Source organism: Natator depressus, chromosome 12 (assembly GCF_965152275.1).
Source record: "Natator depressus isolate rNatDep1 chromosome 12, rNatDep2.hap1, whole genome shotgun sequence".
Classification (NCBI taxonomy): Eukaryota; Metazoa; Chordata; order Testudines; family Cheloniidae; genus Natator; species Natator depressus.
Genome location: NC_134245.1, coordinates 2162193 through 2405985, shown reverse-complemented (window position 1 = coordinate 2405985; position 243793 = coordinate 2162193). Strand labels below are relative to the sequence as shown.

Genomic DNA, 243793 nt, shown 5'->3' with positions numbered 1-243793 from the left:
ACTCCCGCAGGGCGGGCGAAGGCAAATCAGCCACCATCCCCCTCTCATTCTTGTCCTGTCCGACTCCTGGCTGGCAGGAATCCACCAATAACCGGCTAAGGGGCTGGAGAGGGAGGCACGTGGAGGAGCGGGGAGCAGATAGCAGGGTGAACCCCAGGGGAAGAGGCTTGACGCTGGGCCTGTGATGAACAGATGCTGCTCCCCGGCTTGGGAAACGTGTTCCCTGTGCAGACTGTCCCAGCTGCCCTGGGAGATGCAGGTGCCCTTGGCGGGCTGAGCTGAGGCCAAGTCAAGGGGGAGCCGCTTTTTGTGTCCTGAGGTGTGAGCAGCAAAGCAGGAGTTAAGGAAACCCCCTCCACACCCCACTGGAGATCTCAGCCTGGGCTATGGGGAGGGGGCCCATCAATAGGGGCTTGATATCTGGAAAAAACTCTGCTCAAAAAGCCCCAAGGGCTGGAATAGCAGGGAGCTGAGGGTGGGGCTGGAAGGTCACTGACAGAGCTGTGTGTGAGCGGAGCCCGGGAGCTGGGAGAGCCGGGATTCGGGGCAGCGGCAGGGTTATATGTGTGGGGAGCCCTGGAGTGGACTAGCAGGGGGACTGTGGGTCAGGATTGAGGAGCGCTGGTAGAGCTGTGGTGTGGGAGAGCTCAGGGCTGGGACAGCAGGGTGACGGGGGGAGATGGTGGATTAGGATTAAGGGGAAAGGAGAAATAACTGTTTCCGCACTTGTGTTGAGCTCCTCTTCCCTGCCAAGCCAGAGCAGTTTGTGGGCTGCTGTCCCCTGGCGTTTGTCTCCTCGGCAGGGCACTGTTGTTTCGGCGAATGCCGTCGCCGTCTCTGGGCCTGCGTGGGCTGCTAGCTTAGACGCTTTCATTTTGCTCCACTTGCTCTCTGGCTGAATCGTGGCTGAGGGGCAGGAAGAGGCAGCTTGAGGGAGGAGGGGTGCAAAGCAGCGGCACTACCGGTTGGTAAGTAACCTCATCGTTTCCTCTGAGCAGGGCCAGTTTCATTCTGACTGCAGGCTGGGCTGAAAGATGCTGCTCTGGTAGCCCGTGCAGCTACCTTGGCCAGTCTCCCAGGAGCCCCAGGATGGCTCTCTCCCCGGTAGGGATCCCATGCCACCTGCAAGGTAAGCAGCACCCTTTTCAGAGCTTCCCAGAGCCACTGAGGCCACGTGGAAGGTGGTGAGGCCTGGCTTGCTCCCTGTGCTCTCTGTGCCTGCTTTGTCGTGGGGCCAACTGCACAGGGTGGGAGCTGGGTCTTTGTTTCTTTATTTCTCTAGATGTTGTAGAGGGGAGAGCAAGGGGCTGGGACTCAGGACTCCTGGGTTCTCTCCTGGCTCTGATGCTGATGTACTGAGTGAGCTTGGGAAAGTCTCTAGGACCAAAAATTTCCATTCATTTAGGGTGCCCAGCTTGGGACATGCTCTTCAGAGGAGCTGACGATCCTATTGGTGCTAACGTGATTTACCGGTGCATAGCCCCGCTGCAGACTGGGCTCTGAGTCCCAGCAGAGTCCCCACAATCCACCCCTGAAGTGGCTGCTTTGGAAAACCTGGCCTTACCAGTATTTGGCTGAGCATGTGAGGGTCTCTGTCTGTAACGTGATAACTTTTGAACACCTCATCTGATCCAGGCCAAAGTTTCAGGGAATCTTCTCGGCATCTGTGGGCAGACCCCGACTGGTCCTCACCAAAATCAGAAGAATGGAAGGGGAAAATTAGACATCACAGGGTGGCTGGCCCCTTTAAATGAGCCAGGCCCAGTGCCCCTGTGCCATGCAGCTGCTCCCAGTTTGGCTAGCTGAAGGGACAGGGCAGCACCTGGGGCTGTGAAGGATCAGGGAAGATTGCAGAGGGAGGTGATCCCTTGCAGAAGCTGTAGGAGGTTCAGGGGGAAGGGAGGAAGAAGATCAGCAAGAGGAGTTTGCTGGCTGACCTCCCCAGGCTGGAGAGCCGGGGCTGAAGGCCAGGGAGCAGCAAAGGGAGCTGCCTGTGAGGGCTGGAGAGGGCAGAGAGCCAGGGGAACAGTGTCAGGGCCACCTGTGGCTTATCTGAGATAAGGCTAATGGACTGGGGGGTGAGGGGTGCTCCCCTGGTGAGAGGCTGGGGGCTTCCCCCTGGGAAGAGTGGGATGGCACTCCAGCTGGGAGGGCAGGGGTGGCTGTCCTGGGGGAAGGTGGATGGTGCTGGAGTATGGTATGTGCTATATCTGCGAAGTAGATGCCATGGGGTGGTAAAGGCTATATGTGCTGGGGATACGTGGACTTGGATTGGGGTTGGCATGGATTACTTGCACTGCGTTTCTGTAATAAACCCTAATCCCCGTGCTCTGACCCCACTCCCCGGCAGGAGCACCGGGTGGAGGGAGGGAGGGAGACTGCAGGCCAAAGGGGTGGGGAGAAGCCCCCACTTGCTCTGATACAGAGCCCCATAAACTATAATCCGCCTCTGCCAGGGAGGGGCGTTATGAAGGCAAGGCCTGCCTGAAGGGCCCTGGGATTAGGGCATCCGGGGAGGAGGGGGAACGGGGAACTGTTCACAAGGGGGCGCATGGAGCCCCTGGCATCTAGGTAGCAGACCCAGCTTCTGCTGCTGCCCCCGGGGTAATTGGGTGCAGATCAAAGGGCTAGTTGATAGCAGCCATTAGCACCTTCTTGGTAAGTTACAGACTCCTAGTTCCTGTTCATCTTAAAAAGACTATGAGGAGAGGAGTCCTTGTGGCACCTTAGAGACTAACAAATTTATTTGGGCATAAGCTTTTGTGAGCTACAGCTCACTTCATTGGATGCATGGAGTGAAAATATAGGAGCAGGTATAAATACATGAAAGGATGGGGGCTTGCTTTACCAAGCGTGAGGTCAGTCTAATGAGTTAAATCAATTAACAGCAGGATACCAAGGGAGGAAAAATAACTTTTGAAGTGATAAGAGAGTGGCCCATTACAGACAGTTGACAAGAAGGTGTGAGTAACAGTAGGGAGAAATTAGTAGTGGGGAAATTAAGTTTAGGTTTTGTAGTGACCCAATCACTCCCAGTCTCTATCGACGCCTAATCTGATGGTATCCAGTTTGCAAATTACTGACACCCTAATCTCCCTAGCAGACAGAAAAGAATTATGAATGGTGAGAAGGATGGGTGGGGGTGGGGGAGTGACAAAACCCTGAGCTGGGGGAAAGAGGAACTGGGGAGCCACACAGAGATCTTTGTATGCAGGGGGGAGAACGGGGGACAGGCCATGGAGGACACAGCCCCTGGCATGGGGGAAAGGTGGAATGGGGACACACCCAGCCCCTGGCATGGGGGAGGGCATGTGGTGGAGGGGAGAATAGGGCATTGTGGTATGGGGGGAGGAATGGAGGGCACACACAGAGCTTCTGGCAGGAGGGGTCTGTGCAGTGTGCTCGGATAAGGGAAGCTACAAAGCATCCCCCACTCTGGGGTTTCGGATCTGCACAGACAAAGGCCGTGGTTGCAGACAGTCAGTAGCCGGAGGAGCCATAGCTTAGACCAGCAAGAGCAAGAAGCTTAAACTCCACATCCCCCACGGCCACCAAGCCACGTACCTAAAACAGGGCACCGGCAGCCAGGAGTCTAACGGCAAGCCAGCCAGATCAGAACAAAACACTTGTGAACAGAGCCAGGTCTGATGTCCGCTCCTGCCACTGGAGGAGCTGGCTGTGTAACCCATGAGGCAGGGGTGCAATGGGTCTCCCTCTGGGCCGGGTCACGGAGGGCGTGTGTCTGTGCCAGCCCCCAGGCAGGGAGCCTGGCTCTCTAGTTCAGCCTGTGGATGTGGGTGGAGGCCCCCGGTTCAATCTCTGGTGTTGGCCAAGATGGCATCTGTCATAGCTGCAGCCCTTCCAAGTTTTCCTGGCAAAGAGAAATCAGCCAGTTAAGAGAGACCGGGAGGGAGCGGGAAAGGCTGGAAGGAGGGTCCAGAGAAGCCCAGGGTCTCAGAGAGGTGAGATCTCTTCTCCCCCGATCCCCACATGTCTGGGGAGAAGCTAATTCAGACATTGTGGTAATATTAGGGTCACGGTGATCAACTGAGTTTCATGTGAGTGCAGCCAATTGGTACAGGAAGATGTGTCTACACAAGAACATTTTCTTTGTGATGTAAGCCAAAGTCTGACCAGACAGCTCAAAACTCTGCACCGCCAATGTCTCTTCGGGTAGATGTAGTGACCTCCCTCTGGGATTGTCTCAGCATCTGAAGTTGCCAAAGCATCTTGTCGCCGATCTTTGCGTTTCTGGGTGGAATGGATGTAATTGTTGACAATTTAGCAATTGGGGAAAAATGATCACAATGAGAGACTGTGTAGTGATCTGCAGTGTGACAAAGAAAAGGGCTTTAAACTGGACGGGAGCAAACTCCTCGTTGGTCTGAGCAAGATTCCTTACAAAGGACATACAGGGATGAAGGAGATCAACTGGACACAAGAAAGGCGGAGGCAATTTCACAAATAGCCCCCAGACAAGGAGGCCTCAAAGATCCCAGGAGAGTCAGGGGTCCTCAGGCAACATATCTAAGCAATGCATCCTTGCCATGTTACAATGACATTCTGTGCTTGAGCACTGTCCAAAATGGCACTTGGGTGACCAGCAAGGGAAAAGCTTTTGGGAGTGAAAGAAAAATCCTCACAGAGGCACATTTACGGCAAGTCTGAGATGAAGAGCGAGCCTGAGGGGCTGCCGACCCAGGGTGTTCGCTCCTGGCAAGCCAGGGAGGGACTACAGCACACCAGCTTGCTGAGCAGTAACAGCCTGTGTGGACACTGCTACAATGCACTAACAGTTCTGCAGTGCACTGGGACAAACAGCAATGTCCATGTGGGACATTACTTCATGACAAGCTATTGCTCTGTAGAGCTTCACCAGGGCTTCTCATATGCTAATGTCCCATGTAGACAAGTCCTGAGATCTCCGTGTGTTCGAAAACAAGAAGTGGGTGTGTGATCAGAAAGCCCTTGAGGTTCAGTGCTGGAAGGCTATTAATAGATGTCCAAGAAGAGGCAGAATGATCCTCTTGTGTGTCCTGGGTCAGACCATCTCCCCAGACCCCACCCTGGACATCTTCAGGTGTGTCAGCCATTTGTGGTGGTTATTATTGGTTTTGGAGGGTAACGATAGTCATTGCTATCAGTGGATACCAGCCGCTGTCATGTGACAAGGGAATTAATGTATTTCCATGCCATGTGACTGGCATGCCATGCCATGTGACTGGCAGCAGGACATGAAGAAAGGGTTCAGATTGATACAATGGTTTAGGGGATTGAGATCCATTAAAATCAGCATGTCTAAATCCCCTAGACTGCTTTGAAAATCTCACCCCAGTCTCTCTTACCTGCATCCCCAGGTGTTATCCTCCTGTTACCCCCTCCATGAGCCCCATATAGGGGCATGGGGAATTCAGTTGCTGGCCAGACTCTGCTGAGAATGAAAAGCAGGGGTTAGCTAGTGCTGGCTCTGACGTAGATGGCATCTCACAGGGCGCTTTGGGGAGACCCCAGTTTCTTTCACATGGGCCGCTGACAGGCTGATCAGCCTGCCTATCTCTGCCAGCTTGTTTGATTGGGTGTTGTCTTTTCAGACAGCATCACCGCCTTGCTGGGGCCGAAGGAAATAATCCTGGTGAAGCCTGTCCAGCTGCAGGTCAAATCCAAGTATGAAGACGACATCTTGGTACGTTCTGGTAACTCAAGAATTGCATCCCAGTGTTCTGGGTCTGAGCCTAGAATTCCCAGGCTTGAGTCTCTGAAATGTTCTGATGTCACCTAACACTCGGTAATTTTACCCTCCTAAGGTAAAAATGTCCAAGCAGGGGGCTAGAATGGAAACAGTTATGTGCCCTGAACTGCTCCTCCAGGGTTAGTAGGGAGTATAAATGCACAGCACTTACCCTCTCAGTAATCACAGCTGTGACTCTGATTTCCCTCCTGTGCAGGTTTTAACCCCCTGGAGGGCATATGTGCTGCAGGTGATGCTCCCGGTCAGGGTAAGTGCTTTCTCTGCGTGCAACGCTTTGGAGGCTGACATAGAATCATAGAATATCAGGGTTGGAAGGGACCTCAGGAGGTCATCTAGTCCAACCCCCTGCTCAAAGCAGGACCAATCCCCAACTAAATCATCCCAACCAGGGCTTTGTCAAGTCTGACCTTAAAAACCTCTAAGGAAGGAGATTGCACCACCTCCCTAGGTAACTCATTCCAGTGCTTCACCACCCTCCTAGTGAAAAAGTTTTTCCTAATATCCAACCTAAATCTCCCCCACTGCAACTGGAGACCATTACTCCTTGTTCTGTCATCTGCTACCATTGAGAACAGTCTAGATCCATCCTCTTTGAAACCCCCTTTCAGGTAGTTGAAAGCAGCTATCAAATCCCCCCTCATTCTTCTCTTCCACAGACTAAACAATCCCAGTTCCCTCAGCCTCTCCTCATAAGTCATGTGTTCCAGTCCCCTCGTCATTTTTGTTGCCCTCCGCTGGACTCTTTCTAATTTTTCCACCTCCTTCTTGTAGTGTGGGGCCCAAAACTGGACACAGTACTCCAGATGAGGCCTCACTAATGCTGAATAGAGGGGAACGATCATGTCCCTCGATCTGTTGGCAAAGCTCCTACTTACACATCCCAAAGTGCCTAGGTCCTTTTCTGCAGAACTGCTACCGAGCCATTCGGTCCCTAGTCTGTAGTGGTGCATGGGGTTCTTCCGTCCTAAGTGCAGGACTTTGCACTTGTCCTTGTTGAACCTCATCAGATTTCTTTTGGCCAAATCCTCTAATTTCTCTAGGGCCCTCTGAATCCTATCCTTACCCTCCAGCGTATCTACCTCTCCTCCTAGTTTAGTGTCATCTGCAAACTTGCTGAGAGTGCAATCCACACCATCCTCCAGATCATTTATGAAGATATTGAACAAAACCGGCCCCAGGACTGAAGCTTGGGGCACTCCACTTGATATCGGCTGCCAACTAGACATGGAGCCATTGATCACTACCCGTTGAGCCCGATGATCTAGCCAGCTTTCTATCCACCTTATAGTCCATTCATCCAGCCCATACTTCTTTAACTTGCTGGCAAGAATACTGTGGGAGACCATGTCAAAAGCTTTGCTAAAGTCAAGGAATAGCACGTCCACTGCTTTCCGCTCATCCACAGAGCCAGTTATCTCATCACAGAAGGCAATTAGGTTAGCCAGGCATGACTTGCCCTTGGTGAATCCATGCTGACTGTTCCTGATCACTTTCCTCTCCTCTAAGTGCTTCAGAATTGATTCCTTGAGGACCTGCTCCATGATTTTTCCAGGGACTGAGGTGAGGCTGACTGACCAGTAGTTCCATGAGCTGCACTTTTCCCAGGAGCATTAAGCTTTTCATGTATCTGGCATATGACCTTTAAAAGCAAAATGGATGGAAGGTGATCTCTAGTGTGGGGGTGGGTGGGGAAGTAGTGGGGCCATGGGGGGAGTTGGGGAGACAGGTAACCTCTTCCAAAGCTAGGAAACTGTGCAGGTACTAATTTTCCAAGCTACAGCCCAGTCAGCATTCAATCCCACAGGCAGAGTGTGGTGAGAAGGCACCTGGAACATGCACAGTCCATGTCTAGTCCAAACTCCCTCCCCCTGGGGCTTAGCTTTGTTAGGAGTAACACAACAGAAGCCTTGGTCTAAGCTGGGCTGTTCCTAGCATTTCCCTGCAGAACCCTTGATGTCTCTGACCCAGGTCACAGACTCAGAGACTCAGAGAATCTCAGGGTTGGAAGGGACCTCAGGAGGTCCCCTAGTCCCACCCCCTGCTCAAAGCAGGACCAATCCCCACCTAAATCATCCCAGCCAGGGGTTTGTCGAGCCTGACCTTAAAAACCTCTAAGGATGGAGATTCCACCACCTCCCTAGGTAACCCATTCCAGTGCTTCACCACCCTCCTAGTGAAATAGTTTTTCCTAATATCCAACATAAACCTTCCCCACTGCAACTTGAGACCATTACTCCTTGTTCTGTCATCTGCCACCACTGAGAACAGTCTAGATCCATCCTCTTTCGAACCCCCTTCAGGTAGTTGAAGGCTGCTATCAAATCACCCCTCGCTCTTCTCTTCTGCAGACTAAATAACCCCAGTTCCCTCGGCGCTCCTCGTAAGTCATTTGCCCCAGCCCCCTAATCATTTTCATTGCCCTCCGCTGGACTCTCTCCAATTTGTCCACATCCCTTTTGTAGCGGGGGGACCAAAACTGGACACAATACTCCAGGTATGGCTTCACCAGTGCCGAATTGAAGGGAATAATCACGTCCCTTGATCTGCTGGCAATGCTCCTACTAATACGGCCCAATATGCCGCTGGCTTTCTTGGCAACAAGGGCACACTGTTGTCTCACCCAGATTCTCATCCACTGTGATCCCCAGGTCCTTTTCTGCGGAACTGCTGCTTAGCTAGTCGATCCCCAGCCTGTAGCGGTGCATGGGATTCTTCCATCCTAAGTGCAGGACTCTGCACTTGTCCTTGTTGAACCTCCCCAGATTTCTTTTGGCCCAATCCTCCAATTTCTCTAGGTCACTCTGGACCCTATCCCTACCCTCCAGCATATCTACCTCTCCCCCCAGCTTAGTGTCATCTGCAAACTTGCTGAGGGTGCAATCCACACCATCCTCCAGATCATTAATAAAGATGTTGAACAAAACCAGCCCCAGGACCGACCCCTGGGGCACTCCACTGGATATGAGAATGATTGGGAACAATTCTCCAACTTGTCAAGCTCGTTTTGAATTTGAATCCTGTCCTCCAGAGTGTGTGGAACCCCTCCCAGCTTGGTGTCATCTGCTCATGATAAAAGCATACTCCACTCCGCTATCCAAGTCATTGATGAAAATACTGACTCATACCAGACCCAGGACGGAGCCCCATGGGACCCCACTAGAAATGTTATGAGTGGTCAGGAGAAGCTGGTAGCAACAGTTATTGTGTCAAAGGGCTTTGGCCTAGGCCTGTTGAAGTCACTGGGAACTTTGCACAAGCCCATTACCTGGTTAGCCAGGCAGGCTTCTCATAAAGGCCCCCAACGGCTGAACCTTGCCCAGGAGCACGGGTGATATTGCTGGTCTTGCAATGCATTATGGGCTGGAAAAATCTCACCCTCATTGCTCAGCTGGGCCAAACCCACACTCAAGCCTGCTCCTGGCCCCTCTGTGAACACCCTTCATCCCTTGCCCCTTCCCAGAACCAGCATCCCCATGCCCAGCTCCCGCCTTGTCCCTCCCATAAACTACAGCCCCTTGCAGATCCCAGTGCTTTGTGTAGAACTGACTGCTCCAGTAGTTGCATGACATTCCTGATCTCTGCTGCATCAGCAGGAAGAGCGGGAGTCCCAAGGGCAAGTTCTCAGTAGGAAAGTTCAAGGATTTAGACCCTGGCCTCGCCCTTTCAACTGCACGAGCACAATAAGGGTTTCCCAGTGAAAGCTCCATTGAGCCCCCAGAATTCTTCCTGCTACAAGGGAGGAGCAGGGCAGCAGGGGAAGCCACTCTAGGCACTAACACAGCTGGCCTCACATGAAGATGGGAGCTGCGGGAGATGGTCGCTCTCCTTGTCAGCCTGACAAATGCTAACAATGTGGCAGTGAGCAACTCCGCAAAGTTAGCTGTCTGTCAAGCAAAGCAGACAAGGAGGAAGTGCCTGCGGAAGCTGCAGCTGGGTATAAACAAGGGGGCCCTGGCCAGGTGGTGCATCTGTGAGCACTTGGGGTAAACTCATATGCGACTGGGGCGTGCAAACACAACCCCCTGTGTCCAAAGGGAGGGGAGCTGGGGCCAGGTTCCTGGAGCACAACACACGCAGAGCATTGTGTGCAGAGAGGGGCTGAAGAAGGATCTCGAGTTTCTTTTTTAAACTTTCCAAGTTTCCCATGTGCCCACTGAAATCCCCATCGCCTTTCCCCCGCGGAGGAAGTGTCGCAGGGAGCATAATGGAAAGCAAATGGCTACAGCCTGAGTGATAGCTCTGAGTGCTGTGAACCGCCTGGGTCAGCTCGCTGGCCAGTGACGGGCAAAGCCGGTCATGCCAACGCTGTTCACTATGTCTCCGCTATCAAAGTGTGTGTGAGGGGGCAGAACTGCTCCTGGCCGGTGTGTGCTCTGGTGGCTCCTTGGCATTGTCTCTGGCCCTCTCTCTGTGACGGGGCACAAAGGCCGGGGAGGGGGTGCTGGCTGGCTGAGGGAACAGAAAGGGCTCAGCATTGCTTGCCCTTGCTGAGATGGGGTTTTTGGGGTGTCCCAGAGGGAAGGTGGGGCATAGACACTGACACCCTGGGGTGTGGTGCACCAACCATGCCCATCAGCTGCAGCTGGATTGGTGGGTGCCTCTGGGAGCTGGGCCCTGGGCTCCAGCACACCACCCTGCATGGGAGACTGGCTCCGTGCTGTTGGGGTGGGTGGGTGGGGAGGGAGCTCAGGCTGGGAATTAGGCGTTCGGTTTGAGGTGACTGGGAGGGGAGTCAGGCTGGGGTTGGGGGCCAGGGTGCGGGGGGCCCAACAGGGAGAGTGGGCTGGTGCTGGGATGGATTTAGGGCTGCTGGGGGTAGCTTATGTCCCACTGCTGGCAGGGGCAGGACTGGGTTGGACTCCGGCAGGTCGGGCAGCAGGGGCGCTGTGCCACACTTGGCCCCTGGCAGTCCGTGTGGGTGGCAGCCCGTGTGGGGGCTGGGCAGGGGCCTGGCCATGGTCTGACTCTTTTCTCCCCAGGTGTGGAGCAGCTTCAGCTTCCTGGAGGTGAGAGAGATCGCGATCCAGGAGCCCAGCCTGGTGAGTGCAGCCAGGGGCCACCCCTCAGGACCCAAAATGACAGCCCATCCCCCCTCATCGGGACAGCCCATCCCTCTCTCATCCCTGGCCGTCAGGACAACTCTCCCCCATCCACCTTACTGGGACACCCACCCCCATCAGGACAGCCCCAGGATACTCTCCTGCACCCATCCTGTTGGAACACCCCCCCCCCCCCACAATCCAATCTTATGGGGACATCCCCAGAGACCCTGGCCTGGCAGGGACCTCCTGGGGAAGCCCCGAGTCCGGGCAGATGGAAGGCGCTGCTGCAGAGGGGGAGATCTGGCACTGGCCAGGTGCCCTCCCCAGGGGAGGGACCTGAGTCTGCCCAGGCCAGTGCCACCCCTGGTGTCCCAGAGCACTGTGAGTTGAGTAGCGCCCTAGAGCCAGGGATGGGAAGGTGCAAAACATCCATCCCAAGAGAGCGTTTTCCCCACTGCTGCAAAAAGAGCCAGTGAGGAGCAACCTTCCTTCAGTGCTGGGGAGGCAGGACCCCATGGTGCCAGGTGCTGGACAAACGCAGAACACAGAGACAGTGGTGCTGGGGTAGGCTTGAGGTCTCTTGCCAACTGTGATGCTGTGGGTAGTTTCCTGCCTCTCCGTGACTCTGTTTTGGTGACATTAACTGAGCTCTAAGATCTAGACTAAATGTTCATTCCTATTTATTGGCTGGCAAACGAAGCCCCTTACTGAAATGCTATCCTTATATTTCCCAGTACCCTTGCCTCCAGGAGCCAGGGTACAGCCCAAATAAATCTAGAATCAGTCTGAACAGACCTGTGAGCTGCGAGGTCTGAGTCGCAAAGAGAGGGCTGGCTTTGTTTGTCTGAGTGATGCTACTTTCCAGTGGGACTGGAAAAGCTTCAGCTCCATTTGTACCTCTAACTTCAGTAGAACAAAAGGGGCTCGTGCATGTTGCAGGTCATGGCAGTGTAAAATGTTTGGCAGGAAAATAAGAGAGTTCACGTTATTATCTTTTCTTGTGTCCACAGCTTCTCCTGTGTTGCAGGGTCTTGGTGTGTGTCATGTGTGTCTAGAAGAAAAAGGAAAAGGAGTACTTGTGGCACCTTAGAGACTAACCAGTTTATTTGAGCATGAGCTTTCGTGAGCTACAGCTCACTTCATCGGATGCATGGCCATGCATCCGATGAAGTGAGCTGTAGCTCACGAAAGCTCATGCTCAAATAAACTGGTTAGTCTCTAAGGTGCCACAAGTACTCCTTTTCCTTTTTCTTTTTACGAATACAGACTAACACGGCTGTTACTCTGAAACATGTGTGTCTAGATTATCCAGGCCAATCCAAATTTAGCTGGAGGGTGTGTTAAAACCTGGTAAAGCCTCTTACAGAGGAGATTAGGTATCTGGCAAACCTGAACGTTGCCTGACCTGTAAAAAAGGCAACATAAGAAAACACCATTCTGAATGCTTTGAATGAAGCCCCAGTCAGACCGCAGCTGCTGTTAGCCAGCACAGTTTGCTATTTGTGTGATTGATGTAAATGTTGCTGCGGCTGTGGATAACCATAGTCTAGAAGTTGCTGCTGTTTGTTGGGAGTTACGTAGTCAGTCCCTTCAGCAATCCGGTTATGTGTTTCACTAGAACCTTGTTTGTGGAGTGGGAAATGGGAAGTCTATTACAAGAATCACATGTATCATTAACAAAGACATTGCTAGAGAGGATTTGCAAAGAATGGTCACAGGAGTAAAAGAAGGAAGGACTTGGGTGGACTGGAAATGTATATTAGAACTAGAAGAAGTATGTTAGTCAAACACGAGTTATTGGACTCGGTACAGGAGTAAATGGGTGACATTTTGTGGCATGTGTAACACAAGGAGTCAAACTAGTTGATCTAATGGTCCCATCTGGCTTCACAAAGAATTTACTGGACAAAATTCAGATGCAATCTCAGAGTTCAAAGGCTCTGCTCCCTCTGCTATTGGCCTACTTCTCCTGGTGACCCCCCAGAAAAATAGCAATTGACTTGTCTTACAAAGCTATGGTGAGAATTTGCCAGGCGTAAAATACTCATCATGCTTACCTTGATGACATGTGAAGAACAAATATTTTAGTCATCTGTCAGAAACGTGTGTCCCCAGAGCAGCTAGACTTTGGCAAGGCTGGCCTATGAGAATTGTGCTTTTCCAGATTAAGTGCAAAGTATTCCTTTGTTTTTCATGTAGCTAATAATCCTCTGAAACAGATTAGCTACAGGAAGACTGGCTTGGGCGATTTGCTCCTGGCTTCCAGGGGTTACATTTTCCAGGGGGTTCTCCAGGCACTTCCCCTGCCTTGGGGGTTTGCTCCGGTGGGTGAGGTGCTGGAGCTGCGTCTGGAGGCCTGCAGAGAGCAGCAAGAGGTGAATTTATTGGATTTAGTGCAGTCTTGTGAAATCCTCCTGCCCTGCGGGGCCAGTGAGTTATTCTGATGGGCCAATAAAGCATGATTAATTGTTGTCTTTATTCTCATGGCAAGGGATGGGGGCAGAGTGAGAAGATTTTTATGCATGGGTTTGTACGTTTTCATGAGAAATTTGCCAAACTGCTGTAGCATAAGGATGGTTTAGTTGTTTATTTCCTGATGATACGGCTGCTAGTTTATTTCTGACAGTTTGTTATGGAGGCCCCATTTGCAATCTCACCATTAAGACTGTGTTGAGTTCTCCACTGAAAGCCAGGATTCAGCCAGTTTGTTGTGTATGAAAAATCCTCGTCAAAATTACAGCCCTGGCTTGTTGAGTATGGAATGAATTTTCTCAGAATTTAGTGAATCCATTAATTATGTCAGGAGTTAACATTTAATCTAAAAATGGATTCTTTCATAAATGCGACACCCTGTACCTGACCTTTTTATTTAACCCTAATGCTTTTGGTAACAGGGTAACACTGACTGCAAGTAGTGAAGCCAGGAGGGGGGAAATCAAGTCAGGTGTGTCTTAAAATCAGTTTTATCTGGAACCACAAACCAATGGTTATTGCAAGGTGTCACAGCAGGGCAGAGTTAAGGTTGTTTGGGTGCCACAATTGCACATTTCTGTCCCTTAACTGGTTTGCATTTCTTTTAAGTTTAGCCTTAACTTAGGATTTCCTGGGTTTATAATACTTTGGTTTTAGAGCACGTACAGTACCTGTAACATATTCTATGCCAAATTGCTGATAAGTTTTCTCAAGCTTCGCACCATTGAAACTTAGTCTTTGTCTGAGAATTATAAGTAATAACACTAAGGATATTTAGCACAGCAAGAGCTCGCCATCTTAGCACACGGCTTCACTCATTTGCTCCCTTTGTGGTAGCATCTGAGGGGTTTTATGAAATGTATTTTCTGCTTGCTGCCTCAAATGTCATTCATCTCATCCCCTCAGGTTGTCATAGATACAGATACAGCCTCTTACGCCTTCCGGCTCGTGTCGCTGGACGACTTGGAGCAGGTGGTCAGCCATGTCACCATGTCGCTTAAGAAGGTCTTTCCAGACTCTTCCCCTGGGTAAGGCTGTTCCTGAAACATTTGCTTAGTGGTTATAATGGGACAGCCTGCCTTGTTGCTGGCGGAGCTCTGATGAGATCTCCGAGAGCTCCCTGACCCTATATTTTGCTTGTACAGTAACTCCTTGCTTAACGTTGTAGTTATGTTCCTGAAAAATGCTACTTTAAGCGAAACAATGATGAGGAAATTGGATTCACTTAAAAGAATTAATGTAAATGGGGGGGGGGGTTAGGTTCCAGGGAAATGTTTGTACACAGCAATGATGACTGTGAAGCTTGGTTGAAGTGGTGGAGTAAGAGGGTGGGTTATTTCCCAGGGGATGCCTTACTGCTAAATGATGAACTAGCATTCGGCTGAGCCCTCAAGGGTTAACGCATTGTTGTTAATGTAGCCCCACACTCTACAAGGCAGCACGAATGGAGGGAGGGGAGACAGCATGGCAGAGAAAGACAGAGACATATACTGTGTATGTGAGAGAGACGTGCATTGCCCCTTTAAGTATGCTGACACCACTCTAAGTACATTGCCCTTTTAAGTAGATCAGCAAGTTGAGATAAAAAGAAAAGGAGGACTTGTGGCACCTTAGAGACTAACAAGTTTATCTGAGCATAAGATTTCGTGAGGTACAGCTCACTTGAGATAGCAGCTGCTACCAGCAAGCTCCCTCTGTCCTGAGCCCTGTCCTGAACCAACCCCGGCTCTGTGGAGATGGGCTAAAGGAGCAGGAGGGGCAGGAGCAGGGGGGAGCGGGACACCCTGACATTAGCACCCTTCCTCTCCCAACTTCCACAGCAAGCAGGAGGCTCCCAGGAGTGGCTCCCAGGCAGAGGGCAGGAGCAGCACACAGCGGTGGGGGGAGGGACAGCTGAAGTGCCCGGCAATTGTTAGCCTGCTGGGCGGCTGCCGCACAGGGAACTTAGGGGAGCAGGGAGCTGCTGGGGGGCTGCCGGTCCACCCTGGTTCCAAGCCCCCCCAGCTCGCTGCAACGGGCTGCTCTTCCTGCCAGCAGTGGACAAAGCAGGCGGCTGCCAAACAACGTTCTAAGGGACCATAGCGCAACTTTAAACGAGCATGTTCCTGAATTGATCAGCGAGGTAACAACGAAACAGCGTTAACCGGGACAACGTTAAGTGAGGTGTTACTGTACAGAATTTAAATTTGGGGCCGAATGTATGTGTGTTACAATGTCCCTCTAGTACAAAGGCAGTTGGGCTAGTGGATAGGGCTCTGGACTGGGTTCTATTCCTGGCTCCCCCACTGGCCTGTTGGGTGATCTTGGGCAACTCACTTCACCACTCTGCGCCTCAGTTTCCCCAACTATAAAATGGGGATAATGATACAGCTCTCCTCTGTAAAGTGCTTTGAGATCTGCTAATGGAAAAGTGCTAGATAGGAGCTAGGGATTATAAGAAAGAATGCATAAAGGGTATGCAGGATTACAAAGTAAATTCATATGAAGTGTTCCTAATAGAGTAAGCTCACCTGTTTCCAGTCAATATAGCCAATATGTAGGATTGAGAATGTTTTCTACCTAGCACCCCATTTCTTTACTTACCCTGGATTATTTTTCATAGAAAACTGCTCAAAAACTATCCCCCCAGTTTGTTCGAGAGAATTCGAAGGATAACAGACTCCCTGGAGGAAATGCTGCAGAATAACCAAGGACCGTGTGGTAATCAGACTGTGCTTTGTGCACATACCTCACAGAAAAGAGAAATACTGTGAAGAGCCCTCACACACCAAGGGTTGGGAGACTTAGTGGCTTGGGGTGGAGTTTTCAAAAGCTCTGTTGAATTCAGTGGAAGCAGAGCTAGGGCAATGCAAAGTGCTTTTGGAAAAATCCCACCTTTGCTGTTCAGCAATTAACTTTCATCAGGAAGAAAATAAGTGATAGCTAACACTGGTGCCTGCAGTCATCTGCATGTTAGGCACGGTGCATACCCTTGGCAGGAATCTGACCATTTGGAGTAGCTCTGGCCATTGTCATAAGGTGGGAAAAATATTTACATGACATTGGCACCAGTCCTGCAAACACTTCCGTATGTATTGTATTCCCACGAGTAGCCCCATTGAAGTCAGTTGCGTGTCTGAGGCAGGGTTCCTGTGGGGGAAAAAATTGTATGTGACCATGTAATTAAAGGTTACCCCATGATTACACACAAGGGGGCATCATTAATGTTGCCTGTGCATTTCCTAACTTTTTCAGGCTTAGCTTTGCAATCTTTTTTTTATATATATTGCAATATTTTCTCCTATAATTTATATAAGAAAAAGTTTGTAAATGGAATTCTGTGATCAAAACATTCTGATTTAAATAAAGGATCATTTAGCCTGAGAAGTTTGTGTATTACAAATAATGTCTTGGTCCAGTAAAAGAGATTAGATAACAATGAAAGAAAGAATCAAGATAAGTAATTAATGAGTCAGTCAGCACCAAACAGAGAGGCACCCAATCCATGATTCAGCATTGTGCTGGGAGAAGCGAGGGTTTAATTGGACTTTTAATTCTAGCCCTCTCTTTTCTGGATTCCAAACTGTATTAGTTTCTATCCTTCCCCAGATGTCCCTTTTTGTCTTTCTACATTCTCTCCATGAGCTGCTGCTAACGTTTCTGTCAATATAATCTTCCATTTGTAGGTGGGTTTTCGGAGACATATGCTGCTTTATGTGACTACAACGGCTTTACCTTCAGAGAGGAGATCCAGTGGGTAAGCTTGTATGGAAGCAATTTCAACAGGTCATTTTAAGGTCATAACATTAGGGGAGTTATCAGATGGTTTTTGTACCTATCTGAAACAATACCTGCTGTCTCTCCAGTTGATTATAAGCTATCCTTTGGGGGGCACAAGGGGGAAAGGGCTACGTTTTTATTTAATTTAGGCAAATTTTGCCCCCTTTGCTTGTAGTGGAGTGTGCTTGCATGATTGTCAAGGAAATCTCAGCAGCAACACCAGTCACTAAATAATCAGCATTGGAAATTACATTGCACTGTTTGCACTGGAGAGATACAGCTGGACAAAGGGAGCCAAGCAGATGAAAATGCTGTATAACAGCATTTGAGAGGATCTCATGAAACCTCCTGAAAATAACTTCATATTAGGTGGGATCTGAGCTCTGTCCAGGGGCTTGGGAACTGGCTGAAGAGCAGTAAATTCCCTGTAAGGAGCTGGGAGGAGGTGCCTAACGACATGGTGCCAAGATCCGTGGGAGGTCGTCTTTTTAGCATCTTTGTTAACTGTCTGGAAGCATGGAACCTTCACCCCACTCGAGATGATACTAAAGACGTTGCAAACAGCAAATTGGAAAGAGCAGTAATTCAAAGGGCTCTGAAATCCAGGAATAAAATAGGCAAGTGAGATTGAAACCAAGAGAGATTTTTAACTGTTGGCCAAACTATCAAGGGATGCGGTGAACTCTCCATGTCTTGATGTCTTCAGTTCCAGGCTGGCCGCCTCTCTGGAAGATGTGCTTTAGTCCAACACAAAGACTCAATACTGGGGTAGCTGGGTGTTACACAGGGGGTCCAAGTAGATGATCTAATGGTCCCTCCTGGCTGTATGATTCATAATAGTTCTGGGGAAGAATTACATGGAACAGATCCTTGTGGGCAGGGAGGTCCATGGAAAGAGAGCTGGGTGTGATCAGGAAGAATCAGGTTAGACCCAGCTTTGTAAGGCAACATGTTGGGTATAAAAGAACTGTGGCATGGCATTTAGGGCTGCGTGCCCTCCATCTAGGAGGGAGATGGCAGCCCTGCCCCTTGCGTGCTGTGTCCGTTTTCAAGCTACTTTGGGCCATCCAGCTAGCAGCAAGCTGATGCTCAGCGAAATGAGAGAACAGATGAAGGGGTTGATTTGATAAGAGATTAAATGAACTCCATCACAGTATTTCATAATGTGCTGACTCAGGGCGGAGGGTGAAGCCTTTGAGGTGAAATTGAACAAAGGGAAACTGAGGCTGACTATGAGGAGAAAGTGTCCCAGTGCTGTGAGATCGGTTGAAGTGTGGAGGAGCCATTCGAGGCCAGCAGGCAGCAGTGAGGAGTCCTCAGGCTTCAGCCTTTCTTTTTTGGGAACGTCTTCAGAGACATGTCCTCCTCCTTCTCCTTCTCCTTCTCATCCTTCCAGCCAGTCCAGGCAGCTTTCAGAGCAGCAATGCCTTGCGTGTCGTGGGGACATGGCTGGGCCCAATCCTTGGCAAGGCCCTGTCCCTAAAATGAATCCCCCAGTCACTGGGCATACTCCTGCCGTCCCCCTGCCCCAGCCCAGGAGGCTTATGGCCAGGGGTGAAGGTAAAACACAGGACTTACTGGTTTGGGGTCCTGTGCCTCTGGCGGAAGGGGCAGGGGTTGGGAGGTCAGCATCCCCCAGCCAGCCCATCTGCGCTGCCTGGCCCGCACCGCCCAGGGCTCCAGCGGCGGTTTAAAGAGCGGTGGCGAGGGGGTGTCAACGACGTTAAAGCGCTTCTGTGGTAGTGCTTTAAAGTCAGCTGGGTACGGGACGGTACCGGTGGCCACTTTTTACTGGTACACCGTACTGGCCCGTACTGGCTTCCTTGCACCCCTGCTTACGGCACAGGCTAGGCCTCAAGTGGGCCTTGAAGAGTTTTATGATGATCAGTGTCTGAGGCCTTCCCTCTTTGTGGCCAAGGCCAAACAGCTTCACGCCTAGACACCAGCGCCTGACCCGGGTCTCCCTCAGCAGCCAGATCTTCTCTTAGAGATTCAGGTGCCCACAAAGAAAGGGGCCCAATCTCACAGAGATCAGATGCCCTCATGTTGGCCAGCTCGACACGGTTGGTCTGTGGCAGGCGCATCCTTCAGACTCCAAGCGGCTGATCTGTGACTTTTTTTATGTTGGAGGGAGGTTGGTGGGGATAGTGGGTGTATTAGGGATGGGTTTCCCTTCCTTTGCTGTAACTTCTCACTGCTGGCTGCTTCCCCACTCAGGAGGGTCAGTGGATGGTCTTGTCCCCTGCAGAGAGCTACCTCTTCTCTCTGCTAATTCCTCTTCTCCTAGAAAGCCCAGCAGGTGATCCAGCCGTACTCTGGGACCTCTGCTCTCTTGCTCTGAAATAGCCCCGGTTTTTGTTCTCTCTCCTATGTTCCCATGAGTGTTAAATTCAGCTCTGGATGATGTGATTGTGGAGAGCTCGTGCAGCCTGGTTGATAGCTCTGCTGCTGCCCCCGAGCCTGCGCGGGTGAGGACTCCCCTCTTTCGAGGGGTGCTGGGTCAGCTTTCCAGGAGGAGGTCAAGAATGTCCTGTGGTGTGATGTCTGGCGAATGCAGACTATTCGAAGCTGACGCTCAGCATGTGTCCTGACCAGCGCCATGCTGCGCTGTAATCCGGCTTTGCAGCGTTTCTCTGAGCTAATATGCTAACCTGTCTGTCTGTTAGGATGTGGACAATATCTACCACAGCCAAGACTGCCGAGAGTTCAACCTGTTGGACTTCGCTCACCTAGAGAGCAGGTGAGTTGCTGCTGAAATCTGTGATCAAGATCATGCAAGACAAAGACGAGTAGCAAAATATGTTGTACTTGTAGCTACCCTGAGAATATCATTATACACAGGGGCCGGCGGCCCTTTTAGCTAAACGTGCCTGCAGAGCAGCATTTCCAAGTGGATTTGTGCAGTACTCTGAAAAGTGACTCTCTATAAAACTGGCCTCTTCGTACTCCCAGGCTGGCTCCTCATGTGTATTGGAGTCCAGTCAGCTGGCTTTAGTGACTGAGGGCTGATCTACATGCAAACTGGCCTGGAAATAATGAAATGGGGTAATTCACCCCTTTGTATTTTCGCATGATTCTGTCTGTGTGCACTCTTAGCTCAATCTGTGTGTGTCTTATTTGGATTTAGTTTTGTCAGTGGGGAAAAATAAGATTTAAAATCTTTTGTTTTTTTTCCACTGACAAACTAAATAAAAGGAAGACACTCGTCAGCTGAACTAAGAATGTCCACATGCAAAATTGCCCCAAAAGAACAAAAGCTGTGAGTTACTTTGTTATTCTGGTGCCAGTTTGTTTGTAAACAAGCCCTAAGATAAGTGTTTGTTGTTCTTTTTACTCTGGTTATCTCTACAGGGCCAGTCCAGCCATGGGAGAGTAGAAGTGTGAATGAGCATCATTAATTTGCCAAGGTGCCTGTTAGATTTTCAGGCGGCAATTTAACAAGCTCTGTTTACTAATTTGATAAATGCTGTGGCCGCTACTGGGATGGAATTGAAAAAGGATAACCCCTTTTCATAATAATAGGGAATGCTAGAGGAGCTCTTTCATTGGCAGGTCTCAAAGTGCTTTACAGAGGACTCAGGGCCACCATACTTATTTTAGCAACGGGGGAAGTCACAGTCTCACAAGGTCACCCAGCAAGCCAATAGCCCAGCCAGGAATAAAACCCAGGTCTCCCACGTCACAGTCCGTTGCTTTACCCATTAGGCAACACTGCTTAGCACAGTACTTTTACTGAGTTCAGGGAGCACTCATTTGCTAATGTTAGGTGCCTTTCCGTGCTACTTTTGATAGTACTTTTCAAATCAGGGCACTTGGTTGCTCTTAGCCACTCAATAGGATTTTTAATTCACCAAGAAGCACTTAGGTCTGCAATTAGTAGGTTTATAGATCAAGTTGATGTACATAAAATATTTGAAGCCTGTACCATGTGCAAAATATACATGCACTCTAGTGAGCAATTAACACCGACCGGTGTTGAGGCCCAGGGGCCAGCAGCTATATACAGGAACAATACAAATCACTAGTCTTTCAGTTGTTCTGCTACTTCTGTTGATATCCAGTAGATGGCGCAGGTGAATAGTAAACTCCTTTGATCCTTTTGTTATCGGAGGCTTTTTATGTTTCATTCATCTCAAGGGTTGTATTATGTAAGCAGGGGAATAGTCCCGCTATTGTGGGGAACTTTTCTGTCTTACACACTACCCCGGTGAAGTGGGCTCGCAAAAGGATCTGAGTCCTCGCTCCCACTCCCTGTACCCAGAAGCCTGCCTGACCTCAAGGGCTCCCCTTCCACTCTCCTGTGTGGCAAAGTCCTCGTAACCCCAACAAGGCTGGGCCCAGGATTCCTGGGGGGCTCGACCCCCAATCTTGTCATGGTTACCTAGGACAGAGGCTAGGGTGTCCCCACCCCGGGGTACTCTCTCTGCACTGGACACTTCCCTGACCCACTGATCATTACATACAGTTCAAAGCAAATACCATTTATTAAACAGCAATCAATTAAAAAAAAAAGGAAAAACTGGGAAATGTTAAAGGAAAACCCATCACCCCGCTCTTTGGCATGAGGACACCACAACCAGCATCTCTGGGATCTCAGGGAAGTTCAGTCTGTTCCTCACACGTCCCAGGCCTCCTTCTCAGGCCCTGGCTGTGCTGCAGAGATGCTATGGGTCGGACACTTGCTCTGGCAGTGGCCACACACCCTCAGGCTTTAGGTGGCAGGACCCTTCTTCCCAGTGTCAGCACCCCCGTCGGGGTTACGATCCCACTCCGAGTCTGGCCTGCCAGGCCTCTTGGCTGGGCTGTCTCCCTGCACTGAGCCCTCTGCCCAGGGTCCCCCTCGCTCTCCCCAGCTGCTCACTGCACCTGGCTCCAGACTGCTCCAGCCCGAGCCTCAGCTCCAGCTCCACCACTCTGCCTCAGCACCGCTGCTGCTGCTGCCCTGCCTCCAGCTCCCTGGGCTGCTGCTCTGGCCCCTCTGGCTCTGGTTGCTCAGCCCTGCTCCCAGCACACGTCTGCTCCCTGGGCTGCTTCTGTGACTGCTCCCGGCACTGAATCATAGAATCATAGGCACCACCAAAAAACCCCTGGGCAGGTCACCTCATCCTACGAAACCAAGCAGTGCTGGGTCTCAGAGAGGCTTACATGGAAGACCCCACTCCTTCATGGAGGTAAGATCCATTTACTAATAGACTCATAGAATCATAGACTTTAAGGTCAGAAGAGACCATTATGATCATCTAGTCTGACCTCCTGCACAACGCAGGCCACAGAATCTTGCTCACCCATTCCTGTAACAAACTAATCTATGTCTGACCTATTAAGTCCTCAAATTGTGGTTTAAAGACTTCAAGGTGCCAGAGAATCCTACAGCAAGCGACACATGCCCCACGACTCAGGGGAAAGCGAACCCCCCCTGGGGCCTCTGCCAATCTGCCCTGGAGGAAAATTCCTTCCCGACTCCAAATATGGCGATCAGCTAAACCCTGAGCATGTGGGCAACACTCACCAGCCAGACACCCAGGAAAGAATTCTCTGTAGTAACTCAGATCCCACCCATCTAACATCCCATCACAGGCCATTGGGCATATCTACCGCTAATAGTCAAAAATCAATTAATTGCCAAAATTAGGCTATCCCATCATACCATCCCCTCCATAAACTTATCAAGCTTAGTCTTGAAGCCAGATATGTCTTTTGCCCCCACTGCTTCCCTTGGAAGGCTGTTCCAGAACTTCACTCCTCTGATGGTTAGAAACCTTCATCTAATTTCAAGTCTAAACTTCCTGATGGCCAGTTTATATCCATTTGTTCTTGTGTCCACATTGGTACTGAGCTTAAATAATTCTTCTCCCTCCATGGTATTTATCCCTCTGATATATTTATAGATAGCAATCATATCTCCCCTCAGCCTTCTTTTGGTTAGGCTAAACAAGCTAAGCTCTTTGAGTCTCCTTTCATAAGACAGGTTTTCCATTCCTCGGATCATCCTAGTAGCCCTTCTCTGTACCTGTTCCAGTTTGAATTCATCCTTCTTAAACATGGGAGACCAGAACTGCACACAGTATTCCAGGTGAGGCCTCACCAGTGCCTTGTATAACAGTACTAAAACCTCCTTATCTCTACTGGAAATACCTCTCCTGATGCATCCCAAGACCGCATTAGCTTTTTTCACGGCCATATTACATTGGCAGCTCATAGTCATCCTGTGGTCAACTAATACTCCGAGGTCCTTCTCCTCCTCTGTTACTTCCAACTGATGCATCCCCAGTTTATAACAAAAATTCTTGTTATTAATCCCTAAATGCATGACCTTGCACTTTTCACTATTAAATTTCATCCTATTACTATTACTCCAGTTTACAATGTCATCCAGATCTTCCTGTATGATATCCCAGTCCTTCTCTGTATTGGCAATACCTCCCAGCTTCGTGTCATCCGCAAACTTTATTAGCACATTCCCGCTTTTTGTGCCAAGGTCAGTAATAAAAAGATTAAATAAGATTGGTCCCAAAACCAATCCCTGAGGAACTCCACTAGTAATCTCCTTCCAGTCTGACAGTTCACCTTTCAGTGTGACCCCTTGTAGCCTCCCCTTTAACCAGTTCCTTATCCACCTTTCAGTTTTCATATTGATCCCCATCTTTTCCAATTTAGCTAATAATTCCCCATGTGGAACCGTATCAAATGCCTTATTGAAATCGAGGTAAATTAGATCCACTGCGTTTCCTTTGTCTAAAAAATCTGTTATCTTCTCAAAGAAGGAGATCAGGTTGGTTTGGCACGATCTACCTTTTGTAAAACCATGTTGTATTTTGTCCCAATTACCATTGACCTCAATGTCCTTAACTACTTTCTCTCTCAATTTTTTTTCCAAGACCTTGCATACTACAGATGTCAAACTATCAGGCCTGTAGTTACCTGGATCACTTTTTTTCCCTTTCCTAAAAATAGGAACTACATTAGCAATTCTCCAGTCGTATGGTACAACCCCTGAGTTTACAGATTCATTAAAAATTCTTGCTAATGGATTTGCAATTTCATGTGTCAGTTCCTTTAATATTCTTGGATGAAGATTATCTGGGCCCCCCGATTTAGTCCCATTAAGCTGTTTGAGTTTGGCTTCTACCTCAGATGTGGTAATATTTACCTCCATATCCTCATTCCCATTTGTCGCCCTACCATTATCCCTAAGCTCCTCATTAGCCTCATTAAAGACTGAGGCAAAGTATTTGTTTAGATATTGGGCCATGCCTAGATTATCCTTAACCGCCACTCCATCCTCAGTGTTTAGCGGTCCCATGTCTTCTTTCTTTGTTTTCTTCTTATTTATATGGCTATAGAACCTTTTACTATTGGTTTTAATTCCCTTTGCAAGGTCCAACTCTTCATGGCTTTTGACCTTTCTCACTTTATCCCTACATGTTCTGGCCTCAATAAGGTAGCTTTCCTTGCTGATCCCTCCCATCTTCCACTCCCTGTATGCTTTCTGCTTTTCCTTAATCACCTCTCTGAGATGCTTGGTCTACAACTCCTGCCTATGAATTTTTTCCCCTTTCTTGGGATGCAGGCTTCTGACAGTTTCTGCAACTTTGATTTGAAATAATTCCAGGCCTTCTCTGCCTTTAGATACACAAGTTCTTCAGTCCAATCCACTTCCCTAACTAATTTCCTTAATTTTTTAAAGTTAGCCCTTTTGAAATCAAAAATCCTAGTCACAGATCTGTTTTTGTTTATCCTTTCATTTTGTTTCAACTGAATTAGCTCATGATAGCTCAAACCAAGGTTGTCCCCTACAACCATTTCTTCTATGAGGTCCTCACTACTCACCAAAACCAAATCTAAAATGGCATCCCCTCTGTTGGTTCAGCAACTGCTTGGTGAAAGAATCCGTCAGCTACCGCATTCAGGAAAATCTGAGCCTAGTACTTGTCCTCCAGTCTATATCTGGGAAGTTAAAGTCTCCCATGATCACATAATTCCCATTAGTATTTACTTCATTAAAAACAACATTAAAGAGGTCTCTATCCATATCCAAATTAGATCCTGGCTGTCTGTAGCACACCCCAAGCACTATCCCAGGGCAGGCTCTAGTAGCTTTCTTCCACAATGTGATTTTTGCCCAGACAGACTCTGTCTTATCCTTTCCATCACTTCTTATTTCTTTACCGTCTATCTCATCATTGATATACAATACTACTCCACCACCTTTGCCTTTATTTCTGTCTTTCCTAAAGAGCACATACCCTTCAATACCTGTAGTCCAGTCATGACTACTATTCCACCATGTTTCTGTTATCCCTATAATATCTGGTTTCACTTCATGCATCAGTAACTCTAGTTCATAGAATCATAGAATATCAGGGTTGGAAGGGACCTTAGGAGGTCATCTAGTCCAACCCCCTGCTCAAAGCAGGACCAATCCCCAACTAAATCATCCCAGCCAGGGCTTTGTCAAGCCTGACCTTAAAAACTTCAAAGGAAGGAGATTCCACCACCTCCCTAGGTAATGCATTCCAGTGCTTCACCACCCCTCTAGTGAAAAAGTTTTTCCCTAAACCTCCCCCACTGCAACTTGAGACCATTAGTCCTCGTTCTGTCATCTGCTGCCACTGAGAACAGTCTAGATCCATCCTCTTTGGAACCACCTCTCAGGTAGTTGAAAGCAGCTATCAAATCCCCCATCATTCTTCTCTTCCGCAGACTAAACAATCCCAGTTCCCTCAGCCTCTCCTCATAACTCATGTGTTCCAGTCCCCTAATCATTTTTGTTGCCCTCCGCTGGACGTTTTCCAATTTTGTCACATCCTTCTTGTAGTGTGGGGCCCAAAACTGGACATAGTACTCCAGATGAGGCCTCACCAATGTCGAATAGAGGGGAACGATCATGTCCCTCGATCTGCTGGCAATGCCCCTACTTATACATCCCAAAATGCCATTGGCCTTCTTGGCAACAAGGGCACACTGTTGACTCATATCCAGCTTCTCGTCCACTGTAACCCCTAGGTCCTTTTCTGCAGAACTGCTGCCTAGCCATTCGGTCCCTAGTCTGTAGCCATGCATGGGATTCTTCCGTCCTAAGTGCAGGACTCTGCACTTGTCCTTGTTGAACCTCATCAGATTTCTTTTGGCCCAATCCTCCAATTTGTCGAGGGCCCTCTGTATCCTATCCCTACCCTCCAGCGTATCTACCTCTCCTCCCAGTTTAGTGTCATCTGCAAACTTGCTGAGGGTGCAATCCACGCCATCCTCCAGATCATTAATGAAGATATTGAACAAAACCACCCCAGGACCGACCCTTGGGGCACTCCGCTTGATACCGGCTGCCAACTAGACATGGAGCCATTGATCACTACCTGTTGAGCCCGACAATCTAGCCACCTTTCTATCCACTTTATAGTCCATTCATCCAGGACATACTTCTTTAATTTACTGGCAAGAATACTATGGGAGACCGTGTCAAAAGCTTTGCTAAAGTCAAGGAATAACACGTCCACTGCTTTCCCTTCATCCACAGAGCCAGTTATCTCATCATAGAAGGCAATTAGATTAGTTAGGCATGACTTGCCCTTGGTGAATCCATGCTGACTGTTCCTGATCACTTTCCTCTCATCTAAGTGCTTCAGAATTGATTCCTTGAGGACCTGCTCCATGATTTTTCCAGGGACTGAGGTGAGGCTTACTGGCCTGTAGTTCCCCAGATAACGCCTTCTTCCCTTTTTTAAAAGATGGGCACTACATTAGCCTTTTTCCAGTCGTCCGGGACCTCCCCCAATCGCCATGAGTTTTCAAAGATAATGGCCAATGGCTCTGCAATCACATCCGCCAACTCCTTTAGCACTCTTGGATGCAGTGCATCCGGCCCCATAGATTTGTGCTCGTCCAGCTTTTCTAAATAGTCTTGAACCACTTCTTTCTTCACAGAGGGCTGGTCACCTCCTCCCTATGCTGTGCTGCCCAGTGCAGTAGTCTGGGAGCTGACCTTGTTTGTGAAGACAGAGGCAAAAAAAGCATTGAGTACATTAGCTTTTTTCACATCCTGTGTCATTAGGTTGCCTCCCTCATTCAGTGGGACAATCAGTGGATTCTTTCCTGCTCCCGTTAGGATCCTCTTCAGCCTCAGGTCCACATCCCGTATCTTAGCACCCAGCAGACAGCACACCCTTCTGTTCTCTGGATCAGCTCTGGTTACAGGCCTGTATATCCTTCTCAGTAAGGAGTCCCCAGTCATGTAGATCTGCCTTTTCCTGGTGATGGTGTGATTCTCTGGTCTATCCCCTGTTCCCTCTGGCTGCAACTCTTCTTGATTCCTATTCTCCCTTGCAATCCTCTGCAACCCATCCCGTATCCTCCTGGGGCTCATATTTGGTGTTTTTATCTCCATTGACTCTTCCCCTCTTCCTATAGGACTAGCTGCTCTTCTCTTCTTCCTTGCCCTCTCACCTTCAGTGACCACCTGCTTCATTTTCCAACTCCACAAACCTGTTCCTGAGCTCTATTTCTCCTTCACTAGCCCCTCTTTTCCTCTGGTTCTCTTAGTCACATGCTTCCACTGTTCACTTTCCTCACCCAGCAGTCTCCTCTCAGAGTTCTTTGGTCCTGCTTCCATCTGCAAGTCTGAGCTTTTCCCTTCAGCCTCCTCATGTCTTTGCTCCATCATCCCCTTGAACCCCCTTCTAAACTCAACCAGAGTTTCCACCTGCATCTCCAGCCCTCGGATCTTCTGTTCCATCAGCTCTATTAGGCGGCACTTCATGCAGACGAAGCTCTTTTCAGGTCCCCCCTCCAGGATCATGGACATACCACAGCTTCCACATCCCATCATCTCCATTGTGTCTTCCACCGCCTGGGTCCCTCCCACTGCTGCCTCTGTGTCTGTCACAGCCTTCCCACCTAAGTCCTGTTAGTCCGGGAAACACAAACCAAACCAAACCACCACCACCCACAGCAGAACAAACCCCCAATGAGAACCACAACGCTGCCAGATCACCACCCCCCGCTTCACTAGCCTGGCTGTTCCTCTGCCTGGCTCTCCTAGTCTTCCCCCCAAACTCCCGTTTACAGCTCTGTGTGCTGGCTCCTGGGCTGCTTTTCTGGTTCTCTCTGGCCAGCACGGCTCTGCTCCCCAGACCAGCTTGGGCCCCGGCTCTCTCCTTACCTCAGCCCCACTCTGTCTGGCCCAGGCAATAGCTCACACGGAGGACGGGACCCCCCTGGCCTCCTGATTCCCGCATTAGCCTGCCCGCCCTGTCCATCAGGCTGACCTGGAGCACTGGCCTCTCCCTATCGCCCTGGGGACTGTCAGTTTCCGGGTCCTGATTTCCCATCGACCCTTCCCCTTTCTTTTGGTACTGGGAGCTAGCAACCAAACCCCCCCACTGAGTTTTAGTAAGGGGACAACAGTCCACTTACAATTAGTGTATTACCCAGAAAATTAATTGGAATTTCTCCCTTCCCTGCCCTATTTTTTAGCAATTTCTTTCCACTGGTTAGATGCACATACCTGTCTATGTTCCTTTTCCTTCTTGCGCCATACAATTCATGTCATTTGCAGAGCGCCCCACTCGGTTTAGAAAGAAAAGCAGTTCCTCTGTATTTAGTAGATATGGTCTATACCTTCTTTACCTATATCGGATACCTTTAATTTCACATCCTTTAGGGCTGACAGCAAAAGGGGACATTATAGTGAAGGAACTGGACAGATTATTTACCTATAGAGAGACAGATCTGATTAATAAGGCAGACAAATATGCAGTTTTTAACCTTTCACATTTGTCTTTTTCGGCTGTCACTTCTAAAGGATGTGAAATTAAAGGTGTCTGATATATACACCAACAGTATAGTTCTGCTATACATGTATGAATGACTTCTTTGTGGGACCCAGAAGTTTTGACCCCAGAGCTTACAGCTTTCTGGGTCATACAGTGAGCTATTTCTGACTTTCATCCCTCTCTAAAACCTGATGAACTCCTGGAACACAATGGGCCATATGCAGAGGCAAACAGGGCATAGCCTTCTTTGTCATCCTTTGGATGGTTCTTTGGAGTCGGCGGGAAAGAGGCTATTGCTAGATTTAAAAAACCCACGTACAAGAATTAAGGTTCAAGAATAACCTTGAGGTCCAGTTTTAAAGGTTATAAGCAAAACAAAAGCATTTGGGGTTAGCACAGAGGAGTTCACAAGCTATAAAGAAATAAAAGGGATAAACCTAATCCCATCTTCCTAGACATTTCCTGATCTACTTATATATCTGGGGGTTTCAAATGAGTAGTCTCTAGGTATGATTTAGATGATTTTTCATACCTGACCCCAAGTTTCTTATAGCATAGTTCCAGCCCTGTCTCTGCTTCTCTCCGAGAACAACAACAGACAGACAAAGGGGAAGTTTTTTCCCTATTTTAAAAAGTTCTAGCCTTCCCATTGGCTCTTTTGGTCAGGTGCCCACTCCCTTCCTTCTACCTATGCAGGGAGACTTTTTAACCCTTTACAGGTAAAGCAAGTAGTGAACAACTACTAATAGGGATTTTATAGCTAACTGGCTGGCTGGGTGCCATAAAAGGGAGCTACCCCCCTCCCCCCCGGTCATTTATCACTACTGTCAAGCGATTAAAAACATTAAGTGCAATTAATCATGCTCTTAAACAATAATAGATATACCTTTTATTTAAATATTTTTGAATGTTTTCTACATTTTCAAATATATTGATTTCAATTACAACACAGAATACAAAGTGCACAGTGCTCACTTTATATTTATTTTTGATTACAAATATTTGCACTAAAAAAACAAAAGAAATAGTATTTTTCAATTTTGCTAATACAAGTACTGTGGTACAATCTCTTTATCATGAAAGTTGAACTTACAAATGTAGAATTATGTATGAAAAATAACTGCATTCAACAATTAAACAATGTAAAACTTTAGTGCCTACGTGGCCACTCAGTCCTACTTCAACCAATCACTCAGACAAACAAGTTTGGTCACAATTTGCAGGAGATAATGCTGCCCACGTCTTGTTTACAAAGTCACCTGAAAGTGAGAACAGGCATTCACATAGCACTTTTATAGCTGGCATTATAAGGTATGTACGTGCCAGATATGCTAAACATTCATATGTTCCTTCAGGCTTCAACCACCATTCCAGAGGATATGTGTCCATGCTGATGACGGGTTCTGCTCAATAACGATCCAAAGCAAAGCGGACCGACGCACATTCATTTTCATCATCTGAGTCAGATGCCACCAGTAGAAGGTTGATTTTCTTTTTCGGTGGTTCGGGTTCTGTAGTTTCCATATCTGAGTGTTGCTCTTTTGAGACTTCTGAAAGTATGCTCCATACTTCGTCCCTCTCAGATTTTGGAGAACACTTCAGATTTTTAAACCTTGGGTCGATTGCTGTAGCTATTTTTAGAAATCTCACATTGGACAAAACACAAAGAAGGTACCAATCTGCTATGAAAGTTCTTAAAATGAACATGTGCTGGGTCATCATCCGGGATGGCTATAACATGAAACCTAGGGCAGAATGCGGGTAAAACCGAGCAGGAGGCACACAGTTCTCCCCCAAGGAGTTCAGTCACAAATTTAATTAACACATTTTTTTAAATGAGCATCATCAGCATGGAAGCATGTCCTCTGGAATGGTGGATGAAGCATGAAGGGGCATATGAATGTTTAGCATATCTGGCACATAAATACCTTGCAATGCCGACTATAAAAGTGCCATTCAAATGCCTGTTCTCACTTTCAGGTGACACTGTAAATAAGAAGCAGGCAGCAGTATCTCCTGTATATGTAAATAAACTTGTTTGTCTGAGCGATTGGCTGAACAAGAAGTAGGACTGAGTGGACTTGTAGGCTCCAAAGTTTTACATTGTTTTGGTTTTGAGTGCAGTTATGTAACAAAAAAAAATCTACATTTGTAAGTTACACTGTCACAATAAAGAGATTACACTACAGAATTTGTATGAGGTGAATTGAAAAATACTATTTTGTTTATCATTTTTACAGTGCAGATATTTGTAATAAAAATAATATAAAGTGAGCACTGTACACGTATTCTGTAGTAGAAATCAATATATTTGAAAATGTAGAAAAACATCCAAAAATATTTAATAAATTTCAATTGGTATTCTGTTGTTTAACAGTGCGATTAATTTTTCTGAGTTAATTGCATGAGTTAACTGCAATTCATCGACAGCCCTAGTATCTAGTCAAGGCATAGTTAAGATCTCTACCTCTCGCAAGGGGGAACTGGGTTCTGTTCCTGTGGGCCCTACAGGGCCAGCCCTGCCTCAGAGCAGGTGCTGGAGTCTGTTCTGGCCAACACATCATCACCAGAGCTGCTTACTAAGTTCCCTTGCAAACCTGCTGAAGAGAATGTGGCCACATGGAGTACGTCTACACTGCAATAAAAGACCGGCTGGCCTGGGTCAGTTGACATGTTGTGCGGGGCTATAAAATTGCAGTGTAGATATTCGGGCTCCAGCCGGAGCCTGGACTCTGTGACCTACCCCCTTAGCAGGGTCTGAGAGCCTGGATCCCAAACGTTTACACTACTATTTTTAGCCCTGCAGCCTGAGCCCTGTGAGCAGGGGTGAAAGTAAGTCAAGTGACTTACCTGTACACTGGGGCCAGCTCTGGCCCCTGGAAGGGGCGGAGCCTAGCGGAAGGGGCGGGGCTGAGGGGGTCAGAGCCAGCCCCAGCCCACCCTGTAAGGTAAGTGCCCCCTCCCCTCCCACTGGGGTAGCAGTAGCAGCCCGGGGCTCCGGCGGCTATTTAAAGGGCCTGGGGCTCCCATGCTTCTACTGCCCCGGTCCTTTAAATAGCCCCCGGAGCCCTGGAGTAGCGGCGGTGGGGCTCCAGCGGCTATTTGAAGGGCTGGGACGGTAGAAGTAGGGGCGCCCCGGGCCCTTTAAATAGCCGCCGGAGCCCCGCAGGGCTCCAGCAGCGGGGCTCTGGAGGCAATTTAAAGGGCCTGGGGCTCCAGCCACTCCTGGGAGCCCCAGGACCTTTAAATTGCCCCCTGGGGAAGCTGGGCTGCCCCAGTATGGTGCACTAGCTCTTGCCGGTACGCCATATCGGGACGAACAGGCTTACTTTCACCTCTGCCTGTGAGTCAATTGACTGCCCAGTAAACCCTCAGCAGGACCGGCCCACAACATTTTGGCACCTGAGGTAGGGAGCTCAAATGATGCCCCCTCTTTTGGGCCAAAACTTTGAAAGGTCTCAATTCTGCCTTCTTCCCATTCTACTCCTCTAATGGTGCTGCTCTGCCACCTACCCCAATAAAGGAGAACTCACAACTTAAAATGCCTTGTTCAAAACACTTCACTTTCAAACGCCTGAACAGCAAACGTAACCTTTCTTGTCTGGCATGTTTATCTGTTTGAATAATCAAAGTGGGGCTTTCCGTGCCTTCTTGGTTGCAAAGATTTGAACTGCTTCCTGCTGAAGGTCCACAGTCTGGGCCAGCTCATGCTCTGTTGAGATGGTTGCAAGGCCGACCAGCCTCTCCTGTGTCATTGTGGAGCGTAGATGTGTTTTTCTTAACTTCAGCTTGGAGAAGCTGCGTTCTCCACTGGCAACTGTTACAGGAAGTGTTAGAAGTACGCGCAGAGCAACAAAAGCATTTGGAAAGAAGGTGGTCATCTTATTTGTGCACATATATTCCAGAACAGCCTTTGGAGTTGATCCTGCTGAAATGTATCTTGAAAGGGCTTTCAGTTCATCACCTAAATCACTCGCATCAATATCGCGCATGTCATCATGTGTCAACACTGTCTCTAGTGCCCTGCATTGCTGCTGTAGGTCTTCTTCAGGTATAGTGAGGAGTTTTGGAATATCCTACAACATCCCAAATATACTGCTGTGTTCCTTGAGCTGCATGAAACGTTCTTCAGCTGACTGTATTGCACAATCTAGCACTTGGTTAAAGAATTCAACTTTGAATTATTGTTTGGGGTCTCTTATGGGGCACGGGATAATCCCATAATCAAGATGTCTTCTTCTTCGGTGACTCTTGTATTCTTGAATGGGTGGGAAAATAGCTTCAGTGTGGAGTTCCTCTGCCAACTTCTGCGCACTCTTCAGAGCGTTTTGAAATCCCCCATCTGACCGGTACGACGGTAGGTCTGACTTTGCTTTGTCCAGTTGTTCCATTGCTCCAGATAGATCAAGGTCAGCACCTTGGAGTCTCTTGCTTACAACATTTATTTCAAACAGTCTGTCATGCCACAGCACTAAGCCACACAGAAATGTGAAGTGATGTATGTTTCTGGTGATTCCATTTCCCTCTGCCACTGTTCTCCCACGAACAGTTCCTGTCACAGCATTATCCTCCATAATGGCAACTGTGGCATCATCTATCTTCCCAATTTGCTGTTTGATAGGCTTTATCGCCTCCCCTCGACTTTCCCATCGTGTGACACTCAGTGGTTTCAGTGTCAGAGAGGATGTTCCCAGATGTTCTCTAGAAGCTGATGCTGCATCACTGACCACCAAGTTCAATGAATGAGAACTGCATGGGACAAAAAAAAGCTCGAGGGTTTAACTCTCGGATCCATGTCTGCACTCCTCTGTTCTTTCCTCTCATGTTGGCACCATTATCGTAGCCCTGACCTCTCATGTCAGCTATCGCAATTCCCGTATCTTCCAGCTTTTTAAGAAGCACATTTGTCATACCAGCTCCTGTGGTATCATCAATGCCAATAAATTCTAGAAAATGCTCTGACAGTCACCACTGCCGGGACATTTTCACTAGGTTCTGTTGTTGTTACAAAACGCACCATTAAAGTCATTTGTTCCATATGGCTGATGTCAGGTGGGCCGTCCAGAATAACAGAGTAATATCTTGCTGGCTTCAGATCTGCCACAGTCTTCTGTTTGACTTTTGTTGCCAGTAACTGTATGGTCTCATTTTGAATTGTTTTTCCAAGGTAGTGGTGTGTGTACCACGACTTGGGTGGTGACACTTCTTAGATGCTCCTGGAGAACAGCATCAAACTCAGCCATCAGCTCCACAGTTTTAAGGAAGTTTCCATTGTTTGGCACATACAGCTGATCTGCAGGGCCACGCAGGGCTAGGTTTTGGGCTGCAAGCATTGTCACAATGGCAATGAGCCTTTTCAGAACATTTTACCAGTAAAGAGACTCTGACGCAATCTTCTCTTGATGCTGATCATCCATGGTGGCCTTTAACCTTAGTCTCATCTCCAGCTCTTTCCACCTGTGGAATGCTCTCTGGTGATTTGCTGCCTTCTCATGGCACGCCAGATTTCTAGCCTGATTTTTCCAGCCCTTTGTTCCTGTAGAACCCAATGTGGCTGGAACATTAGACTGGAAGAGTTTGCAACAAAACCAGTATGCAGCATTCTGGGTTTTTGAGTACATAAGCCATGGCCTCTCCACTTTGTCACCATTGGGGATTTCACGCCAGTAACGTGCTGGATGGAAACTTCTATTTTCATTGTCTTTGGGGAACATGAAGTTTTTCACTTGCTGTGGCCCGTGCAGTACAAGGAAGTCCCTCAGGCTACTGCTCAAGTGGGTCCACAGTCCTGGATCCTCTGGACTCAAGGAACTAAACTCAGCAGCAGCTGTTTCTTGCGCCTCCACCACACTCTTCTCTGATCTACACTTTTCTTCAGGACTGTGCATGGTTACAGCCACTTGAGATGGAGATATGGATGCTGCAGCAGCTGCCAGGTCACCTGCACTCTGACTAACTGGAAGATCAGGCATCTCCTCACCACTCACATCCTCACTGGGGCCAGAAGGCTCACCGTGAACATTTGTGTCTATGTATCTCGGGAGAGCTCCTTCCTGCTTAGATAGAAAAGCTTCCTTTGCTTTCTTTCTTTTTCTGAATGCTGCCCCAGGGGGGCGTTTTCTTCTTTCACTCATGGCTGCTGTTCTGTGCCAGCTAGAGTGGCTCTCAACACTCAGTTGAAGGGGAGAAATAAGCAGGCTGGTAGCAGGGCCTGAGTGAGGGAAGAGATCAGCGTCTTAGGGTCTAACTGGCTCCTACTACTCCAGTTGACGGCCTGCTCTCCTCAAGTGGGTTCAGGGAAGCAGCAGGACACAGGAAGCTCCCTGAGAAGCTGGGGTTAATCAGTCCAGGCTCCTGGGGGGCTAGAGAGGTACATAAGAGGCTCCTCCTCCTCTCTCTCCCTGCAGCTCCTGCTGCTTTCTGTTATTCCCGCTCCCCTTTTCTCCTGCCTGCCTGTTCTGTCTCTTGTGCCCTCCTCCCTCCAGCACAGCACTTCCCCATCTCTGTGCATCTCAAGCGGAGAGGATACAGATGCACCAGCAGCAGACACCATTTTCTACACTCTGCCCCCCCCCCCCCCCCAGTCTGGCACCTGAGACTGCTGCCTCAGTTCGCCTCATGGTAAGGCCAGTCCTGATCCTTACCCACCTGGCACAGCAGAGCTTTCCCCCTTTGCCATCCTGGACTGGCACTTTCAGGTTGTGCACTCTCGGGGAGCACAAGCATAGCTGGATGTCCTGGTTGTTGAATTGCATACAGCTCCTCTGTGCTTAGCAATGCGGGGGATGTGTCCCGCTGTGGATGGCTGGTTCATTAGGGCCATGCCTGGGCTCAACAAACAAACATTGAAGCACTGATGAACTAGAGAAGCACCTAGAGCAGTTGTGATGTGTGGCAGGATTTCACTTGCCTCTCAGCTTGCATAGCCAGGGATGTAGTAGGTCTAGTCCAGCTTTAAAGCAGTGGTCAGAGTGCAGAATACTCCCGCTTCTATGGGTGAGTCATGGCTTTAAAACAACATGTGCAGCCTGACTCAAGGGTATTCACCATGTCTCCAATCACAGTCAGTCTGTGCCGTAACTCTTGCTAATTGTTTTGTTGTTGTGTCCCACTGCAGAGACGTAGCCCTTAGCATCACGGCGCTGTCATTTAACCTGTGGTTCACGAAGCTGTACTGTAAGGACTTCAGGCTGGTGAGTATGAAGAGCCGTGGCCAGGACGCTAATGAAATGCTGTCCCTTAAGTGATGACACAGCTTTCAAAGAGTCTTTCCTCTCTCCTAGAATCTGGAGATTTCCGAACAGCTTCTGTACATGCTCAGCAAATCGGTGAAACTGGAGGAGCTGGTGCTGGAAAACAGTGGGTTAAAATTGTAAGGAAAGGGCATTTGTACACGTTCTGCCTCTTGTAAAGGATTCTGGGTAGCATCATAAAAGCCTGCACAGGCAGCAGCTTGCTGCATGTTTTCACCAGCTGTTCTGTGCCTTGTCCATCGTCAGCTGGTAGAATAGCGGAAATGCAGGGCTGACACTGAATTATTGTCTGCATATTAAATTATCAACTGATGCTAAATCACCTGCCCTTGGCTTCTGGTCACCTTTTAAGGCAGGGGAGGGCAAACTACAGCCCGCGGCCTGGATCCTGCCTATCAGGACTTTCAATCCGGCCCGCGGGATTGCCAGTCCTGTGGTGCAGCGGGGCTAAGGCTGGCACCACGGGAACGGCTGGCACCACGTCCCAGAAGCAGCCGGCACCATCCGGAGGGCCGGGGGGGGGCAGAGAGCTCTGTGTGCTGCCCTTGCCGGCAGGCATTGCACCCCGCAGCTCCCATTGGCCGAGAATGGGGAATCGCGGCCAATGGGAGCTTCGGGGGTGGTATCTGCAGACGAGGGCAGCACGCGGCGGAGTTGCCTGCTGCACCCCACCCCCAGAAGCCATTGCCACGCGAGCCCAGAGCAGGGAGGGAGCCTGCCTTAGCCCTGCCCTGAGCCCCCAACCCCCTGCCTTGAGCCCCCTCCTGTACCCCAACCCCCTGCCCTGAGCCCCTTCCTGCACACCGCACCCCCTCCCGCACCCCGCACTCCCTCCCACACCCCAAGCCCCTGCCACAGCCCTACATTCATGGCCCTGCATACAATTTCTCCACCCAGATGTGGCCCTCGGGCCAAAAAGTTTGCCCATCCCAGTTTTAAGGGGATGAATTTAAATATCCAAAAACTGGGAAAGGGAAAAAAAATTGTCATAATAGAGTAACAGTAACTTGCACTGTAGGCATGGATGATGGCTAGATTATTATTATAGCTGGGAATTTCAGAGGTACCCAGCTCCCAGCAAAAATCCATGGGATTAGTGATTTAGGAGCATTTTCGAAAGCTATGTATGTGCTTTAGGTAATGTTAGCTCAGCTGTATGTCTGGATTCATCCATAGGGCTGCTTCGCGTTGGGAAGAGCTCATGGATGTGCCAGGGTGTGGCCCATGAAGGCAAACATCTTTGTTGTGTTCCTGCTGTTGAGTGTTTAAATTTGCAGCCCTGGTTTTGCAGTAATGTATTTGTTTAACTATAATTTTGAGAGAAGAGAGAAACTGCCCGTTCCTCACAGGGTTCCCCTCTGCATGACTCAGCCAGGCTCTGAAGTGCACCTGACCAGGGAATGGCCCGAGCAGGGGAATTTCACACTTCTGCTACTCTTTGGCTGGAGACGACTTTCTGCTGTGTTACAGGAGAACTGCAGCCAGCATGGCAGAGAAGTGCCACCTCTGGGATGGCGGCACTGCTGAGAGAGCTGGCTGCCACCTTTGCTGCAGCATGAGCGATCGCTCAGCACCCTAGGGACCGATAGATGTAATGCATCCGGCCTCCACCGCTTAGTGCCTCTCCTCCCCCACCCCCAGCCTGGCGCTGCCCCCGAGGCACCATGTGACCCCAGCGCTATTTTCCTGTGACGGGCTGTGAGACGTTTGGTGCCTGGTGCCTGGCCGTGTTGGGAATACTCGAACGCTGGATGTGTTGTAAAGTGAGATCCATTCCCTTGCAGTGAATTTGCCCAGAGGATGGCCCAGGCGTTAAGAGGAAACCCGGACTCAGCTCTAAGCGCCATCAGCCTGGCTGGCAACCAGCTGGAGGACAGAGGTACCTTACGCTTCCGTCCCAACAGATACGGCCCCTTCAGAGTGTCCCGGCTGCTTCTGACAGTGTGCAGGGTTTACGGCCCGTCCTTTTCAGCCCCTCTGGTTCCTGTCCCGTCTCTGCCCAGAGGCCAGTTGGAGCTGGCTGGGTTTGAGACACACCTCACCCCACATCCAGCCTCCCTCCCACCTTCGTTCTCCTCTTGAAAGTGGTGGCTGCACTTCCCAAGGCAGCGTGTGTGGCCCGTGAATCCCTGATCTCGTCCCCACGTGGAAGCGCTTCCAGCCATGGGCGGCGAGTTCTATGGGCCCATGGTGCCCGGGCACCAGGAATATTCCTGTCCCAGGGGCCCGGCTCCAGCAAAGTTTCCCACCTCCCCTCCCCAACACACACACACTCCCCCCGCACTTCCCCCCGGCGATTTAAAACAGCCCGGGGGCTCCCGCCACCACCCACAGCGCAGCGGGGCTGAGCGGCTTCCTGCGCGCTCGCTCCATGTGGCTGTCGGCAGGTCCTTGCAGCCCGTGTGAGGGGGTGTGGCACTGTGCGCTGCCCCCCACCCCAAACACCCCTGCGGCCAATGGGAAGACAGCAGCGTGAGGAAACCCCCCGGCCTGCCCCGCCTAGGAGCCGCTGCCAGAGGGGGTGCCCCAGGTAAGCATCGAACCCCCCCATCCACTTCCAGAGCCTGCACCCACACCCCCTCCGCAAACACACCCTTCGGCCCCCAAATTTCCTCCTGCACCCCCACCTCCTCTTGCCCCCAAACTCCCTCCCAGAGCCTGCATCCCTCACCCCCTCCTGCACCCTGCACCCCCTCCCCCCAACTCCCTCTTGCACTCCCACCCCTCCCCTGCACCTACTTTTGTCCCCAAACTCCCTCCCAGAGCCTGCATCCCTCACCCCCGCCCCCTGCCCAGAGCCTGCACCCAGCACCCAAACTTGTTCCCAGAGCCTGCACTCCAGACCCCCTTCCCCACACAAACTCCCTCCCAGAACCCGACCTCTCACCCCTTCTGCACCCAAATTCCCTTCCAGAGCCTGCACCCTGCACCCCTCCTGCACCCCAATCCCCTGCCCCAGCCCAGAGCCTGCACCCAAACTCCATCCCAGAGCCTGCATCCCAGACCCCATCCCCCACCAAACTCCCTCCCAGAGCCTGACCTCTCACCCCTTCTGCACCCAAACTCCCTCTCAGAGCCTGCCTCCCCACCCCCTCGTGCACCCCAATCGCCTGAACCCCAGACGCCCCCCCCCAAAACTCCCTCCCAAAGCCTTAGGCAGGTGTGTGTGGGGAGTTTGGGGGGGGCATGTTTCTGGGCACCACCAAAATTTCTACAAAACTGCCTCCCCTGCTTCCAGCGAAGGGTTGGGTGTGTGGATAAAGCACAGTAGCTATGCCAGCAAGCCTGTAGCTTGGGGCGTGCGGTGAGGAGCACTGGGACACACACTCACCCGCTAATGTCTTGCTCCCTGGCCCGCAGCCTCTTCGCTCGTCCTGGAGAGGGCAGATGTGTGAAGTGCGTCTTGAGAACAGTGGGCAGGCTCAGTCTGTGCTGCCCCGCACAGGGCTCTTGACCTCCTTCTGCTTCCGGCGGGCCCTCCGCTGAGCATCCCTGAACCAGCAGCCGTGGTGCCCTCCCTCCCGTGGGAGCGCAAGGAGGGAGAGAGCGAGTGCTACAGGCAGGGTCACTGGGGGGCTGGGGGCTTGATAGATTGTGAGTTTTGTGTATTTAATTAGTGTCACCGCAGGAGAGAGGACCTAAATTCTAACCCTATTTAAAGATATAAATCCTAACGACTTGCTAGAAACCAAGAGATTCCTTTCTGGCTAGGCACGAACTCACATGTTCCTTACAACACAACTAGTGCATCTCCGTCTGAACTGTCTCCTCGCCCTCCCCCGCTGCAGCCTTTCGGCTGCTTGCTCCATTCCTTTTCAATGTGTGACGCCCCCCCTTCCATCAGGACCAAGGCAGGGGTTTGGCTGGATCAGAGCAGGGCATTGCTTCATTGGGTTAGGTACCCTTGCTTTTGGCAAGTGCCTTGTACCTGATGCTTCCTAGGCAGGTAAACCCTCCTGGCAAGCTGCCAGCACTGACCAGTGGGTGGGGGAAGATGCCTTCCCCTCCTTCCCAGCCCTAGCACGAAGGGTAACATCCTTTGGCCTGTTTGACCTCTGGCTCATGTTGCTGCACTTGCATGAATTGACACCGGATCTTTGCCTGTTACATTTTACTGCCTATTTATCACTTTCTTTGGGCTTGTCTGCATGGGGAATGCAGGGCAAGCTAGTGGGAAGTAATCAGAGTGGGAATTGAAGGCATACTGTCCCCAGCTTTATCCCTCCCTGTGTAGATGAGCCCTTAGTGTTGGCCCCCTAGTGGGGGCTGGTCTGCCCCACCACACTAGCTCTGCCGTGTCCTCGGGAAGAACTCTCTCTCTCTCTCTCTTTCCCTCTCTCTCAGAGAAGCAGGTGCTGTGAATAGGGGAAGGTGGGAACAAATTGATGAGCATGCCAACGTAACAAATCCCCCAGGTGCTGTGTATATGGGGCAGTCATGGACTGTATGTTGTGGCAGAGAAGGGGCTGGCAAGTGTCTGTTTAGTATGTACATAGATGGTGCACGTGATACTTCTCTAAGCGCTGCCTGCAGGGAATGCTCATGCCTCAGGTGTGGGAGCTGGTAGGGGTCTGGCAAGCAGCGTATATCGAGGCTGTGCATGCCCCTGCTGTGTCCAAGTGCCCTCCTGCCCTGCCCTAGGAACAGAAGACGACCCAGCTCTGGCTGCCCCGTAGCTCTTTCAGCATGTTTTCCGCAGCGCGCAGCACCTGTCCCTGGCCCCGTCAGCCCCTTGCTGGTTGATTTGTGTTTGTCATGCTGCGCGTTACTGTCAGGAGGGCTTGGCTCTCGGTCAGACACCGGCTCGGGAGAGCAACCCTGTGAGCTGTACTGAGGCCTGTACTGGAGGCTGCGTCCCCAGTGCTGGCCGCAGGGCCTACGTGGCAATGCCGGGGGAGCCCCTCGCGGCAGTTGCTGCGGCTCTGTGAGACAACCGCCTGTGTGGATCCTGAGCTCACTGCGGCTTGCGGTGTGGTGATGAGGCCTTGCACCATATGCCCTGCTGTGGGGCAGGAGAGATACAGCCCCAAGTCCCTAGCTCTCCTGGCCCTGGTGTGTGTGTCACCCAGAGATGCCATGGAAGGCAAGTGTTGGTTTCCCTGCAGCATGCGGAGTCGGGGGTAGCACGTGCCTTGGGCTCTAGGCTGCTGTCTGACCTGCTTTGTGTCTGATTTTAGGGCTGGATCCTGCAAACACATAGGCTTGCTCTACACATAAAACTTATACCAGGATAGCAGGACCCCCGCCCCCAGCAAACCCCCCAGTGCAGATGCAGCTCTGCTGACAGAATGTCTCTGCTGACAGAATGTGCCCCTGTCGTTTGGGGCAGTTCCTTCACTGGCAGAGCTCTTCCTCCTGGTGGCGTGTGCTGTGTCTAGACTAGGGAAGTGGCAGCTGGGAGCATGTCTAGCTGGGCTGAGAGACAGACTTGTGCTAGCTTCGCGCAAGCTCAAGTGCCAGCAATAGCAGTGTGGTGGTAGTGACGTGAGTGGTGGTTCGGGCTCGCCACCCAAGTCCAAGCCCACCTGACCCTCCCGGGTCTGAGCTCGGGTGCTAGCTAGCCTGAGCTGCCGCCTGCCACAGCACCTGCTCTGCTGTTTGTAGCATGCCAGCCCAGGTCTGCCTAGCCAGGCTGGAGGCTCGCTTCCAGCTGCAGTGTAGCAAACCCTGAGCGGCCATGCTGACCTGGGCTCTGCAGTGGAGAAGTGGCCTTACTCCTGGGCCTGAAGTGCCTGGGACTCGCACAACACCCAGGCTAAGGTGTTTGCAGGATTGATCCTTCTCTTAGAGAAGCAATGCTTGGGGGGCCACGCAGAGTCATGTGCCCCCCCCCAGATTTCTGCTAGCGTTTGTGGGCCAGGGCCCCTCCGTGTGCAGCAGCTCCTGGAGCTGGTGAGCTGCAAGCTGCGGCCGCTGGGAGAGGCGGCAGCAAACAGCTGGGAGCTGCAGGGTGGGGCTGCTGAGGGTAAGGGAGGAGTGTGACTCAAGCTTTAAATTGTGCCCCCCCCCCCATCAGCATGTACCAGTTGTCTCAACTTACAGGCCCCTTGGGATGGGGACTTGTGGCATCGGAGCCGGAAGCGTGCAGCCGGTGGCTGACAAGCGATGATGCTCTATGGCTGTGGGTGCAATGGCTGAGCCCCCTGTCGCCTGTCTGCTCTCAGGCCCCTCTGCTCTCTCCTCAGGGATAACTGCATTCAGCCAGTACATTGAGAAACGCACCAAGGGCCTGCGCAGCCTGAACTTCTCTAGGACTTCGCTGACTGCCAAAGGTATATACAGATACAGAGAAGCATAGATCTGGAAGGGACCTCGAGAGGTCTCTAGTCCAGTCCCCTGCACTCATGGCAGGACCAAGTATTATCTAGACCATCCCTGAGAGGTGTTTGTCCAACCTGATCTTAAAAATCCCCAATGATGGAGATTCAACAACCTCCCTAGGAAATTTATTCCAGTGCTTCACCATCCTGACAGTTAAGAAGTTTTTCCTAATGTCCAACCTAAACCGCCTTTGCTACAATGTAATCCCATTGCTTCTTGTCCTGTCCTCAGAAGAAATTTTTTTCTCCCTCCTCCTTGTAACAACCTTTTAAGTACTTGAAAACTGCTATCATGTCCCCCCTCAGTCTTCTCTTCTCCAGACTAACCAATCCCAGTTTTTTCAGTCTTCCCTCGTAGGTCATGTTTTCTAGACCTTTAATCATTTTTGTTGCTCTTCTCTGGACTTTTTCCAATTTTTCCACATCTTTCCTAAAATGTGGTGCCCAGAACTGGACATAATATTCCAGCTGAAGCCTAATTACTTCTAGTGTCTTGCTTACAATACTCCTGCTAATGACGTTCGCTTGTTTTGCAACAGTGTTACACTGTTGACTCATATTGAGCTTGTGGTCCACTCTGACCCCCAGATCCCTTTCCACAGTACTCCTTCGTAGGCAGTCATTTCCCATTTTGTATGTGTGCAACTGATCGTTCCTTTCTGTAGTAAGGTAGACACCCACTCCTGCCCGGAGGGGCTTACAACAGGGCTGGGGCTGTGGGCTAGAAGCTGGGCCGATTGGGGAAGTGGCCACAGCTGGGCCACACCCCAATCAGGCCGCAGCTGGCCTGTATAAGAAGGCCAGGGCAGCCAGGAGTAGACTCTCTCTCTGCCTTTAGCAGGAGAAGGGCCTGGTTGCTGGGGAGCTTGAGAGAGTACCTGAGGTGGCGGAGGGCTGGGGAAGGCCAGAGGGGCTGGGGAGCTCCAGCCTGGAAACCCACCCCACAGGCTGCAGGCCAAGAGTAAGGCCAAATAGGTACTGGGGTTGCAGGGGGCAGCCCACGGGTAGGCAGAGGCAGCAGGTCCAAACCCCTTCCCCTGTGATGAGTGGCTGATACGCTGCAGTCTGCCCAGGGAGTGGGGCTAAGTGAGGACTGGCAGTAGCCAAGACTGAGGTGAAGTGGGGATGGTGGGTTCCCCTGGGTGGGGAGATCCTGAGACTGAGGGGTTACTGCCAGAGGGGCAGCACCCCAGACAAAAGGGCACTGGGTCCGGGAGGGACACAGGGGGGCCAGTGACAGGCGGGACACCGACCTGCAGAGGGTGCTCTGGAGGCTGGTAAGCTAATTCCCAAGGACGACCAGCAGGAGGTGCCACAGGGGTCAGTCCCACCTGCTTACACTTCCAATGTGGAGTACTTTGCATTTGTCCTTATTGAATTTCATCCTATTTACTTCAGACCATTTCTCCAGTTTGTCCAGATCATTTTGAATTTTAATCCTGTCCTCCAAAGCACTTGCAACCCCTCCCAGCTTGGTATTGTCTGCAAACTTTATAAGCGTACTCTCTACGCCATTACTTAAATCATTGATGAAGATATTGAACAGAACCAGAACCGATCCTTGCTGGACTTCACTTGTTATGTCCTTACAGCATGACTGTGAACCGCTGGTAACTACTCTCTGGGAACGATTTTCCAACCAGTTATGCACCCACCTTATAGTAGCTCCATCTAGGTTGTATTTCTAAAGTCAAGATATACCACATCTATCGCTCCCCCCCCCCCACCCACAAGGTTTGTTATCCTGTCAAAGAAAGCTATCAGCTTGGTTTGTCATGATTTGTTCTTGACAAATCCATGCTGACCATTATTTATCACCTTATTATCACCTAGGTGTTTGCAAATTGATTGCTTAGTTATTTTCTCCATTATCTTTCCTGGTACAGAAGTTAAGCTGGCTGGTCTGTAATTCCCCGGGTTGTCCTTATTTCCCTTTTTATAGATGGGCACTATATTTGCCCTTTTTCAGTTTTCTGGAACGTCTCCCATCTTCCATGACTTTTCAAAGATAATTGCTAATGGCTCAGATATCTCTTCAGTCAGCTCCTTGAGTATTCTAGGATGCATTTCATCAGACCCTGATGATTTGAAGACATCTAACTTGCCTAAGTAATTTTTGACTTGTTCTTTCCCTATTTTGGAAATGATCCTACCTCATTTTCACTGGCATTCACTATATTAGACGTTCGGTTTTCACCAAGAAGGTTGGTGGTGATGGAAACAAAGAAGTCATTAAGCACCTCTGCCATTTCCACATTTTCTGTTATTGTCTCTCTTTTCCCCCCCCCCCCACGCCCCTTGAGTAACGGGCCTACTCTGACCTTGGTCTTTCTCTTGCTTCTAATGTATTTGTAGAATGTTTTCTTGTTTCCTTTTATGTCCCTAGCTAGTTTGATTTCATTTTGTGCCTTGGCTTTTCTAATTTTGTCCCTACATACTTGTGTTATTGAGTTTTAGATCAATGAAGATCTCCTGGTTAAGCCAGGGTGGTCTCTTGCTGTACTTATCTTTCCCACGCAGTGGAATAGTTTGCTCTTGTGCCCATAATAATGTTTCTTTGAAAAACCGCCAACTGTCTTCAATTGTTTTTCCCCTTAGTCTTGCTTCCCATGGGATTTTACCTACCAATTCCCTGACTTTGCTAAAGTCTGCCTTCTTGAAATCCATTGTCTTTATTGTGCTGTTATCCCTCCTATCATTTCTTAGAATCATGAACGCCACCATTTCATGATCACTTTCACCCAAGTTGCCTTCCACTTTCGAGTTCTCAACCTGTTCCTCCCTATTTGTCAAAATCAAATCTAGAACAGTCTCCCCCGTAGTAGCTTTCTCCACTTTCTGAAATAAAAAATTGTCTCCCATACATTCCAAGAACTCATTGGATGATCTGTGCCCTGCTGTGGTTGTTTCCCAACAGATGTTTGGGTAGTTGAAGTCCCCCATCACCACCAAGTCCTGTGCTTTGGATGTGTCTCCATGGGGTTTGCGTTGGTTTCTGGGATGGGGGCAGTGCTCACAAAACCTCCTTGCTGCCTTTGGGACCCTTTACAGGAGCCAGAGGGCTCCAGGCTAGCACGGGAAACCTTCCCACAAGAGTGTGAAAGAGGGTGGCGGGGCTGCCCTGGCCTGCATTTCCCCTGGAGCCACCATGCTGGGCCCAAGGCCTCTTTGGGCAGTGTCCCTCTGCATTCCTCTTGCCAAGGGGCCAGGCCTCAACAGCCCAGTCTAGCCCTAACTGTGGAATGACTGATCTTGGTCCTGAGCCGGCTCTACCCCCTCTTGGCTTGGGCGCTGCCCGAGTGCGTGTGCAGGGGGCCCCTTTTCAAAGTCAGGTGGCCAAAGAGCTCTGGTGGGTGCTGTGGACACTATGTGGGAGGACTGGCTCTCAGAGTCCCAGCGGCTCCCAGGGGGGTTTAAGGAGAGAATTCCGGTGTGGGATGGTCCCTCTTCACCTGCCATGTCTCGGCAGTCTGAACCAAGCAGGGATCTGGGATTGCAGGGTTTCTAACATGACAATGTCCTTCTCTGCTCTGCATCCACTCTTGGGTCCCCACCATGCTCACTGGCTTCTCCTCCCTTCCCTCGGGCAGGAGCGAGCACTTTATGCCAGTCCCTTGCATCTAATGGAATCTTCAGCGCCTCACTTCAGCACCTGGATCTCTCGGGGAATCCTGGCATCCTTACCACGGACGATGCCAGCGTACGTATAAATAGCTCCCTGCAGGTAGGAAGGTCCAAGCCAGAGAAACGCAACTAAAACCTGAGCAGCATGTACAGTGAGCTGAGATGTCTCTTCTCTCTCCCTCTCGCTCCGGGCAATGGGAGGCGTGGCTGCAGCTCAGACATACCTGCTGGGGCGGGGCTAAAAGTAGCAGAGACCACATGGCAGCACAGGTCAGGGCAGGCTTGCTGCATGTGGGTGTGAACTCAGGTTGCTAGCCTGCTCAGGGGTCCATGCTGCTCTTGGTCCCCAAGCTAGCTAGGCTAACGCTAGTGCAGATAAGCCTCCCCGAGCTGCAGTCAGACCTCTGATGGGAGAGAAGACTCTCTCTAGCGTGTGTTGCATTTTCTGGAGGTTTAATGATTTAGGTCAGAAGAGTCTGGCCCATCAGCTGGGTCTATTGTTGGGGTTTGGTCAGATTTTTGGGCTGCCCCCTTTGCCATTTGATGCCAAAATGTTCAGAAGGGGCTATTGCTTTTTGGGTGCCCAGCTGAGACCCTGTGCCCAGCCCCCACAACTCCTGTGGACTCCTGTGGGAGCTCAGTGTCTTCAAAAGCCCCCAAATCAGAGGCCACTCTTGGCAAATCTATTGCAGGTCACTTTGGCCAAGCAGCCAACTCCATTTCTGCTTCCCCTGGCCTGGCGCTGCTGCCCAGGGGAAGGGGCTGAGTGGGGAGGAGGAGGTGCTTGGGGGAAGGAGAGTCTGGGCTCACCCCCAGGTTGGTTTGTTTCCTTCTCGCTTTCTTGGGCTGAATGTTAACCCTGCCAAACCCCAGGAGAGAGGCTGTCTGCCTGTGAGCCAGGCTCGCTCCTGATCCTTGGGCAGGAATGTCCTGCAGTCGGCCCCAGGAGCGAGGAGACGCTGCCTCTAGAAAAACCCTTCCAGCAGACCCTTAAATCCACGTCTTCTCTCCCCACAGAGCTTGCACAGCTTCCTCAGCCACGCGAACTCGGTGTCTCACCTCAACCTGGCCGGCACAGACTGTGCTTTGGATGCAGTAAGTAGCAAGGGGCTGTTCTCCACTCATCTGTGCTGAGGGGACCTTCCTTCTTGCCATCTGCGTCACTGCAGCCCCTGCTGTGTGCCTGGCCCTGCAAACCAGAGTCACTGTGCAGGGTGTGCAGCCCAGGGGCAGACGAGTCTATTTCTGCCTCCCAGGGCTGGCCCTTCCCATCCCCGGGCCTCGGGCCTCCTTAGGCAGAGACAATCGAGCTGCCGGTGCCTGCAGAACTCCCAGGCCTGGCCCTAGCCCTAGCGGAGGCAGCATGAAATCGTAGTTTGCTGTGGTGTGCTGGAAGTCTCATGCGTGATTGATCAGGAATGAATGAATGCAGCAGGTACTTCCCCTTTGGATGTAAATCTTGGCACTGGCATCCAAGGTTGGAACAGCCTCGGGACTGTAATTTATGGCTGGACCTTAAATTACATCAGATATTGGTGCTTTGGGATCGCTCCCTCTGCCAAAGTCATGCTTCCAGATGAGCCTTCCAACTCCTTGCATTTCCCTCGCTGTCACTGCTGCATGTAGGTCTGGTTATTTGCCTTGGAAAGGGGGCAGGATTGTAAAATGCTGTTCTGCTCTGGAAAGTGGAAAGAAAAGGATTACTTGTGGCACCTTAGAGACTCTAATCTTAGCCTCTAAGGTGCCACAAGTCCTCCTTTTCCTTTTGCGAATACAGACTAACACGGCTGCTACTCTGAAATCTGGAAAGTGGGTCTCTGTGATCAGCCAGTGTGCTTATTTAAACAGCCGGCCCTGCAGACTCCTTTGGGGACTCAGTCAGCTGGTCTCGTGTGCCTGCCTTCTGCAGGCCAAAACACACCTTGTGGGACCCCTACCCCACTACCTCCAGCTGCATTGCACTTTGCAGCCTCTAGGTGCGTAGGGCCTGGTTTTCAGTGGGAGCTGCAGGTGCCGATATCTCTGAAAATCAGACTGTTAATCACCCATTCTGTGGCTGGCTAAGAAGGACTCTGGCTCCGGCTCCCTCTCCCTGGGCCAGACCTGCCCTGTAAGGCCTGTGGAGTAAAAAGCAGCAAACGTGTACCCAACTCACTCGAGTTGGCAGCTCTGTCCCTGAGATGTGCTGGGAGCCATTTTGGACCGCTGTCGCTTTCTATAGCAGAGCCGCATGTCCTAGCATGCAGGGACTTCTCTGTGTCGGACAACACGACCGGTGGATTGCAGAGGGTTAGTGACAGAGGAAGGCTGGCCTAGTGGTGAGAGTGCTAGCCTGGGACTTGGGCAACCTGTCTCAATTCCCTCCCCCGCCCCATCCTTCACCTAGGCTCTGTGCCACTATTTCCCCCTGTGTGCAGTGGGGGTAGTAGCCCTGCCCTACCTCATGGGGTGTGCTCAGATACTGTGGTGATGGGGGGGCTGTATAAATTGCTTAGCTGGATGGATAGAGACCACACATGGACAGGCCTAGTGGTCAGGGTCCTTATCGCCCATCTGTGGTGTGTGATTGGTGCTGTCCAGTACCCAGAGGCAGCCTCAACCCCCTTGCCATGACAGCAAGGCTTGTGCCCAGCAGCCTGGCTGAGCAGCAAATGGCTCTCTGAGCTAGGTGAGAGGGGAGCTCAGTTCTGCCAGGGCTAATGCAGCATTTCTGCCTTCGGAGAGTTAGCCCTGGTGGCCTTTGTGGGAGGAGTGGTCTGGGTGGAGAGGGAGGGAGACTTGCTTTGCGTGGGAGAAATGACTGAGGAGGGACAGGGACAGCCAACGGGGGAAAGACTTGAAGGTGGGGGGAGCCAGGTGGCCCTTCCTGGTGTCCCCACTGAAGGGGGAGTAGCTGGGGAAAGGAAGCCCTGTAGGGTAGTGTAGTCAGGGGTGGGGAGGACAGCTCCCAGCTGTGCATGGTGCTTGTCAGCAGGGGGCATGGTCCCAGAAACATGAGGGTGGGGAAAGCTCAGGACGTCCTGTGGGGAGCAGGATGCCCCAGACCTGTTTTTCCCGATGTGTTCCATCACTCTGCTGCGTGACAGGGGTTGTGTCTAATGTGGGGAGGAGTGTTCATGGCCTGTGGAGCTATGCTGAACGCTGCCTGGCTTAGAGCCCGCGCACTGGCCTGGCCTGTTGGTCTCATACACTTCTAATTTCCATTTCAAGCTGTTTGGTGCATTGGCCCTCGGATGCTGTGCCAACCTCGCCCACCTGGATCTCTCCAAAAACGTGTACTCGCACAAGTAAGCCTCAGATTCGCTCCCTCTGTTGTCCGTGTCTAGTGAAGTCTGGCCCCAGAGATTTTGTGTGTGTCTGCTGTAAGCCATTGTGTCTCTGGCTGGATGCAGTGGCTGCCCAGTGCAGTGACTCTGACCTCTTGGAGCAGTTAATCATAGAATTATAGAATATCAGGGTTGGAAGGGACCTCAGGAGATCATCTAGTCCAACCCCCTGCTCAAAGCAGGACCAATCCCCAATTTTTTTTGCCCCAGATCCCTAAATGGCCCCCTCAAGGATTGAACTCACAACTCTGGGTTTAGCAGGCCCATGCTCAAACCACTGAGCTATCCCTCCCCCCATGGGGGGAACTCCCTTTCCAGGCTGCTGTGGCCGTGCTTAGCAACCTGTTTGAAAATAGGAGGGGGAAAATAAATCCCATCCCTCCCTCTGCGTGCACGGCAGCATGCGGTCCTGGGAGCAGACATAACATGCTAATGGGTGCAGCAAAATGACTGATTTCAGTTTAGCTTGAACCTCTTCCTGATCAGTTAAAGCCAAGCCAAAATCAGCCTCGCTAAACTCAAGTAAAAGCGTCCACACGGCCTTTTTGCATCGGCATAACTAAATGGGTTTAGACTCACCCCTTAAATTAAGCCGATGATGCTTCCTCCTGAAGAGCAGCCCGTAGATTGCAAGTCCTTTGGGGGACAGACCCCTGGGAATGTGCTGTGGGAAGAGCAATGTGCGGGACGGAAACACAAAGGATCTTTGTGAACATTAATTTTGATGACCATCGAAGGGAATTTTTATATATTTATTGCCCCCCCGCTGGCACCTGCTCGCATTAGAGGGCGGCTTCTCTTGTCGTATTGACCTTATTTGTGCCTCAGGAGTTGGAGGTTTTCATGCCGGTCTCAGTGTGGCAGCAGGTGTGGTTTGGGGTTGACCGGTGGGAGATGTAGGTTCATTTCCTACCCGGGCCGCCCACACCCTGAGTACGCTGCTGTTTGTAGACACGAATACTTCCCTCCCACGAAAGGTTTGTGCCCTTTTCAGCTTCTTCACAATAGCTCCTTTTTCCCCAGGGGTTTTTTTAATCTTAGAACTATCCTGAGTATCAAGTCTTGTTGTCTGTATCTTTGCTGGAGGGCTCCCTGGATGACCAGAGAACTGGGGTGGGATCTCTCTCAGCCCAATAATGAAGTGACTGGTCTGTTTGAACCTTTCACAAAGATTTTTTTTCTCCCAACCGTTCCGTGGGCATTTTAGTTCAATAGATATTAGCAAAAACGAGCAGAAAACAAAAAGCTCTAATGACTCAATTTCCTTGCCCTGCTCAATAGCTCTGCCTTTACTTAGAATCATAGAAGATTAGGGTTGCAAGAGACCTCAGGAGGTCATCTAGTCCAACCCCCTGCTCAAAGCAGGACTAACCCCAACTAAATCATCCCAGCCAAGGCTTTGTCAAGTTGGGCCTGTAACAGGGTGCGACTCACCTCTGCGGCGCCTCCTACTGGTCATCCAGGAATTAGCTCTTTTTACCAGCTCTGGAGACCTCTGCCAGTGTCTCACCGTCACTGGCCCCCATGTCCCTCCCAGACCCTGATGCCCTTTTACCCAGGGTGCTGGCCCTCCAGGCAATACCCTGCAGATCTGGGTCTCCCAACCCCAGGGAACCCCCCACCCTCTATCCCCAACTTGCCTCAGGCTATGCTCTACTGCCAGTCACCATCTAGCCCCCTTTCACTGGGGCCGACTGCAGTCTGTATAAGCCAGTCATCGTAGGCAAAAGGGGTTTGGACCTGCTGCCTTGGGCTGCCCTGTTGCAACCCCAGTACCCTGTCTTAGGCTGTCTGCCAGGCCTGCAGGCTGGGGCTTTTCCAGTCTGGAGCCTCCCAGCTCCGATGGCCTTCCCCAGCCCTGCTTCACCTCAGGTACCCTGGTACGCTCCCCAGCAGCCAAGCCCATCGCCCTCCACAGCTAGAGGAGACTGTGTGCTCCTAGCCCACTGCCCTCTTATAAGGGCCAGCTGGGCCCTGATTAAGCCAGCTTCGGCCTGATTGTGGCGTGGCCCCCAGCAGAGGCTGCTTCTCCCAATCAGCCCCGCTTTTCCTTCCCTGCCACAGCCCTCTCCCCGGGCTGTTTTAAACCTTTTAAGGCAGGAGCGGGTGACCACCCCGCTATAGGGCCTTAAAAATCTCTGAGGATGGAGATTCCACTAGCTCCCTAGGCGACCCATTCCAGTGCTTCACCACCCTCCTAGTGAAAGTGTTTCCTAATATCCAACCTAAACCTCCCACACTGCAACTTGAGACCATTGCTCCTTGTTCTGTCATCTGCCACCACTGAGAACAGCTGAGCTCCATCCTCTTTGGGACCCCCCCCCCTTTCAGGCAGTTGAAGGCTGCTAGCAAATCCCCCCTCACTCTTCTCTTCTGCAGACTAAATAACCCCAGTTCCCTCAGCCTCTCCTCATAAATCATGTGCTCCAGCCCCCTGATCATTTTCATTGTCCTCCACTGGACTCTCTCTCCAATTTGTCCACATCCCTTCTGTAGTGGGGGGACCAAAACTGGACGCAATACTCCAGGGGTGGCCTCACCAATGCTGAATAGAGGGGAATAATCACCTTCCTCGATCTGCTGGCAATGCTCCTACTTATACAGCCCAATATGCCGTTAGCCTTCTTGGCAACAAGGGCACACTGCTGACTCACCCAGCCATAGGCGGAGTTATATGGGCCCGTGGTGCCCCACAAGCAGCTCCCTGTCCCCAGAGTCACCGCCTGCTGTGGAGAGGCCCCAGCGCTGACCGGCTCCCAGCCCCTAGGCCAGAAACCCCCGCCAATGGGAGCTGCAGGGGCCGACGCCAGAGCTGCCTGGCTGTGCCTCCACGGCGTGGGGGGAAGGGAGCCGCAGGCAGAGAGAGCAGCAGGAGTCTGTCACTGTGCGACAGACACAGCCAGGGGATTGTGGGGACAGACAGATGGAGCCGGGGGTGGGGGAAAGGAGCCTCGATGGGCACCCCAAGGCTGGCATAAAATACACAGTACAGAGGGGGCTTCCTGAGGGGGCTATAGCAACACCCCCCCACAGAGCAGACCCAGGCTGTGGCTGGCTCCATCCAAAGACCCCCAGAACCCTCTGCCCCCTCTGAGAGGGCCCCAATGGCCTCTGTGCCCCTGTCACCCCTCACCAGAGAGCCCTCCCCTTTGTGCCAGACAACTCCCCTCCCCCACGGCCTCCCCTGCTCCAGAGCTCCCTACAATCTCCCCCTTTGCCTCCCCCCCACCTCCAGCCCATTGGCCGGGAGGCTCCCAGTCGAGTGGCCAGCGCCGCCAATGGGAGCTGCACCTGAGGCAGGGGGCCTGCTTCATAGGCGTGCCCAGCACATTTCATTAGGGTGCGCACCCAGGGAATTTGATTTATTTATTTTTAAAGGCGAACATTTAGCACACACTTTTCCACACTGAAAAAAACCAGTAACCTAGTTAATAATTAATTATAATAATAATTATATCAACTCATAGAATTAATGAAAAATGTGTGTATTACTGTATATGAGATTATTATATGAGAAATGAAAATGAGCTTGCTTTGGGATTCTACAAGGCACTTATCATTTAAATACTTTTGGTACCCTGAGTAATAACACTTATTGCAAATCACATAAATAGGGATCTCATGGTCCCCTTCCTTCACCCTATTGCAAAGGCGCAGGTGTTATTGCTGGCTGACCTAGGGCTGCCGAAAACCCTATGGGCAAAACATATGGAAAGAAGAGGATCAATTTATACAGAGGGCTGAAGGGGGACTCCCACGGTGCATTAATTAACACTTAATAAATTCATCAAAATTAAATACATTACTTAGATAAGAACCTGTAATGACAACTTTACTTCATGAGACGCTCCAGAGAAAGAAGACCTAGAGGGAGTAATGGTAGGGGGAATCCCAGGGAAACCAAAGGGGCTGGTAGAGGGAGCAGACAGAGAACAAGGCTGGAGGCAGAGTGGCTGCAGGGTTGGCCCAGTCTTCTGCATCTCACCTGTGGGTGGAGACACCGATCTCTATCACTGTAAGAGGGAACAATAGAATGGAATGCCCAGAAGAATGAATGACTAGAGTACAATTTCCTGAGGGACCCATACCCTTGCAGAGCTTTTCTAGCTCTGACATTTACATTTCTACATGGTTTGGCCCACAGAAATAAAAATCTGCACATCTTCCATGTGTTTTTGGACCAATGGGGAAAAAAACCAGTTACAATTCAAGTGACTTTTAAAAGATGCAGACCTGCCTGTCTGTGCCTCCAAAGCACCGGCAGGGGGAGTCACAGGTGAGCAAAACCCAGTCATCATGACCACAGGCACAGCAATTCTCTGGGTATTTAATTTCACTGAGGCAAGTAATTCAATCTACTCTTCCTTTCCAGACAGTTTGTGGCTTTTCCTGTAAGAAAACTTACAATTTCTTTGCAAAGAAGTCCATTTATAGTTTTTTCACTTGAAGTATATTTTCTGGTTGTTCATAAGCTCATTTATTTTGTTAACTTGGTTTCTTAGACAATTTTAAAAGTCACTTGAATTGTACCTGTTTTTTTCCATTGGTCCAAAAACACATGGAAGATGTGCAGACTTCTCTGTCACTGCCATTTTAAAATGAAGATTGATGTCTTTCTAAGACCTGCTCTCGCTTAGCCAGCTGGTCTGGGCTTGGTGCAGGAGTCACTGGCTAAGGATCTCTGGGCTGGGCTGTGCTGTGCTGGAGGGCAGATTGGCTGGTCTCAAGGGTTCTCTCAAGCCCTAGCAGCTCGGAATGCTGCCAGCGTAGCACCGTTTTGCAGATGCTCCAAATAGGGTTGCCAACTTTCTACTTGCACAAAACCGAACACCCTTGCCCCATCCCTCCTCCAAGGCCCCGTCCCTTCTCTGAGGCCCTACCTCCACTCACTCCATCCACCTTCACTAACTCGCTTATTTTCACTGGGCTGTGTGACAGGGTCGGGCCAGATGGCTATAGGAGAGTAATAGAAGGCAGATATGTTAGCCCCAGATTAAGTATGTCCCTTTTCCCTGGGTAAGATAACAAGGAAGGTTCCAGAACAATCAGGAACCTTCTGGAGACCATTATGATGACAGGCTGATTAGAACACCTGCAGCCAATCAAGAAGCTGCTAGAATCAATTAAGGCAGGCTAATTAGGGCACCTGGGTTTAAAAAGGAGCTCACTTCAGTTTGTGGTGCGCGTGTAAGGAGCTGGAAGTAAGAGGTGCTAGGAGCTGAGAGTGAGAATGCGGACTGTTGGAGGACTGAGGTGTACAAGCATTATCAGACACCAGGAGGAAGGTCCTATGGTGAGGATAAAGAAGGTGCTGGGAGGAGGCCATGGGGAAATAGCCCAGGGAGTTGTAGCTGTTGCACAGCTGTTCCAGAAGGCACTCTAGACAGCTGCAGTCCACAGGGCCCTGGGCTGTAACCCAGAGTAGAGTGCGGGCCTGGGTTCCCTCCAAACCTCCCAACTCCTGGTCAGACACAGGAGGAGTCGACCTGGACTGTGGGTTCATGAAAACAGCCAACCTGAGGGCTGCCGTGGAGCTCCAAGGCGAGCAAATCCTTGGCCAATAAGCGCAAGACCCACCAAGGTAGAGGAGGAACTTTGTCACAGCTGGGGCAGGGGGTTTGGGTGCGGGAGGGGGTGAGGGCTCTGGCTTAGGGAGCAAGCTCTAGGTTGAGGCCAGAAATGAGGAGTTCAGGGTGTGGGAGGGTGCTCCAGGCTGAGGCTGTGAGTTGGGATGCGGGAGAGGGTGAGGGCTCCAGCTGGGGTTGTGGGCTCTGGGTTGGGGCCAGGGATGAGGGATTTGGGGTGCAGGAGGGGGCTTCAGCTGGGGGGTGGAGCTGAGGGTTTCAGAGTATGGGAAGGGTCTCAGGCTGAGGCAGGGAGTTGGGGTATGGGAGGGGGTACAGGCTCTGAGCTGGGGGTGTGGGTTCTGGAGTGGGGCCAGAAATGAGGGGTTCAGGGTATGGGAGGGGGATTGGGGCAGGGGGTTGGGGCTTGGGGGTGGGGTGAGGGCTCCAGCTTGGGGTTCAGGATCTGGGGTGGGACTGGGGATGAGGGATTTGGGGTGCAGGAGGGTGTTCTGGGATGGGACTGAGGGGTTCAGAGGGTGGGAGGGGGATCGGGGCTGGGACAGGGGGTTGGGACGTGGGAGGCAGTGAGGGGGACAGGCTCCAGGCAGTGCTTACCTCAGACAGCTCCCAGAAGTAGCTGCATGTTCCCCCTCCGGCTTCTACACAGAGGCACGGCCAGGCACCACTGTGTGCTGCCCTGTCCGCAGGCGCCACCTCTGCAGCTCCCATTGGCTGTGGTTCCTGGCCAATGGGTGCTGTGGAGCTGGTGCTTGGGGTGGGGACAGTGCGCAGAGCCCCCTGGCTGCCCCTATGCCTAAGAGCCGCAGGAGAGACATGCCACTGCTTCTGGGAGCAGCGTGGAGCCACGGCAGGCAGGGAGCCTGCCTTAGCCCTGCTGTGCTCCCAACTGGACTTAGAATCATGGAAAATTAGGGTTGGAAGAGACCTCAGGAGACCTTCATCTAGCCCAACCCCCTGCTCAAATTAGGACCAGGGCCAGGACCAACACCAACTAAACCATCCCATCCAAGCCTTTATCAAACTGGGCCTTGAAAACCTCTAAGGATGGAGATTCTACCACCTCTCTAGGTAACCCATTCCAGTGCTTCAGCACCCTCCTAGTGAAATAGTGTTTCCTAATATCCAACCTAGAGCTCCCCCACTGCAACTTGAGACCATTACTCCTTGTTCTGTCATCTGCCACCACTGAGAACATGTGACCTCCATCGTCTTTGGAACCCCCCTTCAGGTAGTTGAAGGCTGCTATCAAATCACCCCTCACTCTTCTCTTCTGCAGACTAAATAACCCCAGTTCCCTCAGCCTCTCCTCATAAGTCATGTGGCCCAGCCCTCTGATCATTTTTGTTGCCCTCCCGCTGGACTCTCTGCCACATCCCTTCTGTAGGGGAGCCCCCAAAACTGGACACAGTACTCCAGATGTGGCCTCACCAATGCCAAATAGAGGGGAATAATCACTTCCCTCGATCTGCTGGCAGCAGTGCTGCCCGGAGCTGCCAGGATCCCTTTTCGACCGGGTGTTCCGGTCCAAAACAGGACACCTGGCAACCCTAGCTCCAAACCGACGGACTCTGTGATTTGGGGCTGGTGTCCAGGCCGTGTTACTGTCGACAGAGGCCATGGCCGAGTTGGGGTTAATTGAAATGGCAGAAAGGGGGCTGAGATGATATGCTGGGATCCGATGCCTCTTCTGTTTGTTTTAGAAAGCTGAGAGATGTCCCTCCGGCCATCAAACTGTTCTTCAGCAAGGCGTCTGCCCTCCGATACGTCGGCCTGGCGTGTACCAAGCTGCCGCCAGAGGCCGTAAGGTAAGGGGCCTGTTTTCCAACGCACTTAGGGACAGAATTGCAAGGGCTCAGCACCCGCAACTGGGGACAGATTTACAGCGGTGACTAGCCTCCAACATCTCAGCCCTAGTGATGCTCAGCCTGTACTCTGCAAATGAACACAGGTGCGAATAGCAAGGTCCTCGAGAGGGCGCCTTCTGGTTGCTGGTTGCACACATGTATGTACACAGCGGGTGGGAAAACCAAAGCTGCGGGTGTCCTGGGGAGTCTTGCCTGTGGCCGTGGCTGGGGGAGTCTTAGAGGATTAAATTGCTGTGGATTGCAGTCGGGGGGTGCCAGGGCCGGCTCTAGGTTTTTTGCCGCCCCAAGTCTGTGTGGTTTAAAAAAAAAAAAAAAAAAAAGGGGGGGGGGTGGCTGGAATGCTGCCCCTGGAATTGTGCCGCCCCACGGATGTGCTTGCTTTGCTGGTGCCTAGAGCTGGTCCTGGGCTGGGGGTGTGTAGGATCCGAGTTACTTGGGCCGGAGATAACCTGCCTGAAACCACAGTCAGAGGGGCTTAGCCGATAACAGGTTATTGATTTAGTAAATCCCTATTTATTAAGCCCAGCTAATATATCTAGCAGCCTCCTCTGGAGGGAGTTCCCCAGACTTCCAAGTGCAGGCCCCCGCTGGTTCCAGTCTGATTCACCCTCCCCCATCATTCAGCACTGCCTGTCCTTTCCCCAGCCCCTTCAGTCCTGCTGACAACAGGGCGAGTGAGCGTGCACGAGACAAAGGAACTGAACTGTACTTGTGTCAAGGGGCAGCGGGGGCCCGTAGTGTGACCCCAGATGGGAGTGGTGACAGAGACTCCCTGGAGTCCAGCAGGGCCATTGCAGGTGCTGTGGATTAGCCGCAGAAGGCGCTCAGGTGTCATGCTGGTGGATGGCAGGGGAGAACCTAGGATAGCTAGGGCAGCTGGTGGGATGCACCTTTGGCTCTCCTAGCACCCTGCAGTATTCCAGAGGGGCTGCAGGGCCAGGGAGCAAGAGCCAGGGCTGCTTCTACCCCCAGCTGCCCCAAGTGACCCCATGTTGTAGCCCCAGTGTGCACCCTGCCCTGCAGGGTGAGTGAGAGGGGAGTCACTGACTGTTCCCGAGGGTTTTTCCATGGGGAGGCTGGCAGCATATCCAGCTCCCTCTGCCTGCTGGTGTGAGTGCTGGGTTCACAGCCTCTCGAAACGCTGGTTACTTTCTGGTTCATTGCAGGGCCTTGCTGCAGGGGTTGGCGTATAACTCTCGGATCAGTGACCTGCACCTGGACCTCAGTAGCTGCGAGGTGAGGACATGGCACGTGACCCAGTAAAGCAGAGCGACAGCTGAGTTCCAGCTAAACCATGACACTGCATCTGAGCCCCACGGCCCCGGGTGAAGAACTCCCGGGGCCGGGCAGTAAGTGTAGCTCACTCACCAGAGCACAGAGGCTGGGCAGAGCAGTAGGACTTCATGGACTTGCAGCCTTCCACCAAGGCCGAATTTTCAGCCCATTATCGAGTAGTTTAATTGTTACGCGGATGTTCCGATCTAGGCATTTACGAGGAGTGCCTGGGCAGAAGCCAAGCCGGGGGGAGAGCATCATCCTGTGTAAGCCCACTGACATGAACAGAGTTAACTGTCTGAAAGGAGCCCCTCCTGCAGTGCCTGTGAGATAGCCAGGGCTGAGCCAGTTTTCTGCTGCTTCTGAGCACTGCCCGGCGCTGGCACCAGGCTGGGGAGCACTGCAGCTACGTATTCTGATTACAAATGGGCACTCCCACTGCAGGTCCTGGATCCCGAGCCCCTCCCACCTTCCCTCCCGTCTGTGGGCCTCTTCCTGAGGGTTTCCTAGCACTTCTGCAGTGTTCACGATTTCCCCCCAGCGCCTTCGGAGGCTGATGGGAATGAGGATCCTGGCTGCGCTAACGGGAGTGGGAGTCAGATCGGGGTTAATGTCTCAGCTCTGCTGCAGCCACCTTAGGCCCGTCACACAGGGTCAAAGCTTGAAAAGCACCTAGGTGGTTTAGGCACCCTAATTCCCATTGAAAGTCACTGGGACTTAGGCTCCTGAAGGACTTTTGAAAATGGCTCCTCAGTTGCTCCTAAACTGCTTTTTGGAAAGTTACCGTGAATCTCTCTGGTCCAGCTCCTCAAAGATAGTTAGGCACCTAACTCCCCTGGATTTCCTGGGCCTCTAGGCCTCACTTTCCCCATCTATAATAATGCTCACCCACCTTTGGCGACAGCTTTGTGCCCCATGGCTGAAAAGTGCAAAGGGTTTTTATTTATTCCTTCCTCTACGTGCTGTGTCTCTGCCCTGTGCCGGCAGCGGTGGCTTTGGTTCTAACCTGAGCCCGGGGCACGCTGTGCGAACAATCTGCAGGCAGTTCATGGTGGGGTTCCGGGTTAGAATGTTTGCTCTTATTGCAGGATGATCCCAGGGGCACTAAGCGCTGACTCGACTTTCCCAACTGTCATGTTCTTGGTTGTGAAAATCCGAATGTTCCCTTTACTCTTGTTCTGTTTTGTCTTTCGTTTAAAGTTGAGATCGGCAGGTGCCCAGGTGATCCAAGATCTGATTTTTGATGCCAATTCAATTAGGAATTTGGATTTATCAGACAATGGTAGGTACATAGTTTCTTTGACTTACAGTGAGCTTTGTCACCGTGGCTGGAAGTGTCTTTTCCTCTTAACCTTGGCACGAGGCTGTGTGCTGCCATTCTACAGAAGCCAAGATAAGTCCCCTTCCAGAACAATGACTGAGGAGGTCAAGATCCCATCAATTGTTGTTGAAATAACCATTTAAAAGATGAGACTTGTTTTGATGAGGGGTGACTAACTGAGGCTCTCTGAGGTGCCATGTGTGGTTATATACCAAACTTTTTGGCCCGAGGGCCATATCTGGATATGGAAATTTTATGGCGGGCCATGAATGCTCATGAAATTGGGGTTTGGGTGCAGGAGGGGGTGAGGGCTCTGGCTGGGGGTGTGGGCTCTGGGGTGGGGCTAGAAATGAGGAGTTCAGGGTACAGGAGGGGGCTCCGGGCTGGGGCAGGGGCTTGGGGGGGTTGGATGAGGGCTCTGGGGTGGGGCTGGGGGGTTTGGGGTGCAGGAGGGGGCTCCAGACTGGGACTGAGGGGTTTGGAGGGTGGGAGGGGGATCAGGGCTGGGGCAGGGGTTGAGGTGCAGGGGGTGGTGGTGAGGGCTCCAGCTGGAGGTGCAGGCTGTGGGGTGGGGATGAGGGGTTTGGGGTGCAGGAGGGTGCTCCAGGCTAGGACTGAGGTTCAGAGGGTTGGAGGGGGATCAGGGCTGGGACAGGGGGTTCAGGTGCGGAAGGGTTCAGGCGCAGGCTGCGGGCAGCGCTTACCTCAAGCAGCTCCTGGAAGCAGCGGCATGTCCCCCCTCCGGCTCGTAGCCCAAGGCATGGCCAGGTGGCTCTGCTGCGCATTGCCCCTTCCTCAGGCCCCGCGCCTGCAGCTCCCATTGGCCGCAGTTCCTGGCCAATGGGAGGTGTGGGGATGGCGCTTGGGGCGGGGGCAGTGCGCGGAGCCCCCTGGCTGCCCCTAAACGTAGGTGCCAGTGGGGAGACACGCCGCTGCTTCTGGGAGCTGCGCAGAGCTGCGGCACGTGCGCACGGAGCAGCCGCGGACCCCGCTCCCCGGTTGGAGCATGGTGAACCCCAGACCCCGCTCCCCCGTGGGAGCTCGAGGGCCAGATTAAATTGGCACGCGGGCTGGATGTGGCCAGTGGGCCACAGTTTGCACACCCTGTTATATATGGTATTGCTGCCATCCCTGCCCTTGCTTCTTTGTATCGCTATTCGTAGGCATACTTCCCCGTTTCCATGGCGTACTTCTTCCATTACTCCAAGACTCCATTGCTTTTGTTTGGTGCTTCTCTTCTGCCCCTATTAGCACTTGTCAGTAACAGGTACAAGGAGCGGCAAGTGGCTGGCTGGCTGGCATGCTGTAGCTGCGTTGTAGCTAGACCTGGGACGTTTTGTTCCGGTGGAGCATTTTTCCATCAGAAAATGCCATTTGGCTGAAATAGAAACTATCTGTGGGAACATGTCAATTTCAATGGAATTTTTGACATTCTCCAAATGCTTTGGGTTTTTTAATGAAATCAAAAGCAAAGGTTTCCATTGACCCCAAGTTCATGTTTTTTTTTTTTTTAAATTTCATTTCTCGGCAGATTTCTTAATTATTCGGTTTTGTTTCAATTAGGAACAAAAACCATTTTTGACATGGCAGAATTTCTTGTGGTTCCTGCACTGCTCTGGAAACTCCCTTCTCAAAATTCCCTGTGGCACTTCCCTTTTTATTGTTTCTGATGGAAGATTTCCCAAGTCTCTGCATCTCTTGACCTGCTAATGGGACTTGGGCGAGTAGCGTGGTGACTGGGGCTGACTGGCTTTACCACTCAACATGCCTGTGGAGGGAACACGTAGAACCCTGCTGGGCTTGTCACAAGGCAGTTGCTTTGGCTGTATTTTCTGTATTTGAATTCTGGCTGGCTGCTATTTGTTGGTGTTTAAGGGATTCTGTTCTGGGCGGGGAGGCAGACGGCTTTCCCCGTGGGCAAGCCCTGCTTCTTGGTTCTGTGAGGGCTCCTGTGCCACCCCGCCATGCTTCCATTGTCAGAGCCCACCTTGTTGAGCAGACAGCCCTCTCTGAGCTAAGTAACAGTGCGTGTCTGGCGGCCAAGGCAGGGGGCCTGATCTCCTGGGTTGTAGACCCCTTCCCTGCAGTCAGAAGCATCATCTCATTTCACTTCAAGCCAGGAGGGGAAGCACTGGGAGAGAACTGGCACTGTAGGCCCCTCCGTCAGCAGCCAGGAATGCTCCCAGCTGCCAAGCAGCCCCCCCCATGCATGATTATGCCTCCCCTCCCCCAGGCTTTATTCCATCTGTTCAGCCAGGTGCCCTGGGAGGAGCAGAGGCAGGATTGTTCTGCTGGCTCTCTCCACTTCACACAGGAGCCCTGGAGAAACACAGCCGTCTGAAAGCAGAGCCTGGGATTGGTCAAGCTGCCTGGGGGAATAGCCCACCAGGATCTCCCACATACCCATCCACTCTGCAAGGGCACTAGCCTCCTCGGGCCAGCGAGTCACCATCTGCCAAGGCTGTGGTGCCCTGAAGGTGGCCAAGGGACAGACTGAGTAGTTTGTCCATCTCCGTGGGCCTGTTCAGGTAGGGATGCGCTCCTCAGCATAAGGTTTAGCAGCATCTGGTGCTACGATAGCAAAATCTGGGCTTTTCTCACAACCCTCCTGCTGCAGGTGTGGCCGGCAGTTGCCACGTCTAAATCCTCTCCTCCCTGTTCATGCCAAGTGTCCTCGGGGCATTGGCAGTCACTAAGTGTCAGACACTGGTCACGGATTGTCATTGCTGCTTTTGTGTTTTGTAGGCTTTGATGCTGACATGGTCACGTTGGTGCTGGCGATTGGCCGAAGCAAATCCATTAGGCACGTCTCCTTAGGAAAGAATTTTAACATCAAATCCAAGTAAGTGTCATGTGACTCATGCATGTAATGAAGTGAACTTTAACAGGCCTGGGCCTAATCCCCGATTTTTATACACACTAGGTATGTTGCAGGTAGTCAGATTACATTTATTTACTGCAATGACTGCTCAGACTGTAGCTTTGCGTTGTTAATCACCATTTGGCTTTGTGTGTACTGGCCCTTTAAATTATAATGCTCTTGTAAATCAGCGGTATCAAAGCCATGGAATCATCTCCTAGAAATGTGGGGCTGGAACAGACCTGGAAGTCAGCCAGGCCAGCCCCCTGTGCTAAGGCAAGGCCAAGGAAACCTAGACCAGCCCTGAGAGGGCTTTGGCCAATCTGTTCTTAAACACCTCCAGTGACAGGGATTCCACCACCTCCAGTCCGGTCACAGCGGTACTGAATTTCCATGGACTATCATGAGTCGCAAAGGCCTGCGGTGTTTGCCTCAGTACTCAGCCCGATGCAGGTTTAGGGATGAGCTCTTGCTGCCTGAATTCAGACTGGAACAGGTGCAGAGAGAGGCTTCTGGGGTGATCAGGGGACTGGAGAGAGCCTGTTGTGAGAGGAAACTAAAAGAGCTTGGCTTGCTTAGCCATGAGAGATGGGCTGATTGCTCTCTGTAAATATTGGGAGGGGTGGGACGGGGGAGAAGAGCTGTTTAAGCTAAAGGACAACGTTGGAACCAGGATAAACTGGCCAGGCATACATTTAGGCTGGAAATTAGAAGGTTTCTTACCATCAGAGGGGAGGCTGTTGCAGCACCTCACCCAGCAGGAGTAGTGGGGCAAAGGACCCAACTAGTTTGAAGATGGGACCTTGATACATTTATGAAGGGGATGATCTGACGGGGTTGCCTGTGATTAGCAGGGGACTGGACTCAATGGCCATCCCTGCCAGTCCTATGTTCTTGGGTTACCGCCCAGTTGACATAATGCAGAGGTGCTGGGGTCTCAGGGGCAGGGACACTGCAGTGTGGTCACCCCCTCTTAGGCCAGCCAACAGGGAGGTGTAATTGAATATCTCTGAGAATGTTGCGGCCTCTCGGGAAAGTGCTCATTGCCACAGGCTGACTGCAACTAGGGAAAGGCTGGTGGCTTGCAGGAGAGAGGGAGGTGCATAGGTGAGCCGTGCGGTCAGAGTAATGTCCAGCCGCAGTGGAACACTTCCCAGCTTGGTGCTGACTTGAGCCCACGTCAGGCTCTGCTGTGCGATGGGGAAACACAGATAACCCCTCTGTATCTCCTCCGCAGGGACAATCTGGCCGACGTTCTCCACCGGATTGTTCAGCTCACGCAGGAAGACGACTGCGTAAGTGCTTGCTGCGGTGCCTGCCCGGAGCCCCATAACTGAATCATTCGCGCCGTTTCCTCTGAATTATTACTATTCATTTCAGAATCCCCAGGCCAGCTGTGAGACAACTGGCCATTTTGTGTTTCAGTTCAGATGCAGAACGTGGGGGAGTTGCTGTCTCTCTCTTCCATGGAGTCTCTCCCTCTGTGGTTGGTGTTAATCTGAAGGGAATGGTTGGACTGAGAAATAAATGCTTTTCTCTCTGTGTTTGGGAGAATATAGGAAAGGAATCAACAGCTGAGGGAGCAGGAAAGATGTGTGTTGTACGTAGGGGGATGGATAACAGCCCAGAACAAAGCCCCTCTGCCATGTACATTGGTCAAACTGGACAGTCTCTATGTAAAAGAATAAATGGACACAAATCAGATGTCAAGAATTATAACATTCATAAACCAGTCGGAGAACACTTCAATCTCTCTGGTCACTTGATTATAGACCTAAAAGTCGCAATATTACAACAAAAAGACTTCAAAAACAGACTCCAACGAGAGACTGCTGAATTGCAATTAATTTGCAAACTGGATACAATTAACTTAGGCTTGAATAGAGACTGGGAGTGGATGGGTCATTACACAAAGTAAAACTATTTCCCCATGTTTATCCACCGTGCCCCCCCCCCCCCCCCGCCTCGGAGGAGAGGGCTAGGATACAGAGGGCCCTAGACAAATTAGAGGATTGGGCCAAAAGAAATCTGATGAGGTTCAACAAGGACAAGTGCAGAGTCCTGCACTTAGGATGGAAGAACCCCATGCACCGCTACAGACTAGGGACCGAATGGCTCGGCAGCAGTTCTGCAGAAAAGTACCTAGGGGTTACAGTGGACGAGAAGCTGGATGAGAGTCAACAGTGTGCCCTTGTTGCCAAGAAGGCCAATGGCATTTTGGGATGTATAAGTAGGGGCATTGCCAGCAGATCGAGGGACATGATCGTTCCCCTCTATTCGACATTGCTGAGGCCTCATCTGGAGTACTGTGTCCAGTTTTGGGCCCCACACTACAAGAAGGATGTGGAAAAATTGGAAAGAGTCCAGCGGAGGGCAACAAAAATGATGAGGGGACTGGAGCACATGACTTATGAGGAGAGGCTGAGGGAACTCGAATTGTTTAGTCTGTGGAAGAGAAGAATGAAGGGGGATTTGATAGCTGCTTTCAACTACCTGAAAGGGGGTTCCAAAGAGGATGGCTCTAGACTGTTCTCAGTGGTAGCTGATGACAGAACAAGGAGTAATGGTCTCAAGTTGCAGTGGGGGAGGTTTAGGTTGGATATTAGGAAAAACTTTTTCACTAGGAGGGTGGTGAAACAGTGAAATGCGTTACCTAGGGAGGTGGTGGAATCTCCTTCCTTAGATATTTTTAAGGTCAGGCTTGACAAAGCCCTGGCTGGGATGATTTAGTTGGGGATTGGTCCTGCTTTGAGCAGGGGGTTGGACTAGATGACCTCCTGAGGTCCCTTCCAACCCTGATATTCTATGATTATCACTACAAAAGGTTTTCTCCCCACCCCCCGCTCTCCTGCTGGTAATAGCTCACCTTACCTGATCACTCTGGTTACAGAGTGTATGGTAACACCCATTGTTTCATGTTCTCTGTGTATATAAATCTCCCCACTGTATTTTCCACTACATGCATCCGATGAAGTGAGCTGTAGCTCACGGAAGCTTATGCTCAAATAAATGTGTTAGTCTCTAAGGTGCCACAAGTCCTCCTTTTCTTTTTGCGAATACAGACTAACACGGCTGCTACTCTGAAACTGGGCTTCTGAAAATGTCACCTGTTTGGAAGGGCCTAGTCTTTTTAGGACCTCTTCTCAGGGCATTGAAAAGGCAATGAAGATTCATCTAGGCCAGGCAGAGGCCAAACCCTTGTGTCAGTGTTACTGACACTGCAGCAACCTTGACTCTGCTGCTTGTGGAGGCGGAGTTATTAATTCCGCATAGCAGAGCAGTTACGTCTGCAGGAGCAAAATTTAAATGTAGACTAGGGTTGCCATCTTTCTAATGGCTGGGAACTGAATTCCCAAGGTTCTTCCCTGTGCTCCGCCTCTTCCCCGAAGGCCCCACCCCATCACTCGCTCCTCTCCCCCGTCACTCGCTGGATCCTCTCAAGGAGCCTTCCTGCAGGTAGGAGGCAGCCCCAGCTGAGCAGAGGCGGATGCAGGTTAATGACCTGGTGCCTCCCCCAACCCCGCCATAACTGGACTTTTGATTCAGGTGCAAATTAGCGTCGAAAACTGGGCACCTGGCAATCCTAAATGGCACCCGGATGCAGAAGCCAAAACCCGGCCTGTCCGGGTATAACCCGGACAGGTGGCAATGCTAGTGTAGACGTAACCTGCCCTGTGACACTCTCACTCTGTAGTTAGCCCAGCCTCAGCTGCTTAGATTTCATTTCACTTTTGTTACTCCTCCTTGTCAGCCTGCTAGTCCTCCGGGTATCCATAGCGTCTTCCAGGGAATAGAGGCTAGGCCAGACCTGAATTTCTAATGTGAAGAAACCCCTTTCAGGCCTATCCCCTGTGAAAGAGACACAAAAGGGGCAAGGGCACTGATGTTATTTAATCTTTGCAGGTCTCCTTTAAAGGAGAAAACCCACTGGTGCATTACAGAATTCCTGCCACAGGCGGAAAAGGTCTGTGCAGCCCAAATCCCATTAAACAGGCCTTTCCTGTTCATGTGATTACCAGGCTGTTAGTAGGTAAACGACAGCTTTATCCTCTCGGATTGCCCCCTCCTCCTGCCGAGGTACAGCGGGATCGAGAGGCCAGGAGTGGCTCAGACCTGCCCTGTGTTGTTGTCTTGCTTTCCTCCCCCTGGCTCTTGCTGCTTTTCTGCCTGTGGTAGGGCCAAATGATGTCTGTCTGTCTGTCCGTCTATACTTGTCTGGCCCCCATCACAGGAGTATCTGAGTGCCTCACAATCAGGAGTGGGTTCACCCTCGCTGTACTCTGGGGAAACAGGGCATGTCTAGTGCCCCACAATACAGATGGGAACCTGAGGCACAGAGAGGCTAAGTGACTCACCCAGGGTCACACATGAGTCAGTGGCAGAGCAGGGCTTACTTCACCATCCTTTCCCCTGGCACAGGGACACTGGAACAGGGAAGAGGGCACACAAATTCCCCTCTCCCTGCCCCTCGGTGTCTTTGTCCAAGGGCAGCTCTGCTTTGGCTTTGTCCATTCCCCAAGCATAGAGAACGCTGGAGCTCCTGAGCAGAGGGCTCTTGGGCAGGGCAGGGCTACCTGCAGGCCTCTCGCCGGCTCCTGGCCTCATGCAAACCGCTTCCATGTCCCACCCCATTTGATCTATGAGCCTTGGCGTGGCCCTAGCTTTGTATTCATTAGCTTGTCCCCTGCACTGACTGGCTGCCAAGGACTGCAGGCCAACACAGCTAGAGCACAGCACACGGACCCAGCCCAGAGAGGGCAAAGAGCTCGTGAGCCACACAGGGCACTCTGGGGGGCAGGGATTTCCCAGCTGGTCCCATTATGCAGGTGGCCCAGTCTGTGTAGTTAGACGCGGGGGAGGGCAATCTGCTTCCTGGTAAAAAGAAAAGGAGGACTTGTGGCACTTTAGAGACTAACACATTTATTTGAGCATAAGCTTTCGTGAGCTACAGCTCACTTCATCGGATGCAGCTCACGAAAGCTTATGCTCAAATAAATTTGTTAGTCTCTAAGGTGCCACAAGTCCTCCTTTTCTTTCTGCGGATACAGACTAACACGGCTGCTACTCTGAAACCTGCTTCCTGGTAGAGCCCTAGGGCCCCTGCAGCACCAGCACCTGATCATTTCTCCCTCTGGCATTTGTCTTCCAGCCTCTTCAGTCCCTGTCCGTGGCCGAATCGCGACTGAAATTGGGAACCAACGTCCTGCTGAATGCGCTGGGCAGTAACACCAGCCTCAGCACGCTAGACATCAGTGGGAACACCATTGGCGACACTGGAGCCAAGATGCTGGCCAAAGCCTTGCAGATCAATACACAACTCAGGTAATGCGTGTGAGTGTGCACGCGCGTGTGCAAGAGAGAGGCAGGCAGGCGGATGCTGGTAAGTGCTGAGTCTCAGCACAGCATGCCGGCTCTTGTGGGGCGCTGCCGGGCAGCGTTTCCAGAGGAGAGGGGAGGCGTCTGCCTCAGGGGTTTTGCTGAGCAGGAGGAAGGTGCTGTGTAAAGGCCCTAGGAATGCGCGGGGCTTCCATTGAATAGGGCAGGTGGCTGGAGAAATTTCTACCACTTGTTTAATGAAAACATACTGAGACTGATCCTTCATGGCAGATCCTGTCTCCTCCCCGACCCCCACCCTGCCTCGTACCCACCCTCTCCTCCCAGCACTGCCTTCCCAGTAAGCTCTCCTAGTTCTCATATGCTCCTTGGCTTTGTTTTCACCTCTCAGAGCTGCTCACCTGTCCACGTGGGCCACTTGGCCTCTCTGTCCCCCCGCATGGCTGTCCTGTGAGCTGGGCACTCCCTGGCTCTGAGCCATTGGCACCTCAGCTGCACTGGGACGTCTGCTACCCGCAGTGCCTCAAAGTGAGCTGTGACATGTGATTGACATGACGTCCCCCCACCCATCTCTTCTTCACCCCCTTCAATTCCTCCCACCCTCCAGTGTACTCTCCCCTCCCCTCCCACTGCCCCAGCCCCACTCCCCTGAGGATCCCTATAGCCCCTGTCTGGTCACTGCATCTGTCTCATCTCCATCTGTGGTGCTCATCCAGTGCCCTTCACTGTAGTATCTGTGCAGCCTGTAATAGATTTATTCCCCTGCACCCCGGTGCTTTTACCCTCCGAGATAATGGAGAACCGAGGCCTAGAGAAGTTAAGTGACATGCGCAGGGTCACTCGGGATGTTTGAGGTGGACCAGGAATTGAACCTGGATAGCTCACAGCTGCTCTACCCCCTGGGCCATCCTTTCCCTCTCAGTTTCAGCCCTGCAAAGCATTCTCGCTCTCCTATTGTGAACAGCTACATGATGTCTTCTGTATGCACATCAATCCTGTGGGGTGTGGGTCTGATCCGGCTGCCCAGGAAGCACCTGTGAATGCTGCTCTGGGGGCAGGTTTACATGTTTGTAACCATCAGCTGGTGTTAAGAGGGTGTGCTGAGCCCCCTGGTCTATGCCCATTTAGATGGACCGTTTGTACGTGCTCATGCAATACAAGCTGATTATTGGCGACGTACTCCAGAGGAATGAAGGACCGAGTAAAGGAAATGCCTGGATTATATAATGGCTAAGCCTCCATGCCAGGCGTATGGCAGATCAGCCTTCTGGTACTCTGCAATTCAATGTCAAGCCAAGTGCCTGTCAGGGCTGATTACTCCATTACCTGGCAGCGCTCTGCACCCTCAGCGTCACAGTGCGGATGAGGCTCTTCGCTGCAAGCTTCAGCAACGTATTCAAGAAGGAAAAACCAGGGCTGTGTATCCCGGGCTTGCAGGTGCAGGAAGGAAGCTGCACTGCCCTTGTCCCTCTCCAGCACTGGCCGTGCAGTGATCTACGGTGGCTGGCAGGGAGGGCATGGCCAGCTGGGCTGGGAGGGGAAAGGGGCACTCACTCTCCCTTCTTGGGGTAGTGGTAACACCCGCTCTAGGGCTTCCCTCACTGCAGAGGAGGCTTGGGGCCAGCCACAGTAGATCACTGCACGGCCAGTGCTGGAGAGGGACAAGGACAGTGCCTGGCTGATGGGGAGCCTGTGGCTCTGCACTGCCATTTCCACAGATCTTTGACTTGCACGAAGAGTCCGGCCACGTCCCTCCCTGCATCTTCAGGGGGCGTCACATTGACTATATCGCTCTCCCAGCCGCCCAACTGTTCCTCACCTGTACCAGGGGAGTCTGTGACCCCCAATGCCTAATGGGGAGTCAGTGCATGCCCCAGCAATGCCACGGCTTCCTTCCTGCACCTGCAAGCCCGGGATACACAGCCCTGGTTTTCTCTTCTTGGAGACGTTGCTGAAGCTTGCAGGGAAGAGCCTCATCCACACTGTGATGCTGAGGGTGCAGAGCGCTGCCAGGTAATGGAGGAATCAGCAGGGCTGGCCTTACCATGAGGTGAACTGAGGCGGCTGCCTCAGGTGCCAGACTGGGCGGCGGGGGGCGCCACGAGGACCCAGAGTGTAGAAAATGGTGTCTGCTGCTGGTGCATCTGTATCCTCTCCGCTCGAGATGCACAGAGATGGGGGAGTGCTGGGCTGGAGGGAGGAGGGCACAAGAGACAGAACAGGCAGGCAGGAGAAAAGGGGAGAGGGAATAACAGAAAGCAGCAGGAGCTGCAGGGAGAGAGAGGAGGAGGAGACTCTTATGTACCTCTCTAGCCCCCCAGGAGCCTGGACTGATTAACCCCAGCTTCTCAGGGAGCTTCCTGTGTCCTGCTGCTTCCCTGAACCCACTTGAGGAGAGCAGGCCGTCAACTGGAGTAGTAGGAGCCAGTTAGGCCCTAAGACGCTGATCTCTTCCCTCACTCAGACCCTGCTACCAGCCTGCTTATTTCTCCCCTTCAACTGAGTGTTGAGAGCCACTCTAGCTGGCACAGAACAGCAGCCATGAGTGAAAGAAGAAAACGCCCCCCTGGGGCAGCATTCAGAAAAAGAAAGAAAGCAAAGGAAGCTTTTCTATCTAAGCAGGAAGGAGCTCTCCCGAGATACATAGACACAAATGTTCACGGTGAGCCTTCCGGCCCCAGTGAGGATGTGAGTGGTGAGGAGATGCCCAATCTTCCAGTTAGTCAGAGTGCAGGTGACCTGGCAGCTGCTGCAGCATCCATATCTCCATCTCAAGTGGATGTAGCCATGCACAGTCCTGAAGAAAAGTGTAGATCAGAGAAGAGTGTGGTGGAGGCGCAAGAAACAGCTGCTGCTGAGTATAGTTCCTTGAATCCAGAGGATCCAGGACTGTGGACCCGCTTGAGCAGTAGCCTGAGGGATTCCTTGTACTGCATGGGCCACAGCAAGTGAAAAACTTCATGTTCCCCAAAGACAATGAAAATAGAAGTTTCCATCCAGCACGTTACTAGCGTGAAATCCCCAATGGTGACAAAGTGGAGAGGCCATGGCTTATGTACTCAAAACCCAGGATGCTATATACTGGTTTTGTTGCAAACTCTTCCAGTCTAATGTTCCAGCCGCATTGGGTTCTACAGGAACAAAGGGCTGGAAAAATCTGGCTAGAAATCTGGCATGCCATGAGAAGACAGCAAATCACCAGAGAGCATTCCACAGGTGGAAAGAGCTGGAGATGAGACTAAGGTTAAAGGCCACCATGGGTGATCAGCATCAAGAGAAGATTGCGTCAGTCTCTTTACTGGCAAAATGTTCTGAAAAGGCTCATTGCCGTTGTGACAATGCTTGCAGCCCAAAACCTAGCCCTGCGTGGCACTGCAGATCAGCTGTATGTGCCAAACAATGGAAACTTCCTGAAAATTGTGAAGCTGATGGCTGAGTTTGATGCTGTTCTCCAGGAGCATCTAAGAAGAGTCAACACCCAAGTAGTGGTACACACACCACTACCTTGGAAAAACAATTCAAAATGAGATCATACAGTTACTGGCAACAAAAGTCAAACAGAAGATTGTGGCAGATCTGAAGCCAGCAAGATATTACTCTGTTATTCTGGACGGCCCACCTGACATCAGCCATACGGAACAAATGACTTTAATGGTGCATTTTGTAACAACAACAGAACCTAGTGAAAATGTCCCGGCAGTGGTGACTGTCAGAGTATTTTCTAGAATTTATTGACGTTGATGATACCACAGGAGCTGGTATGACAAATGTGCTTCTTAAGAAGCTGGAAGATACGGGAATTGCAATAGCTGACAGGAGAGGTCAGGGCTACGATAATGGTGCCAACATGAGAGGAAAAAACAGGAGTGCAGACACGGATCCGAGAGTTAAACCCTCAAGCTTTTTTTTGTCCCATGCAGTTCTATTCATTGAACTTGGTGGTCAGTGATGCAGCATCAGCTTCTAGAGAACATCTGGGAACATCCTCCCTGACACTGAAACCACTGAGTGCCACACAATGGGAAAGTCGAGTGGAGGCGATAAAGCCTATCAAACACCAAATTGGGAAGATAGATGATGCCACAGTTGCCATTATGGAGGACAATGCTATGACAGGAACTGTTCGTGGGAGAACAGTGGCAGAGGGAAATGGAATCACCAGAAACATACATCACTTCACATTTCTGTGTGGCTTAGTGCTGTGGCATGACAGACTGTTTGAAATAAATGTTGTAAGCAAGAGACTCCAAGGTGCTGACCTTGATCTATCTGGAGCAATGGAACAACTGGACAAAGCAAAGTCAGACCGACCGTCGTACCGGTCAGATGGGGGATTTCAAAACGCTCTGAAGAGTGCGCAGAAGTTGGCAGAGGAACTCCACACTGAAGCAATTTTCCCACCCATTCAAGAATACAAGAGTCACCGAAGAAGAAGACATCTTGATTATGGGATTATCCCGTGCCTCATAAGAGACCCCAAACAACATTTCAAAGTTGAATTCTTTAACCAGGTGCTAGATTGTGCAATACAGTCAGCTGAAGAACGTTTCATGCAGCTCAAGGAACACAGCAGTATATTTGGGATGTTGTAGGATATTCCAAAACTCCTCGCTATACCTGAAGAAGACCTACACCAGCAATGCAGGGCACTAGAGACACATGATGACATGCGTGATATTGATGCGAGTGATTTAGGTGATGAACTGAAAGCCCTTTCAAGATACATTTCAGCAGGATCAACTCCAAAGGCTGTTCTGGAATATATGTGCACAAATAAGATGACCACCCTCTTTCCAAATGCTTTTGTTGCTCTGCGCGTACTTCTAACACGTCCTGTAACAGTTGCCAGTGGAGAACGCAGCTTCTCCAAGCTGAAGTTAGGAAAAACACATCTACGCTCCACAATGACACAGGAGAGGCTGGTTGGTCTTGCAACCATCTCAACAGAGCATGAGCTGGCCCAGACTGTGGACCTTCAGCAGGAAGCAGTTCAAATCTTTGCAGCCAAGAAAGCACGGAAAGCCCCACTTTGATTATTCAAACAGATAAAAATGCCAGTGTTTACTGTGCAGACAAGAAAGGTTACGTTTGCTGTTCAGGCGTTTGAAAGTAAAGTGTTACTTAAAATTTTTGAACAAGGCATTTTAAGTTGAGTTCTCCTTTATCGGGGTCTGTAGCAGAGCAGCACCATGAGAGGAGTAGAACAGGAAGAAGGCAGAATTGAGACCTTTCAAAGTTTTGGGCCAGGCGAGGGGGCGTCATTTGAGCTCCCTACCTCCGGTTCCAAAATGTTGTGGGCCGGTCCTGCAGGTGCAGTGTTACTCTCACTGGAGGATGGCTACCAACTTTGGCTCCCCTCTATGCTGCGTGACAGAGGGGAGTGGGCTGGCCAGGTGGTGACAGCCAGCTTTGCTGCCTTCTCTCTGCTGCTTTGGTGCCTATGGGTCACTGGCTCTCTCACTGCAGGGCCACAGGGCTCCAAATCTCCTGTCCAGTGGAGCTGGGAGGTGGAAGAAGTGCCTTTACCCAACAGTGGGGCAGAGATGGGGAGCCTCCCTGATCCGGAGCAGGACCCGTTAGTGATCTCATTGCATTCATTCCTGCATTTCTTCTCTGAGGAGAGCATTGCAAACCTCTGTGGCTGGTCACGTTCTCTAGGCCCGGCAGAGCAACGTGGGAGCTCGGCCTTATGCGTAGATCCCTCATTAGAGTGAGGCAGCTTAATAACCGGCTTCACTAGCCACAGTGCGAGGCTGGGACTGCTGATCCCTATCTAGCTACCAATAGTTCTGTGTGCCCATTTCTGGCTTTCCAGTTCTCTGGCATGCAGCTCACTAGCTGTGCCTCCTGGGTCCCGGCCCCTTGAGCGTTCGCTCCTTGCCCGGCACCGGCTGACAGACATCCCTTGCCGAAGCAATAGGAACGGTGTCCTGAGCTATATAGCCCAGCCTCGGAGGGGTGGAGCTGGGAGACCACAGGCCCTGCAGGCAGGTGGTGGGAGGGGCTAAGTGGCCAGTGGAGAGCCATTTCCCCCCCAGAGGGGTTCTGGGATTAAGCACCTGGCATTCAGCAGCAGAGTGATCTCCCCTGGGGAGCGGGGTCACCTCTCGCTGCTGTTGCAAGATGAAGTTTGCACATCAAAACAAGGCAAACCTGGGGCTGGTGGGTCTCTCTGAGCTCATGTGCCGCGCTGTACGTCACTGTCTTGCCTGCCTCAGGGGTTAGCCCGGCCCCCAGAACAGCTGACAAAAACTCTCCTGGCTGAATCCTGAGCCCCTGGCGAGGGAAGGGAAAGTCACAGCTCCCTCTGTTCAGATCCTTCCCGAGAAGGAAACTCCTGTGGGGTGCCTGGGGGTTACAGGGAAAAGATCCTTCTTCATCCCGTGATGTTCGTCCCCCCGCTCTGAAATCTGCATTGGGAGCCTGTAGCCAGCCCACAGCTAGGGCTGGGCCATTCGCAGACTGGCAGCAAGAGAACTCCGTGGGGTTTAATTCACACCTGTCACTTCAGGCTCTGTGTGGGCGCGCTCTGATTGCAGTTTTTCTGTTTCCATTTTGCTCAAGGCAGTGAAAAATCCCAGCCTCTCAGCCCTGTTCTTTAACCCTCTGGTGCCTGGAGCTTACTCACTGCAGTATTGCCAAAGACTTGTCAAAATCAGGGGTCAGGCCCCCAGAATCACAAGATCGGCTTTAAAATCATGAGATTTTGAACTTGTGGGTTTGGTTTCTTTGGCGCCTGGTGTCCAGGCCTGTAGGAGGCATGCAGGCCGCGTTTCCATGCTTTTCTCCACAACCACCAATGCTAGAGACTTTTTAAAAAAATGTATTTTTAATGCAAGGTGAGATTGTCTATGTAATCGCATGACTCCAGGAGCTGGGGGCTTTAAGAAAGACACCAAAGCTCACAGGATTCATGATGCATCCCACGAATTGGTGACGCTGCTCTTGTGCGATTTGGGCTCTCTTCTCTGCCGTGGGCGATTGGTGAAGCGAACAACCCCAGGCCAGGGATACCTGCTTAGCCCATTGCACATGCCAGCTGAAGGGTCTGAGCTTTCAAAAAGCAGCGACCTGAGTTTGGCTTCACCACTTGTGCAGGGCAGCTCATCCGGCCTGTGATATAGTCCCTTGCTTACTGCTTGTGGCTGAGCTGCGGCAATCGCCACAGAGTCTGCCACAGGGCAGGCCTCCCTGACCCAGCCCCTCCAGCGTGGTGAGTGATCACACCAGAGCCCAACAGGGTCACCTCCTGGGGACATGCTGTATGGGCAGTTGCAGCAGCTGCCTGGCTCTCCAAGCCCTTGGTGAGATCGTGCTGTGCTGCTGGCATGACAGAGAAGATGCATGTTGCCCCTCCTCACTTCTCACTTTCCCGCCTGGCAGGGCAGCAGTGGTGGTTTCAGTGCAGCATCCCTTGCTCCCTGTGTGCATTATCTTTTTACAGCCTCTGCAGGCGACTGGTGGTGGGTTCTCACTGGAAATAGACACAGCAGCCACGCACTGTGGAGCAAAGAGATCTCACTGAGACCCCACTCAGCACCCTGCAGCCAGCATGGATGATAACTCACCAGAAAGTCCCTGAATGGTTTGGGCTGCTCCATTTCCCAGAATCACTCCACTTCTCATTTTGGAGGTACTGGGATACTGCAGGGAGGGGCCAGATAAGTCCCCAGAGAGAGATTTGCCAAAGGGATGGGTGCAGCCAGTCCAATAACACCATTCTAAACCCCAGCCAAAACCCTGCTCTCAGCCCCCCAAAACTTGAGGGCAGTTCAGGTCTTTAGTGTCCCTCATGCTGGAGAAGAGACAGGCCTGTGCTCTGTATAAGGAGAATTCCTCATTGACTCAACCAGCCCCTGGAGTTTTCCAGCTCCCAGACTAACGCAGCCTATGGGCCATACACGATCTCCTTAAACCTTGGCCTGGATTTAGCAGCTCAGGAAGGAGCTGCTCATTACACTAGAGCTGTGGTTCTCAGCCAAGGGTACGCATACCCCTTGGGGTACACAGAGATCATCCAGAGGGTACAGCATCTCATCTAGTGTGACAGGGTCAGGCCAGATGGCTATAGGAGAGTAATAGAAGGCAATATATTAGCCCCAGGCTAAATAGGTCCCTTTTCCCTGGATAAGGTAACAGAGAAGGTTCCAGAACAATCAGGAACCTTCTGGAGACAATTAAGACTGGCTGCAGATGTTCTAATCAGCCTATTAAGAAGCTGCTAGAATCAATTTAGGCAGGCTAATCAGGGCACCTGGGTTTTAAAAAGGAGCTCACTTCAGTTTCTGGTGTGTGTGTGTGTGTGAGGAGCTGGGAGCAAGAGGCACTAGGAGCTGAGAGTGAGAACACGGACTGTTGGAGGACTGAAGTGTACAAGCATTATCAGGCACCAGGAGGAAGGTCCTATGGTGAGAATAAAGAAGGTGTTGGGAGGAGGCCATGGGGAAGTAGCCCAGGGAGTTGTAGCTGTCGCACAGCTGTTCCAGGAGGCACTCTAGACAGCTGCATTGCACAGGGCCCTGGGCTGGAACCCGGAGTAGAGGGCGGACCCAGGTTCCCCCCAAATCCTCCCAACTCCTGGTCAGACACAAGAGGAGTCAACCTGGACTGTGGGTTCAGAAAAACGGCCAAGCTGAGGGCTGCCGTGAAGCTCCAAGGCGAGCAAATCCGCCAATAAGCGCAAGACCCACCAAGGTAGAGGAGGAGCTTTGTCACACTAGATATTTGCCTAGTTTGACAACAGGCGACATAAAAAGCACTAGTGAAATCAGTACAAACTAAAATTTCATACAATGGCTGTTTATACTATACACTGACATGTAAGTACAGTATTTGTATTCCAATCGATTTATAATTATATGGTAACAATAAGAAACTCAGCAATTTGTCAGTAACAGTGTGCTGTGACCCTTTTGTATGTTTATGTCTGATTGTGTAAGCAAGGAGTTTTTAAGTGAGGTGAAACTTGGGGCTACACAAGACAAATCAGCCTGCTGAAAGGTGTATATGGTCTTGAAAGGTTAAGAGCCGTTGGGCTAGAGGATCTGACCCAATCTGTGCAGTGAGCCCCTCTCTCTGGAGTGGGCTGAGCCAATCCCCTGCTAAATGTTGGAGAACTTTGTATCTGGAGTGCAACCTCCTGGCTCAGACAAATCTGTACTTCTAATATGCTGAAAGCAAGTGCCTTGCAAGGGGGAATTGTTCATTGGGGTTCACCCTCTTTCTTCTCTTCCCAGGACAGTAATTTGGGACAGAAACAACACCACGGCCCATGGATTCCTTGATGTTGCCCGTGCTTTGGAAAGGTAGGGACGGTGTAAAGCATGTGCTTTAACTCCTCAGTGACATGCAGATTTCATTGCCTAGCAGGGAGTTCTATGTTGGGACCCTGGGATCATTCACGGGAGGGATTCCCGCTAGCCCCTAACCCTGTGAAACTAGACAGGTGATACTAACAGAACCAGCAGGGTCTAAGTCAGATGCCAGGAGGCTAGAGCATAGGTGGGCTCGCCCTTGGGATGAGGGTCGGCCTGTTGGCTTTTCTACCATTAAGGCAGTGGGGACAGGCTGTATCGAGTGTGTTGCTTCTGGCGAGCAAGGTGCTGGCTGTGGTGGAGTGAAGCCTCGTTAATTGCATGTGGGAAGAGGGTGGGCAGGCAGCTGGTTGGATGCAGGACATGAGCCAGATGCGAGAGGAAACTGAGATGTGCAAGGTGCTGTAGCTAGAAGGCAGGCCTGGGAAGAACCCGTGTAACTGAGTGCTATGCCCCACCCTTCTCTACCATCTTGCAGCCACAGATCTCAGAGTGCTGCTTGACCATTAATGAGCTAAGCTTCAGCGCGTCCCCTGTTTGGCAGACAGGATGATCTGAGGGGCTGAGAGTCCGAGCTCCAGCCCCAGCTGGAATTGCTTCATGGCTATTTTTAGCACCACAGTGCAAGCCTGAATCTGTAGGGCTGTACTCTGAGATTGGCAGCCGTGGGGGTTTTGGCAGTGTAGACGTACCCTACGTGTCCGTGTGGACCTGCTGCTGCTTTGCGCTAGATGCTCTGCAGTGCACTTTGATCTGCCTAGCTTTGAAATGGGCATAGATTAAAGCACACTAGGACATTGTTCATGTGCGAGGCAGCGTGGTCCACACTGACAGCTAGTGTGTGACAGGTTAGCACATGGTGGATTTACCTGCCAGCTTGCCGTGAATTAAGTGTTCATGTGGACAAACCCTGAGGTGCTAGTGACGGTGGAGTGCCTCTATCTTTAGATTTCCCAAGACGAGACACCTTAAAAGGTTCTAATTGAAGGGCCCCACTTTTTAGGGCTGCAAGAGTGTCACAAGCTGGGTGCCCAGTATCACGAGTCACTTGTGAGAATGTGGGCTGATCCGGATGAGGCCTGCAGTCTTGTGCTCCGTGGCTCATGGTGTCAATAACATGTGGCTCTGACACAGTGCGTTTTATCAGTAGCTCTCCCAGCAGCCCTGTGGGCAGGGCACTATTATCCCCATTGCACAGATGGAGAACTCGGGGCTCAGTGACTTGCTGGGGTCACCCTGGCAGTCTGTGATGAGCAGGGACCCTCCGTCTCCCAGGGCCTCAGCTAGTGCGTTACCCACTGGACCAGCCTTCCTGCAAACAATACTGCTGCCCGCATACAGCATGACAGTGAGGCGCCTCCAAAGCTTTACAGAAAAAATGCCCACTTAGACCGTGAAAGGATTTCTTCTCCCACGAGCACTTTGGTTGTGGTACAGAGCTGGGAAGTGATAACACATTGGAGAGTGGGGAGGAAGCAAGATCATACAGGTGCTGGGAATCTGAAGTCCTCTACCTTTTTCCTTTGGATTTCTCTGCCTATTACAGTAGGTTTCAACCTTTTTCATTTACTTCCCCCTAAAAAATTTGGAATGGAGGTGCAGACCCCTCTGGAAATGTTAGACATAGTCTGCAGACCCCTGGGGATCTGCGGATCCCCAGGTTGAAAACCACCGCTCTATTACAATGAATAGCACACACTGGAGATGGGGCGGAAGCTGGATCAGAGATTTCTGATCCAAGCCTGGATCCAAAGTTGTGACCCTAAACCATTTATAACCCAAATGCACACAAAGTTGTGATGCCGTCTCACGGCTTCACAGCATAATGTAGCCGGTGCATCCAATCACAGTCTCTCTTTTACATGGGGGAAAGACACACATAGTCTGGGTTTGCTTCACTTTCCATTTTTGAGCATTGTGTCCGTGCAATAGAAAATTGGCAGCATTGTGGAGATTTAGGAGAGAGTGGGTCTTGCGGCCAGAGGAGATTCAAGGGTGTGTGCCCAGCTCTGACGTTGTCAGGGTTCCTTCCCCACTCTGAACTCTAGGGTACAGATGTGGGAACCTACATGAAAGACCCCTAAGCTTATTTCTACCAGTTTAGGTTAAAAATTCCCCAAGGCACAAAGTCTTAGCCCTTGGATTAAGTAAATGCTGCCACCACCAAGTGATTTAACAAATAATCAGGGAAAGGACCACTTGGAATTCCTATTTCCCCAAAATATCCCCCCAAGCCCTTACACCCCCTTTCCTGGGGAGGCTTGAGAATAAACAAGATGAGCACAAACCAGTCTTGGATTTTTAAGACCCGAAAAACCCAATCAGATTCTTAAACAGAACTTTATTAGAAGAACAAAAAAAGATAAGAGAACAACTCTGTAAGATCCGAATGGAAGATAATCTTACAGGCAGATTCAAAACAGAGAACCCCTCTAGGCAAAACCTTAAGTTATAAAAAGACACAAAACGAGGAATACACATTTCCTCCAGCACAGTAAATTTCACAAGCCAAAACAAAGAAAACCTAACGCATTTTCTAGCTAGATTACTTACTAACTTTACAGGAGTTGGAGGGCTTGCATCCTTGATCTGTTCCCGGCAAAGGTATCACACAGACAGAAAAAAGCCTTTCCCCCGCCTCAGATTTGAAAGTATCTTGTCCCTTCATTGGTCATTTTGGGTCAGGTGCCAGCCAGGTTACCTGAGCTTCTTAACCCTTTACAGGTAAAAGGACTTTGCCTCTGGCCAGGAGGGATTTTCTAGCACTGTATACAGAAAGGTGGTTACCCTTCCCTTTATAGTTATGACAGATGCTGTGTGAACTCAGGTGTGGCGCTGCCCCTCAGATCTAGTCCTGCGAGATGGGGATAAGAATTACACTCCACGGTGAAGACGCTCTCCCACATGCTTCCTGTGAGACCTTTGGCAAATCACTGAACCGTCCCCCTCACAGTCCAGTCTGCCAATAACTTTCTCCCTGCAGGGACGACTAGGAGCTAACCTCCTTGTTGAGAGGCACTCAGACCGCCTGGGGATGGTGGCCATTTGGGTGCCGAGGCCAATAAAATGGGCAAGCCCCCTGAGAGGGAGAAGGGCTCTGAGCTCCTCAGCGGCCAGGTGCTATAGGAGTGCAGTGTGTCGCTGTTGTTTACCCAGGCAATTCTGCAAGACTTCGGAACCAAGTCCGTTTGTTTTCCAGAGGCGAAGTTCACCCTGCGTGGGGCTGCAGCTGAAAGGGGCACAGACGGAGCCATTGTGGGTTGGTGGGGAAATCTCTCTGCCCTTAGTACTGGCCCTTCAGGCTGAAGGTTGCCAAGTGGCCTGTAGGTGTCTGTAACGGTGCTGAGGGCTCTCTGCCTGGTGGGGGATGAATGCAGCAACGACCCCCGTCCCCTGTGGGTGGGATGGCAGTACAAGGTGTCGTGGGGATGCAGTGGGCTCAGAATGGACGGGGGCGGGGTGCCCGCCGGACCCATCCCAGCTCTGTTCTCGTTGTGGAGCTGGGGCACGCACAGCCAAGTCCAGGTTGTTCCAGTGACGCTAACTCCAGCTGTGTCACCCCCCAGGAATTACACCCTGCGGTCCATGCCTTTGCCAATGAGCGACATGACTCAGGCTTATCGGAGCAATCCGGAGAAGACGGAGGAGGCTGTCCACAAGGTAGATCTCTGGGGCCGGCATGGGGTGGGAACTGGTCCTTTCAGCCCAGCCTCCAACCCTTCCTGCTAACTGGGCCTCTTGCCTGCTGCAGATACAGTCTTTCCTGGCAAGGAATCAGATGCGGCGGACCCTGCCTAAGCAAACCTTCCGGCTGCAGCAGGGAATTGTCACCAGCTCCTCGGAACAGGTCAGAAGGATTCCGGGCCAGTCACACCTGCCTGCTTCTCTGTAAGGGGTCGGCCAGAGGGCGTGGGCGTTGTCAGCCAAGGCAATGAGCCGTCAAGTCCAGTACCTGCCCGCGCACTGGACATCTGTGCACATGCAGGGCCTGCTGGAAGCCCACGGCAGTGGTGGAAAGCTTCCCCATGGGCTCCAGCGTGCTTTAGACGCTCTGTGTGCATTTCCTTGCAGTCCCTCCAGTGGCCGGGGCTGAGTGCTGTCCCTGCATGTCTGCCATCCTAGTGGCGGTAGTGAGCACACTCCCTGCTGCAGACTTGCCTGGCTGGGGAGAGTCAGGGACTGGGGTGGGAGGAGGAGGATCGCTGCAGGGTAGGGCGGGGAAAGCGGGCGTGGGAGGTGGCACTAAGGAGGGGTGGGGGAAGAAGGCAGACAGGGCTCTAAGGAAGATCAGGGAAGAAGAAGAGTGGCCCATTGGGAGGGATGGAGGGAAGAGAGTCAGGCCAAGGCTGGGTGAGGCACGAAGCAGGGGAGAGCCTGGATAAGCCAGGCCAGAGGAGGGACAGCATGGTCTGGGAGAACACGGGAAGAATGAGGGATCCCGGCCGGATGAAGAGAGAACTGTGGAATCCCAGGGGTAACTCACGGACAAACCCCGTTGCTGATTCTGAGCTTGCTTCCTGCCCATATGCTGAGGCCCCGGCCTGTCTGATCCCGGTTGGAGGGTCCATAGGCTGTCCCATCCAGGCTCTCGGCATGCATTGCACACTAACAAAGGACCACTCCCAGCCCCGGGGCGAGTGCCATGAACCCCATTTCCTGATGGGGAAACTGAGGCACAGAGGGGTTAACTGGCCTTGCCAAGGTCACAGAGCTAGGGAGAGTCTGGGTCTGCTTCCGCCCAGCCCTGTGCCCTGCCACCAAGGCTGGCTTTCCTCAGGGCCTGTGGGTGTGCGTGAGCCACACACTGACGCGAGTGCTGTGCTCTAGATGGTGAATGAGATGTGCACCAGCCTACAGAAGCACGTTGACATCCTGAGTGCCTGTCTGGGCCGAGAGGTGGAAGCCAGTGTCTTCTGTGCAGAAGAAGCAATTCGGGAAGCAAACCTGTCCATCAGCGTGAGTCTCCAAGCTGTGTGTTCTGTCCTCCCGCTGCCCAGGCCCAGCCCAGCTGCTCCTTAGCTGCAGGCTGCAGCCAGGCCCAGCCGCACTATTGTCAGCGCAGTCAAATCCTTCCACTACAAACCCCAAACTGGCTCCTTGGCTCTGGTGCCACAGACAAAGGACCATTGGGACGTTAGCTCTGGGGCGGAGGCTGAGTCATTGTTCCAGCTGTGCCATGACCTGGACGATGGCCACCCTCAAAACAGAGAATTTCTCAAGTTTTTGGCCGCAGCCCAGAACCAGCAAGGGATTACCCTAGCCGAGTTCTCCGCAGGGGGCCAAAAGATTAACTCTGATTTAAAAAGCCAGTAAGATTGTGACCAGTAACATGAGCCTGGCTCACAGCTGGTTCAAATAGGATGGCTGCGGGAGAGCAAAACTTTCCTTTGCTTTTAAAGGGAATGGTTAGGGTTAAAGGGAGTGGTTAGAGTTAAAGGGAAGGGGAAGGGTTAGGGTTAAAGGGAAGGGTTTATTGGGCTTTTCCCAGGGGGTGCAGGGCTAGAAATGTGACTGGATCAGGGAGGGGGACGGCACAAATCGAGCATGGATGATGATTGGGGGCAATCAGGCAAGCTGCTGGTAAATTAGCCCACTGAGATGAAAGTGCTCGCTACCCGTAACCAGGAGGAGGAGAATTTTCTTTGCCAGATCTTAGCCTGGGCATGGAGAATGGGGAGCAAATCAAGTTAATTGGATTCATGTATTAATGGGGGAGAGGAGCTTCATGGCTCTTGAGCCCCTGAAGGCCCCTGCCAATCTCAGTACCCGCTCTGCTGGGTCTGCTACGGGGCCGCTTTGTGTGGGCTGGAAGCGGGGGAGAGTTTGGGGACAGGGGAAGGATAGATTGGGGGGGGGGAGCAGAATCCTGGCATTGCACCCCTCCTACCATCCATGCACTGCTCATTAGGGACTCTCTGTGGCACGGGGGGGCGGAGGGGGCAAGCCTCCATATCTCTTTGGCGTAGCCCCATGCTTACGGGGAGTGGCAGATCCCGAGGAGCCTACAGGGGGTCATTTGGAGGCTGGCGTTCTTCCCAGGCTCGCTGGGTGGCTGGTGGCCCAGGGGGAGGGGCAGCCAGAGAGAGGCTTGTGGGTGGTCCTGGGGTGCACTGGCCTCCTGACTCTCTCATGAGACGCCCCACCAGCCTCCCTTTATTGTCAAGGACAGACTGGAGGCCCCAGCAAGCTTCTGAAGGCTCATCAGGCGCCGGGTGCCCTATGCAGGGAGTGCCTGCTTCTGTGCGCCCCTGGGATCTGCAGGGACGGGGCTCCCCTCCCACGAAGGGGCTGCCTGCTTCTGTGCGCCCCTGGGATCTGCAGGGACGGGGCTCCCCTCCCACGAAGGGGCTGCCTGCTTCTGTGCGCCCCTGGGATCTGCAGGGACGGGGCTCCCCTTGCATGCAGGGGCTGCCTGCTTCTGTGCGCCCCTGGGATCTGCAGGGACGGGGCTCCCCTCCCACGAAGGGGCTGCCTGCTTCTGTGCGCCCCTGGGATCTGCAGGGACGGGGCTCCCCTCGCATGCAGGGGCTGCCTGTTTCTGTGCGCTGCTGGGATCTGCAGAGATGGGGATCTTCTCATCTGCGCCTCAGGAGAGCACAGAAAGGGCCAGGGGATGCCCGGTATGTGCTGCTCCCCACGGTCACCGTCCGTCCGCCTGCCTCCCTTCCTGCAGACCTTGTCATATCCCTAGGGAGGGACCTTCCTCTCCTGGGCTGGTCCTAAGGAGAGTGACACCACCAGGGGCTTTGCCCCTGCACTCCTTGGGCAGGCAGCTGTGCCCCACAACCCCCCCCGCCATGTTGAAACTACCGAAAAAATGAAGGAAATTCTCAAACTTTGAAGGCTGATCTCAGCAATGGGTGGCGAAAATCCTTCTAAGAATCTTGCCACTAGTAAAACAAACCCCCTTGCTCGGCCAGGAAACCATCGGCGTAACAAACACCAACCAGGACACTCCCATGTCCAGGGCCTTGCCTCTGCCCCCTGCGAGAGGAGTTTGTCAGGGTGGCTGCTCTGGGCCCCTGGCTCCGCAGTGGGGAGCTACCCACCCTGGTTTCCTGGGCTGGAGCAGTGTCCGCACTCTGCTTCAGCTGCACACCGTAATGCAGGAGAGAGGGATCCTAGCTGACATGCTGGCGTGTGTGAACTTTGCTGAGACAGCGCCGTCTGTAGCTTCCCACCTGACGGGAACTGATGGAGATTGTTCCTAAGAGGGAAACCCTCTGCTCTAGCTCAGAGTGAGCACAGGGGGTCCGTGCAACTCCTGGGGAAGAGCCCCAGAGGTGTCTTTTGGACCTTGTTCCTTGGAGCCACTCTCACTCCTGGATAGGCCCATGCAGCAGCATCTCCAATTCCTGCCTGCTTTACAGTCAGCCCCTTGTACCGTCTGAGAAACAAATTATTGGGAGCTGTAGAAAAAACTCTCGCAGTTCCCGCAGCGAGTCAGACCATGCATTGCCTACAGCAGACACTGGAAGGGGGCCCCGCAGGGAACGGTCCCTGTGTTGGTTCCCACCTGTTTCTGTGGCGGTGATAGTTTTTTCTCTCTGCCTCTCCTGGCACTAAGCCCCCTCTGCTGAGGGCTGGTACTACCCAGGCAGGTTCTCAAACCCCAAGGGATTAATGGCTGTACTCAGTGCCTAGATGTCTCTGCAGTGGGATAATCACAAGAGGATTCTTGTTGGCTTCCGGGGGCAGGCGGCGATGAAGGGCTCCAGTGAGACTTAATCCAAGATGATGCTGTGAAGAGGCCAGAAGGGATAAGGAGGGGATCAGCATCCAGGGAGCAATGTGGCCTGCCCTCGTGCTATCTGTTAAGGGAAGAGGAATAGGCAGCAGCCAGGAAGCAAAGAGCCAAGAGGGAGTCAGGGATTAAAGAGAGAGCTCAAGACGCAAGAGAGGCCGGGAGCGTCTGGAGCGGCAGGTTCAGCTCCCAGCTCAGGGTGACAAGTGGAGATTGCAGGGCACGCCGTGAAGCCGCCCCACCCTTTGACCTTGGGTAGCGCTCCGTGCTTCAGGGAGCCCCACGACCTGCAGCTGCGAGCAGAGCCATGGGAAGCCCAGGGCTGCCACAGCAGGAGGCTGGGGGTCAGGAGTGACAGGTGTTGGCAGAGCCGTGGGAAGCCCAGGACTGGGACAGCAGGGCAGGATTGAGGGCATACTCAGAGCCGTGGGGGAGGGGGAGACCCTGGTTAAGGCTTGCTTACGTGAAGTGGCAAATACTATTGCAGTGAAGGGCTAAGGGTTCAGAGGGTTCTGCTAAATCCCTGATGGGGAAAGCTTCCCGGGGAGAGTGGGGGCTGTCTGTGTCCATTCACCTCTGGGATTTCTCTCCCACCGCAGCTTTTGCCACTCCTGTATGAGACCGGGAACACCCCGTACCAGAACTGCCAACTGCAGCACAAGCTGGAATGTCTGACTGAAGCAGCCTTGCAGGCCTGCAGCCGGGAGATCCAGGTAGGTGGCTGGACTGCAGGGGGTGCCGTGGTTCTTGCCGATCCACCACAAGGTGGTGCATTGGGTGATGCCACCTGCCTTGGCGTGATCAGATGCAACAGGCTGAGCAATGCTTGTAAAGCGGGAGGGCGGCAGCGCGGCTGGTTCCTGGTGCCTCTGCTAGGCTGGAGGAGCTCCTATCGGGAGGGACAATCTCCCTCACTTCACCCCCTTCTCGCACCTTTTGGCCATGCAGAGGGGTGCTGAGCACTTGTCTTTTGCCTCCACGTCACTGCTCGCTTCCCTTCTCCGGGGTGCCCTGAATTAGCCGTGCAGTGAAGGGGGTGAGGCCAGGTGTGAGGGCAGCTGAGTCCATCGGTCTGCCCCTGACTGGGTGCTCAGTGGTGCAGCTGGCAGGCAGAGCTGTGAACACATAGGGGAGCGAGGCTGGGAGCCCGAGGCGGGAGCACTTGCTGGTGCTGGGGGTGATGATGCATTTACTTGGTGCCGTCGCCCACGTCCCCTCAGTATGAAGGGGTTTAGCTCCAGGCTTTTCCTTTATTTTTCTAGCTCCCCCCAGACTTTGTGCTGTATCTATTGTTCTTCCTGTGCCTCCCACCTGCTGTGCGATTGATTCCATTTCACCAGCTCCCTGGATCTACGGTGCCATGAACTCCTGGGCATGAATCTGAAATAATCCCACCGCCCTCCGTAGAGGCTTGCGGATTTACCTGGGCTTTTCGCTGGCATAACAGAGAGAAGAGCCTGGCCCAGGAGGCGTGCAAGGGCAATTCTGGAGCTAGCCAGAACAGGGCAGGCTCTCAGCCGGCGCTCCCTTCTGCAAGGCTGTCCTGCTGTAGAGGCTGCTGCCTGCCCCCTCCTGCCCTAGGGCTCAGCTCTGGCTAAAAGCACTGAGAGGTGCTATGTAGCAGGGGCTTACCCAGCTGGGGATCAGGCCTGTCTGCTGCCTCTGTTTCTCCTGCTTAAGATCCCCAAGAACCTCACCTAGGCTCATGTGTCCAATAACATCTCCCTGGGGGCTGGTGTATTAACACAGTTCAAAATGAAACACACAAACTCACCCCCGTTGGCTGCAGCTCTCCACAGGCCCTCAGCCAGGGAGCCTAGAGAGAGTCTCTGATCAAACTCCCCAGCAGGCCTGGCTGTGAGTCGCATTCTCCCATCATGTGACCCCTGGACTCACACCCTGCATATGGGAGGTGGGCTACAGCTTGTACAGGTGAGGCTGAGCTCCAGCCTGTGTTGTGACGCCCTATACATTTTACAGAGCCTTTGGCATTGAGGGAAGTGTTAGTTCCGGCTCAAACGGACCTGCTGCTATGCAATCAAATCCACTCTTTGCAGCTGTAGGTGGGGAAGAGCTGACGGAGGGCACATCTGGGGGGGATTTCTTCCTGCAGTAGAAGTGCAAAGTGTGCAAAAATGTGTTGTTCAGGGGTTAAAACTAGGCCTGCAGTACCCATCTGAGGGCACCCTTAGCTTTCCCCCAATACCCAGGAAAGGAATGAAATGACTCATTCTTTTAAATTCTGAGATCTTGGGCATGGGGGGGAGGGGGCGGGCATGAGGAACAGGCCTGAGCTACAGATACATTTCCTGCACCACGACCTGTTTTATTTAAAAAAAACCCTCCCCTCTTCGGTGGGCAGGGGATCCACCCATGCTTTGGTCAGCTTGGGGCCATGTGGCAACTTGTTAGCCCAAGGGCCACCTTTGGCTCCCTTGGAATGGAGATTTCCCCCTCCTCTTTAGGGGTCATTGTGCTTGGGCCCTTTTTGATTGGCTCCTTTATGGCACAGGAAGATGGATTTCTTTCTCTTTAAAGAAGGGTTTTTTGAGCTGTGATGTCATAAACCACCTAGTTCTCCAGACCTCCAGAGAGTCCTCCAGGATAAACAGGAGGACAAGACCTGAATTTCAAACAAACAAAAACCCTTCCATTCTGCCCTCAGCCGTCAGAAAGAAGGCACAAGCTCTGTTGGTTTCCTTTGCAGGTCACCTGTAATACAGCAGTATGGAGGGTAGAGGGTACGGGTCCAGCATGCATTGTTCTGTCTTGGACTTGCTGGGAGGCCATTCAAATCAAGATGGAGCATTGCATGATGGGACATGTGGTCTCCATATTAAAAATGAGGAGAGCCCACAATTCAGAACTCAGCGGCTCCTCTGGCTGCTCTTGACACGTTTGCTGTAGAGGACTATTCCTTCGTGGAGTAATGTTTGCGTGCAGTGGGTTAAGCACATAGCAGGTGCATAGACCATTGACCAAGCTGTGTTCGAGAGTGACCCTCCTTCAGTGCCGCTCCTCTGCTTTGATTTATGGCCCAGGCTATTATGCAGGCCGTGCTGGATACCACCCAGAATCTGTGTCCTACAATTCTGCAGAAGAGTGGCCTTCGGGACCGGCTGGTCCACATGATCTGTGAGCGAATCATCCTTCAGGACCACCTCAGCCTGAGCGCTGTCCTGGACCAGCTGGTCACTGATGTGTTCAGCAAGCTAACGTGAGTGAGAGAGTCTCTAGCTTTTGTCACGCATTTGAAATATAACCCACAAAACCAGCCGGGTTAGCCAGGCGCAGCGGCTGCTCCGCTATTGCTTGGGAGCAGCTATGGCACGTAGCTGAGATAAATTATTTCAGCTGGCACCTGGCCTTTGCTTCACTTCTATCCTAGATAGCCGCACCAGAGGAACAAGCTGATACGAAGCATTTCTGGCGTGCTGTGAATTTATGCAGCGCTTTACAAAGGTAGATCCGGCCAGTTCCTTGCAGCGTGGGGGCAGGTCGACGCTTACAATGCTGCGTTGGCACAGCTTTGCTGCCGAAGTGCTTCAGTGAAGACGCTCTGTGCCGACCGGCTCAAGGGGGCAGATTTCTCACAGCCCTGAGTGACGTCGTTATGCCAGAGTAATTCGTAGTGTAGACCTGCCCTAAATAAGGCAAGCCAAGGCCTGGGGCAGCAAGGGTGTGGGGACTGCTGAAGAGGCAGAGGGAGAGGGCAGGGAAGAGCAGGGAGGGTGTTGGTGCATGCCCTGAAGAGGGAAAAGGAGGCAGAAGGCCAGTCTCTACGCTCATGTGCATGTGTAAATCCAGAGTAGCTCCCTTGTCCTAACTGGGCGCAGGATCGTTGAGTGAGGAGCCTGGGAAGCGCGTGGGGCCAGAGCGGAGCTGTAGAGCGGGCCGGTGATGAGGTGGGGCGAGGAGATCGGTGGGAAAGACGTGGAGTTTAATAGTGATTCCCTGGGTGTGCTGCCACCTCTGCTTTTCTCCGGCTGCCTGCGGCCTGGCAGCCGCCCCGAGCCCAGGGAATGTCCTCCGCCAGAATCACAGCAGGGTGGCGGGGGCAGCTCCTGCTGCTGCTGAGCTGTAACTAGCCAGGCCTGCTCCCTGGGGCCAGCCTGGCAGCACAGCGAGCGGGCCGCCAGCCAAGCTGTGGCTCTAGGACCTTCCTCTCCGTGGGATTCCCGTCCGGCCCTGTGCTGTCCAGAGCCCTGCCCATTCTGGCTTGGCTCTGCACCAGGTGTCACCCAGCACTGTCCTGTCTCGCCTCCCCAGGGCAAACCAGGGACACTGGGAGCAGTGACCCGGCTGGCGGGGCGAGTTGGCACTCGCGTGGGTAACGTTTCCTCACAGTTTTACGTCAGCCTGGCCAAACAGTAGTAGCCCGTGCCTCCGATCTGCTTGCCCGCCTTCCCCCAGGAAGAGAGGGGAGCTGGTGTTTTATTTGTCTGGCAGAAGCGCAGGCTCGCTCCGCGGTGTAGTGAGCAAGTCCAGTGTAGCAGGGACCCCCATGCAGCTCCCTGCCTGGGCCAGCGTTCGTTGGCCTCCACTGGGATTTGCAGCTGAAGTCACAGCTGGCTGCTGAGGTAGCATGTTGTATTGGGCAGGCTGCTCCCTGGCACCAGTCTCTCCCCTCTCCGCACATCAGGGCGTGGGCATCACAGAGGCTCTGCACCGTGCATGTGGGGCAGTCTGTGATGTAGGACTAGTCCCTTCTTCGCACCCTCCACCCCAGCCTCCTGGCCTCGGGACTAGCCTGGTCAGCACCCATCAGAGCAGAGTTCTCAGGCCGGGGCTGCTGCTTCATGGATGAGGTAGCAGGGAAACTGGGTGCATGAATTCTGTCTGGGAGTCAGACTCCATCAGGCCCTGTGTGGTTGATAACTCACTTCCACTGTAACCTTGGGGGTGGGGGAGAGGGTCGTCTGTTTGCAGGACTAAATCGCTCCGCAGCAGTTCTCAGCTACAGTGATTGGCTCCCCAGTGCCTACAGGGAGGCTGGGCTGCCCTCTCTAGTTTGCTCTCTCTGAGCAAATGTATTTCATGTCCCCTGTGCAAATTAAAATGCAGGCCCATTCCCCTCTAGCAGGTGTTCCCGGGCATCCTTCTTACAGGATAGCTGGGCCAGGCCCGGGCTTCGCACTCATGCCAGCCTTTGATCTTCCTTTAAGGAACTAGGGGCTTGCTCCTGAAAGGAGCAAAGCATCTACCCCTCAGCACCCTGCAGGGTCGCATCTCAGATCCAAACAGAGAATAACAGCGTCCCTCATGGGGCAGATGTAGCTTCCCAATTCAAGGGGTGCATTATATCACATCTAGCCCTGCTTCCCCCCTCCCCATTGTCTGTAGGGGGAAACTGCCCTGGCTGGGATGATTTAGTTGGGGATCGGTCCTGCTTTGAGCAGGGGGTTGGACTAGATGACCTCCTGAGGTCCCTTCCAGCCCTGATAGTCTGTGATCGCAGCCCAGAGTGGGCAAAGCAAGTGGACGGGGCATCCCTGCCCAAGTGGCGGTGGCACAGGCTCCTTGTCCCTCCCCTCGCACCACAGCTCCCTGCCAGATGGACCAGAACAGCCTGGTTTGCACTTCCCCGCCCTGCCCAAATCCTTATCCCTCCCTGCTGGCTCAAGGCTTCCTGCCAGGCCCCAGTGCAGACTCTGGATCTGGGTTCCCAGCCACTTGTGATGCATGTCTGGGAGTTTCCAGGTGAGTGCTAACCAATCGAATAATCCTTGGCGCTCACAATCCTCTCTCCTTGGCAGTCCATACCTGTGTTTCAAAAACTGCTGGAGCTGAGCCCCTGACAAAGGAGTGCAACATCGTTGTCCCCATTTTATAGAAGGGGAAACAGAGGCAGGGAGGTGCAGTCACATGGTGAGCGTGTGGCAGAGTTGGGCCTAGAACCCGGGACTCATAGGTCCCAGTCCTCTGCTCAATGCCCTAGACCAGACCAGGCCAGGGTCAAGGTGTCTAGGCCTCAGATACGGGTCAGACTGAGACAAGATTGACGCTGGGCCCGCAGTTCACGTTCCCTCCTTGGTTTATTTGCACGGAGGGTCTTGTGGGAGCTGCTTCCTGGGAACCCATCCCTTCACTTTCCTGCTGTACAGAAGGCTAAGCTGTTCCTCTGCCACAGGGCCCGGGCTGGGGGGGGGTGACTCTGATTCCCCCCTTTTTGCCTGTGCCCCATTGCCTAGGAACCAAGTGCAGGTGATGTGAGGGCGGCAGCTTTGGCACGAGCAGATTGTGTTCAGGCAGCCTCCGCATGGGTCTGCCCACTCCCTGCAGCTCGGCGGAGCGGTGCCTGGTGCCACTTTCCCTTTGGCGGGGCTGGGGGTCTGTGCTCAGGCCGTATCCTGGTCTTGTGGGTGCCTGTTGTACGGACCCCACATGCCCTTGGGCTGCCTGGCGAATCTGCAAGCTGCTGGAATGGTCTGTTAGCTCTGCGGCTCCTAGCTCACTATCAAAGGTATTTGGGTCTGGAGAGCAGCTGTCCCCCCCCGCAGCCCAGCTCAGCCCAGCTTGAGCTTGCATATGGGGCAGTACAAGGTCTAGGGCCCTCAGTCCCCTGGCCACCCAAGCGAGGGCAGGATGCGGCGGGGCTCTGGCCTTGTCCTTCCCCCCTCAGATTAGCCCACAGTGCAGGGCTCCCCTTTGGATGGGGTCGTAAACCTTCCTCCTCCGGCGCCCCAGGGGCTCCCTCAGGGTGATGCACTGCCCCCGGCATGGCTGGGGAGCTCTGACCCCCTCCTGTGGGGCTGCCCAGGCAAGGGACTCTGGGCCCCTTGGAGTAATTAGTGCATGCAGAAGAGGCCGGTCTCGCTATCCCCATGATGGGGAGGCTGAGAGGTGCTGGGAGTCTATGGCGGGGCTGGGGACGGATCCCAGGGGCCATGTTCAGCCTGTCAGGGCATTTCCTCTCCGCTTTCCTGGCTTCCTGTCCTGTGCCCTCGCCCCAGCGCCAGCCTTGCCCTCCACACTGCCTGGCAGGCTCTCTCCCAGCACCGGCTGCAGTGGCTAGAGGCTAGCTTGGCTTGTACTTCGATGTGAGCTCTGCAGGGCAGGGGCTGTATGTGCAGCACCTGGTACCACAGGGCCCGGCTCACGATTCCGGCTCCTTAGCATGAGCGCGATGCAGGTGGGGGCCTGGTTAGCCCTGCTTCCTGGCCTGTTCTCTTGCATCTTCCCCGGCTGCAGCACTGGCTTACTGGGATGGGAAATGGCTTCTGTGGCCTTCCCTCTCCCCTCCACTGCTCCCATGGGATGGGGGGCTCAGCCATGCCGAGGGTCGTCCCCCCTCACCCCCCCCCCACCCCGCCGCGCACTAACCGCCCTGTCTCTTCTCACAGCGAAATCAGGCTGTCTGTCATTGCGGCTGTGGCCGACGGGCTGATCCACGAGGTGCTAGAAAACCTGACAAGTACTCAGTGCAGGCTGGTGAGTAGCCATGTTTGTTCTCTCCTTCCTCCGGGGCTCTGCCAGGCAGAGAGGTGCCAGCTTGAGCACACAGCCTCTCCCTTCTGCTCCTAGTGCCGGCGGCCACATGGATGGCCCACTTCCTGGCGCGGCCCAGGGGTCTCAGGGTGCCCACTGTACTGGTGGGGCTAGACTGGGCTTTGCCCGGCACGAGGCAGCTGACTGCAAAGACTCTCCCCTGCTGCAGTCCTCGGCAGCTGCCAGGGCTAGCACCCGCAGCTGAGCCAGCCTTCAAAGAGGGCAAGACTGGAGCTCTGGCTCTTGCCTCCTCTCCAGGGCAGTGGCACACCGTGGTCTGCACAGGGTGAGGCAGCTGCGCCCTTCCAAGGGCCCCGGAGGCACCGGGCCTGCCTCCGACCTGAGTCACTGCTCCACCACACTCCTCACCAAGGGCTCTGACTTAAAGCCACAATTAATCCCTGGCGTGCCAAGGCCATTGACCTCGGGCATTGCCCAGTCTAGTGACGGGGAGCAGCTGTTGTGCAGCCCCTGTTCAGAACTTCCGCTCGCTGCTTTTCTCCTAGGCCGGCTTCTCCCCCAGGTATTCCCCCTCCCCAGCAGAGCAGCTGGGCTTGTTGCCCTCCCCTTGCTATGGCACCATCCTGGGATTGACTCTTTGGTGCTATTTGTCTCCTGCCCCTTTTGGTGCGAGGGCCAGGAGCCACCCTGTGGCTGAGAGCAGTAAGGAATCGCCAGGGGAAAACCAACACCAGCTGGATTTTTGTGTCAGGTCTCCGTGTCTGAAGTGGGCTCTGCTGGCACCACACCTGGGCTGTGAGGGGGAAGTTTTGGCAGGCCAGAAGCCTGCTAGCAATAGGAACATGGATGGCATGTTACTGGAGCTCATAAGGAGCAGGGCATTATTATACATAAATTATTCCCCCCCGATGAAGCACGGCAGGGCACATTCAAGGGCTACCTAATGGTTTTAGGCAGAAGATCTCCCCAAGCAACCTCCAGATCTTCATGTGCTACAGGCAGACAATATTGAGGAAGACTATTTTCAGCTAAAGAAGAGCAGGAATCTGCTGGGTGTTGCTGAGAAAAGCTTTGCAGCTGAGGAGGTATGGCTTGGGTTCCTTCTCTCCCCTTCATGCTAATGTCCAGGCTGACACAGTGGGTTAAAGATATTAAATCAAGATCCAATAGAAGGAGATGTTAAACCTTTCCCTGAGCTCTGAGCAATATTAATTGTGCTCAAGGGGTGCTGATCTGTCCAGACAAAGACAATTAAAATAACTGCCGGTACAATCATTCATAGATTTGGGTGGTTCTCTGGGAGTGTTTGGATTTTTATAGCCTTCCTGATTTAGTGGGGGTTGGTCCTGCTCTGAGCAGGGGGTTGGACTAGATGACCTCCTGAGGTCCCTTCCAACCCTGAGATTCTATGATTTGGAGCCCATTTTAAAATGCAAATGTAGCAGGCCCAAAGCCTGTAATGCAGCTGCCAGATTTTGTTTTGTAATCTTGGCTTTTGCCATCTCAGCCCCTCCAAGGCCTGGTTATTCAAGGAAAGCGAATGGAATTGCTCTCCACTTGCAATTAGCCCTGTGTACGTTTTGCAGAGCACTGCACACTGAAAAGCAACATCTCCCCCTCTCTCTGCAGTATAAGATGGCTCTGAGGAGGAAGAACAAGCACTTCAGGAGCATCCGGCCCATGCCTGCCATGAGAAGTAAGGCTGATGCAGAGATGTTCTCTGCTTACAACTGTGTGTCGCTGTGAGTCAGTGGCTACTCTGACATCTGCAGGGTTGGTCATTTTTAGGTGTCTATTGTGGCATCACAGATGATATCCAGGTGTCTATCATCAATCCCTGGTAGTGCAGGTGTCAGATGACTTAAATTCTGGGATGGGGGTGGAGGGAGGGGCCACAGAACCTATGAGGACAGGAGACAGACTCTCTCCAAAGAGGGATGGGGGTGCAGGTCAGATGGTCAAAATACAGGGACGCTGAGGAGAGAGGCCTGGAGAGTGCCCGCTGCCCTAAGTAGGAGTCCCAGGGGGCAGTGAACTTTGCCCAGCGAAACTCTGACAGGGTATGCACATGGGAACGAGACAAGGTCCCAGCCCCTGGCCAGCCGCGGAGCAGTCCTAAGGTGGTGGTGACAGTCCTCCCACCCAGTGCGGCTAGTATTCAGCTCTCCGTCTCCTCGGTGGGGTTCGTGGTGGTGCGTTTCAGTTATGGACTCTAGAGACTGGCCTAAGACTGCAGGTTTGTTTCCCGCGGGCAGCCAAATAGATACGGGGTGGGCCTGACTTTTGATGTAGTCTGGTTGGCGCAGACGTTGCCCGGCCCCTGAATTGGACACAGGCTGCCTCTCCATTGAAGAGCTTTATGGTGACTTACTGCATCTGGAGCGAATCCTTCTCCAATAGAAGTCAATTGTAAAACTTCCATTGACTCCAATAGGAGCATCTTGGGGCTTTGGCATTACCGGTTTCACTGAACGCCTCACACCAGGTGTTGCTTTTGAGTCACGTTGCTATAAGTCAGCCAGGCGATGTCAGAATTACCCACAAGGCTGCTGGCACCATGTGGATGCAGATCTGGGAAGGGATCTCACTTGAAATTTGCCTTTCCACCAGCTTGCACAGCTCTCCTGGTTCCGGAGAGCCAAACTCCAGAGCTTCTACGGGACAGAGTGAACCTGGTATCTCTCTTTTATGAGAACAAACCCAGCAGATCAAAGCCGTGCTTCTGTGACTGATATACAAATGTCTTGTTGCCTGGATATATTCGTCTGCATTGTCCCCAAAGTCTTCCTCCTTCTCTAGTGGCTTTAGCACCCTGTGGCCACAGCCCCATATTTTAGCATGATTTAGCTTCCAGGCCTCCAGATTAGCAGCAGGCTTGGTGCCAGTCAGCCTGGGACAGTGCTGGTATCACCGCTCATGTGGGGTCCCGCTGGCCCAGTTGGTTCACCTGTCTCATGTTGTGAGGCATGGTTTTAAGTTCCCCTCGAGTCCATGGGGAGGCGTAATAGGAAGTGCCGGCCCCTTGTTTAGCATAAAGTGCCTGGGGCCAGTGACTGGAGCCATTGTAAGGAATTGTGACATGAAATGAAACACCTCCTTTCCCAAGATGCCCTGGGGCAGCCCCATGAATATCTGTTTAGAAAGGTGCACATGTGGTTTTCAGCTCTCTCTGAGTAATAACCCTGTGTGAGGCATTTGTGACTCATGGCTCTGCTCTGGGGTGAGGAGAGAGACTTCTCGAGCCACTCAGCCCTACTGCTGAGCCCCAGATCGATTCAGGGCTTGTGGGAATCTGAAAATCACTGCTCGTGCTTTGTCCCATGGGGGGAGCATTTCCCATTGGCTGGGTCTGTAGAAATAAGCTTTATCTGATTTAGTCCACAGGCAGTTGCAGGGAGATGTTACTACTTCCCTGCTCCGAGGGGAAGGTCTGTCCGGTGCGCAGCGTAGATCAGGCGGATGAGCATCAAACGATGATGGTAGAACACACGCTGAGAATCGCAGTGCTCGGAGAGGCGGGCGCGGCTGCCATCTCTCCGTGGTGATGCTGGCAGAGCAGCTTTTGTCAGCTCCAGGTGTCGCCCTCCGACTGCAGCGCAGAGAGGGCACAGGGAGGTTTGTAGCAGTCGGCCCCAGGCGTTCTTGTCACAGAATCTGGCCAGCTGGAAAAATGGATTTGCTTAAAGGGAAGCTTTCAACAGGCAAAACATCCTGTACGAATATCCATGCCCAACAGCTTTGTGTGCTGGAGTCGCCGTCTGCTACAATGGAACAGGAGCAGAACCTCCCCAAGGGCTCTTAGAGCTAGAGGGAGGAAGGACAGGGCTGGGCTCCCCTGTGAAGCTCTGATATGTTGCTTTGCAGTGAAAGGAGAAGGTTTGGCTGTGCCAGGATTGGCTGTACCTCCCCTGGAAGCGGTCTCTCTCTCCTTCCCCACCAGCTGGCTACAGCTGAGGAAGGGACTGACTTAAGAAAGCAAATGCCGTTGAGCCCAGCGAGGAAGTGCCCTGCCTGCCAGTAGCACCCCCTTCTAGCTGCACTAGGCCCTGATCTCCCGCTTAGCGCTGCGTCAGCACAGAGCTGATCGTGGACAGCCACACGTCGGTGTTTAACGCACGTAGCAAGGAGGGCCAAGCAGGAGAGTCTGAGCAATGTGGACTCTCTGGAACACGTGTGGTCAGGTCAGTAGAAATACTAGCCGTTGTGCAGCCACCCTCCTGAGGTCTGTCTGTCAGTCTGCATGTGATGGGGGTGTGTAATGCGCGGCACTCCAGGTTGGTTGCCTGTTGCCTCTCAGAGAGACACTCACCCTGGTACCTTGCTTATGCAGCTGAACAGACGCAGGCCCTGATCCTGCAGTTGGATCAGTGTGGTGGGCCCCAGCACTGCATGGGGTCTGATCGGAGTCATTGGTCTCTGTGTGGGCACAGGGTTTGCCCTTGTGGCTCCGATGGCTGGTTCCGGAGCAGCCGTTTTTGAGTGGTATTGATCCTACCCGGGCCACTGCCAGCTGCAAGGGTGATGGGAACCTCTTCACCGCCAGCAGGCATACAGGCTCCAGAGAGAAGGTACTGGTCCAGGCCACCAAAGGGCAGTGCTGACCTGACCCACCCTCCGCTATAGAAGGTCCTTGGTGGGAGCATAACCGTTGCATCTCCCCAACAGAACCCCTAGGGGTGGGAGGCAGGGGCATCCCCTCTAGCCCTTCCGGGGGTGAATTCCCATAGAGCACAGGCAGGTGAGTGGGAGCAGGGAAGTGGGACTCAGCTGATCTGCCCCACCCATTGTAGCTCCCCCCTTGGGTACTCTGCTGGGATGTGATTAATCTCTATTGGCGTGTGTGCTGTTTCAGGGTAATACAGTATCACAGATTAAAACTATTGTTAATTATTATTTTATTATCGGTTGTGTTTGTCAGAGTGCCTGGGAGCCCTAGCCAGGACCCCACTGTGCCAGGCGTTGTACAGCCACAGAACAAGGAAACAGCCCCTGCCCCAAGACCTTATGTCTAACACACTAGCCTGTTAGACCAAGCTTATTGGAACTGAATGCATGACATCTGTTATCAGTCCAAGTGCCACCTGGCTAAACTGGGCTCTGTTTGAATCGATTCTTGCTAGTTTTGTCCACTTAAAAGTTAAAAGGAGAGCAGCAATTTCTCCCCGGCAGCTCTTCAGCTGCCTGTGCCCAGAGCAGGAGCGAGCCCTGACCGGTGCCCTACTGACATGCACAAAAGTCTGCCCAGATGCTGCCAGCCCTCTGTGCATGAGCTCCCACCGATCCCCAGGGAAGTTCTGTGCATGGAAGGCCAGGCCCCAAGTCCATTCCAAGAGATTGATGCACAAGCTACTCCCACTGTCTGTGGCATTTTTGCAAACTGTGGCAAGGTTTATTTTTCCCCTGTGGTGCTGGGAGCACTGAACGTGCTAGCCATGATCTGCAAGGCTGTCTGAGCTGCTTGTGTAATAATCTCCCTGCGCAGGCACAGCATTCTGCCTGTGCCAGATTTTCAAAGGTTTTCTCCACCTTCTTCCCCCCACCCCCCCAGGTCTGTCGGAGCTCGATCTTCAGGCAGAGGCAGAAGATAACAAGATTGGAACTCACCAGGCTCTGCTGTCAGTCAGCTGTGCCTCTCTGAAGTCACGCCCTGCCTCCACAAAGGATGCTGAGACTGGAAGCAGTTTGCTTCCTTTCCCAGAGCCTGCACCCATACAGTCCCTCATGGACCTGCCAACTGAGGGAGAGAAGCTGGAGCACTGCACCCGAGCTAGGCCCCGACCTCACCGCAGGAACAAGCGGCCTCCAAGCAAGCCGAGCGTAAGCCTGCTTTTCCTTCTTCGTCAGGCAGGGCTTAATTATGTCACGGGGAAATATCTTTAACCAGCAGTTATTCCAGCCCTGAAAGATGAAAGATACCGAGCAGATACAGCTGTTTTGTTATGCAGTCATCAGCTGGGCTTTGGCTGCTGCTGGTTTTTACCTTGGAGGAGGAGGTTTTAGCTGAGGGTATGTGGTGGCTTTATATTGCCGGTGGATTGCTAAAATCTTTCTTGAGATGCTGCAGCAATATTGTAGATGTGACACAAGCAGAGAAGCTGCAGTTTGCATGCAGGGGCTTTGCCCGTCTGCAGTGTCGTTTTCTGTCTGAGTATATTGATTTGAAACCTTTTTGGCTGGCTTGAAGGTCTCTGATGGGGGTGTATTTCCTACCTACCGGAGCCTTCAGCAAAACTGGGAAATTTGCTTTAACTCTTAGATGCTTGTTTGCCCCAAGGATGCACTGGCCTGGTGAGACGGCCCTTATCCTTTTGAACACATTTGGAATTAACAGTGAATCTTTTCCACAGTAAAAAAGCTCACTGACTGGTATACGGCTCTCTGATACTTCTGACTCATTTGATTAGTTTCAAAAGTGACAGGATCTGCCCCCTTTCTGTCAATCAGTTCATTTATAACTCAGCCTTAGGCCTCGGGGGAAGGCAACGTAACTTTGGGGGGCTGTGGAGTTAGAGCCTAAATAAAGCGAGAGATCACCATTCCTGGGGGAGGTGGGTAGTCATTTAGGCCAGACTAGCCCATCTCACAGCGGGATGGTTTTAAAAAGCTGAGGAGCAGAGTTTGGTTCCCTTGTCAAGCTGTTTCTGTTAATTGACCATTGGCTGCCTTCGTTTTCAAAGCAGGGGATTCTGTCTCCATGCAGAATGAACCCAGGGTTTGCCCAGCACACAAGGAGAGTCTGGTGCTCCCCAGCCCTTCCTGGGAGCAAGCATCAGCTCTCGGTGCAGGCAGGCTGCAGCTCCCCTACGCTGATGTGGCAGGGCTCAGACTCCCGTACGTGGGCTTTGTTCTGAGCAAGGGTAATGGGGGTGTTGCCCCCCCCCAGGCTCCCAGTGGTAGAGGTCTGGCCCGCTCCAGGTTCATGTCCGAGGAGGTGCGGCCCACCCTCCGAGCCCCACTCGGCACCAGTGCCACCTCCCTGGCATGTAGGGGGCACAGAGGCTCCCTTTGCGCAGCCTACCCTCTGCCAAGGGTGAATTCCGCCCTGGGACCTGCATGGCATCAAACCTGGCACCTGCATTCCAAGCTCTGCGGAGCTGCCACCTGGCACGGGCATTGGGAGAGTCCCTGGCTGAGGACCACGTCGTGCACTGGGAATTGCACTGGGCTGGCCTCTCATAGCATGCTTGCATCTCTACCCCCTTCTTTAGGCATCTCCTGTGGGCCAAAGGGGTTTGATGGGATTTTCGCAGAGGGCTCAGCAGGCTGCCGCTGATTTTGCGTCTCTCCAGTGTCAGGGTTAGCGGCTGTGTCCCTGCTCCGCAGCTGTTCTGGCAGACAGGGTGCCCCTCTGACCTCGCTTCTCGCCTTCCCTCTCTTCCATTGGGGCCCAGCAGACACAGCCAGAGGGAGGTAACTCTGGCATCAAGCAGGGGCTGTGTGTTTACACACAGTGCAGGGGGGTGGTCAGCCAGGCATCCAAGGTCTAACACCATGAACTGGAAGGGAGAATTGCTTTGATTGGAGAGAAACCGTTCCTGCTCCTTATTGAGCCTGAGACGATAAAAGTCTTAACGGCCTCTTCCCAGCAACACAGTTCCTTGTGTCGATGAGAGCAGGGTAACCTCCAGCCTCCAAAGAGGAAAGGCTTTTTAGGGTCTCTCCTTTCTCCCTGCACCACGAGACCCAGGAACCTCCCCTGGCGCGTCCGCCCAAGATTTCACTGGGCTCAGACCTGGCATGTGCAGAGCATTGCCGCTGCTGTGCTGGCATCCAGGACCGGCAGTAAGAGCTGCAGCCTGTACCGGGGCTCACCCCTTAGGGGACTGGGGCTTGCCAGCCCTGATTATAGAGTGAGGTACCCCTGGGGTGGCTCAGGTAATTCCCTAGAAAGGGCAGCAGGGGGCTGCACAAAGGGCAACGCTCCAGAAGCTGTGGTTGAATCTGCAGAGTGAGGAATGGCTCCTGCGGGGAAGACTGGAGACCAGGGGAGTTGCCCTAGGCAGGGAGGCCTGGGAGAGACCCTGACCCAGGGAAGAGCCTGCAAAGGCCCCAGCCAGGAAGGCCTGGGAGGAGAAAGAGGAAGCTTGGGTTGGGTGGCCTTAGGATTAGACTTGGTCTGGGGAGTGGAGGGTTTTGAGGGCTTATTTTATATTAATAAGCCCAGGCCCTAGGGAGGGGTATTTTTGCCCGAGAAAAAACTTGAAGGGAAGTTTTATTTGAAAAGTCCAAGAGGGGAAACGGAGGCAGGCTGCCTCTAGCGTGAGCCCAGGCCACGGGGGTGCATGGGAGGCAGCCGGCCTGACTCCACTGCCTCACTAACTAGCAAGCTATACTGGCGGGACAGTCAGGCCCCGGGTTTGCGCGGCTGCTGAGAGCATGAGGGTGATCGTCTTGACACATCTCCTCTACACGAGAGAGGACGAGTTCCCTCCCATGCTGGCCAGTCTAGTAGCAAGTTGCTCCTACAGACAGGGACAGGCCCAGGGGACTGGCATGGCACTGCCTTTGGACTGTAGGGTTTTCTAGTCCGATCCAGGCAGGAGAGAGTCCTTATGGGTTAGTATTGCCTGAGCATTTGGCTAGGGCCGTATCTGACAGATGTGACGTGCAAGTGGATGCTTAGCACTGGCACTGCTCTCCAGAGACACAAATAATGGTGGAATGAAAAGCTGGTATGGATTTAAATGCCAGCAAAGAAGAAATAGCCTTGCGCTTGTCAATTGCAAGCCATCAACCCTGTGCAACTCATGGGACCGGACCAGGGTCGGACTCTTGAGGAGAATACCTAGCGCTGATGTAGCTTGTTTCTGTCTGTCCCTTGGAGACGGTGGGCCAAGGTCTGCACTTGGAGCGGTAGGCACCCTTCTAACGGAGTCACTGCAGCTCGTCTGAGTGTGCCAGGGATTTGACCTAACTTTGGGGCAAACACTGTTCATCCTTTCCCAGGCTGCCCACCCTCGCCTTGGCTCCGGGACGAGGTGCTTCGGCATCTGCCCCTTGCAACGTCTGGTTTTGTTGTGCAGTGCCCTCCTTGCTCTGCAGCTGCTGCTCACTAGCCAGGTTCTCTGCATGGTGCCTTCGACATCTGGGGCTGCTCAGACATGCCTGAAATGGTTAGCAGAGAACCCCAGCATGCTAAGGGCACCTTTGTGCCCCGCGGCCGTTGCTCGGGTGCCTCGGGCTGGTTGTAGGTAGCCATTGAGGTAGCACACTCTATCAGGCGCCAGTCCCAGTTCGCTTTACTGGCTATGGCCCAAAGGTCAGCTTTTACAGGTGCGTATTTAAGGTTTATACACCTGCTTAAGTACTTTGCTGAGTCGGAGAATGAGCATCCCAAGGATAATTAAGCCACTGAACTGTGGCTACCTCTGGGATGCAGAGCGGTGGCTAGCAGGTGTACAGGCATTCTTCAAAAGACACACTCTGAGGCAAACACTTAGCAGTGAAGAAGGAGAGACCCTGGTTGAGACCTCATTAGCATTTCCTGCAAGCACCAGTTTGGCCCAGTAGGAAGAGAAATCAAAATGTTGGCTCCATCCCAGCCAATGCTTGGAGCTCCTGTGAGCTCGCAGGGCTTGGGAGTGCTGCAGAGCTGCTCCAATTTGAAAGTACTTTTTAATTCATGGCATTGGTGGGACAAAACGTCTGAGTTAACTAACCTAGAACTAGGGACGAACATGAGCCAGAACCCCAGAGCCAGACACCCCCAGACGCTGGGGCAGTTTGCATCTGCAGACAATGCTGGGAAAGAATCCTGACTACTCCACACAGGCCCATGCGAAGGGTTCTGCAAAAGTTTTGCCTCGTGAGAGGCCTGTGCGTCTGCACGGTGGGAACAGGAGCAGATGGCTCTGAGAAGATAGGACTGTGCTTAAAGCTTTTGCCACCTCCTGTAAGTAACCCCATTAGAAGGGGCTTTGTAGCCCAGTCCTCCCTTTGTACATTGTATTTAGACTGGGGGTGGGGGGGGGCTCCTGTGGCTTTTGATGGAGCCGTGGAAAATCCCCAGAAGGGAGCATTCAGTTCACAAGGCAACAGATCCCATTTTAGCACTCAGTAACTCCAGCCCTCCATAAACATGCTTGAATTCTGCCAGAGCGGGCTGCTGCAGGTGAGTGGGGAGGAGGAAGTGTGGGAGGATGAGAGCCCTTCCAGGTGTTTAGCTGGGATTATTACAAACTACAGCTGCTCTGTGTCTGACTGCACCCCCAGGGAGTCCGTGGCCCTCCTAGCAGTCGGGGAGGGGGCTCAGGGGGGCAGTGTTCCATTCCACGGACCTGTCGATAGGACTAAACATATAGAATTATGATAACACTTTGCACTTGGTGCTTTTACATTTTCTTTCCAAAGGGCCTTAAACACAGTAACTAGTTCATCCCTGCAGCCTTCCTGGGAGTTGGGTAACCCCATGTGACTAACCCCATCTTCAGCTGGGGAAACTGAGGCACTCAGCAGGCTGCACCCAGATCTAGGGGGAAAGGGTGCAGTTCTCCTGGGCCAAAGTGAATGGGGCTGTAAATGGTGATGTAAGTTGCTTATTGCATATACATGCCCCTGAAAATGGGGCTCGTGGTACTAGTGCTTTGGCCGTAGCCTTGGTTGGACAGTGCTGTTGTTGCACCATGTTGGCATTCAGTGTGTGTGCGCAAAATGAGCATGAGATGTGCCGGCTCAGCAGGCGGGGGTTGCACAGGGGTTAAGATCGCATAGCTCTCCTGCCCTGCTTTATGTTACACCCCACTGGTTAGCTGTCCATCTGGCTAGTACCCCTTCTGCCTGGGCAACACGTAGCGTGACACCCTGCTGGCAAGCAGTTATCCGACCGGCACTGTGAAGGGGCAGGAGGGTACAGGCTCCTGTATGCCAGGCTTGGCCTGAGCGTTGGCCTCCCGCTGCCTTTTTAGTTCCTTGCAAAGCTCCTGTCCGCTCCCTGTCTCTGGAGGTGGGAGCTGGCTGGGGTCTGCAGCCCTCAATAACGCAGTGTCGCTTGCTTGTTGATGTCACCTATTCCGCTCGCCAGTCTCCACTCCGCCCCTCGAGGGGTGGCTAGAGCTGGTCGCCACCCGGAGGCAGTTGGATGCTCTGAGCTCACCTCCCTCACTCTGGGATGCAGTTACCTGGCTAGTTTCCAGCCCCCGCCCTCCCCGCTGGAGCCCTTGAGCACGCTTGCCCCGGCCTTGTTGCTCAAACTGCTAAGCCATAGAGACCTTCTGCAAGAGCAGAGATCGTGTTGGGTGGGGGAATCAGAGGGGTCCCATTCTGAGAACCACAAGTGATTATCCTCCGAGTGCACACATCCTGCTGGGTTCCTCTCTTGTAGCTGCGGAGGGCTTTTGTCTGCCATGCAAAATGCTCCCTAGACTCGGAAAACAGCCTCTAGAAATCGACTCAGCGGAGAGCTGTGTGCGCTGCAGGCATTGCTGTGCACAGGGGCGCATGCCTATAGCACCGCCTTGGTACGACACAAACACTGCCTGGGTTGGGAGTGAACCGCCAAGGCTTCCCGCCAGGGGAATATCCCAAGCACCCCGGAGTTCCTCAGAAGGCCGGTCTTTTGTGTTTCTCCTGTCAATCAAAGCACATGGTTGGGCTTGGGTGTGAACGCGACCCCAGGGTTGAAAAGGAACTGCTGGATGGCACAGGCCAATGCCCCATGTGTTTAGCTGGGGGAACCCTCACGGGACAGGGCCCTTCTGATTGGTCACACTTAACCCAGTCCTCACCTTTGCAGGCAAGGCTGCACAGGGTGAGGTGGGAGTGAGACGAGCAAGAAGGGCAGAGAAACCCTAGAGAGACCAGTGGGATCCAACACAGGAGCGGAGAATAGCAAATTGGACCTGGGAGAACAAGCGGTGTTTGTCTGGGGGAACCTCTCCGGTTCCTATGGCCATGGGGTGACAGAGTGGGGGAGCAGCCAGCCAGTCAGATGCACACGTGTGAGGGGAATGTGGTTTTGGGGGTGGACCCAGGCCTGTTACAAGATAGCGGGTTGTGGCCCAGGCTGTTGAGTGAGTGACACATTTGGGACATGATGCTCGGATCTGGGCTCTGCCATAAAGTAAAGATAGAGGCTCACTGGAGCAGCGTGTGAGGAGAGCAGTGAAAGGGCCAGACATGGAGGAGGTGAGGAGTCCTTCATGGGATGAAATGAAGAAGCTTGGGCAGGAGATCTGGGCTAGCAGCTGGCCAGCAGGGGCCTGCTCCCACACACAGGAGTAGTGGTGTTTCCAGGGGGACAGGATCAGACCCATAGCACGTGGAATAGTTTCCTAAGGGAAATGATGAAATTCCTTCCCCCAACCCTGGCTGCATAGATCATTTAGAAGCCACTGGGACAAAATACTGGCAAAGGATCTGTGGAGAGCAATCTGGCACCAGGGCAAGTACTCAGAGTGAGGGATGGGTTTTGCTGACCAGAAATTGGAGACTATATGGCCTACAAATGATCTGACTCCTCACAGCTCTGATGTCACCCAGTTTTGGCCTAGAATTTTCCCCATATTTGCAATCTGTATTTGGTGGGGTGTTTTCTTAGGGTGTTAAAAACTGGGCGCCTTGTCCTGGAGCTTTTCCAGTAAGTCGAAAGTGAAATGGAACGCACGCAGTCTCCTGCTGTCCAGGGGAAAGCGTTTATGAGGCCGCTCCTGAGTCTGTCACTTGGGACACGTGCCCCAAGGATGTTGCTGGGAAGAGGAAGATTGGGCTGCTCTTGGCCATCTCCCTGGAACCGGGTGCAATCTCTTCACTTGGTAACATCACCAAGCATGAGCGGGCAGCAAGTTCTAAAAGCACCACATGGGCAATTTTCAGACCTAGTGCTGAGCAGCTGGAAATGCTGCACAATAATGGCAGGGGGAGCTTAGCCATAGCACAGGCTTTGGCTTCAAGCATCAGCTCTTGGGAAGGCGCAGAAGAAAACACACTGGTGCAAAGTACACTGGGGAAGCTAGGCATCACCCCAGCCCGGCCAGGCTGTTTCTTGGAGCTGGGTGTATGTCTGAGCCTGCAGGCAGGGTTGTTTGGGGACAGCCGGGAGGTGCTCCAAGGCTGTGGAGGGTTTGAATTCACTGTCAGGCCTGCAGCTGTGCACCCTATAACAGGGAAGAAACCGTTTAGATGATGGAAGCAGCACTTGGCTTGTGATCTTATTCTGGAGTGGTTTTTTCTTTATGTCCCTTCTGATGCACAGCCATGTGGCATTGAAGGGAGGCCGTGTGAGCTACTGCAGTGGCTCTTGTCCTTTCCAGACCACAGTACTCCTTTCAGGAGGCTGATTTGTCTTGTGTACCCCAAGTTTCACCTCACTTAAAAACTACTTGATTCCAGAATCATACATAAAAATACAGAAGTGTCACAGCACAGTAATACTGACAAATCACTGACTTTCTCATCGTTACCATATAATTAAAAATAAATCCATTGGAATATAAATACTGTACTTACATTTCAGTGTATAGTATATAGAGCAGTATAAACAAGTCATTGTTTGTATGACATTTTAGTTTGTACTGACTTTGCTAGTGCTTTTATGTCACCTGTTGGCAAAGTGGGCAAATATCTAGATGAGCTGATGTACCCCCTGGAAGAGCTCTGCTACCCCCGGGTACACATACCCCTGGCTGAGAACCACTGCACTAGTAGATAGAGCGCTGTCCTGGGATTCAGGAGACCAGGGTTATATTCCCGGCTCTGCCACTGGCCTGCTGAGAGACCTTGGGCAAGTCTCTGTACCTCAGTTTCCCCCCCTGTGAAACCGGGATAGTGTTGCCCTCCTTTATAAAGAGCTTTGAGATCTGCTGATGACGAGTGCTAGGTAAGAGCTGGTTGCTAGTACTGTTGTTTTATTTATTCAACAGCAAATTTATACAAAGGTGTGTACGTGCGCGTGCAATTAAAAAGCAGCTGCATCAGTAGGAACGTCAGGGAGTGATTTCTCACTTTCTCCTGGGAGCGTCCCCCTGAATTCAGCTTTTCCCCCGGCGTCTCGCCTCCCCTCTTCCCTGCTTCTGCAGCACTGAGCAGTTCTGACTGTGGCACTTGCTCGTAGGTCCAGCCAGCCCCGACTGAGAATGACGAGGACAGAAGCATTACTTGCGTGGATGAAGGGCTAGAGGAGTTCTTTACCAAGAAGCTGATCCAAGAGGAACCGCTGTAAGTAAACGAGGTGTATTCAGTACTGTAGCTGCTACTGGGCCGTGCCCGCTGTGTGTCCGCTCTCTGGCAACACAAGCCCTGCCTTCTGGACCTCCGTGGGCCTCGCTGTCTGTGTACAGGCAGTGACGCACATGTACCAACCCACAAGTCCTCGGAGCGTCCAGTCCCTGATCCACTGACCATGCACAGAATTACCTGCCGTTCCCACAGGGAAGGGACTCCGCAGCTCATGAGTTACACCTTAGAACACAGCTCTGCTAAACATAACATCACGCTCGCATGATTCCAGAACACTGGAGAATTGGGGTCATGCCGGAGGGGGCAAAGCGGCGTGCTCTTCATAAAGGGCATCCTCCGTCCGCTACCAGACAGAGCCACATCTGGTTTGTCCCAGTACCAGACGGGGGACAAAACACCCCAACAGAGGACTGTCCAGGCCAAAACTGGACAAGGGACCCCCTTAGCTTAAACACACAGCACTTTGATCTAGTTATAGTGAAAACAAGAATCAGTTTATTATCAAAGAGATTCAAGTGAGTGTGAATAAGAATATTGGAAATGGTTACAAATAAAATCAATAACACACTTTCTAGAGACCAAACTTAGTTCACAAGTTCTCCTCCTGTCTAAAGAAGCTGGTCTTACCCAAAGATTTCTCCAGTGTTTTCAACCAAGCCTGGCTGGAATCCCTTTTCATGAAGCAAACTTCCTGCCCATTCACTTCCTTGCTGAGGGAGTCCTCTTTGCACCCCCAAACTAGACAAAAACAAGCCTTTGATATTTACATCAAGACAGGGTTCCTCTCCCCCATCCTGCCCCACATCTATCTCTTCCTGCTACTTTCCTTCTAAAGTCCCCTCTGCTCTTCATTAGCTTAGAATGCCAGTGGCTGCTCCTTGTGAACCAGACAATGCTCAATTTACATGTAAACAGATTAGATGGACAAACTGCTCCTGTCTGACAGCTAACCTGCTTTTCACATTGGATGCAGGCTGTAAGAATGTAATTGTCAGTGTATATACAGAACTCCTTACATGACAGCTATACATGCATTTCACAACAGTATCGCTGACCAGTGTGACACAGGCTTTGAGCCCTCACATGGCATTCTTTGAACTAGAATGTGCATACTAAGCCCAGGGGAGTCCTGTAACCCTTAGGCCATGTGCCAGTTGGCATCAAGAGTTGCCTGGGTCACAAGCTAATGCTAAACTGGGGAATCGCCCTCAGTCATTCCTTGGGGCAAAATTACCTTGCATGGTTTGAAATTCAGGTCACTACTAATTAATAGACATTAATGCTTTTAAACACCATTCATCTAGCACTCCGAGTGCCTTGTGAACATATTAGCAAATTCTCACAATACACTATCTGTGTTTGGGTGTGGGATGTTATAGGGATCATTTCACCCACTGCAGAAATGCACTCATGTCTGGGGTGCGACACAGCAACTGTTTAACAGCACACAGAAATGGTACACCGCAGTTTTGGTCAAGGACTGAGTAAGAATCTGGTTCAGAGCTTTAGCTGGTCTGACTTCAGTGGCACTCTACCATCTGATGCCAGCTGAGGACCTGGCCCACCAAGTCCAACTGGAAGTGCAAGGGGGCATTTAGGATGTTAGAATGCCATTCCCTGAACTGGAATGAGCCCAGGACACTGGGGTTCGCACTATTACACTTAACAATGAGTGTAGTGGGCTCTGCAGCTAGTGGGCATCTCCCTTTGGGGTCCTGGCCAGAAGGTGGCCTTTGAGAAGTGAGGCAAGGTCGGCTGATGCACCAGACTGGGCGCTGGGATTTGAAACTAGCTCTTCCAAGCCCATGGCCCTTTGGGAGGAAATCAGTGTACAAGGGCAGTGGGAGCTAATGCAGTCAGTTGGGACCTGGAAGCCAAAAACGTGTGGGTTGTCCTTCCAGACTTGCTGCGTGTCCTCGGGCAGCTCACTCCCGGCGTCCGTTTCCACCTCCACAAAGGGGCTGACAGGCTCTGGAGGGCTCGTTCACTGGGGCTGGGAAGGCAGGAAGCACTGAATGTGGGCTGAGCATTGCTGGGGCAGACCTTAGAAACCAGGCAGCATGGCCTGTGCAGGGCTTAGCTCAGGTGTGTTCGCAAACAAAACTCTGCCCCCGCCCCTCCCCGCACAGGAGGAGTCAAAATTGAGCTAGATTTTCTCTCCTTTCCTTTCTTATCCTTCTCTGGTCTCTGTTTTCCTCATTGTCCCTTGCTCTGTCACCCCTCCCACAAGCAGCCTCCCGCTGAGCGGGACTCGCTTCCCTGTCGTTGTGTTGATCTATATTTCCTACCACTTGTCACTTGGGCTTTCCTTCCAGCTAGCGATAGTGATCCCTGTTGATGAAACTAGTGTTGAGATCTGCCCCCCCCCGCCCCCGTCTCGGTGTAAAACTCTACTCGTGCATCCTGCTGCACTGGGAGCCGGAGGTGTTCCCTGATCGAGACATCCCCTGAACTTGGCAGAAGCCCGGCTCTGAAATGCACGACCCTTCCTGGTAAGAACGAGAGCCAGGCACAGCCTCATGCAGTGCAGTAGTTAGGTTTTCGTACCCAGCCAGCTGTTGTCCTGGCCAATTGAAGTTGTCCCCATCCTGGGGGAAGAGAGCACTAGTGTTACAGGGTGGAACCTGCCCTGCAGGGAAGAGGGAATTGTAAAGGGCTGGGCTGTATCTAGCAGCCTGTGCTGGGGAAGTAGAGAAGGATGTCTTCTGCGATCTGGGCACTCATCATGAACAGTGGTGCTGAAAGCAGCAGTGCCCAGAGGGGAGCTGGCAGGGTTCTTACAGAGCCAGCTGTCGGCCCTTGCACCTGAGGCTATGTAAAGCCGAGGAAGAGCCAGCTTGTGTCTGCTACTAGCTGGAGTAATGGTGTGGCCACCCCAGGCTACCTTCACGGGCCGCCTAGACACACCCCTATTTACTGCTGGCCTCTAGGGAGTGTGGCCATCTCTACACTCTGGGACCATGTCAGCCATGGAGGAAAATTGCCATCACGACTGCCCAAGTGGGAGGCCTTGGGAAGTCCCCTCCGTGTTCCCGGCCAGGAGAGGAGGGTATCACTGAGCTTGCGTCCTGGTGCAGGTTGAGACAGGACACTGGAGCTGACACTGGTGCAGCCTGGATCTCCACCCAGGGCTGCTGCGGTCAGTGACGGCTCCTGGTTCTCCACCTCCGTCTCGCGCGGTCCCTGGGACCTGGCAGCCCCTGTGGCGCAGGGAATGGTGGTGTCAGGAGCCGGGCCTAGTCAGGGTGGTTCTGGGACTAGCCATGCCTCTCGAAGCCGCCTGACCTACTGTGTATGAAACGTCTTCAATTATTGACTTGCTAGGGCAGAAATCCTGGCCGATTAGTGTGAGACTGCAGAGCGGTGCAGCCCCGGGGAGTGGCTGAGTGCTGGGGGGAAGTCCGGCCCGTCCTTGTGGAGGGCCGGCTGCTCGGTGCGGGCCGGGGCAGTGTTAGCACAGGAGCCTTTGCGCTGGAGAATGCTAACAGCACAGGCTGTCCCCAGGGCCAGGGACCCCGACCTGGCTAGCTACGGTCCAGAGCTGAGAGGCGGCTGCACCTCTGCAGCCGAAGCTCCTGGAGGGGAGACGGTGAAATGTGCAGCCAAGTGTGTCTGCAATGAATCTCCCAGGTGGGGATCTTCTCGTGCCAACCCCCATTTCCCAGCCCCTTCCCAGAGCCCCGCATCCTGCTGCCCGCTGGGCACCCTCCAAGGGCTAGGACTGGGGCTAGGCTGTGCTCCAACATGCCTCCCCCCCACTGATTTTTCTAATCCCAGTAGCCAGGGGGAAGTTCAAAGACAAGGAAACAGTAAAGAGGCCACCGAGCCAGCTGCCTTTCCAAGGGTGTGGTGAGTCCCCTCTGCCATGAAGATGTTCCTTTCCTGCCCCTTCCCTGTGGACTGGCTCCCCAGGCTGCAGGCTGGCAGCAGAGAAGTGCTTGACACAGTTCTTGGCATTGGGGGCACAGTGATTCTGGTACCTGCTCTCAGTTCATGTCTCCGATCAGCACCTGTGCTAACTCTTTTCCTGGCTTCCTCCTCTTGCTCCAGCCCAGCCCCCCAGGGGATCTCTCCTGGCTCAGCCCGCCTCGTGCCGTCTGGCACCCGGACCTTCAAAAAGAAAATAGGAAACTTCTTTGCGTTCAAGAAGCCGAAGTCCAGCAGGGGCTGGAAGTGCGAGAAGGAGCCAGAGGGCAGCCCCTCGGCAGCCAAGGGCAGGAAGTCCACTCGCAGTGACATTTCAAAGCCTCCCAGTAAGGCAGGGGAGCCTGGGAAGGCGCTGAGCAAATCCGAAGAGGGTGGGCTTGCCGTGGAGCCCAGGGCCAATGCAGAGCCCAGCCAGACCCCCGATGCCGCCCACAGGATCAGGCCCAAGTACTCCCGAGAGGGCAAGTCACAGTCCCTCATACTCCTGTCTGGTGAGGATGAAGAGGTTCTAGGAGCGAAACATGAAAAGGTAACAGCCCCCTTCCCCCACCGCCCCAATCCTAGCCCCCGGGAGCCTGTGCTCCTGGCATTTGCTCCAGTTTAGGGGTGTCCTGAGTGTAGGGGCCCAGTTCATCCCTGGAGTCAGCACAGGGGAACTTGGCCCTCCGGTGTAGCAGGTGCTTTGCTAAGTAGCTGCGCAGCAGAGAGCAGGAGCCCGGAGGCTCTGTGTTGTGTGAGGTTTGTATCCCCCCTGGCTGGCCTGAGCTGCAGCCAATGTAAAGGGGACTGTTCATGGAGGCTGGTTCTCCAGCTCTCAGACTGCCTGGCCCAGCCTGTGTGGCCTGGTGTCTCCAGCCAGGGGCACCCTAAGAGTGATTCAGGGTTCATAGGGATCTGTGGGATGACTCCCATTGACCTCAGGCAGGTTTGGATCAGGCCCCAAATCCTGGCCTGACCTAGCCAGTCTTGGCTGCTGGCTGCACTACAGATGGGCTTGGGCGTGGGGCTGTCTCCCCACTCCATGCCTGGGAAGCGGCAGGGGACTTTGGGGGCATGGATGGCCCCAACCAATCTAGCACTGTGGGGTCTATTGTTGTTGGGCCCCTCCCTGCTCCTGCCCACGTCCCTGGGGGATGATGGGGGAATTTGAGGCCTGCCCCAGTAACAGAGGATCAGAAAGAGCCCAGAGCAGCCAAGGACCGGGACTAGCTGCTGTGATACAGCTGGGTGGGGGAACTGATCTTAGGCAAACACGCGCCAGAGGGAGCTCCAAGGGTAGGGTGACCAGATGTCCCGATTTTATAGGGACAGTCTCGATGTTCGGGGCTTTGTCTTATAGGCGCCTATTACCCCCCACCCCCGTCCTGATTTTTCACACTTGCTGCTGTCTGGTCACCCTATCCAGGGGGGGCTGTAGCACCTGCTGCAGTTCTGGGGCAGGAGATCTGGAAGAGGACTGTGGCTGCAGCCCAGCAGCGACGTACAAACCTTGTGTCCCGAGCCAGACTCGCCTGATGCCGTCAGTTACTGCCAGGGGGCAGGCGTGTCTCTTGGCAAACCTGCCCTCGGCCTGGGCAACGTGAGGGGAGGGATGGATCTTGCTTTGCCCCCTGGGGTACGCTCTCCCCCTCCCGCTGGCCCTTGTACCCAGGTGGAAGGGGCTGAGTGTCATAAAGGAGCCTGGTTCTGGACCGGGGGAGGATCCCTGGAGCAGGCCTTGCAGAAGGCTGCAGTGGGGTTGGGGGCAAGGCACAAGGCCATGCAGCGGTCGGGGCAGGCATGGCATATGGGGCAGAGCTGCAGCACCATGGGGAACTCTCGCAGGACAGCCTGCCAAGGTGCCATGGCATAGCCCGGCTCCCCACGGCTCTACAGGGCTGCTGGGGGCCGGGAAGCAGCCCATACCTGGGAGGGCTCAAAGGTGGTTGAAAGCTATGGGGCCTGCCCAGCACAATGGGTGTGGGAGGCCCTGGTGACTGTAATGCAGCCACTGGGCATGCCCCCAGCTTTGTCCTGTTTGCCCTTCAGAGGCAGCCCTTTGAGAAGAGTGACGGGGAGATCCCCAACTCCTTTGAGCAGCGCGTCCATGTTATGCTGCACCGGATCGGGGTCACCAAAGTCCTGTCCTCTGAGGGGAAGAAGAAGCAGGTGAGAGGAGACGCACACACCCCCACCCTGGTTTTGCTGAGTCACCTTCCCCTGCTCCTTGTCCTGCCCCACGGAGGATGGCTCTTGAGGTTTGTGTTCCTCGCCTACAGGTGAAGAGTCGGCATTGCATGGAATAACCAGCAGGAAGGTGCTGCTCGGAACCCAGTCCCCATCCTCCCAGCCTTATTGCTGCCCCCCCCTCCCCATTTACATGAGAGGAATGGGCCCCCAATAGGCAAATATCACCAGTATGCCGAACCCTTCACATCCCAGCATTAGAATTTAAACTATGGCAGACTGACCAAGTGCTCAGAGTACTGCAATGGCCTGGCACGTGTGTGTACACTGCTGCCTTCTACTGGGTGTAATCGGAACTACAGTTGTGTGACATAGGCCCTCCACTGCCAACAGCTAGTGGTGATTCTCCATTAACTGAGATGGCAGGCAAGCGGGAAGGTGTGAGTTCTGTGCCCTCTGTCACAGTGATGTGGTTACATGCAGTGTAGGGGTAGCTGTTTGCTACAGCATACTCTCTTCTCAGTGCAAAGGCTTAACCCGCCCATTCACCATTCGTGAAAACAGAAGTGTGGGGACACTGAGAAAGGGATGTGCCAGCAGTGTGACAACTGCTCCAGCTGGCAAAATAATCTAGTGATCCTTTCTGGTCTGAACAAAAACAATGAGGAGTCCTTGTGGCACCTTAGAGACTAACAAATTTATTTGGGCATAAGCTTTCATGGGCTAAAACACACTTCATCAGATGCATGGAGTGAAAAATACAGTAAGCTGGTATATTTATACAGCACATGAAAAGATGGGAGTTTTCCAGTAAGTGGGGGGTCAGTGCTAATGAGGCCAATTCAGTTAGGGTGGATGTGGCCCATTCTCAACAGTTGACAAGAAGGTGTGAGTATCAAGAGAGGGAAAATTATTTTTTGTAGTGACCCAGCCACTCCCAGTCTCTGCTGCTTCTGAGATGAGCCCTTTACATGAGCAGTAAATCTCCAGAGCGTGGTGTGTCCCAGGCAGGCATGAACTCACTGATTCAGATAGTAAGTTGTTTGACAGCGTTTGCTCCATGGCAAACCTGTGGCGTGTTTACAGATGGGGACGTTGATACAGCAGAACTGTCTGTAGGACTGATACAGCAACAGCTTTTGGGACCTCATCTAATGCAGAGAGCTGGCATGGGTAAAGCGTTTTGCCATGGAATGAATAATCCTGATGGCTGGTTGTGAGGCTTTGGGGGTTCACCCAGCCCAGTGAGGGGTTATGTCACCACCTGCCCTGGAGCTCTGGGTGTGTCTGTGCTGGGAAGCTTTGGTTCAGAGCCCCACCACCAGCAGCATGCTCACAGCACAATGGGGTCCCCTTGGCTTCCACCAGCCTGGTTGCTCCTTGCAGGGTGACCCCAACAGCCCTTCTGGTCCCAAGTGCCCCCAAAACTGACTCCCCTGCAGTGGCCCGTCCCTCTGACTGTACACTGTCATGGACTCACAGGACTCGTGCTCTCTCTCGGCTCCGTACAGTCCCTGGGAGGAACCCCCTTCAGTGCAACAGCCCTTCTCGGAGGTCCACTCTCTCTTGGGGGTTAAGCCGTAGGCTCCTCCACCTTCTGGAACCACACCTCTCTGAGCCCTCAGCATGCCTGTCTCTGCCCTGGGCCCCCTCAGGGAGTCCACTCACTCTGGAACTCTGGGGCCTCCAAACCCAGAGGAAATAATGCGACCCCGATCTCTAGACCGGAGTGACTCTCAGCCAGTGTAAAACAGGAGGATTTATTGAGCGTCTGAACACAGCATAGGAGACTCTCAGGGCCTCAGGCCTAGCAATACTCAGGACAGTATATCTAGGTCTCTCCAGCCTCCAGGTGGGCTCTGGCTGCTCTCTGCTCTCAGCCCTGAGACCCCCTCCTTCCAGCTGGGCATCTGATATCACCATCCCCCAAGTCCCACTTCTGTCCCAGGTAAACAGGATGCCTGGGCCTCCTCTCCTCCGACCTTTGTTTTCCCTCTGGCTGGAACCGTCTGGTAGGGTCACCAGGGTTCTCTCTCCGCAGCCCATTGTCTTCACACTAGCTGTGATTCCCAAGCGGGGTCTTCCGGTCACTAGTCGCTGGGGTATCCATTCTCCGGCCCATTTGCTGGCCCTCTATAACAACAAATTCCCACTCCCACCATCTGATTAAACCAGTAACACACAGGGAAATGGAGTCCCATGCCCTCTTCATGCAAACCATTGAAAACAACAAGAAAACTCCCTGCTTCGTCACACACTCTCAGAGCTGATCCCAAGCTCGCTGCCTCCAAAGAGCCAGTGCACAGACCAGCTTGGTAGCTCAGCTGGAGTTACATGCTCAGCCTGGAGATGGCTTGTAATCAAACGAATATGTATGTTTAACAGAGACCCTAGATTGAAGTGATTTCCGGCTTCGAAAGGGTTATAAACAAAACAGAACAACACACTTTCTAGGGTCTAAAACTGAATTCAGTAAGATGTAGCTTTGCCTAACATTGTTTCTTCCTTACCCCAAGTTGTCAGCAGTCTCCAGTTTGACGGGATTTTCCAGCCAGGACCCAGCCCTCACAGAATCCATGTACTGGTTTCTTTGTTCCCTCAGGAGATGAATGACTTGAACATCCCTTTGCCCCTGCTCCTATTACCCCATTGTCTCTGTTTCAAGAGCCAGGATGGCTTCTTGGGGTGCAGACTCCAGCCCCTGTCATGATCATTAAGCAGTCATCTCCCCCACTTGCTCGCTTTGTTTACCTTCTATGTAAATGTACCTTTCATTGTTCTATGTGGTCAAGCTGGTCAGACAAGTAAATCCCTCTTCCTTTTGTCTAGGGCAAGCTGGGCTTTCTGAACGTATTCCCAGCATGCATCTCTAGCTGTTTGTACGCAGCCTGTCCATACATTGCACAGTGATTATCAGGACCAGCGTGTCACCAGTCAGTGTATGAGACTTCACACGACACCTTTTAAGTACAGATGATGACAGTGTGCAGGGCAATGAGTGGGTCAGGCCTGATGTGTCAAGGGATGGTGTGCCCTTTGCCACTTTGCACTGAGGGGTATGGGGGTGACGCTTGTGTTTAACATACATGGCTAGTGGCTCCAGGTGAGTAAGGTGATATGTAGCTTGAAGCAGGACCTGTTAGAGGAGAATTCCTGTGGGCTCTTTTTTTAGAGAATCGAGGGGCAGTTTGAGAATCTACTAGGACTCCAGAATCTTGCTTTGTTGTAATGCAGCTGCCCTGATTTTCAGCAATATCCTCTCATTTTGTAAGCATGAATAACTGTGTTTTGCAGCTGCTAATGGCAGGTGTCCAGGTGGATAGCTGAGTGCTGCCTTTTATGTGTGCGGTTTGTTATGGGCATGGGTTACCTAGGGAGGTGGTGGAATCTCCATCATTAGAGGTTTATAAGATCCAGCTTGACAAACACATGTGGGATGATTTAGCTGGGGTTGGTCCTGCTTTGAGCAGGGGGTGGGACTAGATGACCTCCTGAGGTCTCTTCGAACCCTAATCTTCTATAATTCTATGAGTCTATGACCTGTGAGCACAAATTAAGAGGCTGCATCTCAACTTTGTCCCATGAAAATCTGCAACACCATGTGCCGATATTGACAAGGAAGGTGCCAGCCTACAGGGTTGCCTTGAAAGGCCACGGGGCCAAGAGCAAAAGGTGAATGGAAGCCTTCTGTGAGCAGAGCCGGTGGGCATCCCCTTGGAAAAGAAATTTCCTGTGAGGAGGAGCAGAGAAGCTGTGGGAGCTATGGGGAGTCGGCATTGCATTGGCTCAAATGCACAGAATGCTTAATGTGTTTTTCCCCAGCTCTTCCGTGAATATTTCCAACTCTGCTGGGAAAGGCAGGGGATTGTGGGAACAGCTCTCCCTTCCTCCCTCTGGAATTGAGAGAAGCCCTTCATTAAGCATCTGCATTGCTGCTCCTCATTACCACCAAGTACGTATGTGTTGGACAGCCCTATAGGGGATGGAGTGGGGCTGCTTGCTGCAGAGTCATGAGGGCATAAGTGCACAAAATTACAGCTGTGTTCTTTGATGTGAGGTCTTTGGGCAGAGAGGGTGTCTCCCTGCGTGCATCCAGCATGGTGATCCCAATGGGGACCCGTGGGTGCTGCCCCAATATACATCTTAAATGGCAGGTCAGCGGCATGTCCTGACACTGCCCACAAGCAGGAAGAATGAGTGCATCTTGTGCAGGTTCCATGAGGCAGATTCACATCAGACCTGCTCTCTGCACTGGCTTCCCATAGGAAAAAGAATCCGATTCGAGGTTTCAGTCCTTATCTTCAAGTGGTCCATGCCCAGGATATCGGCTAACATTGTGGGATGAAGATGTCATGGTCAACAACCCTGCTCCTCAGGCACAGTGGAACTCTCTGCCACAAGGGGGAAGCTCGTCTGTGCAGGAGGCAGAACTTTCTTGGGCTTGGTCCTGGAACTCCCCCAGGAGCTAAGGGTCATCGCAAATCTTCCCACCTTCTCCTCCAGTGCCAGCCATGTTTCTTGAACCTTGCCTTTGCCAACATAAACTCAGAGCAACGTATAACATCAAAATGGCCCGACTGAAACAAGGCCCTCCATGGTGCACCTGCCACAGGCCGAGGCTGAGTGAACGAACATGGGACCGATCATAGTCGTGTTGCTCAATGCACTACTGGAAGGTGCTCAGGTACCCCTGTGTAGAATGGTGAATGCTGTTTTGCATATGATGCTTAGGAAACACACGTTTGATCGGCCTAGGACCAGCAGATAGAAGTGACTAGTCAGATCTCTGTCCTGGAGCCCATCTAGACCGGTCTGCTGAGGTGTCATGTCTTTGTCTAACCCTTGTATGTGCCCAGGATTTTCCTGAGAGTCTTTAGAGCAACAGTAGGTCATCCTGCTAGCTAACTGCCTCCCATGGCTGGCTTCCTCTTTAATATGGCAGCACAGCCATGGTCCTGCTGAGATCATGCATGAATGCCACCGGTGCCATGCCGACTGCCTCGATCACATTCAGGTTCAGCCATAGGCGCCAACTTCCCCTCTGCCCCTGTCCACCCCTGCACCACCCTTGCCCCGCCCCAATTCCACCCCCTTCCCCCAAGTCCCTGCCCCTGCCCCTGCCCCACCTCTTTTCTGCCTCCTCCCCCGAGCGTGCCCCGTCCCCATTCCTCCCCCTCCCTCCTGGAAAGTCCTAAGTGCCGCCAAACAGCTGTTAGGCGGTGGGCGGGAAGCGCTGAGAGGGGGAGGAGCAGGGATGCAGCGCGCTTGGGGGAGGAGGAGGAGATGGGGGAGCTTGGCTGTCGGTGCTGGGGGAGCTTGGCTGACGGTGGGTGTGGTGCACCTGCTAATTTTTCCCCATGGGTGCTGCAGCACCCATGGAGTTGGCGCCCATGGGTTCAGCCATCAGCCTCCTGGCATGTTGGCAGCATGGCCTGTGGCTGGGGAGAGGTTAGGCAACCCTGACTTCTCATGAGCTGATGATCTGCTGCAGAGCTGGAGGGGCCGGGAGCAGCAGGGGCTACTCTTCCCTCCTTTCCTGTGTGCCCAGGGGGAGGCAGGCCCCGGCGCTGGTTGCTTGAACGTTACCAAGGCTGATCTTTCCGGATGCCTGATTCCCATAAGCGCATCAGCTGCCTTTCTGTAGAGATACCTGCACCTCCCCGAGAGCTGCCCCTGTGTTTTTGCTATGGTATTCCCTCTTCGGGAGCACTAATATTGCCCTTGTGTCGGAAGGCCTCGTTATGTAGCATGGGCTGCCGCAGGGCCAATGCCCATAGAGTGGATGGTCCCATGAGAACACACAGACAGCTGGGAAAGGCTAGTCCATGCCAGCAGCCAGGGTAGAATTGTTCCCTGTGGTCCATTCTCCAGGTCTTTGCGCTACCCAGTTCTAGATGACTCAAGCAATGGAGTTTCCACCTCTCCTCGTAGGAGATCATTTCGCAGCTTGTTTTTCCTTTGCTCCATCTCATGCCCTCACTGTCTGCAGTGCCCCCTCGGGCCAGCCCATGAACTCCTCTGCTGTCGCGGGGCCTGATTCAGAGCTGGAGGAAGTTGGCGGGAAGAATCCCATTGAGATGAGTGGGTTCCTGGTGTAGAAATGCCTCTCATGGGCAGTTCTTAGGCCCTCCCACTCACAGCTACAGTCAGTGACTTTACAGTGATGGTTGTTCCTTCACCTTGCCTCCTCCCTCGCTCCCCTTTCCTGGCTGCTTAGCTCTTTGGGATTGCCTGGTGGCGTGACCAAGGCCAGTATTCTCAGAGCAGCCACACCGGTGTCCCATGCTGACAGACTGTCGCCTCACTGCTCCTGGGTGGCGATGCCCCTGCACTGGGTTTTGATGTTACCCTGAGCACATTGCAAACCTGCCTCTGCCCACAGTCACTGCCAGGTCTCATGGGCTGTGGTTGCTGCCCTGCTCTGTGCATCAGCCTGTCCCCTCACTGTGGGTTGAACTGCACTGGCCCAGACTGGCCCCTTTTATTTCCTACTTGTGTTTCTAATCCTTCTAAATCCCTCCGCACTATTTCAGCCCTACCCCCAGTCAAGTGGTACTGTCCGCAGGTGTCATTGATGGGCTGTCAGCTCACTCTAATGGTAGCACTTCCCCCGTCTCAGTGCCTTGCGCAGAGCACCATCCTCCTCTGGTTCCCAGTCCGTGGGCCCGGTCTCTTCTCCACCCCTCTCTGACGTCACATTCTAGTAAGCACTCGCCAGGTGATGCAGCAAATGCTCCTGTATAGTCCAGTTGTACTAGCTCCGCCGCACTCCCTTCAGCCACTGAGGGCCTGACCCATTGATGGTGCCATTGGGGGTGCTCAACACCTCTCGCGAGCCAGCCCTCTGGCGGGTGCTCAGGGTGTGTTGCCCTGTAACAAATGCACATTCTTCTTCGAGTGATTGCTCATGTGTATTCCACAGTAGGTGTGCGTGCTCGCCACGTGCACTGGTGCCGGAAGTTTTCCCCTAGCAGTACCGGTAGAGGGAGCTCCCCAGCGACTCCTGGAGTAGCGCCTCCATGGCGCTCCCCCCACCCTCCGTTCCTTCTTGCCGCCCGTGAAGGTGCGTTGGAACTGTGCTGCTCCAGCTTTGCTGTAGCTCGTCCCCAGAACTTTTCGTTCGTTCAGTGCTAGTACCTGTCGTTAGTTCGTTGTTACAGTTAGTTCATGTAGAGTACCCAGGCCGGGGCATGCCCTGCGCCCCGGCTTTTAAGGCGGGCGACACTTGTAGGCGATCTATGCCGAGGAGTGATCCACACGCAGACTGTTTACGCTGTTTGGGTGAGACCCATATCAGTGATCGTTGCAATATTTGCAAGTTGTTTAAACCTCGGACTAAGAGAGAGAGAGACATTGGGCTCCGGGCCATTCTCATGGAGTTGGTGCTGACCCCGGCTCCGGCGCGCCGCTCCGAGTCGGCACCGCGGCATCGGTGTGCAGCGACCTCCCGGTGCCTTCGACTAGTCAGCACCGCTCTTCATCTACGGGGCATAAGAAGGTTAAGAAAGTGCCTTCTTCACAGCAGCACCGAGGTAAACCAGGGGCAGAGACTAGACCCATGTCAGGCAGTCCTTGATCCCCTCTGGCCTCTAGGCCTCTGATTCATCTAGTCCAACCCCCTGCTCAAAGCAGGACCAATCCCCAACTAAATCATCCCAGCCAGGGCTTTGTCAAGCCTTAAAAATATCTAAGGAAGGAGATTCCACCAGCTGCCTAGGTGACGCATTCCAGCGCTTCCCCACTCCCTGGAAAGTCGCCGCCTCCTGCATGCTCGGCTGGTGGGCCAGATTCTTGCACCCGGACTGAGTGGAGTTGGGGGAGGCCGTGGCTGGATGGAGAGTTTGGCTTCTTCCATCCCAACAACATTTCAGGTGAAGATCATGGAAATGAGCTGCTGGGGAAAGTTCCCATGGTCCCATCCGGCCTGCATCCCCAGGCTCAGGAAGGATGGTTTCCTAGGGGGGGTTTGCTGATGCTTTGGCCGGTTCCGTTGGAAATATCCCAGCCAGTGTGGTGTCCAGGAAGTCTCTGCTACAGCCATGGGGGATTTCCATCCCGTTCAGCCTCAGCTGTCCCTTTCTTCGTTTCCTCCCTGTAGTTCAGACCCCAGTTAGCAGTATCAGCAGTCCCGGGCGGGAGGGCGTGTTGTAGCAGGAGGTTCTACCTGTGATGGGGTTTTCTTTCCGTTTGTTTTGCAGAGTAAAGAAGGAGAGATCAAAAAAGCTGGTTCAGATGGTAAGTGACATCGGACGCATCTTACCTCTTGCCAGTCTTCATCAGGGCCGCTGGGTCTCAGGCCAATGCTATAGGAGCCCAGAGAAGGTGTCAGGGCCCGGACGGTCTCTGGCAGGGGTTGGTGCAGAGAAATGCTAAGCACTCCGCAAAGACATTAAAACATATGCAAGCAGCATTTCTCTCACTGGGGAAGAGCTGCCATTATTTGCCTTGCCTGGCATTGCAAGCCCTTTTTCCTGCAAGGTCTTGGCCAGTTGAATATCCTAGGGCAGAGGTTGGCAAACTACGGCCTGCGGACCACATCCGGCCCGCGGAACCCTCCTGCCCAGCCCCTGAGCTCCTGGCCCGGGAGGCTAGCCCCCGACCCCTCCCCTGCTGTTCCCCCTCCCCCACAGCCTCAGCGTGCCGCACCGCCAGCGCAATGCTGTGGGCAGCCGGGCAGCGCAGTTGCAGAGCTGCGGCCTGACTCGGTGCTCTGGGTGGTGCGGCTGTAGCGCCTCCAGGCAGGGGGGTTGGAGTGTGGTCAGGGGGTGTGGCTAGAGGTCGGGGCAGTCAGAGGGCGGGGAACAGGGGGGTGGATGGGGCAGGGGTTCTGGGGGGCAGTCAGGAAGGAGAAGGGGGGTGGATAGGGCAGCAGGGGTTAGTCAGGGGTGGGGAGTCTGGGGGTGGTCAGGGGACAGGGAGCAGGGCGGGGTTTGGATGGGGCAGGAGTCCTGGGGGAGCTGTCAAGGCGCGAGAAGAAGGGGGGTTGGATAGGAGGCAGGGGCCAGGCCACGCCACGCCACGCCACGCCTGGCTGTTTGGGGAGACACAGCCTCCCCTAACCGGCCCTCCATACAATTTTGGAAACCCGATGTGGGACTCAGGCCAAAAAGTTTGCCCGTCCCTGTCCTAGGGCAAGCCCCACCATTCATGCCTGAATATCCCACTGACCTGGTCTGCATTGGGATTTCATCCCTAAAGTTGCCCTCCCTTGCTCCAGTCACTGCTACGCTGGAGCGGGCAGGGGTGGTGCTAGGATCGGTTCTGGTGCCCAGTGGGCACTGGTGTGGTAACCCCCACGTTGGGTAGCCCTCCTCCAAGACAACCTGCTGCTTCAAACAGCAGTGGCGGCCTGTGCTAGCGCTCTGGGGAGCTGCACAGTGGAGTAGCAGAGATGAAATGGGGGAGATCCCTTCTCTAAGTGCTACTCCTGCCAGGTATGCTGCGCTCTCTAATCCCAGCACAGAAGCAGGCTAGGTCCATAGGTGAGTCCTCTACCAATACTCTGGGGCTCTAGCTCTGGAGGCAATTCCTGTAGAGGTCTAGGCTCAGGCTCACTCTCCCTGTCCTGCTACCGTCAGCCTCGCTGGAGTCCGCCTGCGTAGTGCTGGGCAGATCAGCTCTCCAGCTGGAGACAGGCCAGAATTCCCCCTTCTCTGCAATAGGCCTGGGGCATTCCTGGGGGAAGGGGCTTCCACTTCCTGACATCTCCAGTACTGGCCAGAGCCAGCGTGGCAGACTCTGGTCCCAGGGCAACACGAATTTGGGTTCAAAACTTTTTTTTTGGACAATTAATTTTTTTGGAAATGATTGCAAACGCTTTTGTGTTGGTCAAAAATGCATTTTCCACCTCGAACCAGGGCTGGAAAAATGACCAGCTCTCTGGCGAATTGTGTCCTGGGCCTCAGAATTTACAAACAGCCGGAAAGGACGTGAGATCCTGAAGGGCCACTGCCAGCTAAGGGCCAGAGCCTGCTCCCTCCGAAGCCAGGGGCAGAACTCCTCTTGACCTGCCCGGCAACAGGAGCGGGCCCCGAGCAGTCATTTCATGCCCCCCCTCCCCGAGCCTCAGTTCACCAACTTCAAAATGGAGCTAATGATACTGAGCTCCTGTGTAAACGTGCTTTGAGAGCAAACGCTGAGAAGTGCCTGGGGTAGAGTGACCAGAAGTCCTGATTTGATAGGGACAGTCCCAATTTGTGGGTGTTTTTCTTATATGGGCTCTTATTACCCCCCACCCCCGTCCTGATTTTTCACACTTGATGTCCGGTCACCCTAGCTTAAAAGTGCCAGAGACGAGCCCGTGCCCGTAACTTCGTGCCCAGCCAGGGTAAGCCCTAGGGGCCAGCTGGGAACAACCCAGTGCGCCGGCCCCTAGGGCATCCCACGGGAAGAAGCGCACACCTGCTATCTCAGCATTCCCAAGCTGAGCAGCTGGTAACTCCCCTGTGCAGAAGGAGGCGAGAGTGCACATAAGACTATGGAGGCGAATTTCACAAGTAGCCCGTCCCCCAGAGGCGGGAGGGTTCACATGCCGTGCTCCAGCAGTGCCAGCCAGGCGGGAGGAAATCCCTGGCTCTGCACCAAGGCCTGATGTCATGAGTCTGAACTACCAGCTGGGAGAGCGTGCAGCCAGGTGCGACCAGTAGTGTCACATGGGACTAGCTCAAGTGCTGTCGTTGCACAGTTGAATGGCCCATGTGGACACACTTACACCAGCATAAGGCTTGGGTTTGGTGTGGCTTTTCCAAGTGCCATAAACGAAACCAACAAAAAGGCCCCTTACACCAGACTGTGTCCCCGTGGGGGTGGGGGGTGGTTATACCGTGTAACTGAAGTGGTTTCAAGTCACTGTGTAGCATATGCCCATGTAAGGGCCCAGTGCAGGCCTCAGCCGAACTATGAGGCGCTTGCAGGGGGCCAGTCCCACGCTCCCCGTGGCGGCTCCAGTGCCTGATCACATCAGACCCCTGAGCACACACAGCTCCAACCAAAGCCAGTGAGCACTGGGCTGCTCAGGGCTTCTGAAAACCAGGCCCCGAGTTCCCCCCGACCCCAGTATCTAAGGTCAATGTTTCCCTGCAGCTAGGTAAACCCGTTTCTCAGTTATCCCCCTGCGCTCAGGCTCCCGGGCTCAGGAGGGGCACTACCTCCTGGGTTGATTTTCCAGGGGGTCCGGCACCTGAGCGCTCCTATAGGCAGCGTGGCTGTGGTGCTGCATTATTGGGGGCCAGCCCCCTGGCCCTTGCTAAGGAGCAGGGTAAGGTTGGAAGGGAAGGGTTTGCAATCCATGGAGCGGGGGTTCTCAAACTGGGGGTCAGGACTCCTCGGGGTCACAAGGCTATTACGGGGGGGCGTGTCACGAGCTGATAGCCTCCACCCCAAACCCTGCTTTGCCTCCAGCATTTATAATGGTGTTAAATATAGTAAAAAGTGTTTTTAATTGGAGAGGGGTCACACTCAGGGGCTTGCTATGTAAAAGGGGTTGCCAGTAAAAAAAAAGTTTGAGTACCACTGCCATAGAGAGTGTAAAGTGCAGTTCTGCTTTCAGCAATGCCTGTGTTTGAAAACCCCCAAAGCTCTTCCTTACAGCCCAGATCTGCTCCCCCAGGTCCCAGTCCCAGCTGCTGTGTCTAAGGGCTTGTCTGCATGGGAAGTTCGTGAGCAGCAAGGAAGGGGGTGTCCGCGTGAGATTGAGTGGGGGGGGTCAGCTCACGCTAGTGGGGCGTAGCTAGTGCTGTCTAGTGACATCAGAGCTTGCTGCCCCAACTGCTCAAGTGCTAAGATTACGTGTGTCAGCCCAGCCAAGGGAGGCCATTTCCTTTCCTGCAGCAAGAACAGAATTGTTTGGTACCCTGCAGTTACCTCTTTGCAAATCCACTGAAGACCAAGGGTGGGGGGTGTAGAGAGAGAGAGTGTGCGTGCGTGCATGTGCGCGGAGTGGGGGGGCACTGCAGGATCTTTGTTGCTGGGAACAATGTGTGAGAGGCAAGAGCCTGGCTTGGCTCACATCTAGGGTTGCCAACTCTGACTAACTAGGCCAGGAGATATTTTTTTTTCCCCCAACATAACAGAATATCATTTTCTTAAAATATCCTATTAAAATCTCCCAGCTTGCTTTCAATAGTCACCGGGAGATCGATGCCGATTCCAGGAGACTCCAGGCCAAACCCTACTCACACCCCAGGGGAGCCTGTAGGGCTGGCAGCAAAGGGACCCCCACATCTTACCTATAGACAGGCTGCGGGGCTCCTGGTGGCCATTAAGCACAGAGCCCATTTCTGGAGGCCCTGTCAGAGCAGGGCAGTCAGTTGCTTTCAGCCCAGCGGCTTCACAGCTCCTTCCTTGGGCTCAACCCTACAAGTGTGTGGTTGGGGGGGGGGGGGGCGCGAGGGGAAGGTCCCCTGAGCGTTCAGTGCTGCTCCCTGAATGCAGATGTTTGTGTTTCCAGGAGACATCATGGACAGCTCGGCTGGCTCCCCTCCCCTCGCCTTGAAATCTCGCGCACACTCCATGTCCACAGGTAGGTTTCTCCTTGCGGGCACCTTCCGGAGCTGGATGGGGGTGGCCATGGGCACAGGCATGGGGACCTCAAGGGGAGAGCTGTGTGGGCCGAGCAGGGGCAGCATGCTCAGTGCCAGCCATCCCAGTGGTAGCACCAGGTGGGGGGATGCGGGGGAGCCTGCCCTGCCCTGCCAGGTGCAGACAGGTCCTTGGGCACAACGTGACCTGTTCTGCCGGGACAGGCTGGAAGCCCAGCCTTGCTCCTGTCCTGCACAGCTCCCTGGGACTGTACCCACAGCTCCCATGGGCTGGGGGATGAGAGGCTAAAGCCACCCTTTGGAAAATAGGGCCCTCCCATTGCCCCTCCCCAGCCATGCACCGTGGGGCTGTGCGTGGACTGCAGCCCAGCCCTACAGGACATGCCCAGCCACATTTGTTGGGGGCACTCGGCTGATTGCCCCCAGGCCAGAGTACTTAGCTTGTGGCACAGGGGTTGGTGTCTGTCCCGTGGGGACGCCTTCTCCGCCTCCCAGACCAACTTGGCTGTAGTGATGGTGCATGAAACCCAGGAAGGCCATTTCACTCGTCACTAGCACTAGAGGCCACACTACTGAAATCTCTCCTCCCAGTAAAGAGACGTTAAAGAACAGGTCCTGTGTAGAATAGGCTTGTGAGATGTCGGGGGGGGGGGTGGGCAGGACTTGGCCCAGGCTATGCCCCTTGGCGCGTGTCCCTTCTCTCGGCAAGCACAGCCTGCTGGGCCCTGTGGGTGGAGTGTGTGCTGCCGTCACGCTGGGCACAGCAGGGTAACGACTTCAAGTGGTGACTGGGTGCTAGAAGGGGGCTGGGTTTTCCAGTGGCTCGAGACACCTGGGTCTCCCTCCAGCCTCTCGGGAAGAATCATGCACTGGTTCCTACAGGCTGGGATGACGTGCTCCAAGGCTCCTCCTGGAGGAGTGTATTCCTCCCGATGTGTTGTGAGGGGTAGTGAGGCTGGTGTTACTGGGATGACAGCCTGTACTACAGCCAGGGCTGGAACTGGGCCAGGGCATGAAAAGCAGGGCCTGCCTCCCTCTGCTGATCCACTGAGCCAGGAGTGGGGCCAACTTACGTCTCTCCCTTGCTTTCCCATTCAGACCCGTCTGCGGGAAGTGGCCCTGCTGACGCAGCGGGCCGAGCAGCGGCCGAGCCCAGCCGCGGGCCCAGCGACGTGCGGCTCTCCTGGAAGGCCCTGGGGAAGCAGCTGAATGCCGAGCTCAAGGGCAAGTGTTCTGAACTCCATTCTTCCCCCAGGCGCTCCTTTGTCGTTCAAGAGCAGAGCAGCCCCACGGAGCAGCAGGTCCGAGAGAGCTGGAGCAGCAGCTTGCCCAGGACTGGGAGGAGCACGCCTGCCCCTGCACCAAGGAGAACGAGCAACGCGGGCGCTAGCAGGGACAGCGTAGATGCAGTCGCTGCCGGTATGGGATGTGGGAGCGTCGGGGAGCTCAGTGAAGGATGTAATTCTGCATCTGTTGAGGGCCCGCGTTGAGAAGTTCAGGGAGTGGGAGCTGGCTGGGGTGCCAGAGCAGGCAGCGCCATCCTGGGATTTTCCTGGGTCCTGCCCGCGCTGCCGGTCGAGGGCTGCACTGAAGCAGAGCCCGAGGCAGAGTGGGACCGAGCAAGCCCTTGGACAGCGGTGGGGGTGAATAAAAAGTGCGTGGTTCTAGTGTCTGAGATCTCGCTCTTGGGCTTCCAGACCCTGGAAAAGGGTTTTCCAGACTTCCTGCCCCTGAGCAGCACAGAGCTGAGGGCTCCCCCGGGGGGCCCTGTCGCAGGTCCGGTTCAGGATAGCCCCACGACCTCTGGCTTCGCTCCCGCTCGCTCAGTAAACACACAAACTGAGATGTTGGCGCACGGACACCCAGCTGTGTCCAGCAGCCAGCGGGGAGAGGCTGACACAGGGTTGGGGTGCGCCGCGTGGCTGACTAGTGTTGGGGGGCACAGTGAGACTGACAGAGGGGAAGCCCACACCCAAAGGAGTGTGAGTGCTGGGTGCGTTTGGTGAGGAGGGAGGTGCCTGGGCTGGGAGGGGGGAGAGTTACTGTCAACCCGGCATTCCAGACGCTCCCTGACTGACGTGCGACTGGGCCCCACAGTGGGACTGTGGCCCGTCCTGCTCTGCTTTCAGCCAGTGCTTCCAGTGGGCAGGTAACCATCACTGCTTTTGTTCCAGCTGGGCAAGCAAATGACTTTCCAGCAATAACGGCCCCTGTAAATTCTTCCCTCGGCGTGACCGTGGAAGTTTCACCACCACCAAATTGGATCCAGATTCCTCCTGGTCACAGTTCTCTTCTCCCATCGACCTGCCAAGAGGCAGGATAGCCTGGGGCTAGGACATGGGATTGAGTACTCCTCTTTCCCTCTACCCCCCTCCCCTGGGCTGTGTCTGGTTCTCTCGCTTGTGCCAGGCCTCGGGTTGGCCAAGGACAGAGCCCCGTGACTAAAAGGGGACAAGCTTTCGCCCTGCTCCTGCTCCCCCCCACCCCACCCGCCATTCGAACAGTGCCATGCAGTGCCTACAGGATGCTTATTCCCCTCCCTGGCTATGCTCTGGGGCCTGTAGCAGTAACTCCCCTAGTGCAGAGACAGCTTATGGCTCTGGAGAGCCACCGCCTCGAGCAATGGTAGTGAGGTTGACAGAAGCAATTGCCCATCAACCTCGCATGCAGAGTGTTCTCACCCCTGAGCCAGGTAGCTCTGGTGAGGGTGACCCACATTTTAAGCACAGATCAGGCCCCAAAGTGTGCTACTCTGGCCTCCTGAGCCAGAAACGCTTAACAAGCCAAAGCATCTTGCCTCAGCCTTGGCATCGAAACAGGGGAGTTCAGTGCTGCTCTGGGCTGCTGGGCTTGGTGTGGCATTGGTTCCAGGGCCCGGGTGCTCAGTTAATAAGGAGAATGATGGGTTTGGTGACTGCTGGCCCATCAGCTGCAGCATGGGAGCAGAGAGTCCAGTTCCCTCTGTGTCCCTAGTGATACCCCAGCCAGTCCCATTGACCGTCAGCGACGCTATAGACTCTAGCTCCCTCGGCTGGGACTGGGTGGGCCCTGCAGAGACCGTGGACGTGAAAAGCAGCAACCCCTTCTTGTAGGCCCTGCCCACACACAGTGCTGGCACTGGTTCCAGTGATGTTGGATATACGGCAGGGGTGGGCAAACTTTTGGGCCCGAAGGCCACATCGGGGTTATGAAACGGTATGGAGGGCCGGGTAGGGAAGGCTGTGCCTCCGCAAACAGCCTGGTCCCTGCCCCCTAACCGCCTTCTCCCACTTACTGCCTCCCTCAGAACCCCCGACCCATCCAACCCCCCCGACCCCCCTCTCCCGGGACCCCCACACCCCTATCCGCTCCCCTGGGATCCCAACCCCCGACCCATCCAACCCCCCCGCTCCCTGTCCCCTGACTACCCCGACACCTATCCACACCCCTGCCCCCTGACAGGCCCCCAGCCCAATCCAACCCCCCCAGGACCCCACCCCCATCCAACCCCCCCCATCTCCTGACCACCCCCCCCAAACCTCTGCCCCATCCACCTACCCCCCCTGACTGCCCCCCTCCCCCTTACCATGTCATTCAGAGCGGCAGGACAGGCTTATTGGAAAGCCTGGGAGGTGGGTGGGCACAAGCCGCATGGCTGGCGCAGCTGTGGAGAAGGAGAGCCAGCGGGGGAGGGGCTGGGGGCTAGCCTCCCTGGCCGGGAGCTCAGGGGCTGGGCAGGATGGTCCCACGGGCCGTAGTTCGCCCACCTCTGATATAGGGAAAGCCCCTGTATGGCCACTTCTACTCCTGTTAAGTGAAGTTAGGTAAATTAACCTGAAACCTGATTTACCTGGTGCCAGTCGTGTGTGTAGAGCAGCTGCTAGGCCTTCAGGCAGCAGGGCTGGGCTCCGTCCCTGGCTGTATGCGGAGTAGCCGAGAGCCACGTGTTGCCAGCAGGGGCATTCCAAACCCTTTCGCAGTGGGTGCCTGGGGACTGGCTGGTGGCAGGGCGGCTCGGGCTGTGTCCTGGCTGTTTCTCCCTTTGCATTGGTCCCAGAAATGCCTCAGCAGCAGCCCTGCCAGCTGGATTCCGTTCTGCTTTGCAGGCATTGGAGTGGGCGGGTTCCCTAGTTGCTCCCACCCCTGCGCAGGGGCGGCTTGTTCATGCAGCCGGAGTGGGCTCAGAAGGGGTTAATGTCTGTGGCACAGCAAAAGGAAAGCCAGGATGCCAGGTTAGCGTGACCCAGGCGGTGAATCCCCCCGAGGGTGGACTGGCAGCAGCAGAGTGACCGAGCAGGCTCCACTCGAGGCAGCTGCTTCTCTGTGACAGTCTCCTCTTCTTTTCAGACAATCGCCTGAAACCCAAGCCTCGGCTGAAAAACGTGGCCACCAGGCGCGCCGTTTCCGTTCACGAAGAACAGCTGAGGGAGCAGGGCTGCACGGCTTCTCTGGAGAGTAAGTGGGGGAGCGCCCTGGGGCCCGAGCTCCTCCCGCTGCAGGTGTGTCCAGGGCATGCCAGCACCACCTGCGAGCTGCTGCTCAGCCAGCTCCCTACACGAGGGCAGGCCAAGAAGCAGCGGGGTTAAATTGCGGCAAGAGCCGTTTAGGTTGGACATTCTGTCAGGGCGGTTCAGCACTGGAACAAATTGCCTAGGGAGGTTGTTGCATCTCCTTCATTGGAGATTTTTAGGAGCAGGTTAGACAAACTGCAGTCAGGGATGGTCTAGGGAATACTTAGTCCTGCCAGGAGGGCAGGGGCCTGGACTAGAGACCTCTCGAGGTCCCTTCCAGTCCATGGTTCCGACCTGGTGTAATTCCTGCGCACCTAAATGAAACGCTCCTGAACTGGCAGAGGCATGCTGGGCCTGAAACAACAGGGGCTGATTTTCCCACAGGGTAGCAGTGCCCATGGGTACCTAGCTGTGCGAATGCAAACTGGGTAGCGGTGTGCCCCATGACCCAGCAGAGCACGGATTTACCCCGCTCCCCCCGGGTACAGTGACAGTCATGGGAGCAGCAGAGCTGCTACCCAAGCGTCTGTGCCTTTGTGCCCTGAGCCAGCATCCGCCAGCGCAAACAGCTCTGAAACCTGTGCGGTTTTTGTTGTTGTTGGGTTTTTTTAAAAAGGCAGGTCACGCCGCGGAGCTCAGATAAGGTGCCCAGCCTAGGGGACGTTTTGCTCGCACCCAGCAGCGACACTCACTTGGTTTGTAACTAGTATCAGAGGGGCAGCCGTGTTAGTCTGGATCTGTAAAAGCCACAGAGACTCCTATGGCACCTAATAGACTAACAGACGTACTGGAGCATAAGCTTTCGTGGGTGAACACCCACTTCGTCGGATGAAGTCTGTAAGGTGCCCCAGGCCTCTTTGTTGGTTTGTAACTGCGCTCTGAAACCTTGTGTGTGTGTAACCCATGGGCTTAATAGGGCGATATCTCTTTACGAGATGCATTGGGGGAGGCAGGAGAGAGCTGTGTCTGGGTCATTGTTGCTAGGCAGATTAAGCATGCCACATCCAGAAGCTTCTGGAATTGGGGGTGGTAGTTTTGGGTCTGCTCCCATAGGGTCCCTGTTGTGGGGTCAGACTCCCTGCGGGCGAGCAATTTGTAACCTTTGGTGGGCTAGATTTCACTTCATTACCCTCCTCCAGTGCCAACAAAAACCCCCACTCTCCCAGAAAGTAGCTGGAGGCCCAGAGGTCAGTCTAGAAGGATTTTCAGCAAGGACTGCACAGGGTCAACCTCTCCACATTCAAGTCCCAAAAGGAACTAAAGAGGAATTTAATTAAGTAACTTTATAAAATCTTATGATAAACAAATCTATTTTTTATAACATGACATGGCTATGTTATAACCCACAGACATTACCTTCACAGTTATACATAAATAAAAACAACAAATTAAAATCTGAACAGTTTAGTCCCCACAGAAATACAGCGAGAAGAACCTGAAAGTTCCCAAAAGCTTAGGTTTTGTTCACCTAAGCCTCAGAGTCTTTGATAACCAAATCTAGACAGTTTGCTGAGTCTAAAACATATTCCCTCCCCTTGCTTGTAGGAATCTTCAGTTGGAATCCAGGCAGACTCATCCCCTGCAGAAAGTACTGCGAGCCAGTCAGCTGACTGATTAAATCTAGACACGTAACTGAGTGGTTGGTTAAGGAAAATCCTGTTACAAGAAAATACAAAGCTGAGAATAGCAAAATAGAAATGATTCTTTCCCCCATCACATTTAAAGAAAAGTTGGTGACTCAGACTAGTTGAGACAAGTTAACGGGAACAGTTTGACTAAAATCAAAACAACATTCCACCCGGACAATTAAAACAGAAGTGATTTTTCCCTCCCAGTTTCCCCGGCTATAATGTGCCTTGTCCAGGCTTCCCTGTTAGAGGGGTCACAAGACCACGAACCGGCTACAAAACGCTTCAGCGTTTGGAACACCAGCCTGCTTCCTGCTCAGCTTCTCCCAACTCACCCGGGGCCCGTGGCCTTCTGCAAAGCCGCCGTCCTGACCGCTTGCCCACAGGGAGCCTGACCCTGCACCAGGGACCCTGTGGGAGCAGACCCAAAACTACCACCCCCATTCCAGAAGCTTCTGGATGTGGCATGCTTAATCTGCCTAGCAACAGTGACCCAGACACAGCTCACTCCTGCCTCCCCCAATGGGTCTCGTAAAGAGAGATCGCCCTATTAGGCCCATGGGTTACATGCGCACGCACACACCCCGTGCACCCCTTCAAGCCTGTCAGACCCCACCTGCGAGCTCCAAGAAGAAAGGGGCCAGACCCAACTTCAAATCTGCTTTAGTGCTGTTGACATTGGTGCTGCAACAGCAGGAATAGAGGTGCCTAGGCTCCTGCACAGGCCCCGTGCCCTGCCAGTGGGCCCCCCCAGCTGGTAACATCACACTGCTGTATTTCCTTCAGGTGTAAAAATCCCCCTGCGCCTGCAGCGCTCGCCAGTCCTGAAACGGAAGCCTCAACCCAACTCCCTGGTGGATGTGGCAGGGAGCAGCACACCCAGCCCCCCGGCAGCACTGAAGGGTAAGGATGGGCTAGCCCTACAGCATGGGCACAGGGCATGGCACCCGCACCAACTCAGAGCCCTTTCCCCTTCCGCATTGCCCCGGCACCTCCTGCCTCCCCCCAGGCCCGGTCCGCTCCTCTTCCCTACACCTGCGTGCTGCCCCCTGCCTGATCCTGCTCTCCCCCCTACTAATGTGAGGTGGGAGTGGCCACCCTGAGGCCAGTGAAGTTACACTGGTGTAAAGGGGAGAATCTGGCCCTGTGGGGACAGGAGCACAGAGGCTAAAGCAGCCAGACAGGCCCCTCCCCTCCTGCTGAGCTGCAGCTCCCGGCTCCCTTTGTTGCTCTACGGAGGCACCGTTAGTAATGCTGTGGTGACCCTCGCTCATGCTGAGTTTGTGGCCCCTTCCCCAGATTCTCTGCCACAGGACGAGCACAGGGCCACAGCCGAACTGCAGGGGGAGCGGCCGCAAGCCGTGGAACAACTGGTTGAAAATGCACAGAACAGCCATACACCAAAGAGCAGCGGCTCCAGACCTGCCAGCAGCCCCCCAGGGACAATGAGTTAGTGGGGGCTGCCGCCTGCTGTCATTTCCAATAAACCACTGCGACCGAGTGCAAGCTGAAGGGTTATAATTTGCAATAGCAGCTCAAGCACCTGTGCAGTGTAGGGCACCATGGCCCAGGCAGCAGGGAGATGGGGGAGGAGGCCCCCAGCCTGCTCCCCATCCCTTCATGCTCCCAGCGCTGCCTATGGAAATGGGGACAGACCAGAGCCTGGCCCCACTGGGGGGGCTGCTAACAATTCCTGAACGATCTACAAGAGGACCTCCTTTACAGCTCCCACTACCCTCTGCTAGTCTCATACTGCGCACAGCTGCCTAAAACAGAGCTGCCTAAAACAGAGATGCCAAAAGCCAGTAGCTGAGTTTGCCACCAGCCTAAGCTTTTCCTGGAGCACCTGGCTCTGTGGATGCATGCACAGCTATGGGCCAGTGGCTTGTGTGTGTTTGCCATACATTGGAACTTGCCTTGTATTGTACAGCCCCAGAACAAGAGGGCTGTGCAATGCTGTGTTAGGTGGTTTTCAGGCAGGGTGTGATACTCACATCCAAACCTAGTCAATACAGAGCAATCTGTCTCTTCTGGGGCCCAGAACGGGTCGTTCCCCTCCAACCATTAGTCTGGGTGCATGCCGTCAGTTTGATTTAACCTGTCTGCACGATCCTGCCATTCTTACTCAAGCAGATCCTCCACTTCCAGCAACAGGGGTTTGGGCTGAAGGCACAGCCCATGTGCTCTGTACACGCTGGTTCTGCGTTCTGCTCCACTCCACCATGGCAGGCTGGAAATTCTGTGGCGCTGCTCAGTCAGTCAAAAAAACAAACCTGGAGGGTTTGATTAAAATGTGAACATGACTAATCCCAGATGTGTAGCTCCCTGTGTTTCTCCTGCCAGTGCATTTATTTCAGGTGCCCCATCATTTCAGCGTACTGCAGAACTGGGCACAGAAACTGAGCAACTGCTCTGAAGCAGCAGCAGGTTTAGGCAGCTGGACAGGCGTGTGTGGTGGTGGGGGGGCGGGGGTTGATAAAGCACAGGAACTCAGGGTCTGCAAAGATGAGCTGCTGGGAAATAGTTAAATTGAAGCTGCTGCGAGGAATGGAGCTCTTCAGACCTGTCCCGCTCTTGGTTCCGGCTGGCTGCGGGCTTGACACATCAGTCACATTTGGGTCTCGGCTAAGGTTTTTGTAACCAGCACAATGGCTAGAATTTATTTAATTTAGAGTCTGGATCAAAATTCTGCAGCCAAAAATACAAGTAATTCTGTCCCCAGGCTCACAGCGTAAGGCAGTGGTCCCCAAATGTTTTACATCAGCCCCCCCCCCCCCCCATCCATGTTGTCCCCAGAGCCATGGTCAGAGCTGGGGGTGGGGCTGGCAATCAGGGCGCTGCCAGGGGCTGAGACCAGAGCTGCAGCTGGGGGTGGGGCATTCACTCTCTGTATCCCCCCCGCCCACATTCCTCCACACCACTCCCCCCACCCCCCCTCCCTGTTTGGGAACCACTATCCTAAGGCAACAAAACTTCCCTTAGCCCTGCTATTTCACATACACAGCTGTTCCCAGTCCTCTGACAGACAGTACCTGCCTGTAGCTCAACTAGGCCCACAGCCTCCACCAGCACAAAGCAGAGCGAAGGACGCTGTATTTGTGTTGTGAACAGAAGTCCCTTTGCTCCCCCCTCCAGCTGCGCAGCATGCCCCTTGCTGCACCTGATGTGTGTGAGGGGGATGAGGATATTCTATCAGAGCCATGTATTTAAAAAACAGACAACTTTTTATTTTTCATTTCCAAAGCATAAACCATGTGAAATATTTTGTAACAAACGGAGCAGGAACCTAATCAAACAAAGCATTAAAAAGACCAAACTACTGCATTGACTCCAGAGTTGCAACTGGTAGAGGGGTGCACTGCTGCAGATAAGGAACGCTACCACAGTGCTTTCCTAACCTCTGCTACAACATGGGAACTCCTCTGGCTGGAGCAGGGCTGGGGCATTAGCCCAGTTAAGGGATGCTGCAGGTTGTAAGGAGATGTAGCAAGCCCCTTGCTCATAGGTGCTCTCCATGTGCTTTTGAGATGCCTGCTCCTATCCCCGCTCATTGCATTCCTTGACAAATAACAGACCGGGCGGGTGTGCGGGACAGGCAGAGCGCTGAAGGGCATTGCTTTCCAGCTGGGGTTTAACATGCTGAAGAGGTGATTGTAGGGAGGAGGGAGAGCAGAATATCCCACAGCAAGGTATCCTGTCTACCTGACGTTCCCTACACCAGCCCTTCTCCGTGGAGCACAGGAAAAAAACCAGTTGCCCCTCCCAGCCATAGCTAAGCCTGCAATTCAGCAGTGTCACACCATGCCAGCAAAGGGTCACGCATGCTGCTTCCCTGCAGCAACCACAGCCCTTCGGCTGCCCCCACTGTGGCAGGGGACTCCCAGCATACGGCACAGTAGCTATTCCAAGAGTCTGGGCCAGAGTTGTGGGGACTTGGAGTGCCTTTTGGGTAACTTGAGTGCCAATGGACCTTCCTTTTGGCCCCAGAGAGCCTACTCTGTAGGGATATCGAGTCATGCTCTTCCCTTTGGGCAAGCCGTGAACAAGAACAGGAGAACCTCTGAATAGCACGTTGGAACTCCACCAGGGCCTCTGCTCAGGGCTGCTCAGCTTTGGTGATCACCCAGCAGGCCCACCGCAGCATCGCCTTCGAGATCCTGTCAACCAAAACATGAGCACGAGTGAGAATGGGACGGCTGCTCTGCAACTGCCGTGCTTACCTACCGCAGGGCTCGGCTGCCATCCAGAACAATGCTGTACTCTGCCGAGGGAGCCCCTGAGCGAGACCCCAGAGCAGCTGTGCCCAAGCTGTGCTCCACACAGCAGTGACTGGTAATCCCCAAAGAGGCTGGTCACATGGTGCCGCTGCTTCTCTTCAGCTGCTTTGACAAGGGTCCAAGCACTCATTGCCAAGGACTGTAAGAGCAGCTCAAACCAGGAGTCAGCCTGGCTGCCTTTATTAGAGCTGGCCAAGAGCTGGGACTGCCAGCTGCCAATGAGGGGAGAAAGGAACAAGGTACTGACAGTATGTCCAGGGTGGAAGGGAACCAGTGGGCAGGGGAACACTGCAGGTGGGAGGAATTAAGCTGTGTAATGAAGAGACAAATCAAGTGTGATTAGTGTTCTCAGAGAGGGAACATGGGTTAGCGCTCCAGTTCTACGCCCCACAGGCGAGAACTGCCATACTTACCACCCACATGTTTGATAACCGCAACTGGGAGGGGAGAGGGCCATGAGTCAATCTCTGTATTACAGTGTGACCCACACTGGCTTGGTTTGAGAGCCCACCGCCTAGTGAAGCAGTGGGGACCCAGCTCACAGCAGTGACGGTCGCTGCATGGCCAGAGACCCACAGGTTGGGTTTGTAGGGGCTATGCAAGTGCAGCTCCCCGACAGCAGCATGGCACTGCGGCCCAAGCTGTTGTCAGAGGGAGCTGGTGGATGGCAGTGAAATTTAAGGGGGACCGGCGCAGCTCTCTCCTCAGCTGTACCGGCAATAGGGTCTCTGGAGCCGTGCCAGCTGCTTTGGACAGGATGCAGAGCAGCTTATGAGATGCAAAGGGAATTTGAGAAGCCCACTTAGCTGGGGTGTGCCCCGTCTGGGAGACCCACGCACCGCACTGACCTGGTGGAGTTCACTCGGGCACAGAGATCTGGCGTTGGTGCCTTGTAGGTGTATTGAAACGGGGTTGTTTTCACATACTTCTGGAGGGAAGGAAGACAATTTGGTTCAATCTATGTTAAACAACACAGCTGAAAAATATCCCCAGCCCATGCAGAGCTTCAGGCATAGCTTTCTTCCCCACCAGCTCTCCTGGCTCAGGAGCTGGTTTCATGCACATTTACCCAGTGGAACCATGACACTAGATGTCCCCAGGGAAAGAAAGAGTTCTGGATAAGCCAGCATGCAGGAGCAGGGGATTCTCTTGGAAATCTGAGTTACCCTGAGTGCTTGGCGCAGCCCTGGAGTGAAAGCCTCCCGAAACAGACACCAACCTTAAGGAGAGGTCCCCTGAAACAATGACTGATCCCCTCCAAGGAGGGGGCCTTGTGCTGTAAGATTGAGCCTACTTCAGCATGTGCAGCATGGCAGGGCCTCTTTCACACGTTACTGGGTTAGTTACTTAGAGAGCTGGAGGATTTCCTTGGTTGTTTAGGACCCCGTCTCCATCTGGGAGCCCAGGAGGTGACTCGTAGCAAGTGCTGGAGTGTGATCTCTGTACTCTCAGCCCTGCGCTCTGACGAGCTCCTCCAAATCCTGCTGCATGTGGCTTCTGCCGCCCCCTTCCCCAACCACATGGTCACAACAGGCTTCTCCCACCTCCCCACCATGGACATGGCTGTCTGGCACAGGAGCGATGGCTACTTTGGGAATGCCTGGCAGAGGGCAGTTCCCTGGCAGACGTGGGCTGACACAGACCCCTTGCTCCTGGAGCAGGACTGTTGCAGGGGAAGAAAGCTCAGGCCCAGCAAGGGAGAGGCAGACAGCCTCAGAGGGAGCCCTTCCCTTTTCTTCTCAGCTGGAAGGCTGGTGGCTACAAGGCAGGGCCTTGGGGCTGGGAGACAGGAGACTGTGGGACACTAAGACAAAACTAAGAAGTGACAATGAGCCTCCGAATCTTTACCTGTAGCTGGCCTGGCCCGGATGCAGCCATGCTCCCGACTGCAGCTGTCTCATTCCCTCTTCCTGGCAGCCCCTCCGGGTCCCCAGGCAGTGCAGGCTCCTGAGCTGGCCCGGCCTGCTCCTGCCTGCTCTTCTTGGCTCTCTGAGCACTCACGAACTCCATACCTGGGTTCTGGCCCACTATGTTCATGTCCATGCAGCGCTTGTCCCCCATGGGCACATCCGCATGGGGAGGTTTCCTCTGTGCTCTCTGATGGGTTTTGCCTGGGCTGGGCAAAACCTGGCCATGGACCTTATCGTCATCCACCAGCAGCTTTCTCTTAGTCACCCTGTGCTGCCTGCTCCTGCACAGATCTTTTCCCCCAGCTCCACTCCCTAGCTCAGTGTCCCCTTCAGAGCTTGTCAGACCACTGTTCCCCACATCTGGGAGGGAAGCCAGGCCACCACGATCAGCCTGCCCTCCATTTGCAGGGGGTGCTGCTCTGCTGCCCAAAATAGGAAGAGCAGGAGAGAAAGGGCACAGATTGGTTTGGAAAGCCCCAGATGGCTGGCCGCAGAGGATGTCATGGCTGGCATCATGGTTTTTGTCCACGTGTGGTGCCCTCTGGAATGTGGCAGCAGCTGTTCCTTGACTGGCAACCTCTGGGGCACATGTACTGCTGTAGGACAGCAGTGATGGAGATACAGTCTTCACTGGTTCACCCTGGGATAAGGTACAAGGGGACTTCTGGCTGGAAGGCTCCAAGAAATCTGGGGTGTTGCTGTCAGGCTGCATGATGGCCGCCTCCTCTGCAGAGCTGGCCAGCTGGGCCTCTTGTGTGCTTGGCAGGCTGGGCTGGATAATGGACTTCTCTGACAAAAGAGAACAAAACACAACTTTCTCTGTGGACGAGGGCAGGAGACAGCAGCATGGGCAGAGCCTGTCCCACCTCTCTGGGGCTGGGAAGGCAGCTGGGGAAGGATAATTCCAAAGGGGAACTATCCACAGGGGCCAATCATGGCAAAGTTGGCAGGAGAAGGTTAGGCCTGAATAAAGACTGGGAGTGGATGGGTTATTATAAAAACTAAATTTCCCCCTACTGTTACTCACACCTTCTTGTCAGCTGTTTGAAATTGGCCACCCTCATTACCACTACAAAAGTGATTTTTCCTCCCTTGGTATTCTACTGTTAATTGAATTGTCTCGTTAGACTGACCCCCGACTTGGTAAGGCAACTCCCATCTTTTCATGTAGTATGTATATATACCAGCTACTGTCTTTTCCACTCCATGCATCTGATGAAGTGGGTTCTAACCCATGAAAGCTTATGCCCAAATAAATGTGTTAGTCTCTAAGGTGCCACAAGGACTCCTCGTTGGTTCTGCTACAGCAACTCTTGGCTACCGGAGGGGTCCTTCAAGTGTCTTATCCAGGTTCTATCAGGCATTTTCTCCTCCGTGCTGACTGGCTGTTTGCACCAACACCCTCCCTCACAGAGTCTCTCCCTGCTGTACAGGCTGCCCCGCCCTGACTCATTCCACATCCCCTCTCCGTTCTGGTGTTTTTCCGTTTAGCTGATCCTGTCCCAGCACAACCCCTCCCAGAACATTAAAACAAACCCAAGTGGTGGCACTACTACAGCTTCTGTCACTGATCCCGTTGTTCACTCTGCCCGTTATCCTCCGTCCCCCAGCCTGTGTCTGTCTTGTTGAGTTAGCTCTTCAAGACAGGGGCTGTCTATTACTCTGTGTCTGTACAGCGCCTAGCACAATGGGGTGTTGATCTCCGGTGGTCTCTAGGCACTACCATGATACAGGTACCACCAATATTGTGCAAGGGCATCAGCCATTTATGGGGGGAGAGAAAGTCTATCACCCTTGGTGCATGCAGATGGGTGGACTGGCAAACGCTATCACACACACAAACAGGCACCTGAATATATCAAAGAGATTCAGGCTGCACCTTCCTGAAAACCATCCTCATCCCCTGCACGTGCTCACATCATGGGCCACATTTTAAGAACTGCGTGTGCAAAAGTGAGTGTGCAATTTTAAGTGTGATGGTGGTAACAAGGCTTATAAATTGCGTGCGTGTGCACGTGAGCACACAATTCTTCCTGTCTGACCCTGTATCTCCAGAAGGTGTAAGATACCGGGTGTACAGACACAGAGAGAGAAGGAAAGACGCTCTCCACTGGCAACAGGAGATGCTGTAGGGAGATGTGTGCACTCACCTTCCAAGGAGGATGACAGAGTCACGGACACTGACTGAAGCTTGTCCCAGGGATTATCCAGGGATACGTCCAAACTTCGGGACATCGCACCAGGGTCTGCCAAAAGCGAGAATGAAATTAGACTGCAGCCCTACAGATTGGAGAACTGCAGGCCAGGCGAAAGGCCTCAGCAAGGAACAGTGGCCACTGGCTCAGGCTCCTCTACTCACCATTGGGGCATGACACTACGCTACTGTCATCCGGGTCCTTGTCAAGGCAGCTACTCCCAGGAACGGTGTGAGGAGCTCCTGCAGGAAAAGGGGGGTTGCCGTCACACTCTGGGTGCCTCTCGCTGACTCAGCTCATTCCCTGAGAGCACCCTAAAGCCCCCCCCTCAGAACCACAGCAACCTGTCAGGGCAGAGCTCCACTGGGGATGATTCCAGGGTTCGCAAATCCCCTGGCGAGAGGCAGCATCTCATTCTAGCTGCATCTGTGAAGGGCCAGGCCAGGGACTGGAATGCCAGTTGCCATCCCACGCCACGTGGACCAACTTCCCCAGAGAGCGCAGCCCTGCAGGCAGGGCCTGACTGAACCATGCGGCTCGGGAGCCCTGCCCCCATTCCAGAGCCACCCCTGAGAGGCAGACCCAGTTGGTGCAGAAAGCTCTTGGTGCAGAAAGCTCGTGAGGGATGGGAGCGGAGAGAGTGTCAGGCAGAGGGTGCCTCACTGAGACCTGGGCACGCTCCTGGAGAGCCCCAGCCAGCGGGGAGCCTGCTAACATGCAGGGAGCTCTGACTGAGAGCCTGCAGCTCTCAAAATCAGGTTTGCAAGGCGCTCAGGCAGAGCCCAAGCCCAGACATAGCAGACTGTTACGCACAGTCTGTGTCCTGTAGGTACGGCTGTGGCACTGACCTGCCAGGCAGGCATCATGAATCGCCTCCTTCTCCTCTGGGCTGATCACCAGGAAGTTGGCTGGTACTGTAAAGACGTCCTTACTCAGCTGAAAAGAGAATTGTTAGCCAGCTTCCACTCCACAGACAGAGGGACAGGGAGTCCAGGCAGCCCGGCACACTGACCCATCCCTGGGGCTCCTAGCATCACTGGGAAAACCAGCAGCTCTTCCCCAGACCAGGAGAGTGAGCCCGGAAGAGCTGATTTTAGCTCTTAGGTCTGAGCATCCCGCGTGAGCTCTGGGAACCCGACGCAATGCAGCACTATCCCAAGAAATGCCAAAAGCCTGTATGCCACAGCAAGAGCCACCCTCGCTCCCTCCAACTCGAAACCTCTCCTGCACTGGGTCCTTCCCTCCCAAGGTCGAAGGATTTACCTCTTTCTTCTGCGAGAAGAGCCCCACCATCGGCCCTCAACCCCGCCTGGCCCCGAACCAGATCGTTGGACACACGCACAGCCAGGACAGGCTGGCAGCCAGGACTGACCTCCTCTCTCTTGCGCTCTGCCTCCCAGTTGGTGACAGGAAGCCTCTCCCCTATGGCTGGCACCTCACTTGGGTCCAGTAAATCCAGGCAATCCTCGACATTCTGCTTCAAAACCTTGAGCCGTCTCTGCCCTATGTCGATCATTAACTGAGACACCGAGGTCCCTATAGGGAGACAGACGCGCCCACGTCAACAGGCCCGAGGCCGCGAGACCACAGCCTAGTTGTGACACACACAGAGAGCCTGGAGAAGCTATTTTGTACCAACAGCTCTCAGTACTTCCTTTCTGCTCCTAGCAACAAACTTGTCTTACATTCCCACAGCACCTTCCATCACACAGGATCACCAAAGCACTTTGCAAAGGATGTACCGCTCAAGAATTACGGAGCACGAAATGCCGCCGGCTCTGGGGCAGAAGGGGGCAACCCAAAGGCACTGGGGAAGGCAAGAAGAGTTTGGATGGGGTCTGCTCCGAGCCCTCAGCTGTGTGTTAGTTTTGGCTCCAGTAAGACCCAGGACTGGAACAGCAGGGGTGCTAAGAGCCAGGATGGGGGTGTCTCAGTGCAGTTCCTGACGGACAGGCGCCCACAGCACACCACGGCCTCCTGCCAGCCGCTTTGCTGCCTGTCACAGAGAGGCAAGGGGCTGATTCATTAGAATGCAGACGAGTCAGAGGCTGCCCAACGGGAGCAGAGTTATAACCAGTGCAGTGACATGGCACTCCTGTGTAGGAGCGAGGTAGAAGGGGGCACTGCCCATGCTCTGTGAAGGCACACAGGATGGCCAGTGCCAGGGCTGTTGATCAGGCCCCTTTCACCAGCAAGGACATCACTTCTGGGCCGGGGGAGCTAATATGAATCTGGGCTCTTTATTAACCAAACTCTTAAGATCATTTTGTGCTGCTGAGAGTTCCACAGGCAGCCACCCAGGGCCAGAGGGAAGGCTGGGCAGAGCAGGCTGACCTCAGGGAAAAACACACCTCCTTTGGATACCAGTGTAGCGTGGCCAAATGCGGCAACCAAATCCTCAGGCCGAACTCCCTGCGCTTAGTGAAGACTAAGGGCCTCCCGCTGGCCTGACTGGGTTCACAGCCCTTTGCTCCAGAGTGGTTCTCTGACTGCAGCACAGATGAGGGCAAGGATCCCGGGCTCCGTGTTTTCAGTGAGTTTAGTAGCTGCACTGACAGCCCCAAAGCCCTCAGTCCTGTTTATCTACTGAGAGCCCTGGCAGCATCAGCGCACCTCAGCCCCGCCCAGAGCAGACAGCTCCGGAGCACAGGTCAGTCTTTAAACCACATCCAACTCCTTGCTGGGATGGCCGACGAGGCAGGCAGTTAGTGCCATTGTGGCAGAGGTCTGTGTAAGGTGGACTGAGAACTGAGATCCACCAACTAATTTCACACAGGTCAACAACACCGCCCCCCCTGCACCCCCCAGCCTCTCCGATCACCATGCCCACCGTACCTGAGGAGGAAATGGTCTTCAGGGTGAGGCCTCTCCTGCAACAGTCAAACAATACAGATCCCAGGGTCAGGCTCCAGACATCTTCCCTGGCCAGCACATGACAGAAAACCTTACAAAGCTCATGCAGTGCCCCCTGGCCCAACAGGGAAACCAGAGCCGGGGGAGTGCCCCAAGACTGAGCCCCTGCGGGAATCAGAGCCAGCCCCTGGCCTCTCTCTCTCTCTGAGCAATTTCACTCTGGCAGGCTCACTATACCAATTTGCTACAAGCAAAGCACTGCACTTCTTTGAGGAGATGGGCCTTTCCAGGAATGCGCTAGCCCTACACCTCCGGGTGCGATGCTTGCACTGAGACACAGGGGAGCTAACCCTATTGTTTCAGCCCAGCTCCCTCCTCGGGGATATGAAGCAGGGAGCGTGCTGCTCTTCAGCAACAAACCCCAAACAGGAGGTGAGCAGTGGAAGTTGTAAGGCATGGTCTCAGCAGAGCAGGAGCTGCCTTCCTGCGCCCTAAGGGAGCCATTCACAAGCAAGGCAATGGTCCCTCTACCCCTCCGAGCCACTGCTCACTCAGGAGGAATACATGGCCAGTAGGGGAAGTTTCCTCACGCCCTGAAGCACGAGGGCTCACACCTTAACATTTCATCCCAACTACGAACACGCTCAGCCATGAAAACCAGCTTTTTTTGGTGACTCCTGCCAAGCTCAATCACAGCCTGTGACACAGGAGTCCCACACACTGGAAGCTGTGTAAACATGCACCTCCTTTCACTAGTCAGCACTACCCATGCCCTGATCTAGCATAGATCTCGGCAAGTCGGGAAAATGGCGCCATAACTGGGCCATGTACTCACTGCCACAGTTCCTTTATCTTCTGGAGGATCGAGGGCTCCTGATTACTGGAACAATAAAGAGTCTTGATTACCGGTGCAGCAGCCTACCCCACACGCCCACACAAGGCACTGCCCTCGCTGTAGTAAGCAGCGCTATTTCCTTGAAGGCTTCATCTCCCCCTTCCCTCATCCCCTCCCCAAAAGAGCAGATGAGCTAGAACACATGGGATGGTCATAAAGACAACCACATCTAACTTGCACAGTATCTCCCTCTGGCAGACTGGCTCATATCAGTGCAGTTCCTCCAAGGGTGATGTGATTAAAGCCAGGGGGAGAACAGCAGTTTAGAGCTACAGAGAGCCCCCAGGGAAAAACAGGGACACGGGGCATATAGGGGTTTAGAGAACCATCACACAGGGGGCTAGTGAAAGCCTCAGTGACTGACTACATGCCTTCAACCTCTGCAGTGCCCAAGCAGCTGGGCCAGAGAAGTACTAAGGGGTTCTGCAGGGAGCGCAGAATGGCCAGCCCTGCAGGTTCAAAACCCATGAGTCAGACACCCCAAAAAGGGTTAGAACACCTGGCCTGTGAGGAAAGGTTAGAACAACTGGGCACCTTTAGCCTGGAGAAAAGACTGAGTGAGGCCCTCATTACAGTCTTCACGATGTTAAGGAGTGTTATAAAGAGGATGGTGATCAATTGCTCTCCATGCCCAGTGAAGTGATGGGCTTAATCTGCAGCCAGGGAGATGTAGGTTAGATATTAGAAAAACTTTCTAACTCTCAGGGTAGTTAAGTTCTGCAATATGCCCAAGGGAGGTTGTGCAATCCCTGTCGCTGGAGGTTTAAGAACAGGTTGGACTAGGTTTGCTTGGTCCTGCCTCAGGGCAGGGGGCTGGCCTAGGTGATCCCCTTGAAGTCCCTTCCAGCCTGTTTCTATGATTCTATAAAATCAGCCCCAAAATCATGAGTTTTAAGATTCAATTGTGATTTTCAGTCTGTCTTCTGAATTCTGCCCTCTGTGTGCACCCCACTGTGTGCGAGCGCGCCACCCTATGGCCAACTCTCTCAAATAGCAAATGAGGCGGTTTTAGCCTCTTGGGCGGGAGCTCGCAATAGAGAACCCAACTGAGATCAGAGCCCCGTTGGGCTAGGCACTGTACAGCCACAGAGTAAGACACAGTGCCTGCCCTGAAGAGCTAACAAGCTATGGACCGGCCCATCACATATTGCTAGCGGGGTACACAAATCGTAGTGTTCTGGAGTTCAAAGCCAGAGGGGACCATCTTCTAGTCCCATCTCCTCTCTATCATAGGCCACCAACACACCCAGCCACTTGCACAGTAAATCCAACAACCATAATTACATCAAAATATTACAGTCATCAGGAGACTAAACTATTGGGGGCCACAGGCAGAGAACAGGACGGACCCAGGTGAATCAATATCTGAGGCCCCGGCAGCGGTAGGAGATTGATTAAGTGAGATATGACCAGATGATCTCCGCTTCTCATGCTGCAGAGGAAGTTAAAAAGATCGCAACCCAAGTCTGACTCCAAGTATTTGAGGGACTGCAAGGGGACACTAGGCATTCAGGCCGAGATCCCCAAAAGGTATTTAGGTGCCTAACTCCCATTGAAATAAATGGATGTTCGGTGCCTAAAAACACTTTGAGAACCTGGCCCTTGGATTCTAAGTTTCTGTTTCCAGCCTCCGAGAAGATTGTGGTGAGAGACCCCAGCCCAGCGCCACTGCTCAGGTGCTCTGTGAGGAATGGACCTGGGATCGCTGGATGTAAAAATAAGAGGCTCACCCACTTGACCTGAAGGACCATCTCTTAGCATGGAAGTAGTAGTAGACTCAGACCTCTGCACATGGTCTACTTGCTAAAGGGTGACCCAGCCCTGTACTGTGTTAGTGTGGGTCACAAAGGCATCTCACTGGAGAAGTTCCTTATGGAAGGTTGTGTGGCAAAGTGGTTGAAACTTAACTCTGCTCTGTTAGAGACCTGGGCTCTATGCCCCGCTCTGCCTAAAGTGATCTTCTGTAAGCACGTAGCTTATCTGTGAAAATGGTGAATGATAGTTACTCCTTTCAAGACCATAGCAAAGGCACAAAAATATCATCCCTGGAAGAGCTAGGAGTTTGAGCATGCAGTTTGGCAAACCTGCCATCCGGCCAGAGCCTTGTCTGGGAAGAGTTTCTCATATATTTATTTTGCTTTCCAAAAAGCATATGATGGGTGAAGCTTTTCACAGCATCTGCAGCCAGGGCCTCAATTCCATGACCCACCAGAAATTTGCAAGAAATGGCCATGCCGTGAGCTACATGGAGACTGAGTGAGGGGCGCTGCCACAGGGCCTCTGAGGGGTAAAGAGGCAGATGGGATCCCAGACCCACCAACTCTATGCAGTTCCCACACAGAAAGTGGTTTTCTGCCTCTGTGACAGGCCTGCAGGGAAAAACCCTGCTCTCCAGGGAAATCCCCAGCTATCAGCTGCCCTTTCCCATTCCCTGTCTCCTGCAGGCGGGGGAAGAAGAGAGTCAATCAGAGCTGCTGGATATGCTGCAAACAACCTGATCCCTCAGCACAAGCAAGAGGCCTAACCTCTTCCCTTGTAAGCAGATGGCTGGTGCACCCCTGCAGCTCTCACCCCAGTACACAGAGAGCTGCACTACCCCCCTGCTTCGTGTGTGTGTGTGTGTGTGTGTGTGTGTGTGTGTGTGTGCGCGTGCGCACGCGCTCCTAGAGGTAGGGGTGGGGGGTGATAAAATTAAAAGTTGGAGGGTGTGATACTGGGGTCTTTCTGGCATCATCCCCGTGCACAGCCATGCAACACACAGGCCAGTTGATGCACCGTTTGCAATCTCTTGGCTTTGCCTTAGGGGTGTGGGATCCCCATGGGGCCCCCATCCTCAGCTGCAAACTCAGCGAGGGGGGAAGTGCGCGCTCGCAGCTGCCGCACAAGCAGAGGGCCTTACCAGTTCAGCGCCTCCATCCTCTGCCTCTGCAAGGGCAACACGATGAACTGATGGACGGACAGGTAGAACTCGCACTCCTCCTGGAAGGGACGGACAGGCAGTGTCAGGCGTGGGGTGCACAGCAAAGCCACCTGCTCCCCCCGGCACCGGCTCTGGGCTCTTCCTCTGCCCCCCCCAGGGCACTGGAGGGTAGGAGCCTAGGGAGCAACGGGAGTGTCTCCACCAGGCCCCTCAGCAAATGAGGGGTACGCGAAGGGTGGGGGGCCGTGGCCGCTGCAGGTCACAGGCTGGAGGGAGCAGGAGAGGGGGCCCTCTCGCCTCAGTCCTCTCTGGGGCTCCCCCTCGCTCTGCGGGATAACAGCCTGCCCCCAGTGGATGGGCGTCCCACAGCCCCGGCCCAGCCGCCTCCGGCCTGGTTGCCAGGGCGCCTGATGGCACAGAGACCTCTAGTGGCTGAACGACATAGCGAAAGCTAGCACCCCCCGCCCCGTATCTGAATAGCGGCCACAAAGACAAACCCCAGTGCCGGAATAACGTACGGCAAGCTAACACACACCAGTGTCTAAACAACATACGCACATGCACACATCTAGTGTCTGAATACACGTACCACAACCAACCACACACCCCTGACACTAGTGGCTGAATAATATACTGCAAGCAAACACATCCATGCACCCCTTCCCTCCCCTCGGCTCTAGCTGGGGCATCCACAGACCTCCCCGCTGTGTTTTTTGGAACGTGAAAGGCTTGGGCTGCTCAGGCTCAAGTCACAAACCTCTGAGCACTGCCTGTCCCTGTCTGCCCCCTCCACGTGTACAGCCTAGTCATCTGCAGACCGTCTCCCTCTCCAGGGTAGGGCCCGCGCCCGCTCCAGCCTCAGTAAGGAGACCAGATGTCCCAATTTTATAGGGACAGTCCCAATATTTGGGGCTCTCTCTCTTATATAGGTGCCTATTACCCCCCCACCCCATCCCGATTTTTCACACTTGCTGTCTGGTCACCCTAAGCCTCAGGCCAGTTTGACAAGCCAGGCTGGAGCAAGCCGATGCACTCCCTGGCCAGCCCCTCGCCGAGGGACGGACCCCACGGGGGAGACAGGCCAAGGAGTGCCTAGAAAGCTCTTGGGCAACTGCTGCAAAGGATTCTGGGAAAGCTCCTGGGCTGCAAATGGAGGAGCAGGGGACAAGCAGTCACCTCATCATGGGACGGGCATTGTGACACAGGCACCAAGGAACTGAGGGTGTAATGGGATTGGGAGTGCCTGCTTCCTCCAGCCACCACATCCTCCCTCCCCACACAAACCCCATTTTCTGAGGGGCAGTTCTCCAGAGCCTGGCACTGCCCCTACCTATTCGGGAGAGGGATAGCTCAGTGGTTTGAGCATTGGCCTGCTAAACCCAGGGTTGTGAGTTCAATCCTTGAGGGGGCCATTTAGGGATTTGGGGCAAAAATTGGGGATTGGTCCTGCTTTGAGCAGGGGGTTGGACTAGATGACCTCCTGAGGTCCCTTCCAATCCTGATATTCTATGATTCTATGATACCCTCAGTCACTGGACCCTTGCCTTTCATCCCCACAAGCAAGGCATGGGTGTGCATGGGGAGCTTGGAGTCAGGCTCCCGCGACACCAGGACACAGACCTCTCCAGAGATCTCAACCCTCCCAGGTACCCAGTCCCTCAGGTCTGGAATGCACAAAAAATTTCTGTAAAACAGACGAAGGACCCCCCCCTCAATCCCCCACGTGCCATGCCCCACCTGCCGATCCCCCATGTGACCTGCCCCATCCCATCCCCCACCCCCACGCCACCCCCCCACATTCCGTGCCCCATCCCCCACGTTCCATGCCTCATCCCACCGCATCCATAATGATCTATGTTGTCTCCTCATTCCAAATGTTCTCTGATACTCACTGGTTCTTTCCCACATCCATCCATAACGTAACACACCCGCCACTGTCTCTCCACATCCCACCGAGGCCCGTTCCATATCAGACATGCTGCGTTGCCATGCCCTCCACCCCCCTCACCCTTCCCAGGACTTTCGGTGCCCAGGTGGCACCCCAGAACAGTCTACGTGAGGAAGCCCCTACTCCCATCCAGAACGGTCAGCAACTAGGGGCTGCACTCCCATCTCCATCTCATGCCCTCCAGAATATTCCATACCCAGGTGGTCCATCCACAACAAATTGTCCCCATGTCTACCCCCGGGGCATAGGAGGGCCTCATTTGCATCCCGGCATGTCAGCAGAGGCTGTTTTGCATAAGAGATGTTTAACAGGCCCCAGGGACCCATAGCAGACGTGGCCCTCTGGGCAGCAAAGACGACATCTGGGGAGCAAAGACCCAGACCAGGAGCAGGCATGGGCCTGAAGATCTGGAGGCAGCCTGGGGAGAGGCAACGCAGGGCTACAGTGCCAGGCGCCGACCACACATAAGGTAGAGGGGTGGGGTGTAGGACTGGAGGCACCATGAGAGGTGAGTCCTGGCTGAAAGGCAGAGCCAGAGTGACAGCAGTGTGCTGCCGAGCCAGGCCCAAGGAAGGGCCTGCTGCTGAAGGACAGGGAGCTGGGGAGGGTTGTATTCCCTTGGGAAGGTGGGGGGACCCTTCAGGAGGAAGACACTCGGGGGTGGGGTGGGGGGGAGCTCTCCGCAGTACCTCAGCCATCAGCTCAGTGAGCCTCACAAGGCTGGCTGCCCAGAGCAAGCTGGAAGGAGGCGGCCCAGCAGGCGATGAAATATCAGGAGGCTGCTTGCCTGCATGCCCAGAGAGCTGAGGCCGTTGTTGACCACACAGCTAGGAGCTGATTCCCTAGCGAAGGAGCACCAGCCCTTCAGGAGAGGTCATACTGGGAAGGTCCACACCATCCGCCTGCCCGCACAGGGGCTGCATTGGAGGCACTAGTTCTGGAGCTCCATCTAGTGCTCCTAGGCAAAAAGAGTTATGGCTTAAGGCACCAGCTCCACTCTCTAGCCCAGGGGTGGCCAACCTGAGCCTGAAAAGGAGCAAGGATTTACCAATGTACATTGCCAAAGAGCCATGTCAGCAGCCACCAATCCGCTCCCAGCGCCTCCCACCCACCGGCAGCCCCGCCGATCAACACCTCCCAATCAGCTGTTTTGTGGTGTGCAGGAGGCTCTGAGGAAGAGGGGGGAGGAGCGAGCGCATGGCAGGCTCAGGGAAGGGGGCGGGAAGGGGTGGAATGGTGGTAGGGCCTGTGGCAGAGCCAGGAGTTGAACAGTGAGCCCCCCGCAGGCACATTGGAAAGTTGACGTCTGTAGCTCCAGCCCCGGAGTTGGTGTCTATACAAGGAGCCGCATATTAACTTCTGAAGAGCCGCATGTGGCTCCGGAGCCACAGGTAGGCCACCCCTGTTCTAGCCCAAAGCAAGGGTTAAGCCTTGTAAACATGGCTGGAGACCCTGGCAGGCAGCAGCTACTGGGGGTCACTCAACATGTTGCTTGAGCAGAATGAGTTTACATGTGCATCATCCGTCTCTGCTGTGAACATGGGGTGAACCAGAGGCTGTGTGTGGATGTGTGGAGAGGCTCATGTTCCCTCCCTTGAGGATCCAGATTCCATTCCTTTCCCAGATAGCTCAATTCCCCTCCTTCCCCCAAGCATTCTCCTCCTCACTATTTTGCTATCAGGTCTATGCCACCCTGGCACCCCAGTGCGTTCCTTAGGAACCGGGAGGTGCCTTAGCTTTGCCTTCTCATAGAATCATAGAATATCAGGGTTGGAAGGGACCTCAGGAGGTCATCTAGTCCAACCCCCTGCTCAAAGCAGGATCAATCCCCAATTAAATCATCCCAGCCAGGGCTTTGTCAAGCCTGACCTTAAAAACTTCTAGGGAAGGAGATTCCACCACCTCCCTAGGTAACGCATTCCAGTGTTTCACCACCCTCCTAGTGAAAAAGTTTTTCCTAATATCCAACCTAAATCTCCCCCACTGCAACTTGAGACCATTACTCCTTGTTCTGTCATCTGCTACCACTGAGAACAGTCTAGAGCCATCCTCTCTGGAACCACCTCTCAGGTAGTTGAAAGCAGCTATCAAATCCCCCCTCATTCTTCTCTTCCGCAGACTAAACATCCCCAGTTCCCTCAGCCTCTCCTCATAAGTCATGTGTTCCAGTCCCCTCATCATTTTTGTTGCCCTCCGCTGGACTCTTTCCAATTTTTCCACATCCTTCTTGTAGTGTGGGGCCCAAAACTGGACACAGTACTCCAGATGAGGCCTCACCAATGTCGAATAGAGGGGAACGATCACATCCCTCGATCTGCTGGCAAATGCCCCTACTTATACGTCCCAAAATGCCATTGGCCTTCTTGGCAACAAGGGCACACTGGTGACTCATATCCAACTTCTCGTCCACTGTAACCCCTAGGTCCTTTTCTGCAGAACTGCTGCCGAGCCATTCGGTCCCTAGTCTGTAGCGGTGCATGGGATTCTTCCGTCCTAAGTGCAGGACTCTGCACTTGTCCTTGTTGAACCTCATCAGATTTCTTTTGGCCCAATCCTCCAATTTGTCTAGGTCCCTCTGTAACCTATCCCTACCCTCCAGCGTATCTACCACTCCTCCCAGTTTAGTGTCATCTGCAAACTTGCTGAGGGTGCAATCCACACCATCCTCCAGATCATTTATGAAGATATTGAACAAAACCGGCCCCAGGACCGACCCTTGGGGCACTCCACTTGAGACTGGCTGCCAACTAGACATGGAGCCATTGATCACTACCCGTTGAGCCCGACAATCTAGCCAGCTTTCTATCCACTCATTCATCCAGCCCATACTTCTTTAACTTGCTGGCAAGAATACTGTGGGAGACCATGTCAAAAGCTTTGCTAAAGTCAAGGAACAACACGTCCACTGCTTTCCCTTCATCCACAGAGCCAGTTATCTCGTCGTAGAAGGCAATTAGATTAGTCAGGCATGACTTGCCCTTGGTGAATCCATGCTGACTGTTCCTGATCACTTTCCTCTCCTCTAAGTGCTTCAGGATTGATTCCCTGAGGACCTGCTCCATGATTTTTCCGGGGACTGAGGTGAGGCTGATTGGCCTGTAGTTCCCAGGATCCTCCTCCTTCCCTTTTTTAAAGATGGGCACTACATTAGCCTTTTTCCAGTCATCCAGGACCTCCCCCGATCACCATGAGTTTTCAAAGATAATGGACAATGGCTCTGCAATCACATCCGCTAACTCCTTTAGCACTCTCAGACACAGCGCATCCAGCCCCATGGACTTGTGCATGTCCAGCTTTTCTAAATAGTCCCGAACCACTTCTTTCTCCACAGAGGGCTGGTCACCTCCTCCCCATGCTGTGCTGCCCAGTGCAGGAGTCTGGGAGCTGACCTTGTTCGTGAAGACAGAGGCAAAAAAAGCATTGAGTACATTAGCTTTTTCCACATCCTCTGTCACTAGGTTGCCTCCCTCATTCAGTAAGGGGCCCACGCTTTCCTTGACTTTCTTCTTGTTGCTAACATACCTGAAGAAACCCTTCTTGTTACTCTTAACATCTCTTGCTAGCTGCAACTCCAGGTGTGATTTGGCCTTCCTGATTTCACTCCTGCAGGGGCTGGCTAAAGATCCTGTGTGTGTAGTGCCGCAGTTGAGCATATCCCTACTTGCATGCACACTGGAGGGGGCTTGAGAGCTTGTCACAGCAGTACAATGTAAAGTGAGCCCAGGCTGGTGGGTCAGGTGGGCTCAATGGTACCCCATTCCAGGTGGCACCCCAGAGGGAACCCATCACAATGTTGTAATATTTACTGAACACCTCAGCCACACAACAAAGTGAGTCAAACGGCTTCCAGCTGCACAAGGGGAGCTACGCCCAGCTTAAGTTTGATTCTGGACCCTTGGTGAGGGCAGCTGCCTGTTCCACACAAGGCATCTCAACGGGATCCAAGAGCATTAGAATATCCAGAGAGCAGGGCAGAGGGTCAGCCCTAGAATATGACCCTCATCACTTTGCTCAGCTGGTGGATCCCATGGCTCCTGAGATAGACAGAGCCTTACCGCTTTGGTCTCCTCCTGGAAGCACACCATGAATTTCTGCAAGATGATAATCCTGCCAATGATGTTGGAGAACCCGGACTGCAGTTGAACACTAGAAAACAGAGAGCAGCAAAACAAGTTTGTGAGTGACAAATGGTCTCAAACATGCAGGAGCAGTCAGGTGATGGCCTGCGAGAGGACTCGAACCGCTGCTCCAACTCAGTGGCGCTGTTAGAAATCGGCCTGTTGGGCGACCATCGAACAAAGCGATCCCAAGCACAGCACCACAGTGCTTAGAGCTGCGTGGCCTGCATGCTATTCGCGACTCTGCTACTGACAACAGGCATGGCATTCTTCCCATCTGTAAAATGGGGCATTATAATACGTACCCACCTTTGATGGGGAAGCTGAGGCAGACAGGTTAAGTAACTTGGCTCAAGGCCGTGGCATGACTCCGTGGTGGAGCCAGGATTAAAATGTGCATGTTCCAGTCCCATGTTTGGAACAGGAGACTTTGCTCCCAAGAGTTTTCCAACAGTCACTGCTGCAGAGCTCAGCCTGGTGCATGCCTGAAAAGAGGAAGGCTGAGCAGTGATTCATCGGCAGCAACAGAGTCGGGACACAGAACTGGCAGGCACTGGCTGATGATGCAAGAGGCAGAATCCTGCAGTAGATGAGCTGCTTTATATCAGCAAGGGATGAATTGCTGCCTGCATGACTGAGGAGTTCAGGCTAAGCCACAGTGGCAGCCTCAAGTCTGACCCTAACACAAACCTGTGGTTTGCCCCAGTGCTGTTAGCTAATGTCCAGCACACAGATGCACTTATATAGCCAGGCAACACCCAGTGTCACAGGAGCAATCATCCTTCACGCTTACATAAAGCTTTTCCTGCCTTGCTCTCAGACCCCTTTACCAAGGCTGGTAGTATCCCCATTTTACAGATGAGGAGATGAAGGCTCGGAGGGGAAGTAACCTGCCCCAGGACACAGAGAGACAGTGACTGAATTGGAACCAGAACTCAAATCTTGCGACTCCAATGTCTAGCGACTGGCTGCTGCTGCCTCCCTGCGAGGAGATTGCAGGGAAGGCGGGACTGGGAGACAGAGATGCCAGTGGGAGACTCCGTCAACTGTGAGAATGGGAACTACAGGGGAAACCCTGTTGGAAGACAGCAAGGGACACTCCAGCGGAGCCTCAGAAACACCACTAGCTCTGATGAGTGTGTATCAGACTAAGGCTTCTAACAGGAGGCTCATAAATGTTCATTTAATTCCACCTACGCTCACAGAGATCTTCTGCTGGCTGGGGATGCGAGTATTTCTGGCACGAACACCCAGTTCTCTAAGCGAGGAGGAACCCCCGGCTTGGAAAATGATCATGAGGGGCAATGTCTGTCTCTGGAAGCGAGACACTGAGAACATCAGCAGGACGTTTGCTGCCATGTCTTCTCTTCCACCAGCAGACAGACATTTAGCTTAGAGCTAGTGGATAAGTAGAAAGGAAACACTGCAGAAATGGTAGAAGTGTTTTCCTTCCATTGTTTTTCCTAACGGTCCAATTCCCAAATTTTTCACACACAAAAATTTTAATTCCACCTTTGAAAATGAAATTGAAGAATGGGGCAACTTTTAAACCTTCTGCTGAGCAAAATGAACCCAGCTCCTTACACCTCATAACAGCTTGTAGCCAGCAGAGTCCCAAGGAGGGTTATAGACCAATATAATCCCTTTACCCACGTTGGGGTGGCACATACAGCAGCCCTACACAGACTGTTTAGGACAGGAAGTGAAGGACACCAGATCCAACTGAAACCACGGAGGGAGGTTAGAGAGGCAGAATGGAACCCCCCGAAGTTACCATTAGCCTTGGTGTCCTAGCCAAACTTTGTGACTCCTGTGTAAAGTGCCACTGGACCTTTAACAATTCCAAATAAGCAGGACCTCAGTCGAAATCTCAACTCAAAGGCAACACAGTTTGCACCACAGCACCTCCAGGCATCGTGCTGGGACAGCAGATAAGTTACTTCCAGCAGCACCTGGGCTTTCCACATAGGCTTCCCACCCAGCTACTGATTTAGCCCAACCCAACTTTCAATGAAATCTGCTGAGAGCCTGGCCAGCAGCTGCAATGCAGTTACCCCAGCAGGGGTCGACAGATGAGGTGAAACCCACCATTCCGCCATCTGCACGGCTTCCAGGGAAACAACCACCCGGATGTAGTAGGACCCATCTGAGATGTGCAGGACGGCGGCACTGCCTTGGTCTGCAGCCTTCAAGTCACTCACAACCTATCGAGAGATTGGGGAGAAAACAAACATGGGCTTGACTCTTCCATCATCCCTGAGGAACAGAGCTAGTGTTCAACACCCCTCCCAGCAAGACAGCCAGGGCAGGGGATGCTGCAGACACTCGGGCCTCCTTTATGATCACTCACCATGAAGTCAGTGAATTAAATTCATCCCTGAAGTCACAGGAACTCTGCATCTGCCCATGCCTTCCCGTCAGGGAATCACACTTAGGAGGAGCAGCAGGTGGAAACAGCGGGGGTCATGTGAGTGCTACTCCATAGGCTGGGTAACAGCAGGAGCTTCCAGCAGGGAGGAGAGAGAACCAGGCGAGGGACAAAGGAGGGATGGCCCCACCACCCAGAGACTTGGAGAACGTTGGCAGCAGGAAGCCAGGCAGGAGGGGGCCAGGGAAGGCTGTGGGCAGGAGCCCTGCAGGGAAGGAGAGTGAGACACAAGGCAGCCTTAGGGCAGGGCTGCTGCCCTGGCTCTAAGGAAGTTGGCGATGCTTTGCCATGGTCACATGACACAAACCCTACCCCCTGCAAGTCCCAGGTTGGGTCAGAAAGGCCGCTTGAGAGGAAGCAGCCAGAGCTGGGAAGTATTGCACGGAGGCCTGTACTCTAAGCTGTCCAGGGTTACAAGGATCCAGCGAGGCCTGTTACATGAAATTGTTTATAAAAGTCAGCAAACGTTAAAGACTGCCAGACTGGGTTAGCATACACACAGAGGTCTGATACCGCCCAGGGACTGTGTTACGGTAATGACTGGTAAACACAAGAACAGAATCGGAAATTAACAGACCAAAATTGGTATGTTGGAAAATAAGCCTCACCAGTAGTCAAAGTAATGAGGGGATAGGCTATTGTGCACCACTCCCTTTTGGGGTCCCTAACAATAGGCTTTGGAGGGGATCAGAGCACCAAAGATGGCTAGACTGGAAGGAGCACGCTTTACCCTCCTGGCTGGGACCTTGGGATCTGCTATGACACCAATGGGCCTTCATCATCCTGGTCCTGAAAGGCATTCTGACCAGCCCGGGCCAGAGAGGGGGAACTGGCAAAGTCAGGCTCCAGCTAAACCCTGAACAGCACCTGGAATGGGAGACGTGGGTTCCTGTTCTCACCCCCACCCTTAAGTGTCTTTTTCCTTCCCATCTCTCACTTTTTCTATCTTCTGTCTAGAGTCAGTCTTAAACACCATTTTTTGCAACACTGCTCTGAGACTGCGACCAGAAAGGCAGCTGAAAGCAAGTCCTAAACAGACCGACATTGGTACGAGTTTGCCAGGTCTCAGTGTGGCTGATCAGACCACGTGCCAGGCCCATGTTTCTCCAGCAATAAGGTTGCAAGTGAAAGTCAGCACCAAAGACAGAGCTGCATCTTCTATCTTTGCTGTTCTCATCACCATCTTTTGTCTTGTTTTATCTTAAGGAAGCAAGACCGAACTTCCACCAAAACAGCTGCAGCTCATCTCAACTCATCTTTTTAATTTTTCCCAAAAAGGACACCTATCATCTTTAACACGATTTAAAAACTGTCAGGTCGTCTTCCCTATAAGAAACTTTCTACAGCTAAAGGGAAAGTGAGTAAGAGATACTGTTAAAATGAAAGCCTTACTTCATACACTCCTTTCTAAATGCGCTTGCTGTTTTTCCTTCTTTTTCTGTATCTTTAATAAAAGGTTTAAAACAATTTACTGGTTGTTGTTGTTGCCCTGGGACTAAGCAGGTGTCTGTGCTCAAAACCCCAAGCCATTCTTAATGTTTAGTGTCGGACAGTGACAGTCATGTTAATGCCTTTGACTTGCTGGGCTCATTTATTCCATCAAAATTAACACAGCAGAAGGAAGACTGGTTGTAGAGGAAAAGAGGGAGTGCAGAAGAGAGGCAGGGGAATGGGGGTCCCATTCAGGAGAGGAAAGGGGGCTAATTCAGGACAGATGGCAAGAGGGAGCAGCTGACTGGCGCAAGTGAAGAAAAAGATGTTTGGAATTTCTAAGGCAGGCGGCAAACTCCCCTGCAATCAGTTTGCATGAGAGCAGCTCAGGGGTGTACATAGGCAGGTGAAGGGGGGGGTCACTCGAGCTGGGAAGTAAACAGTTTTTCATCCGACAAACAATTTTGAGATTACCACCGTTCAGTAATAATGACCATAGTGGAATTAAATTTAACATCCCTGTAAAGGGGAAAATACCAAAGAAACCCACCACAGTAGCATTTAACTTCAAAAACTACACACAAATGAGGAAGCTAATTAAATGGAAGTTAAAAGGTACAGTCACAGGAGTGAAATGCCTGCAAGCCGCTTGGAGACAACATAATAGAGGCTCAAACTAAATGAACATCACAAATAAAGAAAACAAAAACAGCAAGACCATCAAAAGAAATGCCACCATGGCTAAACAACAGAATAAAAGAGGCAGTTAGAGACAAAAAGACATTGCTTAAAAATTGGAAGTTAAATCCTACTGAGGAAAATAGAAAGGAGCATAAAATCTGGCAAGTCAAGTTTAAAAGTATAACTAGGCAGGCCAAAAAAAAGAATTAAGAGCAACTAGCAAAAGACACACACACACAAAGAGGAAAAGAATATTTAAGTACATCAGAAGCAGGAAGCTTGCCAAACAGTCAGTGGGGCCACTGGACGGTCGAGATGCTAAAGGAGCACTCAGGGAAAACAAGGCCATTGTGGAGAAATTAAATGAATTATTTCCATCTGAAGAGGATGGGAGGGAGATTCCCACACCTGAGCCATTCTTTTGTGGTGACAAATCTAAGGGTATGTCCACACTACGAAATTAGGTCGATTTTTAGGAAGCGATTTTATACAGTCGGTTGTGTGTGTCCCCACTAAGCGCATTCAGTTGGCAGAGTGCGTCCACAGTACTGTGGCTAGCGTCGACTTTTGGAGCGTTGCACTGTAGGTAGCTATCCCACAGTTCCTGCAGTCTCCACTGCCCACTGGAATTCTGGGTTGAGCTCCCAATGCCTGCTGGGGCAAAAACATTGTCACAGGTGGTTTTGGGTACATGTCATCAGTTGCCCCTCCCTCCGTGAAAGCAATGGCAAACAATCGTTTTGTGCCTTTTTTCCGTGCAGACTCCATACTGCTGTCAGCAGATAGTGCAGTAGGACTGATAACCATCATTGTCATCCATCGCTTCCGCTGCAACTCTGCTCTCCTGGTTCCATGAATCCACCTTGCAGGTCCTCTCATCGTTCTGTATAAATATCTATTCTCGTGGCATCTGTCGTCATCCACCACTTCCGCTGCAACTCTGCTCTCCTGCAGACGCCATACCACGGCAAGCATGGAGCCTGCTCAGCTCACCGCGGCCGTTGTGAACATCGTAAACACCTCGTGCATTATCCTGACGTATGTGCAAAACTAGGCAAGGAGGTGACGGCAGCACAGTGACAAGAGTGATGAGGACATGGACACGGACTTCTCTCAAAGTAAGGGCCCTGGCAATTTGGACATCGTGGGGCAGGTTCCTGCCGTGGAACGCCGAGTCTGGGCCCAGGAAACAAGCACAGACTGGTGGGATTGCATAGTGTTGCAGGTCTGGGATGACTCCCAGTGGCTGCGAAACTTTCATATGCATAAGGGCACTTTCATGGAACTTTGACTGGCTTTCCCCTGCCCTGAAGCGCAAGAATACCAAGATGAGAGCAGCCCTCACAGTTCACAAGCGAGTGGCGATAGCCCTCTTGAAGCTTGCAAAGCCAGACAGCTACCGGTCAGTTGGGAATCAATTTGGAGTGGGAAAATCTACTGTGGAGGCTGCTGTGGTCCAAGTAGCCAACGCAATCACTGAGCTGCTGATATCAAGAGTAGTGACTCTGGGAAATGTGCAGGTCATACTGGATGGCTTTCCTGCAGTGGGATTCCCTAACTGTGGTGGGGCGATAGACGGAACACATATCCCTATCTTGGGACCGGACCACCTTGCCAACCAGAACGTAAACCGCAAGGGGTACTTCTCAATGGTGCTGCAAGCACTGGTGGATCACGAGGGACGTTTCACCGACATCAGTGTGGGATGGCTGGGAAAGGTGCATGACGCTCACATCTTCAGGAACTCTGGTCTGTTTGAACAGCTGCAGGAAGGAACTTACTTTCCAGACCAGAAAATTACCGCTGGGGATGTTGAAATGCCTATAGTTATCCTTGGGGACCCAGCCTACCCCTTAATGCCATGGCTCATGAAGCCGTACACAGGCACCCTGGACAGTAGCAAGGAGCAGTTCAACTATAGGCTGAGCAAGTGCAGAATGGTGGTAGAATGTGCATTTGGACATTTAAAAGCGCGCTGGCGCAGTTAACTGACTAGGTTAGACCTCAGCGAAACCAATATTCCCATTGTTATTGCTGCTTGCTGTGTGCTCCACAATATTGATGAGAGTAAGGGGGAGATGTTTATGGTGGTGTGGGAGGTTGAGGCAAATCGCCTGGCGGACGATTACGCGCAGCCAGACACCGGGGCGATTAGAAGAGCACAGCTGGGTGCCCTGCGCATCAGAGAAGCTTTGAAAACCAGTTTCATGACTGGCCAGGCTATGGAGTGATAGTTCTGTTTGTTTCTCCTTGATGAAAACCGGCCCCCTTGGTTGACTCTACTTCCCTGTAAGCCAACCGACCTCCCTGCTTCGATCACTGCTTTCAGAGGCAATAAAGTCATTATTGTTTCAAAATCATGCATTCTTTATTAATTCATCACACAAAGAGGGGGAAAACTCGTAAGGTAGCCCGGGAGGGGTGGGTGAGGAGGGAAGCACCGGGTGGGGTGGTGGATGAGGGAAGGACAAGACCACACTAAAGTTCAAAACTTATTGAATACCAGCCTTCTGTTGCTTGGGCAATCCTCTGGGGTGGAGTGGCTGGATGCCCGTAGTCTCCCCAGCTGCGTCCTTGGGCGTCTGGGTGAGGAGGATATGGAACTTGGGGAGGAGGGCAGGCAGTTATACAGGGGCTGCAGCAGCGGTCTGTGCTCCTGCTGTCTTTCCTGCAGCTCCACCAGATGCCTGAGCATGTCAGTTTGCTCCTGCATTAAGCTCAGCATTGCACCCTGCTTCCTCTCAGAGTGCTCCTCCCTCCTCTCATCGCATATATTTAACACTTTCCTGGACTCTGCAATTGTTTGCCTCTACGTATTCTGCTGAGCTCTTTCAGTGTGGGAGGACTGCATGAGCTCTGAGAACAGGTCATCGCAAGTGTGTTTTTTTCACCTTCTAACCTCCGCTAGCCTCTGGGATGGAGATGATAGGAGGAGCGTAGAAACATTTGCAACTGTGGGAGGAAAAAAAGGGAGAGTAGTATTTAAAAAGATGCATTTGAGAGAACAAAGGGAAGACTATTTCACACTGAATCAAGCGATTCACATTGCATAGCACATGTGCTTCACCGCCCCCCACCCATGGCTAGTATCAGGGAAGATCCCTCTCAACCAAACGCAAACAGCTCAGCATGAATGGTCCTCCCCCCATCATGTGCCAAAGGCTTTTAGAGTACCTCCAGGAGAGAATCATAGAATATCAGGGTTGGAAGGGATCTCAGGAGGTCATCTAGTCCAACCCCCTGCTCAAAGCAGGACCAATCCCCAGTTTTTGCCCCAGATCCCTAAATGGCCCCCTCAAGGATTGAACTCACAACCCTGAGTTTAGCAGGCCAATGCTCAAACCACTGAGCTATTCCTCCCCACCCTAATTTCCCTAGAGGATTTCCGCTCCATCCCCAGACACTTTAACAGACTTTTCCAGTAGCTATACTGGCTGCAAATGCATCTCAAGTCTTCAGGGCAAATTAAACATTAAACACACTTGCTTTTAAACCCTGTATTATATTTAAAAAGGTACACTCACCAGAGGTGCCTTCTCCGGCTTCATGGTCCGGGAGCCTGTCTTGGGATGGTATTGGCTCCAGGGTGATGAACAGTTCCTGGCTGCCGGGCAGAAGGGATTCTCCGCTTGCCTGCTGTGTGCTATCCTCAACCTCCTCCTCATCTTCCTCATCCACAAAATCCTCATCCCTGTTGCGTGAGACTCCCCCCTTGCAGGTGCCCACGGACAGTGATGGGGTAGTGGTAGGGGCCCCCCCTAGAATTGCATGCAGCTCATTATGGAAACGGCATGTATGGGACTCTGACCCAGAGTGACTGTTTGCATCCTTTGGTCTTTGGTAGGCTTGCTTCAGCTCCTTAACTTTCATGCGGCATTGCTGTGTGTCCCTGTTGTAGCCTCTGTCCATCATGCCCTTGGAGATTTTGGCAAATATATTGGCATTTTGTCTTTTGGAATGGAGTTCTGCCTGCACGGATTCTTCTCCCCATATAGCGATCAGATCCAGTGTCTCCCGTTCGGTCCATGCTGGAGCTCTTTTGTGATTCTGGGACTCCATGGTCACCTGTGCTGATGAGCTCTGCATGGTAACCCGTGCTGATCAGCTTGCCACGCTGGCCAAACAGGAATTGAAATTCAAAAGTTCCCGGGGCTTTTCCTGTCTACCTGGCCAGTGCATCTGAGCAGAGAGTGCTATCCAGAGCGGTCACAATGGAGCACTGTGGGATAGCTCCTGGAGGCCAATACCATCGCATTGTGTCCACACTACCCCAAATTCGACCCAGTGAGGTCCATTTTAGTGCTAAACCCCTTGCCGGGAAGAAGTACAGAAATCAATTTTAAGAGCCCTTTAAGTCGACAAAACAGGCTTGGTCGTGTGGACGCGTGCAGGGTTAAATCGACCTAACGCTGCTAAATTCGACCTAAACCCGTAGTGTAGACCAGGGCTAAGAAACTGTCCAGAATGAGGTGTCAGTAGAGGAGATTTTGGAACAAAACCATTAAAACAAACAGTAGTAAGTGACCATGACCAGATGATATTCACCCAAGAGTTCCCAAAGAATTCAAATATAAAATTGTAGAACTACTAACTATGGTATGTAATCTGTTGCTTAAATAAGCCTCTGTACCTGATGACTGGAGAGTAGCTAATGTAATGCTGATTTCTTAAAAAGTCTTCAGAGGCAACCCTGGTAGTTACAAGCTGCTTCGCGTAACTTCAGTACCAGGCAAATTGGTTACAGTAAAGAACAGAATGATCAGACACAGAGATGAACAGCATATGCTGGGGAACAGTCAACATGGCTTTTGTGAAGGAAAATTATGTCTCGCAAATCGGTTAAAATTCTTTGAGGTATCAACACACAGGTGGACAAGGCTGATCTAGCCCAGCGCTTCTCAAGCTATCTGATGTGGGGGACCAGCCATTTGTTTTTCCAATGTGCACGCAGACCGGCAGCTGATGGCTCTGAACAACCACTTTGAGTAGCACTGCTCTAGTGGATATAGTGTACTTGGACTTTCAGAATGCCTTTGACAAGGTCCCTCCCCAAAGGCTCATAAGCAAAGTAAGCTGTCATGGGATCATAGAATATCAGGGTCGGAAGGGACCTCAGGAGGTCATCTAGTCCAACCCCCTGCTCAAAGCAGGACCAATCCCCAACTAAATCATCCCAGCCAGGGCTTTGTCAAGCCTGACCTTAAAAACTTCTAAGGAAGGAGATTCCACCACCTCCCTAGGTAACCCATTCCAGTGCTTCACCACCTTCCTAGTGAAAACGTTTTTCCTAATATCCAACCTAAACCTCCCCCACTGCAACTTGAGACCATTACTCCTTGTTCTGTCATCTGCTACCACTGAGAACAGTCTAGAGCCATCCTCTTTGGAATCCCCTTTCAGGTAGTTGAAAGCAGTTATCAAATCCCCCCTCATTCTTCTCTTCTGCAGACTAAACAATCCCAGTTCCCTCAGCTTCTCCTCATAAGTCATGTGTTCCAGACCCCTAATCATTTTTGTTGCCCTCCGCTGGACTCTTTCCAATTTTTCCACATCCTTCTTGTAACGTAGGGCCCAAAACTGGACACAGTACTCCAGATGAGGCCTCACCAATGTTGAATAGAGGGGAATGATCACGTCCCTCGATCTGCTGGCAATTGAACTCACAACCCTGGATTTAGCAGGCCAATGCTCAAACCACTGAGCTATCCCTCCCCGCTGAGATACATAAGTGCACTCAAAAACAAAACAATGTAAAACTTTGGAGCCTACAAGTCCACTCAGTCCTACTTCTTGTTCAGCGAATCACTAAGACAAACACATTTGATTACATTTACAGGAGATGCCGCTGCCTGCTCCTTATTTACAATATCACCTGAAAGCGAGAACAGGAGTTTGCATGGCGTTGCAAGGTATTTACATGCCAGATATATTAAACATTCGTATGCCCCTTCATGCTTTGGCCACCATTCCAGAGGACATGCTTCCAAGCTGATGATGCTCCTTAAAAAATAATGCATTAATTAAATTTGTGACTGAACTCCTTGGGGGAGAACTGTTATGTCTCCTGCTCTGTTTTACCCACATTCTGCCATATTTCATGTTCTAGCAGTCTCGGATGATGACCCAGCACACGTTCGTTTTAAGAACACTTTCACAGCAGATTTCACAGAATGCAAAGAAGGTACCAATGTGAGATTTCTAAAAATAGCTACAGCACTCGACCCAAGGTTTAAGAATCTGAAGTGCCGTCCAAAATCTGAGAGGGACGAGGTGTGGAGCATGCTTTCAGAAGTCTTAAAAGAGCAACACGCCAATGTGAAAACTATAGAACCCGAACCACCAAAAAAGAAAATCAACCTTCTGCTGGAGGCATTTGACTCAGACGATGAAAATGAACATCCGTCAGTCCGCACTGTTTTGGATCGTTATCCAGCAGAGCCCATTATCAGCATGGATGCATGTCCTATGGAATGGTGGTTGAAGTTGAAGGGACATCAGAATTTTGAGAGCATCTGGCATGTAAATATGCCATGTGAACACCAGTTCTCACTTTCAGGTGACTTTGTAAACAAGAAGCAGGCACAGTATCTCCTGTAAATTGTAACCAAATTTGGTTGTCTGAGCAATTGGCTGAAGTAGGACTGAATGGACTTGTAGGCTCTAAAGTTTTACATTGAAAAATAAAACAATGCAGTCATTTTTTGTATATAATTCTACATTTGTTAAGTTCAACTTTCATGATAAAGAGATTGTATTATAGTACTTGTATGAGGTGAATTGAAAAATATTATTTTGTTTTTTACAGTGCAAATAATTGTAATTAAAAATAAATATGAAGTGAGCACTATACATTTTGTATTCTGAGTTGTAACTGTAATCAATATATTTGAAAATGTAGAAAACCAATCTAAAATGTAAAATCCAAAAATATTTAAATAAATGGTATTCCATGATTGTTTAATCATACGATTAATCTTTTTAATTGCTTGACAACCCTAATTAGAACTAGAAAAAGTACAGAGAAGGGCAACAAAAATTACTAGAGAGATTAAAAAGCCTGGGACTGTTCAGTTTAGAAAAGAGACGACTGAGGGCAGATATACTGGAGGTCTACAAAATCACAAATGGTCTGGAGAGAGCAAATCGGGTAAACAACACTTCCTTTTCACATAACACAAGAACCAGCAATCACCATATGAAATTAATACGCACCAGGTTTAAAACAAACAAAATAAGTACTTATTCACACAGTCAACCTGTGGAACTTTGCCAAAGGATGCTGTGAAGGCCAAAGTATAAGTGGTTTCAAAAAATAATGAGGTAAGTTCATTGGGGACAAGTCCATCGATGGCTATTAGCAAGATGGTCAGGGATGCAACCCCACGCTCTGGGTGTCCCTAAGCCCCTGACTGCCAGAAGCTGGGAAGGGGCAACAAAGGATAGATCATTTGATAATTGCTCTGTTCTATTCATTCCCTCTGCTAGGATATAGATATTCAGGCCTGTCTGTAAAGGCCTAGACTCAAAGAATTTAGGTGTATTCTTATCACTTGGCTAGTTATAGAGGTATAAAAGAAAGAATCAAAATCACTGCCTGCTGGTGTAAGGGCCTTCTCTTACTGTGACAGTCTGAGGCCCTGTTCTCAGGCTAAGGCCTTTGGCTAAGCAGCAGAGGCAGCCATAAGCTGGGACGCGAACGGTCACATCCTCACATTCCAAACTAGTCACATTGAAATAAGGTGCTATTGGGCTGTTAGGATACAATCCTGTCCTGATAATGCCTATCGCCTCCAGAGAAAGGGAAGTGCCTAGAAGATGTAAAAGGAAACTTAGTTTGATAGCATCCTGTCTGGCAAGAACTCACTTATCTACAGCTGGGATGTGAAATCCGTATTTCTGTGTTTGTTCTATTACTGTAGTCCCCATCTCTGTCTGGTTCTGTGATTGTTCCCGTCTACTGTATAATTAATTTTGCTGGGTGTAAACTAATTAAGGCGGTGGGATATAACTGGTTAAATAATCATGTTACAATATGTTAGGATAGGTTAGTTAGGTTACGGTATAGCTAAGCAGAACTCAAGTTTTACTATGTAGTCTGCAGTCAATCAGGAAGTAAGGGCGGGGGGAATGGGAACAGGGAATGGGGGTTGGGAAATTGGAATCATGTTTTGCTAAGGGGGAGGAATGGGAACAGGGACACAGGTAAGGCAAGTTAAAGAAGTATGGGCTGGATGAATGTACTATAAGGTGGGTAGAAAGTTGGCTAGATTGTCGGGCTCAACGGGTAGTGATCAATGGCTCCATGTCTAGTTGGCAGCCGGTGTCAAGTGGAGTGCCCCAGGGGTCGGTCCTGGGGCCGGTTTTGTTCAATATCTTCATAAATGATCTGGAGGATGGTGTGGATTGCACTCTCAGCAAATTTGCGGATGATACTAAACTGGGAGGAGTGGTAGATACGCTGGAGGGCAGAGATAGGATACAGAGGGACCTAGACAAATTGGAGGATTGGGCCAAAAGAAACCTGATGAGGTTCAATAAGGATAATGCAGGGTCCTGCACTTAGGACGGAAGAACCCAATGCACAGCTACAGACTAGGGACCGAATGGCTAGGCAGCAGTTCTGCGGAAAAGGACCTAGGGGTTACAGTGGACGAGAAGTTGGATATGAGTCACCAGTGTGCCCTTGTTGCCAAGAAGGCCAATGGCATTTTGGGATGTATAAGTAGGGGCATAGCGAGCAGATCGAGGGACGTGATCGTTCCCCTCTATTCGACGTTGGTGAGGCCTCATCTGGAGTACTGTGTCCAGTTTTGGGCCCCACACTACAAGAAGGATGTGGATAAATTGGAGAGAGTCCAGCGAAGGGCAACAAAAATGATTAGGGGTCTGGAACACATGACCTATGAGGAGAGGCTGAGGGAACTGGGATTGTTTAGTCTGCAGAAGAGAAGAATGAGGGGGGATTTGATAGCTGCTTTCAACTACCTGAGAGGTGGTTCCAAAGAGGATGGTTCTAGACTATTCTCAGTGGTAGAAGATGACAGGACAAGGAGTAATGGTCTCAAGTTGCAGCGGGGGAGGTTTAGGTTGGATATTAGGAAAAACTTTTTCACTAGGAGGGTGGTGAAACACTGGAATGCGTTACCTAGGGAGGTGGTAGAATCTCCTTCCTTAGAAGTTTTTAAGGTCAGGCTTGACAAAGCCCTGGGTGGGATGATTTAATTGGGGATTGGTCCTGCTTTGAGCAGGGGGTTGGACTAGATGACCTCCTGAGGTCCCTTCCAACCCTGATATTCTATGATTCTATGGCTCTGTGGTGTCAGAGCTGGGAAGGGGGACACTAAGAAGGAAACTGGAATCATGCTTGCTGGAAGTTCACCCCAATAAACACTGAATTGTTTGCACCTTTGGACTTCGAGTATTGTCGCTCTCTGTTTATGCAAGAAGGACCAGGGAAGTAAGCGGGTGAAGGAATAAGCCCCTAACATCTTGGTGCCGTGACTCGGATGCATCGCATCGGATAGGTGAGTGGCAGCCTGTAAGTCCCCCTCCGCAACAGTCCACGTAGCTGCTTGGAGGGGGTATAGCGAACTCTTGTGATGGTAGTTGCGGGTTCTGGCAAGCCAGGGTAAAGGATTTTTTTGATAAATGGATAAGGAAGAACCAGGGCCCACACCAGGTGCAGAGGTCAACCTGGGGTGAGATTAAAAAGGAAATGGAGGAAGTGTTAGGGGACCCAGAGGGATGGGGGGCGGCTGAGGAGCCCACCCTCCTTTGGTATATGGGCAGTGGAAGAAGGTCCCTGCTCACTGGGACTGAATGCCTTCCAGGGAAAGGAGACACTTCAGTCCACTTATGAGAGGTTTGAAGTAAGGGCAGCATTATGGGAAGCTGCCAGGAATCTTTCAAGTTTGGTGCTGCTTCAACAAGGGCTGCTGAAGGGTTGTAAATTAGTTAGGGGTGGTTAAAGATGATTTGGCGCAACAGGGTTTAAAGTCAAAAGCAGAGTTAACTGACTACCTTTAGAGACTGGAGCTGGGACTTGGTCCTGGGGGAGTGGAGAGAAAGAAGGGGAGGAAAAAAATGTTTCGAAGTGCAAAATGGCAGGGTTTGCAGGAGCAGGTAACAACCCCCACTCTTCTCCCAGAGCCAGAATGAGAATCTGGGAATAAAGGTTCCCAACTGTTTCAACCCAGGGAGCCTACTCTTGGCTCAGAGCTAGCTATGTCCTTTTCTTCTTTTCCTCGGTTTACTTAATTTGCTGCTGGTAGCCTATACTTAAAACTGACCGGACAGGCTTAATTGGTTTCTTTCCACCTCTTCCCCCTGCATTTCCACACACTTTTGTTTTTCTGAAGTTTTAATGGAGGGTACTTTCGATACTTATGTGAAATGTTTTTGGTTATTTTGGACAAAGTATGAGGGAGGTCTGCTGTATTCCACTGGAATTTTTGGAGTAAAAGATCCATGGGCATCCATGGAGACAAATGTTTTACTGCCTCTTTGAACAGTCTCAAGGTAAAGACAGCACAGGTTAAGGCAGCTGTGTGGCAATAATTGTGCTTGGTGGCTAAGTTGTTACAGACAAATTGTGCTACCTTGTGTAGGAGTAAGTGATTTAAAGAAGTGAGTGAAAAGTTACCAATAGCTTTTGCAAAAATTGATAATACAGGGTTTGGAGGAAAGTAAACATTTGGGAGTTGTGGAAAGGGTAAAAGGTAACTGTGAAGATGTTAAAAGAGTAACAGTTGTGGTGTTACAAGAAGGAAGTTTTTGTTTAATGATAAAACCCAGTTATATAAATGTAACTGTATGTGCAACTCTGTGCAGACACATTGGATGGAAGCTTGGTAATTAAATTATCCAAGGGGGTCAGGTCGAGTGGCTACTACCACCACTAGGCTTCTGTCCCCAGAAGCCTTTACAGCTATTCTGAGGGAAAATGGGCCCTTTTCCCACAGAAATGGTCTATAGGGGACTGCTGCAGGCAGCAGGCGGAGAGAGAATCTGATCAAAATTATTTGACTATTGGGTAATGTAATCAAAATCACTAAAGGAATGTAAGGGGTTTCTATTGGAACGTAACTTGGCTGCCCCTGGTTGTGTCTAGTTGTACAAGATGGAAGTGTAATCGAGTACCGTTGTGTAAAAGAGTAATCACAGTGCAAGAAATGTTAGGCAAAAGAGAATTTTGTGTGCGCGCACAGGTAAAAGAAAAGGAAAAGGGGAGGAATGATGGGAACACTGAGCCTTGGGGTGGCTCTGGGGGATCAGACTGTCGCTTTGGTGGGTGTGCATGAAAACTCTGTGGGCACGGGGGAGGCAGTTACACCTTGTGTAAAATTAATATGGCTAATATAATGTTATGGAGGTTAAACTATGGAAGGAATGTGCATTTTCCCAGGACGTGTGCAGTGTATATTGGAGAAGGGGAAAAAAAATGCAAACAAAACATGGTACTTAATTAAAATCCTATTAGGGCTCCAAAAAGGGCCACAATAGGTTGTGCTTTCTTTTTCAGATCTGTGTGTGTTTTGAAGCAGGAGATGAAAGTGGAAAGTAATCAGAACTCTAGTGGAAGTGGAATGTGTCCCTTTTAAGACAGTCTCTGAGCTGCTAATAGCTTTGGATCCAAAAGCAAGCTAGAAAGCCTCTGTGTAAACGCAAATTACCTAGCTGATTGGCACAAAGAAGCTGCAAATAATGAATACATCTGGTCAGCAAACAAGTTACTAGAAGACTCAGATTATGGCCCTCCAGGAAAGGGAGGTGAAAAAACCAAGTCACGCTTGAAAATAAGGGGAACAGGTTAACCCTAAGGGGGGGGGGGGTGTGCGCGTGTACAGTGCTAAAATCTAAAGCTGTCTCTTAGCTATTACCTGAGAATAAACTTAATGCTTGGTACAGCAGAAAAACTATTGCAAACATGGTCTGTTGTACAAGAGGGGAAACTGAGGTACACCACCTCATGAATTTCATAAATGACCAGTGAGTGGGGTAATTCACTAGCCTGACTATAGAACAAAATAAGGACAGCCTGAAGGTAATTCTTCTGTTTTTCCTGCAATTAGCAAGGAAATTTGTAAAAGGAAGTGGTATTATTATTAAGCAATAATCTGTCCCCACTAGGGGGTGGTGGAAATTGTTTCTTTTGTTTTTTAGACACTCTACAAGCAAGCTGGCGCCAGCGGAAGAATAACCCACAATACCATGAATCTATGTTTTGTGTTGTTTGTCTGTGGTGTTTGTCTTGTTGCTAGCATTGTTGTGTATCAATGAACAGAAAACCTCATGACATGGGTGGGGGATGGCTTCAAAAGGCTGACCAAGGGTGCGGTGTGTGTGGGGGGGGGGGGGGGAATGTGTATGGGAATGCAAAATTCTCAACTAGGAGGCCAGCACCTGTGTAATAGCTACCATGGTACCTGGAAAGGAAATGGAATGGCAACTAAGGTGGTCCCCACAAGCCCTATGGAAATAACGAGAAGGGGAGGAGCTCACTGGGAATCAATGGAGGGGTGTGTAAAATAGTGTAAATCAACAGAAGATGTTTGGATGTGCCCCTCTCCTATGACTATGGAGAAGCAAGATCAATGGCCTATGCAAGGGGTGGACAATTGGGTGTTCTGTGTATAAGGTGTTTTGCTGGGAATGTACATATTACTGGGGACACAATTACAACAGCCCATTACCAAACTACACCCATCTACATGCTTATATCTGGACTTTGGTGCACAAATGGATCTATGAATCTTATTGTTGTAAATAATCAAACCAGGGCATACGGCCTGATTCCAAACCAAGTGGTTAAGCTGGTTTGGACAATAACCCATTTCTCTGTGAACGTTCAATGGACCTATGATATGGACAAAAGCACACAAAACCTGCAGGGGCAGCTTGTTGCAACTGCCAGTAACTGGACACATAAGATTGTGACCCTGTCGAAGGAGGAGAGGCAGTGTTTTGGTGGTGGCTCGGCTGTTGGACGATACTGCAGTGGTCAGGACTCGGTGTTGCTGTGGATTTTGTATTGTTAACTGTACTTGTATTACGTTGCATAGGGAGATAACCTATAAGTAATGTAATAAGCCCTCCAAACTCTCCAGTGTACTAGACAACCCGGACCCAACCTTCTCGGGCCCACTATAATGGGAAGTCTGGAACACAAATTGCAATAGGTGCGGTATGCCCATACGAGAAAAGGTGCAGGGCACTATACTACACAAGGGGCAGTGGGACAAATGGAATATCGACACCTTCCACCTTGATGCCTGGCCCTATCAGGAAATGTGTCGCCATATGTTCTATGCTTTTCCAGGGATACCTGGGCAGGAGGATCCCAAAAGAAAAGGAAAAAAAAGGGGTGGAGTGTTAGGATATAGATATTCAGGCCTGTCTGTAAAGGCCTAGACTCTAAGAATTTAGGTGTATTCTTATCACTTGGCTAGTTATAGAGGTATAAAAGAAAGAATAAAAAATCACTGTCTGCTGGTGTAAGGACCTTCTCTTACTGTGACAGTCTGAGGCCCTGTTCTTAGGCTAAGGCCTTTGGCTAAGCAGCAAAGGCAGCCATAAGCTGGGAAGCGAACAGTCAGCTCCTCATATTCCAACCTACTCACATTGAAATAAGGTGCTATTGGGCAGTCAGGAATACAATCCTGTCCTGATAATGCCTATCGCCTCCAGAGAAAGGGAAGTGCCTAGAAGATGTAAAAGGAAACTTAGTTTGATAGCATCCTGTCTGGCAAGAACTCACTTATCTATAGCTGGGATGTGAAATCCGCATTTCTGTGTTTGTTCTACCACTGTAGTCCCCATTTCCCTATTGTTTGTCTGTATAATCTCTGTCTGGTTCTGTGATTGTTCCCGTCTGCTGTATAATTAATTTTGCTGGGTGTAAACTAATTAAGGTAGTGGGATATAACTGGTTAAATAATCATGTTACAATATGTTAGGATAGGTTAGTTAAATTTCAGTAAAATGATAGGTTACGGTATAGCTAAGCAGAACTCAAGTTTTACTATGTAGTCTGCAGTCAATCAGGAAGTAAGGGCGGGGGGAATGGGAACAGGGAATGGGGGTGGGGAAATTGAAATCATGTTTTGCTAAAGGGGGGAATGGGAACAGGGACACAGGTAAGGCTGTGTGGTGTCAGAGCTGGGAAGGGGCACACTAAGGAAGGAAACTGGAATCATGCTTGCTGAAAGTTCACCCCAATAAACATTGAATTGTTAGCACCTTTGGACTTCGGGTATTGTTGCTCTCTGTTCATGCGAGAAGGACCAGGGAAGTAAGCGGGTGAAGGAATAAGCCCCTAATACCCTCTGAAGCACCTGGCATTGGCTGCTATCAGAAGACAGAATACTAGGCTACAAGGACATTGGTCTGATCCAATACGGCCGTTCCTATGTTGATTTAAAAAGTCAAAATCTCAAAAATATTTGTAAATTGAGCATCCAAAAATAATAAATCAGTTTGGGTCAATTCATAGAATATCAGGGTTGGAAGGGACCTCAGGAGGTCATCTAGTCCAACCCCCTGCTCAAAGCAGGACCAACCCCAACTAAATCATCCCAGCCAGGGCTCTGTGGCTTCTAACTGAAAAACTGAACTTTTTGTTTCGAAAATGTCAAAATGAAACATGAGAGACAAGGTGGGTGAAGTTTTATTGGACCAATGTCTGTTGGTGAGAGACAAGCTTTTGATCTTACGCAGAGCCCATCTTCAGGTCTGTGGGGCTCAAGAGCTTGTCTCTTTCACCAACAGAAGTTGGTCCAATGAAAGATATTCCCTTGCCCACCTCGTCTCTGAAACCCTGGGACCAACACAGCTACAACAATCCTGTATAAAACAAAATGTGGACAAATCTGAAACTTTTTTCTGAAATGAGATCTTTGTCAAAAATGACCCTTTCCCACGACAAGCTTTGGTTTAGATGAATTGACGTTTTCCAAAGAAAAAAGTTTTATCGAAAAATTCCCAACCAGCCTCAGACATCACAGCTTCCATCTTCCCTTATGACATTAATGACACAAACTACGCTCACCTCACATACTTTTTCTCTGGTCTATTGAGGCCAAGGCTCTGCCTTCCTGCCCCATTCTCTACCAGCTATGCCTCTGTAGGCTGTGGGTATGTCTACACTGTGACTGCAGCATGTGTAGACATACCCAAGTTAAGCTAGCTCTTCAAGTAACAATAGCAATGAAGCCATAGCAGCATGGGAGGCAGCCACTCAGGGTCCCACCATGACTTCACTGCTATTCTTACTAGAGCTAGCTTTGATCTAGCTGGGTACATCTACATGTGTTGCGATCATACTCCTGATTGCAAGATAGACATACCCTGCAAGCCCATCAGGGCAGGGACCTGTCTCTATCCTGTGTTCAAACAGCAACAGAGTGGGACAAGACCCAGGTCCAGGAAGGGAAGTGGCAGCACCCCAGAGGCCATCCCATTGCAGCAGGTGTGGGAGTGCTGTGGAAAAGGGCTGCCTTGCCCAGCTGTCTAGCGACCACCTCAGGCTTATGGAAAGAGCAGCAGCATCATGGGCTTCAGGGCTTAGACACTGTGGGGGGGGGGTCATGTGATATGTTGCCCACTAGGGGCAAAGAGAGAGCTCTCAGCCCACCCCCACCCAACAAAGCTGAGAGAGAAACACCACAGGGGCGGGGAGAGAACCAGACAAAGAACTGGCAGGCAAGTGGGTTCTAGGGAGAGAAAACTGCACAACATCCCAGGAGGGGAGTTCAATTTTAGAGCGAGAGGGTGTGTAGGGAGTTGGAAAGACCAGCCCTCTAATGGGTCTCAGTTCCCAACCCTTTCCAGGGGAGGGGCACTGAACCTGCACTGTGCCCTCCTAGTTAGCCCTTGGGGAGCAGAGTGAGTGGAGTCCTGCAGAAACGCTCCAGCCACGGGGGCATCCCGCAGCAGAGGGTCCCCCGTCCAGCAGGGCGCTGGGAAGGGGCAAGTGGCGCACAGCAAGCCCCAGTCACTTACGTTCAGGATGTGCCCAGGCACCTGTGTATTTCTGGGTTCCACCTGTTCGTATTTCATCAAAAGGTTCAAAATCCAAGGCTGGAGGACGTAGACTCTGGGGACAGCCAGCCACCTCTGCTCATCCTCCAACCTGAGAGAGGAGAGGCAGGGGTCAGCTCGGAAGACAGGGAAGTGTGAAGTCTGCAGCTTCAGCCCAGAGTTCAGAGACACGTTCCAAGCAGCAGAAAGGCCAGCAGCTACCTCCAGCGCTCACTGGCAAACAGCTCAGCGCCCATTAGGAAAGATGGATCAGGTCCCTTCCCTGGGTAGGACACTCCACGTGGATCTCACCAGCATTCCTTCTCTGGCTGTCCGGGCAAGTCATTTCCCCGTTGCATCTTTAATGCATACAGTTATTTGCATGGCTGCTATTTAAATCCCACCGTAAAGGTCTGGTAACCCCTCGCAGTATAGCCGAACAGAAACAGCTACCCATGCTTACCCCAAAGTGTCCATCCTTCTAGTAGGGAAGGCCATAGATCTCGCACAGCTGAAGAAAACATCTGACCTTGGGACTGTATCTCAAAAGCTGTGTTTTTTGACTGAGAATAGGTACCCTGCAGTAATTGACTGTAATGGGAGTATTAATTCCTCATTGTTCATGATGAATTAATTTATTATTGGTATTGGCACAGCACCTGGGAGCCCCAGCCATGGCCCCAGACCCCGCTGTGCCGGCATTGGGCAGGCACAGAACAAAATGAGCTTACAGTTTCAACATTAAAAATAAAGTAACTCTTCTAGAGCTGCTGTGGCAATTCTCTCATTCAGGGACTGATCCACAACTTCCCACGCCTTGCCCAACAGGCCCGGTTCTGGGCTCCAGGCAGGCTGGAGACCCACTGGAGGGGATTTGCAGAGCTTCCTGCTAGAAGAAAGGGGATTTGCAGGTAAGCATAGATTACTTCCCTGGGTCTAAGCCCCTTTTTATTCTACAGTAAGTATTTCTATGGCCCCCATTCTATGGTATTGGAGTACTTCCCAGGCTTTGATGTATTTCTTCCCCCAATACCCCTGTGAGACAGGGCGCAGCTACTATCCACAATGGACAGAAACTGCAGCACCAAGAGGCTGGCCCATGGGAAGTCTGTGCAGGAGAAGAGAACTCAAGCCAGGTCTCCCAAGGCCCAGTCTGGAGCCTACTAGGCCATCTTTCCTGTCACGTTTTACAGCAATCACCGCGTGCAGCTCTATGACCGGCTGCATCACTCAGCAACGGGCAGTGCTGTGGGTCTTTCATTGTGCGGCTTCAAGGGACAGTACTACACTGAGATCCCTCCCCTCCTTCTCCCAAACACCCCTTCTCAGAACGCGGCAGCCATAACCCAGGCTATCACAGCCCAGCTGTTCCACAGCAGAGCCGGAAGGAAAAGGTTGCTAGCAGCTGCCATAGGGGCTTGTGACCGCGCTCCCATTCCCCACCTCCAGTCTTTGCTGAAAGGCATTTACTCAGAAACGACAAGCGCCACACACCAATGTGCCTCCCCTAGGTTCCTTGCTCAGGGAGAAGTGCCGTGCTCCTATCTGATGGAGGTACCTCAGTACTGCCCCTTTGACAGGAATTCCTCTCCAGCTGGTCCCCTCTCTGCAGGGCAGCACTAGTCTGAGACTCCCATGAGTCCCTACAGCTACTCAGCCCAAAGTGCCATTCAAAGCCCCTCAGCCCCACCCTGAGGGCAGAAATGAAGGATTTTCAGCCCTTTGCTCCCTGGGCTCTAAGCTGAGCTGGGTTTGAGAGCCTGGCGTGCGAGGAGGGACAGAAAGAGACCAAATCCCAATGTCACCTTGGCATTCGCCTGGATAACAGGTGAGCAAGTAGCTCAGGTCGGCCACTGTTTGTCCTGCACACAAAAGGCCATTTACCCTACTCCCCATTCAGGGCCTGAGCCTACCTGGCCCTACAGGCATTCCACACCTCCTAGGATCAGGCCTCGCAATCCCACGGAGTAGCCAGTTCTCCACATGCAGCAGACACAGAGCCAGCGTGTCTTTGTAGGTAAACGTCGCCGGCTGAGATTGTGAGGGGAGAGCTCCTTGTGAAGGAAGGCCAGCATGGCGATAAAGCAGCACGCTCAGTAGCGGAGACATGGGCATACAGCACACATGTTCTGCACGCAAAGACAGGAAGTGGGAGCTGACCTCTCTACAAGGGCATGGGGGAGGTAGCTGGGTGCCTGGCGTGGGATGTACAATCTTACCGCTGCATTCCTTCGCACTCTGGAATTCGGTCGGGGTTCTTTGCTTGGAAGATCGTAGACCTCTGAAGGTAACACACACTCAAACCGCTGACCTGCCTGCAACCACAAGGAGAGAGAAAAAGTGGGTAAAGCAATGTCGGTTATGAATCAACTTGTGTTGGAGGAAAGGACAGCTTTTGAGCTTCAGGGAGCTCTCCTCTTCGGGTCTGGGAAAGGTAGCCAGAGTGTCCAAGCTAAATACATGGTGGGATAGCATGTCTGAACCACTTATGTTTAACAATCTGTCCCACCATGTATTTAACTTGGACACTCTGGTCACCTTCCCAAGACGTGAAGACGACTCAAAAGATTGCCTCTTCCACCAACAGAAGTTGTCCCAATAAGAGGTATCACCTCCCCCACCTTGTCTCTTTAATATCCTGGGACCAACATGGCTACAACAACCCTGCAATTAACCATGTCACCCCGTTAGCTGTGTGTGGGAATTTCCTTCATTTCCCCACACCCTGTTGGAGAACAGCCCCGATTCCTGTAACCCGCCCTAGGAGGCCCACAAGAGGGAAGGCCTGCTCTAGCACACCATAGGGAGCATGAGTGGGGGAGAAATGAGTTGATTAATGCAAAGATACCAAGATGTTGGGATAACATGGAACACTCTGAACCATTTTATACGTTCCCACAAACTTGGTCACCTGAAGGCTGGCATTTGGGGGGATAGAAAAGGAAAGGACGTAGAGATATTCCAGCCGCAGATGAAGATTTCTTCAAATGCCTTGAAAAGGAAAGTGTACTCTAAAGCTGCTAGCTCAGAGGTTCTCAGACTTTTCTACTGGTGACCCCTTTCACACAGCAAGCCTCTGAGTACGACCCCCGCCTTATACATTCAAAACACTTTTATATATTTAACACCATTATAAATGCTGGAGGCAAAGAGGGGTTTGGGGTGGAGGCTGACCACTCGTAACCCCCCATGTAATAACCTCACAATCCCCTGAGGAGTCCCAACCCCCAGTTTGAGAACCCCGGTGCTAGCTGGTTCATCTAATTGCAGTGTACAGGAATTAGGTAGAATATTTTACAGCAGTTTGCGAATCTTCTAGTGGCGCTGTGTTCTTTGCGTTAGATTTGAGCTTAGCATTAAGTGCTAAGCCTCAAACATTAAGCCAGAGCATTAAGCTAGGTCTTAGGTGTTTGTCTCTAGGTAATTAACATGGTTATTTGGGAGCTTGCTGTGCCCAATTTCTTCATTTTTGTTGTGTTCAGAGAAAAAGACAAGACTAATCATAACAAATATTTTTATATCTGTGACAATTAAACACATTTAGCCATTTGTCCTGTTCTTAATCAGTCGAAGAACAAGCCTGGCTTGCTAGAGAGAGACTTGGCAGAATCTACCGTTTTTCCCCTTATAATTTCAACAGATAATATTGATGTTGATTTTTAAGCATTGTTTTAGATTTTTATCTATTTAAATTCTGCTGGTTATGGGAAATTACTGGGGGTGTATGTGTCACTTATTTAATGACACCAGATGTTGAGATTCAGAAAGTTAAAGCTATATAAACCCTTAAACCACAAATTGTCAATTTCGCCCATGAAAATACACAAAGTAAATATCCTTAAATCAACAAACCCTACCTGTTTTTATCATTCGCTAGTCCATTTGGGACAAGCCTAAATCACTGGATTTGGTCTCTTAGCTCTCAAGAAGCATTTTTCTGACGTTGCCTATCTGTAAATTTCATTGATTATCGATGGAAATATTTTTTCACGGGTTTGTGCGTGTCCGGTGAAATCGACACTCACTGGTAAAACTCTAACCGCTCCCAGCCTGGCGAGGACTTGCTGCGAAAGGGCCGCGGCGGGGTTGCGGCAGCGGGCTGGCTGCCGCGTTTGGCTGACCGGAGACTCCCGAACAACGCGCACGGGAGAGAGCGGGGACACCGCACGGGGCCCAAGGGAAGACTCCAGCGCGGACTGGCCGCTGGGCCTCCGGGCTCTGGCCGGGCCCTGCGAGCGCAGGCGGAGAGTCCTGCGCCTCCAGGAGGCGGCTGTAAAATCGGGGTGACACTTTTACCCACATCCCGGCTTAAATCGCTGACTGACTGCGAAGATCCCCCCCGAAAGACAGGCCCCAGGGCCGGGTACGCGGGGGGGCCCCAGGGCTGCCCCCCAGCAACCCCCGTTTCATTCGCTCGCTTCACCTTCCAGCCAGTCCGGGGGGTGCCAAATCGCGCGGCGGCTTTTCCTGGGCCTCGGCCTCTCGCATCCTGGCGGCGGGGCCCGGGGCGCTCAGCGCGGCTTCGCGGCGGGGCGCGGGGGCCGGGAGCCCGGGTGCCCTCGGCCGCCGGGAGCAGCAGGCAGCGCGTGCGCGGCGCTGCGCATGGCCGGAGAGGTTAGCGGGGGGCTCTGCACAGCCCCCAGCTTACAACAGCTGCAAAGCCCTCTGCGAAAACGCGCCCGCCCGCCCGGGGAGGGGGTGGAGCTGGGGCGACGGGAAGGAAACGGCCGGGAGCCCGCCCACAAGAAAGATGTCGGAGCGGGCGGGGCCCGGCGGCGCCGGCCGTGCCCTGTGGGGGGCGGCCATCGCTGTGTGGGGACGGGGCCCGGCGGCGGCGCGGGTTTCCCGGCGCTCACCGCGGGCCGCGCCAGGAGCGTTTCCCGCCCGCGGGCTCCGGGGTGCCCCGGCCGGGGGCCCTCACTGGGCGCGGGGCGAGCGTTGACCGGCCGCAGGCGGTGGATGGGGGACCCGGGCGCGTCGCTTCCAGCGCCGTCTCCCCTGCCCCGTACAGCGCCGAGCTCGCACGGCCCCCGAGCGGGCAGCGTTTCCGCGCCGTAAGCGGCCGTGTGGACAAGGCCCAACAGGTGTCACTCCCTCCCTAGGTTACCCGCACTGCTTCTGCCCAAGGCAGGGGTGGGCAAACTAGGCCCGCGGGCGGATCGCCAGCCCTGTGGCGCCGCGGGGCTAAGGCAGGCTCCCTGCCTGCCCTGGCCCCACGCCGCTCCTGGCCAGCACCGCCTCCCTGCAGCCCGGGGGCGGAGACTCGGCGTGCTGCCCTCCCCTGAGGGTACCTCCCCTGGGCCATGGTTCCCTATTCCCAGCCCCTAGGAGCTGCAGGGGGAAGCGCCTGCAGGAAGGGCAGCATGCAGAGCCCTGTGCCCGCCGGCCCACACGCACCCTCTCCCCTGAGGGGCGTGGTGCTGGCTGCTTCCAGGAGCAGTTTGGGGCCAGGGCAGGCTACAGCCTGGACCCCAAACACCTGCCACACCTTGCCCCAGCGTTACATTCATGGCCCTGCATGCAATTTCCCCACCCAGATGTAGCCTTTGAGCCAAAATGTTTGCCCACCCCGGTCTAAGGTCAGTCTAGCCATACACCTGGCAGGTAGGAACTGAAACAAGTCTCCCAACAAACAAACTGTTGCTTTCTCCATACAGTGGTTTACCCTGAGTTAATTCAATCAAATCACTTCCACACCCATCAGCTGCAGCAAACTGCTTGCAAAAACTACCACGAAGATTTTTGTCTTCAAGGACTTTGGCTATGTTTGGTATCTCTTTAAAACAGAATCCAGTCTCCAAGTTGGTGGTGGTGGTAGATCCAAAAGCAAGTATCCAGAACAGTGTCTGTGCAGAGGCTCATAGGGCAGAGGGGCTGCAGTTGGTGGACACACCTAGGCAGCAAAGGGAGTCCTGTAAGCAAGGAGGTTCAGATTTCAACCCTCTAGGAGAAAGGAGCAGGAGGAAAGGGGACCAGATCCTCCTGATGGGAAGAATGAGTGTCCAGCCTTGAAATTGGTAGCAGATGAAAATTTGAAAGCTAGTGTCTGGGTTGATACAATCTACCTGGCTGACAAGGGAGGGGGAATATTTGCCCATAGCTGTTAGCACAGAGGACACACCTGGCCAGCCAAAAGATTCGAGTGAAACAAGAGGCATGATATAACCAAGATACTTATAAACATTCACATTTGTAACAAATTTGGTGTTACTGTTAAGTTTTAAGCCCTCTGAGGTATTTGATTTTGATGTTAACCCTGGTAAAAAGGTACAATGTGTATGACTGATAAAAAGCCTGTAAACATATTGGGAATAATACCTAAAAATACACTGTATGCTAGAGAGCTTAATGATAGTGAAATGTTACAACTGATACCTGTAAGCAATTTTGGACCTTGGCACAGCGGAGAAACCTTAACAAATCCAGTCTGCTGTATAGAAAGGGAAGCTGAGGCACACCACCACATTGCTCTCATGGCTAAATGCCAAGGTGATTACACCACTGAAAGCATTAGTGTCTATATTAAAGTAACATCAGAGGAAAAATAACTTCAGAAAATGAAGGAAGCGTTAATAAAGAGCCTGATTTAGACGTGATTTTGATAAACCATTTCTGCTGTACACTAATACTTCTTTCAGAGTAGCAGCCGTGTTAGTCTGTATTCGCAAAAAGAACAGGAGGACTTGTGGCACCTTAGAGACTAACCAATTTATCTGAGCACGAGCTTTCGTGAGCTACAGTTCACTTCATCGGGTGCACTAATACTTGTGATATTAAACTGAAAGCTGTAATAATACAGGAACAAGAATGGAAAATTCCTGTGATATTCAGCAGTGCCTAGGGACACTCCTTTCTGCATCAATTTTGCAGGGGGGCTGTGACGCTGTATGGAATCTGGGGGACACTTCAGGATATCATGAATACCGATATTGTAAAATTGCAATGAGTTGTCCCAGTATGCCCTGTAAGGTATCTGCGGAAATGTCAGGTTTCAGAGTAGCAGCTGTGTTAGTCTGTATCCGCAAAAAGAAAAGGAGTACTTGTGGCACCTTAGAGACTAACAAATTTATTTGAGCATAAGCTTTCGTGGGCTACAGCCCACTTCATCGGATGCATACTGTGGAAAATACAGTGGGGAGATTTATACACACAGAGAACATGAAACAATGGGTGTTACCATACACACTGTGACCAGAGTGATCAGGTAAGGTGAGCTATTACCAGCAGTTGACAAGAACGTCTGAGGAACAGCGGGGGGGGGGGGAGGGGAGGGAATAAACAAGGAGAAATAGTTTTACTTTGTGTAATGACCCATCCACTCCCAGTCTTTATTCAAGCCTAAGTTAATTGTATCCAGTTTGCAAATTAATTCCAATTCAGCAGTCTCTCATTGGAGTCTGTTTTTGAAGTTTTTTTGTTGAAGAATTGCCACTTTTAGGTCTGTAATGGAGTGACCAAGGAGATTGAAGTGTTCTCCGACTGGTTTTTGAATGTTATAATTCTTGACATCTGATTTGTGTCCATTTATTCTTTTATGTAGCGACTGTCCAGTTTGACCAATGTACATGGCAGAGGGGCATTGCTGGCACATGATGGCATATATCAGAGAGTGCTAAAGGAATTGGCGGATGTGATTGCAGAGCCATTGGCCATTATCTTTGAAAACTTGTGGCGAATGGGGGAAGTCCCAGATGACTGGAAAAAGGCTAATGTAGTGCCAATCTTTAAAAAAGGGAAGAAGGAGGATCCTGGGAACTACAGGCCAGTCAGCCTCACCTCTGTCCCCGGAAAAATCATGGAGCAGGTCCTCAAGGAATCAATCCTGAAGCACTTACACGAGAGGAAAGTGATCAGGAACAGTCAGCATGGATTCACCAAGGGAAGGTCATGCCTGACTAATCTAATTGCCTTCTATGATGAGATTACTGATTCTGTGGATGAAGGGAAAGCAGTGGATGTATTGTTTCCCGACTTTAGCAAAGCTTTTGACACGGTCTCCCACAGTATTCTTGTCAGCAAGTTAAAGAAGTATGGGCTGGATGAATGTACTATAAGGTGGGTAGAAAGTTGGCTAGATTATCGGGCTCAACGGGTAGTGATCAATGGCTCCATGTCTAGTTGGCAGCCGGTGTCAAGTGGAGTGCCCCAGGGGTCGGTCCTGGGGCCGGTTTTGTTCAATATCTTCATAAATGATCTGGAGGATGGTGTGGATTGCACTCTCAGCAAATTTGCGGATGATACTAAACTGGGAGGAGTGGTAGATACACTGGAGGGCAGAGATAGGATACAGAGGGACCTAGACAAATTGGAGGATTGGTCCAAAAGAAACCTGATGAGGTTCAATAAGGATAAGTGCAGGGTCCTGCACTTAGGACGGAAGAACCCAATGCACAGCTACAGACTAGGGACCGAATGGCTAGGCAGCAGTTCTGCGGAAAAGGACCTAGGGGTTACAGTGGACGAGAAGCTGGATATGAGTCAGCAGTGTGCCCTTGTTGCCAAGAAGGCCAATGGCATTTTGGGATGTATAAGTAGGGGCATAGCGAGCAGATCGAGGGACGTGATCGTTCCCCTCTATTCGACATTGGTGAGGCCTCATCTGGAGTACTGTGTCCAGTTTTGGGCCCCACACTACAAGAAGGATGTGGATAAATTGGAGAGAGTCCAGCGAAGGGCAACAAAAATGATTAGGGGTCTGGAACACATGACTTATGAGGAGAGGCTGAGGGAACTGGGATTGTTTAGTCTGCAGAAGAGAAGAATGAGGGGGGATTTGATAGCTGCTTTCAACTACCTGAGAGGTGGTTCCAGAGAGGATGGTTCTAGACTATTCTCAGTGGTAGAAGAGGACAGGACAAGGAGTAATGGTCTCAAGTTGCAGTGGGGGAGGTTTAGGTTGGATATTAGGAAAAACTTTTTCACTAGGAGGGTGGTGAAACACTGGAATGCGTTACCTAGGGAGGTGGTAGAATCTCCTTCCTTGGAAGTTTTTAAGGTCAGGCTTGACAAAGCCTTGGCTGGGATGATTTGATTGTGGATTGGTCCTACTTTGAGCAGGGGGTTGGACTAGATGACCTCCTGAGGTCCCTTCCAACCCTGATATTCTATGATTCTATGATCACATTGATAGATGTGCAGGTGAACGAGCCTCTGATAGTGTGGCTGATGTGATTAGGCCCTATGATGGTGTCCCCTGAATAGATATGTGGACACAGTTGGCAATGGGCTTTGTTGCAAGGAAATGGCCCACCTTGATTATCATTACAAAAGTTTCCCCCCCGCTGGTAATAGCTCATCTTACCTGATCACTCTTGTTACTGTGTGTGTGGTAACACCCATTGCTTCATGTTCTCTGTGTATATAAATCTCCCCACAGTATTTTCCACTGCATGCATCCGATGAAGTGAGCTGTAGCTCATGAAAGCTTATGCTCAAATAAATTTGTTAGTTTCTGTCAAGGTTCCTTCCCCACTCTGAACTCTAGGGTACAGATGTGGGGACCTGCATGAAAACCCCCTAAGCTTATTTTTACCAGTTTAGGTTAAAACTTCCCCAAGGTACAAACTATTTTACCTTTTGCCCTTGTACTTTATCGCTGCCACCACCAAACGTCTAATAGATATATAACCGGGAAAGAGCCCGCTTGGAAACGTCTTTCCCCCCCAAAATCCTCCCAAACCCTACACCCCCTTTCCTGGGGAAGGCTTGATAAAAATCCTCACCAATTTGCATAGGTGAACACAGACCCAAACCCTTGGATCTTAAGAGCAATGAAAAAGCAATCAGGTTCTTAAAACAAGAATTTTAATAGAAGAAAAAGTAAAAGAATCACCTCTGTAAAATCAGGATGGTAAATACCTTACAGGGTAATCAGATTCAAAACATAGAGAATCCCTCTAGGCAAAACCTTAAGTTACAAAAAGACACACAGACAGGAATATCCATTCCATTCAGCACAGCTTATTTTCTCACCCATTTAAAGGAATCAGAATCTAACGCATTTCTAGCTAGATTACTTACTAAGTTCTAAGACTCCATTCCTGTTCTGTTCCCAGCAAAAGCATCACACAGACAGAGAGAGCCTTTGTTTCTCCCCCCCTCCAGCTTTTGAAAGTATCTTGTCTCCTCATTGGTCAGGTGCCAGCGAGGTTATCCTAACTTCTTAACCCTTTACAGGTGAGAGGGTTTTGTCTCTGGCCAGGAGGGATTTTAAAGGGGTTTACCCCTCCCTTTATGTTTATGACAGTCTCTAAGGTGCCACAAGTACTCTTTTTCTTTTTGCGGAAATGTTGTAGTTTCCCAAGTATGATGATCTTGTTTACATGTTTGTATCATCTGTAAAACGAGTTATAGATATGTGGGGTATGTCTGTATTTCCAAACTTGTGCTGTGTTTCTGGGTGGCATCCCCAGACAGATTGGCATTAGTACATTAGAGAGAGCTCTCCCAGCGCTCTACGCGGGGTGCGGCTTCCAGCGCTGGAGCACTGTCTACACTGGCGCTTTACAGCACTGAAACTTGCTGTGCTCAGGGGGGTGTTTTTTCACACCCGAGTGAGAAAGTTGCAGCGCTGTAAAGTGCCAGTGTAGACAAGCCCTAAGGTTTTTCCATACCATGTGGTGGACAGCTTGTGTTTGGGATACAAGAAGTACAAGCCACATGGCAAAAGGAATATAAAAGGCAGCTGCATCATCTTCATTTTGTCTTCAATCCTGCTTCTTACCTCTGGAGCAACTTCTCTACACACTGAAGCTCTGAATGACCCATCCAAGCTGTGGATGTGTTCCAGAGGGACTTTCAAGCCAGCTAACTCACCAATACTGCTAAGAACCTGATATATGGACTTCGAAGTCTTTGTGTATACGTGACTGCTTTACCATTTAACATCTCTCTTCTTGTTCTTTCTTTATAATAGTTCTTTAGTTTTTGATGCTACAGAATTGGCTGGCAGCGTGGTATTTTGGGTAAGATCAAAACCTATACTGACCTGGTAAATGGCTGACCCTTTAGGGTCAGAAGGATATTTTGTATAATTTTGTATATGTGAGCAGAGTTTTTTAAATAACTTCTCACTGTACTGGGCCTAGGTGCTGATTGGAAGCCAGAGAACTGGAATGCAATAAAGGGGACTGTGTGTTTCCTTTTTTTTTTTTTTGCTTCTTGATAAACTCTTCAACAGTCACCCTGGTTAACTTCAGTGTTACCCACCAGTCTTTGGGGAGAATCTGCTCTCCCTTTTGTAGCCTGCCCTGACCTTGCCATTATCAGGCACCACGGGTCACAACTCTCATAGGGATTTCTGGAAGGATTCTGTGGAAAACAGCCCTTTCCTTTGCTCCAATCAAGGCTCTGCTGTTCTGATTCTGCAGAACTGATATGGAAGGCCTTAGGATTCCTGGAGAGCATGCAGCAAAGCCAGCATTCCATGCTGCCATAGCCCTGGGGACATATCTTCTCTCACTGCACCTTCCAATGGAGGGAAGAACGTGACATGCAAGTTGGAGTCTCTCCTTGGCTTACAGATAACCTATCTGGCTGTAACACAAGTGTGGACTCAGGGGAATGCTGTGCTGCAGGGCATATGCCCTGCAAGATACTCACTCGTGAAGGGAAGCAACAGTGCTCTTAGCAGTGGAGTCTGGGCAATAAGGAAGAGGAGCTGGAAATTCTCATTGAGGAGGAGAACCGGGAAACCTAGTGGGACAATGTGTGTGACTGGAATGTGCGTGTCGCTGGTTACAACTCATGTAGGAAGGCCCATGGAACGGTGGGAAAATCTACTTACCCCAGTACCTGGGGAAGTCACTACACACGGCTTAACACAAGAATGGATTTTAACTCTAATCGAACATGTGAAACAAGTACAGCAGGCAGTGGCCTGGCGAGATGAGCAAGGAGCAGCAAGAGTCAAAGCATGGTATGACCTGCCTGGGGACCGTGATCTACCCATGGTGGGAGATCTAGTGATGTACAAGATTCCAGGTCAACACCATCCATTCCCAGCTCCTAAATGGAAGGGCCCCTATCTTGTCCTTGACCGATTAGGGCCCAGTCTGCTATTACTGGGTACAGAGAATGGAGGATGGGAGTGGGTTCACTGCATGCAAATAAAAAGGTACAAACGGGATTGGGAAAAAGAAAAGGAGTACTTGTGGCACCTTAGAGACTAACCAATTTATTTGAGCATAAGCTTTCGTGAGCTACAGCTCACTTCCTCGGATGAAGTGAGCTGTAGCTCACGAAAGCTTATGCTCAAATAAATTGGTTAGTCTCTAAGGTGCCACAAGTACTCCTCTTCTTTTTGCGAATACAGACTAACACGGCTGTTACTCTGAAACCTGTCATTATGCAAGGGATTGGGAAAGGGGATGTGTAAATTTTGTTATTTGTGTATTACAGGTTAATTCAAAAAGGAGAAAAGGATGAAAATTCTCTGGCCCTGGATGGAACAATTACTAGTGCTTATCACAATTGTCACATTTACAAATTATAGTCAGATCCCACGATGTGAAGTGTGAAAAGGAGGAAACACATGGACGGCTACACATGGAACCTGTGGTAATAAAACTAATGAAGACTATGAGAATCTCCCCATAGAAAGATGTACCACTAATACTCCAACAGGAATTTGGCAGTGTCGGTAGACGGTTTATGGATTAGATGGGGGAATCCCAACCAGGTGGAGAATATCAAATTTATCAGGAAATATTGCATGGTACTCCCTGGGTGCTGCCATGATTAACGATAGTGGAAAACACAGTTACCCAGCTACATTGTTTGTTACAGACGGTCTAAAGAATATAACCCTCTGGTCTCCTGGAGCAAATGAATCCTCTTGGGAAAATAGGGCCCCACATTTAGGGTGTGATGTTACCATATGTAACCACAATGGTACTTCCATGGAAGATAATCCCCAAAGGTATGATTGTTATGTACATATTACATTAGGCGTAAAATCCCCTTTGGCACGCTGGGTGTATGATGAATTAACCATTTTACAGAATGTAACCCTACAGGTGATATGGATGCCAAGTTGGAAGAATCCAAATTTAAAGTGGCCACAGCCTGGAGCCGAGAATATTCCCCGACGAGCAAATGTATGGGAGCCATTGTGGGAGCAGGTGCAGCCAGCACTTTTTAACGTGTCCTTTCACTCTATTACATGGGTGGGACGCCCCAAGGAATAGTGGGTGGACCAAATTCATCCTAATTGTAGTATGTACATAAAAGGATTGAAACAACAATTCAATGGGTGGGTGAGGGGACACACCTGGAATCATCGTCGGAAAAGGGGATTGTGGGCAGCGGGGAACACTATGCTGGGTACATGGAATCTGGGGGACGAGTGGGTAACTAAACAATTAGTAAGCCAAAATGTGAAATTTCAACAACAAATTAATCAGTTAATGGCACAGCAACTATCAGCAGTTGCCACAGGGTAGAGGACAGCAGTGGAGGTAAACTTGCAGTTAACTCATTGGGCAGGGGACCTGGTGACATGGGTGGGGGATGGCTTCAGAAGACTAACATGGGGAGAAGTGTGCATAGGTATTCAAAATGCTCAGTTAATAATGTTAATGGATATTATGAGAGATGCTTGGTCAAAACAATGGCCATCAGTATTAAATCGGGAGGCTAGCCCATATTTATCCACAATTGCAAAAACATACCCATCTACCTGGAAAATAACATCCCCGACCTGTGGGGACAGTTCTTGTGTAATTGTTACTATGATACCATGGGAAGGAAATGCAAATAAGGTTGTTCCCTTGAACCCTATGGGAGTAAATGGGGAAGGGGGAGCACATTGGGAGCCACTAGCAAATAGGTGGGGGTAGAATGGGGTAAATTGAACTGTCATCACATTAAGCAGTTGTATATCCAGAGGAGGAATATGGATGTGCCCCTCTCCTATGACTATGGAGGAGCAGGATCTATGGCCTATTGCAAAGGGGGGGGGGCATTTAGGGGTAATGTATATGGGGTAGGGTGTATTCTGTTGGGAATGTATGCAATCCTGCCATATAACACTAGGAGGCAAAATCCTTCCAGTGTATGACCAAATTATGAACTTCTATACACTGCCACCTGGCCTATGGTGCACCAATGGATCAATGGACTTAATCGTTGTAAACAATCGAACCAGCACCTACTACCCCATACCGTACCAAGTAGTTGAATTGGTTTGGACAATACCAAATCTCACTGTGGATATTCAGTGGACACACAATGTGGACAAAAGTACACAAAGATTACAAGAGCAACTTGCTGCAAGCACCAACAGTTAGACACACTTACAATACACACTACAGGATGGTGCTGACAAAATTTTAACCTTATCAAAGGAGGAGAAGCAGCGTTTTTGGTGGTGGCCAGGATGTTGGACCATACTGTAGTGGTCAGGACTCTCGGTGTTGCTGTGGATTATCATGGCAGCTGGTGTATTGTTAACTATATGTGTGTTACATTGCATATGGAAATGATCAAAGGGGACACAACCCCCTAGAGAACAGCCACTAATTATAACCTATAAGTAATGTAGTAAGCCCTCCCCCGCCAGTGTACTAGACAACCCGGACCCAACCTTCTCAGGCCCACTATAATGGGAAGTCTGGAACACTAATTGGAATAGGTGTGGTATGCCCGTACGAGAGAAGGTGCAGGGCACTATACTACACAAGGGGCAGTGGGACAGACGGAGCATCGACACCTTCCACCTTGATGCCTGGCCCTATCAGGAAATGTGTCGCCATACGTCCTATGCTTTTCCAGGGAAACCTGGGCAGGAGGATCCCAAAAGAAAGAAAAAAAGGGGTGGAGTGTTAGGATATAGATATTCAGGCCTGTCTGTAAAGGCCTGTACTTTAAGAATGTAGGTATATGTTTATCATTTAGCTAGTAATAGAGGTATACAAAAAAGAATCTGTGGAAGGGCCTTCTCTCACTGTGACAGTCTGAGGCCCTGTTCTTAGGCCAAGGCCTTTGGCTAAGCAGCAGAGGCAGCCATAAGCTGGGAAGTGTCTGGTCACATCCTCACATTCCAACCTAGTCAATCTGGGGCTGTTAGGAAGGTGATCCGATCTATCACCTCCAGAGAAAGGGAAGAGCCTAGAAGATGTAAAAGGAAATTTAGGTTGATAGTTTTCTGTCTGGTAAGAACTCACTTATCAATAGACACAGCTGGGAAACCCTCATGTCTTTATAGATGAAGTTGTGAAATCCTCACTTCTGTATTGTTTTGTCATTATAGGTCCCACTTTGCTATTGTTTATTTGCATGGTCGCTGTCTGGTTCTGTGATTGTTTCTGTATCATTAATTTTTCTGGGTGTAAACTAATTAAGGTGGTGGGATATAATTGGTTAGCTAATCATGTTACAATATGTTAGGATTGGTTAGGTAAATTTCAGTAGAATGATTGGTGAAGGTATGGCTAAGAATATTACTATATAAATTAGGGGCTAACAGGAAGTAAGTTGGGATTTGAAAATAAGGAAAAAGGAACTTGGATTTAAGCTTGCTGGAAGTTCACTCCAATAAATATCGAATTGTTTGCACCTTCGGACTTTAGGTATTGTTGCTCTCTGTTCATGCGAGAAGGACCAGGGCAGTGGGAGAGTGAAGGAATAAGCTCTCTAACATAGCCCAGCTGTGGAAGCGGTGGCTGGTACCTTCCACTGAATCCAAACCAGAGAGCAGGGGATGTTTCTCCTTTAGCACCTGTCTGTGTCTTGTGGAAAGACAATTGTGTTCAGGGGTGGTGAGTTATATGGGCCCTTGGTGCCCAGGCTCTAGCAAATGGAGGGCCCGGCTCCACCAACATTCGGGCCCCAGCCCCACCTGCCACCCCTGAATGCCTCCCCCCGAGCATCCACCTGCTCCCGCGTGCCTTTCCTGGAGCGTCCCCCAGCCCCGCCTGTTGCCCCTGCACACCTCCTCCCCAAGTGTCCCTGCCTGTCCTGGGCAGCAGGCAGCTGCCCCCTGCAGCTCCGCACTGCGCTCCCTTCCCAGCTGTTGCTGCAGCCAGCTACAAGGGAGCAGTGCCAGGGACAGGCTGAGGTGGCTGCTGTGCCTCCGGAGGTGCATGACAGCCCCCCCCCCCGCCCCCGGCAGGGACTCTGAATCAACTTGGGGGAGCAGGGGGCTTATCCTGGCTGGACCTCCTGAGCAGCAGCCTGGCGGGGCTTGGGTGAGTGTCATGCTGGGGGGGCCAGGGAGGGTCCCCCCTCCCCTGGAGCTCGCTGCTGCCAGTGGGGAGAGGGCTGGGGGGAGTCCTCCTCTCTGGTCCCCTGCCCTAGCCCCAGGGCAGCCTGCCTGCTGCACCCCAAACGTCTCATCCCCAGCCCCACACCCTGCACCCCAGCCTTCTGTCCCAGCCCAGAGCCCGCACCCAGCACCCAAACCCCCTCCCGCACGCCCTCCTGCACCCCAACCCTAGCCCAGAACCTGGACCCAGCACCCAAACTCCATGCCAGAGCCTGCACCCACTCCTGCACCCACACCCAAACACCCTCCCAGAGCTTTAGCCAGGTTGGGGGTGGGGGGCAGCAGGACTTGGACTTGTTCTAGGCACCACCAAAAATTATACAAATCTGCAGCCCCTGATTGGGTTAGCATGGGGCACTTCCTACTGGGAAACAGATGGAGGAGGTGTCATAAATATAAAGGGAAGGGTAAACCCCTTTAAAATCCCTCCTGGCCAGAGGAAATCTCCTCTCACCTGTAAAGGGTTAAGAAGCTAAAGGTAACCTCGCTGGCACCTGACCAAAATGACCAATGAGGAGACAAGATACTTTCAAAAGCTGGGAGGAGGGAGAGAAACAAAGGGTTTGTGGGTCTGTCTACATTCTGTCTTTGCTGGAGATAGACCAGGAATGAAGCCTTAGAACTTTTAGTAAGTAATCTAGCTAGGTATGTGTTAGATTATGATTTCTTTAAATGGCTGAGAAAAGAATTGTGCTGAATAGAATAACTATTTCTGTCTGTGTGTCTTTTTTGTAACTTAAGGTTTTTGCCTAGAGGGGTTCTCTATGTTTTGAATCTAATTATCCTGTAAGGTATCTACCATCCTGACTTTACAGGGGGGATTTTTTTTTTATTTCTATTAAAAGTCTTTTTGTAAGAAAACTGAATGCTTTTTCATTGTTCTCAGATCCAAGGGTTTGGGTCTGTGGTCACCTATGCAAATTGGTGAGGCTTTTTATCCAACATTTCCCTGGAAAGGGGGGGGTGCAAGTGTTGGGAGGATTGTTCATTGTTCTTAAGATCCAAGGGTCTGGGTCTGTAGTCACCTAGGCAAATTGGTGAGGCTTTTTACCAAACCTTGTCCAGGAAGTGGGGTGCAAGGTTTTTGGGAAGTATTTTGGGGGGAAAGACGTGTCCAAACAGCTCTTCCCCAGTAACCAGTATTTGTTTGGTGGTGGTAGCGGCCAATCCAAGGACAAAAGGGTGGAATATTTTGTACCTTGGGGAAGTTTTGACCTAAGCTGGTAAAGATAAGCTTAGGAGGTTTTTCATGCAGGTCCCCACATCTGTACCCTAGAGTTCAGAGTGGGGGAGGGACCTTGACAGGAGATCTCACATAGCCAGTAGTAAATCATCCTTGGAGATTTTAAAAAATGATAGATACTTTTCTAACACAAAGTTTGGGACCCAACTTGGATGACTCTACTGTGGGCCTCATTGTGGGGGATAAAGATGAATTGATCATTGGACTGGATGTTAGTGGTTGCCATGGGGCCAGTGATCATGACTTGACTGTATTCAGTAAGGACCAGTAAGGAGGTTTTGAAACAAATTGATCAATTAAACAGCAATAAGTCACCAGGACTGGATGGGATTCACCCAAGAGTTCTGAACGAAGTCAAATGTGAAATTGGAGAATTACTAACTGTAGTCTGTAACCTATCATTTAAATCAGCTTCTGTACCAGATGACTGGAGGATAGGTAATGTGACGCCAATTTTTAAAGACGCCTCCTGAAGCAATCACGGCAATTACAGGGCAGTAAACTTAACTTCATTACCAGGCAAACTGGTTGAAACTATAGTAAAGAACAGAATTATCAGACACAGAGATGAACATGATTTGTTGTGGAAGAGTGAAGATGGTATTTGTAAAGGGAAATCATGCCTCATCAACCTACTAGAATTCTTTGAGGGGATCAATAAGCATGTGGACAAGAGTGATCCCCCATGGGTTTGTACTGAGACCAGTACTGTTCATCATATTCAGAAATGATCTGGAAAAAGGGGTAAACAGTGTGGTGGCAAAATTTGCAGATGATACAAAACTACTCAAGAGAGTTAAGTCCAAAGCAGACTGTGAAGAGTTAAAAAGGGATCTCACAAAACTGAGTGACTGGGCAACAAAATGGGAGATGAAATTCAATGTCGATAAATGCAAAGTAATGCACTTTGGAAAACATAATCCCAACTCTACATATAAAACGATGGGGTCTAAATAAAAAAGATGTTGGAGTCATCGTGGATAGTTCTCTGAAAAAATCCACCCAATGTGCGGCAGCAGTCAAAAGAGCGAACAATGTTGGGCATCATTAGGAAAGGGATAGATAATGAGACTGAAAATATATTGCCTCTCTATAAATCCATGGTACGCCCACATCTTGAATACTACAGGCAGATCTGGTCGCCCCATCTCAAAAAAGATAGATTGGAATTGGAAAAGGTACAGAGAAGGGCAACCAAAATGATTAAGGGTATGGAACAGCGTCCATGTGAAGCTGACTTAGAACAACGCTTCCTCAGCTCTCGTCCCCTAACGCCCCTACTTTACTTGCGCTACATTGATGACATCTTCATCATCTGGACCCATGGAAAAGAAGCCCTTGAGGAATTCCACCATGATTTCAACAATTTCCATCTCACCATCAACCTCAGCCTAGACCAGTCCACACAAGAGATCCACTTCCTGGACACTACAGTGCTAATAAACGATGGTCACATAAACACCACCCTATACCGGAAACCTACTGACCGCTATTCCTACCTACATGCCTCCAGCTTTCACCCTGACCACACCACACGATCCACTGTCTACAGCCAAGCTCTGCAATACAACCGCATTTGCTCCAACCCCTCAGACAGAGACAAACACCTACAAGATCTCTATCAAGCATTCTTAAAACTACAATACCCACCTGCGGAAGTGAAGAAACAGATTGACAGAGCCAGAAGAGTTCCCAGAAGTCACCTACTACAGGACAGGCCTAACAAAGAAAATAACAGAACGCCACTAGCCGTCACCTTCAGCCCCCAACTAAAACCCCTCCAACGCATTATCAAGGATCTACAACCTATCCTGAAGGATGACCCAACACTCTCACAAATCTTGGGAGACAGGCCAGTCCTTGCCTACAGACAGCCCCCCAACCTGAAGTGAATACTCACCAGCAACCACATACCACACAACAGAACCACTAACCCAGGAACCTATCCTTGCAACAAAGCCCATTGCCAACTGTGCCCACATATCTATTCAGGAGACACCATCACAGGGCCTAATAACATCAGCCACACTATGAGAGGCTCGTTCACCTGCACATCTACCAATGTGATATATGCCATCATGTGCCAGCAATGCCCCTTTGCCATGTACATTGGGCAAGCTGGACAGTCTCTACGTAAAAGAATAAATGGACACAAATCAGATGTCAAGAATTATAACATTCATAAACCAGTCGGAGAACACTTCAGTCTCTCTGGTCACTCAATTTCTGATCTCAAAGTGACTATCCTTCAACAAAAAAACTTCAAAAACAGACTCCAACGAGAGACTGCTGAATTGGAATTAATTTGCAAATTGGATACAATTAACTTAGGTTACTTTTTATAATGAATCAACCATTCCCAGGCTCTATTCAAGCCTATTTCCCCTTGTTTATTCCTTCTCTTCCCTCCCCCCCCCCCCCCACTGTTCCTCAGACGTTCTTGTTAAACCCTGGATTTGTGCTGGAAATGGCCCACCTTGATTATCATACACATTGTAAGGAGAGTGATCACTTTAGATAAGCTATTACCAGCAGGAGAGTGGGGTTGGGGGAGAGAAAACCTTTTGTAGTGATAAACACCCATCTTTTCATGGTCTGTGTGTATAAAAACATCTTCTGTATTTTCCACAGTATGCATCCGATGAAGTGAGCTGTAGCTCACGAAAGCTCATGCTCAAATAAATTGGTTAGTCTTTAAGGTGCCACAAGTCCTCCTTTTCTTTTTGTGAGTACAGACTAACACGGCTGTTGCTCTGAAACCTGTCATTAATAAGACTGAGACTTTTCAGCTTGGAAAAGAGATGGCTAAGGGGGGATATGATAGAGGTCTATAAAATCATCACTGGTGTTGAGTGAGTAAATAAGGAAGTGTTATATACTCTGTCCCATAACACAAGAAGTAGGGGTCACCAAATCAAATTAACAGGTAGCAGGTTTAAAAATAAACAAAAGGAAGTATTTTTTCACACAACACAGTCAACCTGTGGAACTCTGCCAGGGATGCTGTGAAGGCCAAAACTATAACAGGGTTCAACAAAGAACTAGGTACATTCATGGAGGATGAGTCCACCAATGGCTATTAGCCAGGATAGGCAGGGATGCAAAACCATTCTCTGAAGTGTCCCTCACCTCTGTTTGCCAGTAGCTGGGAATGGGTGACAGGGGATTGATTGCTTGATGATTATCTGTTCTGTACATTCCCTCTGGGGCACTGTTAGAGGATAGGATACTGGGCTGGATGAACCATTGGTTTGACCCAGTATGGCCGTTCTTATGAACAATAGAGGACAGCCCCACCCAGAAATATTTAGATTTAGTGCACTGAAAGAGCTAACTTCCAAAAGCTGACAAAATTAGTGAAACTGTTTGGAGGAAAAACAGTAAACAGAACAATGTGAATGAAAATTGGGAGCTGTTGTTTAAGAAGCTTGTTAGATGGGGATACAAGCCACATTGCATAATTAGCTGAGCTTGCAATGGCCTTCCACTCAAGGCGCAGGCATTTCTCAGTCTGTAAATGCAGTAACAGTTTTAAATTCTAGATCCAACCAATCAAAAAATTTCAGGTCTCGCTCCCTCCCTCCCTCCCCCAGGAGCCACCCTCATCCTCTGTCCCCTTTCTGTCCCCACATCCTCTGCAAACTTTCAAAGATGGATGCCTGTGATGGTCAAGGTTTTGGCCCTTCAATGTGCAGGGGAGGGGATGGATGGTACAAGAGTCCAGGGCCTCCCATTCCAACCCAGGCCCCTCTGAGGGCAACACAAGGGTCTGATGCCCAGGAGCGCCATAAAGCCACCCTCCCTGGGCCACTTCCTATCACCCTGCTATTGTCCAAAGTTCACAGTCTATCACAGGTTGGCACCTCTTCACAGCCAAGCATGGCATGGCAGCTCCCTGCTCTGATGACATGGCCCTCCAGCCAGGTCAGTTCCAAGCTTCTCCCCTTCCAGGATAGTCAATAAAAAGAAGCCAGGGATTCAATACCCAAAAAACTGGTTAGTAGGCATGAGGGGGAAATGCCTCCCTCTCTGGGTATAACAGAAGCAGGTCCTCCCTTCTCTCAGGGAGGGACATTCAGGCAGTTGCTGAGATCCTGCCTTCCCTCAGGGCCTTCAAGATAGAAGTCCTTTCTCTTGCCTGGTCTGCCCACAAGTGGGCTGTTCTGCTCCCTTTTAAATTCTCCCCCCATCTGTGCATCCCCTGCAGGTGTGTTGGGGTGGGGCTGGATGAGGCCAGAGCAGCTCCTTAACCCTTTGTTGCCCAGTGTGGGGTTTGTATTCCACATCACAAGTCCAAATAGAGGGGAAAGAAACTTGGAGTTATAGCTTCCCATACTGTTAACAGCTACCAAGCATCAATCAGATCCAGTTTCTTATTTTTATTATTGATTTAAAGTAAAAATCAGTGTTACACACCTGCACAGGGTGTGTGTGTACGTCTGTGAATCTTTCAAGGGCAGAAGTGAGATTGAGTGTACATGAGAATTTATGAAAGAGTGATATAGAAGCATTCCAAAATGATGCAAAGTGTGGCCTTGTGGACAGACAGAAAGCAAAGTGGGAAATTCTTTCTCTGATCCCTCCCTGATGGCAATACAATCATAGAATCATAGAATCTCAGGATTGGAAGGGACCCCAGGAGGTCATCTCGTCCAACCCCCTGCTCAAAGCAGGACCAGTCCCCAACTAAATCATCCCAGCCAGGGCTTTGTCAAGCCTGACCTTAAAAACCTCTAAGGAAGGAGATTCCACCACCTCCCTGGGTAACCCATTCCAGTGCTTCACCACCCTCCTAGTGAAATAGTGTTTCCTAATATCCAACCTAGACCTCCCCCACTGCAACTTGAGACTATTGCTTCTTGTTCAGTCATCTGCCACCGCTGAGAACAGCTGAGCTCCATCCTCTTTGGAACGCCCCTTCAGGTGTTTGAAGGCTGCTATCAAATCCCCCCTCATTCTTCTCTTCTGCAGACTAAATAACCCCAGTTCCCTCAGGCTCTCTTTGTAAGTCATGTGCCCCAGCCCCCTAATCATTTTCCTTGCCCTCTGCTGGACTCTCTCCAATTTGTCCACGTCCCTTCTGTAGTGGGGGGACCAAAACTGGACGCAATACTCCAGGTGTGGTCTCACCAGTGTTGAATAGAGGGGAATAATCACTTCACTCTGTCAGGAAAGAGTTAAAATTTATCTAACAGCTAAAACAAAAACTGCAGAACAAGCAGAAATGTTTCAATAAGCATTCAGTAGCAAGGACACGGACAACTGTAAACAATTGATATGCTTTTATGGTCATGCCTGCCCAGTAACTCAGTTCTTAAAACAGGACAAACTCTCCCTTCACAGCCCACCAGATATCTATTAGCACTCATCCCTATCCCGCCCCACCCCGACTCCTTCCCCTGCAAGGTAGCCGTAGATGTTTAATGCAATTAGGATGACCTCTGTATGTACGTACTGCTCTTATTTTTATCTTTGTTTAGGGTTCTCTCTTGACTTGTAACAATGTCTGTCTCTGTATGTACAAATAAATGCAAACCAATTAATAAAAGAATGTATATAACTGGCCACTATGGCACCATATTTTTGAAGCTGCTTGTCAGTCTTCCTGGTGCCGTGAATAAACCCCCTTCAGTATTGTCTGTGCTTGCCTGATTCTTGGGGAAAAGAATCTTTTTGCCTAACACCTTGATCAGCTGGCAATGCTCCTACTAATTCAGCCCAATATTCCGTTGGCCTTCATGGCAACAAGGGCATGCTGCTGACTCATATCCAGCTTCTTGTCCACTATAATCCCCAGGTCCTTTTCTGCAGAACTGCTGCTTAGCCAGTCGGTCCCCAGCCTATAGCGGTGCATGGGATTCTTCCGTCCTAAGTGCAGGACTCTTGTCCTTGTTGAACCTCATCTGATTTCTTTTGGCCCAATCCTCCGATTTGTCTAGGTCACTCTGGACCCTATCCCTACCCTCCAGTGTATCTACCTCTCCCCCCAGCGTAGTGTCATCTGCGAACTTGCTGAGGGTGCAGTCCATCCCATCATCCAGATCATTGATAAAGATGTTGAACAAAACCGGCCTCAGGACCGACCCTTGGGGCACTCCACTTGATACCGGCTGCCAACGAGACATGGAGCCATTGATCACTATCCATTGAGCCCAACAATCAGCCAGCTTTCTATCCACCTTATAGTTCATTCATCCAATCCAAACTTTTTTATCTTGCTGGCAAGAATACGGTGGGAGACTGTATCAAAAGCTTTGCTAAAGTCAAGATATATCACTTTCCCCATATCCAATACAATGAATATACCCTCTGTTTCATTTAATTGGGAGACACTTCCACACCTGCTGGGCCAAGCCTGCTGCCTGGGAGTGAGGGTGCTACGAGTGGCCAGCAGTGGGCCAAAAGGAGTATGAGGAGCTTTTGGAGATATGGGGAAGGAGGTGCAAAGAGCACCTTGCTTTCAAAAGAGCCAAAGAAGAGAGGGACACAGTCCATGTAGAGAGACTCCTTTAGGGTCTCCTGGATGAAGAGAGGGGAGCAGGGAGCAGGATATGTGGGCCAGTAGGGTGGTTCATCCAGCTCACGTCACAGTGCCAGCACCAATGCATGTGCCAGTGGCAATGTGCAGGTGGACAGGTCCATGTAGACATGACATTGGGATGGTGTTCCTGGTCCTGGCTCACAATGGTTGAAGGGTGGAGTTTGTGGCAGGATCAGTGAGCAAAATTACAGAGTGGGTTTCTGTTCCAAACTACTGACAGTTGTGTGTCTGAGAGAAAGATCCTCTAACCTCTGTCCAAGAGACATACCCCTGACTCCAAGAGCAGTGAGGTAGCAGAGCACATACTGGTTTATGCCATGTACTACACCTTTTCTCGTCAGGCCTAAACTCTCCAATTCCCTGAAGAATGGTCTTCTGACACTTAATAGCTTTTATATTTTCACTGTAGCGATTATTCAGACTCTCAGCCAAATTGGCCAGGTCCCACTCACACGCAGTGCTTCACTTTCCCCCTCTCTAAAGGGGGAATGTGCCTTGGTTCCAGGTCTCTGTCATCTCTAGCAGCTTGTCTGTTCCAAACCCTGCTGTGCACCAGGCCCTCTGCAGAGAGCTGCTCTGGGCAAGGAGTGCAGAGCCAGCTGTCACCCTGGCAGGCATAGACCCAAGTTCCATAATCCTGACCCATAGTCTACCTCCACTGGCAGGCTCTTAACAAGGCCTGTGCAGAGAACATGGATGCCATGCTGAAGAGCGTGCTTAAAGCAACCCCCAGCACAGACAAACTCCAGCACATCTTGGAAGTGAGCATAATGCGGAGGAGCAGCAGGGGTTTTATCTTAGCCCTGGGGACTCCTAGAAGTGGAGACTGGAAAATCCATGTTTCCACTGTACCCTTCCAAGTATGCATTTGTGATACAAACTCACTGGGTGACCTTGGGGTTCACTCACTTCCCGCTTACGGCATCAGTTTTCTCCACTATTAAATCTGTCCTGGGGAAGAAGGACATCAGCCCCGACAATCACCTTCACCTGTGGGTGTCTGGCCCTGGGACCCTAAACGAATTGGACTCTCTGCCCCATTACCTACACCTCCCTGTCTTTCCCTCTTCGGGCCTTATCCTATGTGCTCAGGGTAGCCCCTTCCTGACTTGTCCCTGACCTTTAAAGGACTATCCAAGCCGCTCCAAGGCCTGCTCCCACTGGGGTTTCTCTCCTGGCTGAGCACAGGCTGCCCTTATATCTCCCAGCAGGCCTGGGTCCTAGTCACATGCTGCTCCTTGTCATGCGACCCTGCAATTATTCCCTTCACCTGGGGAATTGCATAACCTGGGCTAGGTGCAGTTGAATTCCAACCCCTTGAATAGCCATAGAATAAACAAACAAATTTATTAACTACAAAAGATAGATTTTAAGTGATTATAAGTCAAAGCTGTTAAGGAAAAGTTAGCACATGTGACTCCATTTTGGTTTGGGGCCCACCATTGTCTAAAAGCAAGTACATCATGCACCAGGAGGAGTGTTCCTTAGATACTGCATTCCTGTGAAAATCCTCCTCCTTGTCTCCAGCGTGCCTTGACTCCCGGTATCTGTTCTTTGTCTGTCCCTAACTCCCTATCTCCTGGCCTTTGATGTGAGGCCTCCCATCCTGATAATAAAAGTTACTGATGCATTGCTTTAGGACCATGCTGTGTAATTAACATACTAATTTAGCACGAGGAATGCACCAAGCAGGGATAGGTGGTAGATAAGAAAAGGGTTTGTTTATTGGCTAAGGTTTCCGATGCACAAGGGCAACATGCTTTGCTAAGAGGTATATAACTTTTGTATAATCTGTATCCGGGGTCCCCTCCTGGCTAGCAAGGGGGCACCATGCTCGAGCGTAATAAACTTGGTGTTTTTTGGGAACTCTGCAGTTGTGGACTTTGTTCATGTGCCTCAGCCTAGATTCGAACTGTGCGTGACCTATCAGGTATAATTCGCAGCAGTTTTGTGCGTGACCTATCAGGTATAATTCGCAGCATTTGTGTGCGTGTCCTACCAGGTATAATTCGCAGCAGTTGTGTGCGTGTCCTATCAGGTATAATTCGTAACAAAGCACTACAAGTCAGATTTGGTCAAATGAAATAAAAGCAAAATACATTCTAAGCTGATCTTAACACTTTCAGTGCCCTTACAAACTTAGATGCTTCTCACCACAGGCTGGCTGATTGCCCTTCAGCCAGGCTCTCCCTTTGATCAGCCCTTCAGTTGCTTGGTGGTGATGTCTGTAGATGGAGGTGGAAGAGAGAGAGAGCATAGCAAACGTCTCTCCCTTTTATCATGTCCTTTATTCCCTCTTGGCTTTGCCACCCCCCTGCCCCCGCACCTTCAGAGTCAGGTGAGCATTACCTCATCATAGTCCCAAACTGACCAAGGGAAGGAGGGTGACTCACTCGAGAGTCCAACAGATCCTTTGTTGCTGCCTAAGCCAGTGTCCTTTGTTCTGTGGGGCTGGGCTGGGTTTGTCCCATACATGCCCTGATGAGGTGTGAACTGCCCCTCTGCTCTTGGAGAGTTTTGCCTGGGCCTCTGCTCCTGCAGAGTTTTGACTGGGCATGTTTTAAGCCATGGGGACACATTTTCAGCCTCATAACAATATACATGAAATTACAGCCTATAACATTACAATAACAACAATACTCAGTGCGTCATGAGCCTTCCGAAGACACCCGCCATGACAAACTTTGCATTGGATATAACACAATCATATTATAAGGATGAACTTGGGAGTGCAGGGTGTTCCCCCGAGGTACAGAGCATCACAGAGACTGAGACACAGTTGGGGCCTGTCTACACTCTAGGTCTGAAGCCCATTTGTAAGCTGCTGACTTCCACATGTTGTTCAGAGCCTATGGACAACACTACTCCTAAGCATGTGTTTGTTCTGTGCTTAGCCCCTTATGATGGGTTGGGTCACAGAAACTCCCTCAGGACTGTCACTAGTGTGCTGGGATACCACTGAGAACAAACCCCTCTCCAGAAAAGGCTTCCCTCCACTTCTGTCTTGCTGAGCTAGTCACACCAGCCAGCTTCAGCACAGACCAAGGGGTTGGGCCATACCCCCCTGCAGTACACAAAAACTAAGATTCACTTAGCCCAAGGGCTTCTCAGTTAACAGGAACTTTCCCAGCACCCAGTATTCAGTCTTTCTGGGAGCCTAAACCCCAAATAAATCCGTTTTACTCTGTATAAAGCTTATACAGGGTAAACTCATAAATTGTCTGCCCTTTATAACACTGATGGAGAGATATGCGCAGCTGTTTGCTCCCCCAGGTATTAATTACTTACTCTGGGTTAATTAATAAGAAAAAGTGATTTTATTAAGTATAAAAAGTAGGATTTAACTGATTCCAAGTAATAACAGACAGAACAAAGTAAGTTACCAAGCAAAATAAAACAAAACACACAAGTCTAAGCCTAATACAGTAGGAAACTGAATAGAGGTAAATCTCACCTTCTGAGCTGTTCCAATCAGCTTCTTTAACAGACTGGACTCCTTCCTAGTCTGGGCCCAATCCTTTTCAGACCAACATTGTAGTTTATGGCCTGGGTCCAGCAATCACTCCCACCCCTGTAGTTACTGTCCTTTGTTCCAGTTTGTTTCAGGCATCTCTTTGGGGTGGAGAGGCCATCTCTTGAGCCAGATGAAGATAAAATGGAGGGGCTTCCAGGGCCTTTTATAGTCTCTCTCTTGTGGCGGAAACCCCTTTGTTCTTGTTTGCAAAATCACAGCAACAAGATGGAGTTTGTAGCCACCTAGGCAAGTCACATGTCCATGAATGATTCAGCTTTTTGCAGGCCGATGCCATTGTTTACGTTAGTTTGAATGTTCCCAGGAAAGCTCGGATGTGGATTGGCGTCTCCCAAAGTCCATTGTCAGTTAGCTGTTTCTTGATTAGACACTTACTGAGACTAGTCCTTTCTCAAGAAGCTGACCAAATGCTTCACTGATGCTACTTAGAATCAAACACATTGAGATACAAGTACATAGCCAATATTCATAACTTCAAATACAAAAATGACACACACATACAAATAGTATAATCATAACCAGCAAATTACAACCTTTCCATAGACACCTTACTTGACCTTCTTTGTACAAGATTTGGTGCAACTATAGGACCTTGGTTGCAACAATGAGCTATATGGTCACAGTTCATGTCAATAACAACACACCCCTATGTAACAGCTGGGCTGGATGGCCTTTTCTCTCTGTGCTGTGGGGAGCAGGTACTGGGCACTAGGGATCTGAAGAGGCTGTCAAGGACTTTTTCTTGAAAACAATCACTATCAATGAACTGGAAGCCAATATAAAATCACTGCTGATAACATTGGTGCCTGACAAAATACTGGCAGAGTGGTAATTAGTGATGGGAACAGGGCAGTGATACAGAGTGATCCGGATCCCTTGGTAAGCTGGACCCATTCAAACAAAACAAGTTTGAACAGAGCCAAATGCAAGGTCCTATACCTATCAACAAAGCATGCAGGTCACACCTACAGAATGGGGAAGTGTATCCAGGAAAGCAGTGAGTCTGAAGGGGATTTAGGGACCATACTGGGCAAGCCCTTCAACATGAGCTCCCAGTGTGATGCTGTGGAGAACAGGGCTAAAGCCATCACCAGATGTAGGAGCAGAGCCATGAGTAGGACAGGGAGGTGACACAGCATCAGTGAGACTGAGATCAGAAGGCTGCCTCCAGTTTTGGTGTCCAAGTTTGAAAAAGATGTTGAAAAATTGGAGATGGGGCAGCAAAGAGCCACAAAATGTTTTGAGGGCTGGAGAAAAATGCCTTCTAGTGAGCAATTGAAAGAGCTCAATCTGTTTAGTTTAGAAAAAGAAGGTGACTTCCTTGAAGCGTTGATGTGCCTTAATGGAGAGAAAATATCAGGTATTAAAGGGCTCTTTAATATATCAAAGAAAGGCATAACAAGACCCAATGACTGGAAGCTGAAAAGAGACCAATTCATATTAGAAATAAGGCACAAATATTCAACAGTGAGGATGAGTCAGAAAAGGAACAAACTACAAGGGGAAGTGGTGGATTCTCCACCATCTCCTGATGTCTTCTAATGAAGACTACATGCCTTTCTGGAAGATGCTTTAGTCAAGAAAACAGCTATTCTGATATACAGGATCCCTGTGAAATGCAGGGGGGTCAGGTTAGATGCTCTAATTGTCTTTTCTGGCCATAAAGTCTACTAATTTATGAAAAACTGAGTGGGCCTGGGGAACAGCTTCTGATGTTTTACTGTGTAGCCAGCTTATTTCCTAGAACAAACAGTCATTAAGTGGGTTGATCCACAGGGAGTAGCTCAAGCATCCAAAGTGGCTAGCCAGGGGCAGGACATCAGCCCTGCCAGGGAGGGGTGGGTGTGGCAGTGACATCACAAGGGCCTTTGGCAGGACCTCAGCCTATTGGTCAAAGGTGGTGGGGAGGTGATGACCTCACAGAGAGACTCTGACATCAGCCAGGCAGGACAGGGGTGCAGGAGACCCCTGAGACCCCTGTGGTTTTGCCTCAGCAAGTCTCCTTCTTGAGGTCTCTCCTTGAGGACTGAGAGAGAATTCACTTTCACGTACATGAGCATGAGGAGGACCCTCTTCGGAGTTTTTTCCTTTCTTTTTACTGATTTCATTAAAAAACAGCCATCCATGTTCAGAAGGTAAGAGTCTCGGAGAGGTTTATCCCCTCCGGTGCTGACCTCAGCCATCTTTTGGGGCATATGGTGAGAACCCTCAGCCTCCCCCTCTCAGAGTCTCATCGCTGATTGGGTGAGCATGGGGCTATTGACAGGGAGGAGACTCAAGTCCTTTTTTTCTCTTTTAAGACCAAGGAAATAAGTCATAACCAAGCATGTATTTGATTACTCTTGCTGCTTCTCTCCATTCATTGTCTCTGAGCAGTTTATGATTCTTTCTCTAATGGTCTAGTTCTTCTAAAATACTTACTCAATAATTAGGTGTAAATAAAGCCATATGCACACCCATACATCTGGGAACAAAGGAGTCAGGCCGCACTTACAGAATGGGGGACTCTGCCCTGGAAAGCAGTGACTTTCAAATAGGGTGACCAGATGTCCCGATTTTATAGGGACAGTCCTGATTTTTGGGGGCTTTGTCTTATATAGGTGCCTAGTACCTCCCACCCCGACCCGATTTTTCACACTTGCTGACTGGTCACCCTACTTTCAAAAGGATTTAGGGGCCATAGTGGATAAGCCGCTCAACAGGAGCTGTCAGTGAGAAGCTGTGGTAAAAAGTTAAAGCCATCCTTGGATGGATAGAGTAGTGAGAATGGAAAGGGAGGTGACCCAGCATTGGTGAGACTGATACTGGAATATTGAATCCAGGTCTTGTGTCCACGTTTTGAAAATTAAGTTAGAAAACTGGAGAGGGTACAGAAAAGGGAAGTAGTGGGGGCAAAAGACCTATCTGGCTTTAAGATAAAACTCGATAAGTTTATGGAGGAGATGGTATGATGGGATAACATGATTTTGGTAATTAATTGATCTTTAAATATTCATGGTAAATAGGCCCAATGGCCTGTGATGGGATGTTAGATGGGGGGGGGGATCTGAGTTACTACAGAAAATTCTTTCCTGGGTATCTGGCTGGTGAATCTTGCCCATATGCTCAGGGTTTAGCTGATTGCCATATTTGGGGTTGGGAAGGAATTTTCCTCTGGGGCAGATTGGAAGAGGCCCTGGAGGTTTTTCGCCTACCTCTGTAGCATGGGGCACGGGTCACTTGCTGGAGGATTCTCTGCTCCTTGAAGTCTTTAAACCACGACTTGAGGACTTCAGTAGCTCAGACATAGGTGAGAGGTTTTTCGCAGGAGTGGGTGGGTGAGATTCTGTGGCCTGCATTGTGCAGGAGGTCAGACTAGATGATCATAATGGTCCCTTCTGACCTTAGTATCTATGAACCTATGAAAAGATTCATCTTTGAGTGATGGAGATGCTGCCTTATAGTGAGTCATTGAAAAAGCTCAATCTGATTAGTTTATACAAAAGAAGATTGAGAGGTGAGTTGCTTGACATCATGGAGAGAAAATGCTGAGTAGGAAAGGGGTCTTTTGTCAAGCAGAGAGAGGCAATAACAAGACCCTATAGTTGAAAGCAGAAATAAGAAAAATTCTCATTAGAATAAGATCCAGATTTGTAAGTGGGTGATTGTAAGTTTGTTTGTTTGTAAGTTTGTTCATCATTGGAACAAACTACCAAGAGAACTGATGGATTCTCCACCATCTCCTGGTGTCTCCTAATGAAGACTACATGCCTTTCTGGAAGATGCTTTAGTCAAGAAAACAGCTATTCTGACATACAGGAGGCCTAGGATATGCAGGGGTCAGATTAGATGCTGTAATGGTCCCTTCTGGTCATAAAGTCGATGAATATATGAAAAACTGAGTGTGGCCTGGGAAGCAGGCTCTGATGTTTTACTGTGTAGCCTGCTTGATCCCCAGAATGAACAGTCATTGAGTGGGGTGATCCAGGGGGAGCAGCTCAAACATCCAAACGGTCTGGCCAGGGGCAGGACATCAGCCCTGCAAGGGAAGGGTGGGTGTGGCAGTGACATCACAAGGGCCTTTGGCAGGCCCTCAGACTATTGGGCAAAGGTGGTGGGGAGGTGATGACCTCACACAAGACCCTGACATCAGCCAGGCAGGACAGGGGTGCAGGACAGGGGCAACCTCAGAGACCCCTGTGGCTCTGCCGCAGCAAGTCTCCTTCTCGAGGTCTCGCCTTGAGGCCTGAGAGAGAATTCACTTTCACGTACGTGAGCGTGAGGAGGAAATTCTTTGGCGTTTTCTCCTTTCCTTTTACTGATTTTATTAGAAAACAGATGTCCCTGTTTAGAAGGTAAGAGCCTCCGAGAGGTTTGGAACCTGTTTAGTGTGATCCGTCTCGGGCCAGCTGAATTCTAGGCATGGAAAACACTAGACTGAGGTGGCAGAATTTTATTCCCCACCTAGAACTTTGTCCCTTAGAATCACTGAGGACATTGGGGTTTCTCCTTTTAGTTTTCCCTTGTCCTCTGTCCTGCCCGCCTTTCTCTTCTTTTCTTGCTTCTTTTGTTCTTTTCTCCTGCTTCCCTCCCACCACCAGGAAGGGGTGTGTGGGGGGGTGTCCTCGCCAACTCACAAAGAGGTGAGGCTGGAATAGTGCTCTGAGAGATCCCCTCCAATGACCTGGGACATTCTTTGAGCTATCTGAGAACCCTCAGCTTCCTGACCCTTAAAATCTCAATCATAGAATATCAGGGTTGGAAGGGACCTCAGGAGGTCATCTAGTCCAACCCCCTGCTCAAAGCAGGACCAATCCCCAATTTTTGCCCCAGATCCCTAAATGGCCCCCTCAAGGATTGAACTCACAACCCTAGGTTTAACAGGCCAAAGCTCAAACCACTGAGCTATCCCTCCCTCCCAACTCTGATTGGCTGAGCAGGGGGCTATTGACATGGAGGAGACAGGTCCTTGTTGTTCTCTTTTTAGACCAAGCAAATAAGTCATAACCAATGATATGTTTGACTAATTTTCATTCTTTTCTTCAATCATTGTCTCTGAGCAGTTCATGATTCTCTCTACCATTCCAGTTCACCTACAATACTTGCTGAATAATTACTATGAACCGTGGTTGGTCTATAGCTCATTTGAGAGCACTTTCTTCTCATCATTCAATGTATGAAAGTCAAGATGTGATGGTTAGTTTGAAAGTCAGAACTCCTGGGTCCTGTTCCCAACTCTGGTACTGACTAGCTGTATGACCTAAGACAAGTCAATTTTCCTTACTCAGTCTTGGTTTCTCCCGCTGTCAAGTAGGGATAACAATCCTCTCCTCCCTACCTCACGGTGGGTGGAGGATGGGGATCCATTGGAGAGCGTCACTAGTAGCAGTGCAGGATATGAGGTGTTTTATCACATTGAGTTGTATCAGATTATGACATAATATAATAGCTGAAAGATTCTATTTTATTTGTATTTTATTATTTTGAAATTGCTAAGAGCAGCAGCTACTTAGCTCAGACTGACGCACCTCATCTAATTTTCTAGATCACAGTGTCTCCTCTTTGTATACGACGGAGACAATTTAACACACTGTGACAAACAGGGGATGCTTTTGTTTTGCAACTACATATTTTTGCAAAAAATTTTCTTCCAACTTGTTATGATTTCAAGAAACAAACCAGTTTAGCCTCAATTGGCTTTTCTGACAGAAAACTGTTTCCATGAAAATTTTCCCCGCATCTGGATTACTGGGCTCTCTCCCTGCCTCTTGGGAGTTTGTTGTCTGTTAGTTAGAACAGGAGTCAGGACTGGTGGCTTCTCTTTCTGGCTCTGCCACCGCCTTGTGTGTGGGACCTTGGGTAGGTCACCTCCCTTCTCTGTACCTCAGGATCCCATCTGTCCAATGGGAACAGGGACCATTCTCTAACTCCGGGCAGTGATTAGCCTGGGTGAGATAAGGGGCGTTAAAGCCCTCTGCAAAGGAGATAGGGGTGTTTCAAGGTGTTGAGCACCAAGGAATTCTAAATTTTGCTAAAATGAAAACAAGAAATGGTCGGAGCCAAATTTTAACCATTGTCTTTTTTTAAAGCCCATCCAGGGACGTGAGTCCCACTGAGTCATAGAGAGGGGGAGCAATTTGCCCAAAGTCCCACAGGTCAGTAGGAAAACCAGCAATGGAACCCAGGAGTCCTGCCTCCCAATGCCCTGGTCCGGTCACTGCAGCAAAGCACCGTCCCTCTCAAAGGCAGGGGGAACCGGACACGAGGGCCTGGTTGTAATTGCCAGCTGTGGGAGGCAGTGTGCAGCAGTGGCTAGTGAAGGGGCCTGGAAGTAAGGACTGCTGGGTCCCATTCCTGGCTCTGACACATGGGGTGACCCTGAGCCAGGAGCTTCCCCTCCCAAGGCCTGTTTCCCATCAGTAGGGTTGGGGTCCCAGTCCCCACAGCCCAGGGGGGGTGGGAGGCTTCATGCAGGTGTGTAAAGTGGCAGGATGGCAGGAGCTGGGAGGCTCTGTCACCCCCGCACGAGGGCAGTGTTCTGCACCCTCTGCTGCTGGCCAAGTTTCTCCATCCCGTGGCAATAAGACAGACTCTTCTTTTCACAGCCCGTTGATCGCCCAGTGTCATCACCCTGCCTGCTGGCTGGGCGGGGTAACTCCTCAGGTCACCACCACCCTCTCCAGCCTGCCTTGGGCTTGGGGAGTGCAGAGGAGGGTGAGCAGAGGACAGCTGGCAACCCTGAACATCTGCCATCCATCTCTCCATTACCTAGAGCAAGTGAGTGGCATTAGGGTTCCTCGGTGGCGTCCCCTGTCTGTCTGGGGAAAGGCAGAAACAGGGGGAGAGAATCTCTCCCAAAGGAGATTGGAGTTGCAAACAGCCCCAGGGGGTCCCTGCTCTCAGACCAAGCAGGGGCTTCTCCAGAGCCATCTCCAGTGTGTTTGGAAATGTTCCAGCCATGGGGCGCCCAGCCCTTCCCTTGTGGGAGACTGCTCCCCAGGCTGACAGTCTCTGAGCTGGGCCAGACCCTGTGAGCAGCTGAGCATGGGAATCAATGGGAAACGAGGGGGTCCTGGGCTTCCTATGCCTAGGGACTTTGTGACCTTGACTTGGGGAATGGTTTCCTGGAGAAGTCCGGACTCCTGGGATCTGGTCCTTCTCTAGCCTGGGCAGGATAATGGCCTGGGACGGCATGAGGGGTCTGCTTGTCCAAAGTGATGGATGGTCTTTGTGACTGACCCCACTGCTCTAAAAGGAGGAGACTCCCCGGGCATTGCAGCACCAGGGATGATGAGGGGGAACGTTGGGAGCAGATCGTGCAATGAACTCCTGCCAGTGTGTGTAGCTTGCATTCCCTGCACCCCTGTGGTGGGAGGAGGAGCTGCTCTGGCTGGGGTAGGGATGGGGAGGGACCAAAAAGGGCCATTAGTGAGAGGCTGCCTTGACCTCAGACTCACGCCTGCTCCCCGCTCGGGTCCAGGATGGCCAGGATCCTGAGGATGTTCAGGAAGAAGGCTCTGCAGGTGGCCCCAGAGCCTGAGCTGGGCAGGGTGGCTCTGGGGCTTCTTGTGTGGGAAGCACCAGCCCCAGGAGCCAAGCCCCGATTTCCAGCAGGAGGCATCGTCGTGCCCGATCACTGAGGACCTTCCAGCCTCCCCAGGGCAGGAGGTGGAGGATCCCTGTCCCAGTCCCAGCAGCTCCTGGGACTCTGGCAGCAGGGAGGCCGATGGGCACGGCTGCTTTGTGCCAGGTGAGGAGCCAGGCTGAGCTCAGGCAGGGGTGAGGACAGGACTGTGAGCACCCTGGGTCCAGGCGCCCTACCAGTGCTATGTGGGTTGGGTCCCCAGCCCAGGTGTCTGGTCTGAGCCATGTGAACCCTACTGACACCAGCAGCAGCAAGGGGAGCTGGGGGGGGTGGGGTAGAGGGAGCTGCTTCCAATTTGGGCCCTGATGCTCCAGGGGGGCAGGCACCTTCCAGGGAGTCCAAGACAGTGGAGGAGGGGACTATCTGCTAGGGGCTCCTGAAGCTGCTGGGGGCTGAAGGCATCCCTGAGAGGGGGGAGTGCAGGGCCTGATCTGTCCTGGGTCCCTGAGGGAGGACATTAACCCTGCTGTCCACACCACACCCCTTCCTTCCCCCAAGTGGCAGCTGGGGTCATCCTGTCCCCTCCTCTCCCTGGTGCAGGGACCCACAGGGATTCAGAGGAGGAGGAGGAATAGGTGGACATGGCCACAGGAGGCTGCTCTCAAGACCATCTGAGAGCAGCTCCAGTGCAGAGGAAAGGTACAAATGTTCCCCAGCTGGGCTGAAATCGAGATTGTCCTGCCCCTTCCCAGAATCTCATCCCCCTGCAGAGGGTCTTGTCCCTGATGATCCATCACCCCTAATAGGGACCTTTCTCCTCCATGATCTGAGACCCCCCAAGATGGGGGTGTTTGTCACACACCAGCAGGGGGGTCTCCTCCCCCCACAGGCAGTGTCCCAGTTCTGACCCTGCTTATGTCGGAGTAGTGGGTGATTGGGACAATGGGCGGATCCCCAATATGCCTCACTGGGGCCTGAGCCCTGCAGCTGGTGTGGCTGGGGCAGGGGAGTCCGTGGCTAACTGGCTCTCTCTCCCCTAACCCCACTCCTGGTGGGTGCAGGATGAGGCCCAGCAGCTCAGGTTCCTGCCCGCCATCCACCCCGCGTGTCTTGCTGCACAGCAGAGAGGGCAGGACACACTGGAGCCGCCCTGCTGCAAGGTGGCTGTGGTGGAGAGGACTGCGGTGAGCAAGACACGGTGCCCAGCGGCTGGAGGGAGGAGAGAGACATGGGAAGGGCAGGGGGTCTCCCCGGGCCAATGGATGGGGGCTGGATGGTGCTGGAGGGGCAGCTGATGGCAGGGATTGCTGGGCCTGAGGATTGGGAGAAATTTTGAGATTGGTCACTAGTGGACAGTGAGGGAATCGTGGGGCTGGAGGGGCAGCTGAGGCTGGGGGAACAAGGAATCAGGTGGTCTCAGCTCGGTAGTCGGGATGGTGCTGGATGTGGGTTTTGACAGGGAGGAGGGAAGAAGGGGAGTGGGACCGAGCTGGGCAGGAATCCTGGGAGGGGGCCAAGTTTGATGGGCAGGAAGGAATCGGAGGAGTGGGGGAGGCAGGTGGGGGGATCCTGCTGGCTGGGTGGGGTGCTGGCTGTGTAATCTCTGTATTGGGAAGTGTCAGTTGGGCCCGAATCTCACATGCTCCTTTGTTTCCTTCGGGTCTCACAGGAGCTCATTGAGGAGCTGCCTGATGACTCTCCACCCGGCGCTGTCCTTGCCAACTCCCTGATCACTGTGGGCAACCTCAGGTACCGAGACCCTCCCGCCCGGCTCCCCTAATCACGGTGCTGCTTAGGCCCAGGGCTGGGAGTCATTCCCCCTCCCACTCCCCGGTCACCTCCCAAGGGTGGCTCCTCCGGCAGAGGTGGGGGAGAGGTTCACTCTCTCCTGGCTGGGCTGTTCTTTTCACTCCACTAACATTAGAGGGGCCTTGGGGAGAGGCTCACTCCCACGGTCAGATACAGGAGGGGCAGCAGCATCCAGGGAATAGATGCTGTTTCTCCCCTGCCACTGTCTGTCTGGGAAACCTTGGCCTTGTCGTTCCCTGGCTTGGTGCCTCAGTTTCCATTCTCACCAGCCTGTGCCTATTTCCTGCAGTTTCACATCCATATTGGTGCCACTCCCATCCCTGCACTGCACAGTCTAATACCTGCTCTTCTCTCTTGCCAGCACAATGAAACCTGCTCTGGAGCCAGAACTGGAGACCCACCTCCTGCGAGCTGCCCTGCACTCTGTCTTCACCCTGGGCACGGAGAAGGGCACCACCCAAGTCCAGGTAGATCATCCTCCTACTCCTCCCTGCCAGGAGCAGGAGTGGCCTCTGGTCCCTGCACCCTTGATTTGCTGGAGCTCCAGAGATAGGGGTGGGATGGTCAGAGATGGAATAAGCTGCAGGGTTGGATCCTTCCCTTTGGGGATGACGTTACCCCTCCATGGGGGATTCCTTCCTTCCACATGCCGTGTTTTGCTCAGCAGCCCAGCTTCCATCCATAGCAGCTTGGCTGTTCCACACTCTGCTGCCTACGAGGCCCTCCGCAGAGACTTGCCAAGGTCATGGATTGAGGATGCAGCTGTCATCCTGCCATGAATCCTTGCTAATTGCCTGCACTTGGATGTGAATGAGAGAGGCCAGGATATGTGTTTGGGGGGCTCACCAGTGCTTCCCAGAGACCCTGCTTCCCATCCTGTGGTAGGCGTAGCCCCAATTTTCCTCAGTCTGACCCATGGCTCTCCCTTGCTTTGCAGCCTCTGCTCAAGGTCATGCCAGAGCTCCTGGATGCCATGCTGGGGAAGCTGCTGGCAGAGTCCCCAGACAGACCCCACTACAGCTTGAAGGTGAGCCTGAGGAGGAGGGGCAGGGGGCAATTTTACCTTAACTCATAGGAGGACTGGTAAGGAGAGACTGGAAGATCCATTTTTCAGTCTGTCCTCCTAGCTGGGTCCCAGTGAGTTGCCCTTGTTTGGGGCAGTTGGTTCAATGCAGCCTCAGGCCCTTCCTCCTTGAAGGACAGAGGAAGAAGCTGGGACTTCAAGCCAGAGCTCTGCCTGGTTCTGTTGAGCACTAACCACAGGGCCCCTGGCTGGTTCGGGGAGTGAAAGTCTGAACCCTCCCTTCCCCCTGTGAGATCCAGGATATGGTCCTCCGAAAAGAGGCACAGGCTCCTCCCTATAGAAACAGGAGGACCCCAGGAAATCAGCCCTTCTCTGCGACGGGCCCTGAGATTTCTGTGGGGATTGTGCTCACATTCAGGCCCTTCATCCCACCAAGGACTTGAGAGCTGGGGAGGGGCAAGGGATCTGTCTCTTTCCCGGTGAGTTGTTCAGGAATCAGGATTTCAGGGAGGATGGGACCAGCCCCGACACCGAACATTGTCCCAATCTAGAGAGACAATGACACGTTGTGACCTGCAGGATACCAGCATCGTCCTGGGGGCAATAATCCCCTTCTAAAGCTCTGCAATCAATGACTCAGATATTCCCCCCTGAGCACAATGTCTCAGCCCCCTGGGGATGGGGAGGGGCTCATTGGCACAACTCATTGATCTTGACCTGCCTCCTTCCCCCACAGCCATCAACTTCTGGATCACATCCAGGATGTCCCAGGAGAGAGCCAGGGCCATAAGGAGCAGCACGGCCCTGCTCAGATTCACCATCACCCTCCCTGAGTTTGACGTAAGTGACCTCTGACCCCAGCTTCCTGACTCCCGGCATAGGCGGGCTGGCTCTGACGGGCTGTAGGATCTGCTGCTGTAGGGGATGTGGATTAGGAGTGTTCCCCTTGGGGTGGCAGAGTCAGAGCAGGGAAGGAGCTAAGCTTGAGTCAAGTTCTTCTTTTCCTGGTTGGTGGTGATCCTGGGCCTTTAAGGGGACCATGCTCCAGCCCCTGCTCCAGCCAGGTTTGTGCATGGCCTTGGGTCCCTTCTTGGCATCCTGGAGCAGCTCTAGGCTCCCTTGGCAACGGAGAAAATTAAGGGTCTATCTCTAGTTTCTCTCCCCCAGCATCTCCTGCAAAGGGGCCAAGGGGAAGGAGACTCCTGACCCAGGGGAGGTGGGGAACTGTCAGGAAAATGCTGATGGAGTCCCCTCTCTTCTCCCTTCCATTAGAATTCAGCAGAGTTCCCTAGGATCGGTCACCATGTGGCACAGCTGGGTCTATTCGTCAGTGACCCAGCCAAGGACATCAGCCAGTGGGCCAGGGAGGGGATTTACCAGCTCTACCAGTTGCTGCTGCACAAGAGGGGTAAGGAACCCAGCTGGGTAATGAGACCCCAGCCAATTTCTCTGACACTGACCCCAGCTGGAAGACGAGTCTCTCTCTGTCTTGTTCTCTGTTCTTCTCCACCCCCCCAACCCTGCAATTCTATTGGGCCAGGCATGCAGCGAGGACTCTGCCCTCTGTGCAGCCAGCAATGGGATTGGAAGGACACAGACTAGAATGCAGCTAGAATGACAAATGTGTGTCTTTCTCTAGCTCCCAGGGCTGACCATCCATGAGTTGGAAGATCTGTGGTGCTGGGACTGGCACCAGGACAGCAGGCTCCTGGGCTACAGGAACACAGCTAGGCTGGGGGATTTAAGGACACTCTGTCAGGGCATGACACAGCTTAGGGAGTGGGGCTGGCTGGGTTCCCTGCAGTGGCTGCCTCCTGGAGACAGGACAAGAGCCCACTCCTTATTTCCAGCTCAGAGTTCCCTATCCAGCCCCCAGTGGGAGAGGCTGATACTAAAGGTCCCACATTGGAACCTCGCTAGTTGCAATGATTTGTGTATCTGACATGGATCCATTGCTAGTGGCATAAGGAGAATCCCTGGGTGGGTGAGTTAATGTAGGATTATGGCTCTGGGTGTCCCTCCACTCTGTGTCTTCCTGGCTGATACCCAAGGGTCTGAGAGGAGAGCACTGGGTCAGCGAGTCACTATTGGCTGGCCAGACCCTTGTTAGATTCTCTACTCCCTGGAGAAGCAGAGAAAGGAGGTGGGGTTTGCTCAATGCCATCACCAGTCAGGAAGCATGTCAAGGCTGATTCCCCACTCTGGCACTTCGAGTGCAGAAGGTGGGAGGCCCACAAGGATTCCAAAAATTAATACTGGCCACTCCAGGCTTGTATTAAACTCCCAAGTTTATAGCTTTACTCTGAGCTTGCCTTGGTAAACGCTGTCACCACCCAAGTGAAAAACTGACTCTCGCAAATCCTGGAAAAAACTCACTTGGGAAGTTTTCCCTGAGGCCCCCTTGGCTTTTCCACCCCTCTTTTGGGGAAGCCGAGAAAGAAAACAACAAAAGGGAAACCCAGCTTTTGCCACCAGCTAATTGAAAAACATGCACAGACCTTTTAAGACACAAAACCAATCAAGTTCTTTAAAAAGGTAAATTTTATTAAAAAACAAAAAGGAAGAAAATCCATCTGGAACTTAGACTTTTGCTAGATTTTAAAAGAGCAATTCCAAAAATTAAGCACCCAAAATAGCTTTCTTGGGGGTTCAGCTTAAAGGTTACAAGCAAACAAAAGCATCGGGGGTAGCACAGAGGAGATCCACAAGCCAAAATAAAAAATAAACCTGATTGTGTCTAATTAAACATTCCCTATTGTGACGTTATTGACATAATCTGGGACCGTACAGATCATCGCTGCAACCAAGGTCCTGTAGTGGCACCAAATCTTATATAAAGGGGGTCAAATGAGAAAACTTTCTTCCCTCTACAGGGAATAAGGCTCCTTTCTAACACTCTCCTGCTGCCCCCTGGCTATGCTGTATCACAGTATGAAAGATGAATTTTCATACCTGGTTCAAGCCTTACACACCATTGCTGCCCAGTATCTCCTTCTCCAGAGAACAACAGACAAAGGGAAAGTTTCTTTCCCAAATTTAAAAGTTCTACCTTCCCATTGGCTCTTTTGGTCAGGTACCCACTCATTTTCTTTTACCTGTGGGCTTGTTAACCTTGACAGGTAAAGCAAGCAGAGAACAGACACCAAGAGGGATTTTACAGCTAACTGGTTGGCTGGGTGTTCATAAATGGGGGCTACCCCGCCCCCCCCTTAATTTATCACAAAGCAGAGTGCCCCAGCCTGGGAACTGGGTAGGAGACTCAGTGAGCTCCAAAACCACTATAGATCACATGCGCCCACCTCACATCTCCGAACCTGTCCAGGGAATGGCAGAGTGTCTGGACCTCAGCCACCATTCCAAAGAAGCCCACTGTCACTGACCCATGTTGCAGCTACTTGATGCACAGGTAGAAAATCAAAGCCTCCCCTTCACACGACTGCGGTGAGAACACCCGAACCCTCGAACACCCCATAACACAGTGTTCCGGAATTGGAGTCCAAGGTGAAATGGAGGATCTACACAAAGTCATGGAGGAGGCCTAGGAATGGCTCCTGGACCTACAAGAGCGTCTACAGACTTGCTCTGCAGACTTGACATGAGAGAGACTGTGAGCTTGTCCCCCCTCCCACAAACTGAATTGCTGCCCCAGAACAAAAGGTTCATAGGCACATCTGTGTGGTGGGAACAGGGGCCTGAGTCTCCTTGTCTGTGTCATGTTGCAGTTTGGATTCCCCTTGGAAGAAGCCCAGGAGCTGCAGACACCAGACCCAGCTACTAGAGAAATCACTAAACTGGGGGGACTAGACCTTTGGTCTGCCAGCTCCAACCCCTCCGCCCCATGCCTCTAGCCACTGAGGTGCAGGAGATCTCTCTGCTGGAGCAATGCAGGGTCCCCTGTCATTGCTGTGAGCTGCACACCAGAATGTGCCTGTTCCCATGCACCGAGAGCCGTTTCTAACCCAGCCCTGCCCCTGCGATAAATTGCCCTCCGCAAAGAGCCACTACAGGCTTTGGATCCCTAAGTGCAGGCCACCTTTTACTAAGGGGGCTTCCCTGAGCCAGGGGCCCCTGAAACCCTCCAGGGAATGAGCTCTGCCCCTGGGCCACTAGAGGGTGATGCCGTCCCAGCCCCAGGAGGTGGAGCCTGGAGCTGGGCAACCTGCTAAGGCCGCGCGTCCTGATGGTTTTAGGTCTTTGGAAAGTTCTTCCTGAAGGGGTGTTAGGGGCTTATTCCTTCACCCACTCACTTCCCTGCTCCTTCTCGCATGAACAGAGAGCAACAATACCTGAAGTCCAAAGGTGCTAACGATTCGATGTTTATCGGGGTGAACTTCCAGCAAGCAGTTTCCTTCCTTAGTGTCCCCCTTCCCAGCTCTGACACCACAGAGCCTTACCTGTGTCCCTGTTCCCATTTCCCCCTTTAGCTAAACATGATTCCAATTCCCCCACCCCCATTCCCTGTTCCCATTCCCCCCTTTACTTCCTGATTGACTGCAGACAATATAGTAAAACTTGAGTTCAGCCTAGCTATACCTTAACCAATCATTTTACTGAAATTTAACTAACCAATCCTAACATATTGTAACATGATTATTTAACCAATTATATTCCACCACCTTAATTAGTTTACACCCAGCAAAATTAATTATACAGCAGACAGAAACAATCACAGAATCAGACACAGATTATACAGACAAACAATAGGGAAATGCTGCTGGTAATAACTCACCTCACGTGATCACTCTGGTTACAGTGTGTATGGTAACACCCATTGTTTCATGTTCTCTGTGTATATAAATCTCCCCACTGTATTTTCCACTGAATGCATCCGATGAAGTGAGCTGTAGCTCACGAAAGCTTATGCTCAAATAAATGTGTTAGTCTCTAAGGTGCCACAAGTCCTCCTTTTCTTTTTGCGGATACAGACTAACACGGCTGCTACTCTGAAATAGGGAGATGGGGACTACAGTGATAGAACAAATACAGAAATGAGGATTTCTCATCCCAGCTATTGGTAAGTGAGTTCTTGCCAGACAGGATGCTATCAAACTAAGTTTCCTTTTACATCTTCTAGGCTCTTCCCTTTCTCTGGAGGTGACAGGCATTATCACCATGAGGGGGAGGGATAGCTCAGTGGTTTGAGCATTGGCCTGCTAAACCCAGGGTTGTGAGTTCAATCCTTGAGGGGGCCATTTAAGGATATGGGGCAAAAATTGGGTCCTGCTTTGAGCAGGGGGTTGGACTAGATGACCTCCTGAGGTCTCTTCCAACCCTGATATTCTATGATTCTCAGGACAGGACTGTATTCCTAACAGCCCAATAGCACCTTATTTCAATGTGACTAGGTTGAAATGTGAGGATGTGACCAGTCGCTTCCCAGCTTATGGCTGCCTCTGTTGCTTAGCCAAAGGCCTTAGCCTAACAACAGGGCCTCAGACTGTCACAGTGAGAAAAGGCCTTATATGGGCAGACAATGATTTTGATTCTTTCTTTTATACCTCTATAACTAGCCGAGTGATAAGAATACACCTAAATTCTTAGAGTACAGGCCTTTACAGACAGGCCTGAATATCTATATTCTAACAAAGGGCAGAGAAGATTCTTCCTCCGGACGGCAGTGCTGGCCATCCACGATCCCCTGCTGCGTGTCAGCCAGGCTGGGCTGGTCCTGGCCTACTGCCTCCTGGGGGAAGCCCAGCAGCTGATGGGGGACACGGTAAGCAGCTGCATTAGACTCAGGAGATTGGAGCAGGGCCTGGGGCCTCATTCCCATCTTATGGCCGTTCGTTGGCCTGGGAGCAAGGAGCCTGGTGGGGAGTGAGAGTCAGAGCAGGTGCTCCTGGGAAGGGGGATGAATTGACCTCCATGAGCAGGAGGGAGCCAGCTTGTCACCTGAGCAGCTGCAGCCCAGCTCTTTAGCAAGGCTAATTAACGACAAGTATTACCTCATAATGTACTTATGTTCTTAGGACGGTAAGCAGAGTCAGGATGAGCTCCACCCTGACATCTGGTGGTGAGGTGTGGCAAGTTGTGGAAAAGAACTTCAGGGGCTGATCTCATTTGCATAGACACACCCAGCCCGCCTAGAATGAGGCCATAGTTGCCCAAACGGTCACTTTGGCTGCTGTGGGATCCCCAGTGTCTCTGTTATTGGGGCAGGAAGAATAAATTGTTATTACCCTGATTACGGGAATCAAGGACAGTGGAACTGTACTTGGCCTTTTGTTATGATGGAGGGACTCGCCATCAACTAAGTAGCACTCGCTAGGCAAGGGAAATGGGTTCCAAAACTCTGTGAATGGAGAGAGGTTGGGTATTAATACTTGGTGGTATGGGCCCCCTTGTGAGGGCCTTACCTGCTAATTGCATTTTCTCCTCTCTCCACTGTGGAATGTCACAGCTAATTTTGATTCCATTAGGAGTCTAGTTACAGGCTGCTGAGCTGAATTCACTCTGGGCTAATGGTGCACCAGCACTGAGGCTCCCCTACAAGCTGAAATCACAAAAGAGCTAAACTTACTAAGAGCTGAAATCACTGAGTGTTGTGTTAAGTAGTGGGGGAGCCTGAAGCTATATGGTGGAGCAGTTTATAGGACGGCGAGCAGAGTGGCTTGTGGAGCAGAGCAGTTTAAGGGGGGTGGCTGGCAGAGCATTGCAGTTTGTGGGATGGCAAGCAGGGCAGAGCGGCTTATGGAGCAGAGCGGTTTGTTGGATTCCTAGAGCAGCTCATGGGGCAGCTGGCAGAGCGAAGCCCCATGGAGCGGTGGGGCCATCAGCTTTGGACCACGTAAGGTGTCCCTTAACCCCCCCCCCAATCTCCACCCAGGTTGGGAGGTAAAACTCTGCAGATGAACTTTCGAACTCTGGGGCTGCCCTGACCAGAGACAGAGACTTTTGGGTCGTTGGACTTTTGGGACTTTGGGTGATTTTGGGTTGCTGGACTCAAGAACCAAAGGGAAAGGACATGCCCCAATTTGCTTGGGATGGGTTTTGCTCATGGGCTGTGTTATGAATTCTGTTGGTGGTGTTTCCCCAACATAATGCCACATTGTTTCTCTCTGTTATGAAAAGGCTTTTTGCTACACTCAGACTCTGTGCTTGCGAGAGGGGAAGTATTGCCTCTTGGAGGTGCCCAGCGGGGGTGGTATGTATTTGTCTCAGGTCACTGGGTGGGGGCTCGAGCAGGTTTTGCATTGTGTTATTGGAATGGAACCCCTAGATACTGAACCCCGCCCTTGTTGCTGCCAACTCTGACGGGCAGAAGGGTTACATTTTTGGGGGCTCGTCCAGGATCCCTGGGTCAGTACCCCTCACAAGCACCTGTTGAGTGATCCACTACATTGGGAAACAATTTATATTTTGTTTGTTTGCGCTTATATTGTGAGGAAATTACTGTTTGTATAATGGCTAATATGTCAGGTTTGTTGGGCCCTGGCTCAGCAGCTTCTAGCTCAGAGGCTGCAGCCTCGGCCGATGATTGGACAAAAGCTCTGGGGCAAACATTGGAAAAGGTTGTGCTGTCCCATGCTGCGTCAAGCTCTTGTCGCAAGTTAAGGTTATTTGCTGGGGAGGAGGAGTTTGAACCCTGGTTGGAGCATACCACTGAAATGCTGCAAAAGTGGGCCGTACCAGATGCAGAAAAGCGAAGATGCCTCATAGAGAGCCTTGGTGGCCCAGCACTAGATGTGATTCGCACCCTGAAGCTCATTGACCCTGGGGTCAGTGTGAAGAACTGCCTAGAGGCCCTTGAACACACCTTTGGTAGCGTAGAGGGCCCTGAAGACAGCTACTGTAAGTTCCTTAATTCCCGACAGCAAAAGGGCAAGAAGGCTTCAGCCTACATACAGAGACTGGAGAGACTGCTTCAGAGAGCTGTCATGAGGGGAGCAGTGACTGCTGAGCAGATGGATCAGACCAGACTGGCTCAAATTGTAAGAGGAACTCAGTATCAGAACCCGATTCTACTTCATCTCCAGCTTAGAGAACGACGGGAACATCCCCCAAGTTACTCCCAGCTGATAAAAGAGGTCAGAGAGGAGGAAGAAAGGCAGGCTGCCAGTGAGTTTTGGGAAGCCCAAACATCGGAGCCAGCCAGCACAACACCACTGCCAACGGCCAGTGTACTGATAGTGAGCACCAGAGAGGAACTTGCCCAACAAATGCAGGTCCTGATGGAACGGATAGCTGAGCTGCAAAGTACCGTCGACCGAGTTAAGACTTCCAGGAATAAGAAGCCTCAAACTGTGGCGATTGAGAAGCCCGCACTTAGAGCCACCATCCAACCCAGGCGAAGGGGGAAAGGTCAATTCTTCTGCTACTGATGTGGTCTGGATGGACACAGTGCTGCCAAGTGCCGTAATGAAGAAAACCCCTCCTTAGTGTATGGAAAGCTGAGAATCAGTTGGGAGAGATCCAGTAGCTGCCAGAGGGTCTGGGGACGGGCACCCCCCAGGCCTGCAGGATTTGAAGATTCCCCCAGAAAAGACTGTCCAGCTGGGATCCCCGCAGGACTGATGGGCCTCGAGCAGAGGTCACGGTGAGGATTGAAGGGGTGGAGTGTAAAGCAGTGCTTGACACTGGATCTCAAGTGACTATTATATTTCAGTCATTCTACCAACAGATGCTTAGGCACCTGCCTATACAGCCACTGACTGGCCTTGGCCTGTATGGCCTCAGCATGGATGAATACCCCTACCAAGGGTATGTCATAGTGCACCTGGAATTCCCAGAGGAGGTTGCTGGGGTAAGAGAAGAGGTAGACACAGCTGCCTTAATATGCCCTGACCCTAAAGGGACCTCTGATGTGTCTGTGCTGATACGGACCAACTCCAGTCTCTTCAAGGTACTGGCAGATTACTGCAGAAGGCGGGCTGGGGACCAGTACCTGAATACCCTGATGATCCATACGCTTTGTGCTGAAGCCTATAGGAAAATTGAGAGTGCTAAAAGGAACACATCTGAGCTACCACTTGGGGCACTGAAGTACGCGGGCACGACCCCCTTAGTAGTGCCTGCGAGGATGGAGCAAGAAGTGCTTGTCATGAGTACCTGGCTGAAAGGCAGTAAACGGACGTTAGCAATGATAGAGCAGCCGATGGGAGGAGAGCTCCCTGAAGGAGTGCTGGTCCCCAGTGGAGTCATAACCCTACCTGCTGAAGCCCAGGAAAGGGTGACTATACTGATTGCTAATGAAACGAGTCGTGGTGTTGTTGAGAAGCAAGGACAAAAGATAGCAGACCTCTTTGAGCCTGAGTCGATTGTAAAATCCCAGTGTGAAACTCAAGTTCCAACAATAGACCCAGCAAAGTTTGACTTTGGAGATTCACCAGTGTCCGAGGACTGGAAAGATCGCCTGAGGAAGAAACTTTGTGAAAGATCCAAGATGTTCTCACTGCATGAGTGGGATGTGGGATATGCAAAAGGAGTAGAGCACAATATCAGACTACATGGCTCTCGACCTTTCAGGGAGAGATCTAGGAAGATTGCTCTCTCTGAGATGGAAGATGTGTGACATCATCTTCAGGAGCTGGCTGTGAATGGCATCATTACAGAGTCCCGCAGCCCATATGCCTCACCCATTGTGGTAGTCCGTAAAAAGAATGGGAAAATCCAGATGTGTATTGACTACCGCACCCTAAACAGCCGTACTGTGGTCGACCAGTACACTATGCCTCGAGTCCAAGATGCCTTAGACTGTTTACTGGGAAGCCAGTGGTTCTCTGTGTTGGATCTTTGAAGTGGATACTACCAGATCCCTCTGGGAGAAGAAGATAAGGAGAAGACAGCCTTCATCTGCCCATTAGGGTTTTATCAGTTCGAACGCATGCCCCAAGGGATTTCTGGAGCACCTGCCACCTTTCAACGTCTCATGGAGAAAGTTGTGGGAGACATGAATTTACTGCAAGTGTTAGATTATTTGGATGACCCGATTGTGTTTGGAAGAACATTAGAGGAGCATGAAGAAAGACTTCCTAAAGTGCTTAATAGGTTGGAGGATTATGGTCTGAAGCTTTCAATTGACAAATGCCAGTTCTGCAGAACCTCAGTGAAGTATGTGGGTCACATCATGTCCCAAGAGGGTGTGAGTACTGATCCCGATAAAATAGAAGCACTCACTACATGGCCATGTCCAAGTAACTACAGAGAACTCAAGACCTTTCTTGGATTTAGTGGCTACTACCGCAGATTTGTGAAAAACTATGCTACGATTGTAAAGCCTCTGAATGATCTTACCAGGGGACACCAGTCCAGCAAGAACAAATCTAAGACCAAGAATAAGAGGAGATCCCCAAAGCCTCCTGTGCAGAGACACTATGGCCCCTTCGAACCATTTGGGCCACGGTGGGATGAGAGATGTAAAAAGGGCTTTTCGAGAAATCATTACTTGGCTAACTCACGCTCCAGTCCTAGTTTTTGCTGACCCAAGCAAACCATTTATCCTGCATACTGATGCCAGTTTGGAGGGTCTGGGAGCCGTCCTGTACCAGGAAGTGGAAGGCAAACGTAAACCTGTAGCCTTTGCCAGCCGAGGATTGTCTGATAGTGAAACTCGCTATCCCACCCACAAGCTGGAATTCCTGGCGTTGAAATGGGCCATCACTGAGAAATTTCGAGACTACATGTATGGTGCTCAGTTCCAGGTATGGACAGACAACAATCCACTGACTTATGTGTTAACAAGTGCTAAGCTGGATGCTACAGGGCAGAGATAGGTGGCCGCCTTGGCTAGCTATGAGTTCAGCATTCAATACCGATCAGGGAGAAGCAATGTAGATGCAGATGCCTTGTCCAGGTGTCCACAGGCACCAGAAGTTGCTGTGATACCCATGGATGGATTAAGAGCTATTTGCAGTGTGAGTCGCCAAGAGCCAGAGGCCCGTGAGAGTCTTCAGGGATGTGTTGCAGAAGCTTTGGGCCTGCCCCCTGAATGCATGCCTTCTGCTTCAGTGAACTATATTACATTAGACCAATCTCCCTTGCCCATGCTCAATGTGGCTGACTGGCAAGAAGCCCAGAGGCAAGATATTGACATTCGTGATACACTACTTGCCAAAAGGGAGGGGCGAAGCCCAGCTGCCGTTGTCCCACCTAACCCGGAGGGTAAACTACTATTGAGAGAATGGACCAAACTAAAACTGATTCAGGGAGTGCTACACCAAATGACCACCGACCCTTTACAAAAACAACGAGCCCAACTAGTGCTGCCAAAAGAGTACAGAGCCCTGGCCATGAGGGCCCTGCATGATGACTTTGGACATTTAGGGATGGAGAGGACCCTGGAACTTATTCGTAGTAGGTTCTATTGGCCCCGAATGGCTGAAGATGTTCGCAGGAAATGTGAGACTTGCGCTAGATGTGTTCAAAAGAAAACTCTGCCCACAAGGGCTGCATATCTCAAGAACATCACCAGCACCAAACCTTTGGAACTGGTATGCATTGATTTCTTGTCTGTAGAGGTAGACGAGGAATGCTAGGAACATTCTAGTAGTGACTGACCATTTTACCCGGTATGCACAGGCATATCCCACATGTGATCAGAGGGCCACCACCGTCGCTCGAGTATTGTGGGACAAATATTTCTCAGTCTATGGATTCCCGGCTCGGATACACTCTGATCAGGGGCGGGATTTTGAGAGTCATCTTCTGAAGGAGGTGCTGAAGATAGCAGGAATTAAAAAAATCTAGGACAACGCCTTATCACCCCCAAGGTGATCCTCAGCCAGAGAGGGTCAACCGAACCCTATTAGATATGTTGGGAACTTTGCGACCAGAGCAGAAGGCAACCTGGAGCCAGCATGTCGCATTTCTGGTGCATGCCTACAATGCCACAAAGAACAATGCTACGGGAGTCACCCCATATCTCTTGATGTTTGGGCGAGAACCAAGATTACCCATAGACTTGTGCTTTGGTGTAGCAGAGGATGGAGATAGCTATGAAACTCATCAGCAATATGTATCCCGACTAAGAGAAAAGCTGCGGAATGCTTATCACTTAGCTACCGCTGCGGCTCGGAAGAACGCAGACCGCAACAAACATCAATACGATGCTAGAGTGCGTTCGCAGGAGCTCCAGCCGGGGGACAGAGTCCTGCTGCGAAATTTGGGTATTGCTGGCAAACACAAGATAGCTGACAGATGGAAGGCAATACCTTACCTGGTGATGGAAAAGCTGGGAGACCTGCCGGTCTACAAGATCAAACCTGAAGAGGGTCCAGGGCAAATAAAGACAGTGCATAGAAACCTTTTGCTCTCTGTGGGGGAATTAGCAAGTACCCCTTATGAGCTGGGCTACAACAGGGCAACTGGGCAGGATAAAGGTGCGAGACCAAAGCCACCATCCAACATGGACAGCCGGCCCCCTGCAGCTAACCTACCCCCATGCAGCACATCCGAGAGCGAGTCAGAGGAGGAAGACACAACTTTGGTGTATCCTGGAATGGAGACAAGATTTCAGTCTCGATCGGCTGAACCAAACAAGAGGTCCCCCTCTTCTGCCCTAAACCCCATGGTGGAATTATTTAGGCCCAATTCTGACACCCCTGTGCCGCTGATGGGACCCCCGTGTGATGACACACACAGGTTATTGGACAGTGGAGACACACAGGTAGAAGATGTCCTGGGCACCTTGGACCCTCCAGTGTTAGAACTAGAAGTGCAGGGGCCTACGCCAGTAGCCAAGGGACCCTCAAAGGAAACCTCTCCATCCGTCACTCAAGAGGATGTTCCCCCTACCACGGCAACAGAGAGGCTCAATAGACGAGACAGGGTGATAAGACCAGTAAAACGGTTAACTTATGATGCACCTGGGGTGACTAGTGAGGAGCCAATACATTTAGCACACAGGCTTGTGGAAGCTAAAGAGGGCTTCTTGAGGCCCTTTGGAGGAAACCAATGAATTGGTATAAAGGGAGTGTGATTTGTTGGGATGACAAATTCTTGGCTGGGGGGAGGATGTAAGCAGTGTCAGGATGAGCTCCACCCTGACATCTGGTGGTGAGGTGTGGCAAGTTGTGGAAAAGAACTTCAGGGGCTGATCTCATTTGCATAGACACACCCACCCTGCCTAGACTGAGGCCATAGCTGCCCAAACGGTCACTTTGGCTGCTGTGGGATCCCCAGTGTCTCTGTTATTGGGGCAGGAAGAATAAATTGTTATTACCCTGATTACGGGAATCAAGGACAGTGGAACTGTACTTGGCCTTTTGTTATGATGGAGGGACTCGCCATCAACTAAGTAGCACTCGCTAGGCAAGGGAAATGGGTTCCAAAACTCTGTGAATGGAGAGAGGTTGGGTATTAATACTTGGTGGTATGGGCCCCCTTGTGAGGGCCTTACCTGCTAATTGCATTTTCTCCTCTCTCCACTGTGGAATGTCACAGCTAATTTTGATTCCATTAGGAGTCTAGTTACAGGCTGCTGAGCTGAATTCACTCTGGGCTAATGGTGCACCAGCACTGAGGCTCCCCTACTACAAGCTGAAATCACAAAAGAGCTGAACCGACTCAGAGCTGAAATCCCTGAGTGCTGTGTTAAGTAGTGGGGGAGCCTGAAGCTATATGGCGGAGCAGTTTGCAGGGTGGCTGGCAGAGCATTGCAGTTTGTGGGATGGCAAGCAGGGCAGAGCGGCTTATGGAGCAGAGCGGTTTGTTGGATGCCTAGAGCAGCTCATGGGGCAGCTGGCAGAGCGAAGCCCCATGGAGCGGTGGGGCCATCAGCTTTGGACCACGTAAGGTGCCCCTTAACCCCCCCCCCCCCAATCTCCACCCAGGTTGGGAGGTAAAACTCTGCAGATGAACTTTCGAACTCTGGGGCTGCCCTGACCAGAGACAGAGACTTTTGGGACTTTGGGTGATTTTGGGTTGCTGGACTCAAGAACCAAAGGGAAAGGACATGCCTCAATTTGCTTGGGGTGGGTTTTTTGCTCATGGGCTGTGTTATGAATCCTGTTGGTGTTTGGTGGTTGGTGTTTCCCCAACATAATGCCACATTGTTTCTCTCTGTTATGAAAAGGCTTTTTGCTACACTCAGACTCTGTGCTTGCGAGAGGGGAAGTATTGCCTCTTGGAGGCGCCCAGCGGGGGTGGTATATATTTGTCCCAGGTCACTGGGTGGGGGCTCGAGCCGGTTTTGCATTGTGTTATTGGAATGGATCCCCTAGATACTGAATCCAGACCTTGTTGCTGTCAACTCTGACAGGCAGAAGGGTTACAGGACAGTACTATTGCTCCTGGGAAGGGCAGGAGAGTCCCCTAAGTGCCCTCTGTTAGCCTTTCCTGCCCCACAGTTCCCAGTGGCCTTGTGTCCATGTCACCCACGTGACCATCCAGAGCTGCTCCCATTACTGGCAGCCTGGGAGGCCAAGGACTGACCGGTGATGGCGACTGACCAGGCAGGGCTGAGGCACATGGGTGGGGGAAGCATGTCTCGCTGCTGGCAGGGCTGGACCCGCTCTAGAGAGAACGGGAGGATTCAGTCAGCAGGGGCTGAGGCTCTGCCCCATTCACCAGGGCTGCCATCCTGTGGCTTCAGCTTTAGTCACTGGGGTGACTTGGGGAAAGGTCAACCTCCCCGCAACCCACTTCACTGCTGCCAGCATCCCTTCTGCCCCACCCGCTAGAGTCCCCTCCCTGCCCTGAGAACTTGAGCTGTGTCCCCAGGTGGGTTGGAGGTGGAACAGCTGTCAGAGGCACTGAGGGGGAGGTGACAGGACACCCGACACCGAATGACCACCGACCCTTTACACCCTCACCCGACAAGGAGCAGAGTTGGCACTGGAGGTCATTACAGGGGACAAGACTCCATCCTGGGGGTCAGGAGGGTGAATCCATCCCTCAGAGGTGGGCAGGGGCTGGGTGGAAATGCTGCTGGTTCCAGGTGCCGTTAATCCCCCCTGATTCCTGGGGGCATCTGAGTCTCTGACAGGTTCTCGTTCCCTTGCAGAAGGAGGATGTCATGGCCAACGTGATGCACCAACTCTGGCACTTGCGCCAAGGTCTCAGATCCTCCTCCCCAGCTGTCTTCCAGGCCCTGGGATCTGTCACAGCCTCTCAGATGGGCGCAGCCTGCAGCTGAGCCACCTCAGGGAGCACTGGGGACAGATCCAGGGGCTGCGAGTTGTATGGGCCTGTGGTGCCTGGCTTCAGCAAATTCAGGGCCCAGGGGGCCTGGCTCCACCAGTGTTTGGTGCTGGGTCTCTTCCCAGCCCTGTCTGCCACCCCCGCGTTCCTCTCCTGGAGCGTCCCCCGGCCACTGCCCCCATGCACCTCCTTCCCGAGCGTCCCTGCCTGCCCTGAGGGAGCTGCACTCCCTCACTGGCCGCTGCCGGCTACAAGGGAGCGGCTCCAGCGGCAGGCCGAGGCGGCTGCTGCACCAGTGGAGGGAGGGGGGACATGGCAGCCCACCCCACCCCCCATGGCAGGTGACTCCAAGTCGACTCTGGGGGGGGTGGGCATTCTGGCTGGACCTCCTGAGAAGCAGCCTGGGGGGCTTGGGTGAGTGTTGTGCTGGAAGGGCCCCACCCAGAGCTCGCTGCTGCCAGCGGAGAGAGGGCTGGCGGGAGTCCTCTCTGGTCCCCAGCCCCAGGGCAGCCTGCCTGCTGCACCCCAACCCTCTGTCCCAGCCCAGAGCCTGCACCCAGCACCCAAGCTCAGTCCCAGAGCCTGCACCCCAAACCCACTCCCACAACCAAACTCCTTCCCAGAGCCTTAGACCTGTTCTGGGCACCACCAAAAATCATACAAATTATACAAACCTGCCACCCCTGGGCAGGTCACCTCATCCTACCAAACCAAGCAGTGCTGGGTCTCAGAGAGGCTTACATGGAAGGAACCCCACTCCTTCATGGAGGTAAGATCCATTTACTAATAGACTCATAGAATCATAAAAAGAAAAGGAGTACTAGTGGCACCTTAGAGACTAACCAATTTATTTGAGCATAAGCTTTCGTGAGCTACAGCGCACTTCATCGGATGCTGTAGCTCACGAAAGCTCATGCTCAAATAAATTGGTTAGTCTCTAAGGTGCCACAAGTCGTCCTGTTCTTTTTGTGGATACAGACTAACACGGCTGCTACTCTGAAACCTGTCATAGAATCATAGACTTTAATGTCAGAAGGGACAATTATGATCATCTAGTCTGATCTCCTGCACGATGCAGGCCACAGAATCTCACCTACGCACTCCTGTAACAAACCTCTAACCTATGTCAGAGCTATTGAAGTCTTCAAATCGTGGTTTAAAGACTTCAAGGTGCAGAGAATCCTCCAGCAACTGACCCATGCCCCACACTGCAGAGGAAGGTGAAAAACCTCCAGGGCCTCTGCCAATCTGCCCTGGAGGAAAATTCCTTCCCGACCCCAAATATGGTGATCAGCTAAACCCTGAGCATGTGGGGAAGACTCACCAGCCAGACACCCAGGAAAGAATTCTCTATAGTAACTGAGATCCCACCCCATCTAACATCCCATCACAGGCCATTGGACATATCTACCACTAATAGTCAAAAATCAATTAATTGCCAAAATTAGGCTATACCATCATACCATCCCCTCCATAAACTTATCAAGCTTAGTCTTGAAGCCAGATATGTCTTTTGCCCCAACTGCTCTCCTTGGAAGGCTGTTCCAGAACTTCACTCCTCTGATGGTTAGAAACCTTCGTCTAATTTCAAGTCTAAACTTCCTGATGGCCAGTTTATATCCATTCGTTCTTGTGTCCACATTGGTACTGAGCTTAAATAATTCCTCTCCCTCCCTGGTATTTATCCCTCTGATATATTTATAGACAGCAATCATATCTCCCCTCAGACTTCTTTTGGTTAGGCTAAACAAGCCAAGCTCTTTGAGTCTCCTTTCATAAGACAGGTTTTCCATTCCTCGGATCATCCTAGTAGCCCTTCTCTGTACCTGTTCCAGTTTGACTTCACCCTTCTTAAACATGGGAGACCAGAACTGCACACAGTATTCCAGATGAGGTCTCACCAGTGCCTTGTATAATGGTAGAACACCTCCTTATCTCTACTGGAAACACCTTTCCTGATGCATCCCAAGACCACATTAGCTTTTTTCATGGCCATATCACATTGGCGGCTCATAGTCATCCTGTGGTCAACCAATACTCCGAGGTCCTTCTCCTCCTCTGTTACTTCCAACTGATGCATCCCCAGTTTATAACAAAAATTCTTGTTATTAATCCCTAAATGCATGACCTTGCACTTTTCACTATTAAATTTCATCCTATTACTATTACTCCAGTTTACAAGGTCATCCAGATCTTCCTGTATGATATCCCTGTCCTTCTCTGTATTGGCAATACCACCCACCTTCGTGTCATCCGCAAACTTTATTAGCACATTCCCACTTTTTGTGCCAAGGTCAGTAATAAAAAGATTAAATAAGATTGGTCCCAAAACCGATCCCTGAGGAACTCCACTAGTAACCTCCTTCCAGTCTGACAGTTCACCTTTCAGTGTGACCCCTTGTAGTCTCCCCTTTAACCAGTTCCTTATCCACCTTTCAATTTTCATACTGATCCCCATCTTTTCCAATTTACCTTATAATTCCCCATGTGGAACCATATCAGATGCCTTACTGAAATCGAGGTAAATTAGATCCACTGCGTTTCCTTTGTCTAAAAAATCTGTTACTTTCTCAAAGAAGGAGATCAGGTTGGTTTGGCACGATCTACCTTTTGTAAAACCATGTTGTATTTTGTCCCAATTACCATTGACCTCAATGTCCTTAACTACTTTCTCCTTCAAAATTTTTTCCAAGACCTTGCATACTACAGATGTCAAACTATCAGGCCTGTAGTTACCTGGATCACATTTTTTTCCTTTCTTAAAAATAGGAACTATATTAGCAACTCTCCAGTCGTATGGTACAACCCCTGAGTTTACAGATTCATTAAAATTTTTTGCTAATGGGCTTACAATGTCACGTGCCAGTTCCTTTAATATTCTTGGATGAAGATTATCTGGGCCCCCCGATTTAGTCCCATTAAGCTGTCCGAGTTTGGTTTCTACCTCGGATGTGGTAATATCTACCTCCATATCCTCATTCCCATTTGTCGCCCTACCATTATCCCTAAGCTCCTCATTAGCCTCATTAAAGACTGAGGCAAAGTATTTGTTTAGATATTGGGCCATGCCTAGATTATCCTTAACCGCCACTCCATCCTCAGTGTTTAGCGGTCCCACTTCTTTCTTTGTTTTCTTCTTATTTATATGGCTATAGAACCTTTTACTATTGGTTTTAATTCCCTTTGCAAGGTCCAACTCTACTTGACTTTTAGCCTGTCTCATTTTATCCCTACATGTTCTGACCTCAATAAGGTAGCTTTCCTTGATAATCTCTCCCATCTTCCACTCCTTGTAGGCTTTCTGCTTTTTTTTAAATCATCTCTCTGAGATGCTTGCTCATCCAGCTTGGTCTACAACTCCTGCCTATGAATTTTTTCCCCTTTCTTGGGATGCAGGGTTCCGATAGCTTCTGCAACTTTGACTTGAAGTAATTCCAGGCCTTCTCCGCCTTTAGATCCACAAGTTCTTCAGTCCAATCCACTTCCCTAACTAATTTCCTTGATTTTTTTTAAAGTTAGCCCTTTTGAAATCAAAAACCCTAGTCACAGATCTATTTTTGTTTATCCTTCCATTTAGTTTGAACTGAATTAGCTCATGATCGCTCGAACCAAGGTTGTCCCCTACAACCATGTCTTGTAATGTCTGACAATGGCCACAGTTTAGTGGGCATGAGTTTAAGCAGTTTGCAGTGGTGTACGGGTTTAGACATGCAACCGCTGGTCCCCATTTTTCCAATTGAACAGGCTGGTGGGAAACTATGTCAGAATAATAACATGCCTATGAAAAAGAATGCAGAGTCGGACTCTGATCCGTATTTAGCACTGTTAAATTACAGAACAGCCCCAATGAAGCATAGGCTGTCACCTGCTGACATTTTGTTCAACAGAAAAGTGAAAACAAAAATACCTGCACTGTTGGAAACTGCAGTCAGAATCACTGGCCTAAAGGGTCAGATTGGACCTCTGAATATGGAATTTTGATATTCTTTTACTTAGAAGTTACAAAGTAATGCCATTAGGAAATAGATTACTTGGGATCACGCACTGAGCCAAGCTAAAGGCGAGAATCATCTTCCAATGTGTTACAAGCTCTGTCAAAGAGAAACATAGTTGAAGGGCAAGAGAGTCAATGGAGTCCCTATTGACACCTTACCACATTCCACTTCTAAGAAGGGTAATTCATCCCCTTTCCCCTTCCTCTTTCCTTAAACTCCTCCTCTGAAGCTATGATACTGAGCTCATACATCAAACTGGAAATAAAATTAATCCCAAAGAGGTTTCAAAATATGTTTAATCCTAAAACAAACAGGGCACTCTATCTCTTTAAAAGTTGCAGGTGTAAGCAGTGTCAGGGTGAGCTCCACCCTGACATCTGGTGGTGAGGTGTGGCAAGTTGTGAAAAAAAAACTTTAGGGGCTGATCTCATTTGCATAGGCACACCCACCCCGCCTAGACTGAGGCCATAGCTGCCCAAATGGTCAAAAGTTCATCTGCATAGTGTTACTCCCCAGTCTGGCTAAAATGTGCCTGTGTGTGGGGGAAAGGGGTAAGGGGCACCTTACGTGTCCTGAAGCTGACTGCCCCACAGGGCTCTGCTCTGCTACGCTGTCTCACGAACGGCTCTGCTCCACCACGACCGGCTCCGCTCTGCACCGCTCGCCGTCTCACGAACAGCTCTGCTCAGCTCGCCGTCTCACGAACATACCGCTGTCTCACGAACGGCTCCACTCCACCACGACCGGCTCTGCTCTGCTCAGCTCGCTGTCTCAAGAACAGCTCTGCTCAGCTCGCTGTCTCATGAATGGCTCCGCTCTGCTCAGCTCGCTGTCTCACGAACACACCGCTGTCTCACAGACAGCTCCGCTCCACCACGACCGGCTCCACTCCGCACAGCTCCACTGACTGGCGTTGGCCTGTGTGGCCTCAGCATGGATGAATACCCCTACCAAGGGTATGTCATAGTGCACCTGGAATTCCCAGAGGAGGTTGCTGGGGTAAGAGAAGAGGTAGACACAGCTGCCTTAATATGCCCTGACCCTAAAGGGACCTCTGATATGTCTGTGCTGATAGGGACCAACTCCAGTCTCTTCAAGGTACTCGCGGATTACTGCAGAAGGCGGGCTGGGGACCAGTACCTGAATACCCTGATGATCCATACGCTTTGTGCTGAAGCCTATAGGAAAATTGAGAGCGCTAAAAGGGAGACATCTGAGCTACCGCTTGGGGCACTGAAGTACGCGGGCACGACCCCCTTAGTAGTGCCTGCAAGGACGGAGCAAGAAGTGCTTGTCATGAGTACCTGTCTGAAAGGCAGTAAACGGACGTTAGCAATGATAGAGCAGCCGATGGGAGGAGAGCTCCCTGAAGGAGTGCTGGTCCCCAGTGGAGTCATAACTCTACCCCTTGAAGCCCAGGAAAGGGTGACTATACTGATTGCTAATGAAACGAGTCGTGATGTTGTTGTGAAGCAAGGACAAAAGATAGCAGACCTCTTTGAGCCTGAGTCGATTGTAAAACCCCAGTGTGAAACTCAAGTTCCCACAATAGACCCAGCAAAGTTTGACTTTGGAGATTCACCAGTGTCCGAGGACTGGAAAGATCGCCTGAGGAAGAAACTTTGTGAAAGATCCAAGGTGTTCTCACTGCATGAGTGGGATGTGGGATGTGCAAAAGGAGTAGAGCACAATATCAGACTCCATGACTCTCGACCTTTCAGGGAGAGATCTAGGAAGATTGCTCTCTCTGAGATGGAAGATGTGCGACATCATCTTCAGGAGCTGGCTGCGAATGGCATCATTACAGAGTCCCGCAGCCCATATGCCTCACCCATTGTGGTAGTCCGTAAAAAGAATGGGAAAATTCGGATGTGTATTGACTACCGCACCCTAAACAGCCGTACTGTGGTCGACCAGTACACTATGCCTCGAGTGCAAGATGCCTTAGACTGTTTGTTGGGAAGCCAGTGGTTCTCTGTGTTGGATCTTCGAAGTGGATACTACCAGATCCCTCTGGGAGAAGAAGATAAGGAGAAGACAGCCTTCATCTGCCCATTAGGGTTTTATCAGTTCGAACGCATGCCCCAAGGGATTTCTGGAGCACCTGCCACCTTTCAACGTCTCATGGAGAAAGTTGTGGGAGACATGAATTTACTGCAAGTGTTAGTTTATTTGGATGACCTGATTGTGTTTGGAAGAACCTTAGAGGAGCATGAAGAAAGACTTCTTAAAGTGCTTGATAGGTTGGAGGATTATGGTCTGAAGCTTTCAATTGACAAATGCCAGTTCTGCAGAACCTCAGTGAAGTATGTGGGTCACATCGTGTCCCAAGAGGGTGTGAGTACTGATCCTGATAAAATAGAAGCACTCACTACATGGCCACGTCCAAGTAACTACAGAGAACTCAAGACCTTTCTCGGATTTAGTGGCTACTACCGCAGATTTGTGAAAAACTATGCTACGATTGTAAAGCCTCTGAACGATCTCACCAGGGGACATCAGTCCAGCAAGAACAAATCTAAGTCCAAGAATAAGGGGAGGTCTCCAAAGCCCCCTGTGCAGAGACACTATGGCCCATTTGAACCATTTGGGCCACGGTGGGATGAGAGATGTGAAAGGGCTTTTCGAGAAATCATTACTTGCCTAACTCATGCTCCAGTCCTAGTTTTTGCTGACCCAAGCAAACCCTTTATCCTGCATACTGATGCCAGTTTGGAGGGTCTGGGAGCAGTCCTGTACCAGGAAGTGGAAGGCAAACGTAAACCTGTAGCCTTTGCCAGCCGAGGATTGTCTGATAGTGAAACTCGCTATCCCACCCACAAGCTGGAATTTTTGGCCCTGAAATGGGCCATCACTGAGAAATTTCGAGACTACTTGTATGGTGCTCAGTTCCAGGTGTGGACAGACAACAATCCACTGACTTATGTGTTAACAAGTGCTAAGCTGGATGCTACAGGGCAGAGATGAGTGGCTGCCTTGGCTAGCTATGAGTTCAGCATTCAGTACCGATCAGGGAGAAGCAATGTAGATGCAGATGCATTGTCCAGGCGTCCACAGGCTCCAGAAGTTGCTGTGATACCCACAGATGGCGTGAGAGCTATTTGCAGTGTGAGTCGCCGAGAGCCAGAGGCCCGTGAGAGCCTTCAGGTATGTGTTGCAGAAGCTTTGGGCCTGCCCCCTGAATGCATGCCTTCTGCTTCAGTGAACTATATTGCATTGGACCAATCTCCTTTGCCCATGCTCAATGCAGCTGACTGGCAAGAAGCCCAGCGGCAAGATATTGACATTCGTGATACACTACTTGCCAAAAGGGAGGGGCGAAGCCCAGCTGCGGTTGTCCCACCTAACCCGGAGGGTAAACTACTATTGAGAGAATGGACCAAACTAAAACTGATTCAGGGAGTGCTACACCGAATGACCACTGACCCTTTACAAAAACAACGAGCACAACTAGTGCTGCCAAAAAAGTACAGAGCCCTGGCCATGAGGGCTCTGCATGATGACTTTGGGCATTTAGGGATGGAGAGGACCCTGGAACTTATTCGTAGTAGGTTCTATTGGCCCCGAATGGCTGAAGATGTTCGCAGGAAATGTGAGACTTGTGCTCGATGTGTTCAAAGGAAAACTCTGCCCACGAGGGCTGCATATCTCAAGAACATCACCAGCAACAAACCTTTGGAATTGGTATGCATTGATTTCTTGTCTGTAGAGGTAGACAAGAGGAAGGTTGGGAACATTCTAGTAGTGACTGACCATTTTACACGGTATGCACAGGCATATCCCACACGTGATCAGAGGGCCACCACCGTCGCTCGAGTATTGTGGGACAAATATTTCTCAGTCTATGGATTCCCGGCTCGGATACACTCTGATCAGGGGCGGGATTTTGAGAGTCATCTTCTGAAGGAGGTGCTGAAGATAGCAGGAATTAAAAAAATCTAGGACAACGCCTTATCACCCCCAAGGTGATCCTCAGCCAGAGAGGTTCAACCGAACCCTATTAGATATGTTGGGAACTTTGCGACCAGAGCAGAAGGCAACCTGGAGCCAGCATGTCGCATTTCTGGTGCATGCCTACAATGCCACAAAGAACGATGCTACGGGAGTCACCCCATATCTCTTGATGTTTGGGCGAGAACCAAGATTACCCATAGACTTGTGCTTTGGTGTATCAGAGGATGGAGATAGCTATGAAACTCACCAGCAATATGTATCCCGACTAAGGGAAAAGCTGCGGGATGCTTATCGCTTAGCTACCGCTGCGGCTCGGAAGAACGCAGACCGCAACAAACATCGATATGATGCTAGAGTGCGTTCGCAGGAGCTCCAGCCGGGGGACAGAGTCCTGCTGCGAAATTTGGGTATTGCTGGCAAACACAAGATAGCTGACAGATGGAAGGCAATGCCTTACCTGGTGATGGAAAAGCTGGGAGATCTGCCGGTCTACAAGATCAAACCTGAAGACGGCCCAGGGCAAATAAAGACGGTGCATAGAAACCTTTTGCTCCCTGTGGGGGAATTGGTAAGCATCCCTTATGAAACGGGCCACAACAGGGCAGCCGGGCAGAACAGAGGTGCTAGACCAAAGCTGCCATCCAACACAGACAGCGGGCCCCCTGCAGCTAACTTACCCCTATTCTGCACATCTGAGAGTGAGTCTGAGGAGGAAGACACAACCCTGGTGTATCCTGGGATGGAGACAAGATTTCAGACTCAATCAGCTGAACCAAACGAGAGTTTTCCCTCTTCCGCCCTAAACCCCATGGCGGAATTATTTAGGCCCAATTCTGACACCCCTGTGCCGCTGATGGGACCCCCGTGTGATGACACACACAGGTTATTGGACAGTGGAGACACACAGGTAGAAGATGTCCTGGGCACCTTGGACCCTCCAGTGTTAGAACTAGAAGTGCAGGGGCCTACGCCAGTAGCCAAGGGACCCTCAAAGGAAACCTCTCCATCCGTCACTCAAGAGGATGTTCCCCCTACCACGGCAACAGAGAGGCTCAATAGACGAGACAGGGTGATAAGACCAGTGAAACGGTTAACTTATGATGCACCTGGGGTGACTAGTGAGGAGCCAATACATTTAGCACACAGGCTTGTGGAAGCTAAAGTGGGCTTCCTGAGGCCCTTTGGAGGAAACCAATGAGTTGGTATAAAGGGCATGTGATTTGTCGGGACGACAAATTCTCGGCTGGGGGGAGGATGTAAGCAGTGTCAGGGTGAGCTCCACCCTGACATCTGGTGGTGAGGTGTGGCAAGTTGTGAAAAAAAAACTTTAGGGGCTGATCTCATTTGCATAGGCACACCCACCCCGCCTAGACTGAGGCCATAGCTGCCCAAATGGTCACTTCGGCTGCTGTGGGATCCCCAGTGTCTCTGTTATTGGGGCAGGAAGAATAAATTGTTATTACCCTGATTATGGGAACTGTGCTTGGAACTGTACTTGGCCTTTTGCTACGATGGAGGGACTCACCATCAACTAAGTAGCACTCGCTAGGCAAGGGTCATGGGTTCCAAAACTGTGTGAATTGAGAGAGACTTGAGACAGGTATTAGTACCTGGTGGTGTGGGCCCCTTTGTGAGGGCCTGAAGCACCAATTGCACCTCTGTCTCTCTCCACTGTGGAATGTCAGAGCTAATTTTGGGTCTATTAAGAGTCTTGCTACAGGTACTGTGCTGCATTCACTTTGGCCTTAAGGTGCACCAGCACTAAGGCCCCCACTACTATGAGCTGAAATCACTGAGAGCTGAATTCATTAAGAGCTGAAATCACTGAGCACTGTGTCAAGTAGTGGGGAGCCAGAAGATCTAGAGTGCAGCGGTGTGTTCGTGAGACGGCGAGCTGTGCGGAGTGGAGCCGGTCGTGGTGGAGCGGAGCTGTCTGTGAGACAGCGGTGTGTTCGTGAGACAGCGAGCTGAGCAGAGCGGAGCCATTCATGAGACAGCGAGCTGAGCAGAGCAGAGCCGGTCGTGGTGGAGTGGAGCCGTTCGTGAGACAGCGGTGTGTTCGTGAGACGGCGAGCTGAGCAGAGCTGTTCGTGAGACGGCGAGCGGTGCAGAGCGGAGCCGGTCGTGGTGGAGCAGAGCCGTTCGTGAGACAGCGTAGCAGAGCAGAGCCCTGTGGGGCAGTCAGCTTCAGGACACGTAAGGTGCCCCTTACCCCTTTCCCCCACACACAGGCACATTTTAGCCAGACTGGGGAGTAACACTATGCAGATGAACTTTTGAACTCTGGGGCTGGACTTTTTGGACTTTGGGTGATTTGTGGATTGCTGGACTCAAGAGACGTTTGGGTGCTGGGACTCACGAACCCGAGGGAAAGGGGCATGCCCCAATTTGCTTGGGGTGGTTTTTTTTTTTTGCTCATGGGTTGTGTTATGAATCCTGTTGGTGGTGTCTCCCCAACATAATGCCACATTGTTTCTCTCTGTTATTAAAAGGCTTTTTGCTACACTCAGACTATGTGCTTGCGAGAGGGGAAGTATTGCCTCTTGGAGGCGCCCAGCGGGGGTGGTATATATTTGTCCCAGGTCACTGGGTGGGGGCTCGAGCCGGTTTGCATTGTGTTATTGGAATGGATCCCCTAGATATTGAACCCGGCCCTTGTTGCTGCCAACTCTGATGGGCAGAAGGGTTACACAGGGAAAGTCACAAAGAAGGTTGTGGTTTAAATTTTGTGTTGAGGTAAACACAGCCCTGTTAGCTATGAACAGTCAGCCTGAACATTTAGGGGTGCCATTTAGGGGGTGGCAAAGGGCTCCTGCCCATCCTCTAAATTTCAGACAGATCTGCCCAGCACATGCCCAAGCTGCAGGCACAGTTCTTATCTGCAGTGCAGCCTGAGTGTGGAATGTAGTGAGTTCTGCAGAGGAGAGGTGCTGCTCCCAGCCTGTGTCCCAGGAGCAGGGAATCATAGAATATCAGGGTTGGAAGGGACCTCGGGAGGTCATCTAGTCCAACCCCCTGCTCAAAGCAGGATCAATCCCCAATTAAATCATCCCAGCCAGGGCTTTGTCAAGCCTGACCTTAAAAACTTCCAAGGAAGGAGATTCCACCATCTCCCTAGGTAACGCATTCCAGTGTTTCACCACCCTTCTAGTGAAAAAGTTTTTCCTAATATCCATCCTAAATCTCCCCCACTGCAACTTGAGACCATTACTCCTTGTTCTGTCATCTGCTACCACTGAGAACAGTCTAGAGCCATCCTCTTTGGAACCCCCTTTCAGGTAGTTGAAAACAGCTATCAAATCCCCCCTCATTCTTCTCTTCCGCAGACTAAACAGCCCCAGTTCCCTCAGCCTCTCCTCATAAGTCATGTGTTCCAGTCCCCTCATCATTTTTGTTGCCCTCCGCTGGACATTTTCCAATTTTTCCACATCCTTCTTGTAGTGTGGGGCCCAAAACTGGACACAGTACTCCAGATGAGGCCTCACCAGTGTCGAATAGAGGGGAACGATCACGTCCCTTGATCTGCTCCTACTTATACATCCCAAAATGCCATTGACCTTCTTGGCAACAAGGGCACACTGTTGACTCATATCCAGCTTCTCGTCCACTGTAACCCCTAGGTCCTTTTCTGCAGGGAGTCAGTAATTTGTTTAAAATAGAGGCGGGGTGATAGAAAGGGCTGGTAATTAAATTAAATAAAGGATCTGGAAGTCCTTAGATGAGCCTGAAAGCATTGCCAGGCACTCCAGTTCCTAGATCTGTAATACAGGAATCCCTCTGAAAAGATACCACAGGGGATGAGCAGTGTCATCAACATAGCAGAAATACAGCCAAGGTTACATTAAAAAAAGAGGGAGATGTCAGGGGGAAAAGAAGGGGCCAAAACCAAGGGAAGGGCTAGCAGTGGTACAAAGAAGTTCCCACTCTACCTGTGGTACTTATGTGGCCCCATCACCACAGTATCTGAGCGCCTCACAGTGTCTAATCTATTTCTCCTCATAGCCCCCCTGTGAGGTAGAACAGGGCTGTTATCCCCATTATACAGATGGGGCACTGAGACACAGAGACTAAAGGCCAGATTTTCAAAGGTATTTAAGCACCTAGCGAGATTTTCAAAACTGCTTAGAAGGTTAGGTGCTTTGTAAACCCCACTGGATGCATAGCTGCATCTTCAGGTGCCTAAAAACCCTTGAAACTGTCTCTAAGGCACTGGCCTGAGGTCATACTGGAAGTCCATGGGGGAAGTAGGGAAATGAACCCAGGTCTCTCAGGGTTAGCACCCTATCTACTGGACCAGCCTCTCTCTGCTGCAAAAAAAAAAAAAAAGGAACTCTGCTAGATGGGAGTAAAACCAAGGTGGCCAGTTCTCTGAGATGCCAGCAAGCGGTCCCAGGCAATTGGGAAGGATGTCAGGGCTGACAGCATGCAAAGCAGCACAGAGGTCAGGTAGATGAAGAAATGAGAGTCAGCTGAGAGAAGATCACTTAACTCCCAAGGGATGGCAGGTTCTGCCCCATGCTGGGTTGTAGAGTTTTACATTTTAACTGAAAACCATCTTGTTTTGTCATTTTTTGTTCTGAGTTTGAGAAAAGGAAAGAATGAGAAAGTGTTGTCTGAGGATCAGATGTGTTTATGCCTCAAATTCTTAGGGTTTCAGCTGTATCCAGGCCAATTCCAGACAAAAGAACAGAAATTGCATCCATAGAGTCCGTAAAGTAGATGGTTACTGTCATGATTTGTATTATTCACTGGGCACCCTCTGTGTGCTCAGCACTGTTCACAAGATGCCAGAAAATATACTCCCTGAGCCAATGTGTATAAAGCATGTAGCCCTGGATAAGATGGCTCAGATAGTTAAGTATGAGGTGCATAGCTATTGAGCACATGTGAATATCTATGAGTGGAGGCACTGTCAGCAATAGAAGTTTTACATGATTAAGGACTGGAAAATTTGACCCTCTAACTTTTTTTCAAGAAGAAGAGCTGCCCAGAGCTCCTGTGCCTGTTTATTTTCCTTTACTGCCTGCAGTGGCCCTGAGAGACCTCAGAAGACTCCATTTTTTTTTCAGCTTTAATATGTGGAATTTTCTTGGTGTTTGGTTTTAAATATTCTCCTGTGACACCTGCAACTCAGTCGCTGGAGTGTTGTGTTTAAGCCCCTTCTGGAAAGGAACGAGCCTTTAAACAGGAGTGAAGCCGTGCTGCCAACTGTCATCATTTTGTCAGGAGTCTCATGATAATTATTGTTTTCCTTAAATCCCCAGCTCCTGGAGTCAAGTGGAGATGTGATGATTTCAGCCTTCCTTCTGAAAGAAAAATGTCAGGTTTCCAGCCCTCGTGGCTTTGGAGAAAGCTTTAAAATGTGACCCCAGTGCCCCCTTAAGACTCAAAACGCAGAAGGCAAATGAAAAGAGCCCCCCCCATCTGTTATTTTTACATAATCTCATTTTTAAGCCAATCGCATGATTTTTGGTGAGTCTGACTCATGAGTGTGAAATGGTTCTGGGTGAGGACAAAGTTCAGCCACCAGGAACAGTGTCCCCGATAATGTCACAGTGAACCTGGTGGCTGAACTTTGTCCTCACCATAACTATTTCACATTTGGGGACAATGTATACCTTCAAACCAGTGGCACTGCTATGGGTACCTGCGTGGCCCACAGTATGCCAACATTTTTATGGCTGACTTAGAACAACGCTTCCTCAGCTCTCGTCCCCTAACGCCCCTAATCTACTTGCACTACATTGATGACATCTTCATCATCTGGACCCATGGAAAAGAAGCCCTTGAGGAATTCCACCATGATTTCAACAATTTCCATCCCACCATCAACCTCAGCCTGGACCAGTCCACACAAGAGATCCACTTCCGGGACACTATGGTGCTAATAAGCGATGGTCACATAAACACCACCCTATACCGGAAACCTACTGACCGCTATTCCTACCTACATGCCTCCAGCTTTCACCCAGACCACACCACACGATCCATCATCTACAGCCAAGCTCTAGGATACAACCGCATTTGCTCCAACCCCTCAGACAGAGACAAACACCTACAAGATCTCTATCAAGCATTCTTAAAACTATAATACCCACCTGCTGAAGTGAAGAAACAGATTGACAGAGCCAGAAGAGTTCCCAGAAGTCACCTACTACAGGACAGGCCCAACAAAGAAAATAACAGAATGCCACTAGCCATCACCTTCAGCCCCCAAGTAAAACCTCTCGAATGCATCATCAAAGATCTACAACCTACCCTGAAGGACGACCCATCACTCTCACAGACCTCGGGAGACAGGCCAGTCCTCGATTACAGACAGCCCCCCGCCCAACCTGAAGCAAATACTCACCATACAACAAAAACACTAACCCAGGAACCTATCCTTGCAACAAAGCCCGTTGCCAACTGTGTCCACATATCTCTATTCAGGGGACACCATCACAGGACCTAATCACATCAGCCACACTATCAGAGGCTCATTCACCTGCACATTTACCAATGTGATATATGCCATCATGTGTCAGCAATGCCCTTCTGCCATGTACATTGGCCAAACCGGACAGTCTCTCCACAAAAGAATAAATGGGCACAAATCAGACATCAAGAATTGTAACATTCAAAAACCAGTAGGAGAGTACTTCAACCTCCTTGGACACTCAATAACAGACTTAAAAGTCACCATTCTTCAACAACAAAAAGTCAAAAACAGACTTCAATGAGAAACTGCAGCACTGGAATTAATTTGAAAACTTGACGCCACCAAATTAGGCCTGAATAAAGACTAGGAATGACTGGGTCACTACAAAAAGTAATTTTCCCTCTATTGATATTCACCCCTTCTTGTCAACTGTTGGGAATGGACCACTTCCACCTTGATTGAATTGGCCTCGTTAGCACTGATCCCCCCACTTGGTAAGGCAACTCCCATCTTTTCATGTACTGTGTATATATATCTTCCTACTGTATTTTCCACTCCATGCATCTGATGAAGTGGGTTTTAGCCCATGAAAGCTTACACCAAAATAAATTTGTTAGTTTCTAAGGTGCCACAAGAACTTCTCATTGTTTTTGCTGATTCAGACTAAACACAACTACCACTCTGAAACTTGATAGATCAGAGGTTCTCAAAACTTCTTTTGTTGACGGACCCCTTTTCAAATGCAATGTTAATCATGGACCCCTGACTAAGAAATTGATTGACAAAATAAGTTTTGGATGTTTGGCTGTGTGTGTGTGTTCTCTCTGCATGCTGTACTGACTCTGGCCAGATAGCCCATACAGCAGGCTCCAATCGAACTGCCCTATAAATCCACAGAATCGATTTTCACCGAAGGAACTTGGTCAGGTTTATTGCTGACAAAACACGGTGTTAATGCCCTGGCTCAATGGTTACAGGTACACTAACAGATGTATGCTCATGAGAATGGACCAGCTCAGTGAATGGCGGGACTTTCCATTCTCCCCTCAGCCAGACAAAGACATTGCCTCTGAGATACATCTTTATACATTGATACAAACAAATTACGTATCAACCCTCTGATGTAGCTAACCACCACCCATTACCTTGTACCTGGTGGTTTGATCAAAACATTTCTATCCATCATGCTGTCATCCTGACCTTATCTTTAGGATGGGTTAGTGTGTTTATTATCTTTGGGGAATGTGCTAGTATCAAGGTGTTCTGGTACCACCGTTTTGGAATATGTTTGCATATATATTCTAATGCCCAGCATCACTTAGGAATGTATGTTTCTGAAATATTAGCCCTCTTCTTGCCAGATTTTGTGAGCAGGGCCTGCCTCTTGCTCACAGCTTAACTTTGCTTTATATCAGCAAAGTTTTGACTACTTTAGCCCAGGCCTCAGGCCTCATACCATGCCTCTGATACAAGGCCTTATGTTTTAGGCCCTCTTCCTACTACATTCCCCCCCTTTTTTTCTTTTTATGGGAAAGATGTTTACCCATCGTCCCGGAAAAACATAATGCATGGACTGAAGATGACCCCGTGGGCTAAACACTGTTATGTGGTCACCTTACCTTACTGGTCATACATTCATGCCCCATCTCTCCCTTAGTCTGCACACTCCCCTGTGCAACCGATGGACAGGTTTTATTTTTCAATTATATATTTAGTTCCTCATGGTGGGCCTGGGACTTTGAGTGAGGAATGTAATTTTATGATTGAGCCTTGGTGGCATTCCCAAATAATTAATATATATGAGTAATAGGGATACGGTGCGTATATCTGTAGTGGAGAGAGAGAATGTGTCTGTACATATGACACCACCTTATATTCAAGCCTAACCATCTTTTGTTTAATCTGGTGTTGCGATTGGGCCCTTATGGTACTGTAGGTAGCAACACACTCCTCTTAGAGCCATCACAGGTACCTGCTGTGGTGGTGGTAGTGGGCTAAGTGGTTTGTAATATTGGGACAGAGATTATTACAGCGCGTCCCACAGCGCTACGTATATGAGAAGTAAAACAGAAATTTGGAGTAGTGACATTACAAATGAGGCCTTTATATATAAATGTTCTGTAATTCGTTACTATATCGTACTGTCCATCCGTGTTATAGGTTACTCTTCCGGCTGGTTGTCACCCTCTGGTAAGCTTTACTGGGCAGGAATAGCTCGTTCCGTTGGCTGCACGGCTGTTTGATACACCAGGAGCTGACGTAGAGCCAGGTGCTTCTCAGGGAGGCGGTCTTCCAGATAACCCACTGGAGGGGCAGTAACTAATTTTTTTTTTAATATTGGTGTGTCAGGATGTAGTACTGGTACCTAGACACTGAACAAGATTGTTTTGAACAACATGTGCCTCAGGTTAGGATGTATCATCACTAACCCACATTATGACTGGTGCGAACAGGGACTTGGTTTACCCAATTTGTAGTTACTGTGTAACAATTTCTACCACTTTGTTTTTTCCTTGCCTTCATGTTGTTTGCTGCCCTGCATGTGTTGGTTAAAGAGGTTACCACACGGTAAATGGCGTACAGCAGTAATGCCAATCATACAGTTGTTTTTACAGAGTAGCCAAGTTTAAGTTAACGGACAGTGATTATTAGTGGATTGCCAACTTAATTGTCCATATATGGCAGATTGAGGAGTATTTGACCAGTCTCTTATTTATAAAGCATTTCATTTTTCTTTTCTTGATGCTTGGGTGTTCCTTCACTGCATACTGATATCTTCTGCTGTTTTTGTGGTGTGATATCTTTTGGTCTGTAGGATGCAACCTTAAACAGCTTAAGTTAGTTAACATAATAAAGATTTTTGTTCGTTTGTTTTACATTTCTCTTGTTTTCAGTAACTCAAATGTAACACACAGATTAATTTAGGGGCTGGATCTGGGCCCAGGTGGGTCAGGGCCATGTGGTGTGGTCTGATGTCCCCAGGAGAGAAGGGACTTGGGGCCTGTCTCAGTGGTGTGAATGGCCTGTCTGTGCCCAGCACACGAAGACAGTGCTGTGCTCATGGCGATGGGAGCGGGGTTGGGAGGGATCAGGATGGGGTGAGGGATGGGCCAGGCTCTCCTGGGATTGCCCCAGGATGGGGCTCAAGACTGGAACTCAGCTGGGGGGAACACTACTTCCAGCTCAGATGGGTCTGATCATTCCCTCGTCCCCTTGAGTCTGGGACCATGGCTCTGTCCTTCCCCAGCTGACCAGCTGCACCTAGAGTGACAGTGACAGACAGTGGTGGGTGGTGAATTGGGGCAAGTGGGGTGAAGAATGGGGAGGAGCTGGGAGGAAGATGGGGCAGTAAGGGAGCAGGGGGAGGCCCAGGGGAGCAGGGGCTGACGCCCCATACAGCCCAGCACAGACCCGCCTCCCCCTATCTGTGCCCGGTTCCCGCTCCCTCCGAGATGCTCTATTGTCCAGCTGTCCTACCAGAGTTCTGACATCACTTCAGCTCTGCCCTGGGCTTCCAGTAGCTTCAGCCCCTGCGCTCCCCTTCCTGGCCACAGCATCCTGGCTTCCTCCATGCTTACCCACTGCTGAGCACCTCACAGCACTGGAGGGGAGAGGTGTGGGCATCTCCAGTGGGACAGGGAAAGGCTCCCAGCTCCCCTCCCCTCTCCTGGGACTGGCCAGGACCTCTCCCACCTCCACTCCCATTA

At 51.5% G+C, this 243793-nt stretch overlaps 2 protein-coding genes across 4 annotated transcripts; one reads left to right on the top strand and one right to left on the bottom strand.

Moving 5' to 3' along the window:
* The first annotated feature begins 1089 nt into the window (after nucleotides 1-1089).
* On the top strand, nucleotides 1090-132267 carry CARMIL2 (capping protein regulator and myosin 1 linker 2). The gene is made up of 39 exons (XM_074968329.1): nucleotides 1090-1129; nucleotides 5592-5683; nucleotides 5946-5996; nucleotides 10729-10788; nucleotides 14170-14291; nucleotides 15866-15963; nucleotides 16929-16999; nucleotides 19689-19762; nucleotides 35911-35986; nucleotides 36077-36165; nucleotides 37831-37925; nucleotides 42232-42318; nucleotides 45957-46066; nucleotides 47008-47085; nucleotides 49201-49277; nucleotides 56605-56709; nucleotides 57936-58005; nucleotides 59245-59326; nucleotides 62111-62207; nucleotides 63463-63520; nucleotides 67375-67547; nucleotides 76796-76864; nucleotides 80440-80533; nucleotides 80625-80720; nucleotides 81701-81829; nucleotides 85217-85330; nucleotides 87659-87834; nucleotides 91961-92048; nucleotides 93020-93151; nucleotides 93696-93762; nucleotides 97615-97883; nucleotides 106114-106217; nucleotides 110289-110694; nucleotides 112194-112313; nucleotides 120530-120566; nucleotides 124780-124851; nucleotides 125969-126289; nucleotides 129197-129304; nucleotides 131775-132267. The coding sequence occupies exons 1-39, from the start codon at nucleotides 1090-1092 to the stop codon at nucleotides 132089-132091; spliced, it is 4524 nt and encodes a 1507-aa protein (XP_074824430.1). The 3' UTR covers nucleotides 132092-132267.
* A 1959-nt stretch (nucleotides 132268-134226) lies between these two features.
* Nucleotides 134227-177192, bottom strand: ACD (ACD shelterin complex subunit and telomerase recruitment factor). 3 transcript variants are annotated; one of them, XM_074968327.1, is made up of 15 exons: nucleotides 177085-177192; nucleotides 174881-174976; nucleotides 172644-172773; nucleotides 154193-154308; nucleotides 152042-152132; nucleotides 146018-146097; nucleotides 143059-143103; nucleotides 142206-142240; nucleotides 140743-140906; nucleotides 140219-140306; nucleotides 139535-139612; nucleotides 139326-139421; nucleotides 137114-137964; nucleotides 136114-136190; nucleotides 134227-135145 (listed from the first exon to the last, which is right to left on the bottom strand). In XM_074968327.1, the coding sequence occupies exons 1-15, from the start codon at nucleotides 177147-177149 to the stop codon at nucleotides 135085-135087; spliced, it is 2073 nt and encodes a 690-aa protein (XP_074824428.1). In that variant the 5' UTR covers nucleotides 177150-177192; the 3' UTR covers nucleotides 134227-135084. The 3 variants fall into 3 exon arrangements, with proteins under 3 accessions (XP_074824428.1, XP_074824427.1, XP_074824429.1); XM_074968326.1 differs by having other exon boundaries at nucleotides 134228-135145; nucleotides 136114-136193; XM_074968328.1 differs by lacking the exons at nucleotides 172644-172773; nucleotides 174881-174976; nucleotides 177085-177192 and adding an exon at nucleotides 154455-154687 and having other exon boundaries at nucleotides 134228-135145; nucleotides 136114-136193.
* Between the last annotated feature and the right edge of the window lie 66601 nt (nucleotides 177193-243793).

Bases quoted from the DNA above. Each gene is read 5' to 3' on its own strand.
- CARMIL2 (XM_074968329.1), top strand. From the start codon at position 1,090: ATGGCTCTCTCCCCGGTAGGGATCCCATGCCACCTGCAAG. The intron at 37,926-42,231 runs GTACCTTACGCT...CTCTCTCCTCAG, and splicing joins CAACCAGCTGGAGGACAGAG to GGATAACTGCATTCAGCCAG. The intron at 80,534-80,624 runs GTAGATCTCTGG...TGCCTGCTGCAG, and splicing joins CGGAGGAGGCTGTCCACAAG to ATACAGTCTTTCCTGGCAAG.
- ACD (XM_074968326.1), bottom strand. From the start codon at position 177,149: ATGCGAGAGGCCGAGGCCCAGGAAAAGCCGCCGCGCGATTTGGCACCC. The intron at 140,907-142,205 runs GTACGGTGGGCA...GTCTCCCTATAG, and splicing joins GAAGACCATTTCCTCCTCAG to GGACCTCGGTGTCTCAGTTA. The intron at 137,965-139,325 runs GTGAGTGCACAC...CTCTTTTGTCAG, and splicing joins TCTGTCATCCTCCTTGGAAG to AGAAGTCCATTATCCAGCCC.